At 39.2% G+C, this 212308-nt stretch overlaps 1 protein-coding gene across 1 annotated transcript; it reads left to right on the top strand.

Moving 5' to 3' along the window:
- Positions 1-4084: 4084 nt before the first annotated feature.
- LOC124787916 (WASH complex subunit 5) lies at positions 4085-202641 on the top strand. The gene is given in 22 exon segments (XM_047254903.1): positions 4085-4178; positions 41256-41431; positions 43860-43962; positions 55223-55345; positions 55347-55415; positions 56622-56842; positions 61856-62081; positions 71377-71517; positions 73244-73394; positions 89293-89429; positions 89556-89673; positions 89757-89876; positions 104294-104529; positions 107370-107621; positions 118496-118678; positions 140457-140764; positions 140856-141018; positions 146905-147007; positions 158332-158515; positions 182269-182495; positions 182576-182732; positions 202019-202641. Coding segments are annotated over 21 exon segments (3495 nt in total). The 5' UTR covers positions 4085-4178; positions 41256-41309; the 3' UTR covers positions 202170-202641.
- The last annotated feature ends 9667 nt before the right edge of the window (positions 202642-212308 follow it).

Below are 212308 nucleotides of genomic sequence, written 5' to 3'. Positions count from 1 at the left end.
TCACTATCAGTCACTGCACACACTATACACACATTGCTTCATAACACTTCACTCACTACACACACACACACACACACACACACACTGGTGGTCTCTGGGCCATTTCCTGTACCGCAACATCCCTTTTGTTATCCTGGAAAACTGAGTCAGCATCCCTCCACAATGAGTGAGATGTTGAGCTCAGAAAGAGGAAGAGGTGTTAGTCTTGTGCTATGCATAGCTCAGGGGTAAGTATTTCTAGAAAGGAAAAACAGAAGGGAAAAAAGCATAAAGTGGGGATGTTATTATTTATTTGTATAACATTTTTTATCAAACCCCTACTCTGTTTTAGCTAAGTAATCCTTCGATGTATAAAATGTATTGCAAAACAGGCACTTTTTAGCTGCCTTTTTAAATAAGTGTATTTTTGCAATTTCTTTAATCTCTTTTGGTAATTTATTGTACAGTTTTATGCCTTGGTAGAAAATGCTGTTTTGAGTTTTATTTTTTCTTGGCAGATGTAAGTTGAGTCTATCTCTTGTTGCATGGTCATGGACAGAGCTGTTTATGCAGTAATTACCATTGTTATTTTTTATATGTACAACTGACTGGTAAAGGTATTCACATGGAGAAGTTAAAATCCCCAGTGTTCTGAACAGATCTTTACAATGAGCTCGACTAGTATTTTTCGTTATTATTCTTATGGCTCTTTTCTGGAGTTTGAAAATTGTATTTATATTTTGTGCATTTGTTCCCCAAAAAAGAATTCCATACATAAGAATTGAGTGTGCATATGAATAATATGTAACTATAAGAGACTGCATGTTACACACTGATGATAGTATTCTAAGGGCATAACATGCTGATGACATTCTGTTTGCAAGTACCTCTGTGTGTTCACACCATTTCAACTGAAAATGGTTCAAATGGCTCTGAGCACTATGTGACTTATTTTCTAAGGTCATCAGTCGCCTAGAACTTAGAACTACTTAAACCTAACTAACCTAAGGACATCACACACATCCACGCCGAGGCAGGATTCGAACCTGCGACCGTAACAGTCGCTCGGTTCCAGATTGTAGCGCCTAGAACTGCATGGCTACTCCAGCCGGCCCATTTCAACTGAGAATCAATATTCATTCCTAGGAATTTTGCATTTGTTACACAGTCTAGAGAGGTGCCATCTACATTTAATTTAACGTTGCCATTTTTCCTCTTCAAACTGAAATTCATGGCATTAATTTTCTTTATGTCCAATGTCACTTTGTTACTTATTGACCAATCATAAACTTCCTTGTGAGTTTCGTATGCTTTCTCGGCAAGGAGCTCTTTTGTTTTCTCAGTGACTATAATATTGCTGTCATCAGCGAAGAGGATTTTTTCACCATGAGTAACACTACTGGGAAAGACATTGATGTATATCAGGAACAGTATTGGTCCTAATATGCTATCTTGCGGAACCCCTATATTAATGTATTTTGGTACTGATTAGTGTTTTACCAAATGTTTAGATCTATTTGAAGTGTGTGTTATCTCTACTGTTTCTACCCTATCTGTTAGGTAAGATCTAAACCAGTCGTTAGCTACTTCTCTTATTCCTAATGCTTCTAATTTATTTAATAGAATCTTGTGATAGACTGTATCAACTGCCTTAGAAATATCCAAAAAATGTGCCTGTGACACACTCATCTTTATCAAGAGCATCAAGTACAGCTTTTGTAAATTCTACTATGGCTGACTCCGTATTTTTGCCACTTTGGAAACCAAACTGTGATTCGCTTAACAGATTGTATTGATTCGTATGATTTATTATTCTGTCTGTCATAATTGCTTCTATTATTTTTGAGATTGCTGACAACACAGAAATCGGACGGTAAATTTCTATGTCTTCTGCATTACCTTTTTTAAGCAAAGGTACAAGTCTTGCCCGTTTTAACTCCTCTGGAAATGTCCCTGATGTGATGGATTCATTTATTATATTTATTAAGGGGCCTTGTATAATCCCGGTGCATTGTTTCGGTACACACATTGGTACTTCATGTAAGCCTACTGACTTTTTATTTCTTAATTTTTGAATTGTTTTACTGACTTCATTCTCTGTGGTTGGAAGTAACATCATTGTATTTAGTGCAACAGTTTTTACAGGTGTTATATTTGCTTGCCGGAATTTTTGCTGTAACTTCTCTGCAATACTTAAAAAATGCTCGTTTACATAGTTTGCTAAGATGTGTAGATCATTTATTACTTTATCCCCAGTATACGCCATCGATTTCTCTTCTTCGTCATATTTGATAACTATACAGCAAGTAGTTGTTACATGTGACATGTTCTATATCCGAGTAATGTAGTTCCAAGGAACAGATCCAAGGAACAAGAAATGAATAAAATAAAGTAATCGCTATACCACAGTCTAACATAACAGTCGCGACACTCACTGCTGTAAAAGTTGTTGCCGTTTGACAGATGGAGCGACACTACCGCTCAGAGTGGCAGGTAAGGTGAACGTCAGACGCGTCGTAAGCATAATGTTTGTTTGCATCCATTTCCTACGTAATTTCCGAATTATTCGAGTTAGTTTGTGTAGTATCAGAAGGCATATATGTTTCTAAAATTGCTTCTAAAATAAGCGCAAGTATGGACAAAAACCATGAATTGAGTGGCAAGCTACAACACATTCGTGAAGAAACACTTGTGACATTGGACAGAATTGCAGCTTACCACGTTGATATCAAAAGAATATAAACACACAGATTCACATGTAAGAAGCACAGACGTGTACCTCTACATGCAAAAGCGATGGACAGCTCGTTTATCGTTATGTAGGCCTACTGTGTTTGTCATTGTCACTTGTTTCCACGACCTTCATCTTTATATTATTCCAAGTGGGACAAGCAACTGACAAATAGTGGGATAAATATGCTGAAAACCTGAGCTGATTACATTACATTTCACGAAAAACCAAATATTTGAATAATTTTCAAACAATCTGTCTGTAGCACTTTCCTTGTCCCATAATAGTTTCGCTCGAAGTCTAGCGATCTGAACATTCTGACACTTCACACGCTTTAGTAAGACACGAACAGCTGCACTTAATCTAGCCATTTCATCGTCAAAGCAGGTCTTGTGTTGATGATTCTCACGAATCTGGCACTAATAAATGGAGAGTTGAACTAGCTGCTTCTGTGTCATAGGACTGTTTTACAGCTTTAGATTGACTGTCGAATCTTTGTGGCAGTTTCTTCTTTATCGTCAGTTGAGGTCAAACAGTGGGGATACTGCATTCCACACGAGTTTGTTATTGTCTGCGTTCATGACCTGGTTTTGTTCGAAATGTAGCGAACAAAACCTAATATTATTAAACAGATAAACTGGGTCTTTCTTCATAAGGTCTTCTCGTCTGCTATTAACTAGCCATTTTTTTGCTCCTAAAACGAAACATTCATGATTTATACACATACATTTGTAAATGAATCCTGACGATACAGTTTAGTAACATGATGGTACATACCTCTCAGGATCCTTAGGAAACCTAAAAAAGACAGCTGTGGTGTCTTCTTCCTATTGCTGCTGCAATTTATTGCGCTACAAACGCTCCCGATGGTAAAAATCATTGTATAAATCAAAATAAACAATCACTATTCGCTTTGACGATCGCGCCGAACTCACAGTTCAACCTACCGGCCGCTTGGAGCACTGCTGGCGCTAAGGGCAACAAAATCGAGGCTAAGTGTCGCGACTGTTATGTTAGACAGTGGCTATACGCTCTCTCTATCGCTTCCTCCAGAATATCGATACATACAAGTCGATCAAGTTCTCGTTCGATATGTATTTCACGTTTGTTTATTTAGTTGACATGTGACAGCAAAATATATTCTTTTCCGTCTTTGTGTGTTTATGCAGTATTTATGTTTCATGCACTGGAGTTTTGTGACAGATGAAATAAAATTCTCCGAAATTATGACAATGACAGTTTAGTCATCATTTTGTATACTTACAATGTGATTAATGAATGCACCAAACAAAAACGAGCAGAAAGGAAGTCACACTCCAGACAACATTAAATATTATCGTAGGCGAATGGTGAGTTGCGAATATGAATATTTGATGGATGGGTTAAGTGAGAGAAACAATTTGTCAAATGGATAAATGATGTGCCGACCGGTTTGTTCTGTATGTCTGGCGGAATGTTGTATTAATGAGTTAGTTTCTTTGCTTTCTGTTGTCATTACGTTAAAACGGTTTACATTAATTCAAGAGTAGCTGAGAGTTAATTTGTTTCTAAATGTCAAAAATTAGAACCAAGTATTATTTGCAAATTTAAAGGTCTTTCCAGTTAAATCCACACTGGACGACTAACTTGGACTAGATCATCTACCAGTTCCATAGGTTTTTTTTGTGTTTTCAATTTCTCGTATTACGCCCAGAATTGCACATTTCATGGGCACTCTCGATTAATTCACATAAATTTATAAGGATCATTTGTGTATGTGTAACACTATACCAGCCTCTTTTTGTAGGAAGCTGTTGATCGCAATGTATTAGAAATTGATATTTTTCACGGAAAAAATCTCCAAATCTCTTTTTTAACCGAGAAACGGCAGAGTGGGCTGGAAAGCTGAACTCAATCCGTAACCACGTATTTCCTTTCCGCCCAAAATATTATGAGTGACAAATTTTAAAATTTCTTTCACCACGCTCCCTCGTAACACATAATGTACACTTGCTTCAACTTGAGGGCTACATATTCTAATCAAATTCAGGAAGCGATTCGATGTTTAATGCGTCAAGTGCTTTAGCCCTTGTAACCCTTTGCTTTACGGTTATGTATCCCGAGTACGTTTGAGTTTCCCAAATTTCTTCGCTTTATCACAATCTGCTTCTAATTTATCATTAAATTACACATCCATTCGAAAATCACTTTACACCATACTGTGCGAATGTTTCCCTCTATTTGTCACAAGGAATCTGCTCATGACCTGTCAGCACATAATAATGAAACATCCTTTACTCCCTCACTCTGCAGCTATCGACATGGGCTATGTTACCATAAGATACAGGAATATTCAGATGTGAACTATGTTGTTTTTCATAGAATTTTTTTATTCAGTGCAAGAAAATCACAGCCACATTAAGTGTGAAATGGTATAATAAAAATTGAGCTATTGTATGACTTAATCTCAAAATTGTGATGGGGCTTTCTGAAACAAATCGGAAAAAATTATTTGTTCATTCCACATACATGTCACATAATGGCCATGACGGTTATACTAGAATTGAATGGAAGGCATGATTTACTGTGCACCGTCTGACATACATTGACTGTAGTAGCTAGTGGATTACGTATAGTTGTATGCATATCGGTTACAGAAATTATTTAGAAGGGAGAACTATTGTAATATTCTTCATAAGTAATACTCCTGTTTGTGATTGTGTGGTATTCTAGTACTGTTCTAAATTAAGGAATGCATAAGGGGCAGATAGAGTTATAGCACAATGAAGTTAGGTACCGTCTAATTTTTGTTCTTCAAAAAATATAATTTGAGGCAATTACAAGAGTTTATTCTGTGAAAAAAATATACGTATCGGTATTGGGGAGCGCACATAATTGAATAAATAACTAAGTTGCTCTAGATCGTTTATAGCAATAACACACACATTCAGACACAGAACCACACAGATACCCAAACGCGCACTCCTGTGATGATGGAAAGTCTTGCGTAGCCACAGGAGCCTCTGTTTTGGTACCAGTGTGGTTGTGTGGTGAGTGTGTGTTCTATTGTTAGGATAAGAACTAGTGCTCAAAGCTAGTGTGAGTGCTGTTTTGTCCAATGTAGACGAGTGGTTGCCTTTCCCTTATTTTACATACATACACTATGTGATGAAAAGTATCTCAACACCCCCAAATTCATATGTTTTTCACATTAGTTGCATTGTGCTGCCAGGTACTCCGTATCAGCGATCTCAGTAGTCATTAGACATTGTGAGAGAGCAGAATGGAGCACTCCACAGAACTCGCAGACTTTGAATGTGGTCAGGGATTGTGTGTCACTTATGCGATATGTCTGTACATGAGATTTCCACACTCGTAAACATCCCTAATTCCACTGTTCCTGATATGATAGTGAAATGGAAACGTGAAGGGACATGTACAGGGTCAATCCATATGAAGTGGTCCAGTGATGGTTGCTTGACCATTTTTAAATATTTTAATTTTTTTGTATGTGATTGCCCTATATTTGGGAAGTTCAAAACAGTTTTTTTTTAAATAATTTATCTTGCACCTTTACTGGATGGTGGCCATTTTTATTTGTAGGCCCGCGACGATTTTTCAGTCTGGAGACATTAGCGAAAATTTGGATATCTCTGCACTGGTTTAAGTTAAAACATTGCAATTGACATGATTGCTTTTCTAAAAGTGTCCTCTACAACATTGTCTATTACACGAAATACCCTAAATTCAGAAATAACCGCTCAAAATGTCCTCCAAAGTTGGGTATCCAAATTCTCAAAAATCCACTTTTTAGGCCCAAAAATAACAAACAAGGCGTGATTTATGAGTGTCTATTTTTTTCCTATAGTTAGATAACATACACTACTAGCCTCATATAGAGCAAGAACACTTACAAATGTTTTCTTAATTTTTTATCAGGTGGGACTGAATATCAAAATGTGATTTTTGCACAGTTTGTACACCTATATGATAGCAATGTACTGTAAAAATTTCAACATTGATATCTGACTGTGAACAAAGATATGAATTTTTGAAACTGAGGATATAATTCACATTACTCTACAACTGATCTTAGGGCTGTTGCCTATTTAAGTGGTTTATTGTTTCTTGTAATAAATTTTAATTGTGACATATTTAGTTAACACCATCACCCAATATTCATCCAGTTTATTTATTTTTAATAATGCAATATTAAACAATAGGAGCTTTTGCTTTTGTTCTATGGTAATAAAAATACCCATGTACGTTTAGGTTTATTGTCAATAAAGAAATACATTATTGCTGGGTGTGGCATTGTTGTAGTCAGTATGTTCTGAAACCTCTGTTAAAGTGGATGTACATACCTCATCGAGAGTGTAGGCTGTGTTAAGTGCTTTGTTCTGTGTGTAATTTGGAATTAATTTTGAGAGATTAACTGGAATGCAATAAAATGGATGAACAGTGCTCTGTTGGACGGATAGCATGTGAAGTGTGTCACAAAACAGTTTACGGTTCAGTTTCAAAAAACTTGAAAAATGTCAATGACTTTGATGAAGTTCGACAAATTTTGTTTAAATTCCGAGTAAGTTCTTCTGTAACATCAGTGTGTGAGTATCATGAGAAGAAATATATTCTGAAGTACAATCACATTTTTGGAAGAATGTGCTGTGATCTACTTAAAGTTCATGAAAAGCCTATTACGAAAGGTTTGAGGGAAATAAAACTTGAACATTTTTCCTTGTTATGTGAGAGTGAAACAGCTTCCCAAGTGAAACGTAATGTGATTCCTGGAAATTCTCTGTGCCCAAATTGTTGCTCAAAAATATTTGTTGTGAAAATCCAGAGCCAGAATCACGTAACCTTGTTAATGACATCTATATTCCTACTGAGGAAGCTGTTAGCATATTGGATTTTGCTTGTTCTAAGTTAGACGTATCTCCTGCATCGAAAATAATAAAATTAAGTAACAGAAAAAGAAAAGCAGCTATTGAAAATAAGGTTCAACATTTTTCAGACAAAATTAGAAAAGACTTGGAAATCCTGCTTCAATAATACAGATACTGTACCAACATTATTTCTAAAGAAGAAGGAAACCTACCACCAGCATCATCTGACACTGAATATCTGAGCTTAATAGAGAAATTAAAATTAAATGTTTAATGACATCTAAAGAGGAAAAAGTTAAAATTTTAAGTTTGCTCCCTGACTCATGGTCAAGAGAAAAAATAGTTCATGAATTCATTGTTTGGTTAAACTAACCCGAAAATTAGTGAATGAGAAAGGCATTCTTCCAGTTTTAGGAAAGAAGAAAGGAGTAGGTATAAGTGAAGATTAGATTTTAGATTATATTAGATTAAGTATTCATTCCATAGACCCATAAAAGAGGAATTCATCCTGGGTCTGGAATATGTCAGACAAACACATTACAAAAATGTAATTAGAATAACTTGAGTTTCATTAATTTTAATGGTCCTCAGTCAGTAAACAGTAAAATTATGTACATGAATTAAATTTAAACTTCTAATATTTACAGGTTTAATACTTATCTGCTTTCATTAAATCCATCATTCAAACATTTGCTAGTTTCTTGGCTATTACAACCAAAACAATTAAAAAGATCCATCAGTTTTTTTGAAGATGATGAAAATAGTAGAATGTGCCCAGGTTGCAAAGATAGCAAAAGAGTTGTTATAAATGGAGTTAAAATAACAAAGCAGAAATGACCAATGCTGTCAAATTTAAATGAACTTTATGTAACTTTCAAAAATTCTCATCCTGAATGCAAAATTGGAAGGTCCAAATTTTGTGACCTCTGCCCGAAGTGGTGTATTTTGGCTGGATCCTCAGGGACACACTCCGTATGTGTTTGTTTATATCGTCAAAATGTCAAACTGATGATTGCGGATGCATAACTCAGTGATCGTAACTACAAACAGTTACTAGATTTAATGGTATGTGACACTAACAGTTATGACTGCATGATGAGTTTGTGTAATAAATGCCCTGGTAAGGAAAACGTTATTGAACTGTTTCACGAATATGATGAGGAAATGCCAGACAGTATTACCTTCAAATAGTGGGTCACAACTGACAGGGCAGAAATGATAACAGTGGTTAAATCTCAGGAAGAGTACTTGGAATCTTTAATTGATAACTTAACAAAAACTCAAAAGTTACCACTATGTTTCTAAATCCAAAGTAAGTTTTTAAAGGACAAAAAAGCACAACTTCATGAAACTGAATGCAAAGTGCTAGCTGATTTTGTGGAAAATTTTACATTTGTGATTGAGAATGCAATACAAGAGTACTACTGGGCCAATGACCAGGCAACAGTGCATCCATTTATTCTCTACTTTAAAAATGAGAAAGATGAAGTTTACAGTTCTTCAATTTGCATTCTAAGCGACTACTTGGAGCACAACACTTTGGCTGTACATGTGTTTCAAAAGTATGTAATAAATTACATAAAAGAAAATTTTCCCTAGGTTGAGAAGCTGATATACTTTTCAGATGGATGTGGTAGCCAGTATAAGAACAAAAAGAATTTTTCAAATTTGTGCAACCACAAAGTAGACTTTGGGTTGGAGGCTGAATGGCACTTTTTGCATATTGCCATGGTAAAAATGCATGTAATGGAGTAGGAGGTACAACAAAACATGAAGTAAATAAAGCCAGCCTACAAAGGCCAACTATAGACCAGATGCTCACAGTAAAGGATATATAAGTCTTTTGCAAGGATAATATTAAAGGCATTACATATTTTCTGATCAAGAAAGAAGAAGTGGTTCTGCATATGAAAGCAACACCTCAAACCAGGTTTGAAAACTGTATAGCTATAAACGGAAGAAGGCATTTTCACAAATTCCTTGACATTGCAGAAAACTTAGTTTGATGCTATGTAACACGAGAAACCGAAATTTATGGGGTTCATTGTGTCAGTAAAATCACATCTCTGTCTTTAACTTTGAATGACATTGCGGCATGTGTGAATGATGGACAGTGGTGGCTTGCAGAGGTTGAAAGAATAAGTTTGGAGAACAATGATGTTTTTGTGCATTTTTATTACCATGCTGGTCCAAGAACATCATTCAAGAAATCTACTAGTGATAAAGTTTGGATATCAATGAAAAATGTTTTAAGGAAACTTTCAGTGCTTGAACTTACCACAGCAACTGAGAGATCTTATTCTATATCAAAGAAGCTGTCTGAAGAAATAAGCGTTCTTAACATTCACCACCAGTTTTAGGAACAGTCGCATCTCAAAGGATGTTTTAACTGAAAATATTTCTTTATAGTAGCCTACGTCAAAATAATATAAATGTTACTTTCAGTAATGCTTCCACTTTTTGTGTATAATTCAGTACCTTACTTCAATAATAATTGATTATATCCCACCAATATCACATATGAATAGGCTACAGCCATAAGATCAGTTGTAGAATAATGTGAAGTATCTCCTCATTTTCAAAAATTCATATCTTCATTCACAGTCAGATATCAATGTTGAAATTTTTACAGTATGTTGCCATCATATAGGTGTAATAATTGTGCAAAAATCATATTTTTATATTCAGTCCCGCAGGCCAGTGTGGACAAGTGGTTCTAGGCACTTCAGTCTGGAACCGCGCGACCTCTACGGTCGCAGGTTCGAATCCTGCCTCAGGCATGGATGTGTGTGATGTCCTTTGGTTTGTTAGGTTTAAGTAGTTCTAAGTTCTAGGGGACTGATGACCTCAGATGTTAAGCACCATAGTGCTCAGGGCCATTTTATTCAGTCCTACCTGAGATAACTAACCACATACTTTACAAAAAATGAAAATTTTCAAATTTCAAAACTTCATAAAGAATTAAGGAAACATTTGTAAGTGTTCTTGCTGTATATGAGACTAGTAGTGTATGATATCTAACTATAGGGAAAAAATAGACTCTCATAAATTACTCCTTGTTTGTTATTTTTGGGTCTAAAAAGTGGATTTTTGAAAATTTGGTTACCAAACTGTGGAGGTCGTTTTGACCAGTTATTTTTTAATTTAGGGTATTTTGTGTAATAGACAATGTTGTAGAGGACTCTTTTCTAAAAACAATCGCTAACGTCACTAAACTGAAACATCGTCACACGTTTACAAACTAAAATGGCCGCCATTCCGTAAAGGTGAAAGGTAAAATTTTTCTAACAACTGTTTTGAACTTCACAAATATGGGGTACTCACATATAAAAAAAATTAAAATATTTAAAAATGGTCAAGCAACCAACTTAATTTTTATTGGACCACTTCATTTGGATTGACCCTACAGCACAAAAGTGTACAGGCCAACCTTGTCTGTTGACTGACAGAGACCGCCAACAGTTGAAGAGGGTCATAATGTGTAATAGGCAGACATCTATCCAGACCAACACACGGGAATTCCAAACTGCATCAGGATCCACAACAAGTACCATGACAGTCAGGTGGGAGGTGAGAAAACTTGGATTTCATGGTTGAGTGTATGCTCATAAGCCACACAATAGGCCGGAAAATGCCAAATGATGCCTCACTTGCTGTAAGGAGCATAAACATCAGACGATTGAACAGGAAAATAACACTGTGTGGAGTGATGAATCACGGTACACAATGTGGCAATCCGATAGCAGGGTGTGGATATGGCAAATACCCGATGAATATCATCTGCCAGCATGTGTAGTGCCAACAGTAAAATCCAGAGGCGGTGGTGTTATGGTGTGGTTGTGTTTTTCGTGGAGGGGCTTCCACCCCTTGTTGTTTTGTGTGGCACTATCACAGCATAGGCCTACATAGATGTTTTAAGCACCTTCTTGCTTCCCCCTGTTGAAGAGAAATTCGGGGATGGCGATTTCATCTTTCAACATGATCAAGGACATGTTCATAACGCATGGCCTGTGGTGGAGTGGTTACATGACAATAACATCCCTGTAATGGCCTGTCCTGCACAAAGTCTTGACCTGAATCCATAGCACACCTGTGGGATGTCTTGGAACACAGACTTCATGCCAGGCCTCACCGACCAACATCGATACCTCTCCTCAGTGCAGCACTCCAGGAAGAATGGGCTGCCATTACCCAAGAAACCATCCAGCACCTGATTGAACATGTACCTGTGTAAGGGGAAGCTGTCATCAAGGCCAAGGGTGGGCCAACACCATATTGAATTCCAGCATTACCGATGGAGGGCGCCATGAACTTGTAAGTCATTTTCAGCCAGGTGTCCGGATATTTTTGATCACATAGTGTAGTGCTTTGTAAATGCCACAATTAACAATTAAAATTTTACCCTGCAGTAATGTTGAATTTCATGGTTTAATAAACATTTTGCGATTATTCTCAGTTGGTTTCATAGCTATAATTGGTGTATCATCTGAAAATTAACAGGATTAATGCATAATACAAAAACTTATTGGGGAATCCATTTTATAAATATACAGACTCATAAAATCAGCTTTGAAGTTTGAATAGTTTAAGGGATTACAGAAGTGTGTGAAACCACCTGACATGTTCCACATCACTATGAAGTGTCGTATTCATGATCTATGGAACAAGTACTAATCAAATCTGCTTTGACCCATGACATTATCAATGTGGTGGAAATGCCTATTCTTCTTCTTCTTGGTTGGCTCTACAATCCTCGAAGAACCTTGGTCTCCTGTATCACCTGCCTCCATTCTTCTCTGTCCATCGCCTCCCTTCTCCAATTTCTTATTCCCATCACCTTTAGATCTTCTTCCATATCGTGCAGCCACCTTCTCCCGTCAGCTTTTCCCATGAAAACTTTCTTGACACTCTGATTTTTTGGCTTTCTCTGTACATGTCCTGCCCATCTTAATCTTCCTTGCTTAATTTTAACAACAATATCCATATGTCCAAAAAGTGTTTGTAGTTCTACATTTGTCCTTACTTTCCAGTCATCTTCCTCTCTCACTGCTCCAAATATCCTTCTCAGTATCTTTCTTTCGCATCTCAATAACCAGTTCTCCTCCTTTAATGTCAATACCCAGCCTTCTAATCCATATATTACTATAGGTCGTAATATGGTTGTGTATATTTTGATTTTTGTATTCCTACTAACATTCCTGGAATTAAATACATTCTGCAAGGCAAAATAGCAACGATTTCAACACTCTATCCCTTCTTGAATTTCTACTGCTACTTTATTGTCCTCCATTATTACAGAACCTGAATATTTAAACGTTTTCACTCTTTCACAGAATTCCTTTGTCCGTTTATATTGGGCTCCCCCATCACCATATACTTTGTTTTATTTACATTTACTTCTAAACCTACTTCTCTTGCTGCTTCCTTTAACGCATCGTAGTTCCCCTTTAGTGCCCTTACATTCCTTGCCATTAATGCTATGTCATCCGCATATGCTACCACTTGAACTTGCTGATTAAGTATTGTTCCTCCTGGGTTTATCGGCATTTGCTGCATCACCTTTTCTAAAACTCAATTAAATAGCATTGTAGAGATCACATCTCCCTGTCGTAGCCCTGTCCGTACTTGGAATTCACCAGACAGTTCTTGCTCTGTTCTTACTTTACACACTGTTGCTTTCATTGTCATTTCTGTTAAACTGACCAGTTTTAGTCAGATTCTAAATTCTTTCGTGATCTGTATAATTTTCTTCCTGTGTAGGCTGTTGTACGCTTGCTTAAAATGAATGTACAATTGATGTAGTTGCTTGTCATACTCATAAAATTTCTCTAGCACTTGTCTTAATAAAAATATCTTATCCACTGTGGATCTGTTCCTCCTAAATCCAGCCTGATAGTCCCCCAATATCCCTTCTATCATCCCTTCTAGTCTGGGTGCTAAAATTTTACTAAATATCTTATATGTTACATCCAAGAGAGTGATTCCACGATAATTGCTGCATTCTGACTTGTCGCCTTTTTTATGTAATGGACAGATAATTCACATGTTCCAATTCTTAGGCATTACCTCCTTTATCCATATTTCCTTTATCAATTCATGGACTGCCTCCTCCATTTTCTTCCCCCCATATTTTAATAATTCGGCCTCTATGCAATCTTCTCCTGCTGCTTTATTATTTTTTAGGCTCTTGATAGCATTCTTCACTTCCTCTAGCTCTGGTACTACTTCCTCTTTCCGATCCTCTACATCTAACTCTGATTCCAATTCTGAGTCCTGTTCCCTTTCATTCTCAATCACAGTTCCTTCTTCTTTATCCCCTTCTTTCCCATCAAACAGTTCGGTAAAATACTTTTGCCACCTTTCTAGGACTTTACTTTTATCTCCAATTAGATTTCCATCCTTATGCTTATAGAAAACTGCTCGCAGTTGGAAACATTTCTTCAAATCTCTTGTTCTTTCATAGAACCTTCTGATCTCTGTATTGTCTTCAATTTCGTCCAGCTGCTCTATCCTTCTCCTTTCATGCTGCCTTTTCTTTACCCTACGAAGCTTATCCGCTCTTTTACCTCTTTTCTCTGTATTCTTCTGCTGCTAACCTTTGCAACATTCTCTGTCTCGTTTCATTTCTCTCGTGTATTACCGTTAAGCATTCCACGGTGAACCACTTGACCACCCTTTTGCTTTGTTCTCTCCTCAGTATCTCTTCTGCAGCCTCACTAATGGCAGCTTTCAACGACTCCCATTTAGTTACCACATTATCTTCATTCCCTGTGTTTCTCCTTGCTTCCAGTATCTCTTCTAGTTTCTTCCTATATTCTTCCTGTGTTTCATTCATTTGGGGTCTGTGTATATTGTGTTTCATTCTTATATTATGGAATGTAGTCTAATTAAGTCGGGTGATGCTGAGGGAATTAGATTAGGAAATGAGGCACTTAAAGTAGTAAAGGAGTTTTGCTATTTGGGGAGCAAAATAACTGATGATGGTCGAAGTAGAGAGGATATAAAATGTAGGCTGGCAATGGCAAGGAAAGCGTTTCTGAAGAAGAGAAATTTGTTAACATCCAGTATTGATTTAAGTGTCAGGAAGTCATTTCTGAAAGTATTCGTATGGAGTGTAGCCATGTATGGAAGTGAAACATGGACGATAAATAGTTTGGACAAGAAGAGAATAGAAGCTTTCGAAATATGGTGCTACAGAAGAATGCTGAAGATTAGATGGGTAGATCACATAACTAATGAGGAAGTATTGAATAGGATTGGGGAGAAGAGAAGTTTGTGGCACAACTTGACCAGAAGAAGGGATCGGTTGGTAGGACATGTTCTGAGGCATCAAGGGATCACCAATTTAGCATTGGAGGGCAGCGTGGAGGGTAAAAATCGTAGAGGGAGACCAAGAGATGAATACACTAAGCAGATTCAGAAGGATGTAGGTTGCAGTAGGTACTGGGAGATGAAAAAGCTTGCACAGGATAGAGTAGCATGGAGAGCTGCATCAAACCAGTCTCAGGACTGAAGACCACAACAACAAAACAACAACATTATTCTTTTGGTTTCTTATCAAATCTATCTTCTGCCTATATCTAATTCGTACTAAGTAGTGCCCTGTGTCTCCATCTGAACCTCTGCAGCTGCTAACTTCCATAATATCTGTTGCATGCCTTTTGTCTATGAGTACGTGATCTATTTGGTTTCTTGTGTTTTCATCATGTGATACCCATGTACGTTTCTTAATATCTTTCCTTGGGTGATAGGTGCTTTTTATTATCATGTTCTTCTCACTGGCGAAGTCAATCAGTCTGAGCCCATTATCATTACTGTCATTGTGTAGGCTTTCCTTTCATATTATACTTCTATATATCTCTTCTTTCCCTATTTTTGCATTTAGGTCTCCAAGTATTATTTTCACATCGTGCTTTTGAATTTTACCAATTTCTTCTTCCAATTTGGCATAAAATATATCCTTTGCTTCTTCATCTGCCTCCTCCATAGGGGCATAGACATTCACTGTTGTAACGTTAAAAAATTTTGCCCTTATCCTTAGAGAACACATTTCGTCACTTATTGGCATAAAACCAATTACATTAGCCTTCATAGACCTAAGTAGAAGGAAACCAGTGCCATAAAATCCTGTATCTCCACCATTGTACATCATTAAATGTTCCTCCAATGCTATCATTCCTTGCCCTTTCCATCCAGTTTCTTGTATTGCTGCTATTTTCACTTGATACTTATCTAGTTCATTCCCAGTTTCTTGTAGCTTTCCAGGCCTCTTGAGTGTCCTCATATTCCATGTAGCTATCTGAATATCCGTGTTCCTTCACTTTAACTGTGTTTCTTGCAGGGTCAGCAACAGGCAATCCTTTCCGTTCTGAGGCACGTGTATAGTATCTGCAGCAGCACTTTTTTCTGGGGTGGAGTTGTTAGCCACACGCCCAACCCCCAACTTGTGAGGACCTGGATTTTTTTTAGGGTTACTCATCTAGGAGGGTTGGCTGCCCTACGCCTATAGAGACCCCCCACCCCTGCGCTACGTTGTGTGACACACTTTGTCTGACCCCTCCATCGAGACCAATCTGGCTTGTGTGGCCCTGCCAGTAGCTACACTACTGCCGGCACAGCTCTGGACTTTGTCAGAGCGCGCAAACACTCCCGCCCAGCACTGAAGGTGCCTACGATAAGGCGATGTCCCCTGGGAGGGAATGCCTATTCTAAGCAGCTCTAATATGGTGCCTATTATGTCAGTACATACACATGGCAACAAACATGAAAATACATATAAATAAATCAATAACATATCCCTCCAAAAATACAATCAAACTAACAGAAAAACTGCGGAAATTGGGGAGGGGGGGGGGGGTGTTAGGGTGAGGCAAGCTAAATATAACAGTAAAAAAAAATTGAACCGCTATCCCAAAACACACAAAATGATGAGAAAAAAAACCCAACAAAATTACAACATTCCGCAAAACCAACAAAAGTCTACAGGAATCAAACAATTCACTTGACCTGTATAGGTCAGCCACAGCTGACAATACCAAAACACCAACACCTACAATTAAAACTACGAAAATTGTAAAGGAACATTTCCCTTATCTATATAGATCAGCCACAGCTGACAATACCAAACACCAATACCTACAGTTAAAACTACAAAAATTGGAATTGGACATTTCCCTAGACCCATATAGGTCAACCACAACTACTGATACCAAAAAAACCAACATCTTCAACTACGAAAAATAAAACCACAACAACTCAAAAATCAAAATATCCTGATGCTTGATAAACCTTATCCTAAGCACCTCTAAAGTGTTAACATTTTGTTTGTTGATCTCATACACCCATTTCTTATCTACAATCATTGTGCTGTTTTGGAAAGCTCTATTGCTTCTACGCTTTTCACATGTGATTTTTACTTTATAGCTGAAGCCTAAGAAAACAGTGTGTAATTGCACTTGTCCATCATACACACAACAAAGACATCTTTTTACTTCCTTAAACATTAAATCTATATTACAAATCACATTTCCTCTGTTTTCTGTAGATTATAAAGTACTGAAATTGCTTTTCACTTTTTTCATTGAAGAACTTGGTGTGTGGTTACAGTTATTAGCATTGCCCTGTGAATTACTATGTCTGTTTCCATGATAACATGCATTTTTTTAAATTTGAAAATGTTTTGCACTTTTTTGTTTCTAAATCAAAAAGTATCATCTCAATAATCGCAATAAAGCAGCTACAGAAAGTCATATGCACACTCAATAACACGACACAACTGAAGCAACAAAAAGTTCTAAAGAGAACAACTGAGGAACTGAACATTGCGTGACAAGTATGAGAAATTTATAGTGACATATGGCCTCTCAGAAGTATGAGATGTATGTGTGAAAGTAAAACTCAGTCAGGGAACTAAAAGTTCCGTGTTAATGGCTGAAGTGAGTGTGGAATGTTCAAATGTGAGTTGGAATGAGAACAGTTCATTAAAATATGACAAAATAGAAGAGTCGTGATTGAAGCTTAAACATATCATAAACTTCGCTCTTAAATGTGTGAGAAAGATAATATGAGGTAACAAAGATCCATTTTGGTTTGATTGCAATATTAGAAGAATCTACATCTACATAGATACTCCACAGGCAACTGTACTGTGCATGGCGGAGGGTACCTTGTACAACTATTTGACATTTCTTTTCCTGTTCCACTGCAGATAGAGTGAGGATAAAACAACTGTCTATATACCTCCGTATGAGCCTTGAGTTCTCGTATCTTATCTTTATGGTCCTTATGCGCAATGTATTTTGGCTGCTGTAGTATCGTTCGGCAGTCAGCTTCAAATGCCAGTTCTCTAAATTTTCTCAACAGTGTTTCTCGAAAAGAACGTCGCCTTCCCTCCAGGGATTCCTATTTGAGTTCATGTAGCATCTCCATAACTCTTACATGTTGTTCAAACCTACCGGTAACGAATCTAGCAGCTCGCTTCTGAATTACCTCAATGTCTTCCTTCAGTCTGACCTGGCATGGGTCCCAGACACTTGAGGTGTACTCAAGAATACGTCGTACCAGCATCCTATATGTGGTCTCCTTTACAGGTGAACCACTCTTTCCTAAAATTCTCCCAATAAGCCGAAGCCTACCTATTGCCTTCTCTACCACAGTTCTCACATGCTTGTTCCACCTTATATCGCTTTGCACCATTATGCCCAGATATTTAAATGACTTAACTGTGTCAAGCAGGACACTAATAATTCTGTATCCGAACATTACAGGTTTGATCTTTCTACTTATCTGCATTAACTTACATTTCTCCACTTTTAGGGCTAGTTACCATTCATCACACCAACTGGAAATTTTGTGTAAGTTGACTTGAATCTTCCTACAGTTCATCAACTTCAACATCTTATCATAACCACATCATGATCAGCTAACAACTGCAGATTGCTGCCCACACTGTCCGCCAAATCATTTATGCATATAGAGAACAACTGTGGTCCCGTCAAACTTCCCTGGGGTGCTCCTAACGATACCCTTGTCTCTGATGAACACTCGCCGTCGAGGACAAGACGCTGAGTTCTATTATTTAAGAAGTCTTTGAGCCACTCACATATCTTTGACTTATTCCATATGCTTGTATCTTCATTAACAGCCTACAATGAGGCACCATGTCAAATGCTTTCTGGAAATCCAGAAATATGGAATCTTCCCATTGTCCTTCATCCGTAGTTCTCAGTATATCATGTGAGAAAAGGACAAGCTCAGTTTTGCATGAGAGATGCTTTCTAAAACCATGCTGATTCGTGGACATAAACTACTCAGTCTCAAGAAAGTTTATTATATTTGAACTGAGAATATGTTCAAGGATTCTGCAGGAGACAGAAGTTAGAGATATTGGTCTGTAATTGTACGGGTTCATTCTTTTACCCTTCTTGTATACTGGAGTCACCTGCTCTTTTATCCAGTCACTTGGGACTCTGAGCTGGACAAGAGACTCATGATAAATGCAACCTAGGTAAGGGGCCAGTGCCATAGGGTACTCTTTGGAAAATTGAACTGGGATTTCTTCCAGACCTGGTGATTTATTTGCTTTAAAATCTTCCAGCTGTTTCTCCATGCCAGGTATGCTTATTACTATGTCGTCCATATGGGAGTCTGTCCAATGGTCAACTGATGGTATGTTTGTACGATTCTCCCGGAACTTGGCCTTTCATTTTGCTTTTTTCAACTGCCACACCAGACTGATTAACAAGAGACTGATTGGTAGCCTTGGACCCACTCAGCAATTTTACATAAGACCAAGATTTTCTCAGGTTCTCTGCCAGATCTTTTGTTAAGGCGTGACGGTGGTAATTGTTGTATGCTTCACGCATAGATCTTTTCACAGATTCACGAATCTGTGCTAAACTTCACATGTCGACATTTGTGCATTCCCCTTTGAACCGAGAGTGCAACAGCTTCTGCTTCCTTTATCTACTTACTATTTACATAACTCTCCAGACCATGATTTACAGTCTGCTTAAACTTTGCCCATAGTCCTCTATATCTATCTTACTGGAACTAAGTGATGACAATTCACTACCTAAATGAGATGCTAATAACTGCCTATCTGCTCTGTCTAGCAGGATACTGACTTTGTCGATAAGGTCTGGCCTATTTTTAGCTACAGGGTCTAAGATATTTACACTGCATGTGAGATACCAAGTTAACTGCTCAAGACAATTTAAAAAAAAAAAAAAAAAAAAAAAAAATGTAGCGAATCATGTGGCCAGTGAAAACATCCAACAGTTAACTTTTTTTCACCTCCACCATTTCTACGCGACCAGATGACCTTGACTGTCACACTAAACTTCAATTTCAATAGAGACGGTACGGTCAAATGCAATGAACACTTCTCCTCCAATAGGATCTAACCTGTCTTTCCAATATACATTCTATGACTCGCTAAATATCTTGGAACTTTCCACTTCAGGTTTCAGCCAGCTCTGGATTCCAAGAGTAATTCAAGCACAAGAACTTTCCTCGAGGGCAGTAAATTTGGGAGCTTTATTACATATACTTCAACAATTCACTGATAAAATTCTCACAGTCGAACTGTCTTTACTCTGAACTCCGTTTGACTTCTCTTGCTGCATATCGACTGGTGATTGCTTATCAGAGCACCTCAAACTAGTGCCTAGCCTAAAAAACACTCATGCGCACTCCACAAGTACTCTGAGTAGTTGCTTCCTTTGTGTAGTGCACCCCTGACCTACCAAGGGGAGTCCTACATATCCCCATAAGATAATGCAGGTCTAGAAATCTTCAGCCAAGACCTTCACAGAATTGACAAAGCCTTTGTCTGATCAACCCCAGTAACAATGCTGCAAATTGTGTGCCCTGGTTGCACTCCCCGTGTGTTCAGCAGTCTCCAACACCTCCACCAGTCGCCCATATGAATGTTGCAGTAGCAGATGTGTGCGTTGCAAAAAAAGAGAAGGTAACATAACTAATAGGGAAACAACTTAACAAGGATCTCTTGTGCAGTGTAGATTGATGCATTACACGAAAAGGCCTCAGTATACTCCTGTTCTTAAAAATGATTAGAGAACAGATGTACAAAATTGCATCCCAGTATCTGCATCGTGTGTCTGTTGCAGAATCCTAGAGTATATTCTTAGCATAGCTTTAGCTAATCTCAACAAACCAGCAAGGGTTCCAAAAAAGACATCTCACATGAATTCCTGAGTATATTTCAAAGAAAATGGATACCTACATTTGTACAAACAGAGTAGTTTACAGTACAGTACAATTTCTCGTGAAATTTCACTGTGAACATTCCTATGCAAGTAACAGAAATTTTCAGTACTTGAATTTAGATAAAGAGATAATTTGTAGGAACTGTTGGTTATGTAGTTTGTTCTTATTTCTTTTTATTTTCTGAATTTATGAGGTTTCTCAATTTTTTGCTTTATATTAAATGAGGGATTGTTCAATTCCTTTACTCCACTGTACATACCTCCACTCTGAAGTACATTAAAACTATTTTTGGTTGTACTGTTGTGATTTTGCAAATCACTGTTCAGCTGAAATGGATATGTAATTATTGACAAAAAAAAAAAACTGAGAAGTTAAAGTGTTGATCTTGGCCAAGGTTACTCAAAGTACATTTCTGTAATGTACTTTGTCTAAGGCCTTGTAAACAGTTAGACGCGACCGTGTATATCTTCTCCTATAACGAGGCATCTCAATTAATTGTCCGATGCTGCTGCACGCGCTGCTGCACGCCGACTGAAGCCGGCTTTGACTGGTGTTTACTTATATAACCCACGATCACTCGACTGAGGCGAATCCCGTACGCGCGTGGTAGGATCTCTAGACCACGCGCGTACGCGATTGCGCTTTGGCACGCCGCCAGTGCTTACGCAACGCTGACCTCGAGCGTAGATGATGTCACACAGTACTCATGTAATGCAAAAAATTGTTCTCACTCTGTGGCCCCCGTTTAGTGGAGCGTACCTCCATGATCAATAAATAATCAGTAGTTTATTTGTTTATGATTTTTATTTATATAATAATATTACATATACAATTAATTGAGAATAAAGATATTAATTTCTATAATAATGTATTACATCTCCAGTAACTTGAACTTTGGCACATCTGATTATTTATTGATCATGGAGGTACGCTCCACTAAACGGGGGCCACAGAGTGAGAACAATTTTTTGCATTACATGAGTACTGTGTGACATCATCTACGCTCGAGGTCAGTGTTGTGTAAGCACTGGCGGCGTGCCAAAGCGCAATCGCAATTGAAATGGATATGTAATTATTGACAAAAAAAAAAACTGAGAAGTTAAAGTGTTGATCTTGGCCAAGGTTACTCAAAGTACATTTCTGTAATGTACTTTGTAATTGTAACCATGGACTCACTTGTTACTAAAATATTTATTCATCGTCATTCCAAAATGCATAATGTGAAATTATTTGTTTCATATTTTTAATACGGATGTGTATTTTGCTCGACATAGAGTTTCACGACAGCATGGCAGTTAAATTTTAAATGTATCGCTACAAATAATTTTAAATTGTTCACCCTTAATTGTTTCACAGGATTATCATGCAGTTTTTCTTTCAGGCTCAATGGATAAATCAATAGAAGATATAAGAAAACAACATTCAGAACTGGAATTTCTTGAAAGAACCATTTTGTCTCTCAATCAAGATTCACATGAGATCAGTCCAAGTGATCTTATTGTTATTTTGTTGTACACGTTGATGTTGGAAAGTGAATTCTCTCCATGTGAAACAGACTGTGGAGGGATCCATGAATCTGAAACACTAAATAGTGGAACTGCGAGTAATCTCCCTAATGCTTGGAAAGATGATCAGACTAATGTATACAAAATAACATTTATACTAAATCAGATTGCAGAACATAGATGCAGACTTGTTGGTTTCTTAATTGGTGATATTTTGGAGCTTAATCTGATTGTATCGAATACTGTCCCAAAAATAGTATTTGGTTTGAGTTTCCGTTGTTCTGATGTTATAAGGAAGACTCAGCCATCGACTCCTGTGTTAGCCAGATATGCAAATATAAGACAGTTAAAAGAGAAATTAAAGAAAGAGCTGTTGTACCCTGTGAGGTGTATTATTTTGAATGAAGTACATGTATTAAATGGTTCCCTCCTGGGTATTCCAGATGACCTAAAACATAAAATATACTCACAACTCAAATTAAATGATATTTATAGTTTATTGATGTCATGTCGCTACATGAACAACTTAATTGTGTCTGACCGACGGCTGTGGAAGAAATTGTTTTGCAGATATTATCCAACTGCTTACAATGAGCTAATTGTAGACAACCGAGAAAACATTGACTGGAAAAAGGAATTGCAGAAGAGGAGGCAACAAAGGATTGCATCAAGGGGACCTTTTGCCTTTTCAGATTTCAGGGTACTGTCTTATTGATTGCGTGTTTTGCATGGTTATAGGAAGTGTGCTGTGTGTTCTTGTCACGTAAATATGTAATATTTTGTGTTCAGATTTAATAAAATTAGTAGTCAATTGATGCACTGAGAACCATAAGAATGCAAAACATAGAGACAAAGTTTTGAGAAAAATAGATGTTAGTGAAAATCGACTTTATAGACAAACCACCAGTCTCAAAGGTCTGACTTATTTTTTAATGAAGTGTTAACTACTATATTTCGAATGAAAAAATAATATACCCATTTTATTAATGTTAATTCACGATTATCTATATCTAGGCTGGTGACAGTCGTGTCTTTTAATATTTGTAAAGTTTATAATTAATTTTAAAATACAATCAAAACATAAAGAACAGACACTAAATGCACCACACATACACAGTTATGACCTATTCCAACACTTAATTATCCTCCTTAACATCATTTTCACAAATCATATTCTGTGACTTGAGGTTCAGATAAAACTGCTGATATACCTCTGGTTCAGAAGTACTACTACTATATATGTGATGTACACACTAAATTAAGTTGCCAAACCTAGATAACAATTGAGCAGCGTAGAGCAACACAGTTATGCATTTTGTTATGGGTCTGTATGGAAATAAATGTGCGAGAAATCAGGGAAACAGTTTTTCATGAATGTTCATATATACAGTGTGGGCTTACAGATATGGACGAAGCTGGTTCACCATAAAATCAAAAGGTGTCAGGAAAATGCATACATGCTTAAATCTCAAAATCGATTATGGTGAGATTTAAGTCCTTGTGGTTCTCAGCACCTCAGTTTGTTTAAACAATTGAAAGTCCAGCTTGCAATATCAACGATATTAGAAAAGGATAGAGTCCAACTCATCATAAAGATGACACATTGAGTTTCAGACAGGCATGAAGGAAAGACCATTACATATAAGCTTCCAGCTAAATCCTTCTTCAGGAAGGAGAAAAACATGCACACATTTACACAAGAAAGCACACCTCATACACATGACCACTACCTCCAGCCAGACTGGCTGGAAGTAGCATTGTGTGTGTGTGTGTGTGTGTGTGTGTGTGTGTGTGTGTGTGTGTGTGAGAGAGAGAGAGAGAGAGAGAGAGAGAGAGAGAGAGAGAAGAGAGAGAGAGAGAAGTGTGCTTGCTTGTGTGAATGTGTGCATGTGTTTCTCCTTTCTGAAGAAGGCTTTGGCCAAAACTTACACGTAACAGTCTTTTCTTCGTGCCTGTCTGCAACTCAATGTGTCATCTTTATGTGGTGAGTAGCAGTCTATCCTTTTCATAATACTGTCGACCAGTTTATTTTGTAAGCGGGTCATGTTTGCCAATTTACTTGTATGGATTAGCAGTAATCACATATCTTTTAACACAAAATTTCAATTGGTAAACCAATTTTGGTTTAGCAGTCATTTTCATTTGCCTGTGTAATGATTGTTGCCATAAGGCTGTGTAAGAATATGTTGAGGTTCACCATATGTGCAATCATTATTAGTATAGTCTATTTATAGGAGCATTACACATGTGGTAATCATTGACTTATCTTGACTGATAGGTAGAAATCAGGTTAGATACTGAAGTATTTGATGTGGCTGTAATAAAATTTATTATTTTTTTATACAAAATACGTAACTGAGGACTTCCTTACTATTTATTTAAACCCATGATGAGTGTGATAGAAAAACTTATTTCAGTATTCAAAAATCACATGATGCTTCAAAATTGGGTTCCTCTTCTTCAAAAATGAAGATGAAAAATTGATTAATGATATGGAAAGACATTCCTTTTGGTAGCCACTTACATTTTATCTATGTGAACTTCAGGCCTTTGTTTTTATGCTGTTCTAAGTTCAACTTCAGGCTTCCATTTTTATGCTGTTTTAATTGAAGTTTTGTGCAACAAGCAGCTTCATTGATTTATTCCAATCTTAATTTGTTGGGCCAACAGTGTATACTTGTATACAGAATAAATCTTTCACATTGCATGAGAAAATATGCCGTATTGAAACTCAGTAACTTATTAAAATTGTGTACTTAGCCTCTGCCTTTGTCCACCGACTGCATATCAAACATGAAAATTGTAAAATGAATGCCAAAGTTGCAATTCTGGTACATTAGTTAGCGCAGGCAAGTCATGAATAGCTACTAAGTGCGACTGTGGTGGGTGGATGCCATGTAAATTAATCACATGGCCAAGATAGTCAATTTCAGTGAGAAAGAAGGAATACTTAGAATGGGTGGATGTCAGTGTTGCTTTGGACAACACTGGAAACAGTGCCTCTGAATTTTTTTAAGTGTTCTTCTGGCATACGTCCAGATACAACTATATCATCTAAATAGTTAGAACAAGAAGGTTACTTGCAAAATCCGTTGCTCAAGGTTTGAAAGGTAGCTGGGACAGAAGTGCTACCGAATTGTAACCGCTGAAACTGGAATAATTACTTGTGTGTGTTGATCACAAAAATCTTCTTTGACTATTCATTTAAAGGCAGTCGCAAATAGGCCTTCTGGAGATTACCCTTACCTTGACCCTGACCTAAGTGGTTCATCAAATCCTCAGGGCAGGGTGACAGAAAAGAATCAACAACAGTTTGTGGGTTGACAGTTGTTTTAAAGTCGCACAGAGTCCCAACCTGACCGACGGTTTAGTAAGGACCGTCAGGGGTGACACCTACTGGCTGGCTGACACTGGTTTGATGACATCACTGTCCTGCAACTCTGCAGCAGCCTGGTCCCGTAATGCATAAGAGACAGTATGAGCGCAAAAAAACTTGGATCGCACATTGTGTTTCAGTCCCTTGGGTCTCAAACCCTTGGGCCTTGCCTAAACTACCATGGAACAGAGAACTGGTCTTATCACATAATGCATTAATATTGGCAAGGAACTCAGCTGAATTAGTTTTAACACCTTTTTGTGAACTGACAATCCAAAAAGGTCAAAGCTATCCTTACCAAAAATGTTAATAGACTCACAAGAGCACAACACATGAAATAACACTGTTTTAGTAATACCACGGAATGTGGCTGGCAAACTGCTCACTCCAAGCACTGGATTAGGTTTGTCCATTGTACGCAGTCAACAAGTTATATGGTTGCTGAAGCTGTTCCAACGTGTTTCATACGTGGCATTGTTGAGCATCATAACAGTACCCCTAGTATCTAAGTGGAAATTAACACATTCAACTTACATACAACTTATTTGACAGCTGGTTGATAAGTTCAGAGTTTGTGTCCTGGCAATCTGCCGAAACCACAACAGGATTGGCAGACTGTTGTGAGGAAACACAACATACACCTCATTAGATCAGTCCCCAACAATCAATCTTTCCTTCTCACCCTGTACAGTAAGTCTCCCCTGACCTGGGGTTTTGGGTGACTTTTACGAACTCTACCCCTTGCCCTGAACCTCTCCAGTTCTTTTCCCTTCACCCCTCTCCCTTCTGTCAGAAGAAGGAGCCACTAGCTCCGAAAGCTTGCATAAGTAAAACATGTAAGTGTTCTGCCACCTCTTGGTAAGTAGATTTCTTGTCTACCCAATTACATATCATTAGAATCACTGTCCAACACGGGATGTGAAAGCTGCCTAACACAAACTATACTTAAACATACTATCTGTTTGTGCTCTTATTTGCCTTATGCAAAATTCTTGTCTTTGCAGCACAGGCACTATGCAATACCGGCAGGACTTTTGTGATAGTGCGGGCTGCGCTGCGGTGGGATGGTGCAACTGGGCCCGGAGAGGGGGGGGGGGATGTCTCTTTTGGCTCTTAAACTGTCTTCCTCATGTCACTCTTGACAGTAGATAAAGCAGGTGCTTGATCATGCTCTCAGTTACATCGACAGTGTCCTGTTGTGACTCAATGATTGACAGCACTGTACTGAGCTCAGGGTTTGGATGCTTTATTAATGCAGCACGAATATGGGACTCAGACATGTTCTGAGTAATTGCATTGCTTATCATAATGTCACTGTATCTTAACCCACATGGAAACTGAAAGAGACATTGTCTAGTAAGACCACTAAGTTCTGTTTCCCACTCTTGGTAGGACTGTCCTGGCTGCTGTTTTAATAAGAAAAACTTATAACAAGTTGCTGCTACATGCGCTTGTGATTTAAAATGATTTGACAGGTTGTCAGCGCACGTGTCGCAGGGGGCCTTAGGAGGTTGATGATCTGGAAACAGTTTTACTACTGGCCGGAATACATCTACATCTACATCCCTACTCCGCAAGCCACCTGACAGTGTGTGGCAGAGGGTACCTTGAGTACCTCTATTGGTTCTCCCTTCTATTCCAGTCTCGTATTGTTCGTGGAAAGAAGGATTGTCGGTATGCCTCTATGTGGGCTCTAATCTCTCTGATTTTATCCTCATGGTCTCTTCGCGAGATATACGTAGGAGGGAGCAATATACTGCGTGACTCCTCGGTGAAGGTATGTTCTCGAAACTTCAACAAAAGCCCGTACCGAGCTACTGAGCATCTCTCCTGCAGAGTCTTCCACTGGAGTTTATCTATCATCTCTGTAACACTTTCGCGATTACTAAATGATCCTGTAACGAAGCGCGCTGCTCTCCGTTGGATCTTCTCTATCTCTTCTATCAAGCCTATCTGGTACGGATCCCACACTGCTGAGCAGTATTCAAGCAGTGGGCGAACAAGTTTACTGTAACCTACTTCCGTTGTTTTCGGATTGCATTTCCTTAGGATTCTTCCAATGAATCTCAGTCTGGCATCTGCTTTACCGACGATAATCTTTATATGATCATTCCATTTTAAATCACTCCTAATGTGTACTCCCAGATAATTTATGGCATTAACTGCTTCCAATTGCTGACCTGCTATATTGTAGCTAAATGATAAGGGATCTTTCTTTCTGTGTATTCGCAGCACATTACACTTGTCTACATTGAGATTCAATTGCCATTCCCTTCACCATGTGTCAATTCACTGCAGATCCTCCTGCATTTCAGTACAATTTTCCATTGTTACAGCCCCTCGATATACCACAGCATCATCCGCAAAAAGCCTCAGTGAACTTCCGATGTCATCCACAAGGTCATTTATGTATATTGTGAATAGCAACGGTCCTACGACACTCCCCTGCAGCACACTTGAAATCACTCTTACTTCAGAAGACTTCTCTCCATTGAGAATGGCATGCTGCATTCTGTTATCTAGGAACTCTTCAATCCAATCACACAATTGGTCTGATAGTCCATATGCTCTTACTTTGTTCATTAAAAGACTGTGGGGAACTGTATCGAACGCCTTGCGGAAGTCAAGAAACACGGCATCTACCTGGGAATGTGCATCTATGGCTCTCTGAGTCTCGTGGACTAATAGCGCGAGCTGGGTTTCACACGATCATCTTTTTCGAAACCCATGCTGATTCCTACAGCATCGAGCTTGCAGTGGAGGGAAAATAGTAAATAAGCTGGTTACCTGTTAAGCCATAGGCATTGAAATGTGCCATCAACTGCTCAACATAAGCAGCTCATTCTTTGCTTTACCTCAGAATCTCTTTGAAATTAGGCGGTTGAATTTCTTATGGAGTTGTTTCTGATTGAACAGGCTGCGGTAGCAGTCATGGTGCTGCCACAATTTCTTGCAGTGCTTGTAGTAATTGTTTAGTCCTTTGTCCCGTGACTGTATAGCTTGCATTAAAGACACACCTGGAAGATTTATCATGAAACTCAATATGACAACATACACAAACAGAAAAATAACACTGCTGCAAGAGAGGGTTAGTTACACAATATGCCACAGTGACCTAATCGCAAGCTGCAGCCTCATCGGCACTTTAGTTGTTGTGTCTGACTTCTTGGACACTAAGGTGGCTAGTAATAATACAGTTAATTAGAACACTCTGAATAAGTAATACTTTATTAAGTACAACAAAACTTATCTTTGCTCACCAGGCTCGGCTGTAACTATGAAACTGCACATGTGGGCTTGTGGTTCAGAACACACTAAATGAGCCATGATTACTGAGTGGTGAATTGAAACAAGTTCAGAATGGCCATAGTATGGCTTCGCTACAGTCACTAGAAAACGCAAGTTCTTAGCCACTTGTTGACACAGTTCTGATGGGGTTGGCGCATAGGCAAACCTCTGCCCCCCCACTCCCACTGCCCCCCACCCCCCACCTGCACACACACATACCAACACACACGAGACAGAACTGTCTTCACTCTGAGTAGGCAGGATGACGACATTACTCTGGCAGGAACTTTTCGGAAGTGGGCTGGGTCCAACCTCGAAGAGAACTGCCCTCCTGCCCTCTGGTGATACTGTTTCAGGGCAGAGACACAGTGGTAGCACCTCGGAAGTACAAGAGGCACTGCTTTTTCCTAGCATCTCATTGGTGTCTCATGATACCTCTTTGCTGTGCAGTATCTCTGTGGTGACTAATTCGTTTTCCACTGCTCTCGATACTTAAAAGACACCGCAAAAGTCCTAAATTCTGTCTTCCGAATATGCTTAATTGAAAATCACCATAGAGTGTACCATTCATTCCATTGTCATGCAAACGAGGTAATGAGAGATATAGAAAGAAATGAGCACATAAATGAAACATAATTCCAGTTTTTCAATAGAGGAAAGGCCACAGGATTTGATGGTATGCATTGTAGATTCTGCATTCAATATGTGGAGGAACAGGTCCCACTTCTAGCATTATTTTAGCATAGGTAAAGACTAATGTGCTGAACTATAGGACTATCTTGTGGACCTCAATTTTTTGCAGGATTATGGAAAATGTGTTCTGCTGTTGTTTGATGACTTTTCTGGAGACCAAACAATTCCTATGTATGAATCAAGCACAGATCCTGTGAAACTCATCTTACTCTTTTCATTCACAAGTTCCAGAAGGTAGTAAAGTGCACACCATTGTCCAATAAACAGAATATGTATGCATGGTATGTGTCAACCTGTTAGTAAATTACAAAGTTGTGGATGCAAAATAGGGACATGAACATGATAATTGGCTGTTGCAAAGATCTGCAGGTGACCTTAAACATAAGCAAATGTTATGTAAATGTTGTAGGAGAGTTCTTGTAGAATGTAAATTTGTTTGGATTAAAAGAGACCACTCACTGAAAAACAGAAGGGTTAAGCAGTCGATAGGCACACACAAAAGAAAGAAACCTTGCTAGCTTTTGCAGTTGGCCTTTGATGAGCTAGAGTAAAAAAACACCTCTCCCTCCTGCCCCCCCCCCCTTCCCTGGCTAGGCTAGGTTAAAAGTGCCAAGGATAGGGACTGGGGGTGGGTGGCTAGCATCTGGGAAAGAGGCGACTGGTTTTTTGGCTAGGAATGCAGGAGGGAGGGGTGGCAGGTATATGGGCCTGCCTCCCTCTATCCACTGCATGCAATAGTACCCCCACCACAACCATTCCCTCTACCCATTGCATACAACAATACCCCCACCAAAACCATTCCACCTGCCAAAAAATAGCATTGGCACTGTTAACATAGCCAGCACCCTGTAGGGGCATAGGTGTGTGTGTGTGTGTGTGTGTGTGTGTGTGTGTGTGTTAGTTTTACTCTAGCTCATCAAAGGCTAACTCCAAAACATACCAAGGTTTCCCAAGGTTTCTTTCTTTTGTGTGTGCCTATCGACAACTCAACACTTCTGCTTTTCAGAGAGTGGTCTCCTTAAATGCACATATAAATAGGTGAAAATGTTGAATCATTTGAATATATGACTGGCAATTGATTAGTGGAATAGGTCACAACCTTAAACGTTTTACAAGTTTATCCACAGTGATTTAAAGTGGAATGACGGCATAAAGTTAGCTCTTGAGAAGATAGTTGCCTTACTCATATCTGTTGGCACCATGAAGCTTGGTTAGTAAATTATCCCTTCTTTTCATATACACCTATCAGTGTGACACATGTTTCCTACTGATGAATGGCTTAGTGAAGATCTTGGTTGTAGAAATCTGCATTTCGGTTGTTCAGGGAACTTCGTACCTCAAAACTCACGTTGTTGTCATTCTTAAAATCCCTCAAATGGAATGGTGTCTTCATTCTTTTGAGAAAAGAGAAAGAAGTCACTGTGTGGCATATAGAGAATAAGGAGAAGGATAGGCAAAATTTGATGGCCCAAAGAAGCAGCATGTTTGACTGTGTCCTGTGTGGTATGAACTGGGGCATTTTCATGGAGAACAACATGTCCTTTGATAGCTTCCCATGACACTTTACCTTGACATTCTCTAGTAATCCCATCAGGGGATTTCAGTAGTGTGCTCCTGCGACAGTTTGCCCTTATGGGCATAATGTGTTAAATTTCTTTTTATAATAAAGCAGTCACTGCCGCATAAAAACGTTTGTTTATTTACTGATGACCAGTTTCGGCCACTCTTCTGGTCATCATTTACCGCTTACTCATTGAAGAGAGTAATATGAATATACTTAGAGGAATGAAAACTAAAAGTACAAAAAGAAACATAGTACATCTACAAATATGTAAAAGACAGAAAGGTATACCCGCGGGAATCTGCTGAAGTTGTGGTGAGGAGTAGGTGCCACTCTAGGAGGCGTATAACCACTGCTGCGTTGCTTAAATAGCAGAAGATCCACCCACTGTCTCCAGCATTACATCATTGTCAGCCAGTGACCGTAAAACATGCCAAATAAAGCCTAAATACAATTATTTGTGTACAATAATAATGTCTAGACCATAGGTATATTGAAAATACAAATGAGCTGTACCAAACCATAACATAAAACTTGAAATTGTGTAGGAAGAAAGAAAACAAGCTGTTAACATATATGAACATGTATGGTGCCCTGTGTGTAACAAACATGAGGAGTCAAAGATGTTTAGCAGGGGTGCCACCAGTAACCATGGTAACATTCTAATTATTGATGTATTACGACTACACATCAAAGACCCATCGGTGATGGCTCACAACCTATGGCTTTCCAGTAATCAAGGTACAATCATCAAGATCGATATGTTACTACTACCAATCAGAAAACAAAATAGTTATTGTAAATTGAAATTATTTCTGTCACAATTATATTAAAAATATCATGGCATTTAACCACAAAAATGTGTTACAAGCAAACAATATTAAGATATAAAACATTAGTGCCCTTCTATAGGGACAAGTGCATAGCAAATGTCAGATATAGACAGTGAGAGAAATATTGCCTATAATTATGGTAATTGTATGAAGATTGATATGTTCCTATTCTTAGTATTATCTACAACATTAGATGGGGGGCATCAGTTATTCTGAGAGCTTACAGTTATGTTTAAAACATTAAAGAATCTCTAAGGAATAATAGAAAAATAAATTGACAGAAAACTTTGACATTAACATCAAATGTCTGCAATGGAAACTTAAACATTTGTAACGTAACAGTGATTAGGAACACGTGGCACCGGTACTCTGGTAACAATAAAAACATCAATGTATTCTCATTATACAGTAAATGCTGACCTGCTATTATGTTAACAACTTATTTTCTTTCTTCTTACTCAGTTATATGTTATGGTTTAATAAAAGTCATTTGTACTTTTGCTATTCCTTTGATCTGGAAGTAAATATTGTACACAGATAATTGTATTTAGGCCTTATTTAATGTGTTTTATGGCCATTGGCTGACAATGATATAATGCTAGAGACAGTGAGTGAAGCTTCTGCTATTTAAGCGCTGTAAATTGCATGTCGTGCATCAGCGGCTATATGCCTCCTAGAGTGGTGCCTGTTCCTCACCAGGTTCAATAGGCTCCCACCAGTGTAACTTTCTTTCTTTTATGTATTTGATGATGTTTCTTATTGTGCTTATCGTTTACATTTCTCTAAGTACATTGATGTTCTCTCGTCACAGAGTAAGCAGCCATATGATGACCAGAACAGTGGTCAAAACTGATTGCCAGTAAATAAACAACATCTTTAAGCAGTTGGGACTGTTTTATTATAAACAAGTTCTAACATTTGTTAGAACAACTGACTTTCAAACAGAGATAAGATAAAAGTTTCAAAAAATTTTGTAATGTGTTAAAACTGAACCACCGAAGTCTTGAAAAAACGCTAAGCATCGCCATTGCTGATGATGATTGAATCTTCATTATTTTTGATGGAGTCATGTTTCCACTGCTTTCTTTTTACCTTTGCCTCAGGCTCAGAGGGATATACACCCCTGACTCCTCTACAGTGATTATACGGCTTAAGAAATGGTATGAATTGGCCTGACACACCCACGGCTTTTCTGCTGCTGTGCGCTTCCGGCTCCTTAGCCTCTTTGAAAGGATCTGAGCAGTCACAGAACCCAATGGGTGGCGACTTTTGTTGTCTTCAGAATGACGTGCAAGATGTTGAATGTTTTGTGATTGATTGTCACTATTTCCACTATTGTGGTATGCTGTTCTTTGAGTGTTAGGGCTTCCACTTCTCTGGTAATTTCTGGTTCTTCACAGAGATGGTCAGCCACTTACCCTTCACTGTTCATGTTTGTTTGGACAAACTTGGAGTGCCTGACCACATGACCACTGTGTCATATAATTGTGGGTTTTTGTCGTACAGTTGCACCAGCTCAGCGTGGATTTTTGCAACGTTTTCTCTTCAGTTGCAGAAAACAAATTGCCGCAAGATACTCCCCTTAATAATGGGCTGTGGCTTTGTGTTTAACTTATCTAGCGGCTTGCTGCAGAGCTGTGACATGGGGATTTCATTGGTTTCCACAACTGCAAAAATGTTCCTGCAGAGAAGCAAAAAATTAATTATGTAAGTTTAATTTTTGAGATGAGAATTAAAACACTGTAGCTTCTGTTTATGCGAATCTCTTGCCGAAACAACTCTTTGAGTGTTGATCACAGGTCTGTTACCCTTTCCAAGTTGGATTAATGGAAGAGAGAGAATATAGTTAAAAGAGGAGGTGCGCTATTCATAATGAGTTTATTTAGTCAGCACTAAAGTATCACAGAAATGTTCATCCAGCTGCAGTGGGAAACATTGCAAGGAAGAGGCACTGTATCCCAAAGAGCATTACTCATAAAATTCCAAGAGCCCATAATGTAAAACAAATCAAGAAACGTATTGGTTGGTTGGTTGTTTTGTGGGAGGAGGCGAGACAGCAAGGTCATCGGTCTCATCGGATTAGGGGAGGACGGGAAAGAAAGTCGGCTGTGCCCTTTCAAAGGAACCATCCTGGCATTTGCCTGGAGCGATTTAGAGAATTCACAGAAAACCTAAATCAGGATGGCCAGATGCGGGATTGAAACGTCGTCCTCTCGAATGCGAGTCCAGTGTGCTAGCCACTGCGCCACCTCAAACAAGCACTGTGCATAATGATCATAACACTGTTGTTGTTGTTGTGGTCTTCAGTCCTGAGACTGGTTTGATGCGGCTCTCCATGCTACTCTATCCTGTGCAAGCTTCTTCATCTCCCAGTACCTACTGCAGCCTACATCCTTCTGAATCTGCTTACTGTATTCATCTCTTGGTCTCCCTCTACGATTTTTACCCTCCACGCTGCCCTCAAATACTAAATTGGTGATCCTATGATGTCTCAGAACATGTTCTACCAAACGATCCCTTCTTCTAGTCAAGTTGTGCCACAAGCTCCTCTTCTCCCCAATTCTATTCAATACCTCCTGATTAGTTATGTGATCTATCCATTTAATCTTCAGCATTCTTCTGTAGCACCACATTTCGAAAGCTTCTATTCTCTTCTTGTCTAAACTATTTATTGTCCACGTTTCACTTCCATACATGGCTACACTCCATACAAATACTTTCAGAAATGACTTCCTGACATTTAAATCTATACTCAATATTAATAAATTTTTCTTCTTCAGAAACACTTTCCTTGCCATTGCCAGTCTACATTTTATATCCTCTCTTCTTCGACTATCATCAGTTATTTTGCTCCCCAAATAGCAAAACTCCTTTACTACTTTAAGTGTCTCATTTCCTAATCTAATTCCCTCACCATCACCCGACGTAATTTGACTACATTCCATTATCCGCATTTTGCTTTTGTTGATGTTCATCTTATACCCTCCTTTCAAGACACTGTCCTTTCCCTTCAACTGCTCTTCCAAGTCCTTTGCTGTCTCTGACAGAATTACAATGTCATCGGCAAACCTCAAAGTTTTTATTTCTTCTCCGTGGATTTTAATACCTACTCCGCACTTTAGTTTTGTTTCCTTTATTGCTTGCTCAATATACAGATTGAATAACATCAGGGATAGGCTACAACCCTGTCTCACTCCATTCCCACTGCTTCCCTTTCATACGCCTCGACTTGTATGACTGCCATCTGCTTTCTGTACAAATTGTAAATAGCCTTTCGCTCCCTGTATTTTACCCCTGCCATCTCCAGAATTTGAAAGAGAGTATTCCAGTCGACATTGTTAAAAGCTTTCTCTAAGTCTACAAATGCTAGAAATATAGGTTTGCCTTTCCTTAATCTTTCTTCTAAGATAAGTCGTAGGATCAGTATTGCCTTATGTGTTCCAACATTTCTACGGAATCCAAACTGATCTTCCCCGAGGTCACCTTCTACCAGTTTTTCCATTCGTCTGTAAAGAATTCGTGTTAGTATTTTGCAGCTGTGACTTATTAAACTGATAGTTTGGTAATTTTCACATCTGTCAACACCTGCTTCCTTTCGGATGGGAATTATTATATTCTTCTTGAAGTCTGAGGTTATTTCGCCTGTCTCATACATCTTGCTCACCAGATGGTAGAGTTTTGTCAGGACTGGCTCTCCCAAAGCTGTCAGTAGTTCTAGTGGAATGTTGTCTACTCCGGGAGCCTTTTTTTGACTCAGGTCTTTCAGTGCTCTGTCAAACTCTTCACGCAGTATCATATCTCCCATTTCATTTTCATCTACGTCCTCTTCCATTTCCATAATATTGTCCTCAAGTACACACAAGTCAACACTAATGTTCAAAAAATTTAAGGCTTCTTTTTTCCTTTGTACCATCCACGAATGCAGTAGGGAAAGGGAAAAGGGAAAAATTATTCTGGTACACCATGTACCCTCTGTCACTCAATTTATTGTGACTGATGCAGGTAAAGGTGAATGACACAGTTAAAGTCAGTCACACACACACACACACACACACACACACACACACCTCTATTTTGATTTTACACTGTGGCAGTGCGCCAGCCATCTTCTTTCATCTGCAGATGAGTGTGTAGTCGCCTTCCTCCCCGCCCCCTTCCCCCTCCCCCCCCCCCCCCCTCCCCTCGAAGTTTCTACCATCATAATACTATCTTAACAGCAGAGTATCATAAAGACTGTCTGAAAGCCTCAGTTTGTCAGTACCTCTCTCCTAATTGTCAAATTAGATGTGCACCAGATATATAATCACACCTACAGCCTCCCTTTCAAAGTTGATTGAAAGGAGGAGAGAGATACTGTCAGATGAAAGGTTTCAATTGGGATGTGAAGTATTCTTAAACGTTGCCTGTGAAAGGCAGTGGTCAGGTTTGAGTTTGTATGGCACACAGTTTTAATGTGTCAGTAATTTTAACTTAAATTTGTTGCCACGCATAGTTATTCCTAATTTGACATAATTGAATGATAGTGGTCTTTTTAAATTCGAAATCACTGAATGGCATTACAAGTATGCTCTTATGTCATGAGTTGAGATTTGTTATAATTATGGTGATGGCTTTGAAGCTAGGAAGAAGCATTCAACAGTGCAAGAAGTCAGTTATATTTAGATAAATAGTAATACACTTTAAGGTAATACTCAATGCTACTGAACCCAGCAATAGTTTGTAATTGCCTACTATGTATGGAAATTGAATATACATCCTATACTCCTTCCTCCCCTCTCCGACCTTGAGCCTTGTTTATTGTTATTGCAAATGTTGGGAACTGAATTCGCTTAAAATGAATGGGTAAATCGGTTGGGATCATTGTTTTGTGGGGCATGAGACAGGCCTCTCTAGCCACTGGATCTGAGGAACATAGTTTTAATCCACAAGTGGGTAGGATTATAAAGTTTTGGAAGATTCAAATTCCATTGTGGTAGTCTGATCATAAGTCATAAATACAACTTTCATGTTGTCTGTACAACTGGCACTAAGTAAGAAAACAAAACAGCACATCATTGTGTATATAATTTTGTAAAAAAATTATGTATTAGAAGAAAAAAATTATATGGGAGAAACAATATGTTTAATGATTTATGTGCCCTATTAGTGCAGTTAAAACTTAATTTGGGGGGGGGGGGGGGGGGGGGGGAGAAAGAAAGGAAAAAAAAAATACATTTTCACACCACAGCGTTTTCTTTCTCATATCGAAGAAGCAATGAAGGAAATAATGTAATTGTTTGGAGGTGGGATTAAATTTCATTGTGAATGGGTGTCAGTAATAAGTTCATTGATTATGTTACTATTCTTTGTAAAAATATTGCAGAATTATAAGACCTGTTGACTGGAATAAACAGTCTACTGAGCTCACAATATGGATTAAGAGTAAACAAATTAGTATTGAGGAGAAGCAGATATGAGATAAGTGACAAATTTAACATAAAAAAAATGGCGGCCACATGGTAAATGAAGTGAAGGAATTCTCCTGAATCTACTAGTACCAAACATAGGCCTTAATTTGAGAAACCAGTCTTTCTGTATCTAATTGCATGATATTATTTCATGTGGCAGTTGGCTACATCTGACTTATCGATTGCTTCAGTTTTGTGTGTCGATGATGAATCTTCCTTCTGTGCTCATGCAGACATTGATTTTGAACATAGTTCAAACCACTTTTATAACAGTAACTGTATAATAATCAGCCATAACTGCCCTGCTGTTTTGTGCAGGAGGTGCTTCTACAATCATGGCTACCAAGTGCCTTCCCTATTAACTAACTACTAACTACTTGGCACTGTGCAGTTGGTGTGCTCAGCTGCATATATAAATCACATAGCGTGGCTGTCAACTCCAGCATTCCCTCTGTTGAGGTGAGCATTTTTTGCTTCATTATTTATATTTTTGCATTGCATTGAATTCAGCAGGTGCCTAGATGTGATATCAGAATCCTTTACACAGCAAAATTAAGATAATAAGTCAAAGCTTTATAGATATCTTACAAAAATTCAAAATGGGTGTCCTTCATGATATGGTAGATATCTTGTCAATGGTTCATTACCTACCATACTCAAATCAACATGTCTCTTGTAATAGCAGCAAAGGCTTTTTGATCCACTCTTTCAGCTCTGTCAGGTCTTCAGGTAATGCTGGAACAAAGACACAGTCTTTGATAAAGCCCCATTAAAAGAAGTCGTATCAAGAGACCTCTAGAGCCATCTCAACAATGCTTCATCATCAGCAACAATGTGACCTAACCAAACTGTCAGAGATGTTCATTCAGATACTCTCTCATGTCATAATGGAAGTGGCTGCAGCTACAAGCTGTTAGAAAAGAAATCTCAGGAGTCTTCCCCAAGTTGTGGTATCAAGCACATCTGGAGCATGTCAAGGTATGAGTGTCCCATTACAATTTTTCTGCAAAGGAAAATGCCATAAAGCATCATTCTGCACATGGCAGTGAAGATTTTCAACTTGGTAAAATCTCAGGCATGCTCAGTGATTTGCTGAGAATGTTCTGCACCCCAGCTTTGAATATTATGCCCCTGTTGACTTTGCCATTGATATGGAAGGTTGCCTCACCAGTGAAGGCTACCCTGTGAATAAAATTGACATTTTGTGGGAATCCCAAACTGTCTCCACTGAAGACAGTGGGTGCCTTCACAAGTTGCAGTTTGTAAAAATTTAATGTCAAACACTCTTATGAGGAACGTCCTAGATTGTTGAACTACGCAGTGCTAAATCATGGCTCACTTTTAGAATGCACTTCGCAGGGCTGCATTGGAAGGATTGCCAAACGCTATCCACTGTCAACTCTGAATGCAAAGGACAACCTGTATGTTTGCCTTGGCATAGTGAACCTGTCTCCATAAGTCGCCTATGCCAGTGTTTAATGTATTCGTTGTCAGGTGGATTGAACCCAAACTCCAGCTGAAAGCTGGAATGAGATGTGGTAACGGACATTGTTTTTGCATATTCTGCTAGTCTGCAGGTAGACAGATATCGGTGCACGTGTCAGAGTTCCGAAAGATAAGGGGAAGAGGAGAAAGCTACCAGCGGGATGCCTCCTGTATAAGAATAACTCAAATTAATAGTAGATGAAATAAATGCAACAGATTGCTTTGGACAAGACAACAGACTAAGACAACGACAAACAACCTACATGACAACTCGGTGCTACACAAAGCCATCACTACAACAATGACAAGAAGGCCAAGAACAGCAGAGAGACAAATCCAAGATACAACCAAAGAGAGTAATCAGTTGACAAGCAAGGTAATTATCAAGCAGTCCCAGTACATTGAAGGTAGACCCTGAGGTATCAAGTGCGAAGACTGAAGTGCTTTGCAGTCACCTATATACCTGCCTCATGGAATGCTATTTGCTGCCGTACTAAAATGGCGAGACTGTGGCATTCTCACTGTGCAAGCATAGCACTGTGTGGCCGCATTGCCCCCTAAGGGCTATTTAAGTCAATCTCCTCTGGTGGGCACTCAACATCCGTGCCACCTGGTACCACATATTCTACAGCACAGTCTCTCTTTAGTTGTTGTTTGGGGGCAATCTGGAAAAACTCATGGTGTTGGGAATGGCAGATATTCAAAATCACTCGTCTGTGAAACTGAAATGTACTGCTGGGTGACATTCAATACAATGTTGCTACATTTCCTGCATTGTAATATAGTTGGTTCCTCCTTGGTGTACTATACACATGATGACCAAGATGTTGCTGCACAACCCTATCCCACTCAGACAGTGGCTCTCCTGAGATTGTCTTGTGTGTGAGGATGATTTCTGTGATGATGCACTGAAAGTTTCAACTGGTCCCAAGTTGCTAAATCAAGTTCATGTCAGCATATATGCAGGTCATTCCATTAGGTTGATTAGTATCTCCTGGAAGAAGGCATTAACAGATGGGTGTGGTGTGACTGCGCAAGCTTTCCCAGTGTAATAACTCTTGGTAGTCCGATCATGTTCGCTGCTGGATTCCAAAATCAACAAGACTCAATATTGTGGCAATCCTTCTGTCCAGCATCTTCAGGAAAGATGCTGCTGTTGCTGCTGTGTTTACCGTTAGATACACATTTAATTTTTTGTCAAAAGAAACCCAGAACCATGTTCTGAAATAGTGTTTTGTTTCTCCACTAGACAGTGCCACAGGTTCCTCCAAAAAATCGTAGCACAACACACACACAAATTTCATACTAAGAAATGTAAATCCACCTGATGATGGAGGTTTAAACCTTTGAAACGTGTTGTGTACCTAGGAGCCATAATATGTAAATAGTGGTCAGCAAACCAGCCGACTATCACTGTTGTTGTTACTGTGGGTGACCTCCAGATTTTTTTTGTCTCATGATAGCAGTTAATTGAATGATCTCATTGCCGTGTGCACCATTTATGTGAGCTACTTTCTGTACTATCAATCCGTCACATCTTAAAGCAACAGTGTGCACACTGTCTAATGTTAAGTGACCTTTCAAAGCATGTGAACAGTGCACAGAAGCCACATTGTCCTGCTCATGGTTGGAGATGCGGCCCGCACTACTGAACTGTACCGAGAATGCAGGTTTACTTTTACCTCCATTACGGAGATGGCTTTGTGCAGAGATTTTCTATGGTCTGAAAAGTACTGAGGACAATTATCCCAGTTATTATTATTCTTTTTAATACCAACTGTGCAGGTCATGAGGCTCCTGCAAAAGTTTTTCAACAGTTTACATTGGAGCAAAATTTTATCCGCTTATCTGTTTTCAACATGCTTCCTCTCTACCAGTTTGAACTTCTACATTGTTCCACATTTGTAACCTTATTTGTTTTTGTATCTTCATAATCTGTCTTTATTTATGAAACTCAGTAATGTAAATATTCAGTGCAACTCAACACAGTGACCCTTATCATGTAAAGAAATATTAGGGAGAATTTATTTAAAAAAAAAAAAAAAAAAAAAAGAAAGAAAAAAAGGAGTGAAGCTTCCCATTAACAACAGTAGAGGTGGTCTTGGGCAACAGACACCAGATTTTCCATTGTTATTGTTTTAGTTATGAAATCTTATGAACATTAATACCTTTTGTATAAGTACTATGTTTCAAATTTATATTTTGTAGTTGATTTCAAACAAATATATTGAGCACTTAACCTGATTGAACTGTTTGTTTTAGACTGACTCATTCCAGTATCTCCCACTTGACTGGATAGAATAATATATTCCCAACATGACCGAATTTTTGGCTGACAATAACCCATGTGGTCAAACAATCTTACGTCTTGTATCCAGAGGAAATGCTATTATAGCAGAATTATTACGGCTGAAAGATTATGTTCCACCTGTTTTCAGGTAAGAGCATTATAGTCTTATTTATTAATTCTACTCTTAATGGGAAATGTTGTGTGTTTTGTGTCAGAATAGCAGTGTTGTTTTGAATCACTGTTTGCCTCATTCATACACACATCATGTCCTGCAAAACACATAATGATAGACTGTTGTGTAACATTAGTCAGTGTATGAGTTAAGATAAAAGTAGCTGTCAGAAATTACTTGTTCATGCTATATTAACTATTCTTGAAGGTAGCCTGATGTACTCTGTTTGTGCTTAAGAAAGAAAGAAAGCTAGTACACAAACCAAAAAGCTGCTTCTTGTCTAATTATGCTTAATAGCTATAGAAGCTTAGGCAAAACTTTTAGAATTGCAGCATGTATGAGAATTCATCAGTGGCTGCTATTCATTTCATAGTGCAAGTTCTCCGTTTCTTTGACAGTATTTTCACACATCTTCTTCTGCAAATACCAACAGATAAAGAGTAGTTTCAGGGATAAATAAAAAACTGAGAAATGTAAATACTTTGGGAGTAAAGGAGACAACTCATTAAAAGGCAGAAGCATTGAATTGTTGACAGGCACACAGAAAAGGACAAAAAACTTGCTAGCTTTCAGAGCACATCCATTTTACACACACACACACACACACACACACACACACACACACACACACACACATACACACTTATACTTACTTTTCTTCTGACGATAATTCAATTAATAGAAAAGATGTTTATAATTTTGCAAATCCACTGCAGCTTCGTATTGCTTACCACCCTTTAGATCATTCCAGACCCTTGCATTATGTTATACACTCTTTCCATATTTTGAAGTGCATCAGAAATAATTGGTTGAATTTGAAAGATGAATGTCTGACATTTTACTTCCCCGTGTATAAGAATGCAAGCTTCATTTTCTGCAGTTAGCTCTATATTTGATATTGAAAGCAACAAATTATTAAAATTTGGGAATGGTTTATGTATGAAAGCACCGTGGCCTTCTTTGTTAGAAGATAAAATGTAAAGCTTGTTTGTCAAATTTTCAGTGACAACAACAAGTGTAGTGTGGTATTCAAACCTAAAAATGACATGGAAAATTATGAAGGAACTGCTGAATTTATTAAAATAATAAGCATGTGGCAGAAAATTTTGGATCTGAAGTCTTCTTTCAAAAAATGGTTCAAATGGCTCTGAGCCCTATGGGACTTAACATCTGAGGTCATCAGTCCCCTAGAACTTAGACCTACTTAACCCTAACTAACCTAAGGACATCACACACATCCATGCCCGAGGCAGGATTCGAACCTGCGACCATAGCAGTCGTGCGGTTCCAGACTGAAGCGCCTAGAACTGCTCAGCCACTCCGGCCGGCGAAGTCTTCTTTGAAAGGTCTTAGACATACGGAGGAAATGCAAAAGCCTATAACAAGCCACAAGGATCATGAACCACATGGATTTGTCAGTTGGCCAGCTCAGCAAAGAAATACACTGCAAATAATCATACAACATATCTGTTATTAGAACTGAGAAATTATTGCCAGTCAGAACTTGATATGTCATACTGTATATGCTACCCAGAAAATTTAAGACTGATGCCTTAGAATCCAGGTTTGGACTGTATTGACAGCTTTGTGGATCCCAGTACCATGTATCAACAAGGAAAATATTTGAGGCAGATGGAAAGCTGAGATTTGCAACTTTGTTAGCATTTTTTGTACAAGATGACTCAACTAAGAAAATTGTAAGTAGATCTCTGCAGATGTGTAATGGTTGTATATTGTTATATCGCTAGTTTCGCTTGGGACACATACGTATTCAGCTTTTTTAATTTTATACTGAAGCCTCATACTGCCACCTAGGAGGTGTTAACTATTTACAGGAAGTATACTTTTTGTGAAAACTGCATGACATAGTAAGGCTTCATTCAGACTTTTGACTTCAAGCAGGCTATGTAATAAATCTAGGTGAGATTGTATTCTTTCATATCCAAATGGAACAACACAATGTGCATTCCATTGTTCTGTATTATTTATTTTGCTGATAAATTGTATACTCAGTTAAATTAAAGGCCTCTCACATTACACTTGCATTTTGTGGTGTGTAACGCTCACTGTGCTGTGTTGGATGTACTGTTTGTTGGATACAAAATCCAAAACGTAAAATATCTCTACTGCTTTTTTTCTTGTAATATTGATTTGCAAATTTAAAAGTGTGATTTCACACTTTTTGTTTTCCTGCAAATTTGTTGCAAACCCAAAAATTTGTAAACCATCAATTTTGCAAAGAATGCCTGGAAGATGATATCATTTAAAAATAGTTTTTGTGTGCATTTATTGTTACATATTTCAGTAATTTTGTGCCCTTATGAGTAATGTATGGAAAAAAATTCTTAATTATATGAAACATAGTTACATCAGCCTCTTAGCTTATTATGGAATTTTGTTGCAGGCTGGAAACGAAACAAGAGCAACAGAAATATGGGGAAATTATTTCAGACTTCAGTTATTTTAAAAAGTCTGATGAATTTGATTCCAAAATAGATAATAATGAGGTAAGTTGTAGTTTATAGTCTTTGACGGATCAATAATTTTTGTATGCTCATAGAAACACAACAATTAAAGCAACATTGGCCGACATTCAAACAGTAGATACGGGACGAAGATACAAAAAATCAAATTCTGTCTTCAAATAACTACAAAAGGAGTTCCTTGAGAAGGAGAAAAACACAGACAAGAAATGGAAGTATAAGAAATGAAAGTAGCAGAGAGTAAGTAAGATGAGAAGTTATGGCAAGGTGGTCAGAAGTAGTGTCACTAAATGCCCAGAATAACTCAGGTGTGCCCTACATTTCAGTGTTCAGTGTTCTGGAAGCATTTAAGAAATATCTTGAAGGAAATTCAGCTATACAAGCATCAGCAATCTTAAGTGGAACTTCTTTTTCTTATGCAATTTCATGTGCAAGGGAAAGGGCATCTGCTGGTGTATTTAGTTCCTAATTAACGTTGGACTATGTGTGTCTTGAGTGGTGCTATGTAGTCAGTGTTGCAGTTGATGTGGCAGTGCTTTATTTTCTCTCTGATAAAAAGTGTAGATATTGGCATATGATCAGTGACCAACATAAACTACCAGTCTCTAAGCCGTGGCAGAATTTCTTTATGGAAGCATACAACTCGTGGTCATATGATGACCATCCGTGCTGCGACATAGATAGTTTCGGAATGAAGAATGCCAACATCTCCCAGTGTTGGTCTATTTGCTGTTGAAGTTCAGAACCTATTCCAGTATTAGATGCATTAACCATCAAAGCAAAAGATTCTTGTGGAAAAGAGTGTGGCCTCAGCTATAGCAGCATTCACGTTGTTAAAAACAGTTTCTGCTTTCCTAATCCACTGTAATTTATCATGTGGTTTCAGTGAACCTTGCAAGAAATCATTAAACAGAGTGGTCAGCAGCACATTGTTATGCACAAAGCAATGACAATAGTTACAGAGAGTATATGCCCTGGGACAACGGGAAATACAGGAAAAACATGGGAATTTTTTCATCTGGGAAAAGTCCGGAAGAAACCCAGGAATTTTTAGAATTTTGGAAATTTTTTATTTTTTTAGTTTTCAGTTAAATTTTAGTTATTTTGACTGGTATGAGCCGATACTCTAATGAAGAATTTTACCTTATCCCGCTAGTGCAGAATAATAATGCAGCTATAAAATATAAATGAGAGAATAACACCGAAATAAAACTTTAATTGCAAAGAAAATGCATCATATACAACAATAAAACATAGTGCAGACACAAATGTCTACAGACAGCAAAATGTATCAAAGGCTTTAGGACGAAAACTCTGCACTACTTTGTATCAACAGCTTCGCATGTGTGTGATGTCACAACTGTTTACATTTCTAACTGGCCGCTGTAAAGTATTGTGATTGGTAGTTTGAGAAGCATTACTTTCAAACTAAATTTTTTTTTATGCAAGATGAATTATGTTGCTTGTGAGAATGTGCAATAAATTTTGTAAATCATGGAGCATTTGACTCTCGTTCAGAACTTTATGCTTTGAGGACCAGCTACTTAGAGAAGTTTCAGGCCCAGAAGACCAGCTATTCAAGCCATTATGTAAAATTTTACTGGCATGTTTGTGTTTGATAGACTTTAAAGGGTAACACACACAAAAAAAGACCAACCTTCCAGGTTAGTTTTTCGTACTTATTTTAGTTCTTTCATAAATTACAAATTATGTAATAGTGATAGAAAAAAGTATAGTTATCCAGAAAAAGGTTGGGGGGGGGGGGGGGGGGGCAAAGATAGTTCTTGAGCAATATCAGACGTAGTTGGCTTTTCCATGGAAGAAAAATTGAAGTGCTCGGCAGGACACGTAATCAGGTAACCCATGAAATGTTCAGTGCACAGCAGTGAAATTTGTGATCATGCTCATCAGTAATTTTCAGCTGCTGCGATTTAAGCTGTGCTCTTAGGATCCTGCGTAACAACAGCCTCTGGGGAGGGGGAATGATGACCAGTATTATCGGTGAAAGATTAGATTTTCTTGTAACTATACCGTATGTATTTTGTTTGGCTTACTACATGTCCTGTGCTCTAATATCTGCTGTCATTGGCTGGTGAGGTCACTTGACATGGAATATGATTAGCTGACAATCTTGATTTCAGTGCTTAGGAAGCTACTGTACTGTATTTCGTAACAGAAAAATATGCAGTTTACATGAGGTCGATGTCTTAAAGTGCCAAGAAGTTGTACATCGGTGTATAAAACCTTCACCATTCAGAGGATTGAAGTTTTACAGTTCCGGGGGAAAAGGTGTATTTTCACCCAGCAAAAAGTGAATTTTTAACTGGGAAATCTGGGATTGTTTTTTGTCCCCATGTACACCCTTTAATATATATATAAAAAAATCATCATTTGCAGCATGTGGACTGTGGACTGCCACAGGCTGTGGGAAGTTGTTTATAGTTTTCACCCACTCTTACATCAACCAAATTCTTGGGTGTTTATGGCATGACCCAGGAAATGAACCGATGCTCCACATGCACTTTGATGGATTGAGGAATAAACCATGTGAGTGGAGATAAGCGAAGATTTGCTGTAAATGGTACAGATGTTCTGTTTCGGAGCTGGAAATCACCAAAAAAATCATAATCAGTAAAGACATAAAAGAATTTGAAATTGTGTGTGAATTTGTCCATAAAGTGCTGGAAGGTTTGTGCAGTGTTGCATAATCCTAAAAGAATCCTAGTAAATTCGAATAGGCTGAATGTAATGCAAATGGTGATCTTAGATATGTCTTCCAGAGCACTGTGCATTTCATAGAAAGCCCGTGCCAGGTGTGTTGTTTAGAAAATGTGTTTTCCATGGATATTGAATGAGAAATGTTCAACATACAGGACAGGACACCTGTCAGAAATAGTTGTAGTGTTAAGTTGCCTTTAATCGCCAAGTGGATGCCATCTATTGCTCTTCTTTAGAACTTTGTGGAGAGGCGAGGCCCAGCTGCTGTTTGACAGATGACCGATCCCTTAGGTGAGCGTAAAACAAAATTCCTGCTTCACTATCTTCAAATTCTCAGGTGGTAATTGACAGGGTTGAGCATGAATAAGCAGTCCTGGCATTGTTAGAACATAGTACGTTGTTGTATGCTGTGTGGGCTCTAGAATGGGTGGCTGCTGAGTAATGTCAGGAAATTTCTTAAGGAGTTCTAGATATAGGATATTACAAGCGATCATGCATACAGCAGTGTTGTCTACATGGTGTTAACACCCGCAGCTAGCTAAGTTAGATGTTGTGTCAAGAAGATGGTGGTGTCAATGGTCTGGTTGCAGGCCACGAAATCATAAAATAGGCTCCAAGGATGGTGTGGATCATGTCTGTCGCTATGATTTGCCACATACACTCACAAGGAAGCTGGAGTTAAGTGAGAATGTTGCATGAATGTATGTCCTGATTGTGGAACAATTGGGAACAAAGGAGCTATGGCTGTCACTGCTGCAGCGTGATAGCCGAGAAGAAAGGTATATCGATATATTAGCACCTATGTCTACTAGAAACTGCAGTTTTATACAATTTTTGTTGACAGGCGATGGTTGCCATCTAGGAAGCATTACTGACTTCTGGGCACATTTCCCATCTCACACAAGAAACATTTTTAAGCTTCTGAGCTAAATCGTCTACTGTATCAGTATACCTTTTCAGCTGAAGGCAGTCAGTGATGTTTCCACAGCACATCGGCTCTGTGATGGGTGACTAGAATATTGCGTTTGGAGAATGGCGACTTGTGATGGGTGCTTATAATGGTGCCAAGGAAATGCCTGATTGTGGAAATAAGGCTGCAGTACATGTGGATGGATAAATCTCAGTAATACAATCTTTCATTTGTGCTAGGGTGTCAAGATTGCAGTCACATACAGTGAGTAACTTCCGTGTGTCAGGCCATAAATGATGCAGTCTGCAAAATAAGCACTTATAATCTCACTGCAGCTGAGTACTGGCAGTCTGTTGTGACCTATGTATTACATAGATTAATCGGAGAACTTCTTCATTAACAGCATTGGTAGATAGAGCCTGTATGTGATGAAATAATTGTGAAGGTGTGTGATCACCTAACTCTTCTGTGTGGAGTAACTGTCTCAATCATTTGGCTTCTGATTGAGACAAGCAACTGATTACAGCATTTTTAATGACACTGTTATGTCTTATGTGTGTGTGTGTGTGTGTGTGTGTGTGTGTGTGTGTGTGTGCGCGCGCGTGCGTGATGGTGTCATTATTATTGCTAAAGCTCTGATGTCCTTACCACTGATGCACTTCACTTAAAAAGGGGGGGGGGGGGGAATCTTTCCTCTGCTTTTTATTCTAGTTAACTGTGCACTAACACTCCACATACAAATTTTTTTATGCCAGGGGTGCTGATGGGGCTTTTGGAACCTCAAATTAAAAAATGGTGGGGTTCAGCTGACCTTGATGTGAAGCTTTGGGGGACATGACTTCGCTCATGAAAGCATTGTTCCTTTCCAGGCCAGGCACTGCAGTGGTCTTGAGCTTGAGGAATGTGTAGGCACCACCCTAGCTGGTAGCAGCTCCGCACTGTGACATAGTGTGGACAAGTCGACCCATGTGCACATGTCAGAACAGTTGTTGTAGCTAGCCACTGTGCCCATGGTCATAGGAATATGAAAAAAAATGTTCTAGTCTGTGAAATAACTATATCTTCATACATATACAGTGTCTCATGGCACCGTCTTTCATGTACACTACTAAAAACATAACTAACCCATGAAAATGCAGTGTCTACTAAATAAGCACTAGTACTCTCACTGCAGCTGACTACTGGCAGACTTTTCCTTCTCGGGGGAACTGCAGGTATTGTCGAAATCTACTCTATGGGTCCTTGCTGTAAAGAACTTGGCATAGTGGCAAACTAATATTCTCATGCTTTAAACTGTTCATGACTTGTTTTATGTTTATTTCCGCAGTATGTAATAAAAAGATGTCCCTAATTCCTAATCAGTGCACACCACTGGGTTTGATTGTCGATGGTGGTGAGAAATCCAGATTTGCCTTCATTTGATTCGAGAAATTGGTTCCAAATTTCTGACTTAAATTGATATCCATTGTCACTTAAGATGCACTATGCCTTGATTATGTTTTCAGAAAAAAATTCCTTGCAGTAGCCTGACCATGATGTTTTCATTGGCCTTTCTAAAGGGATAAAGTTTTACAAATTTCAAAATCATTTCTTGCACAACCATTATTAGCCGAGTCAATGGAAACCCAAAAAGAAGTAATAGGGAAGAAAATCATTGAATCACCAATTTTTGTATGGCGGTAGGGAGTGTGTCATGAATGACATGAAAAATGTCCACCGGTGGCATGGGGTGATGGCATTTAAAGGTAACTTTTCTATGTTTTTCTGTAACAACTTGAAAACCATGTCTTGTAGCACAAATGTTTCCCAGTACAAAATTAAACTACTTTCAATTTCCTGCAAAAAGGTCCTATTCATTTTTTTCTAAAGGGCTTACAGCTTCCCCATTGCAAGGGATGTAAAAATTATAGATTGTTAAAAATAGTATTTCAGTGGTATAAAATTAATGTTTTCTGTTAAGTGAAGTGGGTTAAGAACAAATATTAAGTGAGTGTACTATTTTTAAGAGATAACTTGTGTTCGGGGACTGTATTTCGGTCTGGAGGGGCAGGGCTGGAGGATAGAAGTGTGAGGGAAGGTAGGTGTCAGATTGAAGTCATGTGCTTCCCTCCTTTATAGATCTGAAAACTGAAGAGCGAGCAGGGGATTCTCCACTCTGCTTACCCCACTACACCACTACATCACAAGAAACAAATACAAAATTATACTGACCTTCTACAGTACATCTTATGAATCACTGGTGATGCAGTGTGCAAATGTGCACGGAATGGGAAGGGGGGCAGCTGTTTATTTTCCACAAAGTGTGTTGACACTTCATGGAATACAGATAAGAGTTATGAATAATAGTAATGCAAGACCTCATACATTCAGAATTTATGTAAATTGGTTATTACTCACCCTGTACTGCAGCTGTAGCATTCATTCAGAAAGGCAGCTTACTCCACCATGAGTGCTACTCGCTTTTCATTTTGCAGACAGAGTATAGCTTCGCAGCATTTCCTGTCCAGTTCTTTTATGTGAGTAGACAAAGTAAGTTCACTAAGCTCCTGTTTATATGTTGGAGTTATTCTCAGTTTATTAAATGTAAGTACTTATTTGAAGTTGTTGAGTGAGTTGTTGTAAAAAAAGATCATCAGCTGGAGCTGTCAACTGTCTTCCAAAATGAAGAGTCTGTACCAAGGGTAACATGCTGTCAATATGTATTCGACAATGTTGATTTCTTTCTATCTATTTAACACTAGTTACCAGCAGATTACTCTTCTAGGCCTGAGGTCATGGATCCCCTAAGCTTACACACTACTTAAACTAACTTAAGGGTAAATTTGGAAAAGGGAGTGCAGGGGGAAAAAATAAAAACCTTGTGGTTTGCCAATGGCATTGTAATTCTGTCAGAGATGGTGTAGCACAGTTGAAGGGGATGGAAACTGTTTTGGAAAGAGGTTATAGGATGAAAATCAACCAGCGTAACACAAAGATAATGGGATGTAGTCAAATGAAATCGGGCAATGCTGAGTTCTTTAAATTAAAGATTGAGGCACTGAAAGTAGTAGATGAGTTTTGCCATTTGGGCAGCAAAATAACTTGTAGAGAAGATTTAAAATACAGACTGGCATAAAGGGGATATAAAATTCAGACTGAGAGTAGCAAGAAAAGCAATTTTGAAGAACAAGAGGAGTTTGTTAACATCTGTTATCAGTTTAAGTGTTAAGAGGTCATTTCCTAAGTATTTGTCTGGAGTGTAGCCTTGTATGGAAGTGAAACATGGACAATAAACAGTTCAGACAAGTAGAGAGTAGAAGATTTTAAAATATTGTGTCCTAGAAGAATACTGAAGATCAGACAGGTAGATCACATAACTAATGAGGGAATACTGAATCGAATTGGGAAGGAAAGAAGCTTATGGTACAACCTGACCAAAAGGAGGGATTGATTGATAGGACACATTCTGAGGCACCCAGGAATCTTTGAGATGGCAATGGAGGAAAGTGTGGAGGTTAAAAATTTTAGAGGCAGAACTTGGCTTGAATACGGCAAGCGGATTGAAATTGATGTAGGATACGCTACTTTTGCAGAGATGAAGAGGCTTGCACGACTGAAGACCATAACAATAACAGCATATCCAGTGCTGTGTGAGTGTGAATAATGTGCTCAGTCATTCGACTGTTGTGGATCCTTACTTATCTTGCCACTCGGCAGTACCTTATGATGCTCCCATTGATGTTTATTGTCATAGTTGTTTGCATGTTGTTCTTGCATGACTGTTGTGGTACTGAGATTAGGAAGGACCACTGTCTTAATGTTTGATAAATGTATGGACTACTTGTAGGGAAGCAGCCTACTCACGCCGTATAAAATTCACATCAGTCTTTCCATTGTGTGCCAGCCTAGTCTGCTGTAACTAGCTCTGACTTCATAAATGTTGCGCAATACTTTAAAAATCAAGTAAATAACCTGAAACATTTCTAGCATGTCAGTAATACTAAATCAATGTCAGTAATACTAAATCAATATGTGTTGACTATCGGTTCAATAACTTTAACCATTTTCGAAATTTGGACGTTTTTCTGTAAAAATCATTGGCGCTACAGAAAAGAGCTAGAAACTTAAAAATTTATATTTAGATTCCTTTTTCATAATAATTTAGTAGAAGCAGTATTCTGGATCTCACAAATTAAAATTTTAATTGAAATTCATGATTTTCTGGTTTTTGTCTTAGAAATTAAGGAAGCAAGGTAGATTAAGTAGGCGAATAAATAAAGCTCAGATGTTTAAATTTAAGTAGAAGGGAGATCCGCTATAATCATAAAGATGTGAGAAGTTTCAACTGAATAACTATAAAACTATAGCGATAGCGTATCTCCAAAGGGCAAGTTCAGAGCTCGTCTACTGTGTGTAGTGTAATTAAATTAATTCTCTCGCCCAAAATATTTGACTTAGCCACGTCAGACTTTTATTATCATTACTTACCTGTGTGCTGATTGCACATTTAAATTGAGAGCTTCATCAGCCATCAGCAAAGGAAGCAATGATTTATTCGATAACTTAAAGTGGTGCATTACTAGCCCAGCGGCTAGTCGGGAGAGTGGATTTGATCAGGCGTTCCCTTAGCCGTCCGCACCACGGCTTTATATGTAAGAACGCTGCGTGAGAGAAGAAGGCCCCAGTTCTCTCCAGACGCTGATTAGCGCGCCACCTGTGCCGGGAGTCGCGTCGCGTCGGTATCATTGCTATAAACAGCCTCGGGTGCCGTAATAATTTACTAGGGATACGCACAACCATGAAATCGTTTTCGAGTGAGGTGTTAATTCTGGGATGACTTTAATGATCTATCTTCAGTTTGCGTATGTTGTATTTTCACGTGCCGCCGCGGGACAGACGTTCTACCATTATTTAGCGTGGCGTTTGATGAACATTATCATCAAATTATGGCGAGCATTCACTTAAACATTTAATTTGAACAATTATAGTTGCATCAGCGCATTAGACTCTGAACTGCTCTGTCAGTTGGATTGTGTGGATTCTTTTGGTCTGTGACTTTCAGAATATAGTGAACATTTTAGAGAGAATCGTTTTTGATTATGAATCCCAGACAATCTCCTAATTCCTCAGAGCTATAAGCTGTAGCTATAAATGTATTTCTCAGTATGAAGTGGGCACTAGGAATTCTAATCACAGGCTTCACGTTTTGCTAATCACTTTCTTGTTGCCAATATTGTAGTTAGAGAGCCAGTGTTGAGAATGGCAAACAACTGCATTAAATAAATAATAGGAACATTTAATAACAATTATTCCACCGCCGCCCCACCTATGGTGCATCGGCTGGGAAATGCATCTTTTCTACATTGCATTCTGCATTTAATATTCAAATTATCCACCCACCACCCCACACACTTTAGCATCTTGGAGTGTAACATTTTTATATCTTAATTGTTTTGAATGTATGAATTTACCTTCAAAGTGTGTGTGTAAATGATATTCAAATCTGTATTTAAGTTTTGAGCGTTAAATTTGTGTTGTGACATATTATGTGACTTAAATACATTTTTAGAAAAAAAAAAAAAAAAATGAAATTTGTATTGATAAACCGGTGAGATTTTTCAGTGACAGCAATATTTCAGTGACAGCAAGCATGAAAGTTGTCACTGAGAGCTACTGAAAATAATAGAGTATTTTTCTACTATTCCAGTGCATAATGCAAATGCTGAATGTGTTTCTTACCGGTTTTTCCCAGTGGAAATATGAAAGAGAAAAATTCAGTATTAACCCTCAGAAGGCTGTTATATTACTGAAATACTATAACAAAGTATTAGTTGCTCAGTAGTTGTTTCAGAGAAATATGGTTAAAACTTCAAGAAAGTGTTGATATCTGTGAGTACAGTATACTAGGTAAAGTCAGGAAATAAGTCAGAAATGTCAGTTTACCTTATACAGTGGTTGAATTACATGCACATGTTTTTGGTGGCAGGTTGCAGCAAACATATGCTTTCCTTACAGGCTGCTAGATATAGCAAAGGCAGCCAGTGCAAGATGGTGATTGTGCCACATGAGTGTACAGGGGTAGGACAGCATGCGATCATGCACTTTGTGGACCAAAGACTGTTGTAGACGAAGTGCATTGCAAAATGTGTCCTGTGTATGGTGACAACAGTTTATCACAAGAAGCTGTGTTCAGTTGGATCCAGGAGCATAACAAAGGAGGGAAAAGCATCAAAGATTGAGAGCATCAGGTCATCCTGTCAGCGGTGACAATAGATCATTCGTAATGACCAGCATGTGACGATTGGTGACGTTGTGCGTGCTGTAGGCTGTTCACATGGAACTATGTACAACACCATGCATGAGCAGTTGAATTTTCATAATGTTTGCGAACAGTGGGTGACCCACATGTTGACTGAGGAGCATAGAATGAACAAAATGGCTGCGTCTTTGAAGCACTTGTTTGGTACTCTGAGGAAGAGAGAACTCCATTACATAAATTATTACAAGGAATGAGCCTTGGGGTCACCAGTTTTAGCCGTAAATCAATCAGTCATCTGTGGAGTGAAAACATTCCAGCTCCAAACAACAACGAAGTTCTAGGCTGTTCCATCAGCTCACAAGTTCATGCTCACCGTGTTTTGAGATGTGCAAAGGATCATACTAATGAAATGCCAGTCTCACATTGCACCACTCCGTAGGAAATCCAACAGGGTGCTCGCTGCAGATGACCTGGTCTCCTAACAAAGAAAGCAATTCTTCTGGATGACAATGCCTACCCCCACACATTTAATTGAGAATGCTTGAAACATCTGCCCTATGATCCAGACTTAACCCCAAGAGAGTTTCATTTGTTTAGGCACCTAAAAACTCATTTGGGTGGCTGACGTTTTGAAAATGGTGATGATGTAACCAAAGAGGTTGCACATTCACTGTGGCAGCAACTAAAATACTTTGCTGCCTTATATCAAAGACTTTAAGGAGATTGTGTATGTCTGATGTATACATGTGTAAATATCAGGAAGTTGCATTGATTATTATTGCTGCTGTTCTGTTTTGTGACTTACTTGTTGACTGACCCTTGTATAAAGTAGTTATGTTTTAAAATAATAAAATAATGGAATGTCAAATCTTAGCTTTCAGTGTCTGATCCTCTGCTGTATCATGATGTTTTATGGTGTGTCCTACATTTTACTCCTTTATGTTCTACATTTCACTAAAACGATCTAGTAACATCACTCAATACCATGGTTTGTGAAATGTGAAATGTGATGGTGTGATTTAGGTGCTTTGGCTGTTTGAGGGGTCTGGCACTCATTTGAAAATTGATGTTGGAATCATAATTTACCTTTTATAACTAGATGGAGACTGTATTACCATATGCAGTTTCCTTGTCTCTGTCACCATTAACTGATAGGAGTACAATAATGTTGCTATGTTAGTGAGGTTCTGTATTTGAACTTAGCTACACCAGGAGGCCTGATCAGATCAAATTTCTGATTAAATTGAGTTTAGTTTTTCAGCTTGATGATTGTGTGTTATGCTTTTTATGTTCTGTGATGGTGCTTTCGTAAGACAGTATTCACAAAAATTCATGTGATGGTGCTTTCATAAGACAGTATTCACAAAAATTCACTACTGTAACTTTTTTAATGTGTGATATTGTTATTCTGTTCACAGCAACTACAAGATTTAGATGAGGAATTTCGAGAAAATTATACAGAAATTTTGACCAGGTTCTACTTAACATTTGAAAGTATTCACAAGTATGTGACCGATCTCAACCACTTTTTAGAAGAGCTGGGAGGAAGGTATTTATATTCAACAAACTTTGGAAGGAGTACTTCTTGACGAGGAAGGACGACAGTTACTAGTAAGCAGGATTGATTTTTTGTGGTGGTTGTTTGTTAATGCATTGATATTCTGTTCTCTATTGATTCTTAGCTATGACTCCATTAAAATTATCAAAAGCAGGAATTATTGATTAATTGGAAAATAGTAGTAAATAAACAACTTTTTGGCATCTACTCAGATATTTACTGAAAAGTTTGTAGTTCAAACTGCTTCACCAAGATCTTCCACTTGGTCTGCTATTCATGTTGTTGAATAGAGCAGCACAATGTAAATGTCACCGCTTTTTCCATGGTCATAAAATACTGTCCGTCCATCAGGTTGCTGAGAAAGCAGGAGATGGAAGATAGTAGATAGGTAAGCAAGATGCAGCTTCAGTTCAGAGTTGATAGAAGGGACAGAGTGAGAAAGATGGATTAAAAATTGAAAAGAAATTAAATTTGGAGAGAGTATTTCAGTTATTGAATAGAAAAAAGGAGAAAATAAGGAAGAGGAGAAAAAAGAGGGTGAGAGACGGAGGGAGTTGGGGGTATGAAAAAAACAAAGGGGGTAAAGTAATAATTACGTAGAGGAGAAGGGGAGCTTATGCCAGTTGAGATTAAAACATGGAAGGGTGCAGGATGAGGGGATATGTTGAAAAGTAAACAGTAGCCAACATGCCAGTTGGTAAACAGCAAGATTGGTTTTAGAAGTTGCTGTCTCTTAACTGTTGTAGGATTTACCAGTGTGGGTCTGGAGTTAAGTGGTTGTGGGTAAGTGCATTGGCAGGTCTCACAAAGGGAACGATTACAGGAGCTACAAACTTGCTGCACTGTAATGTTCACAGACCATTTTCCAACACCCTATTCTTGTCATCATGAAATCTTTTCACTGTTAGACAATCTTGTAGCACTATCTGATTGATTTTGCTATGTTACTTACATGCTCTCTGATGGATGGCTTGAATGTTAGTAAACTAGTGATAAGCCTCCGGCACTGATGAGCTTTATTAGTTCCAACATTTGCAACTTCATATCCTGCCATGCGGTACAAAACCCCATGTTTCACTTAAAGAAAGACAATTTTTGTTTTATGAAACTTGGCAGTTGAGTTGTGTAACTTATAATGCCATACTTCCTGTGATTTAAATTTTTTCAACTTTATGTGTTGACAATGTTAATTACCTTAAATTCAAATTCAATGTAGGGCTCCAGTGCATGGTACATTTTCAGATTTCTTCTGTTTCCAGTGTGAAGGTCTGTACCTGTATGGTGTGATGCTGCTGTTAGTTGACCTCCACATAGAAGGAACGGTCAGGGAGCGCATGCTTGTTTCTTACTATAGGTACAGTGCACAGAGATCCAGTGCTGACAGTAACATTGATGATGTGTGCAAATTGTTGCGCTCTACTGGCTTTGTAAATACTCCAGGTGCGAAAAAAATACCAAACTATCCAGTGGAATACTTCAGGTAAATGTCCTATACTGATGCCAGAGTTTTTATGTCTATTTACTTTCTTTAATTGTATTATTCAAATTTGGCACACTTTGTGAACTGTATGGTGAAGTTGCTTATTACCAGCTGTCATTAGAATTCAGAAACATGCTGTATGAAAGTGAACTTGTTCGTGACTTTTGTAAACCAATGCAGGTTTCCCTTTCATGCTGATCTGCTCTATGAAATGCTAGTAAGTGTAATAAAATTCAACACAGAATACATTCCTATTCCGTTTAAATTTGCAGCCCTAACTATCTGGCAATTCAGTTTTTGCCAGTTTAGAGTGTAACTTCTCATAACTTTATCTCGGTTATCATTGCATTTTAGATCTGCTTCTTATGTTCTCCTTGATTTATCCATCATCAGGGTCTATACACCCTAGGATAGCCAGGAATTTTATCATATGGGCTAAAACAGGGAAAAATCAATGAATTTTTTAGAATTCCAGAATTTTTTGTCTTACCGTATTTACTCGGATCTAAGACGCACTCGAATCTAAGCCACACCTGAAAAATGATACTCGAAATCAAGGGAAAAAAAAATTCCCTAATCTAATCCGCACCTGAAATTTGAGACTCGAAATTCAAGGAGAGAGAAAAGTTTTAGGCCGCACCTCCAAATCGAAACAAAATTGGTCCATTGTAATATGAGAGACAATTTAGGTCGAATGAATGACAATACAGCTACAGCAGTTTGGTTCAAGTCGTAAGCTTAGCAGTTAAGCTTTACCAGGTAGCCATTTCTATGCGTCGGGCACTCCGTCCGTATTTATACAGGTACCCTTCCTTTTTCACGTGCTTCGTCTGGTTTGAATTGATTGCTTATTTTTCTTTGATCTTATAAGTGCTGTTCTCTTTGTTTTAGGTGTTTATGCCACTCTAAGCTGAAAATGCATTACTGTACTGTGTCATGCATTGTTTGTTGCATTCTGATAATGTGTTTTTACAAGCCGGCCGCGGTGGCCAAGCGGTTTTAGGCGCGACCGCTACAGTCGCAGGTTCGAATCCTGCCTCGGGCATGGATGTGTGTGATGTCCTTAGGTTAGTTAGATTTAAGTAGTTCTAAGTTCTAGGGGACTGATGACCTCAGATGTTAAGTCCCATAGTGCTCAGAGCTATTTGAACCATTTTTTTGTGTTTACGACCTGCCGCCGCTCGCGGCATGGCTTGCTTTTGTGCACGCTACCACTGCTTACAATTAAAAAACAAAAGAGAGGAATCGTCTCATTAGCGAAACAATGGCAAGAGACTGCTATTTGTTGTTACTTACACTGCTGCTTTCTCCGATAATGATCAACAAGAACCAAATAATAGACTGCGTATGATAGAAGATGTTCTGAACAAGAGTTTAGCGAAAATTTTTCTCCATTTGAAAATCTTTGCAGACGCCTCTTTAGTACATTACATTCTGCACAGAAATTAGAGTCATCTTAGATTTAAAAATCTAGTCAATTGCCATGCTTCATTTCTGAATGTACCACTATTAGGCATAAGAATAATACGAATATAAACATGACATGATATGTATATTCTTCCGCCTTTGCTGTTGTCTCACTCAAGTTTCGTAGTTTATTAGGCAGACTGGATTTAAATGAGATAGCAGCAAACACGAAAGAATACATGGCAAAATGTTTGTATTCGTATTATTCTTATGGTGAAGAGAATACTGCATGTGATTCACAATACATAGAAGTTCCTATTAGCAACCATCTCTTCTCACAGGTGGGAAAAAATTCAGTACATAGAGTTGGCCATATTGACAAACATCCCAAACAGTCTTGCCAGTCGGATTTTCGTAGTACATTGAAATGCTGCTACATTCGAAGATGAACAATACGGAATTTGTATTTACTTCGTTGGATAATGTATGAAAATGCAGTGGTCGAAAACTCGGGGCGGAGAAAAAAGCTCATCTTCCACCTTTTCTTTTTTAATTTATTTACAGATGCAGAGGTTTTGGTGCCAGTATTTATCTTTGTGCCTGCAAAGCACGCCTGTGTAGTGCTACATATATTCGACGGCAGACTTAGTTGTGGCAGCACCTACCAACATTTTTCAGAACTTCCGCTTACTTTGCACTCGATTCTAAGCCGCAGCCGGCTTTTTGGATTACAAAAACTCAAAAAAAGAGTGCGGCTTGGATTCGAGTAAATACGGTAGCTTTCAATAAAATTTTTGTAATTTTTACAGGTAAGAAATGATAATCTAACAAAGAATTTTACTTTAGCCTGCCACTGCAGAATAATGTGCACCAATAAAATGTAAACAAAAGAAAAAACACCAAGATAAAACTAAATTGCAAAGAAAATGCTCAATTTACAACAACAAAACATAGTGCGCAAGCAAACATCTGCTGACAGCAAAATATGTCAAAGGCTTTACGATGAAGACTATGCAATACTTTGTAAAAACAAACAGCTTTTAATGAGCATGATGTCACGCTGTTTACATTTCTAACAGGTCACAGGAAAATATTGTCAATAATGGTTTGAGGAGTGTTACTTTCAAAGTAAATTTCCTTTTATTAAAGATGAATTACATTACGTGTGAGAATGTGCGATGAATTTCTTAAATCAAAGAGCATTGTGTCTCATTCAAAACTTAACACTTTCAGGAGCACCCACTGAGCAAAATTTTGGACCCATAAGACCAGATATTTATGTCATTATTTAAAATTTTACTGGCACATTTGTGTTTGATATATCTTATAGGATAACACATTCAAAAAATATTGATGTTATATGTGGAAGCTTAGCTTTTTTTTCTGCTTCTACATCTACAAGGTTACTCTGCAATTCACGCTTAAGTGCCTGGCAGAGGGTTCATCGAACCATTTTCACACTACTTCTCTACCATTCCACTCTCGAATGGCGCCTGGGAAAAAGGAACATCTAAACCTTTCTGTTCGAGCTCTGATTTCTCTTAATTTATTATAATGATCATTTCTCTCTACATAGGTGGGTGTCAACCAAATATTTACGCATTCAAAAGAGAAAGTTGGTGATTGAAATTTCGTAAATAGATCTCGCTGCAAGGAAAACCGCCTTTGTTTCAGTGACTGCCATCCCAACTCGCTTATCATATCAGTGGCACTCTCACCCCTATTGCATGATAACACGAAACGAGCTGACCTTCTTTTTGCACTTTTTCGATGTCTTCCGTCAATCTTACCAGATAAGGATCCCATACTGCGCAGCAATATTCCAGCAGAGGACAGACGAGTGTAATGTAGGCTGTCTCTTTAGTGGGTTTGTCGCATCCTCTAAGTGTTCTGCCAACAAAGTGCAGTCATCGTTTCGCTTCCCCACAATATTATCTATGTGGTCATTCCAATTTAAGTTGCTCGTAATTGTAATTTCTAGGTATTTAGTCGAATTGAAAGCCCTTAGATTTGTGTATCGTATACCCAAAATTCATCGGATTTCTTTTAGTACCCATGTGGATGACCTCGCACTTTTCTTTCTTTAGTGTTGATTACCACTTTTCACATCATACAGAAATTCTCTCTAGATTATTTTGTAATTGGAATTGATCATCTGATGATTTTACTAGACGGTAAATTACATTATCAACCCCTCTGAGAGGAAATCACGAATCCAGTCACACAGCTGAGACAATACTCCATATGCATGCAATTTGATTAATAGTCACTTGTGAGGAACGGTATCAAAAGTCTTCTGGAAATCTAGGAATATGGAATCAATCTGGGATCCCTTGTCGACAGCACTCATTACTTCATGGGAATAAAGAGCTAGCTGTGTTGCACTAGAATGATATTTTCTGTTGGTTATGTATCAATAGGTCATTTTCTTCAAGGTGATTCATAATGTTCGAGTACAGTATATGCTTCAAAATGCTACTGCAAATTGAGGTTAGTGATATGGGTCTGTAATTCAATGGGTTACTCCTATTTCCTTCCTTCAATATTGGTGTGACCTGTGCTACTTTCCAGTCTTTAGGAACAAACCTTTCGTCAAGTGAGCAGTTGTATATGATCACATGACATGAGCTGTGATTGGCTAACAAAAACACATCACTATCTCGATTTCAGTGGTTCAGAAACTAACGTGCTGTGTTTGGTGGATTTCATGTTTATACTTTCGTATTATGAAAAATGCGGTGTACTTGCTGCTGCGCATCAAAGATATTCCCAAACCCCCCCTTTTTCTGCATTTTGTTCCCTAAAATGCCGGGATGTTCGCGCCAGTGTATAAAACCATTACCAATCAAAGGATTGAGAAGTTTCCCAGTTGTGAGGGAAAGTATACTGTCACTTGAAATGGAAGAAGTGTATTTTCACCTAGGAAAAAGCATCTTTTTAACTGGGAAATACGGGAATTTATTTCCTTGTCTGCATATACACCCTGGTCGTGCATTACTTTGCTTTGAAGGTAGCAGAATTCCTGTGCTTTGATGGTAGCAGAATTCCTTCGCTTCATGTACTATGTGGTCCCAAATTTTGATGTTAATTTTATCACTAATCTCATTTCTCCTCCTAATAATTCTTGTCTTGATTTGGTTTACTCATAGTCCACATACTGTGCTAATTTGACTTAATTGCATTCAACAGGCCCTGTAATTCTTCGTCTGAGGATAGCAATGTCAGCAGTATATCTTACCAGTGGAATCCTTTCACTCTGAATTTTAATGCTATTGTAGAATCTTTTTTGAATTTCTGATGTTGCTTCTCCATTGTACAATTTGAATGGTAGGGGAGAAACCTTGCAGTCTTGCCTCACATCCTTTATTTTTCCTTAACAGTCAAATCTGGGCTTCACTGTACCCATTTCGGTGGAGTCCCTTAATTTGCTGCAACTTAGCTGTGACTCTTGTCCTCGTCACAGAGATGGGATGGATACTTTGGGTAAAAATGCTTTGGATCATATACTACTGCATTGGATGATGAGTTTTGAACCTATGAACTTTTAATCATTATTTAAAGCAGTAATGTTGTGTACTGATTGATTTAGTTTCTGTTTTCTTACAGGCGATTTACAATAAATCCACTGTATGTGGAAATGGTTTTGGGTCGTTTGCGATCAGATGATATTTATAATCAGCTTTCGGCTTATCCTCTACCTGAGCACAGAAGCACTGCACTGTCAACTCAAGCTGCAATGCTGTATGTGTGTCTCTTCTTTGATCCAAATGTGCTGCACAACCAGACTGCCAAAATGAGAGAGATTGTTGATAGGTTTTTCCCTGATAACTGGGTAAGTTACATCATTCAGTAATAAGTAGTCATCTTATGCCATGTAATGGGCCTAGTTGGTAATGTTTTAAAGTTAACCGTTTGTTTCATCATTTCACGTTTTGTGATAAATGTTTTTTATAAATAATAAAGTAAAAAAATCAGTTATGTTTGCCTTTTGCAGGCATTTGTTTGATAATGGATACATAGGCGACAGTTGGCTGCAAGGTAATACACTGAAATAGTTACAGTTCATCCAAAAATGACAAATTTGTGTGATGCAGTTTTTAAGCAGACTTATTTCCAAAGACATCACAAAGTCTTCAGCCAAACTTCAACAAATTACAGTTTACTGGGTGGCTGCTACTACTCACATTTCAGATCACTATGTATCAGTTACATAGAGCACATTATTTGCTATTACCAGTTCTGTATAACAGCTCCCATTCTTTCGTGGTTCTATATATAGTTTAAATTCGAGTGAGTTCATACCAATTCTTAAAAAATTATTTTAGTGGGCTTATTTCATATAGTTTATTTTAACATAAGTTTAGTTAATATCATAATAGAGTTAACAGACACTTCCTTGTACCAGTTCATATTCTGTTTTAAGTTAAAATTACTGTGGTCCTACTTTTTATTGGTATGGAATCGAAACAGTATCCATTATAATGTTTTTATACAAACAGTTTCTTGTGTTTTTTTATTTTGTATGATACCGAAACATTCTGATCCAGCTCATGTAATGAAATATGTGCATAATCATTTATTGGTCAAAACTTTTCAGATCTGGTTTGGTTAACTGATGAAGATAATTGTTGGCTAAATTATTTTTAAAGCCTGTGTACTAGAATGTATCCTTAAACATAGTGAATAACTCAGCTCAGTGTAGGTCTCTTTGAAGTTGCAAAATTATAGATGGTGTTCTTCTGGGTATACAGCCAAGTTGTTAACATTTTTTCCACTTTATTTTGATGACCAACCCGATCATCTTCTTGATGCTGTGAGTTTTGCTGTTGTGAGTAGTCACTACCTGGGTTCCAAAACCAGAGTGAACTATTGATATCCCATGCCACCATTTATAGCTGAGTTCAACCCCTGACATCCACTATGCCATTTGACACTCGTCTGTTTTTCAGAGCCCATACCACTATTTCCTGAAATGCACGTTCTCTTAGTGTTTCCCTGGCCTAGTAGATGTGATAGTCAGAGACCTCTTAATAAATTGAGTGTCAACCCAAAGCCTCATTTAAATTGCAACCTCAACACTTATCAGTGCTGATACCAGTCACCTGTAAGAAAGAACGAGTAACACTCAGAAACCTATGGGGGACAAAGAAACTGCAATTCTGACAGCCAATATGAGCATTGCTATTGTCTTAATGTCACATGTTGACTACAATAAAAAGATTGTAGATGTTGTGAATGGCATTACCTAGAGATAGCTAGATGTCTGTCCCACAGATAAAATCCAGAGGAAGACACTGACTCTTCTCAATGAGTCAGGCTAGCTGTGTGATGTCATTAAGGGTCTTGGAACTCAAGCAACTGTGCCACTACCATTATATGACCTTCCTAATATAAACAAGGGAGCTACTTCTCTAAGATCCACAGTGTGTGGTGTGGCCACATGCAGCGATGAAGTTGGAAAGAGTTCCTTGAACATTTAAACTCTGTCCATCCTAAAGTAACATTCACAATGGAAATTGAAAACGAAGGCAAACTGTTAGTTAAGAGAAAACTGTATGGGTCCCTGGCTAACAGTGTATATAGAAAATCCATGTGCACTGACTGCTATCCCCACATTTTGAGCCATTGTCCTCTCCCACAAAGAAATTCAGTACGAAAGACTCAGGTCCATAGAACTTGAACACTTTGGCAGGGACAGCATCACCAAAGAAGTGAAACATCTACAAATAGTGTTCTAAATGAACAGCTTTTCATTAATTAATCACACTGAAAAATCTTGGAGATCACACTGGAGAATCCTCTCTCTAATGGCACTCTTCTCATAGACAGCACAAATCCTGCATTTGGTCATGTACAAAAAGATCTGTGTGTGTTAACAGTTGCAAGACTTTATAATGACTGACTGTCAATAAATGGTAAAAAGTGCCCCTGCAACACATTCTGGTGGTGAACAAAGCCTTTATGAATTTATGCTTCAGTTTAATAACATCAATTAAAGAAATGTGAAGCTATCATCAGTGAGCTATTTGGTTGAACACTACAGTGTTTTACTAGGACTGGTCCATTTGAACGTGATATGCCCTCGCCTTTCTGTAACCTTTAGCTTGACTTAACCAGCTAGTTTTATAGGAACCTGTAGTTTGAGAGAGATTTTGAACTATGGTACAGCTTGGCCTCTTTCAGTTATAAAAATCATTGCTATAGGCCAGGGCCGACCAAACGCTGCACAGTGTGCAGACGTGCGGAAGTGCTGCACATGTGTGCACGTGTGCGACAGCGAGCGACGACTGTTATTAGATGTGTGTCCTAAATGAACGGCGGCGGCTCAACTTCCCTGTTTATGTGGTACACACAAGAGCTTGTTTGTGAAAGATTTTTCTCGGTGATGAAAATGAATAAATCAAGGTTTCGATCAAGCATAAGTGATGAAAATCTTCGCAACTGCTTGCATTTGTCAATGAGCCATGCTTTTGCGCCCGATTTTAACTATATCATTTCTCATGATGAGTGATAAACGTGTTTGGATTTATTCCTTTCATAATTAAAAATTATTGTTTACTAATTGTGCATTATTGCCTCATTCTGCTCCATGTTACATTATTATCAGGAAAATTGGTCATTAAACCGATTGTTCCAATGTATACTTACATTTAGGGGTTTTTATTAATGTGAGAAGGGTTACACCCAGCTGAAGTCGATAAAACATAACATTCATCTAATTGTCGGTTATTATGGAGATTTCAGACGGAACTGATGAAAGATATAGCAAAAATGGTATTGAAATAGCAGGTGATCATCGAGAGGTCTGCGGTTATCATTCTGTTCAGAGGTCAGTGAGACAGAAATTATGTGGGTGTAACTGAGGGCCCGGAGAATTAGTTATAGGAAACCTTGCATTAGTTTAATGTTATTTGAAATCATGAATAAGGTTCGTTCGAAGTCGCTAAGTTCTCTCTTTCTTAAATGCTAGATCAAAAACATTATGCGTATTTACGTGCCGTCAGTCAAGCTGCCTTAATATAAACCCACGGTTGTTAACTGTATTGCTTGTCTTACTGGGTTAAACTGTTAACATAAAAGTAGACGTTTCAATGAGCAGACTGTGACAGTAATGTTTAATACGCGAAATACCTTCACATGGTTGGCTTGCAAGCTGTGGAAAGAGCACTAGAATTCGCCGGTACAGAGTATTCCAGCAAGTGGATAAAGCGACATCTATGCGTAGAAACATGCACTACATGAACGCTGACGGCTGCGGCATGCACGCTGTGACCCGGAAGTTGCACATGTGCTGGAGCACCACACGCGTGCAGAATTTCTGGCCGGCCCTGCTATAGGCAAAAGAAGCAGTAAGTGTCAGAAAGAAATTCTTTGACTTACAGCAATGTAGAGAGAAAAAATATTTTTACAGGGCTACTTAAATGAAGCATCAGAAGGTATTCTGGGAGTAGTGATAAGGAGGAATCATAGTTGTTTTCTCATTTTATGGTGTTTCTCCAATGTTGTTGTCATGGAGTCGGGTAGAGATTTGAAGAAAAAATTATTTCACATTATAACTGTAATGAATAAAGATACCATCTGATAACATAGTGACTAGTGGATTGGCACATAAACAAACATAGTAACTGGGCTTATGGAAATATATTTTCATGTGTCTTGCCAACTCAAAATATATTTCTTACTTCCATATACAGATGAATTACTGGAATGTCACCCATTACTGCTACTCCTATGAGGGGTAGATATACAGACAAATGCAACAGTACAGCTATAGGCCCTTACGTGTGATTCTCTTATTCCAACATTTGAACAAAAATACAAATTCATTGTCTGAGCTACCACATTCAAGTTTTCGTTTACCCTCTCTCTCTCTCTCTCTCTCTCTCTCTCTCTCTCTCTCTCTCTCTCTCTCTCTCTCTCTCTCTCTCCCCCATGCTTCATATATACTAGCATCTTCTTACTGTATGTCTGCCTCCGTAGCGTTACCGCCTACCATGCAGGGGGCCCGGTTCAATTCCCAGCAGGGGACTGGATGTTGTGTATCCTTCATCATCATTGACTTGCAAGTCACTGATGTGGCGTCAACTAAAATGGACTTTCAATACAGCTGCCTAACTCGACTGAATGTGGCCTCCCGGCCAACAATGGCATACAATCATTTCCCCCCCCCCCCCCCCCCCCCTTACTGTAGAGTTTCAATTAGGAGGGGAGGGTCATGTATTTATGTTAAGAATGAACTCCAATAGAAGGAAAGAAGTGACATTGTCTCTCTTGGTGAAGAAAAACACTTTGAAGTGTCAGCAATAAAGCTGTCATATCAAAATGTTTCCAAAAAACCTTGTCATATTATGAGTATATCATTCTCCTAGTGATGATTTTGACATATTCTGTGCAAAACTAATATAGAGTCTAGAACAGGTATCAAACACAAAAAGTAACATTCTGCTATGTGGAGATCTTAACGTAAACACAGCAAAAATAGATAATGTTACTAATGCTTTTCTGAGCATTTTATGTAGCTTTGGAATGGTATCACTAGTCAGCTATGCAACAAGGATAACAACACACTCAGCCTCTACTATTGATCATATAGCCACTGATATTGGCACAGAAAACTGTGACTTAGTATTCAAAAATCTGGGACTTTCAGATCATCTTTGTCAGATTGCACAAATAAATGTTCCTATGGGAATAGCAACCAAGCTACAGGTATACAAAAGAATCTACTCCAAATCAGCCATGCAAATGTTTACTGTACAGTTAAATCATGAAACCTGGGATGATGTATAATCACAAACAGATGTTCTGTCATTTCATGTCATTGTTTAAGTAACATTCTGCTATGTGGAGATCTTAACGTAAACACAGCAAAAATAGATAATGTTACTAATGCTTTTCTGAGCATTTTATGTAGCTTTGGAATGGTATCACTAGTCAGCTATGCAACAAGGATAACAACACACTCAGCCTCTACTATTGATCATATAGCCACTGATATTGGCACAGAAAACTGTGACTTAGTATTCAAAAATCTGGGACTTTCAGATCATCTTTGTCAGATTGCACAAATAAATGTTCCTATGGGAATAGCAACCAAGCTACAGGTATACAAAAGAATCTACTCCAAATCAGCCATGCAAATGTTTACTGTACAGTTAAATCGTGAAACCTGGGACGATGTATAATCACAAACAGATGTTCTGTCATTTCATGTCATTGTTTAAGCTCAAATTTGGAGAATCGTTTCCCAAAGCCCTACTTCCTATTGGAGCACAGATCAAAATGAAATGGATTACCAGTGGGATTATAAAATCTGCCTAAACCTTTAGACAACTCAGCTCTATAAAGAATACATGCAGTGACCCTGGTTTTGTAAGCTATTACAAAAACTACAAAAAAATCTACAGAAAGGTACTTCCGGCAGCTAAAAAAGTCAGCTAATGACAAACTGATAAAAAATGTAAATAAGAAAAGTAAAGCTGCTTGGACTTTAGTAAAACGTGAGACTGGAAATAAAAAAAAAAGGGGCACTCGGGCACTAAAATCAAGAAATCGGGCAATACAATCAGTGATCAAAAAGACCTGACTAACTTCATAAACTCATACTTCACCAGTATTGCAAAAGACCCGCAGAGCAAATTTCCAAAAAGATCTGATGTTCCAGTGCAAAATTACATAAAAAATTCAGTGGTTCTGCTCCCCACTACTGAGAGAGAAGTAAGCAGTGCCATAAAACAATTAAAAAACAAATCCTCAACAGGACTGGACAAAGTCCCACTTTGTGTGTTAAAATAGTGCATAGACAGCATTAAAGCCAGAACGAGATTTTCACTCTGCAGCGGAGTGTGCGCTGATATGAAACTTCCTGGCAGATTAAAACTGTGTGCTGGACCGAGACTCGAACTCGGGACTTTTGCCTTTCGCAGGCAAGTGCTCTACCAACTGAGCTACCCAAGCATGACTCGCGCCCCATCCTCACAACTTTACTTCTGCCAGTACCTCGTCTCCTACTTTCCAAACTTCACAGAAGCTCTCCTGCGAACCTTGCAGAACTAGCACTCCTGAAAGATAGGATATTGCGGAGACATGGCTTAGCCACAGCCCGGGGGGTGTTTCCAGAATGAGATTTTAACTCTGCAGCAGAGTGTGCGCTGATATGAAGTTGTGAGGATGGGGCGTGAGTCGTGGTTGGGTAGCTCAGTTGGTAGAGCACTTGCCCACAAAAGACAAAGGTCCCGAGTTCGAGTCTTGGTCCGGCACACAGTTTTAATGTGCCAGGAAGTTTCATATCAGCGCACACTCCACTGCAGAGTGAAAATCTCATTCTGGAAACATCCCCCAGGCTGTGGCTAAGCCATGTCTACATAATACCCTTTCTTTCAGGAGTGCTAGTTCTGCAAGGTTTGCAGGAGACCTTCTGTGAAGTTTGAAATGTAGGAGATGAGGTACTGGCAGAAGTAAAGCAGTGAGGACGGGGCATGAGTCGTGCTTGGGTAGCTCAGTTGGTAGAGCACTTGCCTGCGAAAGGCAAAGGTCCCGAGTTCGAGTCTCGGTCTGGCACACAGTTTTAATCTGCCAGGAAGTTTCAGCATTAAAGCCCTTTTAACTGACATCATTAACCAGTCTTTTAAGATTGGCTGCTTCTAAGACTACCTGAAACTAGCTAAAATCATACCTCTGCAAAAAAAAAAAGGTGATGTTGAAAACATAGGAAATTACTAGCCATTGCTTTCCCTTCAAGTATTTTCCAAAATTGTGTAGACTTTAATGAAAACTAGACTTATGAGCTACTTAAATAAATATAATCTTCTCTGCAAGGAACAGCATGGCTTCAGACTGGGCAGAAGCACTGAAACTGCAATAGCTCAGTTTACAAAAAATTGTTCTTGACTCATTAGACAAGGACACTTCTGTAACTGTAATGTTCCTAGATCTATGGAAAGCCTCCAATACCATTGATCACGACATTCTTCTACACAAGCTGGAGTCTCGGGGAGTCGGGAATGGTAAATAAGTGGTTCCAATTGTAACTAAAATAACAGAGTGCAGAGAGTAGAAATTTCACATAGCACATCCAAATATGTGGTAAATCACTAATCTGACCCACAGTATGTTAATATAGTAGTCCCACAAGGAAGTGTTCTGGGCCCAATATTGTTCTTAATTTATATTAATGATTTCCCACAATGTGTGGAGCACAGAGAAAATGTACTTTTTGCTGGTGACAGTGATATACTGACTACCAGCAAGACACCTGACCTGGTATTGGAAAAAGCCAATGAAGCACTAGCAGATGTTTACAAATGGTCTACAGAGAACGCACTAATTCTCAACATTAAGAAAGCAAACAGCATGTACTTTAGAATAAACAAGAAGCACAAGTCTATAAATTCAAAACTACACAACACTTGAATAACAGATCTAACCAACACTAAATTCCTAGGACTGCACATCGACAGCCAACAAAAAGGGGATGAACATGTCATGATTATCTCAAACAGGGTCTCCACAGCATGCTGTGCGCTTAAGAGTTCTTTCGTCAGTATGCAGTGACATCTGTGTAAGGTCAGCTTACTTTGGTTATGTGCATGCCATTCTTAGCTACGGAATAATCTTTTGGGGGAATAGTACCCAGAATCTACAAACAGTTTTCAGATTACAAAAGAAAGCTGTAAGAATAATGACAAAATGCAATAAATGAGCTCATTACAAGGAATTATTTAAAAACCTGTGCATTCTGACTGTTCCTTGTGAGTTTATTTTTCAGACCATAATGTATATCAGAAAAAAAAATTTTGATAATTATAGCTTGAATAACATTATTCATGATCACAACACATGATTGAGTCATTGCCTCCATTTAGATAGAAGAAATAAGCTAAAAGCTCAGAACAGTGTTGATTATCAAGGCATGATAAGTTGCCACAGAATATAAAAGAAATTAGCAGTATGTATTCTTAAAAAAAAAAAAAAAAAAAACTGTAAAAGTGTTTTTGCAAGAGTGTTGGTTCTACACTGTGGACGAATATCTTAAATGAAAACCAATGAATTGTTGGGAACACCTAGCATAATTTATACCTGACATCATATTTTTTTCATTCATGTATTATGTATTTATGCCTATGTATTTATGTCAGATAGTTTCATGTCAACACACCTAGGGTATTTATAAATTATATTTTTTCATTTATGTAATATGTATGCAGGGCTTTGTATTTATGTATGTTAGTTCTACATCAAAATACCTGTGCTTATTAAACAATGTAAATGGCATTTGTTAAGAAAATATTTATTTATTTATTTAACCTGATCAGATTAGGGCCATCAGGCCCTCTCTTACATCGGACCAGTGTTCCACACATGCAGCATTTCACACATCAGAGTTACATCATGAACATAGTTTAAATGGGAAAATTAGCTTACTCTAGTGACAATATGAATAAAGAGTAGTGACTAAGACCTAATAAAGTAAATGCGGAAGTATTTTTACAACAGTTGCTATACATACAGATTATGATAAAAGCAATAATAATAACAGTAAAACAAAAAATCAGATAATAATGATAAACATGACTAAGACCTAATAAAGTAAATGCTGGCAGTATTTTTACACCAGGTGCTATACATACAGATTATGGTGAAAGCAATAATAATAACAGTAAAAAAAATCAAATAATAATGACAAACATGAGAAAGATTGGCAATAGTAATGAAGGTTTGTGCAGATGTACATTAATATTTTGGTGTGTAAAGTAGATGTTTACTAGTATAGCGAGTTTTGGGTAAGGGAGGTTTAAGGAGGGGGAGAGAGGGAAGTAATGAGGTGAAGTGCACTCATGTACAGAGGAAGGCATTACTGTTGCTGAAGTAGATACGTCATTAACTGTTTTTTGAAGCCGATTTCATACCATAATTTGTACACTCACTGGCAACATCCATACAATGTAAATTGTCTTAAGGATGGATGAATAAATAAATAAATAAAATATATTTAAACTAAGGTAGCTAGAGTTTGTGTAAGCTATTTAGCAATAATTACAAATAAATTAACCTTTATGAAGATTTTTTAATTATTTATAGTGGTTGTGTATCACAGAGTGTTAGTAAAGTATTTTATTTGTTTGTAGGTCATTAGCATTTATATGGGTATAACGGTAAACCTGATAGACTCTTGGGAGCACTTCAAAGCTGCAAAGACAGCCCTCACTAATACATTAGAAATGTCCAATGTTCGAGAGTACGCTTGTAAATATTCATCCAGGTTACAGGTAAGAAACTGTGAAAATGCTGCTTAATAATATTTGTGGATTTATGTACTATAAGACAGTATAAAGATCCCATAGAAATAATATCTTTCAAAACCCATTGTTTCTTCATACTTTGGGCATGGACAAACAGTTACGAGAAACGAGATTATGAGGTAATTTAGTAGGAAAGCTGTGCGAAAGACGCCACTGTGTTGGTTTGAAAGGGGATTCTGCAGCTGGGTTGACTGACCCACTAATTTCTCAATTCATCTCTTTTCTCCCCACAGTTCTTTCAGCTTTTACAAAAATTCTTGACACTAAAATTGTGTTTCAATTAGATATGTGGACCAAGATCCTTACTTTTTGTGGGCAATTATTCTTACAAACTGAGTTATTCAATCTTGCCTCATAACATAAGTTTGCCAGTGTCTCTCTTGCTTTGCACGCTTCTCTGCAAAGTGAAAAGTCGTGCAAAAAAAAATCCTTGAGCTACACATTGGTTATCCTCCACTCCATACTTTCACCTGTTGTATCTGGTCCAGCAAGTACTTGAGAAGGGTTTCTGTGTAATTTTGAGTGTAGAAGTGATGGTGTAATGTTCTGTCCTAATCCACAATTCAATTACTGCTTGAATTTCTTCATTTCAATAACTTTCACAGTTTGTGATAAAGATTTATGTAAATAATAAACTCAGTGGACAGTAACCTTTGCCTGCTGCTAGCTTTTATTCGATAATCAACTCATTGTTGGATGATTGTCTGAAATGCAACACACTGAAACGGTTATAGTCCATCCAAAAATGTTAGTTTGCTCCTATGCTATTTTCAGCTCTTATTCAGAATTCTGGACATAGATACCCCAAAGACACTTACCAGACTACAGCAAATCAAGGTTTTTTCGGTGGCAATTGCTCTTCATTGCCTGAAATACTGCACACCAATTACATACGTAGCAATACTACTACTACCACCACCACTACCACCACCACCACCACCACCACCTCCACCACCCCACTAGTGATTTTTATTTATTATGTAATTAACATGCGCTTATTTCTACCTGTCAACAATTCATATGCCTTTTTAAGCACTAATTACTCTATTGGATTGAAATTTATATGACCAATGAAATCTTCAAATTAAAATAACTTCCAACTATGGCAAGTTATACAGAATCAAACAGAATTATTTGATGAGGAAACTCTGTGTTGTAAATTTGTTATAGGTCAATCGTCCAGTAAAAGTATATTAGTTCAGTCAAAATTTTTAAAGCATATGGGATTACGAAATTTTAAACATCAAGTTCTGTAAAATAAAAGTGCTTGTGAAAAAACTTAACTGCACCATAGGAATCAACAAAGCCCAAATTTCTTTCTGAATAATAAGAATTTAGGAAGAAAATATTCTGTGAAGTAATTGTGACAGTTATTTGGCAACATTGCTCAAAAGTAAATAAAAAACGGCATTTATTTGTTCTATGACTGATATCATAGTATAAGAAGCTCCTCCACTTTGCTACATTTTATGGTACTCCTGAAATTGTGTGAGAGGCCTAGATAACTCAGTCAGTAAGAGGACTACCCATTTAACATGAGGGTCTGGATTTGAGTTCTAACCTGGCACAACATTTTAATCAATTGGAATGTTTGATCTACTTTTTTTCTTGATGTGATGGATTGCTGAATGCTAGATAAACTTTATTTTCTTTTGGTTATAATGAAAGATTGCATGCATTTTTCTGTTGAAAGAAACTGATACCACAGACGCAGCAGCTGTTAAAAGAAGGAGTTTTAGTGGAAGAAAATGTCTTGGACCATGTCAGCAAGGTTACAAATATCATACGTGAATGTAACGTGACTTTGCGATGGCTAATGCTCCACACTGCGGCCCCAGGAGCTGGTAAGATTTTTATATTTCTCATACTTTTGAGTGTGGTGGTCTGCCAGTAGAGTGTCATGTAGCTTGGAGGTATAAACTAAGACATCTAGATGACTAGTTGCTCACTTTCATCCAGTCTGTAAAAATTAATTATTCTGTGGCTTGACACTGCATGAGCCTATCCAAGGGTGTCGAGATGGAACTTGACCTTCAGATAGGTGTTAACTGTTTAGGAGAGACATCACACAGCAGCGAGTCCCAGTGTCCAAATAAATTAGTAGAAGTAGAAGCTGAATTACTTTCATTTAAGTTAGGAACTTAGTATTAAACAATGGAAAACCCAGCATAATTATAATAATAATAAAGTAAAATAATAGTGTTATAATATAAAGTATTAATGTTTTGAAAAATGTCATCATACCTGCTCTTAAAGTAAAACATTATTTTATCCCTACACAGACCACTCATCCACAAATTTCCACAAAGCCTCTATACTCTTGCTGTTCCTTTTCCTCACCCTTGGGGAACATGTCTGGGATGTTTTTGGAAATGTGTTCTGCATTTTCAGTAGCCCGACAGCAGAACAGTTCTCCCCAGTTTCTCACTCCTTTTTTATTTCCTCATTCCCCTTCTCCTATCTTTCCTCTGCTTTGGCATTTGAGGTTCCTCTTTTTCTTCTTCCTGCCTGTGCACTCCTGAAGTCTCGCCCATGCGTCTGACACGTAACAGGTGACTGGGTAATGCATAATTCCCAGCCCCGGGTCAATAGGTAGGGTTTGTACCTACCCCCTGGTAGAGGCCAGACCAAGGAAGGGTTGATTGCCTGTGCTGTTACCTTCCCAAATTGCCAATTGGTCCCTCTGTAAGTTGTTTTGGAGGTGTGACCTGAAGTGTGAACAATCACCTAAGGTGGGTGCACCCCCCCCCTCCCTCCTTCTCTGAGGGGGTCCCCAGTTGGAAGGAGTGCACCATCAGAGACACTATCAATCATGGGGGATGTTCTTGCAATTAGCCAGTCGTCAGTCACAGTCTGTGTCTACTTGAATCTAAGCTGCACTTTTTTTCAGGTTTTTGTAATCCAAAAAACTCTCGTTCAGAACATCTTCTATCGTACACAGTCTGTTATTTGGTTCTTGTTGATCATTATCGAAGAAAGCAGCAGTGTAAGTAACAACAAATAACGCCAGCCGGAGTGGCCGTGCGGTTCTAGGTGCTGCAGTTTGGGACCGAGCGACCGCTACGGTCGCGGGTTTGAATCCTGCCTCGGGCATGGATGTGTGTGATGTCCTTAGGTTAGTTAGGTTAATTATTCTAAGTTCTATAAGTTCTAGGCGACTGATGACCTCAGAAGTTAAGTCGCATAGTGCTCAGAGCCATTTTTGAACAACAAATAGCAGTCTCTTGACATTGTTTTGCTAATGACACAATTCCTCTCTCTCTCTCTCCTTTTTTTTTTTTTTAAGCGGTGGTAGTGTGTACAAAAGCAAAAAGCAAGCCATGCTGGAAGCGGCGACAGGCCGTAAATCTCATTATCAGAATGCGACAAACAATGCATGACACAGTACAGTAATGCATTTTCATCGTAGAGTGACGTAAACACCTATAACACAGACAATGACACTTATCAGATCAAAGAAAAATAAGCAATCAATTCAAACCAGACAAAGCACATGAAAAAGGAAGGGTACCCGTATAAATATGGACAGAGAGCCTGACGCATAGCAATGGCTACCTGGTAAAGCTTAACTGCTAAGCTTACGACTCGAACCAAACTACTGTAGCTGTATCGTCATTCATTCGACCTAAATTGTGTCTCATATTACAATGGACCTACTTTGTTTCAATTTGGAGGTGCGGCCTAAAACTTTTCTCTCCCCTTGAATTTTGAGTCTCAAAGTTCAGGTGCGGCTTAGATTCGGGAAAATTTTTTTTCCTTGATTTCGAGTCTCATTTTTCCAGTGCGGCTTAGATTAGAGTGCGGCTTAGATTCGAGTAAATACGGTAAAAAGAATGAGGCTAACAATTTGAAGACCCTTGCAGTTGCACCACAGTTCCTCTTGGTTTCTTGTACTGAAGATTGTCTGTCCTTTGCCTATGGCAGATCTGTTTCTTATTCAGAAAGGTGTTGATGCAGTTGCTGACCATCTAAAATCCTGCTCTCGTTCATGCAATGGCACATTGTTTTTGGAGACTACTTCTGATTCTCAAGTACAACAACTGCTTGCAGCTCCGCTCCTCAACAGCTATCGTGTTTGTGTTGAGGCCCATCGAAAACTGAATTCTTTGTGTGGTGTTATTTATACTAGGCTGCTCGATGGTAGGCAGAAATCCAAACGTACTTCTCGGATCAGGGTGTCACTGCAGTCCATCACATGAGGAAAAAGGTAGATGCAGCGTTAGTGACCACACGCACTCTTTTTCTCATGGTTGATAGATCAGTGTTTCCATCAAGATTCAAAGGAGGTTATGAAGTTGTCACAATCCAACTGCACATTCTTAACCCGATATGTCGTCGTTACGATGACACTCGAATGTCCTGTCAACATCCGGCCAAATGTGTAACATGAGGTAGGGATGTTCGTGAGGGCGGTTGTCCACCTCCTCCTCCCCCCTGTATCAATTGCAATGGTGACCATTCAGCCTCCTCCTGAGATTGTCCCTTGTATTTCAATGAGCAGGCCACCCAGAAGATCCGGGTGAAGGAAAAAGTGCCTTACCTCGTCGCTCGCATGTTGTTGGCTAGTTGGAAAGCCTGTGTTTTACCATCTGGCATTTACAGTACTGTTCTTGCTGCATCTTGCTCAACAAAGGACAGGGATATGTAGACATGTTACCTCAAATTCAGCAACATGGTTGTAAAATCGCCCAGTATCACGGTAGCATCACTGTCTCCCCCTCCTCCAGCTTCGCAGTGAGCCACCGAACTTTCACCTCATGGGGCGAATTCACCTGCTATACAACTGGCAGGCCAGGAAGGACAGAAGGAATACTCCCACGAAGATTTTTTACATCCCTCCCGCCAACGAACATCTGATTCATCATCTGCCACATGTAAGGGCTCCAAGAAATCAGAGGCAAATGGTCTTCTCCTTCGCTGACTCGGAGATTCTCTTCAACGGAGTCGCCTTGTGATACTGTCACCTGGCCAACCTCTATATTGCTGGTGCGCACCGCCAACCGTTTTTCTGCCCTGGGCTATGCAGACTGACAGAGGGAGAATGCCGACACCTCTGTAGGTCTCATGGGGCAGGATCCTCCAGCCTCTGCACTCTGTAGCAGTGAGTCTTCGAAGGCTGGCACTTGGCAGCCACCGAGGTGACACCCCTTCATTTTTTTCCCTCTTCCCTTTTTCTCATCATGACTCTTCTCCAATGGAACGTTCGTGGCCTTAGATCCAACAAAGGGGAATTATGGCTGCCCTTGGAATCGCAGTGTCCACTTCTCCTCTGAAAACAAAATTGCGTCCTCATGCCCGCTTTGACCTCTTACATATCTTTCTGGTCCACTTTGACCTTCCCCCCATGGGGGAGTCATGCTGCTCATCCTGGATGAGCAGCATGACTACCCGGCTTCAAGCTGTGGCAGTCTCCATTTTCGTTCCTCTCTTAACCTTTTCCCTTTGTACCATTTACATCCCTCTGTCATTCAGTGTCACCAGGGCAGATTTCCCCCAGCTTATTGGGCAACTCCCTCACCCCTTTCTGCTGCTCAGTAACTTTGCACTTCCCCTATGGGGTTCTCCCTGAACCTGTCAGAGAGTTACACTCTTGGCTGACCTTCTGAATTAACTTAACCTCATTTGTCTTAACAGAGGAGCACCCATGTTCCTTTCAGACTCCATGCATACATATTACCATTTGACCTCATTTGTCTTAACAGAGGAGCACCCATGTTCCTTTCAGACTCCATGCACACCTATTACCATTTGGACCTCTCCTTCTGCAGTGCCCAGTTTGCCCGTCATCTTGAGTGGTCTGTTCTGACACATACTTGAATGACAATTTTCCATGTTCTATCCATTTGCTGACGCTTACCCCACCTAATGTGCACACCAAAATGACAGCTTTTTAAGGCTGACAGGAGGTTTTACTCCTCCCTGATGACCTTCGATGAACAACATTTCCCCAGTTGTAATGACCCGGTAGAATACCTTACAAACATTATCCTTATCACTGCAGAATGTTCCATTCCTCGCACTTCAACTTAAACGCACAGTCCCAGTCCCTTTGTGGACTGAGATGTGCCGCAATGCAATTCATGCACAAACACTTGCTCTCCACATTTTTAGCCATCGTCCTATGATGAAAAACTTCATTCGTTATAAACTATTGAGCACACAGTGTCTTCACATTCTGTGTGATAACAGTTCCATTCCCTCTTCCATTGTGAGGGCTAATCTCCGACAGCTCTCTGGGTCCAAGGTCCATTCCTCAATTTCCAGCCTGAATGTAGCAGATGATGTCATAGTGAACCATATTGCTATCTCCAACACCTCGGGGTGCTATTTTGTGGAGATTTTGTCCTCCACCCACTATCACCCTGCCTTCCTTCATAGGAAACAAGTAGAGGAGGCTCAAGGGATACCCTTCTCTTCTCAGAATGGCGAGTGCTACAATGTCGCCTTTACTGTGAGGGAACTAGCTCATGTTCTCACTTCATACTGATTCTCTGTCCCAGGGCTGGATGATGTTCACATTCAGATGTTGCAGGAACATCTCTCTAGAGTGCAAGCACTTTCGTCTTCATACATACAATCGCATCTGTGCATAGGGCATGTTTCCTAGCCACTCTCATACCCATCCCCAAGCCCGGTAAGGATGAGCACCTTCCTTCTAACAACCGCCCCATTTCTCTCACTAGCTGTGTTTGCAGGGTGATGGAATGTACGATTCATGCCCGGCTGGTATGGTGGATCGAGTCTTGCACTTTCGAGCCTGCTGATCTGTAGTTGACTGTCTTGTCACTTTGTCAACCCATGTCGTGAATGATTTTTGCAAAAATACTGGACTTTATCCATGTTTTTTGGTTTGGAGAAAGCCTATGACACCTGACGTCAGACAGGTATCCTCTGTACTCACTACGCTTGGGGCTTCCGAGGCTGCAAGCCCCATTTCCTTCAGAAATTTACAAAAGACCAAGTTTGCAAGGTATGTGCAGGTTCTACCTTGTCAGACACCTTTATCCATCCTGAGTGTCATCATCTATGCTATCGCCCGTAACCCTATTATGGCCTGTCTCCCACCGGGCATTTCCGGCTCCTTTTTTGTTGATGATTTTGCCGTCTATTGCAGTTCTCTACAGATTTGTCTCCTTGAGCAGCATCTTCAGCATTGTCTCAACTGTCTTTACTCATGGAGCATTGACAGTGGCTTTCACCTTTCCACTGACAAAACTGTTTGTATGAACTTCTGGTGGCACAATTGGTTTCTTCCACTGTCTTTACATCTTGTGCACGTTACTCTTCCGTTCATTGAAACTATGCAATTCCTGTGGCTCATGCTCGATGGGAAACTTCTTGGTCCTTCCACGTCTTACCTGCCATCCCTATGTATGTGATCCCTCAGTGTCCTACGTGTCCTCAACGGTACTTCCTGGGGAGTGGATCGGACCACCCTCCTTTGATTGTACCAGTCGCTTGTTGCACCTTCTCAGTATAATCCACCATTGTGGCATCTATTTGGCCACTGGTGCCTTTTATACCAAACTACTGCTGTCATACTGCCGTGAGTTTCTCCTCAGCAGATACACCTGCCATTTGTCTGCCATGCCTGGCCACCCATCCTATGCCTCCTTTTTCTATAACTCCTTTGATCGCCAGTATGGGGCACGTTCCTCTTCTCTGTTACCTCCTGGAGTTCTCTTTTGGCCTTTGCTCTGGCATCTTCACTTCACACTACCTGCCACTTTCCCAATGGGTGTGAACCCTTCACCACCTTGACTTCGTGTGGCGGCCCGTGTTAACCTTGGATTTAATTCGCTTCCTAAAGACACTACTCCAGACTTGCTCTGTTGCCATTAAGTTTCTCGACCTTCGCATCGAACTTCACGATAGTATCTTTGTGCCTTCGTCATTGGCACTGACGGTTTTTGGTATCAGCTTCCGGAACACTGCTCAGTATTTACAGTGGAGCTCTTCACCCTGTATCAGGCCATGTAGTACATTCGGCGACACAGGCTCTCCAAATGTGCCATCTGCTCAGACTCTCTCAGTGCCCTTCAGAGCCTCTGTGTGCTGTACACCATCCATCCCTTAGTGCAATGGGTCCAGGAAAGCTTTCACTTGCTCATTCATGATGGAGCCACTGTGATGTTTATGAGGGTCACTAATCACGTCGTTATGATGGCAAACGAGGCTGCTGGCACTGCTGCCAAGGCTGCAGTCCTCGTACTTTGACCCACTAGTTCTTCCATTCCCTCCAGTGATCTCTGTGTTACTGTCAGCATGTGGTGTCCCTTTGGCATCACCACTTGCCTTACCTTCATGGGAACAATCTCTGGGGAATTAAACCTCCCCCAGTGGCTTTTTAACCATCGCCATTTGTTAAGTGCTGATCCCCCACCACTTTGTTCCCATTGTTCTCGGCCTGTGATGATTCATTATTTCCTGATGGAATGCTCTTTTTTTTAACCACTTACATTCTTATTTATGATTGCCGTCTGAGTTATCGGCCATTTTAGTGAACAATGCACGGGCTGTCAACCGCGTTTTACTTTGTACCCTTCGTAGCAATATGGTGAAGGGTTTATAGTGTAGTCACTTGTAATTCCTTTTTCGTCTTTGTGTTCTACCTTTCTGATAGGGGCACATGTGGCCCTAGTTGTTTTTGTGCCCTAAAACAAAACAAAACAAAACAAAGCCTCAAAATAGTCCTAGTTGAATAGAACTTAAGCTTAAGCCTGACGTATGTAACAACCAAAATATATCTGTTCTATAAAAAAATTCAACTGCAGGCTCTCTCAAATGAATACAAGTGTTGACTGCACAGGAATTTACTGTACATCTCTTCTCACAAAAAATTTTCTAGGTGTTGGAAACTGAACATAACTTATAAAATCACTGCCTTCTCAACTATGCACCCAACTAACTGTCCAGTTAAAACTGTACCTGTCTATAACTTGTGCTGTCCTGTCTCTTCAAAGTTAACAGGGATCTCAACTGCCTACTGCTTACTCATGTGCGAGTTTAAATACTCCAAGGGCACCTGCTTCTGTTTTCTGTTACTTTTAACTGCCAAATTAAGCTACATTTTACATTATAATTTCTACACATTAGGAAAAACACACTGTGAGGAAAAAATTAAAGTTTTAACCATGTAAGAAACAAGATTGTTAGTTGAGAACTCCATGTATTTTGGAAATTACAGACTCTTTGAAAATAAAATAGACAGAAGAATCCTTGAAAGACACACATCATTTGTTGTTGCCATTCACAGTTTCACAGAACATTCTTAGTTCCAAAATTGATATAAAGACTGTAAAGAAAAGATTAATGTCAGTTTCCTTGAAGTGTGAAAATAAATGTACACTGTAATTAATGCACATTTGTCATCAACCAAGCAACTAAATCAAATCTAGAAAATATAAATAACTCATGGAAAATGGTAGAAAATATAGTCTTCAAAACTCCGTAAAATCACGTGAAAATTCTGTGGGGTGTGTTTAATGGGCGCTTTGGGAAAGAGAGAAAATGGAGGAAAATGACTGGTGAATTTGTTACCCTTTTCCCATCTTTGTGCTATAGTCTAAGAATATTAAAGACTGCAACAATTAAAACAAAAGAACGCAGGCACACTATGCAAGTCCCTCTCACTGCTCTGATATGGGACCATTTTCTGGGGACACACAATTCATAGCATAAATGTTGTTTGGAATGCAAGAAAGAGCCATAAGAATAATTTGTGGTCTTCAAGAGGTGGTGTCCTGTAGATTTCATTTAACTGAGCTTTGCGTTCTGAATATTCCCTTCTTATTCACTTATGAAACTTCCTTGCTTACTAGGGACTACCAGCTGAGAAAGGTCAAAATACTACAGAACAAGAACGTGTACAACTAAGTACCGGAAAGAAATCAGATATACACCAAATCCATTTCAGACCAACATACTATCCGAGGTGTGGGATAACATTGGTCTCATACTACACAACAAAAAACCAGATGAATTGAAAATTGTTACATATCCTAAATTTAAAATGAAACTAAAGGCAGTTCTAATAAAGCACTGTTTCTATTCTGTAAAAGAATTACTGAATATTTAAAAATAAATGTTACTTAAACAATTAAATTGTAAGAATACATACCTAATCTTAGTTAGCATACATATTCTGCTGATAATACCACTATGTATTGTATCCTTATTTTGACCTACCTTAAACAGTAATGATATTACAGAAGGAAAGTTGCTACTCACCATATAGCGGAGATGCTGGGTCATGATAGGCACAACAAAAAGATTCACACAATTATAGCTTTCGACCATTAAGGCCTTTGTCAGCAATAGACACACATGCATGCGTGTATGCAAGTTGCGTTTGCATGAGTGTGTGTGTGCGTGTGTGTATGTGTGTCTATTGCTGACAAAGGCCTTAATGGCCGAAAACTATAATTGTGTGAATCTTTTTGTTGTGCCTATCGTGACTCAGCATCTAAGCTATATGGTGAGTAGCAACTTTCCTTCTGTAATATTGTTACATTCCGTCCTGGATTTTCCATTGTTTGATTTAAACAGTAATGATGACTTTAGGTTATTAGAATATTTGCCTACTTACTTTCACTCTTGTTTTTGCTGATACTAATTTTGACTGTATCTCCATTTTGACCTGTCTGATATCAGGTGTTTGAACAAATAGACCAATCAGAATGGTGCCTGGTATCACAAGCAGGTATTAAAACAGGTACCCAGAGGAACAAATCGTGATACAGATCACTACCTAACCCATGTGAAACTAAATTTAAAGCCCCAAAAATTCAACAAAAGGATTTCAGTAATGTCTAAAATTGATATGAGTAAAATCCAGCTGCTGCTATTAGCATACCAACTTGATAAAATGCAGGCACAAAATTGGGAATAAATTGAACACAAATTAATCAAACTTGCCCAAAACCGAATTACAAACATTGAAAAAGCGTTGTTCATGGAATAAAGATTATGAACAGGAAGTAAAATACAGCTACAACATATCCTACACATACAGTAGTAACAAATCAAAAAATGCTCTTGAGGCATTCATGGCTACTAGGAAAGAACTTCAAAATTAATTAGACAAACAAAAAGATAATAAGAGAACAGTTGACTCGTGAAATTGAAGAATACTTCCCAACAGACTTGAACATTTCTAGATGTGAAATGCAACAACAAATAATGTGGCTACTTAGAGAAGGCTATAATCCTGTGTTATTCACTTGCCAACTTTTGCTTCCCTTGAATGTCCTTTGACTCTTGTAATTCCAGTATGCTCTTGTTCATGTTGTTGTTGTTCTTGTGGTCTTCAGTCCTGAGACTGGTTTGATGCAGCTCTCCATGCTACTCTATCCTGTGCAAGCTTTTTCATCTCCCAGTACCTACTGCAACCTACATCCTTCTGAATCTGCTTAGTGTATTCATCTCTTGGTCTCCCTCTACGATTTTTACCCTCCACGCTGCCCTCCAATACTAAATTGGTGATCCCTTGATGCCTCAGAACATGTCCTACCAACCGATCCCTTCTTCTGGTCAAGTTGTGCCACAAACTTCTCTCCTCCCCAATCCTATTCAATACCTCCTCATTAGTTATGTGATCTACCCATCTAATCTTCAGCATTCTTCTGTAGCACCACATTTCGAAAGCTTCTATTCTCTTCTTGTCCAAACTATTTATCGTCCATGTTTCACTTCCATACATGGCTACACTCCATACAAATACTTTCAGAAATGACTTCCTGACACTTAAATCAATACTGGATGTTAACAAATTTCTCTTCTTCAGAAACACTTTCCTTGCCATTGCCAGCCTACATTTTATATCCTCTCTACTTCGACCATCATCAGTTATTTTGCTCCCCAAATAGCAAAACTCCTTTACTACTTTAAGTGCCTCATTTCCTAATATAATTCCCTCAGCATCACCCGACTTAATTAGACTACATTCCATTATCCTTGTTTTGCTTTTGTTGATGTTCATCTTATATCCTCCTTTAAAGACACTGTCCATTCCATTCAACTGCTCTTCCAAGTCCTTTGCTGTCTCTGACAGAATTACAATGTCATCGGCGAACCTCAAAGTTTTTATTTCTTCTCCATGAATTTTAATACCTACCCCGAATTTTTCTTTTGTTTCCTTTACTGCTTGCTCGATATACAGATTGAATAACATCGGGGAGAGGCTACAACCCTGTCTCACTCCTTTCCCAACCACTGCTTCCCTTTCATGCCCCTCGACTCTTATAACTGCCATCTGGTTTCTGTACAAATTGTAAATAGCCTTTCGCTCCCTGTATTTTACCCCTGCCACCTTTAGAATTTGAAAGAGAGTATTCCAGTCAACATTGTCAAAAGCTTCCTCTAAGTCTACAAATGCTAGAAACGTAGGTTTGCCTTTCCTTAATCTTTCTTCTAAGATAAGTCGTAAGGTCAGTATTGCCTCACGTATTCCAGTGTTTCTACCGAATCCAAACTGATCTTCCCCGAGGTTGGCTTCTACTAGTTTTTCCATTCGTCTGTAAAGAATTCATGTTAGTATTTTGCAGCTGTGACTTATGAAGCTGATAGTTCGGTAATTTTCACATCTGTCAACACCTGCTTTCTTTGGGATTGGAATTATTATATTCTTCTTGAAGTCTGAGGGTATTTCGCCTGTTTCATACATCTTGCTCACCAGATGGTAGAGTTTTGTCAGGACTGGCTCTCCCACGGCCGTCAGTAGTTCCAATGGAATATTGTCTACTCCGGGGGCCTTGTTTCGACTCAGGTCTTTCAATGCTCTGTCAAACTCTTCACGCAGTATCGTATCTCCCATTTCATCTTCATCTACATCCTCTTCCATTTCCATAATATTGTCCTCAAGTACATCGCCCTTGTATAAACCCTCTATATACTACTTCCACCTTTCTGCTTTCCCTTCTTTGCTTAGAACTGGGTTTCCATCTGAGCTCTTGATATTCATACAAGTCGTTCTCTTATCTCCAAAGGTCTCTTTAATTTTCCTGTAGGCGGTACCTATCTTACCCCTAGTGAGATAGGCCTCTACATCCTTACATTTGTCCTCTAGCCATCTCTGCTTAGCCATTTTGCACTTCCTGTCGATCTCATTTTTGAGACGTTTGTATTCCTTTTTGCCTGTTTCACTTACTGCATTTTTATATTTTCTCCTTTCATCAATTAAATTCAATATTTCTTCTGTTACCCAAGGATTTCTACTAGCCCTCGTCTTTTTGCCTACTTGATCCTCTGCTGCCTTCACTACTTCATCCCTCAAAGCTACCCATTCTTCTTCTACTGTATTTATTTCCCCCATTCCTGTCAATTGCTCCCTTATGCTCTCCTTGAATCTCTGTACAACCTCTGGTTCTTTTAGTTTATCCAGGTCCCATCTCCTTAAATTCCCACCTTTTTGCAGTTTCTTCAGTTTTAATCTACAGGTCATAACCAATAGATTGTGGTCAGAGTCCACATCTGCCCCTGGAAATGTCTTACAATTTAAAACCTGGTTCCTAAATCTCTGTCTTACCATTATATAATCTATCTGATACCTTTTAGTATCTCCAGGGTTCTTCCATGTATACAATCTTCTTTCATGATTCTTAAACCAAGTGTTAGTTATGATTATGTTGTGCTCTGTGCAAAATTCTACCACGCGGCTTCCTCTTTCATTTCTGTCCCCCAATCCATATTCACCTACTATGTTTCCTTCTCTCCCTTTTCCTACACTCGAATTCCAGTCACCCATGACTATTAAATTTTCGTCTCCCTTCACAATCTGAATAATTTCTTTTATTTCATCATACATTTCTTCAATTTCTTCGTCATCTGCAGAGCTAGTTGGCATATAAACTTGTACTACTGTAGTAGGTGTGGGCTTCGTATCTATCTTGGCCACAATAATGCGTTCACTATGCTGTTTGTAGTAGCTTACCCGCATTCCTATTTTCCTATTCATTATTAAACCTACTCCTGCATTACCCCTATTTGATTTTGTGTTTATAACCCTGTAGTCACCTGACCAGAAGTCTTGTTCCTCTTGCCACCGAACTTCACAAATTCCCACTATATCTAACTTACAGATAACTTTTTGCTTCATATATTTTACCCCTGTTAAGTTCAAAATTTCAGAGTTTCTTCCTGTCAACATTGTCAAAAACTATTCTAAACGTATAAATTTGGGACTGCAGTTCTCCAATCTTGTCTTATGTGTAGTAGGTTTAGTATTGCTTTGCATGTTCTTACATTTCTCCAGACACAAATTGGTATTCCCACAAGTTAGAGTGTACCAATCATACCATTCCTGTGTAGATAATTTGTGTTAGTATTTTATGACCGTGACTGATGTTTCAGTAACATGCGTCACCACTTGCCTTTTTTGATATTCTTAGATTCTTCTTGAAGCCTGAGGGTATTCCACCTTTTCATATAGCTTGCCTGGTGGGGGGAATAGTTTTGTCATCATTGTTTCTCCCAAGGATCTTAATCATTCTGAGAGAATGCCATCTCCCCTATGTGCCTCCTTTTGGGCTAGACTTTCAGTGCTCCATCAAACTGTTCTCTGTACTACTGCATTCCTTATCCCCCTTTCATCCACTTCCTCTCTACACGTACATCTACATAGATACTCCGCCAGCCACCGTAAGGTGCTTGTCAGAGAATGCCTTGTACCATTACATCATTTCCTTTCCTGTTCACTTGCTCAGTAGTGTTCCTCGAAAAGAACATCACATTTCCTCCAGGGATGCCTATTTGAGTTCCCGAAGCATCTCTCTAACACTTGCATGTTGTTGGAACATACCAGTAACAAATCTAGCAGCCCACCTCTGAATTGCTTTGATGTATTCCTTCGATGTGACCTGGTATGGATCCCAAACACTCGAGCAGTACTCAAGAATAGGTTGCACTAGCTTCCTGTATGCAGTCTCCTTTATAGATGAACCACTCTTTCCTAAAATTCTCCCAATAAACCGAAGTTGACCATTCACCCTCCCTACCCATCCACAAATGCTCATTCCATTTCATGTTGCTTTGCAATGTTACATGCAAAAATTTGAACAATATGACTGTGTCCGGCAGAACACCACTAATGCTGTATCCAAACATTTTCCCTAATCATCCATATCATCTTCTTTTTTTCTACATTTACAGCTAGCTGCTATTCATCACACCAACTATATATTTTGTCTAAGTTATCTTGTATCTGTAGCCTCCTACAATCACTAAACTTCAAGACCTTGCCGTACACCTCAGCATCATCAGCAACCAACTGCAGATTGCTGGTCACCCTGTCTGCCAAATCATTTATGTACATATAGAATAATAGCATCCTATCACACTTCCCTGGAGCACTCCTGATGATACTCTTGTCTCTGATGAACACTCACCATTGGGGACAATAGGCTGGGCTCTATAGCATTTAGGGAGTCTTCGAGCCACTCACATATCTGTGAATCTATTTCATATGCTCACACCTTCGTTAACAGCCTGCAATGGGGCACCATGCCAAATGCTTTCCAGAAATCCAGAAATATGGAATCTGCCTGTTGCCCTTAATCCATAATTAGCAGTATATCATGTGAGAAAGGGACTAGCTGATTTTCACCTAAGTGATGCGTTCTGAAACTATGCTGATTCATGGACATAAGTTTCTTGGTCTCAAGAAAATTTGTTATATTTTCATTAAGAATAGGTTCAAGGATTCAACTCTCCCCTTTCCATAAAAGTGTCTTCAAGTTTTTTTCCATTTTATAGCCCTTCCATATTTTCCTTCCACCTTTTAATCTTCTCTTTTTTTGCCTAGTAGTGGTTTGCCATCTGAACTCTTGAAGTTCATTCTGGTTTAGCCAAACGTTTCTTTAATTTTCCCATAAGTAGCATCTATCTTTCCCATAGTCACGTGTGCTTTTACAGTTTTGCATTTTGTCTTAAGCCATTCCTGGTTTGCCATTTTATACTTCCCGTCAGTCTCAAAATCCACATTTGGCCTTGGGAATGTTTTGTGGTCTAAAATCTTGTTTGGAAAGTGAAGTCTTACAATTATGTGGTTTATCTGAAGCTTTCCAAAGTTTCCATGTGTCTTCCACACATACAACCATCTTTCATTGTTCTTAAACTGTGCTACAATACTTAAATGTAATCTGTGCAAAATTCTACTAGGTGACTTCCCATTTCATTGCTTTTCCCCAGTCCATGTTCTCCTACTATTTTTCTTTTTCTTCCTTTTCCTACTATTGGATTCCAGTCCCCCACCACAGTTAAATTTCCATGCTGCTTAACATTCTGAATAACTTATTTTGTCATCAGACCTTTTTCCCAATGTTTTCGCTATCTGTGGAGTTAGCAGGTGTATATATTTGTTACAGTTGTAACATATTTTGTGGCTTTCTGGGCTATGATAATCTTTTAACTAAGCTGTTCATAAAGGGATGACCTTTTAAATTTTACAAACAAGCGCTAGAAGGTGACACTGAGATGTAACAGTAGTTTTGTTTTCAAAATTTATACACTTTTAGCTCTTTGCGTTAGTTTTAACTTCTCTATTTAAAAAAAAAAATGCTTTCAGTGAAATTTTGTAGTAAATTTTTGATGTGGCATGTGCACTTAAACCAATTTTCCAAAAACACCAAAAATGACTTCCTCAGGTAAATGCTACAGTTCTTTAATTCTAAATGTACAATTTGCTGATTTGCTCTTTCATTTCACTAAGGTCCATATATTTTCTGTTGAATTTATAGGCAGTGGTAAGGGGCCCACGTGTGCTGGTGGTGGTGGTGGTTAGTGTTTAACGTCCCGTCGACAACGAGGTCATTAGAGACGGAGCGCAAGCTCGGGTTAGAGAAGGATTGGGAAGGAAATCGGCCGTGCCCTTTCACAGGAACCATCCCGGCATTTGCCTGAAACGATTTAGGGAAATCACGGAAAACCTAAATCAGGATGGCCGGAGACGGGATTGAACCGTCGTCCTCCCGAATGCGAGTCCAGTGTGCGTGTGCTGCTCAGGCAGTCAAACTCGAAGATGCTTATGGTACCGACTTCCTCCAACATCTCTACTTTCATATCAGTTTTCCCCTGCAATGACTGGTAGCAACTGAGTTACAAAGCTCTGCCAGGAGCTGCATGAATTAAGTGCAGTGGTGCCACATAAATCCTGTCTACTATAGACACCTGTTTTGTAGTTGTTGCTTCTTACGATGCTATCTGGACAGCAGCTGTGGCATAAATGTTGCTTTGAAAGGGAAGTTGAGCCACTAGTTTCGCTGTTACCTAGTGAAGTTTGACTGAATGAGCCAAATCTGGCAGCCAGTATAATGAGTATTGCCATAGTCTGTCTATTATTTAGGCTTGATGTGGCAATTAATCTTCTGTAGCAATCAGGAGTTTATTTCCTAGACACACACACACACACACACACACACACACACACACACACAGTTTGGTTTTTCCCATTAATCTCTCTCTCTCTCTGTCTGCCTGTCTGTCTTCTGGATCATATAACACCCTCCTTATTTTTTCATCTTTTGAATGCATTGAAATAAAATGTCAGTTATTTAATTTGTGTGTATGGGTGAATTTGATGGAGGTGTTGTAAGGATAATGCACAGCATTCAACAAAAGATTAGAGATGAGATAGGGACTTGAAATGCTTTTGCATGTGGACATATGATATATTTTATTGGATACTGTGAAAAAAGTGCTGTTTATTTCTCTGCATTCAACTAACAATGTACACTAATTACTTTTCAGCATGGGATGGAAATAAACGGTGTAAACAGATACGTGATCAAGTAATAAATGATGCAAAATACACTCCTCTTCAGGTGTTTGAACTGCTTTTAAACACAGCAGAGTTTGAACTAAAAATAAAGGATCTTTTTAAGCATGTATGTAGAGTTCTACTTAATTTGTTATACTATCTAAATGAAAAGTTTGTTTCATCATGTTATTGCTATGCTTCTTTTGTAACTTCATGAACATTAATATGCTATTAAAAGTCATCTCTTTTTCAGTTACTGTTAGAGAAACACAATAAGTGGGATAGCTACAAAATGGAAGGAAGAGAAAGGATGCAAGAGTTATCAGAAGTATTTTCTGGAACTAAGCCACTCACTAGAGTGGAGAAAAATGGTATTTTGAATTTAAAGCTCTTGACACTATGCATTCCAAATAAGTCTCGAGAAATTGAATTTTGGTAATTTATTTTTCAACAGATAATTTGAAGATGTGGTTTTCTGCAATGGCCAAACAAATTGATTCCTTGAAACATGACGATGCTGCAGCCTCTGGAAGAAAAATCGCTCGTCTCATACAAGCACTTGATGAAGTTCAAGGTAACAGCTAAATGTAGATGTATTCAGGATAGAAGAAAAAATTATCAACTGTATCTCAGTTTTTTAAGTACAGATTGCTCTTAGAAAAAATGTTTCCTAATGTTTAACAACAATATGAAGAGGACAAGCCGCTACTAATCACATGCAGCAATTTGCTTTCCTAGGTTATGAGGGTAATGGTGACACATGGGATGGAAAAAGGGGAGGGATAGCAGTGTAGGGGTGGGGGAAGATGCTGTGTTGCCTATGCTGTGTGGAGAAGTATCACCAGTGCAATTCAGAAAACCTGGGGTTGCTTGGAGGAAACCAGATGACGCAGGTTGTGAAGCAGTCATTAAAATAAAGCACGTTGTGCAGGGCAACATGTTTAGCAACTGGGTGGTCCAAATGTCTCTTAGCCACTGTTTGGAGGTGGCTACTAATGCAAACAGAAGATTTGTTAATTGTCATCTTATATATGGTGGCACAGTGATTGCAGCTTAGTTTGTTGCTCCCACAGGTAGCCTTGTCTTTGATGGGGTAGGAGATTTCTGTGATGGACTGGAGTAGGTGGTAATGGGAATAGGAGTAAGTATAGGACAGGTTTTGCATCTGTAATTGAGTCAGCATGAGTTGATCCCTGACAGATTCAGTGGGCTGGTTGCAACAGCTTCAAGGCCCCACCTCTGCTAATAACCCAATGCAATTTTGTGAACATCTCTATGGCAGTGCCTCATTATTTGCACAACTATGTAGGTGGCTACAGTTTTCACCTGCAGCTGTTAACTTTTTGAAGTTGAAAGCTGGCAACAGTGCTGAGAGCTTTCAAGGATCTTCTTGCATCATGTTGACTACAGTTCTATTGCAGAGGTATGAGCTGCGAGGAAAGGGCGTGGGGCGAGGGGTGGAGTTGGGGTATACAAGGATATTGCATAGGGTCAGTGGGTGGTGTAATACCACTGTGGAAGTGGTGGGGAGGATATTCCTCATTTCCGGGCATGATGAGTGTTGGTCGAAACCCTGGTGGAGGAAGTGATTCAGTTGCTCCAGTACCACCCACGATTCTCGTCATGTCAGATGCAGTTGCAGTTGAACCCTACCCCCGGAGCCAGTTACACTGTGTGTGTGTGTGTGTGTGTGTGTGTGTGTGTGTGTGATTGTTTTATTTTGGAAGACGAACATTGTCTGAAAGTGTAATGATTTTTGCAAGCTTTTTCATTGTTCCAGTCTATGACACCACACCACCTCTATGTGGTGAGAAACAAGCTATCCATTGCATACTGCTGTTATTCCATCCTGAATTATGTCTTATTTGAGTTTTTGTAGTATTTAAGTAGTGTTTGTAAATTTATTGATACACTCTGCTCAAAAATGTCTTGCTATACCTCCATATCTGTAAATGGATATGGACCTAGATCCAAGGAGAACAGGGAATGAAAAGATAAACCTTATGAAAAGAAAATAAAAACTTTACTGTAAAATAAAAACAAAACAATAACCAAAATAAACACACTTCCTTTGAAACTGCACATCTTTGCTATCAGAACATTCAGTTCTGTGTTGTTCCGCCTTACGCATTGTAATGTGCTAGGATCCTCCTTTGCATTCTGCCCACAATGTAGTTGAGATGTTGCTGGTCAAGCCTGTTCTACTCTTCAACAGCAGTTTCCTGAGCCTATTTGATGTGTGATGAGGATTCCTGGAATAAAACACAGCAAATTTCAACTAGTCCCTACCATGCTCAATTAGGTTTATGTCAGCAGATATTGCAGACTTTTCCATTTGGTTGATTTTCCTGCTTCTGGGATGAATGTGTAATGAGGTGGGTGGGGTGCACAGTAAGACATGAGGTGACTGAAGAAACTTTGTGCTGTGATGTAGCAGTTGTGATCAGAAATGAAAGGAAAATGGAAAACATTTTTTTATTATATAATTATCTGACATAAATATAGCAGCATGTCTTATTTTCCAAAATGGATTGGAGGTCTAATTTTGTATACAGTGTAGATAACATATGTATAATATTTTGTGGCTCAGCTATGTAGTGTGTGTCACAGCCTTAGGATATATAAAATTATTAATGTGATTTATTGTCAAATTATTGTTTATACAGTATATTTCAAAAATACTTTGACGATCTTGTGGGGTAGGTTCTTTACACCAAAACAAGAAAAAAAAGTCTAGTAAACATGGAGTCAAAAATGTGTACCTTAAGAGCCATGAGGATTTGTCCATCTTCGAGACTGTGAAACACATCTCTTGCACTGTAAGTTCTTTGCTTTCCATATTTTGGTACGAGGCAGTGTGTATCAAAATGAGAAAAAAAATCAATAATCATGGTATCTAAAATGCATGTCGTAAGAGCTAGGCACACTTTTTCATCTTACTGGACTTTTTTCCTTATTTTGTTTTAAGGCACCTGTCTCCAAAGTTTGTAAAAGCATTATGAAACACCCTTTGTAGTAATTGCTTAAAGTTGAATTCATATGATCCTCCACAAGTTGCTATCATGTACCAAATCGTTTCAGCAAGAATTAAAAAAAAAACACTGAGTTAAAGAATTCATACATGTATGGATAGAAGAAAGACATACTAATAGAGATGTGTATAATGCATCACTTTCTTCAATTTGTCTTTTGAAATTTGGAAATTAAGAAGAGCTAAATATCGTTGTTGGTATTCAGAGTGGTTATGTAAAGCTGGTATTTCAGACTGGGTTCTTTACTTACCACAGGATGTTAATGCACTCATGCTGTTATAACTGTCAACAAGTTATTTGGATACAGTATTCAGGATAGCTTTCTTGAGAGATGCAATATTTAGTGTATTTAATTGGATAAATAAAAAATCTGCTCATGGCAGAACACACACATAAAAGATTGTTGTGATTGGCAAGCTTTTGGAGCCAGTAGCTCCTTCTTAAGGCAAAAGGGATGAAGGGGAAGGAAGAAGGATGAAGGAAAAGGACTGGAGAGGTCTAGGAAAAGGGGTAGATTTTGGGAAAGTAATGAGAACCGCGGATCAGGGGAGACTCTTACTGTATAGGATGAGAAGAAAAGACTGATTGTTGGGGACTGCATCAGACAAAATTGAAAATCTGAGATCTTAAAGGTGGAAGACAGAGTAATATGCAAGACAGAGATTACTACTAAAACATCGTGCATGAGTTAATAAGAGTGAGAAGCTCAAGAGCAATGTACGTAACAGAGGTGGGAGGGGGCGGTGAAAATTAGACGGGAAAGACAATGAAGAATGTAGAAAACTAAAACAAAGTGAATCAAAGAGTAGTTACAGTGAAGAAAAGCTGGGACGGAAGAAATTAACATAAATTAAGGCCAGTTGGGTGGCGAGAACAAAGGACATGTTGTAGTGCTAGTTCCCACCTGCGGAGTTCTGAGAAACTGGTGTCAGGGGAAGAATCCGGATGGTTTATGTGGTGAAACAGGCGCTGAGGTCACGAATGTCATGTTGTAGAGCATGCTCTGCAACAGGATATTGTGAGTTGCCAGTATATACCCTCTGCCTGTGCCCATTCATCCTCATAGATAATTTGATGGTAGTCATGCCAATCTAGAAAGCTGAATGGTGTTTACATAATAGCTGGTACATGACATGTCGTTTTGCAGGTGGCTGTCCCTTTCATAGTGTATGTTTTGCCAGTTAACAGGGCTATTATAGGTGGTGGTAGGAGGGTGCATAGGGCAAGTCTTGCAGCGAGGACATCACAAAGGTAGGAGCCATAGGGTATGGAGATGGGTGCAGAAGGAGCATAGGGTCTGACAAGAATATTGCGGAGATTGGGAGGGCAACAGAAAGCTATTCTAGGTGTGGTGGGCAAAATTTCAGGCAGGATGGACATCATTTCAGGGCATGATTTTTAGGAAGTCATGGCCCTGTTGAAGTAACTAATTAACACATTCCAGACCAGGATAGTGAGTCACCAATGGTGTGCTCTGAATCTGTTTTGTGAAGGGATCAGCAGTACCAGAGTTGGATGTGATGGCTCGGGAAATCTGCTTTTTAACTAGGCTGGTGAGGTAGTTACATGCAGTGAAAGCTGAGGTGAGAATGGTGATGTATTGCTGTAAAGAGTCTGCAGCCGAACAAATATGTTTGCCTCGGATGCCAAGACTGTGTGGGAAGGAGCATTGGACATGGAAATGGTGTCAACATTTTGACAGTTGCCATCCTTTCTATGTCAAACATTCAGTTCAACTCATTTAACTGGAACCAGTTGTCTAAGGTATCCAGTGTGCTTACAATGCAGCTCGAAATTTTTTTATGCGTCAGCCTCTTCAATTAAAATTGAAGTATTGTCTGCAAACAGAACTGATGCAGAATTTATATTTATGGGTAAGTCATTTACGTAGAATGGGAACAGGACTGGCACTAAAATGGAGCCTTGTGATAATGTACTCCATTCAGAATAATAATTCACTGCATCTGCAGTGATAGTTACCCTTTGTTTTCTGTTGTGTAAGTATGATGTGAGCCTATTTAGAGCTTTGCCCTTAATCCTGTATTTGTCTAATTTGTAGATAAGCAAGTCGTAGTGCACGGAGTCAAATGCTTTTGTGAGATCACAGAAGATACCTGCAACTTTACTCCTCTGATCCAGTGATTTGCATATCTTTTCAGTAAAGTTATTCACTGCATCCAGAGTGTTTTTTCCTGGTTGGAATCCAGCTTGGTTATTTATAATAATATCATTTTTTCCAATAAAGTTTTTGATCTAGTTTCAAGCAACTTTCTCTAACACTTTTGACAGGACTGGAATAATAGAAACAGGGCAATCGTTTCCCATGTCTCCCCTCTACCCTTTCTTCAACACACCGTTTTAATCACTTTTGTGGGTATCCGATCCCACCCAGCAGAGTTTTTATTTTGTAATGATGATATAACATTTTCCACATTCTTTATTGTGACTTTTTTAAAATCTGTAAGATACCCAGCTTCTTGGTGGAGTACAAAGGAATTTACTTTACTTTGATACTGTGCTACATCAGTATCTCTGTCTTTGCCACATTTATGAAGAATTCATTTCAAAGACTCTGATATTTTAGCTGGGTTTACGATAAAGCTATCATCTACTTTAATCCTAGATGTTTCCATACTATTAACTCTTAACACCTAACTCAGATTTGACAACAGACCACACTGCTTTTGTTTTACTTTTATGTTGTACAATTAACTTTGTTTGCCATTTGTTTGGATGCCTTCACAACTTTTTAAATATAGCTTTATAATGACATACATACTCAGTAAAATGACTGTCTTTATTATATTTCAGCCCATTGTGGAGTTTTCTCTCCCTGGCACTAGAAATTTTTATAGCCTGAGCTATCCATTTAAGTTTATTAATAGTTTCATTACATGTGGTTCTAAGTGGAAAAGTCACATTAAATGTTTCGAGAAAGCTACTAAAAAATAGTTAAAGTTACTTTTATTCAAAATATAGCTGTTGTGTGGCCATTCAACTTCTCTTAACTTATTTCTTAATGTAGTTGAATTTTTTCAATTAAGTTCCTTTTCAAATGGCTTTTGTTACATGAAATTTCTTTGTTCATTTTTGATATGCTTGCCCACTTGTATTTATTTTTGGTTCTTGAGACTTTTCAGCATGAGAACCATAGTGAAATAAAAACAGTAACAGCTGAAAGCAAATATGGTGTCATTTGTATTTCACTGTTGCGATACAGCATTTGTGCTATATCTGCTCTGTCAGATTTAAAATATGTATGGAAGCTGTGGATCCATATTACAAGAAAGCTTGACGAAATTATTCCACCTGGTGTGCAAGATATATGATACAGGCTAAACAAACTCAGACTTCTGGAAGAATGTAATAGTTCTAATTCAAAATAAAGTGCTGACAGGCGTGAATATGACTGAACCATCAGTTGATTGCAAAATATTTACAGAAGAATGGAAAAAACTGGTAGAAGCTGATCTGAGGGAAGATTAGTTTGGGTTCTGGAGAAAATTAAGAACACATGAGGCAATACTGACCCTATGAGTTATCGTAGAAAATAAGTTGAAGAAAGGCAAACCTGTGTGCATAGCATTTGTAGATTTTTGAGAAATCTTTTGACAGTGTTGACTTCACTAGACTCTTCAATATTTTGAAGGCAGCAGGGATAAAATACAGGGAGCAAAAGTTTATGTACAACTCTTACAGAAACCAGGCTGCAGCTGTAAGAGTCGAAGGACATAACAAGAAAGCCATAGTTTAGAAGGGAGTGTGATGGTGTTATAATCCATCCTCAATGTTATTTAGCCTGTACAATGAGCAAGCAGTAAAAGAAACCAAGAATAAATTTGGAAATGGAATTAGATTCCAGGGAGAAGAAGTAAAAACTTCGCTTTTTGTGAAAGACATTGTAATTCTGCCAGAGACAGTAATGGATTTGGAAGAACAAATAAATAGAGTGGATAGTATCTTGAAAAGGCGTTATAAGATGAACATCAACGAAAGTAAAACAAGGGATAAGTGAGTATAATCAAATTAATTTAGGCGATGCTTAGGGAATTAGATTATAAAACGTGAAACTAAAAATAGTTGATGAGTTTTGCTATTTGGCCAGTAAAATAACTGATGATGGTCGAAGCAGAGACGATATAAAATGAAGGCTGTCGTACCAAGAAAAGCATTTCTGAAAAAGAGAAATTTGTTGACATCTAATATCAATTTCAAGTGTTAGGAAGTGTTTTCTGAAGGTATTGTTCTGGATTGTAGCTATGTATGGAAGTGAAACTTGGATGATAAGCAATTCAGACAAGAAGAGAGTAGATGCTTTTGAAATGTGATGCTATAGAAGAATGCTGAAGACTAGGTGAATAGGTCATGTAACTAATGAGGAGATACTAAACTGGATTGGGGAGAAAAGGAATTTATGACACATCTTGACTAAAAGAAGGGATTTTTTGATAGGACACATTCTGTGGCATCATCAAGGAATGTCAGTTTGGTATTGGATGGAAGTGTGTGTAGTAAAAATTGTGGAGGGAGACTGAGATTTGAATACAGTTAGCAGGTTCAAATGGATGTAGGTTACAGTAGTTTATGGAGGGGTGAAAATGCTTGCACATGATGGACTAACATGGAGAGCTGGACCAAACTGAATAAAACAACAGCTGCAGCAGCAACAATACCTTAATCTATAAATACATAGTCCTGTTTACAGTATATCACTATTTGTCAAATAGCTTTGCACCAAACACTGCTACTGGCATTGGCATGTAGCTAACATAACATTCTGTCCTTTGTATCTACATAATCAGATAATCTGTAGAAAGAGTTGCTCATAGTGTGTCTTGTATTTTGGCTTTGTAGATCACTGTTCATCTGGTACTGATTTTTGCTGTCAACAACAATAGGCATTAAGGAGTAAAAGTGCTGGGAAGTGAGTGTAAAGCCACATTTATACTGAGTTTAAAAACATGTGTTGTTTCTAACATTGTTCTGAACAAAGTCTGCAACAGAATGAGATTTTCACTCTGCAGCGGAGTGTGCACTGATATGAAACTTCCTGGTAGATTAAAACTGTGTGCCGGACCGAGACTTGAACTCGGGACATTTGCCTTCTGCGGACAGGTGCTCTACCAACTGAGCTACCCAAGCACGACTCACGCCCAATCCTCACAGCTTTACTTCTGCCAGTATCTCGTCTCCTACCTTCCAAACTTTACAGAAGCTCTCCTGCGAAACTTGCAGAACTAGCACTCCTGAAAGAAGGGATATTGCAGAGACTTGGCTTAGCCACAGCCTGGGGAATGTTTCCAGTGCTCGCACTTGCCCGCGAAAGGCAAAGGTCCCAAGTTCGAGTCTCGGTCTGACACACAGTTTTAATCTGCCAGGAAGTTTCATATCAGCACACACTCCGCTGCAGAGTGAAAATCTCATTCTGGAAACATCCCCCAGGCTGTGGCTAAGCCATGTCTCCGCAATATCCTTTCTTTCTGGAGTGCTAGTTCTGCAAGGTTCGCAGGAGAGCTTCTGTAAAGTTTGGAGGGTAGGAGATCAGGCACTGGCAGAAGTAAAGCTGTGAGGATGGGATGTGAGTCGTGCTTGGGTAGCTCAGTGGTAGAGCACTTGCCCGCGAAAGGCAAAGGTCCCGAGTTCAAGTCTGGGTCCGCACACAGTTTTAATGTGCCAGGAAGTTTCAAAGTCTTTAACATGTTTGCAACTATGTTTGTTGTTCATGTCCTTGTCCGCAAAAATGACAAACATTCTGTGTGTGTGTTCACATTGTCTGCAACACTGAAGCTGGCAGCAAACATTTCACATTGTGTACTATGCCATTTCTTGACAAGAGAATGAGTTAACGACATGTGTGGACAGAAACATACTATAGCAGACAAGGAGGGAATGATATGCTGCATGACCTGAGTGTGGAAGGCGGCACTACTTTCTGTAACTGCACTAGGATGCCACCCTTCCATTCCACCACCACCACCACCACCACCACCACCACCACCACCAGCCATATCTCAAATAGATCCTGCAGTTTGTGAAACATTGGTGAAAGAATTATGCAGAGGCAATTCAATTATGGAAATAACACTGAAGTATCTTTTACTGTATGTTGAATACTTATATTGTATCATATACAATCAAATGCTCTATTTTAACAGCATCTACTACCTCTTCTGCATTAATGTCATAGTCAGTTCTAACAAACGTGATGGGAAACCAGTATTGCTACAGATCCCCATGCTAGATCCAAACTCACTGATGCTTCCTCTGTGCTTTTTATACATTCACTTCCACCTTATAGTGTACGTGAAGAAATTTGTTTCTACTGTGTTATCAGAGACCTCAGTGTCTTTCCTACTCTATTACTGTGGGTGTTATGTAAAGCACCAATTTTCTGTATGGATTCCTATTTTAATAAGAATTTCTAATAGTTTGCACTTCACCTCTTCCACAGGCACTCCCTCTGCATCAGTAGTGTGTGATAAGATCAAACGTCTGTTGTTTTGACATGGCAATAGGGCTTTGAATTTGTCAAACTTTGTCAGGCAACACAATTATTATGCTGTGCTGGAAGTCCCTGTGAAGTTTGTCGTGACATAAATAAACACTAGCACTATACGGTGACATTTAGCAATAGGCCAGAAACAATGTTTGCTTTGATCTGTACCAGTAAAGCCACGAATTGCTATTTTTGTTTTTGCAGCATATTGCAAACATTGGTAGACCAGTGTTGTTATTGTTTGTTGTTGTAGTCTTCAGTCCGGAGACTGGTTTGATGCAGCTCTCCATGCTACCCTGTCCTGTGCAAGCTGCTTCATCTCCCTGTACCTACTGCAACCTACATTCTTCTGAATCTGCTTAGTGTATTCATCTCTTGGTCTCCCTCTACGATTTTTACCCTCCACGCTGCCCTCCAATGCTAAATTTGTGATCCCTTGATGCCTCAGAACATGTCCTACCAACCGGTCCCTTCTTCTTGTCAAGTTGTGCCACAAACTCCTCTTCTCCCCAATTCTATTCAGTACCTCCACATTAGTTATGTGATCTACCCATCAAATCTTCAGACCAGTAGTACCCACAAACAAGGTTGCAAACATGGCTGCAAAACGTATTTCAAACTCAGTGTAAACTCAGCTTAGAAATTCAAAGATCTATAAAAAAAGTATCTGCGGTATATGCAGTTACTTACTTTGCACACTATTCTTGTTGCTTGCTTTTGCTGAACAAATTCGTTGCTTTAGATGCTCTGTCCCAGATGAGTAATTTTTAAATGGGAATAAGTAGTCAGTTACACTCCTGTTTAATATCTTCACCAGTGACCAACCACTTCCTCTCCACACAAGAACCTTCCTATTTGCAGACAACCTGGCATTGACAACTCAGGGGAAGAATTTTGAGGCAGTAGAAGAAAACCTCACTGCTGCTCTGAAATTTCTCTCAGAATATTATGAGGAAAATCATCTCAAGTCAAATCGATCAAAAACTAAAATATGTGCTTTTCATCTGAAGTACAGAGAAGCTTCTCGACAGCTGCATGTGAACTGGAATGGAAAGGAATTGGAACACTGCAGTGCTCCAGTTTACCTTGGTGTTACCCTGGACCGCCCCCTGACCTTCAAGGCACACTGCACCAACCTTAAAGCCAAGGTGTCATCGCGAAATTGTCTACTGCGCAATGTGGCTGGTTCTGGATGGGGTGCCCATCCCCAGACAGTAAGAACAACGGTCCTGGCACTCTGCTACTCCGCTGCCGAATATGTCGCTCCAGTGTGGTACAATGTTGCACATGCAAAAAAAGTGGACACCGCCCTGAATGAAACCTGCAGGCTGATCACAGGCTGTCTGGAGCCAACACCAATACAGAAGCTGTATACACTTACAGGTATAGCCCCACCCAATATTAGACGCGAGATAGCTGCTAGCAGCGAGAGGCAAAAGGTCTGCAATAACCCGGCCAACCCCTTGCACGAACATCAGCCACCACCACCTTGACTGAAGTCCAGGAAGAACTTTCTACAATCTTCTGTTCCAATTGACAGAGACCAAAGTATAGCCAGGGTTGAACTGTGGAAAAAAAGACATCCTGTCCATCCAGAGCGAGATGTAATTGAAGAAACTCTGCCACCTGGTCACCAAGATGGATGGTGCACATGGAAGTCCTTGAACAGACTGCACTCCAGCATTGCAAGAATGAAGGACAACTTGAAGAAATGGTGCATTGCACAATGTGGAAACACATTGTGTTAGTGTGGAGATGAACAAACTACAAGCCATCTCCTGAAGTGTCGTTTCTGCCCATATTCTTGTACAGGACTGGAACTGGCCTTGGCTTATAGCAACACAGTCAATGTTGCCAAATACTGGACACAAGTAGTGCAAATGTGTCTATTATGTAAAAATTGATTTCTTACTCCTGTGCGTCTTATGTAAATATTGATTTCTTGCTGTTGTGTGTATTATGTAAATATTGATTTCTTGCTGTTGTGTGTATTATGTAAATATTGATTTCTTACTCTTTTTTTCCCTATGTGTTCAATTTATTATATTTATATCTATATTATGATGATGGCATCCTCTCGGGTAAAATATTCCGGAGGTAAAATAGTCCCCCATTCGGATCTCCGGGCGGGGACTACTCAAGAGGACGTCGTTATCAGGAGAAAGAAAACTGGCGTTCTACGGATCGGAGCGTGGAATGTCAGATCCCTTAATCGGGCAGGTAGGTTAGAAAATTTAAAAAGGGAAATGGATAGGTTAAAGTTAGACATAGTGGGAATTAGTGAAGTTCAGTGGCAGGAGGAACAAGACTTTTGGTGAGGTGATTACAGGGTTATAAATACAAAATCAAATAGAGGTAATGCAGGGGTAGGTTTAATAATGAATAAAAAAATAGGAGTGCGGGTTAGCTACTACAAACAGCATAGTGAACACATTATTGTGGCCAAGATAGACACAAAGCCCATGCCTACTACAGTAGTACAAGTTTATATGCCAACTAGCTCTGCAGATGATGAGGAAATTGATGAAATGTATGACGAGATAAAAGAAATTATTCAGGTAGTGAAGGGAGACGAAAATTTAATAGTCATGGGTGACTGGAATTCGTCTGTAGGAAAAGGGAGAGAAGGAAACATAGTAGGTGAATATGGATTGGGGGGAAGAAATGAAAGAGGAAGCCGCCTTGTAGAATTTTGCACAGAGCATAACTTAATCATAGCTAACACTTGGTTCAAGAATCATAAAAGAAGGTTGTATACCTGGAAGAATCCTGGAGATACTAAAAGGTATCAGATAGATTATATAATGGTAAGACAGAGATTTAGGAACCAGGTTTTAAATTGTAAGACATTTCCAGGGGCAGAAGTGGATTCTGACCACAATCTATTGGTTATGAACTGCAGATTGAAACTGAAGAAACGGAAAAAAGGTGGGAATTTAATGAGATGGGACCTGGATAAACTGAAAGAACCAGAGGTTGTAGAGAGTTTCAGGGAGAGCGTAAGGGAACAATTGACAGGAATGGGGGAAAGAAATACAGTAGAAGAAGAATGGGTAGCTCTGAGGGATGAAGTAGTGAAGGCAGCAGACGATCAAGTAGGTAAAAAGACGAGGGCTAATAGAAATCCTTGGGTAACAGAAGAAATATTGAATTTAATTGATGAAAGGAGAAAATATAAAAATGCAGTGAGTGAAGCAGGCAAAAAGGAATACAAACGTCTCAAAAATGAGATCGACAGGAAGTGCAAAATGGCTAAACAGGGATGGCTAGAGGACAGATGTAAGGATGTAGAGGCTTGTCTCACTAGGGGTAAGATGGATACTGCCTACAGGAAAATTAAAGAGACCTTCGGAGAGAAGAGAACCACTTGTATGACTATCAAGAGCTCAGATGGAAACCCAGTTCTAAGCAAAGAAGGGAAGGCAGAAAGGTGGCAGGAGTATATAGAGGGTTTATACAAGGGCGATGTACTTGAGGACAATATAATGGAAATGGAAGAGGATGTAGATGAAGATGAAATGGGAGATATGATACTGTGTGAAGAGTTTGACAGAGCACTGAAAGACCTGAGTCGAAACAAGGCCCTGGGAGTAGACAACATTCCATTAGAACTACTGGTGGCCTTGGGAGAGCGAGTCATGACAAAACTCTACCATCTGGTGAGCAAGATGTATGAGACAGGCGAAATACCCTCAGACTTCAAGAAGAATATAATAATTCCAATCCCAAAGAAAGCAGATGTTGACAGATGTGAAAATTACCAAACTATCAGTTTAATAAGTCACAGCTGCAAAATACTAGCGCGAATTCATTACAGACGAATGGAAAAACTGGTAGAAGCGGACCTCGGGGAAGATCAGTTTGGATTCCGTAGAAATTTTGGAACACGTGAGGCCATACTAACCTTACGACTTATCTTAGAAGAAAGATTAAGAAAAGGCAAACCTACGTTTCTAGCATTTGTAGACTTAGAGAAAGCTTTTGACAATGTTAACTGGAATACTCTCTTTCAAATTCTAAAGGTGGCAGGGGTAAAATACAGGGAGCGAAAGGCTATTTACAATTTGTACAGAAACCAGATGGCAATTATAAGAGTCGGGGGGCATGAAAGGGAAGCAGTGGTTGGGAAAGGAGTGAGACAGGGTTGTAGCCTCTCCCCGATGTTATTCAATCTGTATATTGAGCAATCAGTAAAGGAAACAAAAGAAAAATTTGGAGTAGGTATTAAAATTCATGGAGAAGAAGTAAAAACTTTGAGGTTCGCCGATGACATTGTAATTCTGTCAGAGACAGCAAAGGACTTGGAAGAGCAGTTGAATGGAATGGACATTGTCTTGAAAGGAGGATATAAGATGAACATCAACCAAAGCAAAACGAGGATTATGGAATGTAGTCAAATTAAATCGGGTGATGCTGAGGGAATTAGATTAGGAAATGAGACACTTAAAGTGGTAAAGGAGTTTTGCTATTTAGGGAGTAAGATAACTGATGGTCGAAGTAGAGAGGATATGAAATGTAGACTGGCAATGGCAAGGAAATCGTTTCTGAAGAAGAGAAATTTGTTAACATCCAGTATTGATTTAAGTGTCAGGAAGTCGTTTCTGAAAGTATTTGTATGGAGTGTAGCCATGTATGGAAGTGAAACATGGACGATAACTAGTTTGGACAAGAAGAGAATAGAAGCTTTTGAAATGTGGTGCTACAGAAGAAAGCTGAAGATAAGGTGGGTAGATCACGTAACTAATGAGGAGGTATTGAATAGGATTGGGGAGAAGGGAAGTTTGTGGCACAACTTGACTAGAAGAAGGGATCGGTTGGTAGGACATGTTTTGAGGCATCAAGGGATCACCAATTTAGTATTGGAGGACAGCGTGGAGGGTAAAAATCATAGAGGGAGACCAAGAGATGAATACACTAAGCAGATTCAGAAGGATGTAGGTTGCAGTAGGTACTGGGAGATGAAGAAGCTTGCACAGGGTAGAGTAGCATGGAGAGCTGCATCAAACCAGTCTCAGGACTGAAGACCACAACAACAACAACATGTCTTTGAATTACTCGTGTATACAAATATGTATATTTTTAAATCAGCACAGTCTGTGTCCTGGTACTTCTGACACGAATAAATAAATATCCTGTAAATGATCTGTCTGTAGCAATAGCATTTGTTGTTAGTATGATCTATGGTATATGGAATCAGGTGACTTACCAGCACAGCTACATTCTCCCATCACTGTGAGTCAACTGGAAAGTTCTTTATCTACACTTGTACTCAACGTGTGTAAGTGTGTGGTGGAGGGTATGAAGTATACTACCAGAATCATTCGCCCCCACTTTTCCCCATTTGAAAGCAGGGAAGTCGCGAATAAAAACTTTTCATTGGTATTTTTGGATACTTTTTTATGCCACTGTTCATTTATTGTTTATAATGTAATCACAACTAAATTAACAATTGTCTTTCTACAGCATTTCATCAGTTGGAGGCCAATATGCAGGTAAAGCAGTTCATTGTAGACACAAGGCGTTTCCTGATGCAGATGGTGAGGACAGGAAACATAAAAGAGGAAGTCCTAATCACATTGCAAATTGTAGGAGATCTCAGCTATGCGTGGGAGATAATTGACCCATATACTTCTTACATGCAACAGGGAATTAAGAAGGATCCATCTCTTGTGATAAAACTGAGAGCAACATTTCTCAAGGTAATTTCAGTAATATCATAATGCTTTAGGATATTTTTTTAAGTTGTTCAGTACAGCGGATGAAATGGATCCACGAATTTTAAATTTATTCAGAGAATGATTTTCATTCAGCTGTGACTGTTTAACATGTCTTTTTACATGTTTTCCCTGTTTATGCCCTGTGTAATATTTAATCAAACTGAGATAGGCGTGATGTTTGGTTCTCCAAAGTTTGCTCTCCAGTCAGACTCCTACCACTCTAAGGAAAGAGAATTTGGATTGCATGTTTGTTGGTGTAGTTAGTGATCTCTTTTTAACCACATTCAGAAACATCGTTAGTACATCTCTTACCTCTTATTGCAGGCAGCTAAGTAGTGCTTCCTTTAGGAGTTTCAAACAGTTCCCTCCTTCTAACGCCTTGCATAGCACTACTTTCTAGCTTATTCTGAGCAATCTTTTCATTAATATTCCCCCAGGGACTAAAGCCGTCCTCACATGCAACTTGGACCCTGATGTGTATCTGGATGTGATTTCCGATATGGTCGGTGTGTGTTGTGTCACAATCACACAGGGTGTGCTCAGCAAAATCTACGTTTACATATATATTCTGCAAGCCACCATATGTTGCATGACAGAGGGTATCTTTTGCCACTACTATTCATTTTCTTTCGTGCTCCATTTGTGTGTATAGCAGGAGAAAACTATCTATATGTCTTTATATAAGGCCTGATTCCTCTTATCTTCATGGTCCTTAAGTGAAATGTATTCTGGCAGCAGTAGAATCATTCTTTAGTCAGCTTCAAATGCCCATTCTCTAAATCTTCTCAGTAGTGTTCCACAAAAATTTTTAAATGGAAGTAAGTAGTCAGTTACAATCCTGTAAATGATCTGCCTGTAGCAATAACATTTGTTGTTAGTATGATCTTCGGGATAGGAATCGCGTGACTAACCAGCACAGCCGCATTCTCCCATCACTGTGAGCCAACTGGAAAGTTCTTTATTTACATTTATACTCAACTTGTATAAGCATGTGATGGAGCACAAAAAGAAAATTGTCCTCCTTCCAGGGATTACCATTTGAGTTCGTGAAGCATCTTCATAATATTCACATGTTGATTGAACCTACCAGTAACAAATATAGCAGCATGCCTCTGAATTGCTTCGATGTCTTCCTTAAACCGAACTGTTGGGTAGCCCAAACACATGAGCAGTACTCAAGAACAAATAGCGCTAGTGTTCTGTACAGTTTCCTTTGTAGATGAGCTACACTTTCCTAAAATTCTGCCAATAAACCAAAGTTGATCATTCAACTTAGCTACACTATCATCCTTATCTGCTTGTTCCAGTACATATCACTTTGAAACATTACACGTACACAGGTATTTTACCAACATGACTGTGTCAAGCAGCAGACTATTCTACTCATCTGCATTAAGTTACTTGCTTTCCAATCTGGCAGCAGTTATCAGCTACATTTGGCACAACAGACATGTTTTACTTCTGAAAATGAACTGTAGTGAGTTAGTTACATTAACTTCATTATTGATTCTGGAAGGTGCATGGAATAAATTCAGAACAACACCATGTAAGTGTCATCAGTGGATTCAAAGACACTTAACACTTGAAGAAGGATCTCTCAAAATGTTCCATTTCCTCTTAACAAAATACCATTGTGTGTGTGTGTGTGTGTGTGTGTGTGTGTATATATATATATATATATATATATATATATATATATATATAGGAATCGCTTATATATATCTTAAATATGTCTGCTTGTGTCTGTATGTGTGGATGGATATGTGCGTGTGTGCGAGTGTATACCTGTCCTTTTTTCCCCCTAAGGTAAGTCTTTCCGCTCCCGGGATTGGAATGACTCCTTACCCTCTCCTTTAAAACCCACTTCCTTTCGTCTTCCCCTCTCCTTACCTCTTTCCTGATGAGGCAACAGTTTGTTGCGAAAGCTTGAATTTTGTGTGTGTGTTTGTGTTTGTTTGTGTGTCTATCGACCTGCCAGCGCTTTTGTTCGGTAAGTCACCTCATCTTTGTTTTTATATATAATTTTTCCCACGTGGAATGTTTCCTTCCATTATATATATATATATATATATATATATATATATGAATCAAACACAGACCTCCAGACTGTGAAAGCAATACATTCTGTAACAGAACACAATATAAATGTCATCAAACTTTGTACTTGTGCCTTCCCTGTTAGTCTCAAACAAAGTTTTCATTTATACATGATCAGTGGGGATACCTATAGGTGTTAGCTGAGAATAACATAAGTAGAGGTTTATATTTCTATCCTATACCTTTGCAGTTTGAGATATGGCAGAACATTGATGTAACAATTTACCAAACGATGTACTCTGTTTAGCCTACAATGTAGAAAGTGATCTTGCATTGTTTTGTTTTATAGCACATTGCAGAAATCCATGTGAATGCTTTCAAATGTTAAATGGAATGGGCTTGGTCTTTTTTTCCCATATTCTTCCTGTATTCAGGCCAATGCTCTGTGTCCAATGAACTTGTCATTTACAGGCTGCCAAACCATAATATTCCTTCCTTTTGTGGTCCAATCTGTAGATATTTGCTGATCATGCAAGACAAAATTACTCCCAGCAGTTTTTATTGCCCGGGGTGCCCACTCATGTCTCTTGTTGAAAGGATTTACTACTCTACATGTCTGCCAGCTTAAATTATTATCCGCTACTAGTATTACCAATGCCACAAATTGCCGCCACCACACTCCTTTACTTGGTGTTACTATCTAGTATACTTTTTTAGTAAATATAACTTTCCTCACTTATAGCCAAACATATTCTGTTTTCCATGTCATGTAATTTTTGTTCCAGCTTTCATCTGCATTGGAGATTCCTCTGTTACGAATCAACCAAGCTCGCAGTGCTGATATGGTGTCAGTTTCACAGTATTACTCTGGTGAACTGGTGTCATACGTTCGTCGTGTGCTACACATTATCCCAGAAACAATGTTTGGGTTGATGGCTCGTATTGTGCACCTGCAGACAGATGTCATAAAGGAATTGCCAACACGGTTAGAGAAAGAAAGGCTGAGAGAGCTTGCACAGTTAGAAGAGCGCCATGAGGTACGTCGTCACTGTCCATCTACAAAGATGCAGGATTCGGTTAAGGATCATTTTGTTTTTTGTTACATAAGGTGTAGTCCATATCAATTCAGCTAGGACAGGAAATATCTTACCTTCATAGTCTAGGATGTTATTGAATTTAGCATATGTTAAAATGAAGGACTAAGCAAGGAACACACTTTTTTTTTTTGTTTTCTCCAAAAACTTTCTGCTCCAAGATACAACTCTCCAAAGATGACACTGCGTATACCATTTTGAAGAAGCAAATTTTGGAAAAAATTTTAGAATGCTGTATCTCTGGAACAGTTCTAGAAATTTTGCTGGCTTTTTTATTTGAAAGATGATTGCTTTATGATTACAAAGAAAGCCTCCATTTGGACTTATCTGTCAATGTTCTTTTACTATAGCGTTCTGAACTTTTTTTATAATTTATGGAAATTTTTTTTTTCAAAAATGCCAATCCATAAAATTTTGATTCCCCCCCACCCTATTAGTATCGTATAATCCTACACTCCCTGAAAAAAACAATTGAATTTTTTTGCCATACATAAAATCTGTTTTATTACCACATTATCTCATAACAGGCTCATAAAAACCTAGTCTTATTTAACATAATTTTAGTTTTGAAAAATGAGTAAGAGACTCATGTTTCAAACATTTTAAATGGTTCCAAAATGTACATGAAAGGTGCAACTTCTGTGCACTCTGTTTTGTACTGAAATGAGCCAGTCAATGAAATAAAAATGTGTTCCACTGCTTCAGCATCTTCCTTTTATATGGAGTGATGCCTTCCTGTTGAACCAATAGGAACTGGAGTACTTACAGTCTTCAAAACATTGTGAACAGGAAGTAAGCACTGATGGCATTGTTGCTGTCCTCCAGCTGGAAACCTATATCCAGCAGCTGGTCCATATGGTAGCATAAAGTTCACTACAATTTTGTTTAACTCATAACTAGTGTCTATAATTTCTGCAATCCACCAGTCACAGTCATACACACACTACAAACATTCCCTTTGTCAGGTTGTGAATCTGGATATTATCTTCTGAATTCCTTTCATAGGAGTAGTTTGTTTGGACCATTCTTCTTTTTTCTGCTCTCAGACTTCTTTAATTTCCTCTTTGAACAAAAGAATGAGGTTTCCAGAATGAGGGCTGTGGACATGTAAGATTTCACGACTTGTGATGAAGCAAGCTGGGATAATTTTACTTCCCCTGTTGTTTTCCCATCTGCCCTCTTAAAATTCATTTTTTAATGTCTAACTAATTATCATTAACATATGTGAGTATAATCTGCATTTTTATAAAAGAAATAGGTTGGCCCTTAGTCATAAAGAATATACCACCAGATCTAATTTTGTATGTAATTGATTTTCTAATTTATTTTGACTATGCCTAGTTAGTTTGTTTTGTCATAGGGTGAATTCAGTAATTGTTTCGTAACTTAAATTCTATTGATGACTTATAAACAAATATAAACTGTACTAATTGTAAACATTTGGAGGGACAACTTACAGTATTCTTATAGGTTCTATTTGGCTCTATTTGAAAACATGTTAGCAAAGCTAGCCTTTAATTAATTCCAAACTAATTAACAGTTTTGTCAGAAGTATTGTTTGTGTAATGATATTTGTTAATTTCACAATTTAAACAAATCATTCAGCTTAACTTTTGAGTAGAAGAAACTGTTAAAAAGAAGGAAGTTTTCGATGTATTCAATTAATAGAATGAGCTAAGTTTTAATTGTAATTTCTGTAAAATAAACATCCAACAATGTGTAGTTTCAGTGCCTATTATTGTGATGATGTATAAGGGCCCGATTTCAATGAATCAACTTAACTGTGAAATAAGTATTACACCAATAGGCCATGTGTTAAAGCAATGACAGTGTGTATTCAATTTATTTGAAAGACTGTGAAATGTGTGGATAGGTTTTTACTGCTCGTAGATGTTCAACAGTAAACTATTGTAGCAGTATGTAGATTATTGCCTGCAACCTATTAATGAGGCTTATCAAAAGTTAAAAATTAGTGCACTGGCCAAGTAACTGTGTATTATTGTGGGGAGGGGGTAACAGAGAAAGTAAAGAACTGTGAAACACAAATGTGCACCTGTCGGCTACGTCATTTAAAGTAGTCAGTGTTGAACTTACACCCTCCATTTTTCAGCCAGTATCACAACGCTTTTTCTTCAACACCAAGGACAATCAACAATGAAATAAAGCAGGTGAACATCGCAGACTCTTGTAAAATCCTCAGCATTCTGAATCACAGCTGTATGTGGTCTGGAAAGATTAAGTTTTGTAGCATGGTGCTTCAGCAGGCGTACTACACCATCACAGGGACCCTTCCCATGACCAGTAGCACCCTATACCTAGTCAGTTGGCACAAGCGTGTTACTCAATTCAAACAGCTGGCAACGATTTTTAAAATGACTAGGAGCTCCATCAGAAATAATGATGATCTTCTCTGCCCCTGTTTGCAGTTGAAGAATTTTGCGCATCACTAGCAAAGCGTGTGCTGAGTCATGTTCTGTGTCATCACTTATAACTGCTGCACTTGTGGTCTTGTTTTGAAAATATGTCATTCCTGTAAAAACTGAAACCTGTTCATTACTCCAATGATACCCTTGTACTTCTTGTGGGAGAATTACAGACCAGTTCTCAGCAAAATCACAGTGAAGCACTAAACATAGTTCTTCAACCTGTACACACCCTTTCACTTCTGCAATGTGTCGCTGTTGCAGTTTTTTCAGATGCTGGTGTGTTACTGCTTTCACTGACCATTTACCAAGTTCATCAGTGAAACTGTCAAAGGCAACAGTTTTCTTGATTAGTTTATTTTCCTCCCATGTCACGTATGTAATTTCTGCAGAGTTATCTGCTATGTCTTCCAGGCCAAGTGTCTGTAAAGAGAGACCTTCTTTTCCAGGGCAGTCACCATACTCTTGAAACAAACAAGTCTCTTGCTTTACATCACAGACTACTAACGGCTTCACACACCCAAACAAGATGTTATGTGTCACGTGCTCCAGCACTTTTTTCAAAGTTACTACACAATCAATTCTAAATTTGCACATTACACACATTAACAGACATATCTAGGTGGGTGTGGAACTACCCACTTAGGTCGTTGTGCACAAAAAAGTTTGATCTTCCAATATGTGAAGTTGTATAGCTGCTCTTATAAATTGCAAAAGTTTGTTTAATACGGTGAGTCATGTACCTCTTCACTTTCACAATGTTTTGACCTTCAACTGTTACAGTTATAGGGTCTTTTTTGTTGGCACTCTCACGAGAACAGTCCCATTTATCTTCCAGATAAAATGTCTGCACTATTTGAGCTTGAACTTGAGCTGGTTCTACAGGATGACAATAATAGGGACCTGGTCTTCCAAGTACTTCTTTTACAGATCTCACATTTCTCGATTTGTCTACACGTACCTTGATACTAGTGGAACATGGTACAAAAGTGTTTTCTTTGAAAATGTATCTGGAATGATAGTTAAAACTTGCAGCTTTTCACTTTTAGGGAGCACAATATTCAAAAGCTGAATTGATATTTGTGAAAAATTCCTGGTGAGAGGTGCAAGACTGTTTAGGTTCATTTTCTTCTGAAGATGGAATTTCTACTTTGAAGAGTGTGGTCAGTTTTGCTGTAGTGTATTCATCCATAGCTTTAGTAATTGCTCTGCACTTTCCTTATGCATAGAGCTTATGACTAGACCTCACTGACCACAGTTTCTTAACAGGACTAACACCTACCTCTGTAGTTCACTGATTCAGGGTATTTAATTCTTCCTCTATTGATGCAAATCTGCATCATCTACACCATGGGAGGCTTCACTTGTTCAGATAGTATCATTGTTGTTATTCTGTCAAAACTTTTAGAACACAAAAAGTCATCACTGGAAAAATCTTAACTTTGAAACAGAGTCTTCAAATGAGAACACTTATTCCCAACCTGAACAAAGTCTGTTTTTTTTTTGTTTGTATTACATATCACTCATTTATGGATATGCAAATAGTCTCCTGTGGCCCTAGTCAGAAGACATTTCAAACAGTTCTTTTTGCAGAACACACTGCAACTGTGTCAACTGGAAATTCCTCATGAAAACACAGAACTCACAGGATGGTCTCAGCTTTCTTAGAAGCCTGTTCAGTAAACAAATTAGCACTGAACAACTACAATACAGAAACCTGCAGTGAACAGCCACGACAAAGAAACTGACAAGAAACTATAACAAAGTGTAAGATATACTTGCAACAATGAAAGTGAAAAGAAATAACTGCAACAAAGAAAGTGATAAGAAATAACCCCAATTAAGACAATAGAAATAAACATTTGTTGTTGTTGTTGTGGTCTTCAGTCCTGAGACTGGTTTGATGCAGCTCTCCATGCTACGCTATCCTGTGCAAGCTTCTTCATCTCCCAGTACCTACTGCAACCTACATCCTTCTGAATCTGTTTAGTGTATTCATCTCTTGGTCTCCCTCTACGATTTTTACCCTCCACGCTGCCCTCCAATGCTAAATTTGTGATCCCTTGATGCCTCAAAACATGTCCTACCAACCAATCACTTCTTCTAGTCAAGTTGTGCCACAAACTTCTCTTCTCCCCAGTCCTATTCAATACCTCCTCATTAGTTACGTGATCTACCCACCTTATCTTCAGCATTCTTCTGTAGCACCACATTTCAAAAGCTTCTATTCTCTTGTTGTCCAAACTGGTTATCGTCCATGTTTCACTTCCATACATGGCTACACTCCATACAAATACTTTCAGAAACGACTTCCTGACACTTAAATCTATACTCGATGTTAACAAATTTCTCTTCTTCAGGAACGATTTCCTTGCCATTGCCAGTCTACATTTTATATCCTCTCTACTTCGACCATCATCAGTTGTTTTGTTCCCCAAATAGCAAAACTCCTTTACTACTTTAAGTGTCTCATTTCCTAATCTAATCCCCTCAGCATCACTCGATTTAATTTGACTACATTCCATTATCCTCGTTTTGCTTTTGTTGATGTTCATCTTATATCCTCCTTTCAAGACACTGTCCATTCCGTTCAACTGCTCTTCCAAGTCCTTTGCTGTCTCTGACAGAATTACAATGTCATCGGCAAACCTCAAAGTTTTTACTTCTTCTCTATGAATTTTAATACCTACTCCGAATTTTTCTTTTGTTTCCTTTACTGCTTGCTCAATATACAGATTGAATAACATCGGGGAGAGGCTACATCCCTGTCTCACTCCTTTCCCAACCACTGCTTCCCTTTCATGCCCCTCGACTCTTATAACTGCCATCTGGTTTCTGTACAAATTGTAAATAGCCTTTCGCTCCCTGTATTTTACCCCTGCCACCTTCAGAATTTGAAAGAGAGTATTCCAGTTAACGTTGTCAAAAGCTTTCTCTAAGTCTACAAATGCTAGAAACGTAGGTTTGCCTTTTCTTAATCTTTCTTCTAAGATAAGTCGTAAGGTTAGTATTGCCTCACGTGTTAAGTCGTAAGGTTAGTATTGCCTCACGTGTTCCAACATTTCTACGGAATCCAAACTGATCTTCCCTGAGGTCCGCTTCTACCAGTTTTTCCATTCGTCTGTAATGAATTCGCGTTAGTATTTTGCAGCTGTGACTTATTAAACTGATAGTTTGGTAATTTTCACATCTGTCAACATCTGCTTTCTTTGGGATTGGAATTATTATATTCTTCTTGAAGTCTGAGGGTATTTCGCCTGTCTCATACATCTTGCTCACCAGATGGTAGAGTTTTGTCATGACTGGCTCTCCCAACGCCACCAGTAGTTCCAATGGAATGTTGTCTACTCCCGGGGCCTTGTTTCGACTCAGGTCTTTCAGCGCTCTGTCAAACTCTTCACGCAGTATCTTATCTCCCATTTCATCTTCATCTACATCCTCTTCCATTTCAATAATATTGTCCTCAAGTACATCGCCCTTGTATAAACCCTCTATATACTACTTCCACCTCTCTGCCTTCCCTTCTTTGCTTAGAACTGGGTTTCCATCTGAGCTCTTGATATTCATACAAGTCGTTCTCTTATCTCCAAAGGTCTCTTTAATTTTCCTGTAGGCAGTATCTATCTTACCCCTAGTGAGACAAGCCTCTACATCCTTACATTTGTCCTCTAGCCATCCCTGCTTAGTCATTTTGCACTTCCTGTCGGTCTCATTTTTGAAACGTTTGTATTCCTTTTTGCCTGCTTCATTTACTGCATTTTTATATTTTCTCCTTTCATCAGTTAAATTCAATATTTCTTCTGTTACCCAAGGATTTCTATTAGCCCTCGTCTTTTTACCTACTTGATCGTCTGCTGCCTTCACTACTTCATCCCTCAGAGCTACCCATTCTTCTTCTACTGTATTTCTTTCCCCCATTCCTGTCAATTGTTCCCTTACGCTCTCCCTGAAACTCTCTACAACCTCTGGTTCTTTCAGTTTATTCAGGTCCCATCTCCTTAAATTCCCGCCTTTTTGCAGTTTCTTCGGTTTCAATCTGCAGTTCATAACCAATAGATTGTGGTCAAAATCCACTTCTGCCCATGCAAATGTCTTACAATTTAAAACCTGGTTCCTAAATCTCTGTCTTACCATTATATAATCTATCTGATACCTTTTAGTATCTCCAGGATTCTTCCAGGTATACAACCTTCTTTCATGATTCTTGAACCAAGTGTTAGCTATGATTAAGTTATGCTCTGTGCAAAATTCTACCAGGCGGCTTGCTCTTTCATTTCTTCCCCCCAATCCATATTCACCTACTATGTTTCCTTCTCTCCCTTTTCCTACTGACGAATTCCAATCACCCACGACTATTAAATTTTCGTCTCCCTTCACTACCTGAATAATTTCTTTTATCTCGTCATACATTTCATCAATTTCCTCATCATCTGCAGAGCTAGTTGGCATATAAACTTGTACTACTGTAGTAGGCATGGGCTTTGTGTCTATCTTGGCCACAATAATGCGTTCACTATGCTGTTTGTAGTAGCTAACCCGCACTCCTATTTTTTTATTCATTATTAAACCTACTCCTGCATTACCCCTATTTGATTTTGTATTTATAACCCTGTAATCACCTGACCAAAAGTCTTGTTCCTCCTGCCACCGAACTTCACTAATTCCCACTATATTTAACTTTAACCTATCCATTTCCCTTTTTAAATTTTCTAACCTACCTGCCCGATTAAGGGATCTGACATTCCACGTGCCGATCCGTAGAATGCCAGTTTTCTTTCTCCTGATAACGACGTCCTCTTGAGTAGTCCCCGCCCGCCTGGGTATTGTAACAAAGAAATTAACAAAGAGATAGAGGGGCTGGCCAGTACTTACCTCAGCTCAGTGCAGCCGATAGATACACATAAAACAGAACTGAAAAGTTACATTCCTAGCTTTCGGAACAAATGTTCCTTCATCAGGGAGGAGAGAGGGGAAAGAAAGGGAAGAAGGGAAAGGAGATTCAGTTACTCACAACCCAGGTTATGAAGCAACAGGGAAAGGAAAACAGGGAGGGTACCAAGGATGGAGGCATGGTTGTCAGAGGGAAGCCAAAGATATTCTACTGTAAGTACTGTGCCAGCTTCAGACCAAAGAGGATGCATACAGAAGTAAAGAGGTATATAGTATAAAGATGAACACAACTATGTAGGATGAAAAGATGCGTGAATGGCTAAAGAGGAAAGGGAAAGAGGAGAAGACTGAAGAGTAAATGGGAGTGAGGTTGTTTAACGTAGGTTCAGTCCAGGGGGATGGCGGGATGAAAGGATGTGTTGGAGTGCAAGTTCCCATCTCCGCAGTTCAGAGGGACTGGTGTTGGGTGGGAGAAGCCAAATTGCACATACGGTGTAGCAGGCTCCTAGGTCCCTAGAATTATGCTGGAGGGCACGCTCCGCCACTGGGTATTGGGCATCTCCTAGGCGGACAGTTCGTCTGTGTCCGTTCATGCGCTCAGCCAATTTAGTTGTTGTCATGCCGATGTAAAAGGCTGTGCAGTGCAGGCATGTCAGTTGATAAATGACATGTGTAGTTTCACACGTAGCCCTGCCTTGAATTGTGTGTGTTTTACCAGTAGCGGGGCTGGAGTAGGTGGTTGTGGGGGGGATGCATGGGGCAGGTTTTGCAGCGGGGTCGGTTACAGGGGTAGGAACCGCTGGGTAGAGAAGGTAGTCTGGGAATATTGTAGGGTTTAACAAGGATGTTACGTAGGTTAGGGGGGCGACGAAAGGCAACTCTGGGTGGTGTGGGGAGAATTTTGTCAAGGGATGATCTCATTTCAGGGGTTGACTTGAGAAAATCATATCCCTGGCGGAGTAAGTTGTTGATGTTTTCGAGGCCAGGATAATATTGAGTGACAAGGGGGATGCTTCTGTGTGGTCTGGGGGTAGGAACATTGTTGTTGGACGGGGAGGAATGTATGTAATGTATGTATGTATGTAATACATTCCTCCCCGTCCAACATGTATGTAATGTATGTATGTATGTATGTAATACATTCCTCCCCGTCCAACAACAATGTTCCTACCCCCAGACCACACAGAAGCATCCCCCTTGTCACTCAACATTATCCTGGCCTCGAAAACATCGACAACTTACTCCGCCAGGGATATGACTTTCTCAAGTCAATCCCTGAAATGAGATCATCCCTTGACAAAATTCTCCCCACACCACCCAGAGTTGCCTTTCATCGCCCCCCTAACCTCCGTAACATCCTTGTTAAACCCTACAATATTCCCAGACTACCTTCTCTACCCAGCGGTTCCTACCCCTGTAACCGACCCCGCTGCAAAACCTGCCCCATGCATCCCCCCACAACCAACTACTCCAGCCCCGCTACTGGTAAAACATACACAATTCAAGGCAGGGCTATGTGTGAAACTACACATGTCATTTATCAACTGACATGCCTGCACTGCACAGCCTTTTACATCGGCATGACAACAACTAAACTGGCTGAGCGCATGAACGGACACAGACGAACTGTCCGCCTAGGAGATGCCCAATACCCAGTAGCGGAGCATGCCCTCCAGCATAATTCTAGGGACCTAGGAACCTGCTACACCGTATGTGCCATTTGGCTTCTCCCAGCCAACACCAGTCCCTCTGAACTGCGGAGACGGGAACTTGCACTCCAACACATCCTTTCATCCCGCCATCCCCCTGGACTGAACCTACATTAAACAACCTCACTCCCATTTACTCTTCAGTCTTCTCCTCTTTCCCTTTCCTCTTTAGCCATTCACGCATCTTTTCATCCTACATAGTTGTGTTTATCTTTATACTATATACCTCTTTACTTCTGTATGCATCCTCTTTGGTTTGAAGCTGGCTCAGTACTTACAGTAGAATACCTTTGGCTTCCCTCTGACAACCATGCCTCCATCCTTGGTACCCTCCCATTTTCCTTTCCCTGTTGCTTCATAACCTGGGTTGTGAGTAACTGAATCTCCTTTCCCTTCTTCCCTTTCTTTCCCCTCTCTCCTCCCTGATGAAGGAACATTTGTTCCGAAAGCTAGGAATGTAACTTTTCAGTTCTGTTTTATGTGTATCTATCCGCTGTACTGAGCTGAGGTAAGTACTGGCCAGCCCCTCTCTCTCTTTGTTAGTATTTGTTTCACATCTTTATATGAGATTTTCCATTAACAAAGAAATTAGTAAGAAACAACTTATGTGAAGACATACATTACCCATGAAAGTTAAAAAAAATGATTTTATAAAATAAAACCTGCCCAAAGTAAAAGTGGAAGTCCTCCTTTACAGAGAATGTAATACTACATGGTACTAATCAACAGAAAAAAATCTAAATTCAAAAGACGGCTGTAAAAGAACTTTGACAGATATGTCCAAACAGAGGAGACCATTGTAATCATAAATCAATTATCTTTCAAATTAAAAAAACTCTAACAAAATACCTAGAACTGTTACAGAGGTACTGCATTTAAAAAAAAAAATTCCGAAATTAACATCTTGAAAATGGTGTTCGCGGTGTCATCGTTGGAGGCCTGTATCTCGAGGCAGGAAATTTTTTGTAGAAAATAAAAAAATACATGTTTCTTACTTACTCCTGAATTTTAACATGTGCTGAATTCAATAACATCCGAGACTATGAAGGTAACCCTGTGCCTGAAGTGATACGGATTATGCCATAAAGAGTAGCTTATGGTACATTATTACAGCTATATTTTTTTATTTGTTATCGCACATAAAATGCTTTCTATTTCCCATCTTACAAATATTGAGCTCAACTTTCTTCATTCTTTCCAACTCATAATTTTTTACTCATTAATTTAATTAAAATGCAGTTTTTTTACCAATGTTTCATGATTTATGCTATCAGTTGCTTTAAAAAGGTCTCCAAAAATGTAATCTGGCTCTGTTTCAATCTGTGGTGCATTTATTGAGAGAAACTGTAAACAACATCCTCAGTTGATAAAGATTTATTAAGTATTTTCAATGATGACCTGTTCTTCATCTTCAGATGAGGACATTGACTTTGGAGATAACAATTTTTATCAGGGAGAAACATGGTGTGTGCAACTGCCAATTGAAAAAAAGCTCTGTAAAGCAATTAGACAGCAGTGCACTTTGTTATCCAAAAGCTCTGTTAATGTGAAACTAATATTGTGTTACATCATACTAGATAGTAATATGTCTTTGTTAAAGCTAATTGCATTTCATTTCGGTTGTATTTGGGCAGGATGCACATGTACAGTTGTATGGTCCTTTATATCATATCTGCAAAGTGATTATTATTTTATAGTTCCTTCTCCTTTCAAAGAAAATGTTCTTAGAATTTTAAGTTAATGGTCATTGATGGAGAGTTTGCTGAATGTTGATAATCTACTTTTACTTTGTCAGGTTGCACGCTTAACACATGCTGTTTCAGTCTTCACAGAAGGTATTCTAAAAATGAAAAGTACTTTAGTTGGTATTATCCGTGTGGATCCAAAACAGTTACTGGAAGATGGCATTCGCAAAGAACTTGTTAAACAAATAGCTACTGCACTCAACACATTACTGGTTTTCAACCAGAAAAGTAAGGTTAGTGTAAACAGATTCTATGAATTCTGTTACAGTAAGATCTAAATTTTTATAATGCTGTTGACATCTTGTTCCCCATCAGATAAACTAGTATTTTTCGAATTGCTGGTAGATGTGTGAAAATCTTTTCATTCAGTACCTCTTGTTACCTAACATTAATTGTAACTGGCTCGATAATTTCATAGGCAAGACACAGCATATTATCCTGTATAGAGAGTCAGGTATAGTCGCTAGAGTAATGCTGTACTTGGTATGAGCCAGAGCGGAGCTATAGGACAATTATTGTTCATGCTATACATTAATGATTTGATAGATACTAAATATGAGTCTCACTACGGTAATGGAAAGTCTTTGTAGAATGTAAATAGAAATAACTTAGGAGTAAAAGTAACAACTTGCTGCACAGTAGAGCTGTTGAATCTTCAGAAGCCAAATAAACAAGACTGATAACTTTGCTAGCCTTCAGCTGAATCTGTTTTTTGAGCTAGACTACACTTACACACACATACATACGCCCATCAGCCTGTGCGAAAATAAGTTCTTAGGCTGGAGGAATACAATGTAATACATTTCTTGAAGCATAAATGTTATGTAGCCTTTGACTACTACATTAATGGCTCCTAACCTTAGTTAGTAATTCATGCCACACAGTTGATACTAATGATGTGCCAAGATATAACGTGGAACAGTCACATAGTTGTAAGTGAATCAAATTGTAGGCAACAATTCCTTGATAGGATAATGTGTGCCACCAATTTTTCTATAAAAAAGATTGCATGCAAAACATTTGTATGGCCCATAGATGGGAATACTGTTCAAGTGTAGGTGTACTGACATCTGGCTTATGCAAAGAAGGGCAGTACAAATCATCAAAAACATATTAGACTGATAGGAGAATGTCACAGAAACAGTAAAAAAACTCTTGACTGGCAGACACACAATGAAAGACACTGTACATCTCACAAGAACTGATTCAAAGCTCAAAAATCTTATTTTCAGATCAGAAAGTATTAATATACCTTGGTCCCCTAAGTATTGATCCTGTAGACGCCATGGAGATAAAACTAGGAAAATAACAGCTCAGTCAGAAACTTGACAAGCAGTCATTCTTCCCATGCTACACCTGTTGTTTCTCCACTATAGTCACTTCATGTCCCACTAAAACTTGATGTGTAATTTTTGTAATTGCTACAGTATTGTATTCTACTCACCTTCATACTTGTACGGGGTGATTATAATTAAAGTTAAATTTTCAAAACACAGTAGAAATAACACCACTTGTCAGATTGATGTCAAATTGCAACGTAATATTATCGGAGAAGGGGGAAAATGTATGGGATAAGAAAAAAAAATTGTGTGAAAATTGATCAATAGATGGCATTGTATGTATCAGAATATGTAAATGTAAACACCTGTCATGTGCACGACCCATTGAAGTTGGTATAAACATGCTGGGTACAAGGCTTTTCCTCCTTTAGCATCTGCAACGTTCGCCATGATGTCGCAATTGAGGATTGTGCTCTGCTTGTAAAGCTGTATTACGAGAATGATGACTGTGAACACGTCGCACTGCAGAAGTTCTGGACACTGAAGGGTCTGAAAAAAGGCGTCGGTCCGATGACTGCCGTGGGTCTGGAGAAGATGATTCAGAAATTCGAAAAGATGGGTTCTTTTTGTGTGCAACCTGGTAGAGGGAGGAAACGAATTGATTCAACATCACTGGAAGCAGTGGCCACAGCAGTCCAGGAGGAGATGAAGTGGTGGTGTGCAAATTGGTAGTGCACGGAGAATTGCCCGAACATTGGACATACCCATGAGCACGGTACATAAAATCCTATGAAACATCCTTTTTTGCTATCCATTCAAAATTATCCATGTGCACGAGTTGCTTCCTGTTGACATGATTTCTTACTTGCATGGAAGTTGAAAATGATTAGCCACGGAAGATTTTGTGGACAGACAAAGCCCACCTCCATCTGACAGGTTATGTCAGTATACAGAATTGTCAAATATGGGCAATGGAAAATCCACACGCAAATCAACCTGTAGTGTCACCGCCAGACACCACACTTGCTAGGTGGTAGCTTAAATCGGCCGCGGTCCATTTAGTACATGTCGGACCCGCGTGTCGCCACTGTGTGATCGCAGACCGAGCGCCACCACAAGGCAGGTCTCGAGATACGGACGAGCACTCGCCCCAGTTGTACGGACGACATTGCTAGCGACAATACGGACGAAGCCTTCCTCTCATTTGCCGAGAGACAGTTAGAATAGCCTTCTGCTAAGTCCATGGCTACGACCTAGCAAGGCGCCATTAGCCTTACCTAGTTTGAGAGTTATCGTATAAATGTCTCAAGAAGAACGTTGTAAACCAACAAAGAATAAAGTTAAGTATATTCCAAAGCTACGTATTTTCTTTATAGCAGTCATAACGCATCCTGTTCCAGACTTGACGCCAGTCGGCGTGTGTGTACGCGTGCCTTTCGGCTCCCTTCTCAGTGTGGCGTAGCTAGCTTGTTACGCCACAACACAACCAGTACCACTTCATCCTGAAAAGTTCATTGTGTGGTGCGGGTTTATGGTATCATTTATCATAGGGCCATTTTTTTTTTTTTTTTTTTTTTTTTTTTGAAGCGACACGTGCTTCCAGTCCTGTTACCTATAACGTCACTGGTAAGTGCTAGGAGTATCTTTTGTGCAACTGCATCATTCCAGCTCTCCAGCAGCGTGGATGTGTGGATGGGTTCATTTTTATGCAAGACAGAGCACCTCTGCATGTTGCAAATCCAGTTAAGCAGCTGATGAAGTGCCATTTTGGAAATGCTAGAATTACCAGCTGCCATTCCATACAACCTGACTGTCCCGTTCACCGGATCTTAATCTGTGTGACTTATGGCTGTGGAGCTATTGGAAAGATGTTGTGTTCAGTGTTCCGATTGCATTGAAGGCAGGCATTGCATAACACATTCTAAACGTGTCCCCGGAAACACTTCTATGAGTTGTGGAACATGCTGTTCCTCAGTTTTAACCTGTTGCAGAAAATGGCAGAAAACGGTGGACAGCGTACTGAACATGTTTTACGCCAGTCAAACAGAAATTAATAATATGATTTGATTTTTATTAATGCTATTTATGCGGTTTTTGGCCTCAGGACAATTAAAAACTTATTTTTCCCATCCGTTGTGACGTGACCTAGCCGTGGTGGATGGGATTACGTAACTAACAGTATCACACCTGTACACCCATGCACACTGAGTAGTACAGTTTGTTTAATGTCAGATGTACACCATAGGCATTGTTGTATCATTCATTTGTCATTTGTAGTCAACTATTATTAAATTATGATGCTTACAGTGCCATCTATTGCTGCATTTTGTAATTATTTATTTTTCTTCTGCCATACGTTTTCCCTCTTTTCTGATAACATTCCATTGCAATTTGACATCATTCTGACCAGTGGTGTTATTTCCACAGTGGTTTGAAAGTTTAATTTTTATTGTAATCACCCTGTACAATAGTTGTGTTCCAGCATTGCGAAAGCAGGGCCTGTGGCTTTAATGCTCAACACTTTGGGTGGGGGTCTCATGGGGAGCAGTAATTACCTGGGGACTGACTAAAATTTGTGATTTTTTTTGGAGGTTATAACTTGTGTGTTGAATTCTGTAGTTGGAAATTGAAAGCATTTTTAAGTTTATTCGACTACCTACTTTAAACATGTTTATTTTGGTATGGCTGGGATTACATTAAACTCCAATTTAATAGTATTTGCTGCAGAAAAAAAAATGAAAAGGAGTTCTAGTGTTACACTATTTTCAGATGACTTATAATGTGAACCTTCATTAAATACTTCATTTTCATGTTCTGGAGACTTGTGAGGGACTTAGCAAACCATTTGCCCGAAACATTTCTCCTCTTCACTGCACTTTTTGAACACAAAATCAACACAAAAATGCACTAAAGCATGAAACAGAGAGAAGTTGATTGTCAGTTAATGCCTACAAAGCAAGGGACAACAATAAAGACTTCAAAAATAATGATTATTTTCTTCAGTGATGCTGCTACCATCATTAGCCATCACAGCAGAAACAATGAGATCTGCATACCTCACAGAAATTTGTGGGAGTCATAAATATGTGTTCGAGAACATGGAAAATGATAGTAATGATATGACGTAAATTATTTCCGCTGCACATTCCAATTACTACAATAGCCATAGTTTTATGTCTGTTGTACACTAAGTGTTAAATTCAATATAATGAAAAGGATTGTTGCTACGCACCATATAGTGGACACGCTGAGTTGCAGGAAGTTAGCCTTCAGCCAAGAAGGCCTTTATCAAAAACAGACAGCATACACACACACACACACACACACACACACAAACGCAACTTACACTCACATGACCACAATCTCTGGCAGCTGGAGCCAGACTTGAAGCAGCAACACATTGTGGGAGAGGCAACTGGGTGGGGGTAAGGGGGGGGGCAGGGAGGGGAAGGGATACAGGTTAGGGTTAGGAGATACTAAAGTCCTGCTGGGAGCATGCAGGGACAAGGTGGAGAGTAGGACAGCTAATTGCAGTTGGGAGGTTAGATGGATGGTGGGGGAGAGAGGGAGGTAGTGGAAATACAGAAAAGTAAAAAGACTGGGTATGTTGGTGGAATGACGGCTGTGTAGTGCTGGAATGGGAACAGGGAAGGGCTAGATGGGTAAGGACAATGACTAATGGAAGTTGAAGCGAAGAGGGTTATGGGAACACAGGATAGATTGCAGGGAAATTTTCCACCTGTGCAATTCAGAAAAGCTGGTGATGGTCTGAAGGATCCAGATGGCACAGTCTGTGAAGCAGTCATTGAAATGAAAGACATCATCGCAGGGGGCATGCTCAGCAACAGGGTGGTCCAGTTGTTTCCCGGCCACAGTTTGTTGGTGGTCATTTATGTGGACAGACAGCTTATTGGTTAACATGTCCATGTAGAAATCAGCACAGTGGTTTGAGCTTAGCTTGTAGGTCACTTAACTGGTTTCACAGGTAGCCATGTCTTTTATGGGATAGGTGAAGTTTGTGACTGGACTGGAGTAGGTGGTGGTCTAGTACAGGTAAGTGAGCTATGAGGCAATGGGTTGGGGGGTAGGAGTTTTGTAAGGATGGATGAGGATAATGTGTAGATTTGGTGGGTGATGGAATACCACTGTGGAAGGAGTGGGAAGGATAATGGGTGGTAACCTCCTGGCCTCAACCTTCGTCAGTCATTGGACTTACCCATCTAGCCCCTTCCCTGTTCCCATTCCAGCACTACACAACCCTCATTCCACGAACGCACTCAGTTTTTTTCCTTCTCTCCTTTTTTGCTCCCCTGCCCTCACTCTAACCTCCCAACTTCAGCTAGCTGCCCTTCTCTCCACCCCACCCTTGCACACTTCCAGCTGCACTTTACTGTCCCCCCAGCCCCACCCTGTGTCCCTACCCCTCTCCTGTCCAGCCTCCTCTTTTCCACCCCATTGCCTCTCTCATAATGTGCTGCTGCTCACAGTCTGGCTCCAGCTGCCAGAGACTGCGGTCAAATGTGTGTGTGTGTGTGTGTGTGTGTGTGTGTGTGTGTGTGTGTGTGGGCGCGTGCGCACTGTCTGCTTTTGACAAAGGCCTTGTTGGCTAAAAGCTAACTTTCCAATAGTCTTTTTGTTGTGCCTTTCTGCGACTCGGCGTGTCTGCTATATGGTGAGTAGCAACTATTCTTTTCATTATATTGTTACACTCCATCCTGGATTATCCACTGTTTAAGTGTTAAATTCATTACATGATATGCAGATGCACATTTAAAATTTGGGATGTGACAGTAACTTGAATTGACAAGTATAATTCCCACTCCTAATTCCGTATTGTCGTGTGAAAAGACATTGCTGCAGACATGCAGTGTCACCAAATACTACTACTACTACTACTACTACTAATAATAATAATAATAACAACAATAATAGTAATAATAATAATAATAACAGCACTTGAATCACATTTAGAACTGCTGCATGTCTCCTTAACAGATAAAGTGATGTTCACCACATTACAGAATAGAAGTGAAATATTCTGTGACAAGTATCCAAATGCTTTCATGTATAGCAAAGAATTTGGGGTGTTGCAATTAGATAACAAGAATGTGCACCTCCAGCTGTGCAACTGTGTGGGATGAGGTGGCATTGGAATGTAGTTAACCTTGATACTTCTGGAACTACCAAACATCCTTTCATCTTTGTCTGCTTTGCTTTACTTTTGAGCCTTAGCTTTAGAGGAGCTGTAGAGGACATTGTTGAGTAATTGTGCAATGATAATGGTTGACTTAGAAAAATGGCACCACATTAACTTGAATAGTGTGCGTACTGCATTGTGAATTAAAAAAAAAAAAAAAAAAAAAAAAAAAGGATATATACAGGATTTTTGAGCGTCTTTAAAAAGCCAGGAGAACCTGAGAATTTGACTTTTAAGTATTAATTTTATATATTTTAACAATGTAGGAAAACATAGATTGCTTCTTACTGTAAAGAAGACACGTTAAGTTGCAGACAGGCACAATTAAAAGACACTTACGTGAAGCTTTTGTGCCACAGCCTTCATCAGCAAAAGGGAACCAGAGAAACACACACCATTCATAGACACAAACAAGCTCAGGCCAGAATGCCAATGGAATTCTGGCCTGAGCTGCTGGAGTTGGCGGTCATGTGTGTGTGAGGTTTGCTTGCTTGTTTATATGAATGGTGTGTGTTCTGTATTTGCTGATGAAAGCTGTGGCTTCTTTGTGTAACTGTCTTTTAGTTGTGCCTGTCATTAATTTAACGTGTCTTCTTTATGGTAAGTAACAATCTATCTTTTCCTACATTGTTGATATTCCTATGTGGAGTTTCCATTGTTTTATATATTGTATATTAATGTGTAGGACTTTATTATTTTGAAGAGGAAATAAATTTATTATGTAGGCAATACTTTATGACATCTCTTCTACAAACACAGTGCAACACATCCGATTAATTTTACTTTTTTGCTTAATGTTCTTCATTTTTGGTAAACTTCCATTATCAGACTGGTGATAGCTCCTGCTGCAATATGCAGTACAAAAGCTATGTGCACTTAACATAAACATGGTATGTTAAACATGTATAAACACCAGGTCAAGTTCTCCAGTATTATAAAACAGCAGGATTACAGCACAAGATGATGTCACAACAAACAGCATCGTGTTGGGGGGCTTAACTTCATAATTGCAAATGGTAACATTTTTTGTTATTTGCCACTGCGTGTAGTCCATAGTCTTCTTTTTTTTTGCAGCTGGACTTAGTTGATTGATAGCTGTTTACTGTAAAAAAGGTAACTCATAGAATATTGTTTGAGTTTAAACAAAATTTAGGGTTAAGTGTATTGTTAATTATGTTACAAAAGTTGTGTTGTAGTCTGCAAAATTAATGTTAGGAAATTTTAATAGCCTTTAATTTCTCATTGCCTTATGTATTGATTTTTAAGAATGTTTTAATGCAAATTAAAATGCTCACATGATAATAGACATGCAGGGAGAAATCATTAAATTAATTTTTTGAAGCTGATACACAGTGTAGGAATGCTTTATGCATTTAAAACAAGAGAGTTTTTTTGCATGGAAAGATGAAAAAAAATCCAATTATTTTGAACTGTTTAAAATAAATAAAATACTATATTTAAACAATTAGGTGCCTTCACACTGGCAACAAACACCAATAAACTGAGTTTGCTGTATATTATACACTTTCTAAAATTATAGATATAATCCACTTTATGAGTTGGAGTATCCTTGGATTCGAGCTGATCCAAAATCTGAAACCTCTGTATATTGTAGACGGTGCCATAAAAGTACAGATGTAGGATCGATGGGAGGAACCGCCCTCTGGAGTGATACTAAATCAAATCAGCACAAGCAGTATCTTGATGTTGTTGTTGTTGTTGTTGTTGTTGTTGTGGTCTTCAGTCCTGAGACTGGTTTGATGCAACTCTCCATGCTGCTCTATCCTGTGCAAATTTCTTCATCTCCCAGTACTTACTGCAACCTACGTCCTTCTGAATCTGCTTAGTGTATTCATCTCTTGGTCTCCCTCTATGATTTTTACCCTCCACACTGCCCTCCAATGCTAAATTTGTGATCCCTTGATGCCTCAGAACATGTCCTACCAACCGGTCCCTTCTTCTTGTCGAGTTGTGCCACAAACTCCTCTTCTCCCCAATTCTATTCAATACCTCCTCATTAGTTATGTGATCTACCCATCTAATCTTCAGCATTCTTCTGTAGCACCACATTTCAAAAGCTTCTATTCTCTACTTGTCCAAACTATTTATCGTCATCTTGATACTATAACAAAAATGTGAAATTAAGCTATTTTTCCAATAGTCTTCCTTAAAACAGGAGAGCATTGCAGAAAATAGTGTTATTGGTGAGATATTTTAGAAAACATAATTTTTATTGAATTTATCCGACAAGCGTGTACAAGGTACATTGTTCCAAAATATATATTTTTCCTAGAAGGCAGAGAATCGTTAGTGACAGCACAGGTATCCAACTCTCAACAAGGAAGCACGTCTGAAGCACCGGCACCAGCCATAATCTCAGGAAGTGGACTCAAAAATTTGCAAGCAGAAATAGTGTGGTGTTTGACTGCAGTTGAAAGACATTTCTATTTTCTAAGTGCAGCAGACACTGCTGAAAATTTGAAAGCTGTGTTCCCTTATAGTGAATTTGCAACAAAAACAGAATTAAAAAAGGACAAATTAGTACAAGGGTGGTTTGAAAAGTTCTCAGAATCACCACGTGAGGGCAGCACTAGTGCAACGAGTTGTTTACAATATTCATTGGACTGTTGCTTGTAAACACGTGCCACATCAGTGCTCCTGGAGGAGAGCTGTGGCGGTGACATGGCTCTGTTGTTCCTGCATAGTGATTTGCGAAGATGGAAAAAATCGAGACTCAAGCAGTGATTAAGTATTTCGTAAAGAAAGATATGAGAGCAAAGGACATTCATGCCAATTTCCAGAATACACTGGCGGACTTTGCTCCTTCATATTCGACTGTTGCCAAATTGACAAATGAATTTAAATTTGGTCGGAAGAGCTTAGATGATGATCCACCTTGTGGTCGGCCAAGATATGTTACTACTCAAGAAATCATTGCAAAAGTGCCCAAAATGGGTATGGAGGGTCGCCAATTGAAACTGCATGGAATTACTCATGCTTGCCAGATGTCATTTGAAAGGGTATATCACATTTTAACTGAAGAACTAGAAATGAAAAAATTATCTGCAAGATGGGCGGCCGCACACATGTGCTGTCGCCGTGGCAGAATTACATGAACTATGGTATGAATTGTTGCCACACCTGTCTTATTCACCTGATATGGCTCCGTCAGACTTCCATCTCTTTCCAAAACTGAAAATTTTTCTTGGTGGACGAAGAATCACTTCAAACAAAGAATTGATAGCTGGAGTTGACAACTATTTTGCAGCCTGGAGGAAACTCATTTTCAGGATTGGGTCAAGGCACTTGAACATTGTTGGACCAAGTGCATTAATCTACAAGGAGTCTGCATTGAAAAATAAATGAAGTTTCAGTGACTTTTTTCCTATTCTGTTCCGAGAACTTTTCAAACCAACCTCATATATACCATGTACACTGAAGAGCCAAAGAAACTTGTACACCTGCCTAATATCGCATAGGTCCCCCACGAGCACACAGAAGTGCCACAACACAACATGGCATGGACGCGACTAATGTCTGAAGTAGCGCTGGAGGGAGCTGACACCATGACTCCTCCAGGACTGTTCATAAATCCGTAAGAGTATGAGGGAGTGCAGATCTCTTCTGAACAGCATGTTGTAAGGCATCTCAGATATGCTCAATGATGTTCATGTCTGTGGAGTTTGGTGGCCATTGGAAGTGTTTAAACTTAGAAGAGTGTTCCTGGAGCCACTCTGTAGCAATTCTGGATGTGGGGGGTGTCACATTGTCCTGCTGGAATTGCCCAAGTCTGTCGGAATGCACAATGGACATGAATGTATGCTGGTGATCAGACAGGATGCTTACATATGTGTCACCTGTCAGAGTCATATCTAGACTTACCACACCATTACAGAGCCTCCACGAGCTTGAATAATCCCCTGCTGACATGCAGGGTCCATGGATTCATGAGGTTGTCTCTATAACCCTACACATCCATCTGCTCGATACAATTTGAAACGAGACTCGTCCAACCAGGCAGCATGTTTGTCATCAACAGTCTGATGTTGGTGTTGAAGGACCCAGGCGAGGCATGAAGCTTTGTGTCATGCAGTCATCAAGGGTACACGAATGGACCTTCAGCTCCAAAAGCCCATATTGATGATGTTTCGTTAAATTTTTCACACACTAACACTTGTTGATGGACCAGCATTGAAATCTGCAGTAATTTGCAGAAGGGTTGCAATTCTGTCATATTGAACAATTCTCTTCAGTTGTTGTCGTTCCCGTTCTTGCAGGATCTTTTTTCAGCTGCAGAGATGTAGATTTGATGTTTTGCTGGATTCCTGATATTCACAGTACACTCATGAAATTGCCTTATGGGAAAATCCCACTTCATCACTACCTTGGAGATGCTGTGTCTCATCGCTTGTGCGCTGATTATAATACCATGTTCAAACTCACTGAAATCTTGATAGCATGCCATTGTAGCAGCAGTACCTGATCTAACAACTGCGCCAGACACTTGTTATCTTATATAGGCATTGCCGACCTCAGCTTTGTATTTTGGCTGTTTATTTATATCTGTATTTGAATGCGCATGCCTGTACCAATTTCTTTGGTTCTTCGGTGTAGTACATGGTGTATCTCCATATTTTCAAAACAGATTTTCAACAGATCTTGAAAAATGTTCTTTTATAGTTATTGAGTAGTGATGAAAGCTTAAATAACGTGTCCCAATGGCAACAAAGGGACATTCTAGTACAATATTGTGATGAGAAGCTTGGGCATGTACTGACAAAATATTATTCTTCAGTCTTTCTCAGCAGCACTAAAGCAAGTGATCAGGAAAAAGAAAAAAGAATCAGGAGAAGTTGACTTGAGAAAAAACAATTATTCAGTTGTCTATGAATGGTCCAACAGTGAACTTGAAGGTTTTGAGAGAGCTCAAATCTGACCCGAGGGATGCAAATCTTATTAGTGCTACTCTCCTTTGACATATGTAGTTCTGGCTTGCATGTGGTACATCCTGCTTTTAAAGATGGCATGATAGCTGCACAGTGGAAAATAATGGAATTTTTGATTAGTTTATATTTTCTTTGCAAAGATTCACCGTCTAGAAGAGGATACTTCATGCTGAGTACACAGTATAATGTTTTTCCTCTAAAGTTTTATTCAGTTCAGTGGATTGAAAAGGTGAGGGTAGCCCTGAGAGCAAATATAGTGCTAGGTTCCTTGAAAAACCCTCTGAACAAAATAATCATAATTTCAAAGTTGTCTCAAACACTCTGAAATATAAACTTCTCCCAGCAAAGGTATCATTTTTTATTACTGCTTGAACATTAGTTGACAGATGTGAAAATTACCGAACTATCAGTTTAATAAGTCACAGCTGCAAAATACTAACGCGAATTCTTTACAGACGAATGGAAAAACTGGTAGAAGCCGACCTCGGGGAAGATCAGTTTGGATTCCGTAGAAATGTTGGAACACGTGAGGCAATACTGACCTTACGACTTATCTTAGAAGAAAGATTAAGAAAAGGCAAACCTACGTTTCTAGCATTTGTAGACTTAGAGAAAGCTTTTGACAATGTTGACTGGAATACTCTCTTTCAAATTCTGAAGGTGGCAGGGGTAAAATACAGGGAGCGAAAGGCTATTTACAACTTGTACAGAAACCAGATGGCAGTTATAAGAGTCGAGGGGCATGAAAGGGAAGCAGTGGTTGGGAAAGGAGTGAGACAGGGTTGTAGCCTTTCCCTGATGTTATTCAATCTGTATATTGAGCAAGCAGTAAAGGAAACAAAAGAAAAATTCAGAGTAGGTATTAAAATTCATGGAGAAGAAGTAAAAACTTTGAGGTTTGCCGATGACATTGTAATTCTGTCAGAGACAGCAAAGGACTTGGAAGAGCAGTTGAACGGAATGGACATTGTCTTGAAAGGAGGATATAAGATGAACATCAACAAAAGCAAAACGAGGATAATGGAATGTAGTCAAATTAAATCGGGTGATGCTGAGGGAATTAGATTAGGAAATGAGACACTTAGAGTAGTAAAGGAGTTTTGCTATTTAGGGAGTAAAATAACCGATGATGGTCGAAGCAGAGAGGATATAAAATGTAGACTGGCAATGGCAAGGAAAGCGTTTCTCAAGAAGAGAAACTTGTTAACATCGAGTATAGATTTAAGTGTCAGGAAGTCGTTTCTGAAAGTATTTGTATGGAGTGTAGCCATGTATGGAAGTGAAACATGGACGATAACTAGTTTGGACAAGAAGAGAATAGAAGCTTTCGAAATGTGGTGCTACAGAAGAATGCTGAAGATAAGGTGGGTAGATCACGTAACTAATGAGGAGGTATTGAGTAGGATTGGGGAGAAGAGGAGTTTGTGGCACAACTTGACTAGAAGAAGGGATTGGTTGGTAGGACATGTTTTGAGGCATCGAGGGATCACAAATTTAGCATTGGAGGGCACCGTGGAGGGTAAAAATCGTAGAGGGAGACCAAGAGATGAATACACTAAGCAGATTCAGAAGGATGTAGGTTGCAGTAGGTACTGGGAGATGAAGAAGCTTGCACAGGATAGAGTAGCATGGAGAGCTGCATCAAACCAGTCTCAGGACTGAAGACCACAACAACAACATGAACATTAGTTGAACTGTTTTTGAGAAACTTTTAGACAGAGAAGCCGGTGGCACCTCTCCTTTACCGAGAACTTGCATATCTAGTAACTTCTGCAATGGTCAGAATTGTAAAGAAACATGTGTTAGAGAATAAAACTTCATTATCAAAAAGTGATCTTGCATCACATCAATGTATTTTAATTGCCAAAGAAGTTGGCTTAGGTTTTTAAACTAATCGTGCTTTGAAAGCAAGAATTTGCCAGGACTACAATGTTGCATGTTCAATATGAGTGTTGTGAGGTGTATTTGGCCACCCTTAAAATATGGTGGATAGATATCCTCTTTCTTTTGAGTTGACAAGAGCTATCTCCTGTCGTGATCCATGTATTATAGCAGAACAGCCTGCAATAGCGGAGCAGTGACTTCTGTCTTGTTTAGATATGTTAAGCACCCAGAAGCAGTGGTTCTTGGGAGCAAAAGCATACAAAATAAAGCAAAAGCACAAGGATATCGTATCTGCAATTTGCCTGGTGCAGCTGAAGCAATACAGAAATTCAATTTGGACGCACAGACTCTGGATAAATTCTGGTTTTCTTTCTTTGCAGTCTCGCCAAACCCTTGTTCAGTATCCCTTTTGTTTGTGAAGATGGTACTTATTCTTTCTCGTGAAAATATTGCTCTTGAAAAAGGGTTCTCTGTTAATTCAGACTGCTTAATATAGAATCAGCATGAGGAAAGTCTTGGTGCTTTATGGGTTGTTCACGATGCTGTACAGAATGTTGGTGGTGCGCCTAGTGTTTCAGTCTCTTAAGAGCCTAATTCACACTACACAAGATGCTCATTCAAAATATGTGGAATTTTTTAAGAAGAAGAAAGAACAGAGAAACAAGACAGTTGTGCAAGAAAGGCAAAAATGGCTACCGTATTTACTCGAGTCTAAGCCGCACTTTTTTTCCAGTTTTTGTAATCCAAAAAACCGCCTGCGGCTTAGAATCGAGTGCAAAGCAAGCAGAAGTTCTGAAAAATGTTGGTAGGTGCCGCCACAACTAATTTCTGCCGTCGAATATATGTAGCGCTACACAGGCATGCTTTGTGGGCACAAAGATACATACTGGGGCCAAAACCTCTGCGTCAGTAAATAAATTTAAAAAAAGATGAAAGACGAGGCTTTTTTTCTCTGCCCCGAGTTTCAACCCTACATTTTCATACATTATCCAATGAAGTAAATACAAATTCCGTATTGTTCATCTTCAAATGTAGCAGAATTTCAATGTACTATGAAAATCCGACTGGCAAGACTGTTTGGGGTGTTTGTCAGTATGGCCAACTCTACGTTCTGAATTTTTTCCTACCTGTGAGAAGAGATAGTTGCTAATAGGAAACTGATGAAATGTGAATCACATACAGTATTCTCTTCGCCGTAAGAATAATATGAGCATAAACATTTTGCCATGTATTCTCTCGTGTTTGCTGCTGTCTCATTTAAATCCTGTCTGTAATAAACTACGAAACTAGAGTGAGACAACAGCAAACGTGGAAGAATATACGTATCATGTCATGTTTATATTCGTATTATTCTTATGCCTAATGTGATACAGTCAGAAATGAAGTATGGCAACTGACTAGATTTTTAAATCTAAGATGACTCTAATTTCTGTGCAGAATTTGATGTACTAAAGAAGCGGCCGCAAAGATTTCCAAACGGAGAAAAATTTTCGCCTAACTCTCGTTCAGAACATGTTCTATCATACGCAGTCTATTATTTGGTTCTTGTTGATCTTTATCAAAGAAAGCAGCAGTGTATATAACAACAAATAGCAGTCTCTTGCCGTTGTTTTGCTAATGAGACGATTCCCCCCCCCCCCCCCCCTCTCTCTCTCTCTCTCTCTCTCTCTCTCTCTCTCTCTCTCTCTCTCTCTCTCTCTCTCTCTCTCTCTCTCTCTCTCTCTCTCGTAAGCGGCGGTAGCTCGCACAAAAGCAAGCCATGCCGCGAGCGGCGACAAGCCGTAAACACACACTATAAGAATGCGACAAACAATGTATGACACAGTACAGAATGCATTTTCAGCTTAGAGTGACGTAAACACCTATAACAAAGAAAACGGCACTTATCAGATCAAAGCAAAATAAGCAATCGATTCAAACCAGACGAAGCACATGAAAAAGGAAGAGTACCCGTATAAATACGGACGGAGCGCCTGATGCATAGCAAAGGTTACCTGGTAAAGCTTAACTGCTAAGCTTACGACACGAACCAAACTACTGTAGGTGTATCATTCATTCGACCTAAATTGTGTCTCATATTACAATGGACCAGCTTTGTTTCGATTTGGAGGTGTGGCCTAAAACTTTTCTCTCTCCTTGAATTTCTAGTCTCAAATTTCAGGTGTGGCTTAGATTCGGGAATTTTTTTTTCCTTTATTTTGAGTCTCATTTTTTAGGTGCGGCTTACATCCGAGTGCGGCTTAGATTCGAGTAAATACGGTACTTCAGAAGAAAAAAGAGCTAGAGATCAAAAACAAAATTTTGTACAAGAAGCAGCACCTAAAGCATCAGAAATAGATGTAGCAATTAAGGCAATGCCACGAATTTTTTATTTTATGTTTGTTTTCCAAAGCTATACTGGTATATGGTGGACATTTGTGTGAAAAACAATGAAGTCAGTGGACTAATTTAAAAATAACAACTAAACTAATGAAGAATTAAAAATTGCCATTACCTCAAAGAATAGCTTATATGTTACATTAAAAGTATAATATTTCTAAAACAGGAAGACTGTGTTGTTACTTTTATTAATATAATTCAGATAAAATTTGGATGGGAATTAATAATTTTTTGAAATTGAAGAGATAAGACTGCCTAATTTAATCATGTTTTTAACAATATGTATGCAACTATTTTTGTTTTTATAATTACTTAGATATTATGTAACAATTTGGCTTATAAGAATATTTTGATCTGCCAGATTAGTTAACTTTTTGTAGCTGGATCCTGCAAGGATTTTGACGAGGGCAAAATTTTTATCAGTGTTACTTATATTTTGTTACTAAAATAAATTACAAAGTAGGATTTCTTTGTGGCTTGTGCACTCTGGTAATAACATGTAAGTAGTAAGCTCGAATGTGCATAAACACTTTTTTGCCCTAACCTGGAAAAATCTTCTATAAGGTTCAGTGTGGCTCCAAATGTGTGTGGCAGCTGATAGGACTGTAAAATCGTCGATTGACTAACAAAATATACATCATCTTAAAAATTAGAATTAATCCATAAAAAACTTGGAACAAAAGAGGCATTTGAAATTGGTTTGGAGTAGACAGCTTGTTGAAGTATTAATGAAATTAAAAAGTTTCCAGTGGAATGTATTCAAATGTGAAAGGAGGTGTTTGACAGAAAACAGTTATCTGCAGGTCAGTAAGAGGTGAAAGATGATGAACACCCAAGTTGACCTGTGACTGCAGGAACTGAAGAAAACATTCAAAGAATTAACGAATTCTCTGCAAAGATTGGCACGTATACGATCACCAGCATAATAAACACTAACAGTGAGTCTGTAAGACAAATTTAACATGATGAATTCAACATAGCAAAAATTTATGCAAGAATAGTGCTGTCAAACAAAAAGGCAATTTGAAGAACATATGCCTTAACATCATGGGACAACTCACACAACAACCTGACTTGCTCACAAGTGTCATCAGAGCTGATGAAACATGAATTTTATAGGATGACCTAGAAAGACACTGGAAGAACCCCAGATCACTAAGAATCAAAGGTGTTCCATGTGACTGAATGGTTGCCTGGGAGTCAAACTATTACTCAGAAATACTACAAAGTAGTCATAACCCAGCTGTGGGAAAGGAAAGAGTAATGGAGAAAGGTTCACATGTGTGACAGAAAAACTCTTGGATTCTGCACCAGTACACCATTCCAACTCACTGTGCACTATCTATGAAGCAGTTTTTAATGGGGAAACACTTTCTTGTGCTCTAGCATTCTCCATATTCGCCAGATCTTGACCCTCACCTCCACCCCACTTGGTGACTTGTTCCTGCTCCTAAAAGTGAAAAATGCATTGAAGGGAACACAATTTGTCTGTGGACCAGGTAAAAGCAAAAAGACAAGAATTATTGAACAAGTGCTACAGTTCTGCTTTGAATAATGGATGTAATATGCAGCATTGTATAGACAAGAGAGGAGAATATGTTCTTTATTTTTAATAAATCATATTTCTATTGTTATTTGGTTGCTATATCTTGTAGGTTGGTACTGTGGTGCACTTGCGTATACATATGACAGATTTTAATTTGAAAATAAAAATTCAGTCCTACAGTTTGATTGAATTCTCCTTCTTAGAAAGAATTTACTTTTCTATATGTCACCCTACTACATTGTGCTGGTAAAAGAAATATCACCAAGAGGTTGACAATGCTTTGTACTTTTAGGTGGTAGGACCTTTTTATGCAGTTTGTGATGTCCGCCCTTTATTTCTTCGTTGATTGTCCTCGTAGTCAACGTACTGCATTGCTACACTGGCTGAAAAATGGGGGTGGAAGTGAACAGGTGCACATTTGCATTTCACAGTTCTTTACTTTCACTGTTCACAACCCCCAGTAATACACAGTTATATGGCCAGAATAGGTTGCAAGCAAACATCAACATATTGCTACAATGGTTTCCTGTTGAAGATATGTGAGCAGTGAAAACCTAACCACACAGTTCTTGCCGCGTAATATGGTATGTATTGAACAGACACTGTCATTGTTTCAGCACACAGCCTATTACACTTATTTCACAGTTAAGTGGATGCATTGTTGTTGATCTAACCAACACAGGTTCCTTGTATGAAACTCGGCCATGGATTGACTGTCTCTGGACCAAAAATTGGGCCTTGATATATCATCACAATAATAGGCACTGAAACTACACTTTGTTTGATGTGTAAGTAACAGAAATTACAATTAAAACTTAACTTATTGAATTATCTGAATAAATCGAAAAATTGTCTCTTTTTAACAGTTTCTTCTACTCGTGAGTTAGGCTGAATTATTTGTTTCAATCATGAAATTAACATGTATAGTAAGGCAAACAATATTTTGATAAAACTGGTAGTTACTTTGTAATTAATATTAAGAGCTATCTTTGCTAACATGTTTTTGAATTGAGCCAAATAAATACTTAAAGAATGCTATTAGCTGTTCTTCCAAATGTTTATAATTATTATACAATTTATATTTGTTTATAAGTCAACAGTAGAATTTAAGTTACGAAACAATTACTGATTTCACCCTATAATGAAAGATATTAATTAGGAATAGCCAAAATAAATTAGAAAATCAATTACACACATAAAACTAAGCACAAAATTATATCTGGTGTTACATTCTTTGAAACGGAAGGCCAACCTTTCTCTTTTCATGGAAATGCAGATTAAACTAACTTATGCTAATGGTAATTAGTCAGACATGAAAAAAATGAATTTTAAGGAGGCAGATTGCAAAACAAGAGGGGAAGTAAAAATGTTCCTACTTGCTTCGTCACAAGTTCCCTTCGGATAGTGAATCCAGGAATAGTTACGTTTCTTTCAGTTACGGTTCCAGTATTTTATTTATCCACGATAGGAAAAAAGGTGTTGAAATCTTACTACTGTCACAGTAGTAACAATGTGTATTTGGAATTAATTTGTTTTGTTCCTATATTGTATGTGGCAAAAGTACAGCCTGCTTGCCAAAGCAGATGTTAAGTTTCTTCCTGAGGCATTCTATGCGGAAATAATAACATAAGTATAAATGGGTATTAGCTAGGCAATGCTTTAAAAGCAGCTTCAGTTGTCTTTTTCTTCTCATTGGTAGTGTCCGATTTGATGTGAATTTGTACCAGAATCACATTTAGTCCGAATTAAATGCATCAGTTGTATTAGCATATACGGAGGCTGTAAATTCAATATTTCGGTCATGTGAGGTGGTGCAGCGGTTAGTACACTGGCCTCGTATCTGGAAGGATGGAGTTTCAAACCCCCATCCAGTTGTTAAGAGTTATGTTTTTTGTGGTTTCCCTCAATCAGTTAAGGCAGACGTTGGGTTGGTTGTTTTGAAAAGAACACTGCTGATTTCCTTCCGAATACTTTTCCAAATTTGAAATCCTGCTCTATTTCTAATGTCCTCGTCATTCCTTCTAATACTTTCAGTATACTGATACAGGAGTAACACTCCTCTAAGTAATGAACCCTGTAACCTGCATAATTTTATTTTATAGTGGTGTTTGAGTAGGTCACACTAGAATGTAAAGACATTTGAGTTTAAAAATTTGCATCTGGTTCAAAGTACTAGTAGTGAATTGCTAGTAACATGTCACATACATTAAGAATTTGCTGTACAAATGCTTACTAATTTCAGTATTTGTGTGTCCTATATTTACACCTCTTAAATGTCCTTACTACTTCTCTCATCTTTTTAAATGTTATTTTTTAATTTTGAGGCACTTAAGAGGGAGTTTATTTTTGTAAATTAACAGTAAATACATCAACCTGGTGGCCACTTACAACAATGACTGAAACATTGACTTTAAGAAACAGTTTGACGATGCTCTCAAGTATCCGGAAACATATTATTGAAAACTAACATAAATCCTGTACCTAATAAGTGCCGAGTAGAGCTGTTGCAGAACTTGTTCCAAAATACCCATGAAACAATTCTGGGTGTTCCGAACTCCCTTGTGCAACTTGGAAAGTCCTGTATCATCTAAGGATGGGTATATCCCAGTATAAAGGAAATTTGAAGAAAGGGGCTACGTTAGTACTTATGAATGCTGTGGATATTGCAACCTAAAGGTTGCAACAAATAACAAGGCTATTCAGGCTGGTTTTTTTCTGGACTAATTTTCAAATTTAAACACCTGAAAACCTTGGTGGACACAATTTCCATTACCACCACAGGACATTTATATCAATAGTAACAATGTAGGAAAAGGCAGAGTGCTACTTACCATAAAGAAGACATGTTAAGTTGTGGACAGGAACAATTAAATGACACGTGAAGCTTTTGGCCACAGCTTTCATCAGCAAAAGAGAAATGCACACCATTCATACACACAAGCAAGCACACTTCATGTACACATGACCACCAACTTCAGCCAACTCCAGAATGCATTCTGGCCAAGGTGCTGGAGTTGGCGGTCACAAGTGCATGAGGTGTGTTTGCTTGTGTGTATGAATGGTGTGTATTCCTCTTTTGCTGATGAAGGCTGTGGCCAAAAGCTTTATGTAAGTGTCTTTTAATTGTGGCTGTCTGCAACTTAATGTGTCTTCTTTACAGTAAGTAGCAATCTGTCTTTTCCTGAATTGTTAATATTCCTATCTGGAGCTTCCAGTGTTTTATATTATTAATAGTGTATTTTTAACAAGTCAACTGGTTATGTTAGGTTTGTTTTAATACTGTAAATTACAATTTTGCTTAATAATTGTATTGTTTCTATTTTATGGTGTCTTGGACAAGAACAAATGAATAAAAACCGCAGCTTGAGTGCCACAGGGCATTTTATCTCACACACACACACACAAGTGTATACCCCAGAGGATAAAGTGCAAGTTAATGTAGGAACAGACCTACGCCTTGAACCAATCGGCTTAAGTAGCTCCATGATAACACCAAGCAGGCAGAGTACATGCCATACCACTTGATAATATTAAGACACATGGGTATAGCATGTTTGGGCTGTTATCTACATCGACATCTACATAGTATGAATTATTTTGGAATTTGGAAGAGTGTTGGTGACTTAAAGTTTTGTAAAAAGATCTTGTTACAATAAAACCCATGATTGCCACACCAACTTACTTATCACATTCATGACACTCTCTCCCCTGTTTTGTGATAATACAAAATGAGCTGCCCTTTTCTGAACAAATTTGTTCATTATAGTCACATGCCCTACTTTTGTAAGCCAAGTTTTAGGGGTTGCAACAATGTGTAAAACACCACACACGACATCACTTGCTTTGTTTGTTTACCCTGCGAAGTTCCGTAACTATTGCTGTAATATATGTGAGAAAGTACCAGCATAGTTGTATCTTGAGAATGTCTTTATTGTATCACACAACTAGTTTCGGCAGCACATTACTGCCATTCTCGGGCCCCACTCCTGCCAAAAGAGTATTTGATTTCCTTGGTGCGTTTACTGTGGAATCCGTGTTACTAGCACACATGGGCTAGCTTTCATCAGGGGTCTATACTCGACACCGTGTTGTCTCCAATGCACATTGATTATAGACTCCTGATGAAAGCTAGCCCATGTGTGCTAGTAACACGGATCCCACAGTAAATGCACCAAGGAAATCAAATACACTTTTGGCAGGGGTGGGGCCTGAGGATGGTGGTAATGTACTACCAAAACTAGTCATGTGAAAGAATAAAGAAATTCTCAAGATTTAGCTATGGTGGTAATTTTTCTCATATATATCATGAGCTGAAGTCCCTCGTCCATGCAATAAGGTGGACATCCATATGTTGTTGTCAAGTAGTGTGTGAGCTTCCCTTTTCAGTGTTAATTGACAATAACTACACAAGTATTTTTTGAATCTGTAATAATGTGCAATCTCAAACAATCAGAAGACAGTTTCTGTGCACAAATATTAAAAAGTATTGAAGCAAATTTTCAGTTGGTAATACAATAAATTTTTAAGGAGCTTTGAGGATTCTGTCACTCAAAAGTGCTAAGTCTCTCATTGACTCTTTTTGATGATGAAGAATAAATTTGTGTTGTTGTTAGTCATCTATGTGTGAGTACAAGTGTATAAATATAAAGCAAGATGTCAAAGTTTCATACATTGTGATACCATTTTTGCACAAACTCTAATTGCAAGAGACTTTTTAGATATTTGTGTTAGGAAGTACTTGTATGTATACTAATATTTAAACATGTAATTTTTTTACAGACAAGTGAACTTATGACTAAACTAGAAAGTCTGGAAAAGATAATGGATGGATATCGTCGATCTTTTGAATACATTCAAGATTATGTTAACATATATGGGTTAAAAATATGGCATGAAGAAGTATCTCGGATAATAAGTTACAATGTGGAACAAGAGTGCAACAGCTTTTTGAGGAATAAAGTGCAAGATTGGCAAAGTGTGTATCAAAGCAGGACAATTCCTATTCCTCGCTTTCCTCCTGCTGATAACACATCTGTCAATTTTATAGGCAGGCTAGCAAGAGAACTTTTGCGTGTGACAGACCCTAAGTAAGTAGTTACAGAGAATTCAATAAATAATAACTCTGTTGATAATTATAATAATTATTTTTACTTCACTTTTGCTATTGATTTTTTTCAGGTGTACAGTTTACATAGAACAGAAAACAGCATGGTATGACATGAAAACACACAATGAGATCATGAATATCAAAAGTTTTTCCAAAATAACACGTTCCGTAGGAACTGCGGGACTGACTGGATTAGACAGACTCTTCTCATTTATGATAGTTACAGAACTACAGGTACTGTTTACTGGAAGCCTATGAATACTGTCTGCTGATGATCTGTGACAATTAATTAATTAATTGTATTTATTAGATGGATGGCAAATCACAAAATATAATGCACTTAACATTCGTCTTTTGATATTTGGTTTCTTTATTGTTTGATATTGTGTGGCTGAATGTGAGTGCTAAAGATGTAAAATATTTCACTAATGTATTTCCATTTTTCTTAGTGCAAGTTTTTGATTTAAAAAATAATTTGTTTGTATGGACCTACCCTTGTGAGAAAGGTCCTTTCTTATATCTCAGAAAAGAGAGAAAGAAAGCTAAATTGTAAAACAGTTGAGAACAGGCTGTAACATGACTATGTAAGCAATATCCATGTTTCCAAAACACTCTGCTTAAGCAGTGGTTTGTCTAATTGATAGTCTCATTTCATTTTAATTTAATGTTGATCACCGAATACGAAATAATGAATTAAGTCAGGACTTTAAGTCCATTTTCAACCATTTAACCTCTATTAAATTTAAATACTATGGCAAAAGAAGGAGTGTCATTATACAAGTCAGTTTCATAGCTAGTTTATTCAGTTATTCGTCTTAAGTAGTGAAAAAATGTAACCCAGTATTTTGTAGTGCAAGGTCTGAAGGAGTCCTGTGTGTAATGAAGTGTAATAACAAGGTGGCATGTTGTAGAACACTCTTCCAGAGCAGTACTTCAACTGAGATGAAGGCAGTGCATAGAAAAATGTGATGGGACACCCTTTATGGAGTAAGATACTTAACCAAAGAGACTGTCGAGATATGCCAAAGAGTCTGTCCAGATATGGATGTGAAAAAGTGCATGCCTTAAAATTAGTATTTTGAAACATATTTCAATAAGAAACATGACCACAAGGTTTTAAATAGTCCATGCCTTAAAATTGCATTTTAAAACATATTTCCATGAGAAAAAGTACCACAATGGTTCTGTTGCTTCTGCCATTAGCAGAGTTAGAGAAATTACAACCCAAAGGACAAGAAGAGCCTGTAACTAAGGGTGCCACCCAGCCTGTGGGCTTCTTTGTGGACAGTGCTCGTATAGTGCATATTGAAGGTACTCCGCCATTTAGACATCAGCTGGATTTTGTGTTCTTTCGACACTGTGCAAGGTGTGATACTACAGGCTCACTTGTTGGCGGTTCAGTTCTATCACTGATTCACTTTATGTAACTCCCACAGTGCTTCTTCAGTGCAGGTGCTCAACTAAATGATGTAATGACTTTTTAAAGAACTCTTCTATGTTTGGTTGTTCTGTGTAACAATTACAACATTGGTCTCTTATCAATCAGAACAACATAGTGACATTTCTCTTCAGTTTCTTTCAACTGTGTGTGGTTGTTGTCATTGTAGGCAGTGCCACTTGTCCTCTGCCTACCAAAACACCACCAAGCTGTGACACAAGAGCATAAGTGATCCCTTCACAACAGGTGGAGATGCTCAATTGGTGTCGCGCACTTGGTTACATTCTGTGCTTGCACATCTTGCTCCAACTCTGTGCACTGATCAAACTGGTGCACGTTCAAGAAAAATTCTCTACATGCTAACTACTTAAAAATGAATATAATAGAGGGAAACATTCCACGTGGGAAAAATATATCTAAAAAGAAAGATGATGAAACTTACCAAACAAAAGCGCTGGCAGGTCGACAGACACACAAACAAACACAAACATACACACAAAATTCTAGCTTTCGCAACCAATGGTTGCCTCGTCAGGAAAGAGGGAAGGAGAAGGAAAGACAAAAGGATATGGGTTTTAAGGGAGAGGGTAAGGAGTCATTCCAATCCCGGGAGCGGAAAGACTTACCTTAGGGGGAAAAAAGGACAGGTATACACTCGCGCACACACACACATATCCATCCACACATGCACAGACACAAGCAGACATTTGTAAATGCAAAGAGTTTGGGCAGAGATGTCAGTCGGGGCGGATGTACAGAGGCAAAGATGAAGTTGAAAGACAGGTGAGGTATGAGCGGCGGCAAATTGAAATTAGAAATTAGCGGAGATTGAGGCCTGGCGGATAGCGAGAAGAAAGGATATGCTGAAGGGCAAGTTCCCATCTCCGGAGTTCTGACAGGTTGGTGTTAGTGGGAAGTATCCAGATAACCCGGACAGTGTAACACTGTGCCAAGATGTGCTGGCCGTGCACCAAGGCATGTTTAGCCACAGGGTGATCCTCATTACCAACAAACACTGTCTGCCTGTGTCCATTCATGCGAATGGACAGTTTGTTGCTGGTCATTCCCACATAGAACGCTTCACAGTGTAGGCAGGTCAGTTGGTAAATCACGTGGGTGCTTTCACACGTGGCTCTGCCTTTGATCGTGTACACCTTCCGGGTTACAGGACTGGAATAGGTGGTGGTGGGAGGGTGCATGGGACAGGTTTTACACCGGGGGCGGTTACAGGGGTAGGAGCCAGAGGGTAGGGAAGGTGGTTTGGGGATTTCATAGGGATGAACTAAGAGGTTGCGAGGTTAGGTGGACGGCGGAAAGACACTCTTGGTGGAGTGGGGAGGATTTCATGAAGGATGGATCTCATTTCAGGGCAGGATTTGAGGAAGTCGTATCCCTGCTGGAGAGCCACATTCAGAATCTGATCCAGTCCCGGAAAGTATCCTGTCACAAGTGGGGCACTTTTGGGGTTCTTCTGTGGAAGCATATCCTTTCTTCTCGCTATCCGCCAGGCCTCAATCTCCGCTAATTTCTAATTTCAATTTGCCGCCGCTCATACCTCACCTGTCTTTCAACTTCATCTTTGCCTCTGTACATCCGCCCCGACTGACATCTCTGCCCAAACTCTTTGCATTTACAAATGTCTGCTTGTGTCTGTGCATGTGTGGATGGATATGTGTGTGTGTGCGCGAGTGTATACCTGTCCTTTTTTCCCCCTAAGGTAAGTCTTTCCGCTCCCGGGATTGGAATGACTCCTTACCCTCTCCCTTAAAACCCATATCCTTTTGTCTTTCCTTCTCCTTCCCTCTTTCCTGACGAGGCAACCATTGGTTGCGAAAGCTAGAATTTTGTGTGTATGTTTGTGTTTGTTTGTGTGTCTGTCGACCTGCCAGCGCTTTTCTTTGGTAAGTTTCATCATCTTTCTTTTTAGATATAACTACTTAAAAATGTTTTTATGTAAATGTTTTTCTTCTGATTGTGAGGAAAAGGTGGAACAACCTGTTGCATCACAGATCCCCTCAGTAAGATGAAAGATGTCATGTAAAATAACTTACTTAACTGATTACAATCCTTTTACAAACTCCACCTTCTGATAAATTCTTAACACTACTAAAATTAATGTCTCGTAGGACTGAATTCAATTTCATTTCTCCACATAACAGAACACATATGATTGTACATCTTAAGTCAGTCATTTTGGTTTGTCATTCCTAAGCTTAATAACGATTTCATTTCCCTTTTGGTTATGTGTTTAGCATATATTTATGCTTACTTAGCTAAAGGATTAAATGAGTTTTTACCAATTTTGTTTCCTTATCCTGTCTCGTTTTCTTAAACTACTATTGCCATCTAACTACTTAGTAACTACATTTTTAGATTTTCATAGAGAAAGAAAACCCATAAGAGAATTGTCATGTTTGACGAGGCTTGATCATTATTTCATTACATTTACTCAAAGGTAATCAGTTTTATGCTGCCATTAAATTATTGTATGTAACAGCACTATGTTCTCAAATTTATTGAGATAATCAAGGTGTAAGTCTCTATTTACAATAAGCAGTTACATGCTGATAATTACAGTTCCCTACATTTGTAAGAACTGCACTTACATCTTATCATTCAGACAAGTACTGTGTACATGCATTGTCATCTTTGTGATGTGGGTGCCCCATTCTTTATCATTATACGTAAAAGAAATGGTACAGGTCATTCCCATACCACCGCTATGTGTAGAAAAAAAGAGATTGAGTAACAAGTCAGTCAGCAGTGGCAATTAGTCTTTTATTTGTCAGTCTGTAGTCAATGGTTGCTCACAGTATTTCATCACTGTGAAACATACGTATTTGATTATAAGTACCTTTGTACTTAACCACTGACAGTACCTACTTAACACCTTATATTAGTTAACCTCCCCTAAAGTAGATATATAAAACCCAGCCGATATTCATAATAGGAAAGGAAAGGTAGAAAATCCAGATATATAAAACCCAACCAATATTCATAGTAGGAAAGGAAAGGTTGAAAGTCTCATGTACAAAACATGCAAAACAACTGTTCTTTAATTGGATAGATAAAACATCTACCTACCAAATGGCTGCAGAACACACACATAAAAGACGGTTGTAATTGGTCAGCTTTTGGAGCCAATGGCTCCTTCTGCAGGCAGAAGGGTTGAAGGGGAAGGAAGAGGGGTGAAGGTAAAGAACTGGACATGTCTATGAAAAGGGATAGATTTCGGGAAAATCACCCAGACCCGCATGTCAGAGGAGACTCACCGTACGTGATGAGAAGGAATGATTGATCCTATGTTGCATTTAATAATTGGCATATAGTAAATACAACAGTCTATGCTCTTAAGGACCTAGATATCCTCTGATATTGTTTTGAAACAAAAACAAAGAATCAATTTGACACTTATATACAACACTCCACAAACAGATCACTGCATAAAAACAATTTTGTCTTGGGGCTGTTACAGCTCCCCTAAGTAGTTGCCCTATTGGGGCACTGCATTGCTGACTCTGGCGTGTGGGCGAAGCGATGTCGTGATGAGCTGCTCTTTAGCTAACCAGCCACTGCAATGTGAACCGGTGCTGCTCTGGCATCACGTTGGTTGACTGCCGCCAATGCTGCTGGAAGTTGTGACCGCCCTCATAATTTCAGAATCAGGTCTTCCATTTTGTCAATGTAATGTCTTTTAATTCACAAATGGAACATTTCCTCGACATGTAAAGATCTTTCACTGTTGGCCAGCTAGCTATGGTCAACCAATCACCTTTACCCTGTCTCTTGTGACAGTTTACACTTACTTGGTTTTTACAGTCGTCTATATCGCTATTTCTTGAGGTTGGCAATGTAGTATTTTCTTTTGCTACTTTAAAGATTATTCTTATTTTTGAAAAAGATCTCTTACTTCAGCACCTCTTACCTATGTCCTTTACTTGGGGTTAAAACCAATTCTGTCTCAGGTCTAAGCAAGATGAAGTATTTAAAAAAGGCTTTAGATGGTGGAACTGAACCAACAATTTGACGAGTAACCTGCCACCCTAGTACTCTTCATGATAACTTTTACCTTGATTATCTTCTTATATGGTTGCCTTTCTTGAAGTTTGTTGGTGCAGTGGATGTGATATGCAGGGCTACCAACTCTTGCCATGTGACTTCTTTTTTGTCTGCAGAGGGTCAAAGGCTGTAAAAGATCTTTATAGTATTTACACTATTAAGTGACATAACGACTTTTTAAAGAACTCTTTTGTACTTGGTTATTCTATGTAACAATTACAAATTGGGTGTACAGACGTCTTATTAATCTGAACAAGAAATCCAAAGTGTATCACAGAACAGAAGAGAAGAGAATGACATTTCTCTTCAGCTTCTTTCAAATTTATTTGGCCATTTTCATTGTAGGCAGCACCTCTTAATCTTGGCTTCCAAACCACCACCAAGCTATGACACCAAAGCATATTATTACATATAGGTTTTTCAAAGTATTGCAGATAAAATTTGATATTGAAATAATGTCAGCTACAAGATTTTGTTGCATATGTTTTGAAATTTTGTACTGTTTAGTTAGTATGTCAGTGCAAATAACATATAGCAGACTTGCATATTATGCCTAGTATATGTTGTAACTGCATAGGAATATTATTTAGCACAATACTATAATTAGAACTTTCTTATTTCAGAATTTTGTTAATTCGCTGCAGAGAGGCATTCTAAAAGACAAAGGGTGGCTTGATGTGTTTAGTGTGGTGTCCAAAGGGTTGTCACCAAATACCGACACAGTCAGTAAGTAAAACACACAAATGACTACACATTATTTATTGTAAAGAAATATTCTGTCTTTAATTATCTACAATTTTGAGCAAGTGTGCAGGTTTAGATGTTTTTTGTGTTTTAGATGTTTTTGTGAATGTGACATTTCCATATGTGCAACAATTCATACAAAACGAGCAGGAAGATGCTCCTATTGGAGCACAAAAAAGCTGAATATGCTCCTGTTTAAGAGAACCTAACTGAAAAGAGGAGTACCAGCCACCTCATTCTACCTTCCTCAGATCCTTTAAAAAATTTCCCAAAAATTTTGGCATGCAAACATATTCACCGTATTTTTAGTGTGCATCTTATCTCTCATGCTCCCCTATCTGTAACTCACTCAGACCTATTAGTCCATCACTATAAGTCACTCATATTCATCCACTCACACATCCTCATTCTCTGTCTCACCCATTCGGCCCATCTCATTGTCATTATCTATTTGTGTCTCTGTAACTGTCACTGTCTCGTGTCTCACCGCAACAGTCTCCTTCATTCTGACCCAATACTACTTTCTCCTCTCACTGTCACTGGTCACTGTCTCCCTCTTAATGCTACTATCTAATTCATTCCTTCCCTCTGCTGCTGTCTCATCTCTTGCTCTCTCTATCTCTTTTGCCCATTTTCATTGTCAAAGACAGTCTCTCGTTATCACTGGCTCTCAAGTGCTCCTATTTTCTCCATCTCTTTGTTCCTTTCCCACTGGCACTGTCTCCTTCAATGTTTTCCTAGCACTGTTCTGTCCCTGTCAACTATATTTCACTGCCTCTGTGCCCCCTTTTTTTCCTTTCACACTGCCGTTGTTTCTTTTGCTCTTTTTGTACCACAACCACTGCTTACTAGATTCTTACTTTTCTGTCTCTTTCCCAATATCACTGTCTTCTTCTCTCTGCATAAAAAGGTGCAAACATGTTCACATGCCAAAATTTTTGAGAAAATTTTTAAAGTTGCTGAGGAAGGTAGAACGAGGCAGGTGGTACCCCACTCTTCTGTCAGTCTTTTTAAACAGGAGCGTATTTGCCTTCTCTGTGCTCAGATAGCAGCACTTTTTCACTGGTTTCCTTCTTTTGCCTGGTAAATCAGGGGTATCACGCGTATGATTATAACTATATGGGTCAGTAACATTTTGGTAGTTTATTTATTTGAAACTGAAATAACACAAAATTAATTTTACATCTCAAACTGGATTTTATGTGCGCACAAAAATTTTGCATGTGCCTCAGTATTGCAACATGGGGTTCCCAGAACCGATCTGATGATAATACACACACTTTACAGCATAATTTTGTGTGCTGCTCCAGTTCATAAACTACATTTTGCCACAATAGATTTTGTGTGCATATTTTACATGTACAGATAGGGTAACTTTGAACCTCTGTATTTCAGAAATGGATAAAGATATCAATAAAATTCTTGAGGTTGGTTTGAGATCATAATAATAAAAATAAATTGTAAACATTACAGCTGTTTGCTGTGCATAGCCGTCTTTTGGGTTCCCCAAGGAACCATCCACAAACTAATGTGCCTCCACGAGCCGTTAACTTTCACTGTAGACCACATAAAATACTAAAAGAACCAAATGATTTTCTCCATTTGCCTAAGCAGAAGGAAGTGCATAATATTCATACTTTGACCCTGTACTGTATCATTACTGTTAACCATCATCATCATCATTTAAGACTGATTATGCCTTTCAGCGTTCAGTCAGGAGCATAGCCCCCCTTATAAAATTCCTCCATGATCCCCTATTCAGTGCCAACATTGGTGCCTCTTCTGATGTTAAACCTATTACTTCAAAATCATTCTTAACCGAATCCAGGTACCTTCTCCTTGGTCTGCCCCGACTCCTCCTACCCTCTACTGTTGAACCCATGAGTCTCTTGGGTAACCTTGCTTCTCCCATGCGTGTAACATGACCCCACCATCTAAGCCTGTTCGCCCTGACTGCTACATCTATAGAGTTCATTCCCAGTTTTTCTTTGATTTCCTCATTGTGGACACCCTCCTGCCATTGTTCCCATCTACTAGTATCTGCAATCATCCTAGCTACTTTCATATCCGTAACCTCAACCTTATTGATAAGGTAACCTGAATCCACCCAGCTTTCGCTCCCATACAACAAGATAACTTAGTCTTGGTACTGACTTCCTTCTTGCAGAAGAGAGTAGATCGTAGCTGAGCGCTCACCGCATTAGCCTTGCTACACCTCGCTTCCAGTTCTTTCACTATGTTGCCATCCTGTGAGAATATGCATCCTAAGTACTTGAAACCGTCCACCTGTTCTAACTTTGTTCCTCCTATTTGGCACTCAATCCGTTTATATTTCTTTCCCACTGACATTACTTTCGTTTTGGAGATGCTAATCTTCATACCATAGTCCTTACATTTCTGATCTAGCTCTGAAATATTACTCTGCAAACTTTCAATCGAATCTGCCATCACAACTAAGTCATCCGCATATGCAAGACTGCTTATTTTGTGTTCACATATCTTAATCTCACCCAGCCAGTCTATTGTTTTCAACATATGATCCATAAATAATATGAACAACAGTGGAGACAGGTTGCAGCCTTGTCTTACCCCTGAAACTACTCTGAACCATGAACTCAGTTTACCGTCAACTCTAACTGCTGCCTGACTATCCATGTAAAGATCTTTAATTGCTTGCAAAAGTTTGCCTCCTATTCCATAACCTCGTAGAACAGACAATAACTTCCTCCTAGGAACCCGGTCATATGCCTTTTCTAGATCTATAAAGCATAGATACAATTCCCTGTTCCACTCATAACACTTCTCCATTATTTGTCGTAAGCTAAAGATCTGGTCCTGACAACCTCTAAGAGGCCTAAACCTACACTGATTTTCATCCAATTGCTCCTCAACTAATACTCGCACTTTCCTTTCAACAATACCTGAGAAGATTTTACCCACAACGCTGATTAAAGAGATACCTCTGTAGTTGTTACAATCTTTTCTGTTTCCATGTTTAAAGATTGGTGTGATTACTGCTTTTGTCCAGTCTGATAGAACCTGTCCCGACTCCCAGGCCATTTCAATTATCCTGTGTAGCCATTTAAGACCTGACATTCCACTGTACTTGATGAGTTCCGACTTAATTTCATCCACCCCAGCCGCTTTATTGCACTGCAATCTATTGACCATTTTCTCCACTTCCTCAAACGTGATCCTATTTCCATCATAATTCCTATCCCATTCTACCTCGAAATCTGAAACATTACTGATCGTATTTTCACCTACATTGAGCAACTCTTCAAAATATTCCCTCCATCTGCCCAAGGCATCCACAGGATTCACCAGCGGTTTTCCTGACCTGTCCAAAATACTTGTCATTTCCTTCTTACCTCCCTTTCGAAGACTGCTAATTACACTCCAGAATGGTTTTCCAGCAGCTTGACCCAATGTCTCCAACCTGTTTCCAAAGTCTTCCCAAGATTTCTTCTTGGATGCTGCAATTATCTGTTTGGCTTTGTTTCTTTCTTCAACATAACTTTCCTTGTCTACCTGAGTTCTAGTATGTAGCCATTTTTTATACGCCTTCTTTTTCCTTTTACAGACTGCCTTGACTGTGTCATTCCACCAAGCTGTTTGCTTCCTCCTGCTTTTACACACTACTGTTCCAAGACATTCTTTAGCCACTTCTAGTACTGTGTCCCTGTACCTTGTCCATTCCTTTTCCAATGACTGTAATTGACTACATTCAACTAACTGGTACCTTTCTGAGATCGCTGTTATGTACTTGTGCCTGATTTCCTTATCCTGAAGTTTCTCCACTCTTATCCTCCTACATATGGACCTGACCTCCTGCACTTTCGGCCTTGCAATCCCAATTTCACTGCAGATTAAATAATGATCAGTGTCATCAAAGAATCCCCTGAATACACGTGTGTCCCTCACAGCCTTCCTGAATTCCTGATCTGTTATTATATAGTCAATGACAGATCTGGTTCCCCTGCTTTCCCAAGTATACCGGTGAATGTTCTTATGTTTAAAAAAGGAGTTTGTGATTACTAAGCCCATACTGGCACAGAAATCCAAGAGTTGCTGCCCGTTCCTGTTGGCCTCCATATCCTCTCCAAATTTACCCATAACCTTTTCATACCTTTCTGTTCGATTTCCAATCCTGGCGTTAAAATCACCCATGAGCAGAACACTGTCCTTGTCCTTTACTCTAACGACTACATCACTGAGTGCCTCATAAAAACTATCCATCTTATCTTGATCAGTCCATTCACAATGCGAATATACTGACACAATCCTAATTTTCTTGCTAGACACTGTCAAATCTATCCACATCAGTCGTTCGTTTACATACCTTATTGCAACTACGCTGGGTTCCATTTCTTTCCTGATGTAAAGCCCTACACCCCATTGTGCTATTCCTGCTTTGACTCCTGACAAGTAGACCTTGTATTCTCCCACTTCTTCTTCTTTCTCACCCCTTACCCGAATGTCACTAACAGCTAAAACGTCCAGCCCCATCTTACTTGCAGCCTCTGCCAGCTCTACCTTCTTCCAAGAGTAGCCCCCATTGATATTAATAGCTCCCCATCTCATTACCATTTGTTTGCCAAGTCGTATCTTAGGAGTCCCTGGTTTGTCAGTTAGAGGTGGGACTCCGTCACCTCCAAAGGTCCGAGGCATTTTGCTCTGATTGTTGCCAGCATCATATTTAAAGTACCAGGGAAGCAGGTTGCTAGCCTTACTTGCCCCGAGTCCCATTGGGTTTTACCCCTAACGGCTGAGGGACTAACCGGTGGATTTGGTAGTCTTTGCCGTATGAGCACAAAGGTGACCACGACTCAGAATATGTCCGAGATGCCCAGCCTTATTCCAAAGTAACTGGTATCCCGACTGTCAGGACCACTTACTTGGCCACTCATACGTTGCCCGTGGTTCATGAACTAGGACATGGCTACAGGAACCCACACCATGAACCACATTACTGTTAAATGTTTATATATTTCATTTTGAATGAAATATGGAAAATAAAATATTCCTTCGACAATTGAACTGTTTTACTCTTCATAATATGTTGTTTGGTTTATGCTAAAGCTTTGTGGACATGTAGCTATGTATTACTGCATTGTGAAACATCAGTTTCTGTATTTCATTTTGAATTGCTTTACTCATTAAAAAAGGACAAAAATGCAACTGTTTTCTTGAACTTTTGCACCAACTTCCCACACTAAGTCTCCAGTGAAGACAAATTTGTTGTTCATCATAAACATTAGTACACCATTTTTATTACCATTCCATCATTCATAGTGTTTTCTTCATAAATTACACTGTTCTGTTTAATCAGAACTTCACCATTGCCAGTGTGTCTGTCACGTTCCCATCCTGTGCACTAACTGCTTCTGCCTCCCACGTTCCAATCCTGTGTGCCCTCTGGCCAACAGCCAGCCGTCTCCAAGCCTCCTACACATTGTGTGTGTGTGTGTGTGTGTGTGTGTGTGTGTGTGTGTGTGTGTGTGTGTGTGTGCGCGCGCTTGTGTGCACGGCCGTGTGCGCGTTCGTCTGAAAGCTATCAAAGTTTTTAATGTTGATTATGTGACTGACTGTTAGTGACACAGTCCTCTACTATTTGGCGAGTTCTTTGTTACATTTACTCGTAAGTTTTTTATGATCTGAACTTCACTAATTTTCGCAACTTCTGCATATTTTTCACACAGAAAACAAGTAACTGCACACACTTCAAATTTGGATGGATTTTCTATCAAGTGAAGCTTGTTTAAAACAAGCACAAGCAAATATGAACATGATTGAACGTTTTACATATGGTATCTGTGGGTACTTAATAGCTGCATGTGCAGATTGCTAACTCCAGTGGCTGTATTTAAAAACTATACTTGGAAAATATACCTGGTAGTAATCTGAAGCACCTAGATTTGTGCCTGAACTATGTGAGTGAAACAGTGGAAAAGGACAGGTAATTGTAAGGTAAAACTGGAGAATGGGGTGACAATAAACATATTTGACAGCAAAAGATCATACTGAGCATGTAAAATTGTAAAAGTCTCCAAATGGAAAGTAAGTTGCTAAATGCTTTTGATGAGAAATACCTAAAATGTTGTAAGGAAGTTCATCACAAAAGGGTAGGGTGCGCTCACCAATTTGACTCAAAGTATGTAAGTACAAGTTTTAGGAACATCTCATCTGAGTGGGCCATAGGAAAAAGTAAAATGTTCGAGTAGTGGGGTGTGAAGGATTTTTGAGCAACTATTGTCAAGTAAGTGTCGTGGTACAGTGGTCAAGCGCACTGACAGGAAATTCATCAGCTCAGATTTGATTCCAGCTGTCAGGGCTTTTGTTGAACTATTGATTATAAAATTTAAACATATTTAAACAGTTCAATTTATCTATGTGAAATTAATATACTGGATTCAATTTAGTATAGATTACTTTAATTTAATTAATTAATATATTTAAATGTTAATTTACATAATTTTGTGAAGTTTTAAATGAAAACAAAATTTCCGAAAATTCTATCCATAAATTATAAGCTTTTTTATTTATTGTTAGAACTTATATTTTGTAGGATGACTAGCTTAGTGCCTGCCAGCTTCGTTTCTGTAGACTGTATGGCCAGCAGAGATTTCTTGTTTTTGTTTGTATTTAATCAAATTTTTATACTGTTTGCAAATTGGAACACCTTCTGAGCCTGGTCTTTTCCAAATATACTTCTGACCAAAACGTGATTCTGATAGCTGTAGTCCAACGTTTTTGCATTCTTGTGGGGGTATTTCCATAGCAACTTCCATCCCCTGATCAAGAAATGAAATAGCAATTTTCGTAAATTTAGCTTTAAAATTTTTTAATGTTGTGGAAATCAACCAATGGAGTATCCAGGATGAAATGTAACAATATTATGAGAAGAAAAGTTGCTACTCACCATATAGTGGGGATGCTGTGTCGCAGATAGGCACAACAAAAAGACTCTCAATTACAGCTTTCGGCTGTTAAGGCCTTCGTCAACAATAGACAGACATGAGCGTGCGCGTGGCCCCCCCCACACACGCACACACACACAAACGCAATTCACATACATGACTGATGATAACATTTTCTATTCTTCTTCTAATTTATTAACAGTACTGGCAACTGAAGGACCAAATTTATTGTCTGGCTCTTGTGTAGATAAAAACATAAGGGACAAAAATTTTCATGAATCAATGAGTCTGTAATGTGCTTTGTAAGAGTGGGTGGTTTTGGAGAGATTGACTTGTTTTTCACCAAAATTGTCTTTGTGCCCATGTAATCCATTATTCTATATATGCTGATTCACACAGCCATCCAGTCTGTTCAGTGTTAATCATATAATCAAGTTTTACATTATACATCTAGTCTGTATACAAAACTTCTCTGCTGCTTCCACTGTTTCTTCCAAAGTTGAAACATCATTTTTACTGATGAATTTTGTGATTTTTCAATATCTTATTGTATGTTTACATTTGAAGCTTTTTACTCTGGTATCACCAGCAATAAATTAAAAAATTTATGTAACAATACCAGAGAAGGAAAGTTGCTACTCACCATATAGTGGAGATGCTTAGTTGCGACAGGCACAATAAAAAGATTCACACAATTAAAGCTTTTGGCCATTAAGGCCTTTGTCTGCAGTAGACACACACACACACACACACATACACACACACACACACACACACACACCTTGCACAAACATCTGCAGTTTCAGAGAGATGAGACGACACTGCAAACAGCAGCACCAGTGTATGATGGTAGGAACAATACGAATGTAGGTTGTGGACAGTTAGGAATGTGGGTCTCACAGGAAGCGTGCAAGGGATACGTCCCTGCAGTCGCACCATCCTCTATGCCCTCGGTGACTCAGATGGATAGAGCGTCTGCCATGTAAGCAGGAGATCCCGGGTTCAAGACCCGGTCAGGGCACAAATTTTCAGCTGTCCTCATTGAGGTGTATCAACAACACCTGTTGGCAGCTGAGGGTTTTGATGAATTATTGTTTCTTTATAGAGAAGCTGTATGGTCATTATTGGTATCCGTTCTTTCGGAACAGTTACTATCTTCATATAATGAAGAGCATTGGTGAAATTTTTTTTAAAAATTATCATCAATAGTTGTTGTTTCGGTGTTCTGAACAATCACTTCACTGGTAGGAAACTTGTTTGATTTTCATTTTCCAAAAATGTTTTAAGTTTTTATGGAAAATCACTGCAGAGAATCTGTTTCTCAACTGTTGGGACCATTACAAAAAGTCAGTAAACAGTTGAAATCAGAAACCTTCAGCAATGTATAATCAAAAACAATTCCTTTTTAAATATATTAGTTAATTAATTAAATGAAGGTAATTGTAACTAAATTGATCATGTAGATGGAACAGTTCAACAGTTTAAATATATTTACATATTGTAATCAGTAGCTTAACACTGTGAGGAATGAAATAAAAAGGATATATAGATACAGTAGTGGTGGGAACTGAACCTGAGTCTGGGAATTGCCTGTCTGTGCGCCATGTCACTTACTTGACAGATGTTACTCAAAAATCCCTCACATTATACTGGAAAATTTTTAAAGTGTTTTACCTTGTCCTATGGCTGAAGCAGGTATGATACTGTAGGAACTTGAGAAGGACACCTACTGGCTACTACTCACAAAGTTTCAGCCAAATCACTGAGATGACTCGATGAGTTGAGAAGGACCAGGTAATGTGGATTTGAGAGTGTAATGAGATCATTGAGGAAAGAGCAAAGACTCCACCACAGTGGTCCTGAATCATAGTGACTGTGCCTGAGGGCCTCTGCCTCTGCCTCTGCTTACAAGCCTTACAACAATGGTCCCATCCCATAAGCCCAACATGATCTCAAGCAGCTCCTCAAGGCCTTATGAAACCTGGCACCTGAATCCACCTCCCTTCTCATACCAGTAACACCCCTGCACTCCTACATTTTACCTACTCACAACACTCCTCACTTGTGGTTGTCCCATTGTGGCTGAATAAAATGTCCCCACAGAATGAACTTATGCCTTTTTTGACCAACACCTTCCAATAGTTGTCTGTAATCTCCCATCCTACGCCCAAGACACTGCTCACTTTCTTCTCTGCCTCTCCACAGGTCCTGTCAGACTCCCTGTTGGTCACTGTGAGTGTGATTTCCTTCACACCAACAATCCATGTGCCAATAGTGATGGAACACACTCTTTCCCATTGTCCTTCTGATACCAAACCCATCACGTCTTCCTAATCCTCCTAGCCCTCACATCCTGACCCATGGTTATTTCACTTTTGAAGGCCAAATCTAAAAACAAATCCATGGTACTGCCATTGGTACTCAAGTGACACAATCCTGTGCCACCTTATTTATGAGCCATCTGGAGGAGTCATTCCTATCCAATTAACACTATAAACATCCTGTCTGCTTCAGATTCATAGATGACCTTTTCATAATCTGGACTCACAACAAGGATCTTTGCTCTTTCCTTGCTAACCTCAACACCTACTCCCAAATCTGCTTCACCTGGTCCTTCTTAATTCACTGAGCCACCTTCTTAGATGTCAATGTCCCCACTCAGACTGCTTCGTAAGTACATCTGTCCATATCAATTGCACTGACTACCACCAGCAGGAGCGGCGAAAATATACTGGTAACCTTACCAGAGCCTTTACTGACAGACAGTACCCTATCCAGCTCATCCATAAACAAATCTGATGTGCCAGCTGCTTGTCAGACACCAGAAAACTTGTCAATGAGCCTCCTGTGAGCACCCGCCTGTTCACCCAGACTCACTCTGGTCTTGAAAAGCTCAAGCGCATCATCCACTTGGGCTTCAATTACTTTTCTTTGTTTCTTGAGATGAAGAATATTCTACTACCCAAAATTCTACCCAGTAGCGTTTCGCCACCCGCCCACCCTACACAATATTCTTGTCCATCTCTATTCCAATCCTACTCTCAATCCTGCACCCCATGGGTCGTTACCCTGTGGTTGGGCCATATGCAAGAACTGTCCCATACACCCACCCACCATCTCCTACTGCAGTCTGGTCACAGACATTTCCTACCCATTAAAAAGCAGGGCCACATGTGAAAGCAGCCATGTTATATATCATCTATGCTGCAATTACTGTACAGCTTCTATGTGAGCATGACAAGTAACCAACTATCTACTGGCATGAATGGCTGCGACCAAACTGTGATTGTGCTGCACACCACAACACAAATGACTTCAACAGCTGCTTTACTATGTGGGTCATTTGGGTACTTCCTTTCAGCACGAGTTTCTCTCATCTATATAGATGGGAATTCTTTCTCCAGCATGTCCTGCATTCTTCCAACCCCCTGCCCTAAACCTCTATTAACCTGTTGCCACTGCCTCAGATTACCATTTCCTTTCTCTCTTCTGTCCACACCACTCCTCCCCTGTCCAGCTTGTGAACTACCTTCTCCCACCACTCTTCTCCCCTCCACAAGCAGGATCGCCCCCCTCCCCCCCCCCCACACACACTCTCTCTTTCTCTCTCCCTCTCTCAGAGCCATCTCCCATTTTCTAGCCATTCCCATCACTCTCTCACTGTCTCCCCTCCATTTCTCCCTCTTCCTCTCCACCTGCCTCTCCTTTTTCCCCATCCTGCCTCCCCCTCCCTCATCCTATATCCCTTTTTTCTCTACCCTCTGTGCTCTAGTATCAAGAATAAGTCTTGACATGCCAACGTGAGTGTGTTTTGGGTGTCTCTGTGGTTATGTGAGAGAATGTGTGTACTTTCACTAGAAAAAGAGCAGATGCTTGAAAGCTAGTGTGAATGCTGTTTTCTGTTACGTGTCTCTGTACTCTGTGCATAAGTCTGCTGTAGGTGAGTGGCCATCTTTCCCTTATTTTAAGTATTGCTCCATCAAGGAATTTCCATTATTGTAATTCTTATGATGCTGTATCCTCCCCCTTCCTCCTCCTTGATTAGATCCGTGCCTGCCGAGTACATTGTGCATGTATTCCCAGGTGATTGAATGGGGCTTAAAATATTGGCTTCACACAAATTTTTTCACTTGTTTTCCCTGTCTTTTGTTAATGTGTGATGAAGCAACAATAATATAGAGTCCGTTGTGACAGAAATGAAGAAAAACTAACACAGCTGTGTGTACCTTAACACGGTTATGATGAGAGGAGATGGCTGGAAGTTGTTCAAATTTTCTCTCTCTGTGCACTGATATTTGCATTTTGATATAATTGAATGTAGATACTGGCTTATGTTGTCAGTTGGATTGGTTGTAAATGTTACTGGATTGGTTTTAAATGTTACAGGTAATCCTGGACGCTTCTATTCTCAGTACACTTCTAGAGCTCAAAAAGTTTGGCCACAGATCCTTGAGTGGGTGCTGAAGGTTGGCCAGATGCAGGTTATAAAGAAGCACATAGCCTATGAACTCAATATTTCATGCAAGTTTGAGTCCAAGAATTTGGCTTCAGCATTGCAAGCAATGAATGAGTAAGTAAATAATAACAGTATTGTGTCCTATGGAGTGTTGCTCATGTAATGTGTTATTACAGTCTTGTATTGACACACATTGGGAGTAAGATATAGTCAGTCACTCTGCATTAGGAATAATGAAGGAATCCTACTTTGCTGCCCAAGTGGAGGTCCTACTAAGTTTGTTGCTCATTGTCCTGTTACCTGTTACGAAGTGTCAGGTTGCATATCTGTGTTGTATGGATGACTGTGATGAATGCATGTGCAATGTAGTGTTGTGTTCATGTCCTTATTGACAAGTAATGAATGAAAAATTGGGTGAAAGTGGAACCCAGAGCCAATACATAACTTATCCCTTGTTCGCACCCCTAAGGACTCTGCCATTGTTAAATAATCTACATCTGCATCTGTACTCCACAATTCACTGTGCGGAGAGTATGTAGCATACAAGCCACCCCACCCCTCTCCTCCACTTCTCTTCAGTCTTGGAAAGAAAGACTATTGGCACCCTCTATATGGGCTCTGATTTCTCTAATTTTTGTGTTATGGTTATTTCATGAGATTTTTGCGGGATGCAATTTCAAATATGGTTTCTTAATTCTTTTTGACTAAGCCCTCCTGCAAAGCATGTAGTTTTTCTTATATTGTCTCTCACTGGAATTTGGTGAGCATTTCTGTGACAGTCTCATGCTGAGTAAACAGATTTGTGGTGAACCATGCAGCTCTTCTTTGAATCTTTTCTCTCTCTTCCATTACTCCTCAGATTACATTACATTACATTTATTTATGTTTAGAGTCAGCTGCCAATCAGTGCACCAGATAGGGGCAGCTGATAGTTAAAGGTTCTGAGGTGGAGCTGCCTCAAAAAATATATTAAACTACATTTCTCACTAATTTATTCCAGAATTGAAATTACAGTAGAGTCTTGATAGTTCGAGTTTCCTATAATCTGAGCCTCTTTTTTACTTAAAAAAAAAACTTTTTTTTACTGACATGATAAATGACGAAAACATCATTGCAAAAGATAAATAGGGAGAGTACAGCTCAGTGACAAAGCAGACAACAATGGAATCAACACCGACGATTAGCTCGCTGCCCTGTTGCACAAACATCTGTTGTCAGTATGGCACGAAATACCCCGACTGCTGCTGGCTGCTGCCGATCAAAACGGGGAGTTCATACACTGCTGTAGTTCCCAGTACCTGTACTGTACAGTGTTGTGTGTCATTTTGTTTGTTGACTGTGTGTTCCATTGTACACCTTACAAAGATGAGTGCTGTAACAAAAAAGAGGAAATTTGTGCCTTTGCATCTAAAATTAGAAGCACTAAGCCGACTTGACAAAGGAGAAACAACAAAAAAACTTGCTCTTGAATATGATGTTGGTAAAGTTACTGTTGGTGACTCGCGAAGAAACCGACTTAAATTGGAACAGTTTTCTTCACAGAAATGCTCGTACGAATCTCTCAGTCAAAGAAGTATTTTTAAAGAAGTCAGACTTCAAAAAAACAAGTGAGGCATTGTTCAAGTGGTTTACCCAACAGAGACAGAAGGGTGCTCCGATTTCTGGCCCAATCTTGCAAGAAATAGCTTTGTTTTTCAGAAACTAGCTGCAGGAAGGAGATGACAATTTCACCACTAGTGTGGGCTGGCTTGACAAGTGGAAGAAGAGGTATGAAGTGTGTCAACTAGACATGTGTGAAGAAAAACTCTGTGATGATGCTCAGGCCGTTTCAAAATTTATCGTCTAGTTTAAAAAAATCATAACTGACGAAAGTTTGTCTAATGAACAAATACATAACTGTGACAAAACTGGGCTAAATTTTAAAATGTTACCAGCAAGAACACTTGCTTATTGTGAAGAAAAAAGTGCTCCTGGGCACAAAAAAGCAAAGAGTGGCTCACAGTTATGGCTTGCTTATTGTGAAGAAAAAAGTGCTCCTGGGCACAAAAAAGCAAAGAGTGGCTCACAGTTATGGCAGCTTCAAATGCAACTGGAAACCACAAACTATAACTAGTTGTGATTGGGAAGTCTGCCAAGCCAAGAGCATTGAAGAATGTATCCATCTCAGCTCTTCCAGTTGTCTATACACATAAGAATAATGCCTGGATGAATCAAAATTTTCAAGAACTGGTTTTTTAACTCATTTGTACCTGACTGCAAGAATTTTTTAAAAGAAAGGGGACTGCCATGCAAAGCAATTTTGCTCATGGATAATGCGTCCTCACATCCAAGTGCAGGAGAACTGCAGTGCGACGATATCCGCACCTTGTTTTTCCCCACCAAACGTTACCTGTCTCATTCAGCCCATGGATCAGGGCGTTCTGGAATATAAAAAAAAAAAAAAAGAAAAAAAAAAAGGGCATTGCAGGAGCTTTGAAGAAAGTGACTTCTTTGAAGGACGTCGTCTACTGTATTAGCGAATCTTGGTGCGAAATACAGTCAGACACAATTTCTAAGTCATGCAGGAAAATTCTACAGGAAAGTATGCCAGACACAGAAACTGAAGATTTAGCAGATGAGGACGATCAACCATTGTGTAATTTAACCAGAAGATTTCCGGGGTGTGAAGAGGCAGAAGAGGTGGAAGTAGGCAAGTGGTTAAATTCGGACAAATAGTTGGAAGTGACAGACTCTTCTATAATTGACATGGTTAACATTCTATCGCAGTGTGAGAGTGACGAGGATGACGAGGCAGACAGGCGGCACCGATGATGAGTCACACCAATGGCTACACTGCTCTCAAGGCCACCATATGCTACATGGAACAACATCCTGAGGTGACACCAACTGACCTACTGCTCCTGAGATGGTGGCGTTGACATTGCCGTTAGGAAACATTGCAGCTTCGCCAAACAAAAGACACTTCACTATTACTTGGCTAAATAAATAATTACTGTTATTCTGCCAATGCAAATGCATGTGTAAATACTTTTATTTTAATAAAGTTCTTATTTTGACCTGTATTACTTACAATATCATAATATTTCTTTTTCCCGTTTAAATTTCGATAGTTGAGGTGGTCCCGGTCCTGTTCACCTCGAACTATCAAGACTCTACTGTATCAGGATGAATTTCAAATATTTTCCACACAGATTTAACTGACAGTCAATATTTTTGTTTTGTTTGGAACTGTGATTATTGAGTGATGTTTTTCAAATAGGCAGAAGCCATTCTTTAGGCTGCACCTTGAAAAGCCAGGTAGCTATATGTAGTACAGGTCTGACTTCTATGGAATATAGTCTTATGGGTCACTCAAAGGCTCTGTCCATTCAGCGTAAGTGTGTCCTACCAACTTCCACACGATTGTCATGTTCTGCTGCTTACATTAAAAGGGAATGAACAGGATGGCTAAACTTTGCTGTCAAATCCATGTCTCTATATATCTCTGTTATGCTTTGATGTGCCATTAATTGGTGTTGTTTATTAATGTTTTGATTATGTTTTAGATTTTTTTTTAAATTTCTGACATTGGCAGTTATATCCACTGTAGGAATAAGTTTGTAAATGCCTCACTATAGTGCACTAGAATATGGTGCTATAAATGTCACCATGTAGTGAGAGTTTTAGGAGTCAATACAGGAAATAAGCATGTGAAACATTTCCCATTACCACAGTCTATACATATATAGTCACAACACTCCTGCAGATTGTTGTTATAAGCTGCGACAGCAGCACACGGAAGTTATAGATGAGCTACACTGCTGAATAAAATATTTGGTGAATGTGAGTATCATCGTTTACACTGATTTTAATCACGGTTTTTTCAAAATGGATCATATGTAGCATAATAAATTGCAGAAATAACAGAAGAAGGACATTACATCGATCATTATTTAGATTTCTTAAGGATGCTGAAAGGCATGAAACAATCATTACAACTGTCAAGGAATAGAAAATTGCCTCATAGATGTAATAATGAAACATCAAAACAGGAAAACTCTTTCCTGACAGAAAAGAAACTGATTCCACTGTTGTCCTACGTGAGAGCCAGAAACAGATCCACTGATAGCAGAATCTCCAATGCAGACCTCATTTGAAAATTAAGTAATTAGATTACTTAAAATTATTCACTTGTTGGAAAATAGGGTGAAATGTGAAAATATGCAAATCTTTAGCCTTCGTGCAAAATTATTACTTGGCAAGGAAAGTGCCTGTCAGGTATAAGCAGCAACCAAAATGTTGTAGAATACAGGTGAAAAGACAAGCTTATATTAAAAAAATATTGGATTCTGATACTTAAAAAAAGACATTCTTTATGTACTGTTAAGCCAAATCAGTATGCCATTGAATGGAAAACTTGGGGCAAGATGGAAAAGTTTCCGCTAAATTGATTGTATTATATTACTCAGCATGCTCGTTTTTTGTCATCTTGCTTTATTCTTACAACAGTGTGTACCTTACAGATGTATGTTGAAATATGCACAAATAAAAAGTGGGATAAATAATTGTATATTCCATGTTTTAAAGAAGAAGATGCAACAGTTATGAGAAACTGATAAAAATGTTATTTGTCTATGGCTGAGATGTCACCAGTGCAAATTTAATGTGCGATAGCTCTGCTGATTGTGATACTGGATTTGAGGACATGGTTTCATACGTACAGCATGGTTAGCAAACTGGATTGATTGATGATTAATGACATCTTTTCAAATTTTAAACAGTTATTACCACATATTCAAAAAGATTTCGGGCTTGCAGCCAGTCGTCGTTAGCTTCCATCCACGATATTTCAACTGGACAACTGCCAGCCATCCTCAGGTGAGCCATCGAAGACTGACAAAGATGCCCTCCGTTCCACAATATATAGCGTGCAGCAAGTATTCCGCGCATGTGTCAAAATAGTATTGACAGAGGAACCACGCCGCCCGCCAGCAGTGCCCTCACTGGTGGAACTGCAGAGCTCAGCTGTCTTTGGCGTTGTCAATTGCCGCAGCCATCGGAATACTCTGACGTCTTCGTCTGCAGCAGATCTTAGAGACGACAGGGTTCCACGCATTATCTAGCTGGTAGCCATTGTCACGGTTCATAAGATTGTCTGTCACGCGAATTTCCACTGATTCTTTTATGACAGAGTCCCAAAAGGATGTTGCTGTGGCCAAAATTGTTGTCTTGTCATACTCCATTGAGTGTCCAGTGGAAATGCAATGCTCAGCAATTGCAGACTTGCTAGGTTGCAAAAGGCAAGTACAACGTTGATGTTCAGTGCAACGTTCTTCTACTGTTCGCAATGTTTGTCCTATATATGACATGCCACACTGACAAGGTATTTTATAAATTCCCGCCTTCCGCAATACCAGATCGTCTTTCACTGATCCCAGCAGGTCGGAAATCTTTGATGGTGGACAGAAAATCACTTTCACTTCGAAACTGTGGAGGATTCTTGCAATTTTGAAGAAAATGTTGCCAACAAAGGGAAGAAAAGCTAAAGATTTAGTAGGCGTGCTCTCTTCTTTCTCCTCTCGCTGTTTCTTTGACTTAATTGCAAGTGCCTTGCTAATTTTCCGGGTAGAATATCCATTCTATGTGAAAACCCTCTTCAGGTGGGCAAGCTCATCAGGCAAACTATCTGCATCTGACACTACATGAGCTCTGTGTACAAGTGTTTTAAGTACACTCATTGTTTGCGATGGGTGATGGCAGCTGGATGAATAAACTGAATGCCCCAGAGAGCCACCACTCTTTCGTCTAACTAGCACATCCAAGAAAGGGAGGCAACCATTTTTCTCTAATTCCATGGTAAACCGAATGTTCTCATGAATGGAGTTGAGGTGATCTAAAAGCACCATTAACTTGTCTTCTCCATGAGGCCACACTACGAAAGTGTCATCCACATACCTCCAAAAAAAACAGTTGGTTTGAGGGCTGCTGATTCAAGTGCTCTCTCCTCAAAATCATCCATAAAAAGGTTGGCCACCAAGGGAGACAAGGGGCTACCCATGGCGACGCCATCAATCTGTTCAAAATATTCTTGGTTGAACATAAAATATGTTGAGGAGAGAGCGTGGCCCCAAAGCAGTGATTCCCACCTAAAACTTATTGCCAATCAGTGCCAAGGAGTCTGCGAGGGGTACCTTTCTAAAAAGAGACACCACGTCAAAACTAACTAAAAGATCGGAAGTACTTTGGCGGAGAGCCCCCAGTCTGTTGATAAAATCGGCCGAGTTTCGTATGTGATGTGGACATTTGCCCACAAATAGCCTCAGCAAGGATGCAAGATGTTTGGCTAAATCGTAAGTGGGGGCCTCAATATTGTCACTTTTTTTTTTTAATTGGCCATTGGGAGCTGTCCATTTTACTTGTATATTTTCTGATATTGTCAAAATATTCACAGAAATTTGGTTGGTTGTAAAAGCGTGTGACTGACCAAGGCTCATACTTTGTGGGATGAAGGCACAGACTGAGAACCACACCAGTTAATTCGTTGTTAGAACATGAAGGGAGAAAGATGCTCTTTTTATGACACCCCACATTTGATGAACAGTATAAGAAATAATTCATTCACTTATCAACAGTAGGCAATGAAAACTTGTAACTCCACCTGTCTGTGAAAACTTGTAACTCCATATGTCTGTGAAAACTTGTAGTTCCAATAACCAAACAAAACCAAACACTGTCCGAACAGGACTTGAAGGCTCAATGGTACCGATGGGCCACCATGTCATCCTCAGCCCTTGGGCATCACCGGATGCAAATACGGAGGGCCATTTGGTCAGCACACTGCTCCACTAGCCATTGTCAGTTTTTGTGACCAGTACCACTACTTCTCAATCGGATAGTTCCTCAATTGGCCTCACAACGGCTGAGTGCAGCCTGCTTGTCAACAGCACTTGGCAGACCAGACAGTGACTCATGCTAGCCATACCTGATAGTGCTTAACTTCAGTGATCTGGCGGGAACCAGTGTTGTCATTGTGGCAAGGCCGTTGGCAACTCCAGTAACCAATAACTCCATTACCAAAGAGATTTGAAAGTCCATGCGTTTCTCTAATCTGTCAATAACTAGACTTCTACTATATAGTTCCGACACTTTAGCACAACAAACTGTACTAAAAATAACATCTTTTGCTGAAATCTTTAATGTGGTATATGACTTAAATTACATATTTTCCTATACCAACAAATATCATATGTTAGCTTCACAAACATTTAAAACATGATGGCAGCTACACAGTTTTCTTCTGTTCACCGATCAAAGTACAAAGCCCACGACATCATGAAAACATCACTGCTTCATCTCTGAACTAATAAATGCTGAGGACTGATCACTGATAAAACTTTAAAATTCTCAAGTTTGGAACAAAATAAATAAATAAAGATTAAGCCAGTAGTTAAGCTAACACGTCACATTAAAAATCTTTTCACCAGGTGTATTTTAGTATGATGTGTTGTGGCAGTGTCAGGAATATGACATTGGTCTACCTATAGAACATATCTTGTAGTTGTTGTTGTTGTAGTGGTCTTCAGTCCTGAGACTGGTTTGATGCAGCTCTCCATGCTACTCTATCCTGTGCAAGCTTCTTCATCTCCCAGTACCTACTGCAACCTACATCCTACTGAATCTGCTTAGTGTATTGATCTCTTGGTCTCCCTCTACGATTTTTACCCTCCACGCTGCCCTCCAATGCTAAATTTGTGATCCCTTGATGCCTCAAAACATGTCCTACCAACCAATCCCTTCTTCTAGTCAAGTTGTGCCACAAACTTCTCTTCTCCCCAATCCTATTCAATACCTCCTCATTAGTTATGTGATCTACCCACCTTATCTTCAGCATTCTTCTGTAGCACCACATTTCGAAAGCTTCTATTCTCTTTTTTGTGGCGGTGTTCGTAGCGACAAACACTTGGCTGTGGAAATGGCTTACGAAGTCACCGCCACACTTTTAATTGCGGGCCGACCGGTGTCTACGGAAATCTGTCTAGTTCAAGTCGGAGCGGCTAGGTCAGCGTCGGCTGACGACAAACAACAACTCTGCTGCGATGAACACACAACTGACTAGCAAGTACACAATTCGGTGGCGAGTACACAACTGAGCGGCGAATGCAGAACTGTCCTAGCGCTCGCGACTCCAGCGCTTAAGAAGAAAGAAGCCAGCGGTGGCGCGCGCAGACTTGCGGCGATTTGCTGTCTCGCTGGCGCTGCTTATGCGGACGGCGTCCGGACTTTGATGCTGCCAACCTTTTGGCAGCGGGCTCGGGTGGCATTACTGGCTAGGACATAACACTCTTCTTGTCCAAACTGGTTATCGTCCATGTTTCACTTCCATACATGGCTACACTCCATACAAATACTTTCAGAAACGACTTCCTGACACTTAAATCTATACTCGATGTTAACAAATTTTTCTTCTTCAGAAACGATTTCCTTGCCATTGCCAGTCTGCATTTTATATCCTCTCTACTTCGACCATCATCAGTTATTTTACTCCCTAAATACCAAAACTCCTTTACTACTTTTAAGTGTCTCATTTCCTAATCCAATCCCCTCAGCATCACCCGATTTAATTTGACTACATTCCATTATTCTCGTTTTGCTTTTGTTGATGTTCATCTTATATCCTCCTTTCAAGACACTGTCCATTCCGTTCAACTGCTCTTCCAAGTCCTTTGCTGTCTCTGACAGAATTACAATGTATCGGCGAACCTCAAAGTTTTTATTTCTTCTCCATGGATTTTAATACCTACTCTGAATTTTTCTTTTGTTTCCTTTACTGCTTGCTCAATATACAGATTGAATAACATCGGGGAGAGGCTACAACCCTGTCTCACTCCTTTCCCAACCACTGCTTCCCTTTCATGCCCCTCGACTCTTATAACTGCCATCTGCTTTCTGTACAAATTGTAAATAGCCTTTCGCTCCCTGTATTTTACCCCTGCCACCTTCAGAATTTGAAAGAGAGTATTCCAGTTAACATTGTCAAAAGCTTTCTCTAAGTCTACAAATGCTAGAAACGTAGGTTTGCCTTTTCTTAATCTTTCTTCAAAGATAAGTCGTAAGGTTATTATTGCCTCACGTGTTCCAACATTTCTACGGAATCCAAACTGATCTTCCCCGAGGTCCGCTTCTACCAGTTTTTCCATTCGTCTGTAAAGAATTTGCGTTAGTATTTTGCAGCTGTGACTTATTAAACTGACAGTTCGATAGTTTTCACATCTGTCAACACCTGCTTTCTTTGGGATTGGAATTATTATATTCTTCCTGAAGTCTGTGGGTATTTCGCCTGTCTCATACATCTTGCTCACCAGATGGTAGAGTTTTGTCATGACTGGCTCTCCCAAGGCCATCAGTAGTTCTAATGGAATGTTGTCTACTCCCGGGGCCTTGTTTCGACTCAGGTCTTTCAGTGCTCTGTCAAACTCTTCACGCAGTATCTTATCTCCCATTTCATCTTCATCTACATCCTCTTCCATTTCAATAATATTGTCCTCAAGTACATCGCCCTTGTATAAACCCTCTATATACTACTTCCACCTCTCTGCCTTCCCTTCTTTGCTTAGAACTGGGTTGCCATCTGAGCTCTTGATATTCATACAAGTGGTTCTCTTCTCTCCAAAGGTCTCTTTAATTTTCCTGTAGGCAGTATCTATCTTACCCCTATTGAGTCAAGCCTCTACATCCTTACATTTGTCCTCTAGCCATCCCTGCTTAGCCATTTTGCACTTCCTGTCCTTTTTGCCTGATTCATTTACTGCATTTTTATATTTTCTCCTTTCATCAATTAAATTCAATATTTCTTCTGTTACTCAAGGATTTCTATTAGCCCTCGTCTTTTTACCTACTTGATCGTCTGCTGCCTTCACTACTTCATCCCTCAGAGCTACCCATTCTTCTTCTACTGTATTTCTTTCCCCCATTCCTGTCAATTGTTCCCTTATGCTCTCCCTGAAACTCTCTACAACCTCTGGTTCTTTCAGTTTATCCAGGTCCCATCTCCTTAAATTCCCGCCTTTTTGCAGTTTCTTCAGTTTCATTCTGCAGTTCATAACCAATAGATTGTGGTCAGAATCCACATCTGCCCCTGGAAATGTCTTACAATTTAAAACCTGGTTCCTAAATCTCTGTCTTACCATTATGTAATCTATCTGATACCTTTTAGTATCTCCAGGATTCTTCCAGGTATACAACCTTCTTTCATGATTCTTGAACCAAGTGTTAGCTATGATTAAGTTATGCTCTGTGCAAAATTCTACAAGGCGGCTTCCTCTTTCATTTCTTCCCCCCAATCCATATTCACCTACTATGTTTCCTTCTCTCCCTTTTCCTACTGACGAATTCCAGTCACCCATGACTATTAAATTTTCGTCTCCCTTCACTACCTGAATAATTTCTTTTATCTCGTCATACATTTCATCAATTTCTTCATCATCTGCAGAGCTAGTTGGCATATAAACTTGTACTACTGTAGTAGGCATGGGCTTTGTGTCTATCTTGGCCACAATAATGTGTTCACTATGCTGTTTGTAGTAGCTAACCCGCACTCCTATTTTTTTATTCATTATTAAACCTACTCCTGCATTACCCCTATTTGATTTTGTATTTATAACCCTGTAATCACCTGACCAAAAGTCTTGTTCCTCCTGCCACCGAACTTCACTAATTCCCACTATATCTAACTTTAACCTATCCATTTCCCTTTTTAAATTTTCTAACCTACCTGCCCGATTAAGGGATCTGACATTCCACACTCCGATCCGTAGAATGCCAGTTTTCTTTCTCCTGATAACGATGTCCTCTTGAGTAGTCCCTGCCCGGAGGTCCGAATGGGGGACTATTTTACCTCCGGAATATTTTACCCAAGAGGACGCCATCATCATTTAATCATGCAGTAAAGCTGCATGTCCTCGGGAAAAATTACGGCTGTAGTTTCCCCTTGCTTTCAGCCGTTCGCAGTACCAGCACAGCAAGGCCGTTTTGGTTAATGTTACAAGGCCAGATCAGTCAATCATCCAGACTGTTGCCCCTGCAACTACTGAAAAGGCTGCTGCCCCTCTTCAGGAACCACATGTTTGTCTGGCCTCTCAACAGATACCCCTCCATTGTGGTTGCACCTACGGTACGGCCATCTGTATCGCCGGGGCACGCAAGCCTTCCCACCAACGGCAAGGTCCATGGATCATGGGGGGGATCTTGTAGTTAGCTTTGGTGTTATGTAGTGGTCAATTATGAAATGGAAAGGAGGTACAGGATGTAAACTTTTGGCTAGAGTGAGACATGCCCACCCCCCTTCCCCCCGCAAGAATTTTGCTTTTGGTGACAGATTGAGCTATAATGTAGCATGAGGTCCAAGTTTATTCCAATTAGTGAATTTCGCAGTCGTCCGCGATCTGGAAACCATGAATCGTGCCTACATCGAGTGCTGATCCAGATAGAAATCCTTCTGCATTTTGTAACAAGTTTCGAATGATGTCACCTAACTGTACACAATTTGAAAAATGCCATAGAGCTGAGAGAGAGGGGAGGGGGAGTGGAGAGGAAGGGTGGGGGGGGGGGGGGTGTTATATTGTTGGTTTGATGCCGTTCTTCATTCCTGTTGATTGCCAGCTATCTTCTTCAGTTCATCACTACTGCTTCATCGCACATCATCAACAGTCTGCCTCTTGTACTCACTTCAAGACTGCCCCTGCTGTCCTTTCCTTCGACCATTCCTTTAGTAACAGTTTCCAGCACCAAAGTTATGTTGTAATATGTGCCCAACCATTCTGTCTCTTCATTTCATTATGTTCTTTATAACAAGAATGGAAATTTTTGTGTGAAAAAAAAATACATAAAAATAAGGGAAAGGCTACCACATGCCAACAGAGAAATGATGCATTGCACACCGAAATCCATAATAGAAAACAGTTAACACTAGCTTTCGAGCTCTTGTTCTTTTTCTAGTAAGAGTACACACATTCACACACGCCACACAACACACAAATGTATACGCTCACCACAGCGGTAGCGAATCTTACTGCTAGCTCATGTGTGTATGTTTTGGTGTCCGTGTGATGTGTGTCAATGTGTGCATTTTTACTAGAAAAAGAGCAAGAGCTCAAAAACTAGTGTTAACTGTTTTCTTTTATGGATTTTGGTGTGCAAAGTGCCAATCCTCTATAGGAAACTGGTTGCCTTTTCTATGTTTTATGTATCATTCTGTTCTTTATTAGACTTTTTTTCGTCATTGATTTGTTGCAAAATATAGTGACTACTTACTCAGTCAATCCATCTATCTTCAGAAGTCTGCTGTAACACAAAATTTCAAAGGTGCCTAGTTGCGTCATTTCTGTATTCCCTTTTGTCCATATTTAGAGCTGTGCTATGGATGTACCTTTCCATGAATCTCTTTCTGGTCTCAAGGTTTGTATTTTCTAATTTTATCAGCAATTTCTTTTTATGGAAAGTCCAGTTCTTGTTGTTATGTCTTTCTTGAAAGTTTGACATTTAGCTACCCAACATGTCTACTACTGCACACATCTTAACCTGAGTTTTGTAAGTTAGTTGCAATAGTCTCTCTGTGTAAGCAAATTTGGTAATAGTTGACTTTAACCAGAATGTGTGTGATTCGAAATGGAAGGCATGATCACCATTGTTGATAAAAGCAGAATTTTTCTTATATCGTTGTCTACATTGCATTTTGTGCCCAAGAATCCTAGTGTTTATGGAATACTTCATCTTCCGGATACATGTAATTCCATTTCGTATGTTACACCCCCTGATTTACTTCCATCAGTTAGTAGGTAGTTTATACAGGATGACAATTATTGAACTATATAAAATAAAATCATCATAACTTGCATTAGAACATTCAAACTGTGCAGTTGGCCGTGGGGAATGATGGAAATTAGTATGTTTTGGTTTAGCACCAAAGCCCACTTTCATTTGGATGGGTTCATCAATAAGCAAAAATGGCGCATTTGGGGGAATGAGAATCCACATTTTTGCAATTCAGAAGTGTTGAATCCTCGTAACCAGCTTCAGTGTTGTCTCGTTGTCTCTTTAGAGCTTTACCATGGGAAGCAAGGAGAGTATGTTGGTTCATAGTCGGTATCCTTGTTCTGTAACACAAATTGCACGCAATTATTAACTAGGTTGTTTATTCATAAACAAAGAGCTACTTAACTTAGGCTTCCATGTGCTGTGGTACAAGCTCTCCGATATAGTCCACTTTAGCCTCACTGTGGTTGAAGTACAAAGTTCGCTATGAACACTATTATGTTCACTATGTGCTGCCTGTCTCTGTGCTAGAGGCTGTGACTGCGGCTCTGTTTGGTGACTTGCTGGAACTTACACGGCATACAGACTCGAACTAACTGAAACTAACTAGCGTAACAGGCTTGAACTGACTGGCCCTCTGGTTCATGGCGGCTATATAAATACTGGTGGCCGAAAGGGCATTGGCAGCGCATTTCCAGCGAGTCTGTCATTGGTCTCGATCGATCTTCTTGTGCCTTCTATGCCGCATGGTGTGCTGGCAGCAGCTTACGCCAGTACCTTCCTCCTGCCCCAAATGCCACAAGGTTGTCGTGTAGTGAGACTGCGAATGACGGCGAAGAGGAAGACAGAATGTTGGATGTTGAGACGGGCCTGGAGCTGTGTCTGTTTGGACGGCATACTCCCGACTGTGCTTTGCCATCTGGCTTGTGAGGCAACAGGAATGTCCTCTGGAAATCTTCTGCCAGGGCACACATCCAGGCCTGAGAGCGTTTGCTGGGGTGATGATGGCAACTGTGATGGCAGGTCCAGGACCATGTGGTCGGCGAGGGGGGACGGCAGGGGCAAAGGCACATCCTCCATCCGCTCCTCCTGGGGTGCCCTGTTAGCACAAGTGGGCTGCTGTGAAGGCCGCGTGGTCCCATGAGGCCGTGAATCTGGGGAAAGAAAGGCAGCAGAATCAAGGGGCAAACTACATACACAAATTTGGTTCTGGTGGCAGTGCTGCAAACCATCAGGACCTGCAATTAAGTATGTATATGAGCCGATGCATTTCTGGATCACACTTTGCTTCCAGTGCCCACAGTTGCCAGATGGTGCGGTTGGTGTAGCAAGTGTAGCAGCATCCAATGGCAGCAGCCTTGCAATAGTTCTGCCTGTGATGGTCTGTCTCTTGGTTGGGAGCAATAGGAGGTGAGAAAGAGTTGCAGCTCCTGTTCCTGTGTGTGGGTGGTGTGAAGCTTGGCCATCTGTTGCTTGAAAGTGCATATGAAGCATTCTGCTTCTCCATTGGACTGGGTGAAATGGAGTACTTGTTAGATGATGAATGCCATTTGATGCACAAAACTGTTAAAAAAGTCATGCAAAGTGAACTGTGGTCCATTGTCCGACACAAGTACTTCTGACAAACCTTCTGTGGAAAATACAGAGGACAATGCGTGAATTGTGCTAGTTAATGTGGTAGAGTTCATAGGCATTACAAATGGAACTTGCTAAAAGAATCTACCACAATGAGCCTACAAGTGTTTCAAAATAATCCTGCAGAGTGTTTCAAAATAATCCTGCAGAGTCTATGTGCAATTGTTGCCATGACAATTGAGTCTTTGGCCAAACTGAGAATGTCTGTGACGGAGCGGATTGGTTCTCCACGTATGTGCGACACTGTGCCGTCATCTGTTAAATGCCCTGCCAAGGTAACTGTTTAGGGCATATGATTCGCCAGTGTTCTTTTTGGAGCAGTCGCAACACACCCTTCTGGTAATAAGCCCACAGGATTGTTCATTGTCATTTTGAAGTAGAAGCACACCTTGTTGAACTGAAAGGCTATATAACATGCAAAATATTGGGGCACAACTGAGTTCTAGGTACTGTTCAATGAATGAGGCCAAGACGTGCAAATTTAATGCAACAAAATCTTGACATCTGGGTCAGCTTCCGTGGCCTGTAGAATTTTTATGTAGTGCAAGGGAAAAGATTCCAGCAATTCAGAGCCCTGCCCATCAATTTGGCAACAAGATGCAGCAGATGCATCAAAATCAGAGTCTGGGAAGGCGAGATAGGGTGGTGTGCATTGCCATTATTTGCCATAGGTCATACACAATTTCATACTGATACTGCTAAGCAAGAGAGCCCAGCATTGCAATTTTTTAGTAGTGTGTGTAGAAACTGTAGTTGATGGATGAAGCAAGGACTGCAAAGGCTTGTGATCTGTCACTAAATAGAACTTGTGACCATACAAATAATGCTTGAATGCATGGAGCTGCGATCTGCGCAGCGTTTGGTATGAACCGAATGTAGTATGCCATCTTGCCTAATACTGACTGCAATTCAGACACATTGCAAGGAACAGGCAGGTCACGGATTGCAAGCAGATGAGATTGGAGGGGTGCACACCCTGATTGTTTATCACGTGAACTAAGTATGGTCAGTTTGAAAACAATCACACTTTTTGAGATGACACTTGAATCTTACTTTGACAATGCTCAAAAAAGAGTACACCAATTGGCAATGTGTTCCTCTGATGTAAGACCGGAGACGACAATATTGTCAAGGTAGCTTGAATAAAATGGCACTTTAGCAGTCAGTACTTCCAAGTTATGTTGAAGTATGGTGGGTGTGGAAGCACTGCCAAAGGGGAAACACAAATATTTGACAGGCCTAAGTGTGTATTTACAAGAAACACTTCCTGTGGTTCTTCATCCAATGGAATTTGCAAATAGGCATCACGCAAATCTATGTTAGAAAAGTAACACCCTGCACCAAGCCTTTCCACGAGTTCCTCAGGGCAAGGTAACGGATAAGTGTCAACTACTGTCTGTGGGTTGACTGTAGACTGGAAGTCAACACAAAGACTAATGCGACCAGAAGGCATAGGCAACAAAACAAGTGGAGTGGCCCGTTTACTAACTTGAATGGGAGCAATTAGACCATGAAGTCAACACAAAGACTAATGCGACCAGAAGGCATAGGCAACAAAATGAGTGGACTGGCCCATTTACTAACTTGAATGGGAGCAATTACACCATTATCTTGCAGTTCTTTCAATTCACTGGCTACTTTGTATCTTGAAGCAATTGGAAAGGGGCAGGCCCATAAAAAGGTTAGGCTGTGCATTGTCTTTTCACTCAGAAAATAGTTCTGGAAATACTTTAAGGAAGCTAGCGACATTGGGCCTTATTGGCATATCACAAGCTGATATGGAAAGTATGTTGTCTTGGATGCTAAGGCCAAATAAATCAAAAGCCTCTAAACAAAATTGTTCTCACTGTCTCTTGATTTAACACAGTAAAATTCACTGTCCTAGTGTGAGATTTGTAAGAGGCAGGCAAATTACACTGTCCAAGCACTGGAATTTCCTGTCCATTGTAAGAGGTGAGGTGCTTGCTGGATTTAGAAAGGCATGGTGAGCCTAACTGTTCATACACGGGACGATTAAGCAAAGTGACCGAGGCACCTGTGTCTAACCGAAAGTTCACATGATGGCCATTAATTCATAATTAGACAAATAGTTTGTTAGAACATTATTGCACAGCACTAGGGCAAGAAGGAGACACAACCTTAACCTTGCTTTTGTCAGAACCTGTTGTAGGTTTGGAAAACACAGCGAACACGGCATGTGCACGAACCTGTCATTTTCTGAGAGCGGGCAAAATTGGCATTTTAGTGTAGTTGCAGACAAACTGCTTGGACATGGCCTTCTATTCCACATGTGTAGCACGTTGCATTACATGATGGGCAATCTTGTCTTTCATGGTGAGCAGAACATCTAGGGCAAGACTTCAGTAAGTTCACAGGTCCGTTTACGTGTTTATGTGGCCGTCCGCGTGGCTGTGTACATGCTCGCTATTGTCACTGCTTGGGGTGGTAGCGAGCAAGGGGCGACTCCACCCGACAAATCTGGGTCTGGTCATACTTATCGGCTACTATGGCGTCTGAATCATATTGCTCTAAGATGTGCAACACTTGAGGAAGTGAAGGATCGGAACACTTCTGGATCTGTTCCCACATCCTGCTGTCGGGGATATTGAATGTTAAAGCATCCCATCCTCATTGCCATTGTTGAATCCTCGTTACCAGATTTTATGTTGTCTTGTTGTCTCTGTAGAGCTGTACCATGGGAAGCAAGGAGAGGATGTTGGTTGGTGGCAGGTATCCTCATTCTGTAACACAAACTGCATGCAATTAATAACTAGGTTCTTTATTCATAAGCAAAGAGCTACTTAACTTAATCTTCCATGTGCTGTGGTACAAGCTCTCCTGTATACTCCACTTTAGCCACACTGCTGTTGAAGCACAAAGTTTGCTATGAACACTATTATGTTTGCTATGTGCTGCCTGTCTCTATGCCAGAGGCTGTGACTGTGGCTCCATCTCGGTGTTGTACTAGAACTCACACGATGTGCAGACTCAAACTAACTCATACTAACTAGGATAACAGGCTGTAACTAACTGGCTCTCCGGTCCGCAGTTGCTATCTAAATACCGACGGCCGAGAGGGTGTTGCGGCGTGTTTCCAGCGAGTCTGTCATTGGCATTGATCGATCTTCTTGTGACCTCTATGCCACATGATGTGCTGGGCCAGCGTACACCAGTACAAGAAGTCTCTTCACCTCAGTGGGTGACTGTGTGGTGTGCAATGTCCAGACACGGAATAATTTGTGCAATATTCCTTGATGGCATGGTGACTACCGAACGGTACGTGAATGTTTTGGAAGATGATTTCATCCCCATTATCCAAAGTGGCTCTGATTTCGACAAGATGTGGTTCATGCAAGACAGAGCTAGACCGCATCAAAGCAGAATATTGTTTGATATCCAGGAGGAGCACTTTGGGGACCGAATGCTGGCTCTGGGATGCCAAGAGACCACTGGCACAGGCCTCAATTGGCCGCCATATTCTGTGGATTTGAACATATGCAATTCCTTTTTGTGGGGCTATATTAAAGATAAGGTGTACAGCAATAACTGCAAAACCATTGCTGAGCTGAAAACAGCCATTCAGGAGGCCATTGATAGCATCAATGTTGTGACTTCAATGTTCCGACACTTCAGCGGGTCATGCAGAATTTTGCTATTCGTGTGCACCACATCTTCGCCAATGATGGGAGGCATATCAAACATGTCATAACTTAAATCTGAATATCTATAGTGACGTTTACATGTTGAATAACGTGTGTGCACGCTGTAGCTTGTAACTAATTTACTTTTTTCATATAGCTCAATAATTTTCACCCTGTATGTTGTACATAGAGAATCTGGCCCTTTTTGTCCACTATCCTTTGAACTTAGAGATAGAAATCTCTTAAGTAGAATCTTACAGCATTACCTTTATGATTTAAAGTGAGAGAGTTAGTTGGTTAAGTGTCAAAAAAGTTACACAAAGTTACTGGATTTAATTTCTTGTGGGTGTTAAGATTATGTCCTCCCACTTAAAAATACTTTCATCCGTGGAAAAAAATTTTGAGAGTGCAAAAAAATTCAAAGCAACTGCCATGTGTATCATCCCTGCATATGTTTGTTACCTGGTTGTTTCTTACTAACGACAGCAACCAGTAATCTGTAAATGCAGATAGTCCTAATGTATGACCATGAATTAGAATAGCTCTTGTCCTTCGTCATAGGAGTGCATTGCACACTCTTATGCACTTGTCCTGGAGCTGCTCTGGCTGAAAATACAAGTCTCAAGTGCTTATGCGGTTGAAACAGTCCTGTCTGGCAAGTTTTCAAATTGAAAAAATATTGAATGACTGCACTCCAGAAGGATCAGTGATGACAGCCAGCACTGAAAGTGTCTGCATAAATTAAATATTTATTTTCCATTCACAGCAATCAAACTTGTGAATGGTGGCCTGCAGTGAAACAAATAGTGATCATAAATAAAGTTGAAATAAATATATGAAATATACTGAATGAAGGATGCATGCGTGGCAGACATGTGCTAGTAGGATCCCTTATACAACTGTTTATTTTTAACTGGCATGTAAAGCAAACTATTCAAAGTACAGTACTAATCACAGAGACTATCACTCATAAAATGATAAAGTATGAAACTGGCATGGTTGGGTCGACTTGCCTGAATGTTGCTCAGTTTGACACAAATCTAACCTTGTATGACAAGCTGTAACAGGCCATGGCAACTTGTCACTTGTTCTGATGCAATCTCAAGCTGTATGAAGACAAACTGTCAAGATCTCTTTTTTTTTTTTTTTTTTTTTTTTTTTTAATGGCTCCATCTAAATTGCCAATAAATTAAGCCTACAGTAAACATTGAGATGCCTCTTCTCACTGGCCATTTTATGTCATTGTACATTGTCCTAAGTCTACTGGCATATTAACAGACAATAAAAATACACCGGTTTATCAGCCTAAATAAAAGAAACATCAGTTGATCATTATATATGGCCTGCATGTATTGAGCATTGTTATGCGCTCTTTTTGATGATGCTCCCTCACTGTACATATGATGCACCATGCATCTTTATTAATAACCAAATGAATACTTACTCATGTAACAACTAAGTACATTTCAACTACATACATATGATACAGTGGGAGTTAGGAATTCATCGATTTGGTGTCCAACACATTTACATAGATATAATTAAAACATGAAGTAACATTGATTATTTTTGAGTTTATAATACAAGATGATTAGTTGTGATAACTGACTCCTTCAGCTATTGCTTGTTATTGTGGCTACAAGTGTTTGTGTGCTATTAATCTCCATTTTGTATAGGTATTCATTTATACACACTGTTGTAACTCTGTTAATTGTTGTACTGCAAAACTTTGTCTCTGTGTCACAAGCATTTTGGTGTATCTGGAAATTGTTGGTTTATTGTGGGTAATGGAAATAGATTTCTGCAATGTCGGTGTTGTTCACCAGATGCAGTATTGGTTAATTGCCCCTTTCTCTAGCATTAGGGATTTCTGGAGTTTTGCTACTCTTTCAGCTCATCAAGAGATGACATATTTACTTGCCATCCCTGGTGACTGCCACACACCCACAATTAGAACTCACCCCCACCGACAGCTGGCTTTATCTTACAAGTGTTTGGATTCCATTTTAAATTACACCCTACCTCCTTCCCACCTGTTACTAAAGATACTAGTGAATTGTTTGTGGGACAGAGAAACACAGGGCTTCAAAATGAACAAGAAAACCATGTAGAGTAAAGCAATATAGTATTCCAAGCAACGTTTATTTGGACCATTATTATTAAATTATTTTTTTATGGTTTCTTCTGGTACTTCTTGGTAGAACAATTCCATATTTGAGGTTGAATTTCAAGTACACTCTTTTTGTTCTACAGATTTTTGTTTATTTTAAACTAGTTTTCGGCTGATTGGGCCATCTTCAGAAAACAACTGGATATTGTCTGAAAGGGACACTAGTTCTTAGGTAACCAACATTATAAGGAAACATACAATTCCATTGCATAAACTGTTGTGCATCAAACTAGTTTCTTAATGTTGAAATTGCACTTCACACCATAGACAATATTGAGCATAAAAAATAATTAAACTACACAATATTATAGGCTAAATGGCTATAATGCAAAAGTTTGTGAGGCCTTGACATTGGTTGAGAAACTGTTAAACTGAGTGTTCTTCATTTATGTTGTGCAGCAAACAATGTTTTTAATATTGTAAATTAAACTTTAGGCAGTGGACAATATTATACACAATAATTTTATTTAAATAATTTGAGAATGTGTGATTCCATCATCTGTAACAGATAGAAGATAATTTTGATGTTCATCGGAGGTGAGGGTATCATCTGGAGTGCCCCAGGGAAGTGTGGTAGGTCCGCTGTTGTTTTCTATCTACAAAAATGATCTTTTGGTTAGGGTGGATAGCAATGTGCAGCTGTTTGCTGATGATGCTGTGGTGTACGGGAAGGTGTCATCGTTGAGTGACTGTAGGGGGGTACAAGATGACTTGGACAGGATGTGTGATTGGTGTAAAGAATGGCAGCTAACTCTAAATATAGATAAATGTAAATTAATGCAGATGAATAGGAAAAAGAATCCCGTGATGTTTGAATACTCCATTAGTAGTGTAGCACTTGACGCAGTCACGTCGATTAAATATTTGGGCGTAACATTGCAGAGCAATATGAAGTGTGACAAGCATGTAATGGCAGTTGTGGGGAAGGCGGATGGTCGTCTTTGGTCCATTGATAGAATTTTGGGAAGATGTGGTTCATCTGTAAAGGAGACCGCTTATAAAATACTAATACGACCTATTCTTGAGCACTGCTCTAGCGTTTGGGATCCCTATCAGGTCGGATTGAGGGAGGACATAGAATCAATTCAGAGGCGGGCTGCTAGATTTGTTACGGGTAGGTTTGATCATCATGCGAGTGTTACGGAAATGCTTGAGGAAGTCAGGTGGGAGTCTCTGGAGGAAAGGAGGCATTCTTTTCATGAATCACTACTGAGGATATTTAGAGAACCAGCATTTGAGGCTGACTGCAGTACAATTTTACTGCCGCCAACTTATATTTCGTGGAAAGACCACAAAGATAAGAGAGATTAGGGCTCGTACAGAGGCATATAGGCAGTCATTTTTCCCTCGTTCTGTTTGGGAGTGGAACAGGGAGAGAAGACGCTAGTTGTGGTACGAGGTGTCCTCCGCCATGCGCTGTATGGTGGATTACAGAGTATGTATGTAGATGTAGATGAAAAGACACTCTTCAGGGATTAACTATGATAGTTGCCAAAGATAAAGGAAAAATGAGACAGATAGTTCTCAGGATGAAAGGAAAGCAACATTAGGAGTTCCTTTCCTCATTGGCCGTTTCTGTGTCTTCCTTTACTCAGAGTTGTGGGTGATACCTGCTCATTTGTTGAATAATTCACTACTCCACTTCCTTTCTTTCAGCAAATGAAGGAACCTCTCATTCGAAAGATTTTTTGTTTGTTTTTATTTATTTTTGTTTATTCCACTACTAAGTAGAAGCTGTTCTACCTTGACACTGTAACTACTGAAATAAAATCTTAGCTTGCAGGATGAAGAAACCTAACATTAATTTCGGCCATGTTTCCTTGTAAGTTTTATGGTCTTAGTTCCAAAAGCTATTTTCCAAAAATACAATTTTCACACTATTGTTAAAGCATGAATTTGGCAGCATGAAGTTGCTAATTACATTCACTATCTGATCAAAACTATTTGGACACTCCTATGTATTGCAGAATTGACCACTAGATGTGGACCAGCCTGTAGAAAAAGAAGCAGGGAGTGTTGTGTTATCGGTAGAGAAGCAGTAACTGCAGAATGAGTTGGTCATGAGAGCTCAGTGGTTTCAAACATGGACTGGTCATTTTAACTCTTCTAAAGCTGCTCAAGTTGGTGACATAATTGTGATGTGGAAATGCAAAGAAATGTTGTTGTTGTTGTTGTTGTTGTTGTGATGATCTTCAGTCCTGAGACTGACAGCTCTCGATGCTACTCTATCCTGTGCAAGCTCCTTCATCTCCCAGTACGTACTGCAGCCTACATCCTTCTGAACCTGCTTAGTGTATTCATCTCTTGGTCTCCCTCTACGATTTTTACCCTCCACGCTGCCCTCCAGTTCTAAATTGGTGATCCCTTGATGCCTCAGAACATGTCCTACCAACCGGTCCCTTCTTCTATTCAAGTTGTGCCACAAACTCTTCTCCCCAATTCTATTCAATACCACCTCATTAGTTATGTGATCTACCCATCTAATCTTCATCATTCTTCTGTAGCACCACATTTCGAAAGCTTCTATTCTCTTCTTGTCCAAACTATTTATCGGCCATGTTTCACTTCCATACATCGCTACACTCCATACAAATACTTTCAGAAATGACTTCCTGAGACTTAAATCTATACTCGATGTTAACAAATTTCTCTTCTTCAGAAACGCTTTCCTTGCCATTGCCCCTTGTGCATGGATTGGTGTCGAAAGAGAGTGTTTATTGTCTCCCAAGCTACATGAATGGTGTAAACTTCTGAACTTTAAACCTTCTGTATTCACACTTTCCCTTACAAGAACAGTCTAGTACAAAAAGTGGGTTGACAGATCTTTTTTGCTTGGATAAGACCAAGCAAGAAGTATATCCACACAAGCCAGTTCAGCAGTCATTTGTCGCAGCGTCCATTGTAGCTGTGACCTTTCTTTCCTTTTCTCTTTGTCTTCCAAGCACCTTCAAACCGTAACGCCAAGGAATAAGTTGTCCCACTGCGCAGGTCACGGTGCCCACTTGCCATCCTGTCTTATATATACAGTGTAATGGGTTGAAGACATTCTTCCTAATGCGCATAGGATGTTCTGACAGTTACTACTAAATGTGACAAACATCTTTCATTGTCACAGAAGCGTGGAAGTGGGACATATCATTTCATAAAAATTTCATATCACACTTCAACCATCATCACCATATTGAGGGTTTCCGAAAGTCAATCCCACTGCTGTGGGTCTCTCCTTGCAACACATATCCAAATACTTTTGATCAGATTGTGTATGTGCCGTCCTCTTTTTTGTTTTGTTTATTTAGTGTATTTTTTATAAGTAAACTGTCCACTTGGGATCACTTGACAAATTCGCGTGTTTTTCTTTGTTGCTAGTACTGCTTCATGGAGTCAGTGACCTTGTGCCTTAAGCTTGAAACCCTTTATACTGTAATAAAACTCATGTGATTGTATGTACTACTCTGCAAGTCTTCTGTGACATAAGGCAAAGATAACAAGACAATGTACTTTGTCCAATACTTCGGGCTCAAGGTGAAGTGAAGGGGAAGCCTTTCATGTAGTGATGTATTAATTAACTTTATTTTTGAAACTGTAATTTTTTGTTTGAGTGATACTGAAGTTGCAGTTTGTTTCATTTTCAGAGCACTGCTATCTGAGATAGCAGCTCACTACAAGGATCCAAGCAAACCATATCCAAAAGAGAGCAATCCATTAATGTACGAACTGTCAACTTATTTAGATTGGGCAGGAATGAGTAACCCATACTCCAAGATATATATAACCACCAAAAATTTGCAGTACTTGGCATTGTTACTGTTCCTTTTTGCAATATCACAGCTGGGAAGACTGCATTATGCTCGTAACTTAGGTAAGTTTGACAAGCCTAAAATACATTTGTTTGTCCACTTTTCTTGCTCATGTGTGACTGTATGTTTCATATGAACATAGGTACACTGATCAACAAGAAATCTCAAGAGCCCCTGGATGGCGTTCCATTTGTGGTGGGTGTGCAGACAGTGCTGCGACAGTTTCATCCAGAGATCAGAAACCAGTTTATCTTGTACGTGAGCCAGTATGTAAAATCGTATGTGGAATCTGGAATAAGGTACGGAAAACCCAAAGACACACAGTTTAATGTTCTGAGCTAATAAAATTCGCTGTTCAGATACTGCCGGAATTTGTTTCAAACATTCTACAGTTCATGATAAAGGTTTTCATAAATAACAAAGTCAGTGTTGAGTAATGGCTTCCCGGCTATTTACCTTCTTGTACGAACGCACACGCTATGCCTGAACTCATATGGGACTTGGTAGATCAATCTACCATGAGTAATGAGTATGATGGGCAAACATCTATTAGGCACACTACGAATGTAGTGGTGTGGACGTGTTGGGAATGTGGGTCTCACGGGGAGCGTGCAAGGGATAAGTCCCTGCAGGCGCACTATCCTCTGTGCCCTCGGAGGCTCAGATGGCTAGAGCGTCTGCCATGTAAGCAGGAGATCCCGGGTTCGAGTCCCGGTCGGGGCACACATTTTCAACATGTCCCCAATGAAGTACATCAACGCCTGTTTGCAGCTAGGGTGTTCATTTAATTATCATTTCATTTCTAGCAAAGCTGCATGATCATCAAGGGTAACTGTTCTTTCAGGAACAGATACTACCGTCATATATACTATAGAAAGTGTCTCTGATAATACAGAAGTAAACAATAGGAATTCAAAATGCAGGTATGGAAGTGGGGTGGGGAAGGGTAAATGGATGGTGGCTGAAGAGGGATGGGAGAGATACAGGAATATACATTGTTAAGCCAGGACTTATAAAATTAAGATGGTTAACAGTGTAATTAAGAGAAAGAGATGGGTTTGGAATCAAATATTGGGGGGGGGGGGGGGGGGGGGGTGCGGCATGTCTAAGGACAATAATGAGATGGAGAAATGGGAAAAGCAGTGTTAGATGTTCATATAGGCAGGGCAGGGGAAGGTGTGACATTTTCTTGCTTTATTTCTTCATTGTTTGTTCTCGGCATCAACATACTGCGTTGCTATATTGGCTGAAAAATGGGGGTGGAAATTCAACACTGACTACTTTAAGTGCTGTAGCCGACAGGTGCACATAAGCGTTTCACAGTTCTTTACTTTCACTGTTCACAACCCCCCAATATACACAGTTAGTGTGGCCAGTTAACCTTGTTTAACTTCCGATAAGCCTCACTAATAGGTTGCAGGCAAACATCCACATACTGCTACAATAGTTTACTGTTGAATATCTGTAAGCAGTAAAAGCCTAACCACACATTTTACAGTTCTTGAAGAATAAAAAGGTACATATGGAACAGACACTGTCATCGTTCCAACACACGGCCTAATTGTGTTACACTTATTTCACAGTTGGGTTGATGCATTGTTGTTGATCTAACCATTATGGGTTTTCGTCAGAAATTCGGCTGTGTACTAACTGTCTTGGGGACCAAAAATCGGGCCCTTATATATCGTCACAATGATAGGCACTGAAATTACACATTGGTTGATGTTTAATTTACAGGAATTACAATTAAAACTTAACCCATTAAATTGACTGAATACATCGAAAAATTGTGTCTTTTCAACAGTTTCTTCTACTACAAGAATTAGGCCGAATAGTCTGTAAGCCCCATTATTTTATTTACATTTCTTGCCTTGTTAGCCAGTGGAGTGCATTCTCAAAAAATATCCTTACTGCAGAGACAGGCTCCCTAACCATTAAGACCCTAAAATTATTCATTATTTTATTATTTCATAATGGCTTCATTATTTAATAAATAAACATCTGCTCTGCTTATATAATGCAAAATTAATTCTACTGAAAAACACTCCACACTAACAAATCCTTATGCTAAGACGAACTTAACTCTCATTATTGATCAGACAAAACTATCACTTAGAAAAACTATTGCTTAAGAGTCTAGCCTGAAGGGAAATATACATATAAATTTTGCTTATACATTCCACACATTACTCCAGGTAACTATGTTTGAAGTTGTAATTCCTCAATGTTAGAAAAGGCTGTACCATGACACCATATACTGCCTGCACTGAATACAAACTCTTCTATTATACCACAGTTAATATTACCTGAGATGGTTTTTACTGCATATTGCCTCTGCTGCTGCACCAATAAGCTGATTACTTCAGATGTTAATTTTAGTACACATATGCTGACATCTTTCATTGTCTCTTTACCTTACCTCTTTATTTGACAGAAATTCTTTAGCCATGGTACCAATTTACTTTCTTCCATCCCCTTATGACCCATTACTTATAATTAACACAACATAATATATACATACACTACAGAAACCTTTTCTAAAGTATTTCTATACTAAAGTACTCTGCTGTACAACATTACATGAAAGGCAAAGTAGAATCTCTCTGATTCACTTATAAACTACAGATTGGATAGGAGAAGAGTTTGACTGCCTCGGGATGCACGAAAAATGAGACAGACAGCTGGGGTAAACATTATCGCCACATAATGAATCCAACACAGAATGCTGAACCCCCTACTTGCTCGTAGGTCTTACTTCTGGTTCAATGCACTAGTTAAGTTCCTCCTTTCCTTTTATGGGCTAAACATTGCTACTCATACCATCATTCAACATCTCAATAGAATTAGTAATTATATCCATCTTACTACTATCATTTAAATTACTCTTACCTGGCTCTTCATCACAACCTGCTCTAGTGCGAACCAAAACTGGAGCATTATCTAGTTTAAATGGTTTGATCGAGAATTAAAATCATCTCCTCCATTTCTTTTACTTGAATTTCGCCTACCATTTCCATGCCCATTCTGGCTATCCTCCACCCAACCATTCCTTGAATTTCTACTGTAATTAGTCCTGTTTATCCTATTTACCTGAAATTCTCTCCCTGATTGATTATTGTCATCAAAGTTCCTCCTATGATCTTCCACTGAGGGCTTCACCCTCTCCACTTTATCAACATAATTCAAGAAATCACTAATATTACCCTTAGGGGCAGGTACTAGCAATTCTCTAACTTTCTGAGGCAACGTAGTTTCTAAACCCATATTTATTGATTCACTACCTAGTTCTTTGTCCAAATATTTGATTTGTTTATCCAAACAGAAACCTTTCACAGTACCCTTCCTAGAGTTAAATCTCTCTCCTCCCCAAAATTCACTCAAAATTCTCTGCTGCTTCTCTTTGGACCAATATTCATCTAAAACTGCTTTATCAAAGCTTTGCCATGAAGTACAGCTATAAGCTACCTCAGCTGCCCATCCATAAGCATCCCCTTTCAAAAAACTTCTCACAAATGATATTTTCTTTTTGTCATTCCATGTTTCAGTCAAATCATTAAATTCCCTAATGAAATCCAGTTGATGCACTTCTCCATATGGATAAAAATTATTAAATGTCTTACAACTAACAAAAGAAGGACAGTTTGGTACACTGCATACTCTTTGCTTTAGATTTTGTACCTCTTCCATCTTTTTCTCTATTTCAGCCAATTTTGAATCTACATTTTCACTTGCTTTTACCAGTTTTTCCTCTACCACTACTGCACACTTGGTTTCTACCTCTGTTTAAAAATTATGTTTAATCTGATGGATTTGTTTCTGAAGTTTAACCCTGTTTTCAGCACTATATTTCCTGGCAGCCTTGACTTCATCTTTAAACTGTTTTGTAGAAGCCTCCATCCTCCTACTATACTCATCATAAAGCTTCTTTCTCTCTCCTACACATTTACTACTCATCAATGTTAATTTCTCATTAGGTTATGTATTATTTTCTGTATCTTGTCATCACCATCTTTAGCTACCGCTTGTTATTTAATTCTGAAACATTAGAACTGGCTACCTGAATCTCCTTTGTAATTTCTTTCTTCATTTCCTTCTTTAAGCTAACCATGTCAGTTTTAAAGCTATCAGGTTTCTTTTCCACCCTACTAATGTCTTCTTTCATACTATTTTCCACCCTACTAATGTCTTCTTTCATACACATACTACTCATAATTTGCCTTAACATTGCTTCCAATTTTCCATCTGCCATAACCTGTTGCCCTTGCTGACTTTCACTACTATTTTCTTTCGCTACTATATTCTTTCGCTACTATATTCTTTCGCTACTAGATTCCTCCCTCTTAACCTTAATGATTTCATCTGCTTCATTACTGTTTTTGTCCATTTCGCTCACATCACCGTACAATGTAGATGACGCTTTTATCATTCCATCTACAATAAGACTTTCATCCCCATCATTCAAAGTTACATTCGTGTCTGATTTATAACCACTAGCATTTCCAGAACCAGTCCCACTTAGGTCTTTCTGTTCATTTAGCATCTTAACCTCTACAGCTTTGTTCTTAGTCACACTGTCTTTTTTGTTAACGCCACTCATTATGTATCACTTAATATAAAACAGCTTTTGCTCTGAGATTACCTCACTTTTAATCACTCTTCTTCTTCTTCTTCTTCTTCTTCTTCTTCTGCTGCTGCGTTTGTCATTTCGATTCAGTGTATGCACAGTTGTTGCAAGTTGTAATTTTCTCGACGAGGCGTCTTGTTTATCCCAGTCGGCTGTGCTGATTGGCTGCTCCTGTACGCAATTCCATAGAACCTGCTCACTGATTGGCTGCTGTCCTTCTGTGACCATGAAACCCAAGCACTGATTGGTTGTTGCATCTCCTTCAAATCACTGCACTGTAAACCGCACTGAAGTTCACTGTCAGAGTTTACAAGTCCTATTTTATTGTGCCTTATTACAATACTTCTCACCTGGGGCACCACATGTGACATTCACCTGCTTTATTTCTTAGTTGATTGTCCTCAGTGTCAATGTACTGCGTTGCTATTCTGGCTGAAAAATGGTAGTGGAAGTTCAACACTGACTACTTTAAATAATGTAGCCGACAGGTGTACATTTGCGTTTCACAGTTCTTTACTTTCAATGTTCACAACACCCCAATATACATAGTTAATATGGCCAGTTAACCATTGTTTAACTTTCGATAAGCCTCTTTAATAGGTTGCGGGCAAACATCCACATACTGCTATAATAGTTTACTGTTGAACATCTACGAGCAGTGAAAGCCTAACCACACATTTCAGTTCTTGAAGAATAAAAAAGGTACATATTGAACAGACACTGTCATTGTTTTAACACACAGCCTAATTGTGTTACACTTATATCACAGTTAAGTTGATGCATTGTTGTTGATCTAACCATTACAGGTTTCTCATCAGAAATTCGGCTGTGTACTGACTGTCTCAGGCCCAAACACCTAACCAGGCATACTCAGATTGAAAGAATTTCAGTTTGTACAGAGCATTATGGACATATCACGTTTTATACAGTATTAATGTTAAAGGGGAAAAAAAAGAGATTATAACAGTAGTACAAGGATAATTATAACAATCAAAAAAATAATTATAACTATCAATAATAATAATAATAATAATAATAATAATAGTAATAGTAATGACTATGTATATGAAAGTAAACATATTTTATGAATGTCAGTGCTATTGCTAGTTGGGAATTTTCTCATTATGTTCTTGCAACTTTTGAGTTATTCACATCGAGCAGAGACATAAGATGATTGAATGGGTGAAAGAGATATAGAAGAGGTAGCTAGGTTAGAGGACGAGAAATAGAATGGTAAAATTCGAAGCTATGGTCGAGAGGAGGAGGAGAGAGATGAGAGGGGCACAACAATGGTGGCTATACCATCCCTAATATGTGAATTCTGATTTCCCTCTTGAATGTTGAGTGGTTCAGGATAAGACGCAGATCACAGGGGAACGCATTCCATAGTCATTGGCTGAGATGGAGAATGACACGGAGAAAGATTTTGTGTTATGTAAAGGTACAGCCAAGATGTTAGATGTATCCAATCTGGTATTGCGGTTGTGGAATGATGATAGATGTTTAATGTGAGAAGATAAGTGTTGGGGGCATCAGTGGCTAAGAAATCGATGAAGTAAGCACATCGTGTGGAGATTGCGTACCTTATGTAGGCGTATCCAACCTAGCTGGGAGTATGAAGGACTGATATGATCATACAACCGTATATTGCACACATATCTAACGCAAGCATTCATCACTAGCTCGAGGCATCTCGAATTTTCACTATTTGTGCCGTGTTGAACTACATCACAGTAGTAAAGATTAGGCAAGACTAGTGTTTGGACTAATTTCTGTGTAACATGGATTGGAAATATTTTTCTAAATTTTTGGATTGCATGTAGGGAGGAGAGCGATTTCCGGCAAGCTGTTGCTAACTGCCTATTGGCTTCTGTCTCGGATTCTTCGGCCGGCGTTCATCTAATGATTTTTCTGATGTTTCGCCAGCACGAGTGGCTGGCATTGTCAAAGCTTCACCCTCCATTGACGGTGGTGAACTGGAGCCGAGCTCGTGGCCACAGACTATATGTACCTGGCGCGCCAACGTCCGAGGGCTTCTCCGCGGTCATTTCCGGTGCGGTTCTCCACTTGCTACCTGCGACGGTCGTTCGCTGCAGTACGGGAAGCCAGGATCTGTTTACCTTAAGGCTTTCCTCTTTCTTGTTAAAACCGTTCGCGTGTTTTTGTATTTCTACAGCTTCTCTGAACAAGCGCGTGTGATGGTGCTTCTCTACAGTCAGAACTTCCGTGTCGGCGAATTTTATTGTGGTCTGTGGAGTACCCATTGCTCCTCAGAACAGTTTCCAGGTGTTGCATTTCTCGTTTGAGGTGTTGAGGCTCACATATTCATCCTGCTCTCGTTATGAGCATACTAATCATGCCTCTTTTCTGGCTCGGGTGGTGGTTTGACAGTTTGTGCAGGTATCGGTCCGTGTGTGTCGGTTTTCGATACACGCTGTGTCCCAGGTTTTCGCCATCCCTTGTGACCAGCACATCTAGAAATGGCAGTTTCTTGTCCTTTTCTACTTCCATGGTAAATGTTATGTTGGCATGGAGGCTGTTCAAGTGTCTTAGGAATTCACCGAGCTGTTCTTCACCATGGCTCTACAGCACAAAAGTATCATCGACGTACCTGTACCACACCTTAGGTTTGCAAGTCACCAAGTCCAGTGTCTGTGCTTCAAATTGTTCCATGAAGAAGTTGGCCACCACTGGACTGAGAGGACTACCCATGGCGACGCCTTCCAGCTGTTTGTAGAAATTGCCATTCCACGTGAAATAGCTCGTGGTGAGACATGCATGGAAGAGCTTTTTGATGTCTTGCGGGAACATGGAACCGATGTGCTGCAGAGTGTCACTGAGTGGCACTTTCGTAAATAACGAAACAACATCAAAGCTGACCAGGATGTCGTTTGGTGCAAGTTTCAGTTTCTTCAGCTTCTCAATGAAATGTCCTGAGTCCTTAATGTATGTGTCGGTCTTCCCCACGTGTGGCTGGAGCAGAGAGGCCAAGTGTTTTGCCAGTTTATGCGTTGGTGAGGCAGGAGCGCTAACAATCGGTCTCAGTGGAACGTTGTTCTTATAGATCTTGGGTAATCCATACAGCCGAGGTGGTAGGGCTTCTGTGTTGCACAGGTTTCTCTGTATGTCCGCCGGCAGAGAAGACGCCTTGATTAATCGATTCGTATTCTGAGTGATATGCTGCGTCTGATCTGCGCTTAGTTTTTGGTACGTCGTCGGATCTAATAGGCCTCGGATCTTTTGCTCATAATCTTCGGTCTTCATTACGACGGTCGCATTCCCCTTATTGGCAGGCAGTACCAATTTACTGATGTCGGCGTTTAGATTCTTAATGGCTTGTACCTCTTCTTTCTTCAGGTTGCAAGCTGGTGGTTTTGCTCGGTGCAATATCCGGGCTGTTTCAGTGCGTATTTCATCTGCCCTTTCAAAAGAAAGGGTCTGAATGGCTGCTTCGGTGTTGGCAATGATGTCCTCCATAGGTATAGTTCTCGGGATGATAGCAAAATTCCCTTCTTTTTGAAGAACAGACACTTTCTCTTCGGTCAATTGTCATTCAGTGAGGTTGACCACTATGTGCGACAGGTCGGGAATCGCCTTGTCGGTTTTCTTCCGGCATCTTTCAAACTTTTTCTGCCACTCGGTGCAGTGCTCGAGTTCATTCTGCATGCTCCTGTGAGTGATGCTGTTGATCTTGTCCCAGTCGTCTCGATGCATTCTGCTACTTAGTTGATAGAAAATGTCCAGAAGTTCCTGATCCGTTCTTGCCAAATCTCTCCGTGTTGTATGTATTCGCTCACGAAGAAAACCTCGTTCCATAGACAACTGGGACAAGATCGACAGCATCACTGACAGGAGCGTGCAGAATGAACTCGAGCCCTGCACCGAGCGACAAAAAAAGTTTGAAAGATGCCGGAAGCAGACCGACAAGGCGATTCCCGACATGTCACACACAGTGGTCAACCTCACTGAATGACAATTGACTGAAGAGGAAGTGTCTGTTCTTCAAAAAGAAGGGAATTTTGCTATCATCCCGAGAACTATACCTGTGGAGGACATCATTGCCAACACCGAAGCAGCCATTCAGACCCTTCCTTGTGAAAGGGCAGAGGAAATACGCACTGAAACAGCCAGGATAGTGCGCCGAGAAAAACCAGCAGCTTCCAACCTGAAGAAAGAAGAGGTACAAGCCATTAAGAATCTCAATGCTGACAAGAGTATATTGGTACTGCCTGCCGATGAGGGGAATGCGACCGACGTAATGAAGACCGAAGATTATGAGCAAAAGATCTGAGACCTATTAGATCCGACGACGTACCGAAAACTAAGCGCAGATCTGACGCAGTGTATCACTTGGAATACAAATCGATTAATCAAGGCGTCTTCTCTGCCGGCGGACATACAGAGAAACCTGTGCAACACAGAAGTCCTACCACCTCAGCTGTATGGATTACCCAAGATCCATAAGAACAATGTTCCCCTGAGACCGATCGTTAGCGCTCCTGGCTCACCAACGTATAAATTGGCAAAACACTTGGCCTCTCTGCTCCAGCCACATGTGGGGAAGACCGACACATACATAAAGGACTCAGGACATTTCATTGAGAAGCTGAAGAAACTGAAACTTGCACCAAACGACATCCTGGTCAGCTTTGATGTTGTTTCGTTATTTACGAAAGTGCCACTCAGTGACACTCTGGAGCACATCGGTTCCATGTTCCCGCAAGACATCAAAAAGCTCTTCCATGCATGTCTCACCACGAGCTATTTCACGTGGAATGGCGATTTCTACAAACAGCTGGAAGGCGCCGCCATGGGTAGTCCTCTCAGTCCAGTGGTGGCCAACTTCTTCATGGAACAATTTGAAACACAGACACTGGACTTGGTGACTTGCAAACCTAAGGTGTGGTACAGGTACGTCGATGATACTTTTGTGGTGTGGAGCTATGGTGAAGAACAGATCGGTGACTTCCTAAGACACTTGAACAGCCTCCATGCCAATATAACATTTACCATGGAAGTAGAAAAGGACAAGAAACTACCATTTCTAGATGTGCTGGTCACAAGGGACGGCAAAAACCTGGGACACAGCGTGTATTGAAAACCAACACACATGGACCGATACCTGCACAAACTGTCAAACCACCACCCGAGCCAGAAAAGAGGCATGATTAGTACGCTCATAACGAGAGCAGGACGAATATGTGAGCCGCAACACCTCAAACGAGAAATGCAACACCTGGAAACTGTTCTGAGGAGCAATAGGTACTCCACAAATTACATTAGAAGCGTAACAGATCCAAACACTCAGCGAAGTAAGGAACCAGAAAAAGAAATGTCGGGTACGGCCTTTCTGCCATACATTCCCAGAGTGATGGACAGAATCGGCTGTATATTGCGCAAACATGGCATAAAGACGATTTTCAAACCGACAAGGAAGATCAAAGAGTGTCTTATATCGGTGAAGGAGAAAAGAGACCCACTTGCAATGTCGGGAATATACCGCATACCATGCACATGCGGAAAAGTTTATGTTGGAATGACTGGGCGATCAATTAACACCAGGATCGAAGAGCATAAGCGACATTGCAGGTTGGGCAGCTGGAGAAATCGGCCGAGGCAGAGCATGCACTGAATGAGACCGACCACAATAAAATTCGCCGACACGGAAGTTCTGACTGTAGAGAAGCACTATCACACGCGCTTGTTCAGAGAAGCTGTAGAAATACAAAAACACGCGAACGGTTTTAACAAGAAAGAGGAAAGCCTTAAGGTAAACGGATCCTGGCTTCCCGTACCGCAGCAAACGACCGTCGCAGGTAGCAAGAGGAGAACCGCACCAGAAATGACCGCGGAGAAGCCCTCGGACGTTGGCGCGCCAGGTACATACAGTTTGCGGTTGCGAGCTCGGCTCCAGTTCACAACCGGGAATGGAGGGTGAAGCTTTGACAATGCCAGCCACTCGTGCTGGGGAAACGTCAGAAAAATCATTAGATGAACGTTGTCCGAAGAACCCGAGACAGAAGCCAATAGGCAGTTTGTCAACAAGTGGCCACGAAAGCCTTAAGAATTTTGTAAGCTGTGACTGTTTGTTCTTCCCAGTTTAGGTGTTCATCCAAGATAATTCCAAGGTCTTTTACTGTTTTTTGGTATGGTAGTTGGGTACCATTGAGAAGTATTTGAGGGACTGTTTCGTGAAAGTACCGTGTGCTTAACTTTGGATGAGATATAAGAATGACCCAGGATTTCCTTGAGGTTTAGTTTCAGACCTAGGTTCTGTGTCCATCGAGAAACAAGGCAAAGATCTGCGTTCATACTCGCTACTGCGTCAGCAATGTTCTCGGGGCTTGCACTTATGTACAGTTGGATGTCGTCGGCATATAGATGGTAGTTGCAGGAGTGAATCACTGAAGAAATGTCATTAATGTACAGTGAGAATAGTAATGGACCAAGGACGGAGCCTTGGGGAACTCCAGAGTGCACATTTTTCCATGATGACTTCTCCGACCGACAAATGACTTGTTGACTTCTGTTTTTGAGGTAGCTGTCGAACCAGTGTATTGCACTGTTTGAGAAATTCAGCCTTTTCATTTTAATTAGTAATATATCAAAGTCAACTGTATCAAAAGCCTTGCTAAAGTCAAGCAGTGTTAGGATGGTAACTTCACATCTGTCCATAGCATGTTTAACGTCATCAGTTACTTTGATTAATGCAGTTGCTGTACTATGATGCTTTCAGAAGCCTGACTGATATTTATCATGGGTGTTATGAGTTTTGAGGTAATCTGTCAGCTGTTCATGGGCGATGCATTCTAGGGCTTTAGATATTGCAGATAGTGTGCTGATTGGCCTGTAGTCACCTGGCAACTTTAGGTTGTCAGTCTTGGGTGTAGGTTGAATTAAACTTTGCTTCCACTCAGTAGGATATGTACTACTGACTTGGGTGTAGGTTGAATTAAACTTTGCTTCCACTCAGTAGGATATGTACTACTGACAAGAGACAGGTTGAAGACGTCTGTGATAACTGGAATAATAGTGTCTACAACATTCTTAATCATGCCAATGCTCACTCCATCATTTCCTACTGCCTCGGAAGAGATTCTCATAATTGCCTTGTGTACTCTGCCTGCAGTTACATGTTTTACGAAAAACTTGTCTTTCGAGAGATTGATATCTTGGTGCTGGTAATTTGTCGCTGCAGGACAGTTTACAGCTGTTGAGAAGAAATTGTTTATATATTATTAATTGTTCCTCCAAATGTTTATAATTAGTACAGAATTTATATTCATTTATATGTCAACAATAGAATTTAAGTTACTAAACAATTACTGATTTCACCCTATAACAAAAGATGCTAACTGGGAATAGTCAAAACAAATTAGAAAATGAATTACATACATAAAACTAAGCACAAAATTATATCTGGTGTTATATTCTTTAATACTGAGGGCCAAACTTTCTATTTTATGAAAACACAGATTATACTCACATTTGTTAATGGTAATTATTTAAAAGTGAGAAGACGGGGAAGTAAAAATATCCCAGCTTGCTTCATCATAAAGGGGAGGGATGTCTGAATAAAATTATATTTGATTAAATGTTGAATCAGGAAAAATCAGAAAGTGAGTGAAGAAGTGGGAGAATGTTGGGGTGGTGGTGGGTTGGGGGAAGGGGGGGCACAAGAGTGGTTGGAGGCTCAAAGTGGGTGGTGTGTGTGTGTGTGTGTGTGTGTGTGTGTGTGTGTGTGTGTGTGTGTGTGTGTGTGTGTGTGTGTGTGTGTGTCTCAAGAGACTGTGATATATAACAACAAACATTGAGGAACAGGAGGGGGGCGGGGGGGGGGGGGGGGGAGCTGGGTGGGGAACATTGTTAATAAGATATGATAAACATTATTCACTGGTGTATACAGTTGTCTTAAAGTACAGTTCTGTCATTAGGTGTTTGCCATTAAGGCTCTATTATCCCATGTCATACCGTTATAATGCATTTAAATGTTTCTGCTGAATATCACAGTTGCCATACATAACCTATTTTTGCCATGTATTTCAGGTGCTCAAATGGTGACTAAATTGCAACATATTGATGTGAATCCTTGTGGCACAAAAAAGAAAGAAATGTTCTGTTATAATGATTAAGTTATGCTCTGTGCAAAATTCTACCAGACGGCTTCCTCTTTCATTTCTTACCCCCAACCCATATTCACCTACTATGTTTCCTTCTCTGCCTTTTCCTACTCTCGAATTCCAGTCACCCATGACTATTAAATTTTCATCTCCCTTCACTACCTGAATAATTTCTTTTACTTCATCATACATTTCATCAATTTCTTCATCTGCAGAGCTAGATGGCACATAAACTTGTACTACTGTAGTAGGCATGGGCTTCATGTCTATCTTGGCCACAATAATGTGTTCACTATGCTTTTTGTAGTAGCTTACCCGCACTCCTATTTTTTTATTCATTATTAAACCTACTCCTGCATTACCCATATTTGATTTTGTATTTATAACCCTGTATTCACCTGACCAAAAGTGTTGTTCCTCCTGTCACTTAACTTCACTAATTCCCACTATATCTAACTTTAACCTATCCACTTCCCTTTTTAAATTTTCTAACCTACCTGCCCGATTAAGGGATCTGACATTCCACACTCCTATCTGTAGAACACCAGTTTTCTTTCTCCTGATAATGACGTCCTCCTGAGTAGTCCCCGCCCGGAGATCCGAATGGGGGACTATTTTACCTCCGGAATATTTTACCCAAGAGGACGCCTTCATCATTTAACCATACAGTAAAGCTGCATGCCCTCAGGAAAAATTACGGCTGTAGTTTCCTCTTGCTTTCAGCCGTTCACAGTACCAGCACAGCAAGGCTGTTTTGGTTAGTGTTACAAGGTCAGATCAGTCAATCATCCAGACTGTTGCCCCTGCAACTACTGAAAAGGCTGCTGCCCCTCTTCAGGAACCACACAATTGTCTGGCCTCTCAACAGATACCCCTCTGTTGTGGTTGCACCTACGGTACGGCCATCTGTATTGCAGAGGCACGCAAGCCTCCCCACCAGCGGGAAGGTCCATGCATATGTAACACATTAAAAAGTATATAACAGCTGCAATATGCCTGCAGGAATGTAGCAATGCATTATAAATTCCATAGTCTGGAGTAATTGTTCCTTAGTAGGTAAAAAGCACCCAAATAAAATAATTCTGGTGTAACTAAGCAGTAATATATCTGTACACATGTACACCAAGTCTTATTGGCAATGAACATAAGTGTTAAACATTGTATATACGGTGTGACTTAAAGAAGATTTAATGTTCATTTTGCCACCGACAGAAGCAATAAAAATAAATGCACTTGTGCACACAAGCTACAATGCAGCATCCAATATATACAATGTTCTTACACTTCATTTACATGAATTTTTTTTTAACAGTGTACATTAGATAATACCACCTTTGTCACATCTACTGTTTTGGGAAAACTATGGGCAACATATAAGTAAAATGTCTCTTACTGTTTCTTACTGTAACAAATAGCATAATAGCTAAATATTGTAGCTATGATGCAAGTCAACAGGCACAGTACATTAGAAAAATATTACATTTCAACATTTGCTGTGAGTAAAAGAATTTGTTGTATTTGGGGCTCTTGAGATAACACTTGGTTCAAGAATCATAAAAGAAGGTTGTATACGTGGAAGAACCCTGGAGATACTAGAAGGTATCAGATAGATTATATAATGGTAAGACAGAGATATAAGAACCAGGTTTTAAATTGTAAGACACTTCTGGGGGCAGATGTGGACTCTGACCACAATCTATTGGTTATGAACTGTAGATTAAAACTGAAGAAACTGCAAAAATGTGGGAATTTAAGGAGATGGGACCTGGATAAACTGACTAAAACAGAGGTTGTAGAGAGTTTCAGGGAGAGCATAAGGGAACAATTGACAGGAATGGGGGAAAGAAATACAGTAGAAGAAGAATGGGTAGCTCTGGCGGATGTAGTAGTGAAGGCAGCAGAGGATCAAGTAGATAAAAAGCCAAGGGCTAGTAGAAATCCTTCAGTAACAGAAGAAATATTGAATTTAATTGATGACAGGAGAAAATATAAAAATGCAGTAAATGTAGCAGGCAAATAGGAATACAAACGTTTCAAAAATGAGATCGACAGGAAGTGCAAAATGGCTAAGCAGGGATGGCTAGAGGACAAATGTAAGGATGTAGTGGCTTATCTCACTAGGGATAAGATAGATACTGCCTACAGGAAAATTAAAGAGACCTTTGGAGAAAAGAGAACCACTTGTACGAATATCAAGAGCTCAGATGGAAACCCAGTTCTAAGCAAAGAAGGGAAAGCAGAAAGGTGGAAGAAGTATATAGAAGGTCTGTACAGGGGTGATGTACTTGCGGACAATATTATGGAGATGGAAGAGGGTGTAGATGAAGATGAAATGGGAGATACAATACTGCCTGAAGAGTTTGACAGAGCAATGAAAGACCTGAGTCGAAACTAGGCCTTGGGAGTAGACAACGTTCCATTGGAACTACTGACGGCCTTGGGAGAGCCAGTCCTGACAAAACTCTACCATATGGTGAGCAAGAAGAATATAATAATTCCAATCCCAAAGAAAGCAGGTGTTGACAGATGTGAAAATTACCGAACTGTCAGTTTAATAAGTCACAGCTGCAAAATACTAACGCGAATTCTTTACAGGTAAATGGAAAAACTGGTAGAAGCCGACCTTGGGAAAGATCAGTTTGGATTCTGTAGAAATGTTGTAACACGTGAGGCAATACTGACCCCATGACTTATCTTAGAAAATAGATTGAGGAAGCGCAAACCTACGTTTGTAGCATTTGTAGCTTTTGACAATGTTGACTGGAATACTCTCTTTCAAATTCTAAAGGTGGCAGGGGTAAAATACAGGGAGCGAAAGGCTATTTACAATTTGTACAGAAACCAGATGGCAGTTATAAGAGTTGAGGGGCACGAAAGGGAAGCAGCGGTTGGGAAGGGAGTGAGATAGGGTTGTAGCCTCTCCCCGATGTTATTCAATCTGTATATTGAGCAAGCAGTAAAGGAAACAAAAGAAAAATAGGAGTTGGTATTAAAATCGATGGAGAAGAAATAAAAACATTGAGGTTTGCCGATGACATTGTAATTCTGTCAGAGACAGCAAAGGACTTGGAAGAGCAGTTGAATGGAATGGGAACATCAACAAAAGCAAAACAAGGATAATGGGATGTAGTCAGATTGAGTTGGGTGATGCTGAGGGAATTAGATTAGGAAATGAGACACTTAAAGTAGTAAAGGAGTTTTGGTATTTGTGGATCAAAATAAATGATGATGGTCAAAGTAGAGAGGATATAAAATGTAGACTGGCAATGGCAAGGAAAGAGTTTCTGAAGAAGAAAAATTTGTTAACATCGAGTATAGATTTACGTGTCAGGAAGTCGTTTCTAAAAGTATTTGTATAGTGTGTAGCCATATATGGAAGTGAAACATGAACGATAAATAGTTTGAACAAGAAGAGAGTAGAAGCTTTCGAAATGTGGTGCTACAGAAGAATGCTGAAGATTAGATGGGTAGATCACATAACTAATGCGGAGGTATTGAATAGAATTGGGGAGAAGAGGAGTTTGTGGCACAACTTTACAAGAAGAAGGGATCGGTTGGTAGGACATGTTCTGAGGCATCAAGGGATCACCAATTTAGTATTGGAGGGCAGCGTGGAGGGTAAAAATCGTAGAGGGAGACCAAGAGATGAATACACAAAACAGATTCAGAAGGATGTAGGTTGCAGTAAGTACTGGGAGATGAAGAAGCTTGCACAGGATAGAGTAGCATGGAGAGCTGCATCAAACCAGTCTCAGGACTGAAGACCACAACAACAACAACAACAACAACAACAACATGGACAACATGCATGCTTGGATGCTGCACTGTTGTGATGCAGTTAGAGTCCCTTATTCTCTATTCCTATTTATCCCCCCTCCCCTGTCCCCCATTTGCCCCCTGCCTTTGCTACTCCCAAAACATTTTCCACCCCTCCAGCTCACTATTTTTCTTACGTTCACCACGCAAACATGCAACAAGTTTTGTATATATTGCCTCTAAGTCAAGTCATGGTTAACTTAATGGCTGGAAATTCTGTAATCTCCCTGTAATTAGTAATCATCCTTGTAATAAATAAGTTCTGTATCTGTTGTGATTAAGATAGTTGTACACTTATGCTAATCTATTTATGCTGTGTAACTCAAAAGTAGCTTTCATTAGGTGCTTTTTCCTATTAAGGAGCAGCTACTCTGTTTTATGCAAGTGTAATGCACTTTTACATTTCAATAAGCATATTATGATTACTAAATGTTTTCCTACTTTTACTATATTTCATAAATACGGCACTGTGAATGCAGTCTCATGTTTTCTATCCACCTCGGACCCCCAACCCATCCCACACCCAACCCCCTCCAAAATGCCTACCCCCTGTTTCTGGTGTGTCTCCCATTCTCTCACCCCCTGCCAGCATTACTAAATGTGCCTAATCTAATAGATCACTATGCTTCCCTACCCAGTTCCTTTCTCCCTCCCTGTTCCGTGGTGCTTTGTTTGACGTTATATATATCACTATCTTTCGTCATCCCCCACCTTTGAGCCTTCAACCACTTGCCTATGGGTAGGTCCATTGAAGTTTCTTGCCCCCTGCCCCCAACCCACTGCCCCAACTTTCTCCCACCTCTTTACTCTCATTCTGATTTCTCCTGATTCAGCATTTAATCAAATATGCACTCACATCCCTACTGTCATTTTGTTCAGCCCTCCCTCCCCATCCCCTGCATTTATGCACCTCTAACACTGCTTTTCACACTTCTACATCTCACTATTGTCTTTGACATTGCCCCTACCCCCATTCCTCACCCCCCCCCCCACCCCCCCACCCCTCCATATTTGATTCCAAACCCATCTCTTTCTCTTAATTACACAGTTAACCATCTTAATTTTGTAAGTCTTGGTTAAATGAGGTATATTCCTGTATCTCTCCCATCCCTCTTCAGCCACCATCCGTTTACCCTCCCCCACCCCTGCATTTTTAATTTCTGTTGTTAACTTTTGTATTATCACTGACACTTACTATATTCTTATATGTGATTTACTGTCTTTGAATTTTACTTCATTTTGTTCCTTTTAGACTTAAGTTTCTCATCCAACTTAAGTAGGTTCACTTACAGTTGTTGATGATCTGATGTACAGATGTTTATTGCTAAGCAGGTGGTGCACATTGCCTCCCCAAAGATAATTATATGTAGTCTGAAGATATTTAACATTGATAGTCATGTATCTATGACACTTTGTCATTTTAGTATTGAGGTGTTCTATTACTCATACTCTTTGATTTCTTTATCATTACATTTCAAGGACATGTGCTCACCTTTTATTTACCAACGTAAGCCTGTGTTTACTAAATATATCATGCTCCCACAATTATTTACTGATCTCTTACAAGATGGTGATTTTGCATCAGGTATTTCGTGAGGAACCAATATTTTTCTTAATAGACATTTTACATTTTTTGAAATTTTTGCTTTTAGTAAATACTTGAAAATGGCATAAAAGTCCGAAATATGGGCTGTATTGAAATAAACAATAAAAAACAAATTGTATTTATTTAATGAAAAATCTGGTGTGCTCTTTGGTAGCACTGGTCAGGTGTTGTCAATGCACATGTTTTGTTTTGATCTTTCAAGGCATTTGAAAGCTGGTCACTTTTTAATAACTAAGGTAGAGCTATATCTTTCAGTGTCTGTAGCTAACGCACTATTCCACTTACATAGTGGATCTTTAAACATGATTTCATAAATTGTTTTCTCATAATTGTTGAAGCAGTTATTAAATTTAAGTAAAAAGCTGCAGATATTTACTCCCAGCCAAGCCAAAATGACTAACCAGGCAAGTGTCTCAAACATCAAAATACGTTCAGGTATATCATTTGATGCAAAAAAATTGGGTCTTAATCTCTAAATGTACATTAAGCTTTATCAACTTTGTTTTGCATAATTAGAAATTATTACCTGTAACCATAACATAAATGTCAAAGTCAAAATGGAGGTATTGGCTGACATCAACCACTGTCCCTCCTAGAAGGTTTCAGTTTTGCAAAGCAGTACTTAATTTTTATTTATTATTTGTTGTGAGACACCAGCATACAGTAGTATGCATAGTGGTCCTACGTGTATTGAAACCTCCAAACTATTTAGTGATTCACTCAGAAACCAACATGAGATCCTCCCCTCCCCCTCTAGGTCCTTGTAACACTCCTATAGAATACACTAGTATTCAGTGAAGTATGTCAATTTGTAGCCCATGGTCATACTACTACTTCTGATAATATTTCTCTTTATGAATCAAAAGTAATCTATCAATTACTTACTGTATTTCATGAATTACTAAAATGATAGAAATTAATTAATAGTTAAAATAGGATTGAAAACTCGGAGTGGAAAACAAGCAATTTCAAGACCTTGTAAAGAGTAAAAAAGAAGTTTAAATTTATATACCACATATTTATAACTAACAAATAATTTTAAGTGTTAATTTTGAAGTACTCTGTGACATTTAGTGCCCAATCTAATTAAGTTAGGCAGCAAAATGCAGTGGAGAATTTGAATATTGTCAGTGTGCATGTTTATTTGAGCAAGTTAGTGATGGATGAATGATTATTGGAGATGGGTATCCTTAATTTAAATTATGCTTTGACTTGCTCTTAACACTTGTAATAACAGGCAAAGCATGTTTCCCAAAATTTGATTGTGAACTGTCAGCGTCATTAATGTAATTATTTACTTCTACAGTTTATTTTATTTACTATACTTAATGGGCCACAAAAACAACCTAGTCTGTGCTTAAGGATACAAATATAAATTAATTTCAAACAAAATATTTCATTTTTGTTGTTTACTTGCAGCTCAAAATCGCCCGAGTTTTCTGCTGAAGCTGCAACAGGGCTGCACTTCCTGGAAATGCTTGTCCATTACTCGGGCTTGCCACGAAATACCTTGGCAGACCACATACCTGAGCCTGTCCTCGATCAGTACCAATCACTTGTCAGTGCATAATTGACAGACAGTGTCTGTCTGTAATTCCATAGTCTGTGACAGTTTTTCTTAAATCTTCTTAAATTTTTGGGTATTTATTGTAAATTGTGATTTACTGTTGTAATGCCCAATTTCTTGCTTATGTAATAGCAGAACACAAAGCTTTGTAATGGACTGATTATATTTATCTATTATTATAGTATCCTTTTGTTGTTATTTAAAGTGTGTTAAATCTTATTCTGAAAGGACATATCTTTTTTGTATGTTGTTTTTGTTACAGAAAATATTAGCATTGTGTTATTTTACAGTAAATTGTAAGAAGCTTCATTCTCTGTTTTTGTGCTATGTTTATAGAGTGCTGATTTGGTTAATATGTTAGTAACCAAGATTCCTGCTGTTAGCTGTAGTGTTTTGTTGTATGTTGCTAACAGGGCAGAAAAAAATAGATATAAAAATATAATGAGGCAGCTTGCAAACCTGCAAGATTCTGTAAGTATTGGTTATTAGTCTACACCAATAGGAAAAAATGTTATAGATCAGTAAGACATATGCAGTCTATCACACACCTAATTTTTTTTTCTGAAGCCCGACACGTGTATGTAGGCACAGGTCAATAATATGAAGCTCAGAAGGCAGAGGTCCATTACAAAAATGCAGTTCCATTTTGTTTAGCTATGGCATTATTTCCATTAACGACTACTGCTAGTTCTTTAAAATTGCTGTTATCTGCAAGACACCAACATTAAAGTAAGTTAATTCCCATAGAAACATAATTATCCATTTATTTGTTTGTTTATTTATTTATTTACTGTCCCTGGCATCATGTGGTGTACAATGCACAAAGATATAGGACATGGTTTACAGTAACAGTGTGGCAATTGTTTGAGTTTTTATAAGACATAATACAAACAGTATTAAAATTAAATAATTTCACATGTATAAGCTTACATGTATGGTGGCATAAAAAAATCATAAAAAAACTAAAAACAGATAGGGGACAGTTTTAAGTGTGTGATTGAATTAAATTTTTTAGAAGAGATAATACAAACAGTATTAATGTTAAATATTTTCAAATGCATAAGCTTACACGTATGATGCCATTAAATATTGTCAAGAAGCTAAACACACATAGGGGACAGTTTACATGTATGATTGCATTGCTGGTGCTGGTGAACTACTGCTGATGGAACCAATGTGATGTTCATGTGGGTCCCTGGCCACGTCGGAGTGTTGGGGAATGAAGCTGTCGATCCTGCTGCTAAAGCTGCAATCCAACTACCTAGGCATTTAGCTATTTTGCCATTCAGATGATCTTTGTGTTGCCACACATAGGAACATTGTGTCGCTCTGGCATGTACACTGGTCTTCTCTATATGGGAACAAACTCCATGAAATTAAACGCCTCCCAACAGCTTGGCTGACTTCCTCTTGCCCCTGTCGTCGTGAGGAGATACTTTTAGCTAGGCTGCATATTGATCACTGTTGTTTGCCACTGTCATTTGTTAAGTGGAGATCCCACACTGCTATGTACTTACTGCAACTAACCATTGACAGTGTGCCATTTTCTGACACAATGCTGATTTTATAGCCATTTATTTTCAATGTATGTTTGTCATCTGAATCATCAGATATTTTAGCAGATACAGCATGGGCTGTAGATTGCTTTCTACTGTTTATTCGTCATAGTAACGTAGCAAAGGAAATTTAATTTTCAACTGTTTGAGCAACCCCTCAAAGGGAAAGTGATTGTTTTTAGCTATCATTCTCCTCCAGTCATTTATGCTCTGTGTATTATCAACTTCAAATTCATTCGGTAATTGACCATTTTAAGTCATGACATGGGTGCTTAGGACCTCAGCTGTTTTGTGCCCTAAAGCAATAACCAACAACAACAACAACAACAACAACAACAACTACGGCCATAAGTGAAAGGTAAAATGCAGTCAAGGTTCAGGTTTGACCACAGCCACCAACCCCAGATGAGAGACAAATAGGTAACAGGACTGGCATAAGGGATGGGGAGAATATTTAAGGGGACATGGATAAGGAACGAAGGAAAATGTAAAGGTACTTGATGAAGGTATGTCTCAAATATGTAAAAGGACTATCTCAAAAGGACAACTGGCCACATCACAATCTCAAGTGATAAGTCAGATTTAATGAGGCATTCACACTTTTACAGTTTGAAAAAAAAAAAAAAAAAAAAAAAAAAAAAAAAAAAAAAAAAAAAAAAAAAAAAAAAAAAACCACCCCTCCTTAACACAACAGTGGCAAGTAATAATACCTGACTTTGCAGATATCCATAGCATAATATTTTGAATAGATGCTACATCTTGGTACCATGCTGATAGAGGTGAATAACAGTCTTGCACCCTTCTCTACAAAGTAGACCACAAAGACTCAATAGTATTGAGGTCTGATGACTGTTGTGATCAGGGCAGATGCAAAAATTTATTCTCATACTCTCAGAACTAGCAAACTGTGTGAAAAGGACGAATCCTGTTATCTTGGAACACAGCTTCACCATTGGAGAACAAAAATTGTACCACGGGATGGACCAAGCTTGGCCATTGGAGGACAAACATCGTACCCTGAGATGGAACTGATCATCCAAAATGGTCACATAATCCTTGACATTAATTGCAAACTTGCAGAGTAAACATGGGGCCCATGGAACACCATTACATGACTGCCCAAATCACCACTGAACCCCCACCATAAACTAAGCCAGAAGTTGTAAACAGTATGTAACAAGACCCATCCAATCAAATGACTTTCTGCTGTTGCTCCATAGTCCTGGTTTTATAGCTTCAGCGCCGCATTTTCAGAAAACTCATTTATATATTTGTTTTGCCGGGTCAAGCCCTAATTGTGTACTAAATTTAAATAGTCTCTCCCCTCCACAAATTCTTCACATACAACAGAATTAAAATAAGATTCTGTCCTTAATATTAAAATTTCTACTTCAGTTTTCTCTGGATTACCTGTTGAACTTCCTGATCACTCACATTCCTCATGTGTTGTGAAAAAGGAACCTGAGACAGTTACTTCAGCTGAATCTTAATATTGTTCTAAAATACCTTATTTCTTACTAGTGCCTGAAATTTGTTTTTGACTCATATTTAATTTGGCAGACTGTTCATTTACCTTTTTTGTGACTACATTTGGATTCAAAGTTCAGTATAGTTGTTTTTAAATCTAATACTGTTTGATATATCTGAGACCTTATGTGATGTGACTTTGCAATGTGTTCCTCTAACTTACTGGTTTGTTGGTCTATTTTAGCCTTAGCTGTATCTAATCTGGCATGTAGTTTAGTGGTTTCTCAGGTAGAACTTTCTCAAACTTAACACTTAGAGCATATAAGTTAACATTAGTTTGTTATCATAAGTAATTTTTGCACTAAACTTTTTCAAAAAACTTTTCAAATGCTCTTCCATGTTTCAAGTTGAAGCTGGCATACAATCCAAATAACATCTTGTACACAACATTTCCCCAATTCACAGCAGTTCCTAACACATAATGGGAAATCACTTCTTACAATGAACCCAGTTTGTACTTAACACCCGATGTCACATAAGGCAGAAAAGTAAAAAAATAAAAATTGTTCTGAATAAATACAGCTCACTTTACACTGCTGTGCAAAACACAGCATTCTAACATGGAGTGTTGTGTGCCACTGCAAATCAGAGATGCTGTGAGTTCTCTCTCACATTGGAAATCATTGCTTAATTCCAGGTCATCAGCTGCAGTTAGTTGCCATCTGACAAAGCTACTTCATTTCGTCATCTTCAGTATTCTCTTAGTTGAATGTAGTGCTGTGATCTTAACTGCCTGTAATCTGCAACAAAGTTCTTCATGATAATAGCCTTTTAACACAGTTAGCATATGCACTTACTTGCTTCAACCTGTGATTTATATTGGTGCCAATTGTAATGGCTCAGTTTCATAATAATTCTGCAGGTAAAATAGGTTATTTTTCTTAAATATTTTCATTCAGTAATCTCTGTTATTGCTATTTGTCTAGTACTTCTTTCTTTTATCACTCTCTGTGGTATCCTTTACTCTCATAACAACGTTTTAGTTTTCGTTACACTTCCAGCAGTAAACTGAACTATGTTCTGCACTTATGTACCACAAATGTGGTATTTGAGTAGCTTTTGTAGAACAAATGAATGATGATCTTCTTACTTTCTATGTTCTTATCATGTCTTCCTGTAAGGCTGTTTTTGGAGGGTGTCAAATTTATCTGTAGTGTTCAACAATGTGCCATGAAGTTTGGTCCCAAAACACATTAATAAAAATATTGGTCAGATGTAGTTGTCATGCAGGTAACACAGTTGACACCCTGAACAGAACATTTTAGAAGTGTTGCCAATGCCCGAAGTACAGAAGAGAAATGCAAAAAGTTTGTTTCAGAACATTTTTTCACATCATCCCCATCTCAGTAGGGATTTCTTACTCTCCCAACACTTTTGTACAAAAAATGTGTCATGTACATACCAAATTTTGTTGAAATGGTTTCATGAAAATAATCACAAAAAATTGAAATCCTATCACCCAATCTACCTTTCTCCCTCTATTTCTGCCAACCCTCTTACATCCTGCTACCCTGTACCTCTTCCAGCTGCCTCTTTACACACTGCCCCTCTTCCGTCTACCTCCCCACAACCAATCCCACTTCCCTTGTCAGACCCTCTTCACCTGCCAGGTGCCCTCTACCACTCTCCATCTTCTACCTGCCTCCTACACCATCTCCTTCCCCCTTCCTCTCTCTCTCTCTCTCTCTCTCTCTCTCTCTCTCTCTCTCTCTCTCTCTCTCTCCTCATCCTCCCCCTCACTCTGTCCACATCCTTCCCCCTCACTCTATATGTCAAACCAATCCTCTCCCTTCTCTCTGTCCATCTACTCCCCCCACCCCCCTCTGTCCACCCCCTGTCCACCTCCTCCTCTGCCTTTCTCTGTCCATCTCCTCATCCCTCTCTCTCTCTGTCCATATCCACACCTCCCTCTCTCTGTCCCTCTTCTTCCCACCATCCCTCTGTCCAACTCCTCATCCCTCTCTATCTCTGTCTGTCTCCTCCTTCCACTCTCTCTATATCAATCTCCTTCTTCGCCTCTCTCTCTGTTCATCCCGCCCTCCCCGCTCCTCTGTCCATCTCCCCCTCCTCACTTCTCCGTCTATCTCCTGCTCCTGTCTTACAAGCATTCTTGACTAACGTCAACTCACCACATTGAATCTCAGAGGTAACTAACACTAATGACTGTTACAGCCTGTATTTAAAGCAAACATGATTTGCATCCTTGTAGTGGTGCTATTAGTGCCACTCGTGTGTGACCAGCGTGAAATTTGAATAGATGTCATCTTTCAGTTGTATGAACATGCCTACCAACTTTTGTTGTCATACAACTCCTTGTTGTTGTGATTTACTTTTCCACATGTTCTCATTGATTTCCATATATTTTTTTGAATCTGGGTAGTGGGTATGATTATACATACTTTTAGTCGGGCTATAACTGATCTTAAGACCTACTATCAACTTTACTTTAAAATATGCTTTGATTAATGAAGTTTGTCTCCACAAGAAACAAACAGCATAACGTCATAAGCAAACTGAGCGAGGTTCAGGTATGTTCCATTAATGCATATTCATTTTTATGTTTCCTAGTGTAATGATTTGAAAACTTCCTCTAGGGAGTGAGTGAATATTTCATAAGAAGTTGTGACTGTGTCCAAATTCAGCTCAAAGTTGTGCAGTCTATCTTGATGATGCCATAAGCCAATAAATCACAGTAATTATCAAAAATACCTTGGAATTATACTTGGCAATTCCCGATTTTTCCAGATCTGATGTCAGAATGTGTTCTCTTTCATCTAGGTGGTTTCTTTGGATGTTCTTTGCCATGTTACCAGCGGAGCAGAATCTCTGAAGTCATAACAGACATGTCAGAAGTGTAAAGATGGGATAAGAGGAGCAATTACTGATCTATGTGATAACCTGGTTTTTCTTGAGAATGGCTTTGTAATATTTTGTCCTACGATGCCTCTGAAGTAGTGATTTTTCATCAGATTTTCATGATGCCAGTTGAGTCTACCAGTAGATCGAATTTCAGTAGGCAAGGCCTGCACCTCAATAGGTATGGGAAGGGGAGGCTGGCAAAGCTTATAGGTTACAATGTAATAGGTGGTGGTGGGCTCACTCATGGAAAAATTCCTATAGTAGTTCGTGTTAGACTGCACCTTTTTTTAGATTGAAGTCAACTGATAAGTTTACCTGCTTAAAGGAAGTTCCTCAAACAAAACAATCACGTTCAGAGGACGTCATGTTTCCAAGAAGAGAAAGAACTAGCATATTTCATCAAAATATAAGAGGTATTGAAGATAATGTTAGTGAACTGCTTGTAGATGTTGACTCTGAAATTATCAGTATATCGGAGCACCACTTAAATTGTCAATTTATTTACAGATTAGCTGGCCGTTTTTCAAGGAGTTCCTTGCAGAATGAGGGAGTGGCCATGTACATAAAAAAACAGTATTCTGTTTGAGTCCATTAATGTATCATGGCACTGCACTGAAAAGATATTTAAATGTTGTGCAGGGGCAGTTGAATTTAGTGAAACTAAACGTCTAATTGTTGTTGTTTATAGGTCCCCTAACACTGACATCAGAGCATTCCTGCTCAAGCTAGAGAAGGTTCTTGATTCAGATTCACTTCATAGGAAGTACCAGAAATTAGTTATATATGATGACTTCATTATTAATTTTGTATATGATTGTGCAAGAAAAAGGATGTTGGTGGATCTCCTAAATTGAAATGATCTGATGCAGATTGTGTTTTTCCAACTAGGGCGCAGGGGAACGGTAGCACAACCATAGACCATATTTTTATTCATTCTTCATTACTAGATTGGCATTTGTTAGTAAAGGGTGAATGGCGTTTCAGACCATGATGCACAAATTTTAACACTAAAAGGCTTTTGTACTCAAACAAATGTCACATATGATTACAAACTATGTAGGAAAGCTAATCCGACAGCAATTGGGAGTTTTTAAACCTCGAAAAGGAACAAGAGTGGCAGGATGTTCATAGTGCCGATAACATAGATGACAAATATAATGCTTTCCTTAACACATTTATCATACTCTTGGAGAGTTGCTTTCCATTAGAACATTCTAAACAGGGTACTAGCAGTAAAAGGCAGCCTGTGTGGCTGACTAGTGGGATAAGGATACATGTAGAACAAAGTGGGAATTGTATCAAAATCTTAGAAGTAGTCACAATCAAGCTACAATAGCCTATTACAAACAGTATTGTAAGGTACTTAAAACCGTTATTAGGAAGGCAAAGAGTATGTGGTATGCAAATAGAATAGCTAATTCAGAGGATAAAATTAAAACTATGTGGTCACTTTTGAAGGAAGTGTCTGGTCAGCAGCACAAGATCAACAATATAAGATCAGTTCGTAGTAAAAATATTTCTGTCACAGATAAATCAGGTATATGTACAGTATTTAAGTCATTTTTGGAGCATTTAGTTTCTATAGGGAATCGTACAACTCTCTTGGCAAATGCTTTTCCGAGATTGATGTATAAAATACTCCTCTGTGATACTGACAAGGGGGGGGGAGATTGAGTCAATAATTAAATCACTGAAGACTAAGGACTCTCATGGATATTATGGAGTGCCTAGCAGATTATTAAATTTCTGTGCTGCTCATGTTAGCCTTGTATTTAGCCATATTTGTAATTTTTCCTTCTTTAGGAAAGGTCAGTTCCTGAATGATTAAAGTAATCAGTAGTGAAGCTGCTTTAAAAAAGGGAGAAAGGGATAATGTAGACAATTTTAGACCTATTTCTATGCCATCAGTGTTTGCTAAAGTTATTGAAGAGGCTGTGTGTGCAAGGATAATTGATCATTTTATGTCACATAATTTGCTGTCAAATGTACAGTTTGGCTTTAGAAATCGTTTAACAAATGAAAATGCTATATTCTATTTTCTGTCTGAGGTGCTCGATGGGTTAAATAAAATATTTTGAATGTTAGGCATATTTTTTGATTTAACTAAGGTGTTTTATTGTGTTGATCACAAAATATTGCTCCAGAAGTTGGACCATTATGGAATACGGGGAGTAGCTCACAATTGGTTCACCTCTTACTTAACAACAGACAGCAAGAGGTCATTATTCACAGTATTGAGAATGGCTGTGATGTGGGTTCTGAGTGGGGTACAGTCAAATGGGGGGAGCCACAGGGATCAGTGTTGGGGCCACTTCTGTTCTTTATTTATATGAATGATATGCCTTCTAGTATTACAGGTATTTCTAACATATTTCTGTTTGCTGATGACACTATCTCGGCAGTAAAGGGTGTTGTGTGCAATGTTGACTCAGTTTCAAATAGTGTCGTTCATGACATAAATTCATGGCCTGTAGAAAATAAACTAATACTAAATCACAGTAAGACTCAGTTTTTACAGTTTATAACACACAATTCAATGAAACTTGACATTTTAATTTCACAGAATGGGCATATGATTAGTTAAACGGAACAGTTCAAATTTCTGGATGTTCTGATAGATTGTAAACTGTCATGGAAAGCCTACATTCAGGATCTTGTTCAGAAACTTAATCCTTGCACAGGAAGGTGTACAGTATACTGCTGCATCCATTTTCCATAAGCTACCACAAGAATTTAAAAAATTTGCAGTAATCCACATGCTTTCAAATCGAAATTAAAGCGTTTCCTCATGGATCACTCCTAGTTTGTTGAGGAGTTCCTTGAAAAATTAAGCTGATTCTTATGTTATATTGTTGATTGCATTTACTTAAACTTATGGTGTGACTTTTTTGAGTTCATAAACATTTTATTTTTATCTGTTGTTACCTTTATGTCGTAATTTCATGTACTGACAGGTTCCTTGACCCTGGAGATTTGCTCCTCAATTTGGTTCTAAGGAACTTGACGTGTAAATAAAATAAAAAATAAATGAGTCTGGTAGGTCTCTGACCAGGGAATCATTTTCTTAAGCATTGGCTGGAGCTATTCATCACACACTGTCATAAGAGGCAGTAAAGTCCACAAAGCCAACCACTATTTTTAAGGAGTTCTATAATCTTCATTCAGTTTGTGGTACATTTCCTTGATATACAAAAAACTAACCAGATAGAACTGAAGACTAGAAAAACCACAATAACAAAATTGGCAGGAATAACCTGAGGACTGCAAGCAGATATTGTATGCATTATTGCACAATATCACATGTACTGTGCCACAGAGAAGTGTGCACCAGTATGGTTCAAGATCAGGCAGACAATGAAATGGGTGTACAAAGGAATATGCAGGATGGATATAGTCAAAATGGGTGTATGCCTAAATGAGTCAGTGTGTATTTTAACTGGAATGCTGATATCTACACACCACTATGGCGTCACGCACTTGTAGAAATAGCTCTTCCAGACCTGAGATGAAAACAGGCTACTTTTAGAGAACGGAACAAGCTTCATGCTCCCAAACTCCCAACAACACTTCCAATCCACACCATATTGGACAATGATCATACCTGAAGTCTTGCAGACCTGTGTAGGAGGATTACCCCTGTTTTTTTCCAAAGCAAATACAAATGTAGAGAAGGAAGTCTAACAAAGATTTCAATCATGGTCGCTATATAGATCATATTGTATCAGTGCCAGTGGTCGAACTGCCCAGGAAGATTTGGTGCAGCCTACACAGGATCTGAACAGCCCACACTAGAACTATGGCTACTCACACAGATGGAGAGTCATCAATCTTGCTGAATGTGTCAAACAGGCTGACCATGGACATCATGCAACAGTGCAGCAAGAGAAGGGGCTCTGAAAAATTGAATAACATCATGGAAGGTACAGTGAAAGATGTTAATTGGATATCTAACATTGATATAGGTTTGTGTACATATAACATTGTGATATTATTGTGTAGAATTAGTAATTTAGAACTCGTAGATCCTATTTTGCTTATGACCAATAAATAAATTATACCCTTGTCAATTGATTTGGAACAGATTCCATACTGTAATATTTGTGCAGTAGTGTTCCACTGCACTGTTTATATATTTGTCATCTCATTCTCCAGATGATGGCACAGCAGTATGAAGGAAACAAACCTTTACCAACTACTCAA

This window comes from Schistocerca piceifrons, chromosome 3 (assembly GCF_021461385.2).
Source record: "Schistocerca piceifrons isolate TAMUIC-IGC-003096 chromosome 3, iqSchPice1.1, whole genome shotgun sequence".
Classification (NCBI taxonomy): Eukaryota; Metazoa; Arthropoda; class Insecta; order Orthoptera; family Acrididae; genus Schistocerca; species Schistocerca piceifrons.
This window is presented reverse-complemented; position numbering and strand designations above follow the sequence as displayed.